At 40.7% G+C, this 249,209-nt stretch overlaps 4 protein-coding genes across 11 annotated transcripts; 2 read left to right on the top strand and 2 right to left on the bottom strand.

Moving 5' to 3' along the window:
• Positions 1 to 12,204: 12,204 nt before the first annotated feature.
• On the top strand, positions 12,205 to 155,848 carry SLC10A7 (solute carrier family 10 member 7). Of its 6 annotated transcripts, none has more exons than XM_039550517.1 (12): positions 12,349 to 12,590; positions 15,957 to 16,039; positions 20,036 to 20,172; positions 24,343 to 24,418; positions 58,855 to 58,893; positions 104,587 to 104,622; positions 116,595 to 116,678; positions 127,581 to 127,746; positions 130,654 to 130,705; positions 132,222 to 132,295; positions 146,825 to 146,890; positions 148,860 to 148,942. In XM_039550517.1, exons 1-11 carry the CDS (start codon positions 12,491 to 12,493, stop codon positions 146,866 to 146,868), a joined length of 891 nt encoding a protein of 296 aa, XP_039406451.1. In that variant the 5' UTR covers positions 12,349 to 12,490; the 3' UTR covers positions 146,869 to 146,890; positions 148,860 to 148,942. The 6 variants fall into 6 exon arrangements, with proteins under 6 accessions (XP_039406452.1, XP_039406451.1, XP_039406450.1 ...); XM_039550514.1 differs by lacking the exon at positions 146,825 to 146,890 and adding an exon at positions 152,269 to 155,848 and having other exon boundaries at positions 12,352 to 12,590; positions 148,860 to 149,034; XM_010412155.4 differs by lacking the exon at positions 146,825 to 146,890 and adding an exon at positions 152,269 to 155,848 and having other exon boundaries at positions 12,353 to 12,590; positions 148,860 to 149,005.
• A 6,947-nt stretch (positions 155,849 to 162,795) lies between these two features.
• On the top strand, positions 162,796 to 169,971 carry LOC104697239 (serine protease 48). 2 transcript variants are annotated; one of them, XM_019293357.2, is made up of 5 exons: positions 162,796 to 163,087; positions 163,334 to 163,540; positions 163,877 to 164,142; positions 164,381 to 164,526; positions 164,994 to 165,655. In XM_019293357.2, the coding sequence occupies exons 1-5, from the start codon at positions 163,017 to 163,019 to the stop codon at positions 165,459 to 165,461; spliced, it is 1,158 nt and encodes a 385-aa protein (XP_019148902.1). In that variant the 5' UTR covers positions 162,796 to 163,016; the 3' UTR covers positions 165,462 to 165,655. The 2 variants fall into 2 exon arrangements, with proteins under 2 accessions (XP_019148902.1, XP_010410299.2); XM_010411997.3 differs by having other exon boundaries at positions 162,796 to 163,540; positions 164,994 to 169,971.
• Positions 169,972 to 173,246: 3,275 nt separating this feature from the next.
• REELD1 (reeler domain containing 1) lies at positions 173,247 to 180,659 on the bottom strand. Its single transcript, XM_039550940.1, has 6 exons — positions 180,440 to 180,659; positions 179,424 to 179,646; positions 177,648 to 177,799; positions 176,642 to 176,936; positions 175,923 to 175,986; positions 173,247 to 173,864 (listed from the first exon to the last, which is right to left on the bottom strand). The coding sequence occupies exons 1-6, from the start codon at positions 180,657 to 180,659 to the stop codon at positions 173,247 to 173,249; spliced, it is 1,572 nt and encodes a 523-aa protein (XP_039406874.1).
• An 8,603-nt stretch (positions 180,660 to 189,262) lies between these two features.
• On the bottom strand, positions 189,263 to 195,244 carry LSM6 (LSM6 homolog, U6 small nuclear RNA and mRNA degradation associated). Of its 2 annotated transcripts, none has more exons than XM_039550520.1 (4): positions 195,188 to 195,244; positions 194,148 to 194,257; positions 190,939 to 191,052; positions 189,263 to 189,447 (listed from the first exon to the last, which is right to left on the bottom strand). In XM_039550520.1, exons 2-4 carry the CDS (start codon positions 194,239 to 194,241, stop codon positions 189,413 to 189,415), a joined length of 243 nt encoding a protein of 80 aa, XP_039406454.1. In that variant the 5' UTR covers positions 194,242 to 194,257; positions 195,188 to 195,244; the 3' UTR covers positions 189,263 to 189,412. The 2 variants fall into 2 exon arrangements, with proteins under 2 accessions (XP_039406454.1, XP_010410297.1); XM_010411995.3 differs by lacking the exon at positions 195,188 to 195,244 and adding an exon at positions 194,790 to 195,039.
• Between the last annotated feature and the right edge of the window lie 53,965 nt (positions 195,245 to 249,209).

Consider the following 249,209-nt stretch of genomic DNA (forward strand, 5'->3'; position numbering starts at 1 on the left):
GGTTTCTTCTCCCAGGTAACAAGTGACTGGACCAGAGACAATGGCTTCAGGTTGCACCAGGGGAGGTTTAGGTTTGATATTAGAAAATATTTCTTCACCGAAAGTGTTGTCAGGCATTGGAACAGGCTGCCCAGGGAAATGGTGGAGTCACCATCCCTGGAGGTATTTAAAAGATGGGTAGATGTGACACTTAGGGACATGGTTTAGTGATGGACCTGGCAGTGCTGGGTTGATGGTTAGACTTTCATCCTAAAGGTATTTTCCAACCTAAATAATTTAGTAATTCTATGATTCTAAGTCTTATCTGTGCAGATTTCCTTCTGTTTGGACACAACCGTGTGCTGCTTATTAATATTTCATTTGTGCACATGCACGCAGCTAAGAGTGGTGCTTATCTGTGCATAAAAAGGCTATTAATAACTGATCCTGTGTGTACCGATTATTTGCCAGAATCTTATTACAGAAGCAATTCTTTTTGCCCAATTCCACCCTGGTGCTAGAGGCTCCACCTACTTATGCTTATACCATCTCCATGCCAGCCCATAATTTTTTGATTATGTATATGAGAAAAGCTAAGAAAATCAAGATGCCTAAGGATCTTCAAGCAACCCAATAATTTTTACAGAAGAGTTTAAGAAGAATTATTTGGAACCATTTATTCCTTTTATTTCCTGCTGGCAGTGCTATTTCCTTCACTAGAGATATCTGGGGAAAGTGAAAATGTGTGTTAGAGCCAAAGGGGGGTGAATTTCACTGTATTTTACCTACAGAATTTGGTTTAGACCCTGGTCTGTTATGAAGCCATAAAAAGGATTAACGGGATTGTAATCAAAGATGCAAAACCAGGTTAGCTCTGCTAAGCAAAAAAAAGAGCATTACATTGAAGTAAACATTTATGGGGTTACCCCTACTTATAGAGGAGAAAATCATCCATGCCTTGTGTGAGCATCTGGATATATATTTAAAAAATGACGTTATATATGGTCTACTGGACTTTATTTTTTGTCTATATGGTAAAAGATTTATTAAAATCAGCAAGAGGAAAATTAATCAAGAGAGTTCTTGCAATTTCAGGTCTATGGTGTCCGTTTGGAAAACAGGGTATCTTTTTGTAGGTGGTGGGTTTTTTTCCCCCTCAACACTGGTACAAACTTTAATTAAACCAGGTACCCATATGTTTACACAGAAAGACAAATAGTCTGTTTATTTCAGCAGCTGTTCAACAAGCCACCAGCACAATCAATTAGATTAATCCCAGGAAATAAAACTTGAAATAAAGATGATACCTGAAATCATTTTTATTCATGGTTAGAGACCATGCAGATTCTTTTGACAAGTTGAAAAATCTTATGGGTGATGTTGAAAACTTCAATGTACAAGTGCTAATTCAATTTGAGGGCAAAAAAACCCTGTCTTGATAGAATGGTTTCTGTAGAGATATTACTGGAATAGCAAACCCCCAAGCAATACAAAGGCAGCCTGAGTATTGTATGCTCATTACCTGAATTTTCAAACACTTAACAACTGCGAAAAGTATGAATATGCAAAGCTTCCAGACTCTGACCAACATTTTCCTTTTTCTCTTCTATTCCTGGAATGAAAAAGCCAGCGGTTTATGTCAGTGCATATATATAACTGCCATTAACTCAATTTAAAGTTGCATATGATATAAGGTCACAGGTCTCTAACTCAGCAGAACATTTAAGTAAATCAGCCTGTTCACCAGCTGCAGCACCTGAAATATGTGTGTGAGTGCTCTGTTGAACTGGGGCTAAAATTTCATCTCTTGTATCTTCACAGCTGTTCTGCAGGGGAGATAAAAGGTGGACCGGGCATAGACAGCGTGATATTAAGAATTTATTGAATCACAACAGTGGAGATTTAAAATGCTAAAATGGGAATGAATTCTTGCCTTTAATGGTGAGGATCCTAAATAGTCATACTCTTCTCTAGAAAATAAGACACAGAAAAGAGAGACTTGCACTGAATGTCTTATATGGGGGAATGGTTTGAATAAGAATTGCCATCCCATGTGGAAGACCCCTTGACCTCCGTGAGCATTTCAGGGGCTTACTGCCAGGTTGAGTCCGAAGGCTGCAAAGGCAGTGTTAATTTGCCTAATTTTAAGTTCTGGGACAGATCATGCAAGCTCTTGTTTGCATTATGTCTGAATATTTTGTGGCAGCATTTTATGAAAGGTAACAGATCAGCCCTGATGTTGTAACTGGAAATATGAAATACCACAAACTGTACATCACTGTTATTCTGGCATTGTTGCCTGACCCTTATCTTTTGCTTTTTCTCACATGAGCAGTGCCACCAAATATTGATAGACAAAAAATCCCCCTGAGATTTCTGTGCAAGACTTGGGTTCCTGTGCTTGCTGATGAATGCTCAAAGCTTTAATATCTAATCTTGAACAAGGGTCTGTGGTTTTTTTTAAAGCTAAAATGTTGCTATAAATAGAGAACACCAGTCTCTGCAGGTTAAGGCTAATGGGTCAATAATGAATCTGTTTATATTAGATTGTCTCTTAAATATAAGAAAAACATGTTTTAAAAATTAAAAAGCTGAAGAATGACACATGAAAAAAGCCGCTGATGTGCAATGAATGCTTTTGTCATTTACAAGCCAAGTTTTTATTCTGTACAGGCATTAAAGGATTTGTTCTGGGCATTTTCTTCCAAGATAGTTGTAGTCTTTCTCCTCCCTGCTAATTCTTGCTGGTGCTGTTTGTAAGTGACTTCTCAGCTGCTTGAGTCCCTCGATCATAGGCTGGAAAAGATCTCTAAGATCATCAAGTCCAACTGTTCCACCAGCACTGCCCCATGCACCACTAAACCATGTCCCTGAGTGCCACATCTACATGTCTTTTAAATACCTCCAGGGATGGTGACCCCCACTTCCCTGAGCTGCCTGTTCCAGTGCTCAACAACACTTTTGGTGAAGAAATTTTTCCCGCTATCCAATCTCAACCGCCCCTGACACAACCTGAGGCCATTTCCTCTTGTCCTATTGCTTGTCACTTGGGAGAAGAGATTGACCCCTGCCTGCCTACAACTTCCTTTCAGGTGGCTGTAGAGGGTGGCAGGTAGATAAATATTCTAGGTTATGACAAAAATACTGAGGTTCCCAGGAAAGAGCTTGGGAACAGCTGTATTTTCTTCAGGCTCCCAAAGTCCTGTGGATGGGACCTGTTGGAGCATGTGTTTGCACCTTCTGTTCAGTCTGAATGCTCCTGTTGTCTTTCTGTGAAAACCAAGAGGCCAGTTGAGCACCATGGGGTTGTGTATCAATGTGGAGATAGGCAGCGATGTGCCCTGGGAGCTGAGAAATGCTTCATGATCCTTAGTGTATGCTAAATTACAGTGGAGGAGTGAAGGGGGAATGTCACTGCAGTCTGGAAGTGTGGCTGGGATTTGAAATAAGACTTGCTAAAAGCACAGCTGCTCACTCCAGCATCTCCACAGTGAATTTTCTCAATGGAAAAATTTTCTTCTGGAATTCTTCATGTCTCTATAACTTTAATCTAAAATGTGAAAATCAGTTCAAGTTTCTGCTTAAATGTTGTCTAAAAAATGTGTCCAACTACATGCCCACTGTAAATGTGTAGTAATTTATGTATTAGCTAGCACATACACATTTTACTGAGCTGAAGAAATTAGGTTATGAGAAAAGAAACCTGGTGGTCTTCAGAGCAATAAATCACTTGTAAAAAATGCATCTCATGAATGAAAACAAGGGAGGAATGGCATCACTTTTATGTGCCTAAGCTTCAGAGCATGACTCAGTCTTAGCTATGGTGGACACTGTAACTACTGACTGGGATTTATGGCTTTAGCTAACTGTGTGGCTTCCTAGCTGAGAAGTGACAAGTAAAGTGAGCAGTAATCAATATGCTGCTGCTTTTTGGAGTTGTACACCTTTCCTAATAATCAATTCAAATTTCTGTTTGGCCATCATTGCTAAAGATGACCAGAAAAAAGGGTCTTGTGAGAATAAATGAAGCATCCTATTGCTTCAGACTGTGCTATGTCTGACTTGTGCAAAATGACTTGGTGTTAACTCTGTAGCTTTCCTTTTGCATAAGAAGGCTGGCTCTGTACTTTGGAATGATGAATAGAAAATTAAAAATGCAGGCCAGTCTTCGGGAACATTTTACTTACTGTTTTAATAAACTTTTGTTTATGCCTAGAGGTGCCATTAAATTACCAGCCAGACATTAATATACAGTACACAAGGGATCTTGTATATAAGCAATGATTATTATTGCGTGACTCAGATGGAGCTTGCTGTGCACCCAGAGAGCTGCTGGACGGGAGGTGAAGAGGGAATACCTGTCTGGATGGAGAGTGGTGCTGCTTAGGCAGTATTGGATGTGCCAGTGGGTTGGGCATGTTTAGGGGAAAGCCATTTTCCCACAGCAGAAGCATGATGCAAGGGGACAGTGGTCATGGCAGAAACACCTCTGCTTTCTTTCACAAAATGACAGACGGCAAGCACATGGTGTGGATGATCCTGGAGCTAATGGTACTAAGCATTTTTAAGCCAACTATTACTCTGGACCCACTTTAAAAAAGAGCCTTATTTCCCCACCAAGCATCTGCTTCAGCTGCTGATTCTGGCTTTGCAGGGATGCTGGAAATGGTTAATTTCCAAGCATGGCTTCCTTCCTATGCCACTGTCTCCAGAGTGAGAACAGCACCTACAGAAGCAAAGACTGCAAGAACAAGCTGGAGTTAAATGTGAGCTACAGACACCACACTGGAAAGCCTGTGAGTAACAGGGTTGAGAGGTAAAATCAGGGTGATGTGCCTTGCTGCAGGTCTTGTGATTGCCTCCTACCACAGACAGGTACAACTTCAAATGCAGGATTGCAGGAGTGTTGTAAGTTCATCTAGAAGGAAGAAATTCAAAATCCCTCCAGCTCCTGAAAAAATGTATGCCAATTAATTCTGAATTGGGATTTTCCTTTACATTTGATCTACTTAAGAATGCACCACAAGGAAAGCTTCCTGTGAGAAAAGCTTAGAAATGCTCTCAGGGAAAAGGCACCATCGTAACTCTCCCACTTCCTAAAGGGATCAGGGTAGAGCTCTGCTTAATGCACATCCTCTAAAGGAAATATAAGGCCCTACCTCACACAGCCTCTTTAGGTTCTGCTGAAAAAAACCCCAACCAGATGATCCTCCCTATCTCTGCTCTAACTTCCCTACTGCGCTTGCTGACTGACTTGTACCTACTAAAAAAATAAATTAGTTCCTTCCCTCGCTTACTGCAGCTCTAGGCTGCGGCATTAAAGCCACTTACGTGGAAGGGAATGGGGGAGATTGGATGAGACCTGTGAAATGAACAATACAAAATCGCCCAAGGATGACTGGTGCAGCATAAGCTGGATAGATGTCAGGCAGGGAACAGTGCTGCTTGGAAGTCTTTGTCAAGCCCTGATTATGTTGTAGGAATATATCAATTTCACAAAAGAATAACTCTGTTTTCCCTGGGAACAGGAAAGAAGGCAGAGCATCCCAGGAGTAGACCTATTCAGCAATGTCCTGGTAAAGGCGTGGGGCAGAGGCTGAACATGAGAGAAGGGAGGATGAGAAGGTTTAGCAGCTGTGTTGGCTGTGCCAAAAAAGCAAGTGGTGGATGTTTGAGCCCTGGATATGACAGAGGTGCAAAAGTCTTGCCTCCTGGTTAGTGAGGCAGCAGTAAGGGAAATGAATTCACAGTGCAAGGAGAGCAGCAGGCTTGGATAGAAATGACTTCCCCTTCAGGCTCTGTCCTTCATGGTTTCTGTTTACCTTGAGATAGTTTGGATCCCAAAACTCCTATCTCAGTCACTTTAATCCTCTGCTCCCCTGCCATCTCCTTCTCTTTGTTTAAATAAGCAGTTTGGGCTGGACACTTCTGGAATAACAACTGCATCCAAAACTTCCATCAGATAGTGCTGACTTCATGATTTGTATCTGATTAACTGCCAAAAAACCCAGGCAGTCAGATTTTCCTTCTATTTGATGGTTGGGGGGGCTGTGTTTTTTTCTGTGGTTTTGTTTTCCATTTATGTCATTATTTGCCAGCAAAACACAATCGTGTCCTTTGTTTTAGTTCAGCTTTATTCCCTTTTCCTCGTGTGATACCGTTTTAGGCACAAAGCGTCCCAGTTTTTTCATACTTCATAACTTATTAATGCTGCAGACTGTGGGATGAAGAGTTGTCAGCAAATTCATTTTTTATGTATTGACAGATATAATATCTGATTTGTTATTAGATAGCTTTTAAATGATTTCTTCCTCTCTGGTTACATTTTTCCTAATTATTTAGCATATTTCCCTATAACTTATCTCCCTTCTTGGCCCCGCTTCTTCTTTTTTTTTCCTCATCTGCTTTCTCATTTGACATTTTTTCACTTACATGTGAACCTGGTCAACATCAGACATACCATACCCCATCTATTAATGTGCTCTCATGCCTCTCTAGGAGAAGATGTGTAAGAATGTGTTCCTCTCAGGACTGACATATGCAGCACTTAGAAGAACTTACATTCTTGTGACATCACTTCCTAGTCTGTTTTAAATCAAGGCCAGATAGGCTGGGATCAAATGAATATATTTGCAAATACTGTGGAATTTACTTCAATGTGGGTAAATGATGGCACTGTCAAGTTATGTGTCTTTGAGATTCCTGTGGAATGCATTTTGCTTTTCTCAAGACTGAAGGAGTGCTGGGTCCTGGCCTGTGGTGAAGACAGGACACAGTAATGACCAGCAAAGGTCCAAGAGGTGTAACAAGAGGTGCCATTATTATGATGAAGTCAAACTGACAAATCTCAGGAAGTGCAAAGCCTTCTCTGGCATTCTCCCTCAGGGAAGCTGGTGAATTGGCCCTGTTTCTTTGAATCTTTAAACTCTTAATTAATATTAAAATTTAATTTAATAGACACAAGAGAAATAAGGCTCTACCTTCTGTCCAGCTAAAAGAATACAAAGTTTGGAGCATGGGCTGCCCTTCCTTTTGGACAATCCTTTCTTCTAGAAGATAAAGCTGAAGCTCCTAAAAGCCAGCTTTCAACAACCTTGAGACAAACCTTCTAGAAACTTCTAGCACCTGATTTTCCAGATGGCTGCTCCTTCCAAACTCGACCTTTGTGACAGGTTCCTGATTTCAGAGCTAGAGGGGCTGGGGTGACTGCTCTCCTCTTTCTGCTTTCTGTGATTTGCATGCTCTTCCCATTATGAGTGGTTAATTACTCTAAAAGCATTGTAAAACTTTTGCATCTGCACATCTGTGCATCCACACCCAAGAATAAATCTCCTGCTTCTCTGCTATAAAAGTACAACACAGATTTTTGAAGTGAAACTTCTCATGTTGTAGGTATTTTGGTACCATGATTATAATATTAGAAGGTTATTTTTGTAAGCATAAGGAGAAAAAGATATAAAGGTATCCCCATGTTATCTCTGAAGTATTTTATTTAATAGGTTAAATCCAGCTGTTCATTGGGAAATTGTCTAGGGAAGCTATTTCCTGTTCTTGCTATCATTTTTCAGGTTTAAATATGTACAGCTTTCCATGGTTTAGAAAAATAGTTTTTTTGTCTTATATTTTTGAATTGCAGTTGAAGAAGCCCATAATCTGTATCAAGAGCACAGCTTTATTATGCCAATAGCTTTTCTTTTCCTTTTTTATTTTTTTAAATGCAACCTTCTGAATACATTATAGCCTTGCTGTCTACTGGGAAACCATATTTCTGTGAAAAAGTGATAAACATGAAAATTTCTCTCAATCTGTATAGTCTCTTGGTAGTCTAGGAGGAAAAGTCAAGAGAATATCATGAGTGGAGCATCAGTAAACCAGGTTCTGTTTCTGTGTAAGGACAAGCAGGTTCTAGGAATGGGATCAGCAAAACCCCCACTTGTTATCTTTTAGATTTTCTTCCTATTGCCTGAGATTATCTCATGAAAATTTCAAACGGAGCTCTTAAGTAAAAGAAAAATTGCTTATTTGTTGAATAACTAAATATGTAAGAGGACCTTTTATCACAAGTTAAAAACAAAAAGAGTGTTACGCATTAAGGTCTCTGGGGAAAAAAAGATCAGACCATAATAATAAACCCAAAGATTCACAAAATCTTTCATCATCTTATAGCTTCTATTTAGAAAACCATACTTTAAGTCCCATTAAGTGCTGTTCTAAATTGAACTTGTACATAATTCCTGCTACTGCATTATGATAAGGGTAGTAAGTCCTGCAACTGGCAATACCTAAGTGTTTATAGGTATTCAATAATATTCAATAGCAACAACCAAAAGACGCCTTGCAGATGCCTAAAGCAGCATAAGCACCTAGGCCAAGACAGAATAAAGACTTGTAAATTCCTCTTCCACAAGGAAATCCAGCTAATGGGATCAGTACAGCAATCTCTTCAAGAGCCTGAGAAAATCTGAGATCATGCCACTAAGTGCTTGTGAGAAATATAAATGTGTTGTAAACCGCCTCCCATATATTTCCACTTTTTCTCCTCAACTTTCCTATTTATAATTAACACCTCTCTTTATCTTGTTCATTCTGAATATCTTTGTTCTTTTCAAGCTAAATTATTTAATACTATCTCTTCCTCTCGTTTAAGCTCGCTTTATCTGGTGATCCCCTCTCCTTTATATTAAAACCTCTCCTGTCTAAACGCATAATCAGATGACATCTGCTACTCAGGAGCATAAAAATCCTCGCACATTCCCTAAAATAACTGTGCAGTTATTAGGCAGTGAGGTACATAGTGCAGATCAGAGGCTGGGCACACAAAAGGAATAGGCTCCACATGGCACAAAGGGGAGCCGGCATCTCGGCATCAGTTACTGATCAGGCTGGTTGTCCAAAATGTGAAGCCCAGAAATGTCCAGTCCACTCCTGCATCTTTGCAGACATGAAAACCAGTCCCTGCTCACATGAACAGTCCTGTTGGTTTCAGCAGGCTACCTGCTGAAACCAACAAAGGCTTGGTGCCACATAGCTACACGTGTCACAAAGCTTTTGTATTATGCAGAAGGAAGCACAAGGGCCTTTGGAGGCAGGAAAGCATCTGCAAGCCCCAAGGTATGTTTGCAGTTGAACAAAAATGAAAATTTGGTCATGTGAAATCAAAGACAAGCTAAATTCTTGTTCCTGTACTAGGTCTAAGCCACAGCTAAATACACGCCAAAATGTTTTTGTACAATGTAACAGAGAATACACATACACATGTGCCAGACCATTCCAGATCTGTTTGAGTCCTGGTGTTTAACTAGAATATATGTATTATCTGTATGGAAACATGAGGAGGAATGTGAAACGTTGCAGGAGACAGTTTTGGGTGACAGGACAGACACTGGATTGTCCCTCTCTAATAGTGACCAAATGCCTCAATACAGATGATAAATTCCCTGATAGCAATAGTGATGCTGTCTTGCAGACAGATTTAGGGTGTGCGAGTGCCATGCCAATTATACAATTCACATGTAGTGCTTTCTTCCTTTCTGTTCCACTCTAGTGGGACAGGACAGGGCTTAGAGAGTGCTCTCTTATTTAAAAGCAGGAACAGCTTCATCTATTTAATCTAAAAGACATACAAGCTTATCACAGTAATAGCAGGGCAGCTTTAAAAAAAATAAAACAGCAAAAATGTCTTTGTAGAAGTCTGTTGACACACAGCTTAGAATATCTGCATATGATTTTAAAGATTACAAAAGAAGAGGGCCTTGTGAACTTGTGTATTTTGTAATTCACTTGGCAAAAGATATTTATTACAAACTTCAGATCTTTTGGAAAAAATTTAAAGGCAAAGCATCCACTTGAAGCAACAGAGCCTCATTAAAGCTTATCTTTTTATTTTGAGTATAGATGGAAGGTCTGTTATGTCTGATGACCATTTGATTTTGTGGGGTTTTCTTGTTTGTTTGTGGTTTTATATATATATATATTTCTTAAGTGTTCTAAATGTAATACCCAGTGAGATATCTCATCCTTCTTTAGACAAGGAGAAACAGGCTTCGGACTGTGCACAGGAAGTGACCCTTTGGAGGGGAAATTGAGAAGCATCTTCCCGAGCCTAGGACTGAAACTGAGGTTTCTAACTTGCCCATTACATCTGCTGTGAGTAAATATCTGAAACTTGTTGGCAAAATTAACTAGAATTAACTTGAACAGTAAGCAAAATTAAAATTTTATGATTAGTATCCACTTGCAAAGAATGAGGGGCAGGATTACTACCATGTAAAAACTGTGATGCAAAAGCATGGTGAGACTGCTGTCTTTATTGCAGGACTGAATTTTATTGCCAGACTGAGCATCCTCCATACCTGCCCTTCTTTCCATCCCTCTGCAGCTTCTTCAGGAATTGACACTGCAGCAATTTCATTCTCTATGAAACTTCTAACTTCTGAGTTAACTTTTGGCCTAAACAGATTATTCATTATGTTTTTTCCTGAATTGTGCTGAATCTGCTCCTGCCTTCTAGACCTGCTGGTGCAGTGTGAGGCCTCTGCATCTCATAACACATCAGCCTGGCTGGAACCCCTAGGAACTGGGTGAAAAGTCTACTTCCCATCTCTGCTAGGAGCTCCAGGGCTGTGTACAAATTCACAACAAAACCACCTGGGAAACCATGGACATCTGCCTGCTCTCCTGCTGTGTTCAGATCAGAGGGCCTGTGCTCTTGCTGGTGTGCTTTCAGAGCCACATACAAAAAGATATGCATGCTCTGATCCATGAATGGTGCAGATGTCCTGGAACTAGGGCCACTTGTGAGTGAGTACCCACAGAGAGATTTAATATAGTTTATATGACAAACATTAACTGTACATCTTCATCTGATTTATCTCTCCTGCACAGCAATCAAATCCTCCAACTAATCAAATCCTACGCTCGTTATAATCACAGCTTGCTCCAGATGAACACATTATGCATTTATTTTCTCCCAAAACAGCCAACCCGCAGTGGCTGCGCTGGGCAAATGCAGTGAGGTTTTGCAATCTGTCTCTCCCACCTGAGAAGAGAGCGAGGATCAACACGTACTCCAGTAAACTTTAGTAAAGCAGTGAAATGCATAATCATTTTAAACCGCACAGTTTGGATCTGTTTGCGGATGGGACAATGCACGTTCCAAAAATTTCGTCCATGTTTACGCAAGTGAACCTCCCAGAACACGCAGGGATATACCTCTCTTGGAGATCGCAGCTGAGCTTTCAGCTGTAAACGTTTATTTCCTTGATAGCAGAAAGCCTGTGGCAGGGCTATTCCTTGAAGCCTGAATACATCCGCAGAGGCTGTGCAGGATGAACTTCCCTAACTGTTTAGGAATCACGCAACAGAGCAGCCGTGTGTGCGAGAGCCCTGCGGGACGGGGCAGCCGCGGCAGCACCGGTGGGAGCCGCTGAGAGACAGCGCGTCTCCTGCTTTATCCTCTCCTTGTTCATGCGACTTGGAGCGCGGTGGCCGGGCAGGGGCTGGGCTGATTAATCCATCGGGGAAGCGCCACAAGAGGGGAACAGGGAATGGCAAACGTGGGTCGAGCAACAGGATGAGGTTTTACGATGCTGTTTTAGTGGAAGTGTTTTTAGCACTGAGGGAAACCGGGGAACGGCCCGCCGCTGGGAAGTGGCTGGCCCGGGACACACCGCGGGCGATGCTGTCGGTACCTGCCTTTGGGTCTGCCCAGAACGGACAGGCAGGCGCTCTGTGGGAACTCCAGGGCGATCCCGATCCACGTGCCCCTGGAGGCGGCGGCGCAGCGCCCGGGCGGGCGGGCGTGCGCGCACGCCGGTAAGAGGTGCGTGACGCGGCGGCGGCCCCCGCCCGCCCGGCGCTCCTCGCTCCCGCGACCAGGGCTGCGGGGAGCCCGGCTGTCGGTGTTCGCCCGGCCACCAACGACCCGCGCCCGCCCTCACGGAGAGATCCCGGATCCCGCCTCCCGCCCCGGCGCTTCCCGGCTCGCGCCCGCCCTCCCGCGCGTCAAACGCCGGCCGTCACGCGGGCGTTGTAATGTACCAAAACAGCGCGCACCACGCGCCCGCCCTGCTGCGCCGCACCCGTCCAGCCCCGCGCCCGCCCGCCGGCACCGGCTCCGTGCCCGCGCCCTCCCCGACCCGGCCGGTGACGGCAGCCACGGCGCCGTCCCGTTCCCGCCACCGCCACCCGCGGTGTCCGCCTCGGCGCAGGGATACGGGGCGGGGGCGGCCGGAGCCAGCGGGGGGCCGGAGTTACGCGTAGCCGTGCGGGCGGGCGGGCGGCAGCGCGGAGCTGCGCGCCTATTAGGAGATGCGTGGTAGCGATGGCGGCGGTGGGTGAGACTTTTCCTGTCAGCGGATCCGGCTGGCCCTGCCGGCGGGCGGTGGGGCCGCGCCCCGCCCCGCGCCCACAGCAGCCCGGAGCAGCCGAGCGGCGCCGGACCAGCCGGCCGAACCGGAGCGAGTGGCGCTGGCGGAGCCGATCCGGGCAGCGGGGAGCGGCGGGCAGCGCCATGGGGCTGCTGGAGCGGCTGCGGAAGGAGTGGTTCATCCTCGGCATCGTGCTGGTCATCGCCGTGGCGCGGCTGGAGCCCGGCGTCGGCGTCAAAGGCGGTGAGTGCGGGCGCTGTGCCCCGGTGGGGGCAGCGGGAGCCCCCGGCACTTTGCCAGCTCCCGTCCCCCCCCGTGCCGGGTCCCTGCCCTCCTTCTCCGCCTGCTTCCAGTCGCTCCTCCTCAGGCACCCGGGAATTGCTCCCGGGTGTGTTCCTGTGCGTCTTTGCTCGGCACTGTACCAGTGGCTGGAAGAGCGTTCTGCTCTTTTGGGATTAGGAGTGATGGAAGCCGAGTGGTGACTGGCTCTGAATGTGCTCCTGTTCAACTAAGTCATAACTTCCAGAGCTCTGGGCATGAAGTCCTGGCAGAGCAGGGTATGGATTTCTGCCATCTGGGAGCTTCCCCGGAGGTGTATTGTGGTAAACTCTCAGGTGCTGTGTTTCGGCCAGACCTTTTCTTTCACTTTATAGTAGAACACTTGTATTTTAAAGTTTTGGGGTTTTTTTTTGGTCTTGTCGTTGTTCCCACTTACTTCCTCATAAAGGTGGGGGAAGACAGGGAAACTGATCCTGTGCAAAGTGGTATCAAATGCTTAGGGGGCAAAGCAGATCTGCCCTTGCTAAGCAGGGAGGGCTTGTATGTTTCCCGGAACAAGGGCTGATGAAATATCCACTGTTATTTAAACATAAACAATGTATCTTTAAGTATAAACGCTGGAAGTGTCTTCTGGTTAGTTTCCATTGGAACTTCAGCTCCAGATGTTCACAGTTTTGAAGAACAAATTAAATTTTGTATTTTTTCTTCCTAATTGTTCCTTTCCTATGGCTTAAGGAAAGGAATGTAGAACACTTCAATAGAATTACTATAGCAGTTCCACATTATGTGAGAGGAAGAAGAATCTATCTATGCTTTTATAGGCACAGTTGTTTTTTTCTTTTAATTCCTTTTTTTTTTCTTCTTAACAGAGTTGGAGTTTGAGAATAGACAGCTTCTCACTGAGGAGCCAAGCTTTTCCCACCTCTTAGGTTCTGGGAAAAAAAGAAAGTGATTAAAAAAAAATATGGCTCTGAACACTTGCTGTGGCAACTAAGGCTCTGGTACTTCATGGAGTTCAGGGTAGGCAAATTCCTGCTGTGCAAGGATCCCTTCTAACATCTGTGTGCTGTTCTGCATAGGTGAATAGGACCCACACGGAGCTTCTTGCAGGATCCGTGCTGTGTTTTTGGCAGACCTTAGAGACGACTTGAAATTGATAGTATCAGGTGTTTTGTCCCTTTCTGCTTTGACTGCCGTGCTAATTGTTGGCAGCCGTGTGGGAGATCCTTTTAACTAGAATAGGAGATGATTTTTCCTCGGCTCGCTTCCTGCATGGAAGCACTGTGATGGAGCATTTCATTTAATTCTGCTGCAAAGAGATGTCAGGCTTCGACACAGTATTGTTCCTGGGACAACTTGCTTGAAAAATCTTGGAAGCATTGATTGAAACTAGTGAGCACGTGTTCTCCATAGTGGTATCCCCTCCTCTGAAACTGTGTGATCTCAGTGCTCTGAGGAAGAAAAACATTTCTTCTTAAAAGCATGAAGAGGTGAGAGGTGGGAAGTGTCAACATGAAAAAACCTTAGTTTGTCATCTTCCAGCTGATAAAGCTGTGCACGGCAATTTGCAGGGCCTTAGCGAATGGTATGGATGGTCCAGCATCCATACCCGTGGAACATTGTGCCATAAATAACAAAGATTTGTGGTGTTGTCACCTTCACGACATAAGCCAAGCCCTTTTTGTGTGTTTTCCTATTTGATAAATGAGCCCATTTAGTTCCTTTGTAAAAAGAATTTCTCTGACCAGGAAATAACCAGAGATGAAGGGGATCTGTTGTGACCAGAGTTCCCTGTGCTCCACGAGTGTGTGGTTGCTCTGGTGGTAGAGGTTTCTCCTGTGAGAAGGAGTTCAGGTAGCCCAGCGAAAAACCCTAAACCGGAAAAAACTGTGTCCTGGAAGAACCCATATTTTAGCCAGACTAACCCACTGCGTGTCTGCTTAGTGTGTATGTGCATGCACATAGATACTCTAATCTTCTAAATGATTACAAAAAATAGGTAATTGTGTCTATAAAATACAGTTTTCTGTATAGCTGTATGTATTTATATAATCTTTCTGGGTTTTTTTCTCCCATCTATTCAGTTAACATGCCATAATTTTGCAACTAGTCATGTGCTTTGTTGCAACTGTAACTCTTGCATTTCCTGTCTTATTTTTACCTTACACTTCATGTATGTAGTTTGGTTTGTTTTTGGTTTTTTTTTGTATTTGGCACACACAGTTTTAGTGTCTCATCAACAGAGTTCTCTCTGAGAGTAGGATTTGGATTGAAATGACTTGAGCTGCAAATTTGACTTGTACAATCAAATCCCTCTGATTTAAGGATCATTGACCTTACTCCAGTGTGACCATCAATGTATCATTCATCCGAGGGAGCAGAAAGGTTCCTCTCTTCTGGAGTGTCGAGGCAAGGCCGGCTTGTTTGCTGTTGCAGTTTTGCTCATGACAACTTAGGGTCACTTGGAGAGTGAGGATATTACTTTGGTCTTAAGTAGCCTGCTAATATTTTCTTTCTAACATAATATCTGGTTGCACGCTCATGAAAAAATGAGCACATACATTTTATGCCTGGTGGCCTCCGAAGGCAAAGTGTATTAAGAGAATTCATCATTTTTATAGGAGCATAAAAAATACTGTATTTTAATCTCCCTGAAAAAAAAATATAAATATATACAAATGTAAGCCTTTAATAGAGAGGAACCCTTGGAGGTGTAGGCATCTGCCCTTGCCGATCTCAATTCAGCAGTGTCTGAAATGTGTTATAGTAGGGCTGGAATGAACCATTTTGAACCGGTTTCTGTTGTGAGGGGAATAACACAGAATTGTATTGCCCTGAAGAAATCATTGCAAGGTATGATTTGGGTTCCTCTGTGCAGGCAGACAGGTGTGTGTGTTGTAGAGCAAGAACTGAGAGGTAGCTGTGTGAGTGATATCAATGGCCCTGTGAAGCTACCAGCTAATATTTTTATTTGATTGTATGGTTTGAGTTTGCTGATGCTGTAGTGATATTTTGATGGCAGAACTGTGAAAAACTCCCCATTTTCAAATTTTCAGAATTTACCTGTGAGTTCCCAGTGGCTTCTAATCATGGAAATCAAATTTATATGATGACATAACTCCCTCTGCACTCACTGGTTTACTTTTATTTAAAAATGGATAGCATGCTTTCTTAATTTAATAGAAACACCATTCTTTTTTTGAGAGACATTACTGCTTAGACTTTTTCCAGGTATTTTTTTAAGTATTCTCATTTACTCTGATATATTATATGTGTATCATTATCTCTTTGACTGTAGTTCACTTTGTTCTCTATGTCTGTATTTTTTAGGACCCTTGAAACCAGAAATTACCATAACTTACATTGCCGTTTCAGCTATATTCTTTAACAGTGGACTCTCCTTAAAAACCGAGGTACTGTAATTTCTCATTGCTTCATTCCTGTTGTGCTTTAAAAAGTTTTGTGTTCCTTTTGATCAGATTTGAATGTAATTGGAATGGGGGTGGTGGTGGTGCTGGGAGGATGGCTAACAAGAGAAGATAAATGTTAGACATTCATGGAATAACCCTCCTTGATTTCAGAAGGTGCTTCACAAAGTAATGAAGATGGTGAGAAGGAGAGTGTGAATAAATGTCACCCATCCACAGAGGGTGGGTTGTTTGTCTCTGCACAGCTTTAACTAAATTTGAGTGATGAGCACAATTTGGAGACTGGATCTACACTGTGATTGTGTCCCAAACCCAAATCAGGGTGAGATGCAGCTGTTCACTGCTGGATTGATGGAAACAAAGACCTGGTGGCTTTAACTTACCTTGTTGGGTAGGGCCAGGACAGCAGCTAGGATCAGCACAAAAGGGTTCATATGCAGATAAAATGCCAATATACAGGTGCAAAGTCTTGGCAATCTTTTCCCATAGGATTTCATTGTGGACAGCTGGATTTGAGGTGCTTGCTCTCTAGTGCATATCCCAGGCACTGAGATTTGTTTAAAATTTTGTGTCACACATTATTCAAAGAGGAACAGTCTGGGATTCAGAAGAGATGAAGGGGTATGTAAAGGAGTCTTGGAGAAAGGAAATGATGGCTGTGTGCCAAGAAGAGAAGGAGCAGCCGGAGCTGAAATGAAACACTGCATGTCTCTGCTAGTCTAGTTTTCTGATTCCTTTGTGCTGTTGGCTAACGGGGCATGCTATTCGTAACTTGCACGATACTAAATGCCTGAAAGAATCATCACAATTTTGTCCAGTTATCTCCTGGTGAACTGGGATTTGAGTGAGCAGTGTGCATTCTACAAAAAAAGAAGTTTCTACACCTGTGTCCTGGTTATAGCGGTAAAGTTTCCAGTGGAGGTGGTGTTTGAGTTGATGGCTGCCCTCTCCTTTGCTGTGTCCTGGCACTAGGACCTCTAGTTCTGCCAGGACACTGTGTAAATGAACTGGGTAACTTTAGTCAGTTCTGTAGCAGCCTTATGGTCTTATGGGGATGCAGGAAGAATCCTTTGTTTGCCTGGGATGGTAATTAATCCTAGTGGAAATAGGCTGTGGAGAGGCACTCTCTTCCACAGAGAAGAGAACCCAAAACACAGCCCTGAGTAGTATTAATAGAATGGGATTTTCTTCTTTCAGGCTTAGCAATCTTTGCATGCAGAGAAAAAAAAGTAGAATTTCTTTCCCTGTCACTAGTTTGTATCCTTGAAACCTGGGATTTGTAAAGCAGCTGTGAGAGAAATCAGTAGCGTTATCAAAGTCTTGATTAGATTCTCAGTGCTAGTGTACATCTAACTCCTTCCAGTTCAGGTGATGCGACTGACAGTTTTCTGGGCAATGTGTCATGTCTCACTTAGAACTTGCATAACTTATTTTCATCTGTGGTACTAAAAGCAATATATTGATGTAAATGAAGCTTTTACAGGAGCTGAAGTTTATATCCAGGTAGCTGATCTCAGGTTGTTTTGGGAGCAGCAGTTAGGGCTGGTGCTGTTATCCAGCTTTATGTTTCATGAAGAAGCTAGGCTTTTCCTGAATTTCTGCCATGGGGGTAGAAGATAAAGGAAGAAAATAAATTCTCACTCTGTACTTTGTGATATTACTTTCTGAAGTGTATATTAAAAACAATCCTTATATGTGTTAGGTGGCCGGGTCATGTTTTTATTAAAATACTTTGAGGCATGTTTTAGTTGTTTAAGGCATAACCTGAAGTTGGTATTATTACTCAATATGCCTTTTTATTGGGTTGCAAAGTAAAGGGTTTCTGCTTTTGGCTTTATTTGTTCTTGACCTGTGTATCAGCTGTTCTACCTTAGATAATTTATTACTTAGATGGAAAGTAGTGTTTGGTATACTGTATGACAGGATGAAAAGTTGTGTAAGTGTTAACAGAGGTCTTCTGATAAATCTGACAAAATTCGAAATAACTGATGTTCTTTTAAGGCTACACTTGTGGTTTAATCTGCTGTGAAAGTGCATGCTCAAAAAATTTTGCTGATGTTTTCAGAAAGTAATTTACAAAATAATTGGCAACATTCAAGGAGAGCCTGTCTGGGCATGGCCTTGTTACACTTTCAGAACCAGAGGTGACCAGGGTCCTCTTACATTTGTAGAAATACTCTGTGTTCTCTGACAAGAACATTTGATTCCACCTTAATGTAATACTATTTCAGTTTTCAGTGACTGGATACCTTGCTCTTTTAAAGCAAATACCTCCCGAAGGGCCCCAGAAATTAAATCACATACTTGTGTTATCCATTTCTACGAGGAATTTGGCAAGCCACTGAAAACACTGTTGGCTCTGTGTGGGTATTTGCTCAGAGGGGTCCAGCTATGACTATTGGAAGCGTGGCTGGATGGCAACAGGTACCCACATTGATCAGGGAGAGGCTGGGATAAGCTCCCTAAAGGCTCTGAAATACTGGGAAAGACAAGGTTCTGTCTGGTGTGCAGAAAGAGTTGTACCAAGCAGCTTCCAGCAACTTTTTTGAGGTGGCAGATGTATTTTGGGACAAGCCCCTGTAGACTGTTTAAGAGGGTGAAAGCTGTTTGCCTCAGCATTTGTTCTGTGATCATACAGTCTAAGGCATACTATTATAATAATGACTATTCTAAATAAGTCTAACTATTCTCAAAGACAATCACTAGAGGCATTTTCAAAACTGATAGATTAGGTCTGCAAAGACTTGTTCCAGTAATACATCATTCCTCCATGCAGTAGGTTGGCTGTGTTGTATCACCTTCCTTGCCCCCTGGAAGTTACAATGAGGCTTTCTTTTTGTCTTGGGTTTTACTTTTGGAAGTATCACAGAGTCCTCTAAAAACCGTCTGGTTTTGAGGCATTTTCCAATTGTAAAAATATGAAATTAAAAGGGCACTTCTGTATGTGTGATACAGTGATATATATATATGTTTAATGCATCTGGAGTGTCAGCTGGAGAATCCTAGCAAATTAGGTTTTAAATGAGAGTGTCATCAGTTCTTTTGCATTGTTTACTTGAAAAGAGTGTGAGTTACTGTGAGAAAAAGGAAGAGGAATTTTTATTCTCAGTCTGTGAGATTTGAAATGAGCTGAAGTGTATAAGGCTCTTTCCTTGTACTCAAAAACCTCTGTAAAAGGTCCTTGAAATGCCTGAAAAGGCAAAAACAGAGATACAGAGCTAGCTGAAGAGGTTTTTTTCTGTAAGGATACTTGATCACCTCTCTGGAGTTCTCTTACAGTATTTAAAATTAAATGTTTTCTGAGTCTCCAGTGGTGTTTTACACTTCATTTCTCTGAAATTTATGGCTTAACTGTTTTCAGCTAGCTATGGTCTTGGTATTCTTTCTTTGCTATTCTTAATCAGCCTAACTTTTTTTTTCCTATAAATTTCCTATCTGTCTGCTACAGATTACTTTGCTTTTTATGTTTGTTTTTTTTTCCTTAAAAGAAAAACCAACACCACAAATGAATGCTTGGTAATATAAACATCCATAAATTCCTTTTTTTTTTTTTTAACCGTATACATGAGAATCACAGTTTGTGGATCTCTTTAGACAGAGAAACTTGAAATCGTGTGCTCACTACAGGTTTTCATGCCTTTTGATATCAAGGGTCAGTAAAGTAAACAGCTGTCAGTGCAGTTAACACAGGTTTTGAAGCAGTGGCAAAGTGCTAAGGCTGCCTGCTGAAAAGCTGCTGTTCTGAGAGCTATACTATTATTGAAGTGGTGGACACTTCTTTTGGAACAATGCCCAGGAGCAGACAGCTTTTATGTTGTCTGGATGTACTTCATTATTAAAGAGGAGATCAGATGATCCCTAAAGGTGCCTTTTTGACATGCACTTTTTGTATTATAACGGTGGTCCTAGTTTTAAAAGCACAAATGTGATCTTATTTCAGCTGTTATGACTGCAACTTCCTCTCTTCTTTTTCTTTTGCAGGAGCTGACAAGTGCTTTGATGCATGTGAAACTACACCTTTTTGTCCAGATTTTTACACTTGTGTTCTTCCCAACAGCAATATGGGTCTTTCTTCAGCTATTATCAATCACACCTATAAATGAATGGCTTTTAAAAGGGTATGTTTAAGCATAATGGAGCGGAATATATTTGTAGCTGTCATCTTAAAGGGCTGCTTATCCTGCAACTGGTGTTTTGTTGTATTTGCAGATTTTGCTGGTTGTTTTTTGTGCTTCAGCGCTTTGCTGTTGAAAACAAAGTACATGCACAGGATTATCCCTTCAGGAAGCTGGTCTCATTTTTAGAAAGTCTGGACAGTCTCACGTTTAGGGAGGTTGCAACAGGTTAGCTTTCTCTTTCACAACACGCAGCTGAAGTGATGTGTTGGGTCTCAGGGAAGGTGGGGAGGAAAGAAAAGGAGTGCTGAAGAAAAAGCATAAATCAGTGAATAAATATTGTGTATGCCACACATGTTTTCTGGTTCTAAATAGTCTGTATCGAGAATTTCTTGCATGGGTTCAGTATCTGCTTCCTCCTAAATTATGGGGGAAAAAAAGAGTAAAGTTTTTGTAGAACAAGAACCGTGTGATGAGCAGAAACTAAGTTACCATGAAAACAGCATCTTTTAAATCTTGGGTGTACACTGCCAATGTGCAAAGCTTCATTGGTGGTGTACCAGTGATAGATGTAAAATAAAAAATTAAAAGGTTTTTTTAGGAATGGGAGGTCAATACTTAGTGCCATGCAGGTATACTGGAATGTTTGAATGCAAAAATCAATTATTTCAGAAAACTACCAAAAGAATCCCCATTTTTTCTTACTGCTTGGTGAAACATTGCTTGGGGAGTTCCTTGTCTTAAAAGTTTAATGAAAAAGCTGCTCATGTTTATGTTTTTACAAGGCCTAAATCTAAAGGAGCATTTCATTTTGTTTGTAAGAGGCTTCTCCTGGTGTTCCATCAAGTGTGAAGTGGTCCAAATGATAGTGAAAAGGTGAAATTGAGACAACATGAATTAAAAGTTAACATTCTTTTGCTTAACAGTGTCAGTAAGGCAGGGAAATAACAAGATTGCCATATGATGGTCCTTTGCATTTAGCTATTTCTATTAAAGGGTATTCTTTAAAGTAAAATAATTGTGAAGTTTTTTCTCAGCTAGAACAGATGTGCGATTTTCCACAATAGCCAAAATTCCTTCCTAATCCATGGATTTTCAGTTTCTGAAGTGCAAGGTGAAAGAGACTTTCGTGGGGTTTTTGGTTCCATGAAGCACTTCTCATTCCTTTTTTCCCATGAGTCTTATGCCACTTTGGTTCTTAGTATTTAAGGGACATGATCTGTTGCATGCACAAATGTAATTGTATGTATATGCATGCACACGTGTAAAACTGTGTGTAAAACTAGAGATGTGTGTATTTTTGCAAAGAAAAGAAACACTTGGGCATTTATCTCTCTAAATGTGGAGCCTAAACCAGGCTCATTTGTCATGGAAGTGTGTCTGTGTCTTACTAGTGAGCTGCTATACTTCTGTTTGCTTCAAGCTGCCTTTCAAGCACTTGTTCCTTGAGTACTGCTTCTGATTTGGCTGTTTTATCTTTTAGTGCAGTAACTCTGTTGTAGTGAGGTCTCATTGGAAGAATGATCAGATTGAGGAGTTTAATTAAGGTAGCTTGGTTGGGGTTTTTTTAAGAGTGCTTTCTTGATAAATAGTGCTGTTCAGGACATGCTCAGAGCAGCAGGCACTGCACTGGGAGCTGTACCTTCAGTGTGAAGCAGGTGCAGAAGATACTGAGCTCTGTCCTAATTCTATGATAACACATTTCAAAGCAGGTCCCTGTGTGTGTGTGAGGAGCTGATGTGAGGGACTGTGCTGTGGCAGCTCTCTGTAACCAAAAGTTCATCCTAATGCCCTGCAGTTGTAGCTTTTATTCCCTTAGAAACACTAAAGTCTATAAGGAAAACAGGGAGGGAGCAAGACAGGTTTTGGCAACGTTACTTCCTTATCACACATTTAGCACAGTTTGTAGTGGTGGCTGGATAACAGCCCTCGAAAAGGCCTGGAAAAACAGGCATATGCTCTCAAGGGCATGCAGCACCCTTTGGCAGCGTGGCTCCCCTGGGCACTGCAGCTCTCCACTGCTCCCTGCACAAGGTTATTCCTGAAGGGCACAGCCCACAGTGCCTTTTACATCTTGCATCAGAATGCATGGTAGATTCTCCTGTCCTCTCTAATGGTGTTTTGCTGTAAGTGTTACTTGAGAGGCAGATTCAGATGGTACCAGCTTTTCACCTGTATTTCTACAGCTAAGTGGGTTTTTTTTTCTTTCCCTCCTCTCTGTCTGGGATGATATTAGGAGGTTTCTTGCTTTGCAATTATTTTGAAATCTTTAAAATAGAGGAGAAACTGACATCCTCCCAAGAATCTTATGAGTTACTTTTTTTGTTAGCTGACTGGGTTTTGCATTGCCAACATCTGTTTGAAAAGGAGCGTGAAGCAGGTTATTAATGTATGCACAGATTCACCTCTTCTCCACTTTTAGCATATAGCATTTACAGCACAGGTGGTAAAGCATGAGATGCAAAGATTGGGTGTAAGATACGGCTTTGGAGATTTCACATCTAAAACATGTGACTCCAGACTCCACTACTCAGTTGTCTGTAGTGTTATCAGCAGAACAGCAAGAGTTTGGACCCCTGATGTTAGCACTCATAGCATGGCCTGATACAGTGGAATATTTCAGTTGTTGGTTGTTATCTGTAGTAGTCTGTTGGCCTTGAGAGCCAACAGAATCTGTTTGTATATCGGTAGAATTGTGTACTTGACGCAAAACAAAAAAAATAAACTTTACAGGTGCATGTTCAATACACTCAAAAGTATTTCCATTTAGTGTGTACTAGGTTTTTTTAGATTAATATTGCTTGATAGGGATTTTTATTTTTAATTCCAAGTGTGTTATTTTCAGTTTGAGAGGGTTAATGGAGATTGTATGATTAAATCTTTCCCTTATAGTATGGAAAACCCTGCCAGCTGAGATGAATGCCCTTGCACACATTTTGTACCTCTCTGGATAACTTTGAACTTAATCCACCCCTTATTAGAGCAGGTGAGAAGTTCAAGGAGCTGGCTGCCACATAGAAGAGAGATAACTGTGTCACAGTGTAGGGGATGGACATCAGAATTGCCATGTGTTTGTTTGTCTGCTGTATATTTTCATATATGTTTCCAAACTTTCCTGCACCGTTTTTTTTTCCTGTATTTGTTTTCTTTTCAATATGAGCTTATTCTGCTGTGTGCTGACAACTCTCTGCTGCCTCTCTCATAGCTTATTTCCCTGTAAGCTGAAGGTACTGTGTGCTTCCAAGGTAGTGCTTGGCACCTTGTGGTTGGATTTATATAATGCTTACATTGGTTGCCTCTTTCCTCTCCCACAGTGTCTGTAGCTGATAAAGTGAATACTGTCATTGTCACTTACCTGTTTCTTCTCTTTAGCTTCTTTTATATTTGCAGAATATCAATTGCACTGTAATACTCCCTGTTGCCTGGATTTAATACTTTTGTTTGCTACAGCTTTTTGACACTGCCTTTCTCGGGGGTTCGACTGACGTGGTTGCAAATGCAAAGTAGTTCACCACTAGTAATTGATTATTTTGAGCTAGAATCTCAAGCTCCAATACTTGAAATCATATGTAGATTCCACACTTTTGGGGATTTTGCAAACTATTCTATTCCAAGCATTACTGTTCCTTCCAAGTTAACACAGTTTTTCTTCAGAAGCCCTATTTTACTTAGCCCCAAATTTAATTGTATTCTATTGTTGTGTGGTTTTGTGGACTACTTTGCAACAGCATTTGTGTACACATCAATAACTTTGCTGCACAAACAATGCCAAAAAATGACAATAATAGGGTATGTTGAATTTCTAAAGTGTAAGAGAAAGCTGTTGATGATTTAATGGCAGTCAGGTGATTTTATCAGGAAATCTGTGGTAGATGTATGGAGACCTTTGTGAATGAGAGCAACAGTACTACAGATGGGGAAGTGGAGTGACAGAGAGGTTAATTTGTACTTCTTAAATGGTGACATGACTCTTCACTGTGGTGATTGGTGAGAGATGGCACAGAAATGCTGCCAGCAGGAGTGCCCATCCTAGTGCAGGGCTGTAACTGGTTGCAAACTGATTGCTTTGCACAGTGATATGACTTTCTACTCAGCTATTTGGTATTTTAAGGTTGTAGGTTGCTTAGTGTTTGTCTCTTCTAAGGAATGTAACATTCTTTTTGTTGCTTTCAGCTTGCAGACAGTGGGCTGCATGCCACCTCCTGTGTCTTCTGCTGTAATTTTAACCAAAGCTGTTGGTGGAAATGAGGTGAGTTTTCATTTTGTCTTTTTTAAACAGGCATTCAAACAAATATTTATTTGTGATGCACCCAAGTGGCAAAGCACGCACAGAAATGTGATGCTATTGTGGTTTGTAAAAAATTCTGGAATTAAAGCTTGGGTGTTGTGTTGGTGTCAAACAAGGAAGATAGTGATATGTTATCTGCTGGCATTGCTGAAACTGAAAGAAACTCACTTTTCTGAGGTGATAGAAAGGTTTCTGATAGAAATTAGTGTTGGGAGATTTCTGCTGGTTGCTGTACTGTAATTCCTAACCCTGTAATGTTCCTATTGCATAGGATGCTCTATTGCATAGACCAACAGATTTGCAGTGAAGCTCTTGCAGAGATTGTTTGGATGTGTTCAGTATGAAGAGGTCCTGTAGTGGGAATTTCTCAGGTTTCAAGCTGCAAATCTAGCAAGGGAGATGGTGATAGAAACATGGATTGAAATCTTATATTGTTATTTGAGACTGCATGTAACAAAAATTCAGGGAATGTGGAGTTCTCTGACGGTGATGCCGTGCAAAATTCTCAACAGATGGGAAATGCTGGAATAGAAGTTGTTGGTATAAACTCAGTTTGGTCATGATAAATTTTTGCCTTAAGATGGCACATGCTGATGTGATTTCAGACTCTTCATCCACAAAGCACTTCTGTTTTCAAGGTGAATGGCATTTAGGAGATTAATCCAGCTGTGCTAATTAATGAGCTTGTTTCCTTTAGATTTGCTTCCTCATAACTGCTGAAGGTGGAGGAGACCTGGTAGGTGTGGAAGGGAGGGAATTAACATTGACAGGTGGAATTTACACCCGAGGCTGTTGGGATGCTATTCTGAAGGGTTAAAGGCAAATCTTAATTCAGCCATAGAACTCCTGTGTGAGGTTGGGTGGTTCACTTCAACCACGTGTTTTAAATATGGCCATTAGTTGTGAACTTCTCATTTTCTGAGTTCAGGCTCTTGGGACCGATTAATGTCAGCTTTGAAAACACATGATAGCACTGAAATAGATTGAAGTTGTACTTTGTACTGACAAAGTGCTGTTTAATTGCTCTATCCTCTGAAGAGAGACCCAAAGTATTTCAAGTCAACCATCTCTAAGTATGGGCAATCTTGATGCACATCACTGTCTGCCAGTTTGCTACCTTGAAAAAAGAACCATAAAATTGTCTGATGGAGGTGCTGGGGAGTAGTTTCTTAAGGAAATAATTCAAGTACCTAATAGTGATCAACAAAGAAATGAGAGGTTTTTCCAGTTATGGTTGTACATGTAGATGCAGTAAATTACACAAAGATGTCACGTAGCAAACAGGATTAAATGAGGTATTGAGTGAATGCTCATTCAGTGTTAGCACTGTCTGTACTATCCTTAGACCTCTAGAATAAACTACAGTAAGATTGGTTAGTTGAAAGCAGTATAATACAGTGTGCAGGAGGGAGAGAGGTGCTTCAGTTTCTTGACCAGTAGAATGCACTTTTTTATGGGAGTGTCCTTCTGGGGTGATGAGGGTGTGTGCATTTTATACCAGCTGAAAAATGGTTGCTTTCTATGACATGATTGAATAAATCACTTACAGGATAAGCTTGAAACTCTGATTCTTCTGTGCCAAAATGGTGTTGGAAGAATGTAAAAATGCATACCTTGTAGTGAGTTTTACAGATAGTTGCTGACAGCAGAGAGGGTGAATCAAGAGTTGGGTCTTGGGAATTGAGAGTTCTCAGTCATGCTCTAAGAGAGCATGTAGAGGAGAAACTCTCTTTAAACATGCTCAGTGTAGACAAAGCCTGTGGCAAAGTTGTTGCCAAACTTGAGCATGTTTCCAATGCAAGCATATTTTTGGAATTTGATGTTTCTTTGTAATTCAGACTAATTTTTCTTCTGAAGATCAGAAAATCACATCCCTTATGCTAGGATGAGGGATGAAAACAGTCTTGCATCTCTCCTTGCCAAACTTCACCTAAGCTGTTATTGATTTATTTCTTTTTCTGATATAAGCAGAACACCGCATTTTTTCCTGTTTCAGTTTGAATCCACTCTGATATACGAAGAATTTAAACCTGGGAGTCAACTGGAAATACAAGTGGTTATACTGTGAGAGCATTTGTTCATAATAATGCTTCTTAAACTGCTTTTGCCTTGACAAGTGTGTATCCCTTACTTAGAGAAATTGATTTGTCTGAGGATGTATCTACACTGCATAATGTAATATGAAGATAAATTAGCTTGCTCAGAAGGAATATAGCAAGGAAGCGCTACATGAACTAATTAGTCTGAGAAGTGTCCTGCTGCTGCAGAGTACAGGCACACCCTCAATAAGTGCTCTGAAGACCTTTTTGGACGTCTCGAAACACAGCACTTAAGAACTGTGGTGGTTGCCTGTGTTCTTACAGTATAGAGGGGTTTAGGTTTCTTTGTCTAAGTAGAAATGGCTGTTGAATGTCAGTTTGGACTTGGGTTATTCTCAAAGAAAATCAGGCACTATGTCATGGTAGAAGTAGTACATTTGGAGCTGGGGAAACGTGGTCTCTATTTTTAGCTCTGTCATTAACCTTTTGGGTAAAACAGAGTGAGTTACTGCATCTCAGGGGTTAGCTGTGATGCATAATAGCACCTTTGTGAAGTGTTTGAAGAACAGTGCTGTAAAAACCTGATGTAAGATTTATATTTTATTGGTCTGGGACAGGGTAATTAAGTATTTGGTCAAGTGCTTAGAAGGTGATCTGCATCATTATAGGCTACTTGGGTGGTGGGTTTTGCTGCATATTAATTGGAAAATTCGGTTGTGAGATAATAAAAGGGAGACTTTCTTTCTTCTCTCTGTTTTTCCTTTATCCTGATTTTCCTTCATTCCTCTTGTGATCTTTTCCTATGTTATTTTCATTAACCCTGCAAGCAACTTTCTAAACCAGCCTATTCCTAGCTTTTGTCACAAATACACTTAGTTCATTAGCAAAGCCAGTTTCAAGTACTGAATTCAGTTTGATGCATATGAAGCCATATGAACAATAAAAAGGTTCATATGTTGACTGGTGAAAATGATGAGGGGTCACCATAAGAATCAAAATCTAATTTTTACTTTGTTGATATTTTCTCAATTACTTAGTTGTTTCTGTCAATCAGTCTCATGATTTGTGTAGAGGACAGTCCATGAAGTTAAAAAAATTGGAATGAAAACCAGAAGGCCTCACATTTGTTCTTTGCTCTTGTACTGTGAAGGGTCAGGATTTTAATGGCATAGCTTGACAGCACAGAAGGCTTTGTTGTGTCATTTTTTTTTCCAACAAGTCTTGTAGTTTTCCAGTGAAATTATAAAAACAATTTCTTTAAAAGTCGGCAATAGAGACAAATAAATATGTCATCATTTCAAGGCACTGTGAAGACAAACCTATTAAAAGCTCAGAGATACTCAGACAGAAGTGCTGTAGAGATGCCAAATATTACTACAAAGTATTCAGACAGCAAATGTCATACTCTCCTTAAGAATCAAAGTAATGAAGAAAAGAGATTGAAAATTAGAGCTATAAGTCTATTATCAGTTTGGGAGAAGAAGCAATTTGTGATGACTTTTATGGCAGCTTAATGACATACTTTTGAAAAGTGTAACATAACAGGCAAGAACTGTGATGGAATTGTACAGATAAATCGTGGCAGACAGCTCATTTTATTGAGGAATACTTTGGCTATTTTGCTCGCTCATACACCACACAACCACTGAGGGTTTTTTTGTTATTGTTCTGTTGAGTTATAGCTTGTACAGAACCTCTTAATCAACATGCTCCTTTATTTTTTTTGCAACTTTAGTGTGGCTCTGCTATGCCCTTTTGTAAAACAATGTGTTGCATATGCAAGACAAGATTTTGAAATATAAAACAGGCTACAATGAAGAAAGCTAGAGAGGTGTTAATGAAATAAGGTATAAACTAAAGAAGTAGTTCTATTATTGATTTTTAGATTTGTTTTTTGAAGCAGATGTAAAATTTGCAAAGTCCACATCAAGCCATTCTGGGAAAGAATCAAGGGAGAATAGCAACATCTACCCAACAAATTATATGCAATAGTTTTAAATTTTAATTTTGAAAAACATAGCATATGAATAGTTTCTGAGAAATGAAGACTGGAAAATTCCTTTGTTTGTCTCTGTATTTTTTGGCCTTTTTTTTTTAGTAGAAATACAGGAAAAGTGAACTCTAACACTACTGTAAAGTCTCAGGAAAGATATTGATTTCTCTAAAAATATCTGAAGTTCTTTGAACTGTATATACATGTACATTAACCTTTTAGAAAACAAAATAAAATGAATAAAAAGAAGTACAAGCTCTAATGGTTTGTGATTCATACACTGACTGATGCACCAGTGTACCATGAGTGTTTACTCTTGGAAGGTAACACATGAACATTATGAAACAAAATTGTTTAAGATCTTCAAATAAACTAAATGTGTCCTGATGTTTAGTTGTCTTCTATAAGATAGTTCTTCCTCTCTAAATAGAAGTCAGTAGTGTTGTCTAAAATTTAATTACCAGATTGCACTTTAAATATTTTATTTTTATATGAATAACCATATCCATGTTTTGTTTATGGAAGGGTAATTAATTGAATTCTATTGTTTTTAAATGTGATACCATAAAAGGAAAAGAAGTATAAGGGTTTTCTTCCCTTTCGTAAGTAGGAAATGTTGTCTGCCTACACAGATTAAGCAATTCTAAATGAAAATATAACTAATTCTACCATTAGATACTACACTGAAGTCTCTGGGAAGTGTGTGGGTGTCGGAGGACAAATTTAGGCAAGATGTCTGTACTTCACATGTACAAATATAAAGAACTAACTGTGTCAGCATAAGCCTTGTATGTACATGGGAGCTGTTGTGCTGTTAAACTCACCCACTCTATTCCAGTATTACAGTCTAATTTTTTATGTATCCTGAGAGTTTACTTTTCTTTTATTGTTGCTGTGCTTGGAGCAGATGGTTTTTATTGAACTATTTATTGATACTTAGGGTTTTTTCCTTCCCTGAGTGGTGTGTGCATTTTGTATCCATCAATGCATAGGAATAGCCCAAATTATTACTTAAAATATGAATTTCATCACTGTAATCTGTCCCAGTCATGCAGCTCCATTAGATATCTCTAGAGTTCTTCATGTCTTCTATAACCCAAAGCAATTGGGAGTCTTTGGGTGTTTTTCCTTCCCTCACTGATCTCCTTTTGTTTATCATTAGTAGTTGTAATACAAACCCACTGGTCAAACTGTTGAGATTGGAGGGGATTTTCAAAGGCATTCAGCTCTACTCTTAATTCAGTGGAGCAAATGCAGGCTAGCATGAGGTGTGTGAAATCCCCAGTCAAGCACTTCAGCTCCAAACTCTTTACTTTGTACAAAGTTTCAGATTCTCCAGCACATTTGAAAAGCAGCTAATTTACTAACCCAAGGTGTCAGTGGTTGAGTTGGACTTGTGGTAAGATATAATTTTTTTCTCTGGTTGCCTCTAACTGAGTGTCTTTCACAGGGCTCATAAGGTGTCCAGTGGAAAAAGCCCATCTCCTACGCTCCTGGGAGTGCAAGAGAGTAGGGAAGTGCAAGACTCTCTTAGAGTACATAAAGTTGTGCAGTTAAGATGGATAAAACAGAACTTGCAGTCTTGTGCATGTTCAGCCTTCCCAAATCTGGGGTGCTTGTAGCAGTTCTGCCATAATCTAGAAAGCTGTAAAATAGCCTGTTTAAATTGTACTAAATTGGGCTGTGGCTGGAAGCTACCTGGAATCATCACAGCCTTGTGTTTTTACAGCTGTGTTTGCACAACTGTCCTAGATCTGACTTTGTAAGAAGAGTGTTTTTAGAGGCTTTGCTGTTGCTGTTCTGCAGTGCTTGTCTGGGAAGCCAGTTTTTGTCTGCTATGGCTCAGTCACTGACCCTGAAAGCTGTTTGTGGCATAAAGAAGCCAGGACAGAAGCAGAGTCTTGCTCTCACGCTTGACAAAAGTGGCCTTTTAAAGAAAGGTGGTTTTGAATTTGTCTTGGTCTGCAGGTTAATTCAGTGTGAAGTGACACTGTGCAAGAGCTTCCTTCATTTAGTAGTGAGTGCTGTATGAAATGCATTGTGTATGCCAAGCAAGCATTTTTAACTGTGGACAATTCAGAAATACTTACATTAAAGTATTGCAGAGAGTGGGGTCTAGCGCTCTAAAATGCGGGCTCTGTACTCTTTGCTGTTTAATTTTTCCGCCTGTTTGAGAGAGGGCAGGTATTTTGCTAGCAAGGAAAGTGTTACCCACTCTCCCTAACTCAGCCTTTGAAGATAAAGGAGGGCAGTGAAAACTGCAAAGATTATTCAGAAAGTTACAGGTGACTTGTTTTCAGTGGAGTGCTTTTTGCATTCTAGATTCCATTGAGCACCTGCATTCACAGTGTAAGGGTGGTTTTCTAATGAGAACCTTTCTTTTGGCAAAGCGGTGCAGTTGTTTACTGGCACTGAAACCCAGGGACGTGCTGGGCTCTGGTTCCACTATCCCTCACCTGTTGCCTTACAGCTCACTGCAGATACATCAAAATTAAACAAATCTATTGAGAACAAAAAATGCCGTTTAGTGGATTTAGTCAAGGAGAGCATTGTTGTTCAAGTTCTGAATGCTGTCTTGTAAAGAAATAACATTACGTTGTTTCTCCTTTCTTAATTTTGTCCTTTTTGTGTTAAAATCAAAGCCTCAGGGTATTTCAGGTGGAAAAAATTTTTTTCTATCCAAGCACTTTTTTAGCTGGCATGAATATTTTTGCTTAGTAACTAATAAGAATATATAGGAAAGAAAGCAATCAGGCTTGCGAATCGAACATTTCCATAATTTCTTTTCTTTAGCTCTCTTTTTGGGTGTGCAGTATTAAGTCCTGATTTGGGGCAATCGAAGCTGTAAAACATGAACCAGGATTTTCAGTTAGAATTATTATTCTCAAAAGAATTTCGTTTCTTTTCAAGGAAATTAGATTTATTGTCCTTTTTTTCATGATTATGAAAGAGCATAATGAAGGTTTTTGTCTTCTAAATTGTTTGTCAATTTATTCAATATGTGGTAAGAAAATGTGTTTTATGTTGTATGAGGAAAACCTCATTTGTGTGAAGACAGAACAAATTCCTAGGTTACTTTATATACAACTAAATAAGCCCAAATTTATTTAAAATTATTTCATAGGTGAAGCTAGGATATTTTAGAAGTGTTTTCCATTTCTACTTTCCTGTTAAACTGACTTCTTGTTCATTTGTTAGTTAGAGCGTGTGGCAAAATTGGAGAGCAGTAGGGCAGAAAATTCCTACTGATTCCAAAGCGTTTTTTAGGCTCCAGTTTCTGGAAAATATTTGCCCCATGATGAAGTCTGAAAAGAGCAAGCTGCTGATAAACTGTTTCTGGACATGTTGAAGTAAAGCCACGTGTTTCCTGGGAATGCTTTTTCAGGCACATGGACCCCATGCTCAGGTGCTTTCCTGCTCAGCCAGGATTTTTGCACGTGTTGCCTTGTGAGTATGTCCTTTCCTGTTTGAAATCAAGTAGTTTGCTGCCACTTCTAAATTAGCAGAGGGAGGGGATACAGCAGCACTTGGAATAGCTGGTGCAGAAGCTTAAACTCTTGGGCTCACATGGGAAGCCCCTATGAGAAGATGGAAGTTTTGAGGGGCAGGAGACTGGTGAAGGAGTGCCCTGAAATCACAACAGCACCAATAAATTATCTGTGTGATGGGGGAGAAGAAGTTTAGCTGTTAAACAAAATCTCTGCCAGCCCATCCAGTACCTCGTACTATATACCCCCTATACAAGCTGCGTTTCCAGGCTGTTTGCTTCTCTGGCATTTGTGGGTCCCCTCAGCACCCTCAGCCTGACCTCCCCAGGTCTGTGCTGTCTGCCTCTGCATCCTGCCCTGCCTCAGGGCCTTGCATGCATCTCCAGGGAGTTGGCACCAGGAGGAATTTTCCCCAAGATTCAAGGGAACAAAAAACTTGCCTTTAATTGTGGTGGGTACGTACAGTAGGTCTGACTTCATCTATTTGTTTTCAATACTAAAGGGATGTTTAGTAAGAACTGCCTAAGCAAGCAAAGAAGCACTGCTTACCACCTAAGAAGTCGGCAGCCACATGCTAACTAGGTAGTCTAATGCAGTAATTCTGGTAATTATGTGGCACATGAGCTAAAGAGAATATTACTGGGCTTGCACTGAACTGTGTTCGAGCTGGTAAATTGAGAGCAACAGTGTATTTCCTGAATTAGTTTGCCAATTTATGTGCGTTACTTCCGTGAAATTTTGAAACTCCCTGTTCTAGCAGATATTGTGGATTATTGCAACAGGATTCCCAAAATGTTGAATTTCTAGTGTGTGGATGACTTTGCTTAGTTAGACTTTTTTTTTTTGTTATATTTTGTAATGTTCTAAATTCATTTTGTTCAATGATATTGTTGCAAAATGTCTGTAATGTATATGGGGATGTATACTTGAGGCATACTGTGTGAGTGCTCCAGCTCCAACTGCATATCCAAAACCTTTTAAAAGGAAATCTCAATGAGCCCCATGGGACAAAGTAAATTATTACATGTGGTGAACTCTTAAGTCATAGACCAAGGTCATGGCAGTGAGAGTGTATTTCAAAAAGGTTTTATCTGTGCTTGGAAAGCAAATGAAATCTCTCATCATTAACTTTAGAATTACAGTTGTAAGAGGATTTTCACTAGAGGTGAAAGATCAAGTTCATGGTGGACATAATGGAGTCTGAAAAGTTATTTCTGAGACGTAATACTGGGGCATGAAACATTCACCGAGGTTTTCACGTTATTGAGTTTACAGCCTGTAATCCGGATACTGAGGATCAGAATGGTTGTACTTATTGCTACTGTTGTGGCTTTATTTCAACCTTTGCATATGGAGATTTTTTCTTAATTATATTGTAAAGACTTTTTGAAAAATATCCTAGATTTTCAGGTGTGTCAGGCTCTCATTGCACACAGGCTACCTTAGTTATAGTAATAATAATCCTTCTATAGGAAGATAATTTAATAAACCTGAATGATCTTAATAAATTCATCAGAGCATGTGTGCATGCAGTGATGTGATCTCTGTCCTTGTTTGCTGATAGTTCACATAAGCCAGAAAGAACAAATGTTGAAGGGAAACAGGGCAGAAAGGCATAAGTAGAACTAAAGTTTTTAGAGATGTGGATTTTATCCTGTCAGTGGAAATGGGTATTCGTTTGTCTGTTTATTCAACACACTGTTTTATTTTGCTAAACTTTGCATATGTATGTGCATTACAGTGGTACTAATGAGCAATAGAAACCTGCCCAAGAGTAGAGTCTGAACCTCTGTGCCTGTGCCTTGGGACTGGTTTTGCAAATATCCCTGCCTGTAGCAGCACTCACTTGCTTACAGAGTTTACAGTGCTTGGCCTGTTTGCTTGCAGAAGTGGTGAAATCTGCCAGTGATGGGCTGCATTTAAAAGCAGAGTATTAAACAACCATCACCAAAAATTAATCAGTTTGCATTTGTGCTTTTGCTGTCTCGAAGGTTGTTGCACTTACAGGAAAGTTTTGGCTGTTGCAGTTTTATTTGGAAGTCCGCTTAGTCCTCTTTCCATGCAATTTCACTTTGGGTTAAATTTAAAGGTTTAGCTGTTTTGTTTTCTTAAATCCTTCCATCTACTTCGGAAGAGGTATTTGTTAAAAGGTGCATTTGTTCCTCAAGTTACAACTGCAAATGACAAGCATGTACATATTTTTGGCCAGTGTTACTTTAATTTCTTTGGAAATATAACCTAATTCTACAGCAGTAAGGTTTTGTAACTGGAACTACAGCAAGTCAGCTCTAAGAGTGGCTATCAGGTTGTATTCTACATGAGCAAAGTATTTTGCTTCAAATCAAGTGTGTTTTTTTGGAAACCTTTCATATAATCAATGCGTAAGATTACTTAAAAGTCCTTTAAAAAGAGGAAGCATAAACTGGGTTGATAGGTTACCTGTAATTCAAGAAATGGCAGCATTAATATTGGACATAAAATCTCAGTTCAGATCTATGCATGTGCTTTATGCTTCTGTTTTAAAACGATGTGGTCAAGCAATTTAGAAAATACATCCTATAATATTTTTTCTGTACTGTTAATGTCATATGTTATCTCAAAAACACTTGCTGTACTTTCATTATCCAAATGGCCCGGAATATTGGTATTGAGTGAGACTTTCTGTGTAGGTTATGTCCTCTAAGGTGTATATTTTAATAATTTAGTCGATGGCCTCTCTTATACCTTTTCTTCTCAACCAGCAGCGTCACCTTTTTTGTGCAGTTGTGAGGCATTTCTGTTTCTAAGCATAGTCACAAATGTCTCTGACCTATTGATACTGGGACGTTTCTGCTGTTTGCAGCACCCGTGCCAATAACTTCTGCAAGGCTTGGTTCTCTGCAATTTGTGATCTGAGGAACTCAGATCAAGAACAGTGGATGGTATTTGTAGGTATGAAATACACAGAAAAATACTCACTATTGTACAGTGCTGTGCTCAAATCCCTTCTGCAAACAAGTCACTCTGGAGCATCTCTGCTTCATAAGGGGTCTGCTGTCATGACCCCTTGAGTAACAAATGTCTCAGTTGCTACATTTGGGTTTTCAAACCTTCCTGAAACTCCCAGTAGATAAAACTCAGAGTTTTGTCTCAGCTTCTGCAAATAAAACAAAATACCTACCTTGTAACCTTGATTTCTTTATTTTAGTTGATTCTTCAGCATTTTTATTCCATTTTCTTGAAATTTGAAGTATTCCATTAAATTAGCTCGGTTTTATAGGTAACAATTTTTATATGTGTACAAATTTAAAACAGTAGCCTATGCAGTAGTTTTGTGTAACTTTGTTTTACGTAAATGTGAAATCCTAGAACATAAGGATACTTTATAACCGAGGTACTTTGTGAGTCTGACAGCTCTGCTCTCTCTGTGATCAGGATTCAGATGTGCATGTTTGTCTTCAGAATGTGTAAAATTTTCCTCATTGTCTTAGCAGCACAGTTATGCTTACCACCCTCCCAGTTCTTCCCCCCTCTGGTATTTTTGCATAATATAAGTCCTCTTGCCCATTGTGTAAGCAGCATTCTGCCATATCTCCAAGTGATCACACTGATATTAATTTCCCTCCTCTTCCAAACCATCAGCCAGTTGCAGCATGCTGTGTGTCATCTTCCCTACTAGTATAAAACCACAGTGTAAATCTGTAGCAGTCTTCTGTTTCCCTGACTGTCTGGTCCTCATAGAAGTCAGTGCTTCCAACTTGTGAGAGGCTTTTATACTCAGACGAATCACTTGTCATGCTAACTTATCACACAGTATTTTGTGAGGTGGATGGCTCATTTAGCAACACTTCCAGCAGGCTATATTCATGGTTTCTTTATCAGCTTGTGGGTGTTTTTGTTTGGTTTCTGAGTAGTGGGTGGCAAGAGTGTCTTTTCATACTCTAATAATTTTCTGCAGCCTAATGCAGATCTGCCATACAAGCAGATTTTGAAGAGATTTCTTGTCTTTCAGGCTTCAATTTCCTTCTAAATTGTTTGATGCAAGGCAATGGAAAATTTCATTTTGTCAGGTTATTTCCCCCTGTGGAACATATTGTAATATGCTGAGATTTTATTCTGAGCCATCTCATTTCTTAGATATTTTTACAAAACTAGAAATAGTTGAATTGGGTTTTCCTTCTAATTAGCACATGCCAGCTGCTGCCAGAAAAAGAACACCTGTGCTGCTAGTAAAGGTACCTGGAAACTTGGGCATGATTCTTCTCCTTTATCCTAGAATAAATAGATATTATTCTGTTGAAATCAAAGCAATGGACTGAATCAGTGTAGGTGAGAGTCACAAAGGAAAATTTTATCTATGTGATTTCTAGTAGGTGGATTCCAGGGGCAGTAATTGGTGTGGTGTCCTTATGCAAAAGTGTGCAGCTGCCACAAATGCCAAGTAGATACATAAATAAGTAGAGAACTGCATTTTTGTCCACTGTATTTTCATGTTAAATACTTTTACTCTTTTTAAAAATATGGTCTTAATTTCAAATAACTGAAACTGCCTGTAAATTTAAAATAGAGAAGTAAAAACAAGTATCAGTATTGTTCATGCTGTAAATGCTTCTAAAGATAGAGCTTTATTTATGGGTTAAGTTTATGTCCTTATCTTGAAGTTAGAGTAATTGTACTTATCTCTAGGAAGCATGTTCATCAGGAAACATCACTAAGCTTTCTCTCTGCTATCTCCTTATGCAGGTATTAGAGGGGTATGAAGTCATTTTATTAGCTGACAAACTGCTTAATTACAAGATAAGAAGCAGAGCTTTGCTCAGTGAAGGAAATGTGTAGTTCTTCCGCGTACATTCAGAAGCCTGTTCCCTCCAGCTTTCATTGGAGGCAAAGGCAGCTTCCAAAACCCAGGAGAATTTAATCAACGTGGTTTATGTTTTCTCCTGGGTTTGTTCGCACAGATAGAAATGAAACACAGAAATAAAGCACCTAAACCATGAAGAACTGCACAGTATACATGTAGTCAGCAGTGAACTATAGAGCTATAGTGTAAAATGCCCTAGACTGGGAAAGAAGAAAGAACATGCAGCAGTTGTATATACAGCCTTTCATATATGTAGATTGAATCCTAGTTAGGATTTAGTTCTTGGGGGGGATTAATGGTTCTGTGGTGAGATCAATGCTTGAACTATATGCCATTTAAAATACTGCTCATTGAACTTTTTTTGGTGTAGACTAACTAGGTTCTTGGAGGAGTTCTTGTTCATGGTGGTTTTACTAATGTCCAGAATGGCTTTTCCTCTCTCTGTTCCACTGTAATGACAGAAAAATGGGTACTATTCCATTCTATTTCCAAATTAGGAAAAGTGTTAACATGGGTTTTGTTTGAAGGCCTTTTTTCTCTGGAGTTTGTTTCCATATTTGATTTGCTTTTGTACGGACATCTTGGCATTCCTGTCATGCTACAGTGCTTCCTGCTTCCAGCTGTTGAGCTTTTGGAGAAGGGCTGTGGGGAGCTTTATTCACTATTAGAAAACCTCATTGAGGAGCTGTAATTTTGTAGTAGATAGTGCCAGGTAGCATTAGCTACCAATGTTTGGATACCCACAGAACATAAATCAATACTTAGAGTAAACAGAGGAGCATTTATGTTCTGAAGCATTTGCTTATTTGCTGTTGGAGTCCTGGTGATGGGATATGGCTTTGCAAATAAGTCTCTAGTACCTATGCGTAGGCTGTAACTGCAGTATTTAACACAATCTTACAAAAATGTGCCTTTAGGCACTGTGAGAAATGTTCATTAGAACATGTATATAGTTTATAGTTTGTATTTTACTGCATTTGATATGTAGGATTCATGTGAGATTTCTTTGCTTTTTGACTGCCTTTTCCTGTGTGTTTGCATGAAGTAGATATTGTGTTCTTTTGTGGAGTATTGCTTGTCGTTGGTTTAAAAGGAGTGGAAGGAAAGGCAAGTGTGTGGGATGCACCTCTCAAATTCTATGGCTGGTGAAGACAGATGGTATTAGGCATCTACAGTGCATAAAATACCAAAATTAAAATTCTGCCTAGCCTGCACTTTATTTTTTTGTTACTTTATTGATGCTGACTCACCAATAAGACCACATGCTTTTTTAAATGCATTAGTTTGACCTGTTCTGCCTTACAGTACTTTTCTTGTTACACTGCAGTCTGGATTGTTCTGCAGTAGGCAATGTATTAATAAGTACAATACAAGTTTTTACTGTGATGGTATGGAATGTTTTATGATGACTTCTTGTTTCTGTTGTGTAAAGCATTGTAGCTACCTGCAAGCTGCAGCAGTCACAGAAGTCATCAATTAAACTCTAACAGGCTGATATCATAGCAAAGCTTTTAGGACAAACATTTGTTGAGCACATGTTACATAGAGCATAAAAACCAGTTTATGTTGTCCTGGTGCTGCCAGTATTTTAAAATTTAATTATTTGGACTAATCCACATTCACTCTAACAACATACCATACAAACAGAGGAGAATTTGCTTAGTTCATATTCAGAAAGAAATAGCTTAGCATTTTTCTGCGTATCTCACAAGTATGCTGAATTTTTCAGGAGTTTATTGACTGTTGATATGATGCAACTAAAGCCAGTGGTGCACAGGTTCTTTTCTTATTGGTCCAACTGTTAGAGTGTGTTAGGAAACTGCTGAAATACTTTGGGGTAACTTTTTAGTGTTGTTTGTCCCACTGAGAGGGGAATGTTGTGGCTGGAAGGAAGCAGGATAGCTGTGGTGTGAGAAATGTGGAAATAAAGAGAGTAGGATGCTCCGTAACAGCAGGAGCACCAGTAAAGTTTAGCACATGATTTTCAAACTGCTTCTGTCTGTAGCACTTGCTAAAGGTTTTCTTTGGGAGCTTGTGTGATATGACAGGTTATTCAGAGGTTTTTCCATAGCTTTGTTCTGAGCACTTTGAAAATACCCTGAAATGAGGCAAAGTTAAATCATATGGGCCTGCCTTTAGAAAAGCATTAGAATCTGACTTTATTTCATATCCATTCTTTTTAGCTTGCTCTTGCCAATGGAAGGGGAAAAAAGGTGTGGTGGCTGATTTGAAACAAAAGGACACCCATACAGAAGTGAATTCTTGCCGTTGTTATGTGCTACCCCTGGATTTTAGAAGTGATGCTTATTGGACACACATGGCTCTGATAATGTTCCCAGTATGGGCATGTTTAATTGCTCTCAGAAAACCACATGTGAGATCTCTATTTAGTCTAGGTCTAAGTGCCCTGGTTCCTTGCGTTGCTGAGTGCAGGCAGTAAGTGAACACTGGGAACACCTGGGATGCAGGAGCTCTGCTGTAGGAATAGGAAAAGAGCCCTTTGCGGGGCTGCCTGCAACAGCTCTTGTCCAGCTGCCAGTGGCACATCTGATGTGACCTACAGCAATTTGGGCAGGTTGGGAGTCTGGACTAGAGGTTGTGGCAAAACCCATGTAGCCTCTGATGGTGAGAGAGCCTGGCCTTGGAGTTAAACCTTCCTTTGTCCATGTTTGCTGCCGATTTGACCCCTGTGGGCTCCATGCATCGTGAGCTGCTCAGTGTCTCAGCCTGGAGCAGCCAGTCGGGCACTCAGCTGGATCTGTTGCAGTTGTCAGAGGTCATTCTTCAGGGATAACAGTGCTGGCAGCTAAAACCTGTGTATGACTCAAAAATAGTGTTTGAGGTGTTGGAGTATTTTTAATAGGCTTTGAAAAACATTGTTTGATCATGCAGCATGTGTTGGTCTTTCAATAAAATCTTCATTAAATCCACCCATTCCTTACAGGATTTTTTTTTTTTTCCCCTCTATTTGCCTTTGTCACATGTTCTTGCTTGGATTATCATTCATTAGCTTCTCCAAAGAGATTAACAGTTCCTTAAAGCAGGATCATGTGCATTCTGGTGTTCTGTGTGAAAATGGTGCTGGAGAGCAGAGAAGCCCTGGGATCCCTATAGAAATTTGAAGACAATTTTGATACTCTGGTCCACTCAAAAAATCTGCTGATACTGTAATGTTTTTTCCCTTGCCAGGACCCTCCTTGCCTGGTGTCATTTTTTGAGCTCTCCTGGGATGAGATTAGTCTAAAACAACAAAGTAGCCAGATGTCTGGTTCTGAGAGAGTCCCAGAGGCCAGGGTATGGTAAGCAACAGTAATCGCTGGGGGCTGAAGATCAAAGATACCTGAGAATTACTTATGGGCACATACTATGTGTCATTCCCATTATTAACAGTCTGAGAAAATTTGTATCCCTAATTAACCCTTTTGTTGGTTAAATTTTCTTGCCAGTACAGTCCTGTCTGTAAGAACTATTTGTTCTTTTTGATACTGTTACATGTTAGTTAAAAAGAAAAGAAAAGTAAATTAAATACTCTCATAATACCAAATTTAGGTAACTCATTCAGATCTTTTTTATCATGGTCGTTTGTAAATGTCAGAAGTTAGCATGATTTCTCATTGTTTACTGTGCCATCCTTTGGGCTGGAGTCATTCCTATCCAGAACTGTGTCAGTAATGATAGTTAACCTGTCAGGGTAGTGATTGTAGTTTATTGCTTCCTAATAATCTAAAATGAATTAGTATCTAATTCCAGGGACGGGATGTCTGCGTATCATTGCTTTCCCCCTTATTGGTATTTCTAATTAAATGCTAATTAATATTTTTAGTGATCAGCACTTGTTTGTATTATACATTCTGAAATAACAAATTGAGACTCTAAGTGCTGACTCTGAATTCTGGTAGTGCTTAGCAGTGAGTGGCTCCTGGAGAGAGAGAAAAGAGGGAGAAAAACCTGATTGCGGCCTTCTGTGCTTTTCTTTTTCTATCCTCAGGTGAAAATAGTGAGTGGCATATCTATTTTACTGAGTAATAACATTCTCTGCTGTTGTAGAATTGAAGACTGAACAATTTCCCCTAACTTTCGAATAATAATATATAGTTATTAGAGATACTTGTTGTTCTGGTCTCTGAATTTCACTGTCTTTAACATGATACAATGTTATGTGTGATAAATACTGTCTGTGCATGTTTGAGTGTGAGTTTCTGGTCACACTAAGTTTGTGTGTGGTTCAGTGTCTATATTGCATGTGTTTAACAAGTCTAACAGGCATTTTTGAATGAGCAGTAAGTGAAGAAAAGATCCATTGAGTGCTTTAAAGGATTGAATTGATTTTTCTGTTTCAGTCTTGACAGTCTCACTTCAAAACCTTTTATTTGAGCAAGAAACCCCAAAAACTGACCTGCCTGAAAGTGTATTGTGGTTTTTTTGCAGTTTCACGTTTGTCACAGGTGATGTGACAAGATGCTGTCTGCATCTTCTAACACAGCCATGACTGCTGCTCCATTGTCCCCTTTCCATTTTCAGCTGCACACCCAAAGCTTTGTTTAAAACAAATCACTGTCTAAAGAAATGTGAGGGCAGAGCTTTGTGGTGAGCCAGGGTTATTTAACTTGCAGCTATCAGCAGGTATAGCTGATCATCATCTGAAAATTCCGATGAGGTTCATAATATGAGTAGGATAGAGACAGGTGCTGTGCTTCTCAGAGGTGCAAGGGAAGGGGGAGCTGCATAGGAGTGGTTTGCAGGCAGTAGCTGTTTTCCTAAGGATGTTGGCACCCTGGATTTTGGATCATTTGTTGCCATTCACGTACCATAATCCAGACACAAGCACTGTGAGTGTTTGGCAGCCACCTGCTGCTCAAAAGATTCTGCCTGGCTATCCTAACATAAAGAAATCGGGTCTTCATAATGTTTCAGTTTTGTTTTGCACAATCCTTCTGGGTTGCTTTTTTCTTACTTTTCCTTCTCCATTTTTCCTTTGGGAGGCGTTTTGTTTGTCTGCACTGCTCTGTTGAAGGTCACAGTCAGAACTGGAATAGGTAAAATCCAAGTGTCCATGAAGTTGTGTCTGCAAAGGGCAGCCAGTATGACCTTCCTTGGAGTTACCTCACACAGGTAGGAAGGTGCTTCCCAGGAAGGTGTGGAATCCCTAGGTGAGGTTTTGGGAGAGCCCTACTAGATGGATTTGCAACATATCTGAAACAGAATTCCTTTCACTTCATTCTCTTTTGTTATCTGCCTAGAGCTCTTGGAAGCCATTCCACTACTGCTGACAAGCAAGAATGTGACACAGTCAGCAATACTAGATGAGTTTATAGAAGTAGAAGCACAGCCCTCTCCCTGTATTTTCAGGCTGGTAAAATTCATACATTTTGATCGCTAGTGCCACCTCACCAGTTTAAGTAAAAAAGTGACTGGATCTGAGGTGATGTGGGAGATTCAAATGCAGTGCAGGAGCAGAGAAAAGCAATGCAGAATTACCTCTCCCTGACAGATGCCAGTGGCGCTTTTGTTGAGAGGTGAAGTTATGAGACACTAGTTGTTATTAAACAAATACTTGGCGTTTAGAACTGGTGAAATTACTGATATCTTCTTCAAGTTGATTGTCCCCCACTTTCTTGTTCATATAGCACATTTCTGTACTACAAAATGTCAGAAGGACCTATAAAACAGTTCTTTATTAAGATTTTCAGAAAAAACAGGCTTTAGACCAATGCAGGTGCTTGAGTAGACTCAGAAATAGGGTAAATACCTTATGCAAGTGTACTGGGTTTGTGTGGCAAAGCCAGGGTGCTACAGATGTGTATTCTGTGAGAAGCTGCTGGAAGCTTCTCCTATGTCTGATGAAGCCAATGTCAGTGCTGCTGGCCAAGCCCATCAGCAGTGGTGGTAGAGCCTCTGGGATAATGTATTTAAAAAGGGGGAAAAGTTGCTGCACAACAACAGCCAGAAGAGAGGAGTGAGAATGTGTGAGAGGAGCAGTCCTGCAGACACCAAGGCCAGTGCAGAAGGAGGGGCGGGAGGTGCTCCAGGTGCTGGAGCAGAGATTCCCCTGCAGCCCTTGGTGCAGACCATGGTGAGGCAGCTGTGCCCCTGCAGCCCAGGGAGGACCATGGTAGAGCAGAGATCCACCTGCAGCCCCTGGAGAAGCCCACACTGGAGCAGGTGGATGCCTGAAGAAGGACGTGATTCTGGGGGAAGCCTGCACTGGAGCAGGCTCCTGGCAAGACTTTCAGATCCACGGAGCGTAGAGCCCATGCTGGAGCGGGTTTGCTGGCAGGACTTGTGACCTCATGAGGGACCCGTGCTGGAGCAGCCTGTTCCTGAAGGACTGCACCCATGGAAAGGGACCCATGCTGGAGCAGTTTGTGAAGAACTGCAGCCTGTGAGAAGGACTCATGTTGGATAAGTTCATGGAAGATGGTCTTCTGTGGGAGGAACCCCATGCCAAAGCACAGGAAGAGTGTGAGGAGGCAGAGGCAGCTTGTGATGAACTGACTGTACGCCCTGTTTCTTATCACCCTGCATCTTTGGTGGGAACAAGGTAGTGGATTTGGGAGTAACGTTAAGGCTGGAAAGAAGGAAAGGGTGAGGGGAAAGTGTTTTTAAAATTTGATTTTATTTCTTGTTATCTTGCTCTGATTTGATTGGTAATAATTTTTTTTTCCCCTAAGTCAGGTCTGTTTTGCCTGGGACAGTAAATGGGTGAGTGATCTCCCCCTGTCCTGATATCAATCCACCAGTGTTGTGTTATATTTTTCTCTCCCCTGTCCTGCTGAAGAGCAGAGTGATAAAGTGGCTTTGGTGGGACTCTGGCATCCAGCCGAGGTCAACCCACCACAACAAGCTGAATAAATCTGAGTACATGAAGGTGTTATATTGCATATTAATGAATACTGCTTCATTCTGGGTGTTTCTATTACCAGAGAGTCTTTATGAATTTGAAATAACTTTTGTGAAGCAAAAAATATAGGAAGTAAAGACACAGCCCCCTAGAAATCTGTGGGAACAGTGTTCTCTAGTTAGGGCTATGGGGCATCGAGGGACGACAGGGATGTCCTGCTGGCACAGCTACGTAGGGATGAAAACAGTTGTCTGTGTCACTAACGTGCTCCTGTCTGATATTTAAGAATAAATCCATAGGAACTATGAAAGAGGAAGGGCTCTAGAAGCAGTCAGGAAGAGTGACTGTTGTAAAAGAAAAGAAAATTCTGGTTGAATTGAAGGGCAAGTTATGCAGGAAATTAAAATGCAACGTCCTCATGGACCTAGTAGTTTGTTACTTCAAGGAAGTATGTGGGTGTTTTGTAGTGATGTCAAATGAAATGTATCTGTATATATTTTGCTCCCTACTGCAATTGTTACATTTAGTGGTTTCAGGGCTGTTTACTGTTTTAAACAGCCCATCACAACCCAAGCTGTATGAGAAACTTAAACCACAGCTTACCTTTTTACATACCTGAGCCATTACGACCTTGGGCTGTGTAAAATCAAATAAAAAATCTCATATTGACATAATTGAGGCATGGATGTGATCTAAAGATCACGTAATGAGATAAACAGGAAAATCTTTGTTTCCATTCACAAGTTTATTTCCAGTCTCATGTTCCATTTACAACACTGGAATTCATAGGAAAAACGAGGAATATAACTAATATGGCAGCTTTTTGCAATGTGTCTGCACATGGCAACACGTGTGTAATCATGAAGGGTTTGCCACCAACAACAAAAGCTGCCTGGTGACTTGATTATATTCAAATTCTTGGCAGAGAATTCTTGCTGTAGAATATCTGGTTTTCCAGCATGTCAAGAACTTACTGTTACTTTAGTTTGTGGAGCTTTTGATTTCTAATGTACACAAGAAAGGAAATTAATTAGAACAAACTCCAGAAAGCTATGAGTGTTCTTATGATCTCTTGTAATTAAAAATGTCAGCTTCTTTTCGTGGTTTTTGGATGACCAAGTCGTCTATGATTAGAGGTGTTGAAGGAGAAAAGCTGTAGTTAATGTTCCAAGTGCTGTTCAGTTTTATGCCAACAATGTTGGGAATTGGTTTGTGTGGCAGAAGAGATGACAGAAGGATCAGAAGCTGGTTGACAAAGCTCTTCCTCTTTAAATTGCAGATCCTAAAAATCTAAATCAAGTCATAGTAATAGATGAGCTTGTGGCTGTATAAGAAGTCTCCTGACTATATAAAGTACTTAACAAACCCCTAGGTTATCCTGGTGTTTTATTGGTGACCCTGTGACCCAGCATAAATTCAAGGCAAAGGGCTGTTTTAACTGTGCCCCCTTCCCAGCTCAGAGGGCCGTGCTGGTAACAAGTTATGACTGTGATGGCAGAAAAGAATGTCTTTGTTGGGAAAATTAATTGCTTGTAAGCAAATGTTTTTAAAATGTGACATGGTTTTCATAATGTATACTTTTTGTTACTGTTATGTATTTGAGGAGTAGTAATAGGCAGAGCTTGCCTAAGGATTGCTTTCTAAAATATTTAAATTATATAGCTAATGTTGTTTTCCATGGTCTTTCTCTGACAGGCTACTGCGACATGGATTACTATGCTTAACGCTTCTTTGTATTGATAATATAACAACCAAGCACTTAAAATAAAATGCACATTTGCTTCTGAATATTTCCTTCTTTGAGGGGGCTAGATTAATGAAAATTAATGAGGTTAGGGAAATTTTGCTTCACAAGTGATCAAGTAAATTGGGCTTTGCACAGTCTGCAAAACGTTATTTTAACAAGACTGTATTACATTTCTGTTGTGCCTTTCATTGTTAAGGGTAATTTGAGAATATGTATGTTTTAATGAGAATAAAGTTATATTAGAACCAAAAGCTTTTCTCTAGTAGTGTCTGAGATTGTCTTGTATAATATGAGGAAAATACTGGTTTTTTACTGGCAAGTGTGTTTATTTTTCTTTTTGTTAAGTACTTTGTACAAGCAGCATATAAACTGTAAATAAAGGGTTTGTTACAGAATTGCATTGAAATACACTGCATAATAAGTGTATATTTTTTTAAAGAACTTAATAGAGGGTACATGCAAATTAATATTCTGAGTTGTAGTTTGCTAACCAAAGCATTTGAACTGTGGGAATATTTTTTAGGTGTTAAGAAATGTTAGTTGGAAAGAGTAGTACAATTCTAAGCCTTCTTTAAAATGGTTGGTTTCATAGGTCTTGTATCTGAAATCAGCATTATAATGATTCTTGGAAATATCTAATATGTGTGTTTGTACCCTGAAATCTTGTCATGGGCTCTGTTCCTTACTCAGTAGCTGTGTCCTGTGAAGTGGCAGGCCTTGTACCAAAGATTGTGAAATAACTTTACTGCTGAAAATCCTCCAGCATTCCAAGCCCCAGCAAGAACAAGTGAGCCCACCTGAAACTGGTTTCCTTGGATGGCATGGCACAGAAATAGCAAAGGCGGGTGTCTGCCTCTTTGGTTCTTCCTGCTCTTTCTTTCAGGGAAAAATCCAGAGGATAGGTAGGGCTGAAAGTTGCATCTAGAGAGCAGTGCTTTGTATCTGAATTCTTGTTTTAAGGTCTGGATCCTGCTGGCAGCAGCAGTAGGTCCTGTTCCAGTCCCTAAAGCTTCCAGAAGTCTAAAGGCAGGAGTGAGTCTGCTGGAAATGGCACGGCAAGGTGCATTCGAATGGAGTAAATAAGGGTGTGCAGCAGTCACGTTGAGCAGGCGTGGAAAATGGACATGTGTCTTTTGTGGGAAGGTAATTGGGATGGGGGCTTGGCAGGAGCTGGATCGGCCGAGGTGGGGGCGACTGCCACAGGTTGATGGGCAGGTGATCCGGCAGCCTCCGCCCGGGCGTCACAGGAGGGCTGCCTAATGTGCTGTGTGCCCTAAGGGCCTGGGGGAACACAGTTGGATTATTATGTTAATGCCTGAGCCTGCTGCCCTCTTCCTATCCCAGCTGGGCTCCCTGTTGTTAGGAACTGCTTTGCTCTGACAGTGGAGTAATATACTTCATGATTGAAAGGGCAAAGGGGCTCGCAAGAAAAAAGAGCAGGCCTGCACAGATATGTAAATGAAGGGGGGAAGGCTGTAGGAGGGTTTGAATGTAGGTGTGGGTAGAAAGTTTATTAGGAAATGAGTAATATAAATCTGCTAATTGAATTGTTATTTACAAGTCACATTTCCTGATTTGTTTCTTTGTGCATTACCCCCCCCAATGCTGATGTACAGTGAATTCGAAGTGCTTACCAAAGCAGGCACTTAGGTTGATTTATTTGAAACTGAGGTGCTATAATACACTGGTACCAGTGTACAGTGCTGACAATGGTGTATTTTTCAGGACTTTGATTACTGTTTCATGCTTTGCCCCACTATATTGCTACACTGCAGCTTATAGTGGTGATATGATTCTTTTATGTATTGGAGATAAGTATATCACTTTGAATTTTGTTGATACTTCGAGAGTAGGATATAGATACAGATTACAGGAATACATTTGTTATGGTGTTAGAGCAAATTGAACTTTGATTCAACAAGATGGTGACGATGTTGAGATACCTTTCTGAGGTCTTTCCTGCAGTATGACTGACTAAACAGTGACTGGGTTTTAGAATTAATGCATGTGAGAGATGAAAATCTATTCCATAGACAGATGTGCAGGGGCTTGGTGTTTATTTAGTTGGGTTTTTTTTTTCCTTATGATGATATGACCTGATATGCCGAGTCTTTCTCTGCCTTTTATCAAGTGTCTATCAGTGGCAAAACGTGACTCAAAATACCAGCCAGATGGGATTTCTAACATCCTTATTTGTCTGTTTTACATCCCAAAGTGCTGATCACAGACTAGTCGAAGAAATTGCTGTTGTTGAAATTGAACTTTTGAAAGTGAAAGCTATTTTTACAAAATGCAGCTAGTGTGTCAGATAAAAGTTCCTTGATAGATGAGGTGCTGCTCATGTAGCTGGTACTTGGTGTTTGTCAAAGATGTGATTTCTGATTGCTTCTAGTGTATAAGGTGATTTTTTTTCTACTCTTCACGCATCTGGATATCCCAATTCTACTTCTTATCTTTATGTTCACGTGTATTGCTGCTCTGCCTTGCTCTTAAGAAGATGTGTCTATTTTGGCATGGGTACCTCCTGCTGTGCAGCAAAGGTGGCAGCTCTCACACTTCTGACCTGGCAGTTGTGAATGTTCTTCTTGCACAGTGTTGCCCACTTATGCATAATAGGGCGTCTTACGGTACTGAAGTACTGTGTGGTGAAAAAGAACTCTGGATCTAGATTGCTTCTGCAAACTTAGTGCAGATACAGGATGTTCTGGGCACAACAGAGAATTTCTGTAGCCCTTGCCTCACTGGGTGCCCATGAATAGCCATCACAGAACAGGTAGTAACATTATCTGTGTCCTGCTGGAGCTTTTGTAGTTAACACAAAATTATTGATTTCTTTATCAAGTTCTCCTTGGATTTCTTTGTGGGCAAATCAGAATGTGTTGTACCTGTCTGTACAGCTTATCAGTTAATGTGAGAAGATAGTTTTCAGCACAAAATGCTGAAAAATAGGAGCATTGATGTAAAATAATTGCTTTCTTGTTGAAGGAGTGTATTTTTCAAGAATTGCATTTTTATTTTTCTTTCACATTCTATCTGCACATAGTTCTTGAGTAACAGCTTTGGGAATATAGAACTTGGGCTGCAAACTATCTCAAATTGGGAATGTTTCCATTTTTTTTTTTTTTTTCTTCCCCCTGTTTATGCAATTTAGACTTTACAGAAATGTTTCCTGTTTCTTTCAGGAAGATATGTTTGTAAATATTTTGTCAATATTTTGTTTCAGGCCAGGTTAACCTCGGTCAGATTTGCAAACAAATCATTTTCACGTAGTCCCTATTTTTCAGTGTAACTTAGGTGTTCCAAGTTTCCATTTCTCATGGTTAAGTGATCTCCCTGGCTGTGTCTTCTCAGATGAATCATAAGAATTTGATAACAGTGCTGCATTGTGGATCAGCCAAAGAGCTTTGTGTGGCAACAGTCACAGAAGCCATCTTCCACTAGGCGTGGGAGAAATTTAGCTGAAAGCAGCAAAATAACAAAATAAAAAAAAAAAAAAAAAAAATTCAAACATAGGGTGAAAAGAAGGGATTCTTGAAATGAGGGGAACTTATGTTTAAAGCACATGTTTAAATATCCCTTATGCTGGAAATTCCAGTCTTCAGCCAACTCTGTATATTGAGTGAATGCTGTGTGCATGTTCAACATGATTGACAAGTTTGTGACTTTTTGCAGTAAAACAAACTCATAGCCATCACAGTTTTTGGTGATCCTCTGCTCTCCACAGAGCATGAGTAGAATTCTGTACATGAAACCCATAGGTTTTAGTGTTTTCTCTCCACCTTTTCTTCAGAGAAGCAGTGGTTACATAGTAGCCTATATGACCCATTAGAGAGTCAAGTAAATTACTTCAAGGAAGTAATAAAAATATCTTTAATTTACTTGCTAATGAGTTGCTATGTATTTTGTATATATGTTTACATAATAAATATATACATATATGAAGGAAAATTCTTAAGAACAGTTTCAGCATTTCTGTAGTTCATGATGTACTCCTGCTGCTTGTCAAGTAGTTCTGAAACCGAGTTCCTGACTGAGACTTGATTGGCATTTGAGTATCAATCCTTGCACTGTATGGAAGACAAGCCCCTTTTACCCCCTTTGGATTACAGGATGCTGCAGTCTGCTTGAAAAATGGGGGCAACCAACTGAGTAGAATTTAAAGATGTTTTGGGCATGGTTCAGAAGAAGGGTGGTGGTAAATACCAATGTTGTAGTGAATTTGTTTTCAGACAAAAGTAGCTTGGACCTTCAGTTGTTATTAATCCACTGCTGAATTCCTTGGGCATATTTTGGGGATATGTAATATATAAAGATGCACATTTAGGCACTTTCTCACTCTGTGCATGTGTAAGTTGTAGTTATATGAATTGCTAATATATAGAGGATGAAAGTAGCTGAGCAGCATTTCAAAGAATGAAGTTGCATGCATTGAGACTTCCTTTTTAACCTTCATGCAGTGGCTGTTATGTTGGCCTCTTGCTTATTGTATGCAACTTTTCTTTTTCTTTTCTCTCTACCTCTGCCACAATATTGCTGGGTGCAGAGCTTTGGCTGGGCTCATAAGAAGGGAATTTCCAGTACCATATGATACTGGCTTATAGTAAAGCCTAACCTTTGGGCTAGGTTAAGAAAAAATAAATTGTGCCTCTTTGAGGTAGGGACATTTGTTGATGAGATGACAAATTCTGACATGAGCTCCAGAGCTCAGGGTTTATGGATCTGTGCAGAGGGCTACACTTAATTTATATTTTACAAAGCTGCTATTTCAGCCAGCCTCCCCATGCTATGGCCCTCCTTGCACTAGTGTTACATTTCCCATCTCCTGGCATTGCACAACTAATAGTGAAGCTGTTGCCAGTGGTAGTAGTGCCAGGGACTTTTATAACAATGCTATTCTGAGCTGGTTTTGAAGGCATAGCAGTTAAAATGTCTGGTTCTGCTACTGACTGCCCAGAAAGCAATATGACAGTGGGATATTTATAGAAAAATACTGGTGCAGGCACAGCCTTACAGTTAATGCAAAGGGCACCTTTTAAAAAGTGGCCTTGTGCTTTCATTTCACTTCAACAGGGAAGTAATACTCTTTGGAGTTGTGGGATGCATTGTTTAACTAGACCTCTAATCATGTTATGGATGATGTGTCTCCAGGAGAATCAGGGGACAAGACCTTTAAGTGTTTTTATCACAGTTTAAGATCTCAGAAAATGTGAACTTAAATAAAAGTGTGTTTGGGAGGTTGTTATTGCTCTGTATCCTTTTGAGGATACCTTCCACAGTAATTTTTTTTTTTTTTTTTTAGAGAGAAAGTCTCTTACAATTATGAAGTGTTTGACTGTTTGACCATAAGAGAGGAACAAGTTGGCAGTACTTCTTTACCACTGTCCAGCTGAGCCTCTTTTATTGAATCATTGTTCAGCAATCTGTTTGTTCTGGTGTGAGACCCAGCATCTTCACTGCTAAGGTAACAAACCTGGAGTCTCTGAGAAATGCTTGATGTGCATAAGGCTTGTGGGTAGTTTTGATACCAAAGTGTCAGTGACTGGGTAAATTCTTAACTTTTGCCCTCTAACCATGTTTCACAGGCCACATGTATGGCAGCTAAGGCGTACACTTTACAGTATGTAGGTACAAGGGAGAAGTTACCTTGTTTTTGCCTGATCAGGAAAATGATGGAAATAGGCTTTCCATTTGGGGAAAAATACATACAAAAAGTTTGGCTAGATACCTTTCCAGGAGCTCAGAGCTTTCTGGTGTGTCAGAGCCACATGAACTTTGTGGAGGAGTAAGTCAGATGCTGGAGCATGGTGTTTATGCACATGTGTGCTTGGTATGAGAAAGCCTGTGTTGTAATGAGCCTGTCAGCTCTAAATCACTGCTTGTGCCAATGTTTACACTGGCACTGGGCAGTCATCTTAATGTTTGCATTTGCAATGTTTAAGTAGAGGAGGAAAAAAAGAGAAACTGCCTCTGTTTATTCATGTTGGTATTCAGAAGTCCACTGTAGGTGTTCAGGTCAGTGCCCCGTTGGGGTGTGTGACGTGGGACCCAACAGTGGAAGGCAGTGTGTCTTGTGAGAGTGATTTTGTGTTTTGTGCTGCAGCTGACAGGAGGATGGGAAAATTAAACTACAGCTTCAGGGTACTCCTGGGCTTTGGGGTATGACTGGCCAAGGACTGCCACACAAGGACGAGATGAGAGTATTGGTGACTGTCTCTGTCAAAAGGAAGACGATCACAGTTGATAGAAAGAGGAAGATTCCCTTAACCTTAGCAACCTGAAGGAATAGACAAGGGTTTGCAAAAGTTGTGTGTTGCCTACATTTCTGTTTCTGAATATGGCCTAGATAGGCTTTTTTTTTTCTGCCTTTTTTGTGACTATCACATGAGTTTTGTTTGCCACACAGCCACAGGAGCATCTGGAGTGGGTAGATGTGTGCCATTTAGGATAAAGCAAAGAAATTATGAACAAAGTGACAGCATTGTACAGCTGATGGTGTGGGCTAGTCAGGCACTGTGTGCTGTTCCATGAAGCACCTTATCTCTTCTGAGGAGACCAAATCTTGGTTCTTTCAATGTGAGAATGGACATTCCAACTCCTGACAGAGGTTCTTTCCTCCTGGCTTCTTTCATGTTATCTTTCTGATACTGATGACAAAAGTCTTTATTTTCATTCAGCTCAGCTATACAAGTAATCTCAAATAAAATGAGCCAGCCATACAGTAGTGTTACTTTCCAACCTTTGCTAAACATGGATTTCCTGTTATTAATCTATATATTAGTATTGGTAGAAATTTGAAGAGTGACACATAAATGTTCCTGAGACCTAAATGATTAATGTTTTCCATTTGAATTGTTTACAAATGTTTACATTCTGGTTTTACTCTCTGGAAAAAAAAAAAACAAAAAACATTTCAATGAATATACTTTCCTGGTTTTTAGTTTCTCTCTTCTCCTGCTTCTGAGTGAGAAATACCGTGCTGACACTCCAGAACTCCCTTGAGTCATCCCAGTTGCTCTCAGTAGAGACAAGTTAGCATTTCTAACAAGAGGAAAGCGAGCAGGATAGTTTTCTTTATCTGCCTCGGTATTGCCGAAATTATTGGTGAAACAAAGAAATCCTTCAATGGGAAGCACCACCTAAACTAAATAAGTGTGTCCAAAAAGCTTTCCTTTTAACAGATGTTTTTGTATTTGTAAATATTATTTACCAAAAGGTGGTGATGACTATGAGAAACTACAAAAATTGGGGAATGAAAGACTGATTTTCAACAGAAACAACTTTGCTAGTAAGAGGTAAGAGGCAATAACTCTTCTGCCAGCAGAGGCCTCAGCTTGTTTCTGTGCCCTGCTTGTGGCAGAATGATGTGCCTGCCTGAAGCAGCACCAACTTCTACTCAAGAGGTGGCAACCCCTGGCAGCCTGGAACAGAGGGCTCAGCACGGTGTTTTAGAGAGCATCATTCTCTGGATGATGTTCCCCTGCTGAAATGCAAACAAACAACAGATTAGTTATTTTGTTTTCATTTTCTGGTGCCTTTTCAGTGTAGTTTCCATAGAACTGATGGTTGTTGAACACAGTTGAAACAAAGCAATGTTTTCATATTGTCAGCACAGCTCTAGAGGCAGGCTGGGGATTAGGTGATATCTTTGCTATCTTTTTCCCAGTCAACAAATTGTGTTGGACCACAGGGGACATGGCAGTGGATAAATACATAATCCCTTCCATACGGTGGTGGGGTATTTTTGTTGGTGTACTGGAGGTTTCTTGGTTGGTGGGTGTAGTTTGTGTGTGTGTGTGTATTTGTGTGCCTCTGGATTTTTTTTTTTTCCTACAAGAGTGTAAGGTTATGTACATTTCTACTCAACTAATATAATTAAAGTAATTTGGTATTTTTATAAGAGGCGTTTTTAACACGAGCTCACTTTTTTTATAAGATTTCTTAGGACTCAAAATTTAGTTGGTATCTAAGTCTGGGGGTTGTGGCTGTTTTGTTTCGTGGGGCTTTTGTGTTTTTTCATTTTTCGTGTGGTTGGTTGGTTGTTGATTTTGTGTGGTTTTTGTTTTGTTGTAAATGTAATGCAACTGTTGTGGTGGCCTGTCACATATACAGCACATGGGCCAGATTCATGTGTAAGATGCATACTCCAGCTTCTGTTGAATTCTGTATGGAGCGTACATACATCAGAGTCAAATCTAGACCCTATTTGTTTCCCAGAGATGGTGCTGCAGTGTTAAAAAGGCACATGCTTTGCCTTGGAGGGGGCAACTGGGCAGCTGGAGATTTTGTTGAGCAGTTAACACTGCCTCTTTCATTTTTGCCATGCTGTAGCAGGATTTTTATATGCATTTTAACAGTTATTTAAGACTCCCCATATGCTTAGAAAGGAATCTGAATATATGTGCCTTTTTTAAACCTGCATCATAACTAGGTTATTCCATCAATACAGTAGAATGACTGGGAGCTGCAGTTGGAACAATATGTAAAAATACAGCTTGTAAAAGATTTCCTTTATTAACTGTCATCATCCACAGAATATATGTTCAAATAAACGTTGTGTAATAACTAAATTTGAGATTAATAGGCCCCTTAAGAAACAGAGAAGTCATTCAGGATAGTCAGTGAAAAATAGCCTGTAAGACTGTAACATGCACATATTGTCCTGCTTACATGCTCTCTCTGGTGTCATTCCCATTTATCAATGTCGGCAGGCTCTGTTCTCATTAAAACACTCTTGCACAAAAGCAACTTAATTTTCTTAAGAGAAGAGGACACCTGATTCAATTTAGTGCTGGAAACCAGGAACTTGAGTATATATATATTTTTTTTTTTTTTTTTTCCTGTCTGAACTCAGATGAATAGTTATGAACAGCAACACAGATTAAACCTTATTAGGTATATTTATATTCTGTTTGCAGTAACGGTGCTGTGGCAAATAGCTTTCTACAGAGATGTAACATCTTGTTATTAGAACCAGCAGTTAAGACATGAGCTGTGGTAACACTCACATGAGATTTTATTTTTAAATAGGAGATTGAAGGAGTTGTTTAAAGGGACTCTGCCAACTCATTCAAGTTACTTCTGACGTGCTGCCTTATTCCACCTTCTCGAACTACACTGATCTCTTTGGGTAGATAAAATTTCCTGTTCTGTCCTATTTGGTCAAACCATTGCCATCACTTTCTTCAGTCTCCCTCTCTCTTTTTTTTTTCCTTTCTTCTCCTGTCAAATAGGAGGCATAATTGTATTAAGTTTTGCAATAACAATATGGATGCTGTAAAATGTTACACTACCATATCGTGTTCGCTGTCGTCTGCTGCATAATCCTGCACTAGACCTATGAGAGTCCTTGTCTCTCCCCAGTTCTTTTCTACTTTTCTGGGCTTTTCTTTCTTCCTCATTGTGCCTTGTGTGTTAAACAGGATAATTAGTCTTATTCCTGATGCTTGAGCTATATATCCCACTAGTGTGTGGTACATCCCACTAGAGCTAAGGTTTTAACTGCAAGGAGTTGCAGACAGACACGGAACAGCTCTATATGATGCCCAGGCTGCTTCCTTCCAGGATGTTCTGACTATTTGATTTCATTACTCCGCATCTGTGGCCTTGACCCTGGAATGTCCTTTTCTCAGAGCAGGGATGACTTGGGGCCAGACAGGCCCTGGTGTCCATAGCATGTGCTTTCCCTGCTGTGGGGTGCCTGGGGGTAAGCATAGGCTTAAGTACATCTAGGAAGGTTGTCTCCCTAAAGGCTGCCAAATGACACTTGAGAATCAAATGTGTTAGTATTGAAGCAATATACACACACTGGTGAGAAAATCTCTTCCTTTTTTTTATGATGCACATACAAAGCTGTGAGGCACTGCTGTTTGCCTGTACTCTGGAGTGAAGTCCCAGTTTAGCTGCGTGTAACAATTTCTTTGAAATTGTGCCGATAATGATAAAATGCTGGTGTTTGACCTAGGTGTTCCAAATGTGGCTGGGGTATTTTTTCCTGTTATTTAACATAGTTTGGCTCCATTATTATCAAAACAATATCTAGTCTAATAAATTCCAAGGTAGTTTAGTTTGGTACCAAAAAAAAGCAATGAAAAAAGTTCAGAATGTGTTCTGTGAATTCTAAACGCACTTGTTTGATCTGCTGCCCAGTCACATGGGCTTTTGAATGCTGTGGGTACTTGCCACAAATAGAAGTACTTGCCCATTTTGGTTCACACCTGGGGGGAAATGCTCAGCCCCTTGGTTGTAGCTTAGCTTTGCCTTTTTCTTCTAGGCTTTGTCTTTTACTAGCCTTTGTTGCCAGGAGGACTGTCTTGGATCTTGTTGCTGTCACTGTAGAAATCTTAGCAGTGTTTTCCATACATCTATTCCAGGATAAAAGGTGAGAGATGGAGGGCTGAAGCTTTGTGCTAGACTGGGGTATGAGAAGAGGAAGGTTTCTGCCAAGTGCTGCCAGACAGGTGTCCTTCGGAGGTGGCCCAATCACTTCTCATTTGGAATTCTCCCTGGAAATGTAGACCACAAGAGCATTCCCTCGAGCCCAGTGCCATATAGAGCTAACTGAAATTGTACCTGCCTAATAATAAGTGAATTGGTTGTTTAGTAGAGCTAATATGTACAGTTGTTAACTCAAGTGATGCTGTCCGTGCTCTTCTGTACTTGCCCTGTTAAGAGTCTTGGCAGTGACTTTCAGTCATGTCTCTGAGTTGATACAAACTTGGAACATTTGTCTAGTTGTTAGTACCTTTGAATGTGGTCTGACCTTACATTTCAATACATGGCTATGCACTTACCTTTTGAAAGGACTTTACTAGGGATTGCATAGAGAGCTCTCCCCTCGTGCTAACCATAAATGCAATGTATGGTTTGCAAACACATGCAAATCTGAACTTGGAGTATGATAAAGACATCTAAATGTTTTCATGCTTTATTGTTTCATTTAAGCTGACCACGGATATTCTGATATCTGTTGCAGCACAAAAAGAGCAAACTCTAAAAAAGAGTGATGCAGTAATAGTGACTAATAAATGTTTCAAATAGAAAATGAAGAGCCTGGCTGTATCGTGTGTCAGCACTGATGTTTATTTGTATCATCCCTCTAAGGATTTCAGAGTGCTTTTTAAGGAATGAATTAATTTTGACAATGCCCTGTGAGGTATGTATCCCTTTGATAGAAGGGAGTTGGAAGCATGAAAGTGTTTAAATTCTACCGGGTTATGCTACTAGGTATGTTTAATTACAAATTGGAGTAGTTGATTCAGTTTACTGCCAGTTTGTTTAAACTGAACCAGAATCGCAAATATAAGCCCCAGATTTGTAAGTATGAGAAGAAATTACTTGTAAGTTTATTTTGCAGGGGAAATGTTTACCAAGAAAACTGCAGGTAGAGTAATTGACATATGTAAGTCCTCCCTCACTGAGGCAAATAATCTGGATGATTGTACTTTAATTTGCAATCTTCCTGATTTTTTTTTTTCCCCTCTTCTTTTGCCTGTAATGAGTGTTTCATCATCTGCTATGGATAATTCCTCACACTCCAGAGAAAGGGATTTAAAAACTGTAAACTAGTGTACCCATGAACTGGTTGTGAAATATGACTTTTGCACATGTCTGGCTAAATAACTGAAGAATAAATATTGTCCAAGATTGTTGTCTTAGTCCCTGTTATATACTTGAGAATATTTCAAAAATCCAGAAATCTTCCAGATGGATTAGGAATGAATAAAAGAAGTTTGTTAATGGCCAAAATATCACCATCTAGTATCTCTCCTTAACACCTTTCCAGGTACAGAATTTCTCCTGGAAGTGGAATTGCAGCCTCTTTTAAGTAAAATAATGCCATATCTCTAGATGATCCCCAAATCAGGATGGGTAGCCATGCTCTAGGTTTCTCTGGATGCGTGTAATGTGTCTTTGCCTTGCTACATGAAAGTATCAGTTGCACAGCTTCAAATACAAGTAAAAAATCCTGATTTAATTCACACTTGTTGAAGAATTGTTGATACTACTCATGCTTCCTTTCAGCTATGATCTCTGGCAAGAGAAGCTGTTTGGACTTGTGCCTCTTTTTTTTTTTTTTTTTAACGTTCAAAAAAGAAATGCTGATGAGAAAGAGGTGTTAAAATATGTTACTGTAGTTTACAACTGTCAACTATAATGTTTTATTTAGCTGTATCTATTCAGATGCTCCCTCCACAACATGGAGTGCCATATGCCATTGTCCCTGTTAGTAAGCAAGTCAGCAAAGGTTTCCCAGTCTGCATTTGTTTCTGTATTTGGGCCACTGAGGAGCTGTGGTCCAGTGCCATCTTTTATTGATAGGGCCAGCAGAGGAGGAATCTAATGAAATTATCAAAGCTTTGAATTAATTATGAACTTGAATAAGAAAGCTAAGCTCTCTAGAGCCAAGGATCTCATTACCCATTCATTTTCCTTGCATCCTCTTATGGAGCAGAAGGCAGGTTCAGCTACTGCTCCTACCCTGATTTTGGACTTCATTCAAACTTGCTCAACTCACTAGCAGCCTCTTGTTATTAATCTGTGGCTGGAAGTGTCCAGGGTGTTTAATTTGACTCTAAATCGGCACATAAATGGTAGATTTCCTTCCTCCCTTTCCCCTTACCTTTGCTGTGTGGCTTTTCATCAGACTGGCTGCCATACAAGAGTTTCTGTTCTTTCTTGGTAATTGGGGAAAGCTATGCAAGACTCAAGTTTTAACTTCCTGGAATTTAATGAGTTCGTATTAAGAAATAATACTGCTACCTTGTATTTCCTGGATATTTAGGTAAGCACAAACACTTCTAAAGTCATTATCAAAATTGTTTATTTTCTTATTTTAAAAGACTATGGAGTGAAAAGTAATGATATTTTGGCCTCAGAAGTATGGGGTCATTGTGGGGTTTTTTTTGGTTGGGATTTTTGTAATTCCTATTTTAAATTTGTTGGTCAAACTACAGGAAATACTCTCTGTCAATACTTTATTACGATGAGCTATTAAAGTAGTTTATTTACCAGATCACTATTTCATTAAAATTGTTAAAAGTGTATGAAAATGCAGCATTTTAGTTACATCAGATTATGTTTATTTTAGTTAATAGGTCAGTATATAAAAATGTTCCTGGCAACTTAGAGCACGAGCAGTGAGACCAAGCTTCTGTGTAATATTCTTAGTTCTTGTGAATATTCCTCTTCAGTCTATCGGCAAGGGTTTTCGTCTCCTCCTGCTTTTGTCCATTTTGGCACGTTATTTATGAATGCATAAACCAGAATCCATCAGTCTTCATAAGTTACAGGCGACTGGCAATTTTTAACGCAGTGGCTAACTGGCTAATGGTCTCTGTGTATGTGTGTCTTTGGAGAATCTAATAGCTTGTTGGGTGGGGGAAGAACATTTTATTCTTGCATTGGAGCTATTTTACCATTGGTGATATTTATCCTTTTTTTTCTCTCTAGGCAGCTGCTATATTTAATTCTGCTTTTGGAAGTTTTTTGGTAAGTAACACAGTATTCATAGCAAGTGCTTTAATAGTCTCATTTTTAACAGTATCACTGGTGTGTTTGTTTTTTTTCACATTATTTTTGGTGGAATTTTGCCATTCAGATGGAAAAATTTGAATCATCTTTCAGTTTATGTCACTATTCCCTTAAATACAGATACTGCAATTTCTTTTCTTTTTGTTAAACTCTTGAGAAAGGTAGTGAATAAAGGTAGTGAGCAAATTGTCTCTGCTTGTGGTAAATTAATAATGTGTAAACACATCTTAATTTTCTCCTTAATGGGTTAACAGAATCTATTATTATGCAGATGTTTCAGACATGGGCATCAATATATTGATTCTTCTAATAAGGCCCATCAAATACTCATTATTTTCTATCAAGAGGCCATGGATTTTGCAAAGAAAACATGACCCAGCTGATCAGAGAGTAGATGCTAATTTACTCAGTGACTTGTCATTTGTTTGGCATATTTTACTGTCAGTGGAGCCACTCGATGTCTCTGAGGAACACACTAAAATAGCTAGATATGGGAAAGCAATCAATCCAGCTGGAAATATAACTGTTTCTTTAAAAAGCAAAAGCAGTATTTGTGGTCCTGATGGTCTAAAAACATTTGGAAAGGACACTGTAAAGAACACTAAATATATTTATGAAGAAAGGAAGGATAGATTTCTTTTACTGATGTGTTGTTTAGAGAAATACTAATGAATATTAAGTAAAAAATTATTTTGTATGTTGGCAAACTACTGTGACTGATTGTTTTATTTATTTAGGCAGCTAATAATTGAATTTGTTCTTACTAAAGTTTATGCATGTTTGGAAGTATGTGTTTGTGATTCCAGTCTTCTGTCCCCAGAAGGACTGTGATGTGTAAAATGAATGAATGACAAAAGAATTCAAATTAGGAAATTAAAATCAAAACTGCGAGTACAAAATAACTCACTTTTTATTCATGGTTTGGTTTCTTGTTGTTTTTGTTTTTTTTCTTTTTTTTGTATGAAAAGCTGGTGTTTAGGAGTTTTAAGTACATAAAGCTCTACTACCAAGAGGTAAAGTCACATGGCATTTTGAAGTTGTGTTGTGCTGCTGCTTTTTTGAGGGACTAGGTTAAAGTTAGGAGGGTGGATGTAAGTTTTTTGGGGTAGAGATGACCACTTGTATTTAAAATATCAGTTCCCAAGTACTTGTCCTTTTTGTCACCTGTCATGTCCTCCTTCCATGGGCCTGCCTCAAACTGTGGAAGTGCTGGAAAAACTCTAAAATCTCTGTGTGCGTGATATTTTCTCCTGTTGTTTGGCACAAGCTCCTGGTTTCTTTGCTGTCTCCAGCTTTTAGTTCAAGAGGTTTCTGAGAATACCCAAAGGCTCAGTTCAGCTGACATTCGGAGATGTCTTCTGGCTTCAAATAAGAGTTTAGGCTCCACTGCATCTGACTACAATGCTGGCTTTTAGTAAAGCGACAGAGACTTATTTTCAATTTCTAGTAGCTGTTTGCAGCTCTTTGAAGAAATCTGAGCTGAAGAAGCTGAGTTATTTTTTGTCTTCATGTAATACGCCTAATTTTGGTTTTGATCTTAGTTCATGATCATTGGAAAGTTCTGCTTACATGTAATTACCTCATTTCACTTTTTGTTCCCTTCAGGTCTTTTTGGAAATGTTGGAGCAGGATTGCAGTAAACATTATTAAAAAAATTCCCTGGAAAGACTTTTCAAAAATATTGAAGATCAGCTAAAATGAAGCCATAGCTGATTTTTTCTAATTACTGATTATTTTAGAATAAGACAGTAAAGACACTGGTTACTATTAAATTACAAATATATCCACACATTTAAACACTTGTTGTGGTAATTCTACTTCGAAAGCATGATTATGTGGGGAATATATGTGTATGACAGAAAACAAATCACAAATATGTTTACTGAGTGCTTTGCTCTTAGAAACTTTTCCAGTTATGAAGTTGATAGGATAAACCTTGTGACTGAAGTGTGGTAGTAGGCCAGGGACAGTAGTTAGTAGGCAGAGTTGTTTTCGAGTAGGTTCACAGGGGTGTAGGTCTACATGACCTTGAATTGAGTGGCTCCAGATGTGGAGCACTGGCATGTGTATGGTCACTTACAAAGAAAGTTTGCTGTTGAAAAACTGGCAAAGCAATAAATACATGTGTATATAATGTGTGTGTATATATATATATACATATATATATACACATATATATATATATATATATACACACACTCATTTGAAGTCAAGACTGTTCTATAAAATGTAAAAATAATTGGTCTGTTTCTGAGAAGATAATGGAAGGTCCTGGTGGTGGTTTTGGGAATCCATCAGTTTATATTGGTGCCTAACTTACGGATTTGGCTACGGGTGGAGAAACTATGTCCTGTATCTTCAATTCATGATGAACCTAAATCACTTCTGTATTTCTCTTCGGAGTGTCTAGTGATGAGCTGTATGTGGACAGGCTTAGATGGAGTTACATACCTTTGTGACAAAACCTTTATAGTTACACGTGTCCTGGAGATAATTGGGAAGGCTCTGACCTCGACAAGGCTGAAATTTTTCATATGTTCCTTGTTTTACCACATACAGCACATGGGCAGGTTGTGGCACTTGCTGTGTAGCTCTGACAAAGCCAGGACAGTGTTTTCTCTTTTCAGACTATGCCCTGTGGGCCAGTGCCTGTGTGATTTAGAAGGGCTGAAAGATGTGCTGTGCTGTTTACTCTCCTTCCTGTGCCCACCCTTTTTTTTCCCCCCCCCCTTAAGACTAGGAAATAATGCTTGAGAAGTTAAATGAAAGTAAGTTGTGGAACAAAATGTCTGCAGGAAAATACTCAGTATAGTATTAGAATGATACTGAGATGAGCTTATTCAGATAAAAGGGAACATCTTGTGATATACAAAGTGTAGAAATGCCAAAAATATCTTGATGAGCAGAAATGCACTTAGATTAAGGACCTGGGAGTGTTTTCACTGGTAAAGAGATTTACAAAAACTGTCAGCCAGCCACGAAGTAATTCTTTTTCAACTCCACCAAAACCCATATTTCTATAAACATGCAGACAAAGCAATGCATGGAATGATACTGCACATATTTACATTATTTTATTGACTTAGTTAATAACGTCCCAGATCTAATTAAAACACAGTGTTTGAAAAAAATAATTGTTACAGAAAAGTGTTTTTATATAGCTAGGTTAGTAATAACTAACGATAGATGAATTCAATTTACATAAATTTCAGCCAAGAGAATATTTAGACTCATACCACAGAGGATTGCTCTGAGTTGGGTAGTTAATATCATTATCTCCTCCCCTCGTTTAAGCAGTTTGGTTTACAATAATTGTGGAACATAAGAAGTGATTTCAGTTTTTCCTCTTAATGGGGTTTTAATGTAATCTGATAGCATTTTACTGATACAGGGTGGTTGGTTATCACAAGGTTGCATGCATATGCCAAGATGCTGAGATAAAGCACAGTCTTAGTTGCTTCCACTTGTAGCAGAGGATACTTTTGCACCTAAAGGCTAAAGAAATTGCCTAGGATGATAAGTATAGGTCTACTGACATTCTTAATGTTGTACGCATTGCCATGCTTCCTAAGCATTTCTGTTCTCCTTCTAAAAGAAGAGAAATACTTGCAAATATCCAAATCACAGAGCAATAGGCAGGAGACTGCAAAACATGTGCTGATGGTTGTTCATGGTGTTTGCCTGAGCCATTCAGTTCCTTTGGCTTTGTCCACCAGGGCATACCTGTAACTGAGGCTGTTCCTGCACTGGAGACAGGCTTGGCTGAGAGCTGCACTCAGTTTGCAGTGACAGTGTGGGAGACGGACTTCCAGAGCACCATGTCCTCACAAAATGCTCTGCACTACTAGACTAGACCAGGCTTGTCTAATCTTTCTACCTCTCATTAATCTCCTTTCTGCTTGAGACCATGGGCTGGGAAACCCATGAGAATATCCAGCCTGTGGTGTGAGTCAGTGTAGGCTGATTTTTCAGTGCCTTGGGGTTATGAACAGTTAGTTCACGTGAAAGCAGCAGCCATCAGCTTCACCTTAAACAAAGAACTGTAACCAAGATCTGAAGGTCTGTGGTGACAGGGAATCAAGAGGAAAAGAGAGGATTCAGGGGACTCTGCTCTGGTGACCATTGTGCTCCTGAGAAAACAGCAAAGCTTTGGTTAAGACTTCCTCCAACGCTGTCTTGGATTAGCTTTTCTTTCTCTGTTGCAACATAATAGATGCAATAAGGCACATTTCAGATGCCCATTGTTGCATTAATGTCCTTTGTCCAAACTAAGTATGTATGGGTTTGTTCTTTTATCTGACCATCTCTCAGAGGGGACAGAGCTGGGTCATGTCGTTCAAAAAGCTCAAATAATTTTTGGAGCATCCACGTTGCTCATCAAATCAAGGCTAGTGTTTTTATTTACATTGTCTTCCAAATTCAAGCTAAAGCTAGCAGAGAATAACGTTAGCTTCTCACATATACACCCAGCTTAGTTGGTTAATGAAAATGTATGGAATTCTTATCTAGTCTGCTTTAGCAGGCATAATGATTTACACAGCCTGACAGCACTAGTGCTGCAAGTAAATGCATTAGTCATAGTGTCCATTTTTCTTGCAAATCTGTGACACAGATTTAATTATGAGAATGACCAGCAACTTACAAATCTAATTTTGGTAGGCTGAGCCAACTTTTTTATTTTAATAACAATGGATTTTTTAGCAATGATTTCATTACTATTTAAAGAAATCCAACCATATGGAAATAACCAATTGGCTGAATTTATTTGCTTTATTTTACCTTAATGGATGTTGAATGATTTAGGTTTATTTGGGGCTTTTTTTATTACCACTTTTTTAATCTTAGTTATTTCTAGGACAAATATCCTTATCTGACTTAAGTATTTCTAGTACAAACATTGTAAATATTTTTCTAAAATCAGGCAAATGTTTGTATACCCCTTTGTTCCCTCTTAATTGTGTCTGCAGTATGAAAAGGGGCAGAGCAGTCATCTGGGATTCCCTTTTTACTGTGCTAGCTGTTTACAAGGAAATCTTGCCAGGAAGTCTGTTCACAACAGGTGCTGAATTCTGGATTCAGTCTTGTTTAATTTCAAAGTGGAGCTGCTTTATGGTGAGCAACCACACTCTTGGAAGTGGTCTCCTCTTCCTCTGTGAGCAGTACAGTGGTGCTGCTGGTCTGTGCTCCGAATTTGATCAGGGTAACTCTCCAAGTCCTGAGCAAGTTCTCCCTCTTAATCAGCCACTTGGGAAGGCACTTCATTCTTGAAGGATTGTTTTTTGCATGAGTGGGAGGGGATAGCAGACCTCAGCAGCAGCAAGTGTTTGGGCCAGACATTATGAACCAAGCAGGAAGAGTTTATATTCCATGGAATTGAAATAATCTTGGGAGCCACTTAGGTTGCCTTACTGTAACTTATTTCATGGCTGATGCTGGGATCTCTTGTTGTTATTTAACATCCTTATTTTGATCTCTGCTAGCTGGAGCTGAAATCTCAAAGTAAGCTTGGGAATCATTGTTTCCAAGTTTGCCGAGTGACTTTTCAAAGCATGTAGGCCTTCACTCTTACTATGTAAAGTTCCAGTGTATAGCATGCTCAGTTTAATACCTAAATTTGAGTTAGTTTGTACTATTTTGGCACAAGCAAGGCAGAATAACAAAGCTCCCTGTGAAAAAGACCCCTTAGCATGGGCTTAAAAAAAGAGCCTTGACACACATGATTATTTTGAGGGATTGCTAGGCATGTTCACCCATCCCAGTATTCCTTTATTGATCTTCTCTTCCCCTCCCAAAGCCAAACTTTGGACAGAGTGGGCATCAGCTAGAATGAGATGTAGAATTTTTTACAAAATAATAAAAAAAAAACCTGCCTGTCTATGACTACTGCTGAACTCCTTTAATCAACAAAAAAAAAGGAGTACGTATAAAGGTGCAATACTCAAAGAGAAGTAAACGGGATCTTGCTCCCAAGGGATTGAGAGAAATTGGGTAGAGGGATAACTGGAAATCTGAGTATTGTAACACCCACTGTGTGGTGTCACTGACGACACAGTTGGTCTGAAAAGACCAATTAAGTCAGTAGGGATTTGCAGATCCTGGCAGCACAGAGAACCAGTTAACAAATAACAGCACTGCTGTTGGTTATCTTTGAAATGTTACAGAGAAGGAGGGTAGGTAACAGTAACCAAGAGGAGAGAAAGTGTGCAGTCAAGGTCTAAAAAAAAATGTCCTCTAGAAGGCCAATGATTAGTCCCTGTATTTTTTTTTACAGTGGCCAAGAGGAAAATGCCTTGAAATCTACATAATAACAAAAAATGAAACCATTAGCTGTCAAATGCGTAGAACTTATGAGGGCTGTAGCTGGTCTCAGGGCTTTCTTAGTTTTCCCATTAGCTTTTGCTACTGATCATTTAATTCATCTTGCATGGTCTTATGGGACTCAAGCAGTCAGTTCTGCCAAAAAAAGTTTGTTTAAAGATAGCGATAAGTAGGCCATTAAATACATCTCTTTGTATTATCTTTGTGGCCAAAAGATAATTAACTGCTACCTTTCTGAAGATAAATATATTTGGATATTCTGCTTTTTCCACTTCCTTATATGACAGCAAACAGGTAGGATTTTTTTCTTGCACCTTCTTTTTTTGGTCAGCAACCCCATCTAGTGCACTTGCTTGGCATGGTACTTGGTGATGGCTTTTGAGACAGTAGATTGAATCCTGCCCCCCTCTTTACTGTTTCCATGGATTAGCAGGCTCTTAGGAAAAGAGAGAGCTGAGGATATATGTGCCACTGGCATTTCTTGAGTTAGTAAAACAAGCAGTAAAAGTGGATCTTGCTGGAAAAAATTCAGAGGCAGAACTCAGGAAGGGTAGCGTGAGAGTTGAAGCAGCTTTGTTCTTCCAGTCCAGTTGTCACTTAGGAATTGCAACGTAGAAGGGAAAGAAGTTTTGCAACCCAAGACTGGGCATTCAAAGTACCTTAAACTTTGTGATCTGGTCTTTTACTTCTGATCATATAGTGTGGGGAAACTGGAAATTAAAGTGCCTCTGTGACTGTGGTGAAGTCATCTCTCTTGTTAATGGAGACTGAATACTGGAAATTTATAAAAAGCTTGATTCCATTTCAAGTGTAAGCTAATGAATTACTGAATCAAAAGTGTCTGTCTTTGGTAACTATCATTTGGAGAACATCTAGAGAAAGAAATACATTTGTTTAGTATTCTATAATCAGGTGGTTTGTTGGATTAGTATGTAAAGCAAATCTGTGCTGATACACAGTTTTAGCATAAAATCAGTTTGTCTAAGATTACTTATGTCATAATTAACAAGATTTGTCCTTGTCCTCTGTAGTGTAAAAACAGCATTTTTGTCAAAAGAATATGTTTCTTTTGGGCTTTTTTCCCCTGGTTTTGCTTACTGTGGTTATTGGTCAGAACCTGAAATAAAACCAAACCAAAAACCACAAATAAAAACAAACAATTGTCCCAGGGTGTAATTGTGTGCATATCATAATGTTGAAAGGTCCTGGTTTTAGTTTGTGATGGTTTTTTGTCTTCTGTTTTAGAATAGTTTCCTGTTTTTTCACTCCAAAATAAAGAAAGTGAAATTAACAGAAAGAAATATCACCTGTTCTATTATAAAGTAAGATCAAGGTGCTTGACTTCTTGTTAAGTCACTGGACTTTGTATCATGGAACAGTGTCACATCACTTAAAATTAGTTTTAAAAAAATGTTTGCATTTAAAAGCTGCTTTATTTGTTTCTGACAACTACTTGGATAAACATGTGCTTTTTTTAAAAAGATGAAAATGTACACCTACAAAACTTTGAACAGTTTATTTGTAAAGCAAGAGGTATAAAATTCTTGCAAAAATTTACTTGTGTCTGTGGGAACCAAATGTTTGAATTTATTGGTTCTCTATGCTAGGTAGGTTGGTGCATCAAGGAAAAATTGAGAAGGCATTGTGAAAGAGAATTTGGTTTTCATTTTGCCCTCTCTGTAGTATCTTTTAATAGTAGAAGAAGCATGCCTCTGCATTCCTCTAGGGCTGTGGTTGTACACAAACATGTAGTCATTTGGCCTGATTTAAGGGTAAATGTTCCCTGCAGACAGATTTGGAAATGCACAAAATATGTAATTTTCTCCCTCACTTTTAAAAAATTCATCAAAAGGAAATGAAAATGTTTTTAGAATCTGCTGTTAATGTTCTCCCCCAAAGTTTTAGTTTCTGATTGAAATGGAGCAATGTTCTTTCCTCTGTGCTGCAGCTTTTAGTCACCTGCATAGGAAAAGTGTGTGTGGGGTGAGAGAGAGTGGAGAGAAATCATCACTTCCTTGGGAACAGGGGTATTTAAGCCCCTGTCTTGTGCCTGATTAGCACTTTGAACTAGTGCTGCTGCAAGGAGGTGTTTCACCCAGCATCTGTGTATGTGTGCTGTAAAACACAAGCTGGTGTGCTGAGCAGTCACCTACACTAATCCATCAGGGAGCATGGAGCTCTTTTTCCTTCTCTGTCCATCTGTGGATTCAGTAGCTAGCCAGAGTTGAGTTCTAGCATGTAATATAAACAGCAATACCAGTGCTGCATTCTATACAAGTTCTATACAAGCCTTCTTTCACCTTTACTTGCCTCTTTGTGGGAGGAAAAATATTCTAAACACATTAATTTATTAAGCTGTGTGATTTTTGGCCCAGAACAGGTTAAATCTCTGCCTGGATTTTTTTCCTGTGGTTCTTCTCTATCTGACTGAACAGAGCCTGTTCAAAACTCAGCAGTCCACCGTCTCTAGGGGTGAAAACAAGAGGGATGTCATTATTACTCTAAGTTGAGGGCCTGGAAATCATTCCCCTTGCTGTCAGGGTGACAAATACTGTCTTAGTGGAGGTGCCAGAGGTTAGGTCAAAAGCTCTTACAAAGTCTTTAGCTCAACTAGCAAGTAAGGCATGGTTATAAAACTGGAGTTTCCTTTGGAAATCTGTGTTTGTTATTTGTTGTTGCCCTTTTTAAAGCCAGTTTTGGGAAACTATCATGACCCTTCAGTATGAGACAGGAGTAGTTCATGAATTCTGGTTTTTTTCAATGGCTGTACTTGTGTTGTTGCAGAAAGGCCCCCTTCATTATTATTTTGCCTTATCTTCTTTCCAGGTATCAAAACAGCTCTCAGCTTTTATCCTTAATGGCACACACTGGAAAAGACCAGTGATTACGAAGGAGGGAGGGAACTGTTTTAACTTACGATCAGTCATTACTTGGCTTCTTTTAACACTGTTCTGTCTATTCAGGCTTAGAGTTTTCATTTTAATGTCATGAAAAAACAAAAAATAAGCAACTATGTCCAACAACAAAAGCACTCCAAAACAGCACCCCAGCAAAATCCAAACCATCTTGGAGGTAATCCCTTGAGACGCAGGCTTGCTTATACAGTTTATCACTTTTCTGGCATGAAATATGAGCAAATGCACTTCCCAGCATCTTATTTCTTCCACCTTCATTCCAATTCTCCACCCATCTACTCCTGATTACTTTCATATAATGGTAAGTAAATTGTTTAGTTGTTGTTTCTACTTCTTCCTAAAAAAGCTTGTATGACAAAATTCATTTTCTAAATTATTTTCTGATGGTACCTCCTTGGTCACTTCAGCGTAACTTGTTGCAGGGAAGGGTATGTGATGTCTTTTCCCTGAGAGCTGGTGGAAGATCAGACTGGACAATCATCTGACCTTATCTATGATAAACCCAGTGTGCTGTACAAGGGGTGGAATGTTTGAAAACTTGCCATTTTTTACTTCCCAATAAAAAGAATTATTTTCACTTGTATCTGAGTTAGGTGACCATGTCAAATAGATAATTTTGTATGTTAATATATGGAGAAGGGATTTTCATATTCTTTCAACCAGTGTACTAAAAGCTCAAGATGGGACACTTTCCTTGGATACCTTTATTCTTCTAGTGGTTAACTTGGCTGAGACTGTACATGACTGGGAACAGCTTTTTTCCTGACATAAATCCACTAGATGAAAGCTGCACATGGTTTCACCCCCTCTTCATATTCTTTCCACATCACCTTGTACTGTGGTAGATACAGTGCCAGCAATGGTGCCCACCTGAGTGGAAAAGTCATTCTGGCTTCTTCCTCCTGGTGCATTTGAGGAAAGCACTGGTAGCCTGAAAATGCACACCTTGTCGGACCTCATTGCTTAATTGTGGTCTGCTTTCTTAACCACATTTTTACTACTATATGGAAAGCAAATGTTAACTATTTGAAGTAGAACTATATTACATAGGATTAGATAACATGAATAATGGGAAAGCCAGGGTTTTTGAAAAACTCAAACCTTTTAATAAAATGAAATGTCAAATATATGAGCATGTCTTTCAAGCAGTGATCAAAAAACATGTGAAAAGTTTCATATCCTTTTAAAAGTCAAATAATTATCCACCATCATACAATTTTTTGTTAGATGGACAGTACAAAGATGAAAGAAAATTTTATAGATAACATTGCACTTCACAGCCAACTGAAGCAGGTGTTAGAAATGCAGATTAAGTACACTGACTAAAGACTATATAAATTTGAAGTGAAAATGCCACTGGTCTACTTGCAGTGCCCTGCACATGTGAAGTTTCAGCTAGTTAAATTATTGATTTTATTGTGTGAGATAGTGCAGCAGTTTAGGGAGAAGGTCCTTGTGCATTTATGATTTTTTTTTTTCCCCTGTAATCTTTTTAATATTACGTGATGACCAGCTGACAGAATTTGCAGCCTTGTGTGAGTTTTGCTTGGAAAGAGAATATGTAATGCAGGTAGATAAATGCACAGTGTAGGTTTATTTGCCAGTTAGGTGTTTTACAGGCACATGCAGTGCAAATACAAAGTTGTGGGTAAATGCAATTTCTATAAAGGAAGGAGACTGAAAGTTAGTAGTGTTGCTGTACAAATCTGCAGACACTGGGAAATCTGAATCTGGTCCTTCCACACAAAGTGACATAAGGTGTTAATTTGCAGGTCAGTCTTTTTTGGACTTCACAGGCTTTGTGTAGACATTATGCTCCATGATGTACAGGTGCCTTCTTGTGTGGGTGGTGTGAAGCATGGGAGGAAGGCATTGGGAGAGGAGTAGTGAGGGTGTTTTCTTCTAACAGCTCAGTAACCTGCTAATAAACTGTACTAGACTGTGAATTTAATTTTGCCATGACTTATCAAGTGCCTGGAGCTAGTAATCAATCTGTAAGAGGTCTAATTCTTGGACAAATTAAAATAGGAAGTGGATTGGAAGACAGAGTCTCTTAAAGTAAGGAGCAGTACTGAGGCTCTTGCTCAGCACGATGGACAGTCAGTGTTGTTCTCACTCTGGACTGCTGTTAGAAGAGTGTGGTGGGATCCCCACAATAGCCCAATATCTGGCTAGCAGGGGGGACAGCAACAGGGACATGGTGCTGTCCTCCATCACCTCAAATGATTGCAAGGGAAGGAGAGCTTTTGCAGGATTTACTTCTTAAGTAGTTCCTGGATCTGCTGGTGCTGAAAGTATGCTGTTGTGCAAGAACTGCTCCTTTAATTTTGGTTTGGTTTGGGGTTTTTTTGCATAGACAATACTGTTTTGTCCATCAGCTCATGGGGCATGGTATTTGTATTGGCAGCAGTTCTGCTCTGACTGGAGGAACTAGTCCATGGTCTGTAAATGTTCTGTATATTGTTGTGAAAGGTTGGTTTTAATAAGCGAAACAGAGATTCAAGTGTCTGTCCAGTGCATCCTGGGAAATAGCATGCAGCTGGCAAACCAGTATTTAGAAATTTGAAAAGGCTACAAATGGTTCTAAGTATTTTACATGCATCTAGTTTATTTTTTTTTCATAAGAAGAAATAAATCCCAGAGGTTGCACTGTTTTCCATAGACATAGCTTAGTTTCTTATTTCTGATAACTGGTGCTTAGAGACACATGCTTTTGTTCCTTCAGTGGTGATCCTTGTACATTATGATCTGCTACAGAATCGAGTTCCCTACAATGGGGTGCAAAATCATATGAAGTTGTATACAGTCCCTAGAAAGGCCACTTGGTGCATTTGTAACACAGATAATGCACTACAATGAAGCATTTGGCAAAACAACAGTGTCAATTTTACTGTAGCCTTAACTCGTGTATAGCATTTTGGTCAGGGTTTTTGTGGTCATTGACTTTGAGAAACAGCTTCTATCCATCTTCCTTACTTTGCAGGCCAATTAATGCAGAGCAAAAGACTACAGATTCATTTTATAGACTCTGTAGTGTCCCCAACAAAGAACTGTTACATGAACTCATGTATAAAATATATTTATTACTATTGCTTTTCATATTTTTAGTAGGTAGTTAAAATACAAGCTAAGAGCATCACTGTAACACAAACAGCTTGCAAAATAATAAAATCTAGATGAAGCCTAATATTTATAGAGTACTGCCTTACTGCCTGGTTTAGTCACTCAGTTAATAAAAGTGTAAATATGGGTTTGCTGCATGCTTTTTCTTTTTTCCTCTTCCCCCTTCCCTTCCTAATTACAGTGTGGGTTTCCCAGCAAAGCTGGCCCATCTGCTATTTTGTCTTGCAGTTTCAAAATCCAGTCAGTGTGTATATGTATTCAAGTCAGAGAACTAAAATAGAATTTCATCATTACTATCATCTCAGTAGCAGAAGCAGAGTTAGTGGAGGGCTGTTCCTCCCCTCATTCATAAAAGTCTGTCGAAATGGGATATGTCACTCCAATGGCATTTGGAAAAATATGTTATGGGAGTCCTACTACATCAAGCTGTGGCATAATTATTGCACCATAAATGCTTACAAAGCATTATGCTGGATCCTTTTTTATTTTTCAATCTGATTTCTCTTAACTCTTGGGATTAAAATTGTTATGCTAATTCAGACAACTGCACAGTCCAGTGCCAGCTGAACTTGTATTGAGAACATCCCAAGCCAGTGTTATCAAATAATACACAGAAAATGATAGAGTCTGTAATATGTGGGAGGAGGTATAATTTGTTTTATTTGCTGTTGGTATTATTTTATAAGCTGTTAAAAACCCTCTACAGCCTCTTCCAAATAATTACTGTGCTTTCCTATAGGAGCAGTAAAGGGCCATGGCTGACAGAAAAAAACCACTACGATTTTATCAATCTGTTTCATAAAGCTGTTCAAACACCCTGGAATAGTGAGATACACATTAGGACTTACAGGTGTATGTTTTTCTGCAGGGGTACTTGCTGTCCCTAGGCTGTCCAGTTAAGGTTTTGGTAACATACTTGGGTCATGGATTTCTTAAAGCCCTGTCAGAGTAAGAATTTTCTTTCTCTTTGGAGAACTAGCAAGGGGGTGATCCATCAGACATCAGAGCTCGGTCAAGCACTGAAACGTCCAAGCAGATTAAAAAGAGGTTTGTGACAAAGCAGGATTTTGGGACAGGAGAGCCCTGGAGAGCAGGAGGACTAAATTAAGATGACCCACTGGATAAGCAAGAGAGGATGGGCAGATCTCTGGGGAGGGCCTGGATTGTGCTGGCTTCCATGCAGAAGGAAGAACAGCAAGTTCTGGCTCAGGCTGGACTGGGGTTGTCCTGAGGCAGCCCCTACCTGGGGTGGCTCCTGTTTCAGCAGGAGGGTGCATGCACCTCAAATGTCCTGCAGATTTATTCCCTCTGCACCACTGCCCCACATCCTCTGCCTATCTGTTGTTCTTGCTCCCATGGTTTCTTCCTTTTTTATCAGAAACACAGGAAGCCTCGTCCAAATAACGATTTGAGAGCCAGTACTAGCATAACTTGTTTATGCTGAGATGGGAACATAGCTCTTCAGGGTGTTAGCATCAAGTAAAAGCTGCTACAGTGAAAAACTTTTCAATTACATTTTCCAGACTGATTCTGTTTACAAATATCCCAATAGAAAAATAATTGGTTTATGACATTACATGATAAATTTTTGAACTGAACTCAGAGCTCAGTTTTCATGGGCAATCAGGCAATAATCTTGTAGAGGATTTGGATGCTGTCTTCCAGATTTTACAGGGACTGTCTTAAATCATGGCGAAGAGCTAATCAGCTGGACTGAGACGCTGAGGCATTCCTTGTGCCATTAAGATTCTTTCTGATCACCTATATATTCATATTATTTCAATGGAAATATAGCAAATTTAGCAAATTTAGCAATTATTTTGAGGTGTTTTCCTGCACTAGCTTCTAGTGCCTGAGCTTTGTAGGGGAACATTTGTCCTTCTGCCACTCAGGAACTGTGGTGCACATCAGGTTGTGCATGCCTGGCATAGTGAAGATACAATGTGGGCACATTACAAGCAAGTGGACAGAAATGTTTTTGAAGTTTTTTCTGCAAATTGTAGTCTAAGAATTAGGGCTTGCTTGTGAAAGGAAGGTTTTTCTTATCTAATTTTGAAGCTTTTTTGAGCTTACTTTGATTCTAGAACAAAAGTGTGGCAAATGGCTATGCTATACTGGAACACAAATCCAGTTGTTACAGTGTGAATGTGCCCATACCTAGAATTACCTTAGATTAGCTACTTGCAGGAATGCCCGAATTTACTCTTGCAATTATAATTGTAATTATAATTAATATTACACAAATACCATGAGCACTTCAAAGGGGTGTGTTCTTTCCATGCTTTTCACTGACATGTGCAAAAGGGGATTTTTGCTCTGGCACCCAGTAGTTGTGCACATAGCTGACTGTGTTACATACAGAGCTATTAGCTTTGCACCAGTATAAATATTTGAGTCATACAGCTTTATTTCTTAGGCTGTAATCTCATGCACTATCTGTGCTGGCAGTAGCATCTTGCATAGACAACATTACTCTCAGGAGCTGGATTCCTTTCTTCCCATCCTGTTTTATAATGTGTTGAAAACAGCACTGTACATGCACAAGTGATAGAGGGGGGAGAAAAGAAGCCTTTCAGTGTAATTCTTACAACAATATCTTTGTAGAAGCTGGGATTTTTTTTTTTATTATTATTAGAAATGCTTGGAGTTTTTGTTGTGTAAATTACAGAAGAAACATTCCTGAAGTCCTTAAGAAGGAACCATTTTCCTCTGCATCATGATAAATGTAGCAATTGTGTGTGTATACTAGAATAGATCATATTGAACATCCCCTGAGCTCCGTTTGCAGACAAGTCCTATCTCCACCATGACAAAATTCCCATAAGAGTTTAAATTATTAATGCCCTGGAATCTGCGGGGTTCAGCAGATATGTTCAGCATTATTGATGGCAAACTTTATCCTTTATTCCTGAGACACATAATGAAATAGGGAGTCCCTCAAATAACTGCATTTCATGTTTAGGCTAATTTTGTAGAGGCCAGTGGGCTTTGCCTTAATGTGTGTAAATACAATTTTTCTGGTTTACAGCCGATTGTGTGGTAGCTGGGAATGAGACTGATTTGGCACTAATTTATGAATCCTTCCAGCATTCTCTGTGTGCTGCACCCTGTGCGGGCAAGATGCTCTAATTACACCTACTCTATATAATGAGAGCTTTTAATTACAATTACTGATTGTAGTTACGGATGTTTAGGGACCATTTTTTTCTAAGTTAAGATGATGTATTGACTTTTATAAGAGAAGACTTGTATTTTCACTTTATGCAATATCTCTCCTTCCATCCCCCAGCCTTCACAACTGATAGGCTGACTCGGTGAAGCTGCTGAAGTATTGCCACAGAGAATTTCTGTTCAGTTAATTTCACTTCAGCAGATATAATTTTTCAGTCTTTTTTATTTCTGAATTCATATAGGCACATTCACGTGTTCTTTTTCATAACAATTTAGTATTTGCGGTGGTATTATACAAGTTGCGTTTGTTTTATGTAACGAGATAAAAGTACTTCACGTTGAATATTTCACTGCCATGTTGAGCAAGCCCATTTACAAAAGTGTCATTTTTCTCTTAATATACTGGTATAAATGGCATTTTAATATGAGGCTGTTGATTTTAAATAGGAGTAGGTTTTATCTTTGTTCCTGATTTGAATTAGATTAAATTATTCTTCACTATTGAAATCACTATTGAAAAACAGTGATTCCACTTGCAGTTCCAGATTGCAAACTTGCTTTGCAAGGGGCCTGCTCACGTTTTTAAAGTAAGGCTGTGAGACTTCTCATTGACTGTTGTCTTGAAATACAAATAAAGATTTGGGCAGCTTCCAGTTTAGTGGCCACTTGAGAAGGCCAGATAGCAAAATATCAATAATTGAAAGATCAGTTTAACAGTTGTGCGGAAGAGACAGTTTTTTAAAGACTTTTTTTTTTCCCCCCTTTCTTTTGCTAGTTTTTAGGTGGTTTAGAGATACCTTTCTTCGCTTGGGATTCTGCTGCTGGCAGTTTTGTTTTGATATGGGAAGTGAAGCCTTCTTGTAATTCCAGGAAAGCAAAAGTAAGAGTTGTTGTAACACAACTAGGAGTGGGACGGGGGCTGGGAGACAGACCTGGTCTGTATATTAAAATCTGCCTTTCCATGTTTGCATGACGTTCTTGTGCTTTGCTCTGTTTTTAAATCCTGACCATGGCAGTAATGTAGTTTATCAGGCAACTGTCTTAGTGAGAAGATGGTATTCCAGGATGTGGGAACAGAAGTAAAAGATTAGATGGAAAAGAGAATGGCAGCTTCTGGAACTTGTTCATACTGAAGAGAAGCACTTAGGTAATCCCTGTGTTCTGGCATCAGTTCATAAATATTTGTGTGGCTGGCATGTGATATGCCCTGTGTTTTGCTGTATGGGCTGGTTGGGCTGTGCCTAGGACAGAAATGGAGCAGGTCTGGGTTGCAATCACCATGGCAGGCAGAATCCAGTCTCTGAATCCCACAGGCCTCCATACCCCCATGGATGTGGACTGTGACTAGTTTTGCTTCCTAGCAGAAGGCATCTCAGTTAAGGGACTTGGACACTAGGCTATGCTTGATCCTCTTGAGTAGAGGAAACCTGGGCCATGGAACCAGGATCTTAGTCCAGAGAACAGCAATACACAAGACAGGTGCCAGGGAAAATGGCACTCACAAGGGAAAGTGCTGGGAGGCACAGCAACTCAAGAGCTGTCTGTGAAAAGTGGCATCTCTCACTTTCTGTTTCCTGGTAAAACTCGCAGTTAGTTGAAATTGCAAGAACTTCACACAAAAATGGGAAAGGGACAGAACTGAGTTTCTGAACAGACTTGTATCTCTGCAATCAAGCTTAGCTTCTGGTTTCAAAAGTGGAAATGCAGCCTCAGAGAACAAGGATTTTGTCCGAGGCTTAACTGACCTGTTCTCTATGCTGATTATTTTTAGTTTATCTCACTGCCCTACCTCTCCCCCTCTTACTTAGTGATGAGTTGAGGCTTTGATTTTTTAATTACCCTTTGCAGGAACAACTTGTCAGGAAAGCAGAGAATCACAGACTTCAGAAAAAGAGTTTATTTTTCACAAGAGATTTACCCTCAGTAAAACCACAGACTCCAGTTCCTTTGTTCTTCCGTCACTGCTTCTGGGAATCTTGCATTTGTGCCAAGACATTTTTCCTGCCTTCTTGGCTCAGTGGGCTTATTTTTTGGCATTGTTTGACTTCTCTTGCTTAAAAAGAGCCAGCCCTTTCAAAACTGACTGGTTCTCAAGACTCTTTATATACCGCAAATGAAGCGGTCTCTTCAGTTCCAGTATTCTCTTCCCAAGCCTTCCACATCTAAGTAACTCAAAGTCCATGCCACAATTAGTGTTTACTGGAGAGGAGTTACTTTGGTGTGTCTTCTTTGCTCTGTGGCCACACCATCCACTTGGTGTCAGCCCTTGGTAGCACAGGGAGGTTTCTGTGTTGGCAGAAGGTGGTGTAGCAGTGGATTGTGAATGGAAGCTCTCTTCACTGTCATCGCTAATGGACAGGCAAAAAATTGTATCACAGGGACTACAGAACCACTAGAATTACTGTATATGACAACATAGTATTTGGGAGAAAATATACTTTCGAAGCTTATATTGCTTGAATTATTTTTTTTCCTTTAGTAGATGTTTTTCTTCTTAAGGAACACTGAAAATGTGTCTGAAAGAACAAAACTGAGCATGAAAAGTAGGCAGGGATTTTCTGTGTGACCAGAAAGAAACACTTTGAAAGAAGTCCGTAAGTGGAGGGATAAAAATTTGGTTTTGTCTAACAAAGATGCAGTAGCTTTTTCAGGAATCAAGTTGGTGAGCAGGTTTGAGGGCCTACCCTTTGCTTGTCAGTGTAACTGGAGACTGTTAGATATTGTTGGTTCTATGGTGCATGCCACAGTAAGTTCTTTCTCTGGGGTCCTGCAGGAGGTTTGAGTGGTGCATGTGTTATTTTGTACAGCCCTGAACAGTGATGAAATGGGTGTGGGGGGGCATATTTCATGGAATGCTTTGGATAGTCAAAGCAGAGTCACTTTGAGAAGTATTTGGGATCATTAGAAATGCATTGATTACTATAGATTGCTTAGGTGAGTGGAACTACAAAAGTAAAAAACCGTCAAGCAAGTCAAAAAGCAAACTTGACCTTTTGAAAGAAATGTTATTATATATTAAAAGGTTTGGAACTAACCTTTTTTGGAGAGAAAAATGTGGCAGGAGCATGGGTTCTAACATGGCTCCAAATGGGCATTTGGCAGATCTGGGTCACAGTTCACTGCTGATGCCTGGAAATGTTGAAGATCATTAAACTTCTTCCTTTGCTTGCTCTAGTGCTTAGATTAGAGCAAGAAATGTGCTTTAAATGCTGCAGTTGTGGGGGATTATAGTACTTATTTCAAATAAAGAGTACGTTTTCCTAAATGTGATTATTGATGCGCTTCTAGTGAACCTGGTTCTGAGGATCTTTTGGTAGACAGTAGCAGGGTGCTCAGAATGACAAATGTTCTTGTCCAGCAACTCTCAGAGTTTTTACAGACACTTTTGGAGTTTTTTTTTTTACAGCATTTTCAAAAGGAAAGTGTGATCCAGCAAAATGGGATATTTTTTCTTTTTTTTTCTTCTTTTCTAATGTGAGGTGCAATTCCTCACAGACTTCCCTGGTGACAAAGTCAGTTTAAGAGGTGACAACCCTGCTTTCTGCTCCTCTCATGCTGCAAAAAAAAGGTGCCAACATGTTGGTTTCTTGAGCCGTGTTTCAGACCAGAACAGTGAAATGAGCTGAATTTTAAAACAAAAACCAGGGGTTTATTTCCTCCACTCGATCACGTGTGTGATCCATTTTAGAAATGGTCTCATGTGTGACTGAAGAAGAGAAGATGGTTAACTCTGGCCAAAGGAGAGAAGGCTAAAGATGGGAATTTTTGCTAGAGGAGATTGAAGTGAAGCTGTGCCTTGTGTAAACTTAAAAGATGGAATTCTGCCCTGATGAAAATCAATGGAAAGGACTGGTCTGGTGCCAAAGTGCAAGGTTTCTTTAAGTAATGTTTTGCTACAAAACAGAAGGATTAGAAGGAGCTGTTGCTCTTTTTGGTGGAATTGTTCTTCAGGGGTTTTTTTGGTAGTGTATCTTGAAGTTTATTTTGTCAAGTATTGAAGTGCTCCAAGCTATAGCCAGAAAAAAAACCAATCAAGCATCTTTCATATTGCTCTCATATCGACCTTATGTCTCTACAACTACCTGAAAGGAGGTTATAGCCAGGTGGGGGTCAGTCTCTTCTGCCAAGTAACAAGCAATAGGATGAGAAGAAATGGCCTCAAGTTGCACCAGGGGAGGTTTAGATGGATATTAGGAGAAAGTTCTTCTTGGAAAGGGTGGTTGGGTATTAGAACGGGCTGCCCAGGAAAGTGCTGGAGTCACCATCCCTGGAGGCATTTAACAGACATGCAGATGTGGCACTGAGAAAGGAGGTTTAGTGGTGGACTTGGCTGTGCTGGGTTTATGGTTGAACTTCATTAACTTAGTGGTCTTTTCCAAACTAAATGAGTCTGTATTTCATTCCACTCTTACGGTTAAAAAAGTGGGGATGCTGTAAGTTCATACACTTATTCTTACACAATCTTTTTGATAATGTCCTTCTCATGGTTCTGCTGGGTTCCCTTCCCAGTCCAAGTAACAAATCATGTACACAGTATTCTGTCTTTTCATAAATAGGATGAGTACCTTCCAGCTGGAGAAATGTTTACTGCTTTCAAACTCCTTTTGCTTGAATGGAACAACCACAAATATTTTTAAGATAAGGTTACATGAAATCACTTACTTTTCAAATGCTGAAGTTAAGAGTTTAGATGAAACCAAACGGAGGTATAAATAGTACTTAATATATAGTCAATGTTGCCTTTTATTTTTAGCTGTGTAAGGGCTTTCAGTTTCGTTTTTGAATATTTGTGAGATATGTCACACAGTTTGATAGCAAAGTTAAGACTTGGTAATGCTTCTGAAAGGTAAGGATATTACAAGAAAGAATCCAAAGAAAAGTCTGCTAGAGTACCCAAATCACATGGAGCCTGGACTCTTCTGCTTTTTGTGTAAGAAATTAGAGGACAAATGCCCTTTGTGGATACCAGTGATGTATCAGTTGAGTGTGGGGTACACTGCTCCAGAGAGGACCTCTGTTCCATCTTATCTGCTCAATGAAGCAAAGTGAAGGAATCATCAGTCCTTATTTATTTACAGACAGGTCTTCTTATCCGCTAACATAAAAAAGATAAATAAAAAAGAACAATCTTTTCTGTATTTTTCATTGCTAATATGAACTGTGGCATACATGTGGCACAGATGGACTGTTCTTTGTTTCTCCTTCCAGTAGGCACCTTTATCAAATGCCACCTCCTGCCTTCCTGATGATCAAGCAATGGCAGTCAGCACGACAGTAACACTTTGTATTTAATGCTTCCTTTTAATCTGTTGTCTTTGCCAGCCTGTTACACATGGTTTCGTGTTAAATGCTTGGAATGCTCTGGGTGTGCACTTTACAAAGCTCTATCTCAATTCCTTGAACTCTGTCTATAAATATCTACTTAATCCATTCTGTTCTGGAGCCCAAGAACAGACAGGTGTGCTTGTTCACTGTGTGCCTTCACTTGTAACTTCTGTGACTCTTTAGGGATCTTTATTAAAAACCCAGACTGAAAAAAAAGCAGGGGGAGGGGGCACCAACGAAACCAGACAAACCCCATCATATATCTATCTGTCTCTTGGCTTCCTTTTCTGTCCTCTGGGATTTTTTAATGTGTGTCTCATAAGCCAGGCTATAGACTTTTGGAAGAAGAGACTGCCTGATAAATACATACAGTTCACTGCACATTGGGCCACCTAACCATCTACTGCTATTGTAAAACAAATAACGTAAATAACTCTGCTCTAGTGCTGAGTCTTCCCTGATAATTTGTAGGTAAGGACTTACCTGGTTTTTTTCAGTTTTTGTTTCTCCTGTATGTGTGTATGAAAGTTGCATACAGATGAAATAGGAGACTGATGAACTGGCAGTGTAGAAAAATCAGTGCAACCAGCTACTCTGGCAGTTTGACAACCATTTGCATGCTAAACTGAACAAAAAGGAGAGGTGCTCTTTAGCCCATTTCAGTCACAGCAGCCTAATGAATTGTCCATAGCTATGGAAGTTACTAAACATAATTTGTGCTCGAGCTTTTTTAGAAGGAGTTTATAGTATTCCCTTCAAAGATAATCTGTTGGTGCTTTGATGCAAAAAGGAAGATTTATTTTTCATGGTACTGTTAAATAATTTGAGCTTGTGCCATTTTTTTAAATGTACTTGGATAATATTCCTGTGTGGCATTTCATTATACAGGTAAGATTTGAGGTGGGTGAGAGAGTGTTAAAATTGTGTACAAGAAGAGCATTTAAGAAACCTCATTAATTTGTTTGATTAACATTTAGCTGCCTGTGTTCTCTCCATATGCAGTCAGGGCAACATTTAAGAAAATACTGTGTTCAAATATGCCATTTCATCTAGGAAAGACAAAGAGAGTTTGCCAGGGCAAAGGGTAAGGTCATCAATTTGTATTCACTGAATGTGACATATATTGCATAAAGAGGATTTGATCAAAACTTTTTAATGTACTTTATTCAAGAGGTTGAAAGGAATACTGCTATAATTGTCTACATTGTATTGGCATAAGAAGGACAGATGGCTACTAGAGAGCTCTTCACAGTTTTCCTTTTAAAGGATTGCAAGTGTATGATCAGTGAAATCCTGGTTTTAGATGGGAATGCATTGACGCCAGTATGATAAATACCTCCATCTGCAGAATTTCACCTAATCCAGATGCCTTAATGTGGAACTAATTGATAACATAAGTCGTGCTTGGGGTTGATCAGATTTTTTAAAAAAAAAAACAACATGCCAACAAGTTATTATTCTCCTTAATTTTGAGACTAAACACATTCCAGGATGGGGATAAACAATTTAAAAACGCATATGATCGAGTTTTTTGTATCTTGTTGACTGTTGATGGTCATACAGTTTCAAAATGCACTTTTTATCATGTCTCATTCACAATGCCAATTTCGAAACTTGTGTCAGTTCGTGGTTTTTGTCTTGCATGTACCCATTAACTGGATGGTTAGCTTTTCATGCCACTTGGAACAAGATTTTATGTTTATATTAGTGAATTTTCTTTTTCCAATTTTTCCACTCTTTATGAGAGTGAATGCATTTGCATTTATTGTGCCTGTGTCTGTCCTGGCCGTCTAAAATTCTGCAGAATTTTGCAGTCCCTGAAAACCTTTCCCCATTGAACACCTTATTATTCCACTGGGTATCAGATTTTGTTCTACAATTTATTTTTATCTGTCCTCTTTGTCCAAAAGAATAACTATCGTGTTGCAGGAGAATCCGATACATTTTGCTAGCAGGCCTGTAATACCGGAGCGCATAATTTGGGAAGAGCTTGGGGCTATTCTCCTAGCGCTTGGGCATTTTACATCCCTCAGCCACCAGCAGTACATCCTGATTCATTAGGACACAGTGCAGGGGTAGGCTTTGTTCCCTCTGTAGCCTGGGAATGTTCACTCCGTGCCCGCTGTGGTTCTTGGCTGCGCAAGAGGCGGCTGCTCCGTGCCGAGGCCCTAATTGTTAACAGAGATGGCATCTCTCGGATAATACACACTGACCCAGCAGTCCTGGAGGGTGTAGCTGCAGATGTGTTCACTGAGCCTTGTGCTGTGGAAGTGTTTATGTCTAGATTCTGAGAACTTCAGTGGAAAGGGAAATTTTGTGCCATTTTGGCATCTTAGCCTGTTTTTTGAACTCGCTGTTCTTTCATAGTTCTATCTATCAGGCTATTAGGGAGCTTTCTGCCGCATCCATTATTCTTCAAAGACTTAATTAAATTGTACAGTGTAATTAATCTGTCTTCTTAATTTCTGTAATTCTCCTAGTCTGTAGGTAATAAAACAACAGGGAGAGATTCCGTGGCTGCTCAGTTGTATTGTGAGCCTGGAGGGAAACAAAGAGGATATTCCTTGGATGAAAACAAGTTTATACGTGGATGGCTGCAACTGTATTGCAGCAAACAAAACCTGCTGTACTGGAACTGATTGAATATTCCTTCTCTATTAGTGGCCAAGAGCAGATAGTTAAGCAACACTGTGTTTAAAGTTCAGGTTATTCTTATATGTCACCTTTTCCTGAAGTTCTCACACTCTCCAGCTCTGTATTTCCTAAACTAGTTATAATTTCTGTATATGTAATGAATTTCAACAGGTTTATCCTCTGTGAGCTTGTCCTGTTTTCTCATCAACCCCTTATACATGCACCCGTTGTAAAAGAATAGTTTTAAGGAAAGAGGTGTCTGGAATAAGGGTTCTTCCATTAGATTTCACTGGAAGATTCTGCCATTTCTCCCAGAGTGCTTACCTGCTATGACTTGGGGCATTGTACTGAACTAGTGGGGCATAGGTATCTCAGTGTCTCAAACCCCAAGTGGAAAACAGGTAACTCTTTGAGTGCAGATCTTTGGAAATAAACAATACTACCGGCAGGATAAACACACAGCTATAATAGCTCAATAGAGATCGGCATCAGGAAAACTTGCATTTGTTTGCTGCTTGGTTAGGACTGTCATTCACTGAGATTGTTCACTTCAGGAGACCTGTCTGAAGTTTTGGCTTTTGGGTAAGGAGCAGATGGAAACTGTCTGAGCAAAGCCTTCTGTATGTAACCTGTCCTTACTCTGCTTTTTGCTTCTGTTCTTTTGAATATATCCCTTCTGATAATTTCAGCTTATAGCTTGATTTTGCAAACAAAACTTCTGTGCAAAACAGTATCTGCCAGCAGTCAAAAGTATGTAATTGCAGTTACAACTTCAAAAAAAAGTCACATGATGCTTGTGTGCACTGACAGGCTTATCTCATAAGGTTAAAAATATGTGGGGGATTTCTTTTGGTATTTCAATGTAGCTGTTGATAGCAGAGGGGAATACAAATGTAACAAAGAATAACTGAACAGGCTCTTCGAATGCGACCACAACAAACATCAAAGAAAAATGCACTGCCAACTGTTAACGTGGTATGAAAGGTTAGCAAGTGTACATTGTTCTCTGCTAAATAATTCTGCTCTTTTAAATCAAAGTTAACTAGTTGAGAGATAGTTTTATTTTAATAGAATGCTCTTCTTTTAATTTTAATTTACTTCTGACATTCTTCATGCTGTGTTGGGGTGGGAGATGCTTCGCAGTTTCATGCTCATTTAGTCTTTCTGACGCACTGAGCAAGCTGAGATAATAGCTTTGTTTTGGGTTTTTTTAATCCAGTAGCCACTAAAATAGTAAGATATAATTAAGCACAGTGCTTATAAAAACCACTGCTGATCCTTTCTTTCTGTGCTCACTATTTTGAGCATGTGCATGCTAACAGGACTCGTATAAATATCTTGGATGATCTGTAGGGGTGGGGAAATGCCTCAGGCCAACATAAAGTTTGTTTAGTCTGCACATTCTTTAGTTCAAACACAACTGTTTTTATTGATACATTTCCTTTGTATCATTGTATTTTCAGCTCAATTTTCATGACTTTATGTTAGACCTTGCAAGCCTGAAGGTATGGAAGCTTTTCATTGGCTGGCTCTGAGTTCTGTATTACAAACCTGTGTGTAATTCTGAGATCTTTGCAGGATAAGGGAAGAATGTCACTGATAGGGAGTGCCAGGTTCAGGAAATATGGGCAAAGCCTGTAGGATGACACCAGCAGTGTTTTGATCCAGAGTTACCATGTATGCAGTCAGGTTGAGAGCTGGGATGAAGGGTTGTCCAAGCATCAGAGAGCTGTAGCTCCAGGGGCCCAGGTTCAGCACAGGGGGAGTCTTCTTTTCTGGAGTGGGCAGGACAGAAACTCCCTTTCCTTGCTAATTCACACAGGTGTCCAAACACCTTAAGTAGAGGTACTCTGTATTCTGCTTCTGGTGTCTGCAGGCAGACATTCTGTCACAGCTGAGGGTAAGTTATTCAGCTTGTACAGCTCAGACATAAAAGAATGTGAACTCTAATGTGAAACACTTTTGTTTCTTTCCCTTTTCATTCCTCTGAATGCAAGGTTGCATCAAGTTGCCTCTCCGTACTTTCACCACCCATGTGAAATGGAATGTGTTTGCAAGGAGCACTGTGATAAAGACAAGCTGCTTTCTCTCCCCCTCCCTGCACCTGAAGTGCAGGTGGGTAAATCTCTAATGCAAACATGAGCTACAGAAGCCAAGGAACAGCAGCTTCTCCTAAGCAGAATCTCACGATAAGCTGGAAGCTAAATGAACTTCTTTCTGGGGCCACATTTGGCAGCAAAGTAGAGATGGCAAATGATTTTGAAGCATATGATGAAAACACAGCTTCTGCTTGCAAATTTAAATTTTGCAAGGAATGAAAAGTAAAAACCTTAATTTACATGGTTATCCAATTACATAATTACATTAACAGGATAGTGAAGAGAAAAAGTAGTATTTATACTGTGTCTGTAAACCTCCCATTGTTTTCCTCATTAGCCCTATATAATTTTAAGGGAGCAACACACAAGTTGCATCCTGATTTGACCTTAGGAGCCTTGCTGTTCAGCTCAGTGGTTTCCCTGTAGAAACAGAAACTGACACTGCCTTGCTGGAATTTTCTCCAATCAATATAGTGTGGCACAGTACAAATTATACAGTAGAATGGTATTAAAGAAAAGCTTATCTATTGATACAGTTGGCTAGAGAAACAGATTTTTATTTAAGAGCTTTCAAAATATTTTTTACAAGTGAAATGGGACCCCGTGGAATGAATTGTGTATTTTCTACTTTTTTTTAAAGATGCATTCTTTTCAGCTGATTTTAGCAGTGTAGAATTCTTCTGTATTAGAGTCTGTAAATAACTGCTACTGTACATTTCAAATGTAGTTATATAACAGTATTTATGCATATATTTCTGTAATTTTTAGAACAAACCCTCAGAGGTTATGTATTGTGTGAGTGCAAGTCTACAGCAGCAAAACTGTTAATTTGCCTGACTAGAAATATTAACCATACTATATCAAATAACTGCCAGGAACAATTCCCCACCATTCCCTGTGACTTCATTTTAATTGATTTTTTTTTTTTTTAAACTTCCAGCTTCTGAGATTTCGTTTACTGTGACAGAATGTTTATTAAATGTGTAAAAAGAAAATTGTTTTGTAAATTGTTTCTGAGAGTATTTTTATCTTCCATAAATTGGTGGCTCATTTAACATTTTCCACCTACCTTTGTTTTCCACCCCTGTGCTCTGCCTCATTTGTTTCCTTATTGGATTTGGTGATTAAATACTGATCAGCTGCTGGTCTGATCAGCTGTGCATATTGCTACCTTTTAAACATTGTTCATATACACCCTGAGGACAGGGTTCCATACACAGTGATAAACAGGGTGGGGGTGTTGAGTGGGACCATTTGATCTCTTTTACAAATGATGGGGAGCTCCACAATGAGCATTTGCCAAACTGATCATTGAAACAGACCTCTGTGTTACAGCAGAAATTTGTGACACCCAACTGTCCAAAAGGGCTCTCAGTTGGGAGCTTTACGTTGCAGAGCTGTAGTTCGTGTTCAGGCCTCTGATGCTAAATAGAGAATTGGTAATGCTTTTAGGGTTTTTTCTGTCTTGTTCTCTTTTTTTTTTTTCCTTTATGATACTTTATTTTCAATGATAATGCTGTACAGTCTGTCATGCATTGCTGGGAAGATCCATGAAGGAACATGGAATTTACATATGAATCTAAATGATTATTTTCTCTTTGAAAAGCAGAGATAACATATGCAAGTGCTACCTCTGATCAAAAAGAACAAATCAGGATAGTAAAAGAAATCATTGAAGGGTTTAGACTGTACTTCAGTTGAAACATCAGCCTATTTGCTGGGAGATATAATATTTTATTTCTGCTTGAAACAATGATTTCTGAGTAACCAAGTTCTATGAAATCACTGGAAGTGTAACAGGAACAAAAGACATGTTAAAAGCTGGTATTTTGTACAGTGAATCCATACCTTTTGGTAGACTTCTTCCAAGGACAATTTGAATCTCTTTGTCGCTGGCTTGGGTACAGTAATGCTGTAACACTAAGTTCTTTTGCTGTCAAGATTTCAATTATACTTCTTGATACACTGAGACTTTTTGCAGATATTTACAGTATGTGTGATAATATTATCTCAGGAGTACAGTTGTCTTTTGAAGTACACATGAGTAGCTTTTTGTATGCTTTATAAAGTCATGATAGGTAAAACTTTTCAAAGTACCTAATTTGATTTCAAGGGGACTTTTGCTTCTAAGCTCTTAATTCTATTTTTAGTTTTTTAGTTTCTTTTAAACGTTTCTAGGGACCCCTATCTGTCTTTAGTGAATTGGGTAGCTTCAAGAAATTCATTTGGTGGGAGTTATGCATCTAAGTCATTCGATAATCTAAGGAGCAAGGTGTAGTCATGATGATCATTATTTCACTTCATTTTTAAGTGCTTGGATCTGTTGCAGATGTTCAAAGGCTTTGCCTGGCTCTTGCTTCCAGCTGCTGACGGAGTTGGGTTTTTTTACTGTTTCTGTAATGTACGATCAGGTTCTGGAATGTGATATCCAGTCTTTGGTAAATGACCTGATGGGACAAGTGCTTATCACTCTGTGTAGGAAGTAAACACAGAGCTGCTGTTCTCAGTCAAGATGGCAGCAGCTGTGGGCCTGCAGAAGAGAGGAGTATTAGGCACATCTGGAATTTTACTGACATGTGATTTGGCAGCTATAGATTTGCTCACACTTGGAGAGATTGTGAGATTTTATCAACTACTACTTCAGTTTCAGAAAACTCAATTCTGCTCTGGTAGTGCTGTGAGCACTTGAACAGTTATGGCTCTACCATCTGCTTGTTTTTTTTTTTTTTTTTTTTTTTTTTTCAACTTTACTCATGCCATGATATTTAGAAAATGCAAAAATTCTAGGTAACTCTAGGTTCATCTTACCTACTGTCCTATTTGGCTGTTCATTCTGACCCAGGTAGAACAGGTGGATACAAACAAAGACTGAAAACTTCATAACATCAACTTGACAGTGGGATCTTGAAGGTCTTTTCCAATCTAAAAGATTCTGTGATAGTAGGGTTTTTCTGTGTGCTGTGGGGAGAACCATTTACACCTTCTAACTTCAGAGCCCAAGTTAGATCTCTTATGGGCTTTAAATACAAAACCTTCCTAACCTACATGCTTAAATTATGTTAAGAGGTCAAATATCTTCCCCACCAACACATTGTGTTTAATAGAGTAGGTTCTACCATAATATAAATTGACAATTACTTACTTTGCTTATAATATAGTTGTAGAAATAGGCTCAAATTAATTTGTATTTTTTTTATCATTTGAGCAGCTTTTCAGACTTTTTTCCATTCTTAATTTCTCAGCACAATTGAATTTGATAGTTATTTCCTGAAAATTATTTCCTGCTTTTTTTTTTGTTTGACTGGTAAAAATACTAGCCATGGGAACCACGATAAATATGTTTGTATAACAACTCATAAAACTTGAATTGAGTGGGGTTTGTGTCATCAGCTGTCAGGCCTGGAGAAGATGAGTAGTTAACTGAGTAAGTAAAGTGTAACATTACCACTGACGGAACATTTCTTACCATTAAGCTTTCAAACTCTTATTCAGCTGTCAACACATGGGCACTTTCTGGAGCCAAATTCTCTCACGCTGTGCACTGCCTGCAGCTCGCCTGAAGCTCGACTTTGACTAAAAGTGTTGATTTCGCTTCTTTTAGCCTTGTTCTCATTTAACGTTAAAACCTGCTTAGAGTCTGCCTTTTATTCTGCAAAGTACACATGGATGTATCATCCCTCACACACTTCCGATGCGGAGTTAAGGTGCTCAAAAGATATGCTAGCAATCTTAATGAATAATTGATTAGAGAGGAGTCTGGCAGTGTTAATTGTGAGGTGCAGCTGAGTGAATGCCAAAACAAAAGCTTCTCTAAATGTTTCCGAAAACCTTGTAAAGTCTTTAGCATTGAGCAACAGGGTCAGTGCACTGAAGTGGAATTTAAAGGAGGTTCTTGAATGTAATGGATTTTGACTTCCCTTTGTCATGTGCCTCAGTGCATCATTGATTGAGCACTCATTTGTTAAATCAGCTGTATTTTTTGCCATTTGTCAGAGCATAGACACTTACTGCAGCCTTTTTCCTTCTAGACACGAGTTTCTTGTCTTAATAAATCACAGGTGTAAATTAGTTTTTATCTGAGGTGATCAATTTTTCAAGCAGAAAGGCGGGTGAAGGTGGTCACAAAGAAACATATTGTGAGCTTTTATTTTCTTAACTATTAGGAGGAAAGGGAAAGGGAAAGACCAGGGATACATTTTAGCTGAAACATCGATAATTCATGTCTTTAAATTCAGCTTCCAGCAAAATGCTCAGAAATTATTTCATTTGGAAAGCACTAAATGGTGTGCATTGAAAGAGTAGTTCAAGGTACCCAGTGTTGAGTCAGTTCTTTGAGAAATGAGCAAAGGAAACCTGAGGGTTAAGGAACAATCAGTGTCCAGTATGTTTGCAGCAATGAGAGATGCTCTCTGATTAGTGGAAAGGCTAATTACCTGGAGTATGCAGGACCACTGTAGGTGCTGTGCGTACCTGATTAGAGCTTGGACAGCAGGGCAGAAGAAAGAAGACCTTGAGAATGTGCTAAAAATACCTCTTTATGTAAGCAGATGCTATTACCCTTGGAAGAGAATAGTCACTTATCCAGAATGGTTATTGCTGCTAATTATAAGAATTCTGTGGATGGGCCATCAACTTCTGAGCAATGTACTCTTATGGTATTTAATACAGCAATTACATGTCAAATTGGAAATGTTCATCCTGAGACTCTCTGCTTGCTGGATAAATGACCAAATCAGATTTATTTACCAACTGTCTGAGCAAGTTGCCAGTAGCTGTGAGGGACTGAAGATAAGCTGATGTTGGGAGTTTTTCCAATGTTGATACTAGTAATGGAGTTAGAAGGTGTTTCTTGGTCTCATCATTAAGTAAGAGTTATTGAGAAAACTTACATATGACAAAAAAATGCAGAGAGCCTCTGTGTCCTGCTGGGTATAGGCTTAAATGTTAGGTACTCTTGGAAGTCAGCTCCTTGAAGGGTTATACTTTTAATTTTTTTGGAGAAGATTTTGAGGAGAGGTGAAAAAGAAAGGAAAGGAACAGAAAGGAATGAGCCTCAAGTAGACTAGGGAAGGGAAAAGTCAGTCACGTTGACAGAAGAATTTAAAGCTTTTAATTAGCATAGAGTTCAGCAATGGTACAGCCTAGATGTAATTAGAGTGAAGAAGGATGGAGAAACAATCCTCAGCTCTGACAACACCTCTTTTTTAAAACAAACCTTCCTGCTAGGGGCAGAATGCTTCCTTTCTTTGGGAGGAGCTGTAGATGCTCAGCAGCATGGTCAGGCTTGGGTCCATCATGAGCAACACTATAAATTTACCACAGAGTAAATTTAGGTGTAGATTTGCTGGTGAGTGGAGTTACAGTGTATTTTCTGTGAATCGTGATAAGCAATTAAATTATGACTGTGACTTGATAAGTATGTTTTGTTTGCTGGCAAGTACACTGCAGTGACACCTGCTAACACTGCAAGGGCTGTGCCCCCCCAGCAGAGCCCCTTGCTCCTAGAGCCTACTCTGCAGGCAGCGTGTAACTTAAGCAGCTGTTTTCACTTTTGTTACTGTCAGGCGCTGGGGACAGTTTCCTTTCTTCTCTCTCTGGCTCCCTAGACTCTATCAAAAGTGTGAATCTGAAACAAAACAAAATAAAGCTTCAGTCCACATCTTTCCTCAGCCTTTACATGTACATTTTCCTGTCTTGAGTTCTTTTAAACTGCAGCTATCAGAAAGAATAAAATAGTGCATCACCTAGTAGAGTACTGAAGTGATCATCCAAGCAATTTTCTTCTCCCTGAAGCCAGACAGCCAAAGCTTTTTATTACTGACTGACTGAACTTCCTGTGTCTGTCTGTCTAGTTGCTAGGCCACCTCGTTGTCATGATTTGTGATGTTGGAGGCTTTTGATTGTAGGCAAACCAGAAATGCTAATTTAAGTATAATATTTACATTTAAAAACCCCTCTTACATAAGATATATAAAAAATAACTCAGCAGTTTTATCTTGTGTGTGTGTGTGTGTGTGTGTGTAAAGCTCTAGTAGGTATCTGGCAAGCAATCTTTCAACTCTTTTCTTAGTGTACCTTCTCAGTAAAACAGTGTGGTTAAAAAAAAAAAGGTATGTCTTTAGATAGCTTGCAGCTTGGGAACGACCATCCCAAGTTATTATTACTTTTAGCCTTACAGGATGGTTATTTTTGCTCTGTGTATGAGGTAGGCTGATGTCCTTTTTGTTTGATCCAGAAATGAGAGGGATGATAGCATTGTGGCCTTTTAGTAATAGGGCCTTGATTTGCCCATTGGGGTGTTGTGCCAACCTGTATTATGTGCATTTGCATTGCCTGAAACTGATTTGGAAAAGAAATGGTTGCGTGTAATTGAAAATAACCAAAACAGTTATTTTTTTGGCTTTGTCACCTGTGTGAGAGCATACAGTAAGACTTCAGGAAAAAAAATCTGTGAAATTGTGTCTTTTTCACATGCAAATTACATTTTAAAAGGGCTGATAATAAACTGGTAGTGAATAAACTGGTGGGTATGGATCTGCTCTCTGAAGAAACAGACTTTTCAGACCTGGGCAGACAGGAGGTGTACATCTCATTTTCAAGCAGAACCAGTATTTAACACCAGGATGCAGCTGTTTGACCCTCCCATGTTATCAGTATTGAAACTGCTCTGTAATGGGTAACTATTAGTTATTAACAGGTAACACTGAGCTGGGTGATGAGTTGGTTTTGTGGTTTCACAGTGGTAGATTGCAATGAGGTGTAATGCTCATTATTAGGTTGCATATCACTGAATTATCTTAGATCAATGAGGCAAACAGTGCATCTGAGAACTGCTTTGAAAATCATGTCAGATAATCTTAGAATAAGTTAAATCTTGCTACTTTCCCTGCAATTCCCATGTTCAGGGCAGGGATGGATAGAAGGTGATTCAGTTCAGTATTCTACAGCTTCTGTGGAGAAGTCCTGTCTGCCACCCACCAGGTGAAACAGTTTATGAAAAGTGTTAGGCACACAAAATAGGCAAAACCAAAACTCTTGTTGGTTAGAAAATCCTAGAAACCCCCAGTAAAAATCAAAGGCCTTAGGGAATGTTTTGTCCCTTCAGCTGATGAGGCTCTGTGAATGTGTGTGGGATGTCATCTGAGTAATTACGAAGAATTCCAGTTTTAAAAGGAACATATTCTACTTGTAGAATGAGAATTATTCTGGATCCAGAGGACTGGGGCTTTTGTAAATTTAAGTGCACAATTAGTCTAATCCCATACTGTGAACTTCCAGCCTTGGCAGTGGTTCTTTGGGAAGAGCTGGAGCAAAGCCTGAGAAGGAGTCACAAAGGAGCCACCTCTGGAGCTGTGGTTCCCTGAGGACAAAGTAGACAGAAGATTCTTGCTCTAAGAAGAGGAAGGTAGAAATCTTGGATAACATCTTTTAGTTGTCCTCTTGTTTTACCTCCTGTAAAATAGAAACACCTTCCAAGTTAACATTGTCTTGCCATTTGAGCTCTTAAGAGCTGAAATCAAAAAAAGCCTTTGTTGTGGGGGCTGTGAGGGAAATATTTTCTCTTCCTTTGGTTCCAGTCTCACACACCAGCTCCCTTCCCTGCCTAGACAGTCTCTGCTAGACTAGGACTATTTTGTTTTCAGAAACAATTTTCCCCCTCTGGAAATATTCTGCTATGTTACTGAATCAAAGACCCACATTTCAGGGCAGATGATTTAAATGCACAACCAGTATTCATATCAGACAGGGGAAAAGCAGCCTCCTTCTGATGGCAAGCTGGAGTGGTACAACCCATACAGGAAATTGAAGTACAAAGCCAAGTTTTGTTTGCTGCCCTCCTCCCTTTTGTTTTTCTTTTCCGGTTTGTTTGTTTGTTTGTTTTGTTGTTGTGTTTTTGTAAAGCAGTTCTTTATGATGCCTCTGCCTGACTTTTTTACCTTTTCACTGTCACTTGAGCAATAGTGTGATACTGAACAAATGCATTGGCCTTTCGTCTTGAACATGAGAGCTGTATCTAGTGAGTAATACATAAAAAATGAACATGTTTGGAGCAGATGGATGAAAAAAAAAAGAAAATCACAGATACTCCAAGGGTCATATGGCATTGATAACCAGAATGAGATTCTGGCCCATTCTACCACATATGAGAACCCCCCCTGCATTTTCTTGTTGCAGATGTGCATGTTCAGCACATTAAAATGTGTGCTAAGTAGATTGTCTGCTCCGTGGGGATATTCAAAACAAGGCAGAAGTTTTGTGCTGCCAACCCTGTGTTTGGGCACTAGGCTGGAGGAGGGGTATCTGAGCACTTGCATAACCACAAAAAGATGTCAATAGGAGAAAAGAACTTTTTACTGACTGTGTAGAATTTGCAAAATAACAGATAATCAGTGTAGTCAAGCTGAAGCATATTTGGAGTTTGAATTGGGAAGCAACTTTTTTTGGTAAGAAATAATTATGGAATTCTTTAAATAGGATAAAGTTTCTTTTGTATGTAAATGATCTCAATTTAATCAGTTTGTTTAAACAGAATCAGATTTCTGTGGTTTGAAGTTTTTTAACCTTACTGTACTAGAATGTGTACTTATGATTTTGAGGCAGTTATTTTACTGCCACAGAAAGGTGGTTTATGATCCTTTTTCCTTTTTCACAGTCATTAATAACATATTCAACTCATGAACGTTCAGTGATTTATGCACACTTGAGCTCAGCTGAATACTATAATATCCTACTCTAACCATTAAAAACAGTTTTCACAAGATAACGTTAGGTCAGAACGCAGAGTAGGCTGGTTAAATTGTATTATTGATTGCTGCTTTCTGAAGATTTTCCTCAGTTGTGTTTAAACCCTGTGCTTTTGCTTGTTACTGGCTTCTAGAAAAGAAGGCCTGGCAACATAATCTGAATTGAGATGTCTTGCTTTTGATGCCAGGTTGGAAGTTCATGTTTATATAATTTAATTTCTTATATAAATTATCGCAAATTGTCTAGTTGAAGGTTTTTTGAAGACAAGGGTGCATCTTCAGTTGAGTCTTCCAAAGTGGAGAGTATGTGCTCATCTACTACAGAAGATACTGTGGAAGTTAACGTTTTTATTAATTAAATATATTAATGCAGGACTTTATCTGAAATTTATGAAGGTGTAGAAAGCAAGAAAGATTTGGGTTTACTACTGGGTTTTCAATCAGTTTAGTTTTTGTGTGTCCTGTAGACATCTTGTAGTCTGCCACCCACCCTCCCCAGGGGGTGGATTGGTAGTGTACCAGCTGGTGTATTCTGTTTGTAAAATGTGAGATAATCACCCCTGTAAGACAACAGTCGTAATGTCTGTAGAAATGTATTTGGGAACATTTGAAAAGAAATAATAAATACAAGTACCACCTTTTTTTTTCTTAATGTTGTCTTCTAGCCCATTTATAAAGATCTGCATATTTTTGTTATTGCTTTCACTGACTGTGTATATGTGTTTGCATGCATTAAGTTTCTTCTTCAAGAACATTTATTTGACACTGAACTTGCTGGCTTCCTAGGAAAACAAATCCTTTTTTTCTCCCTCTATGTAAACTGTAGTATTTGACTCCTCTTGAGTATGTATTCATTATCTTAAAATAGAAAAAAACCTCTCCTCCCTGTGCTCAGAATGAACATTATCGCTGAATTCTCAGGCCTAGGAGAATACCGGTTGCACTGCAAGCAAATCATTTTCTAATCTGTGTGGTTGAAGAAACTGTTCATTTCATACAAAAAGGTATTAATCATATTACCCCTCCTTAAATACCACTTTGCTTTGCCCTTTCTGCATTTGCAGAAGACGACACAATCAAATGGCAAACCTGTGTTTTTGTTCCTTTTCAAAAATCCCTGACAAGCCCATGACACAGGGTACTGCTGTAGCTGTACATTTCTATTCATTATTGATGAACTTGGGGCCAGGCAGGCAGCACAGAACACAGGCAATATAGATTACCATATTGGGGGCTGGGCTTGGGGGGTTTCTGTGTGTGCATGGGCTTGTGTGCTTTTGGGTTGGGTTTGGATTTAGAAATGCTCAATGCTGAGTGGAAATCCTACCTGAGAATAATAATGGAAACAGACTGAATGAGCTTTGTCATACATTTTACTAAAACAATTCAGGGTACTTAGACTAAAGATAAAAAAAAAAAGAATGTATGAGCTCGCTTGCTCTCAAACTAATGGTTAATAGCTTAACTTTCCAGTGGACTTGGGAATGATCTTGAAGGATCCTGAGGGATTTGAAGGGCATTTCTCACCTTACAAAGTGCAGGTAGCACTTTGGCTGATGAGAAATTTTTCTGATAAAGCCAATGTAACCAGTCTAATTTATAACAATAATTACAGACAAACTATGCTGTTGGTTTGATTTGGGGTGGGGGTGATAGTATCTCATTTCATGAATACCACAGATAAAACCCACATTTTGGGGAAGTGGGAGAATTCTGCCAGCACTTTAGTGATACGTTTTAGATGGTATTTCTGAATAGCAGGTCACCAAGAGACCTTTGCAATGCTAAGAAAGTGTTTTACTACTACTGATGCATTATTAATCCTTACAGGTTTTTATTGGCACAACACTCCTGCCCATTACATAAAGTTTTTATTTTCTTGCAGATATCAAGGAGGAGTTTTACAGTGCTTATATTTGCACTGTTTGAGGTTTTTGGCTTGAAGAAGAATGAAGGAGATCAGAGTTTATTTAAACATAGTGTTTATGTTAACAAAATGTGCTTTGCTTTATATGTTGGTAGTGTCTTTATACAGAACCTGTTCTACTTAATAGTTTTCAATTACATGGAAAGCTATAGAAAGAAATAAGTAGAATCAATTTTGATAACTGCTTGTTACTGCTCATTTCTCTAGAATTTGCCATAGATTTTCTCTGAGGTTTCTGTAATCATTCCTTTATGCTTCTGGTTTTTTTCACACAACTGATCATCATGACAGGAAAAGTAAACGCACAGATTAATTCATTCAAAGTTTATTTAATTCAAAGTTTATTGTGTCAAAATAATTTTTTGAACATTGATCGGAATAAAATGGTATCTGTTAAAGGGTGGTGAGGTCCAATCCCAAAAAATGATAGAAAAGTCTTGTGGGGATCTTTCCTGTTGGAGCTATGACTTGGGACTGTTTCAATTCAGTTTTACATGTAGAACCCTTTAAAGTAAGGCTGGTGTAGAGCATAAGAACTGCATCCTTTTCCTTTGGGAAGGAGAGGCAAGAAACCTTCCAGTGGAAGCATGGCACTTAGCTACTCCAAAAAGCAGTGTCAGTCAAAGCAGAATGTTTACTTCATGTGTTCCTTCCATTTCTGCGGGTCTGGTTTCTTTTGTTGGGACTTAGGACTCTTCAATGTGTCTCAAAATACAGAATCAACTCTCTCGCTAATTGAACAATACAGTAACTTCTGGTTCATGAGATTGTTTTCCTTGGAAGGTCCCACAGCACCATCTAGTGCCATCTTGTCCTAGTGCCACATGGCTTTGTGGGAGCAGAGGTGCTGAGGCTGGCATGCTTTGCTGGGAATGGTTTCTTAGTAATTTAAATTAGGATTTGCCTCTGACTCGGCATAGATCGCAATATAGGGGAAATTTAGATTATTTGTAACTTTCTTCTTCAAGAAAACAGACTTAAAAATTGGGTTGAAAATTAACTTTTCTTGTGAAACATGTTTGTTACTGCTCCTGCATTTCTTTTTTCTGTGTACAAAACAAAGGAGAAATTGTGGTGCATCCTTAAGACTTCACTAAAATACCTTTCACTAATTTATCCCTCAACACGTGTAATTAGGTTTATTATGTCCTTACTATACTTTAAACCCTTTTTCAAGGAAGGGCTGTGCTTATCCCTACAGACATCCTAATCCTACAATCTCTGGGCCTTTCCTCCTCAGTCCCACTGAGGTCATGCTCATATGGTGTGGAACCTGCTTGCAGTTGTAGAAATTACAGGATTGTGTCCAAGGGATTTTTGCAAAGACAAGGGGGCCACTCTGAAAAGAGTAAGGGTGTGGATGATTGAAAAGTTCCTTTCTCACTTTTGTGTCCTCTAGCAAAGGCCCACTTAATGCCAGTGTATAAACTCCTATCCTGACATGCAGAGCCATAGTGATCTTGTTCTCTGCTGATACCCCATGAGAAATTGATTTGAATAGGAACAGACAGTGTTTAATGAGCTGGAATTATGAAAAATATTTGCATAGGAGGAAGTTTCAAAAGGCTGCATTGAGGTGGAAGGTAAAGGAGAGGAAGAAGGTCTTGGGGCCAGGAGTGATGGTCAGCAAAAGCAAGTGAAGAGGAAATGGGAAGAGGAAAATGTAGCTCCTGCAAGCCCAACAGTATCCTAGAACGCACTGTAGATGGCAACAAGACAGCTGAATTGAATGTGTTGCGAAAGAGAGAGGCAAGAAGAAGTTGCAGGAAGGTATTACAAGTTTGGTGGATATGGCTTGATCCTGTTCCAGATACGTGAACAAAGGCCCACTGGAATCTCCCTGGTCACATGCAGAGCTGCTGCGGAGAGGTTGCAGCGGGTGGGAAGTATGGCCAGAAGCAGCACCTGGGATCCCACCTGTTGTGGGAGCTACTCCACGTCCTGCCAGCCAGCTCCCATCTAACTGATGGTTTCAGGTCGTTTGGTGGAAGTGGTCATTTCCAACTCTGACTGAGACTGTGTTGTATTTTGTACGTCATTCCAGATGTTACTCCCGTATCACCTGCAAAGCACCAAGAAGTTTTCATAGCTGCTTTAAAACTTCAGGGTCCTTACTGCTGTGAACTATTCTGTTGCTGTGTAAGAAGCAAATTTCTAATGTGTTGAAGATGCCCTCTGCTGGGAAAGCCGGGCAAACTGGGCTTATACATAGTTTTACCTTTCTAAAATACTCTTCTTATTCTTGGCTTAACTCTCAATCTGATACCAGAAACTTGCCCCTCAACTTTACTGAAAAGAATGCTCTCTCCTTTTGGTTCTGTTCTTTACACTTCATCTGTGACAAGTGTGGTAGTGTTATTGCTGGTAGTTCAGATCACTGTATTTCTTGTTCTTCTGATCTGTTTTTGTTGAACTCTGGCTGCTCGCATTCCTTTTGATTGCATTTTTTCGTGCTTGTATAAAATGTAGGCAAAAGGAACATCTGCAAAGACTAATTATTAATAACTAGTGGAAATGCTTTTGATTTCTACTGTTATCTGATGTTGGTAAGCCTTTTAATATCGCCTCATCCTTCTTTTTTTTTTCAAATTAATGTCCATTCCCATGATAAATACAACAGAACAAAGGTGGTACAATGTCTGGAACAACTCACAAAGCCCTCTGCACAGTCTCATAGTTGATATGAAATCTGGTTTATTTTGCCCCTTCTGATAAATCAAAAGCCATTTTAACATAGTGCTTCTAATTTCACAGTTTTGTTACTAAAATCCAATATTGGCCTAATTGCATGAGTTACAGCTATTGTCGTGGTGTTTGTTTATAATTATAGTTGAGTTAGGGTTACTTAGAATTGCATTTTTGATTTTGTATTGTAGTTTGTTATCTTGGTGTGGTGCAATGTTTATGATTTTACCAAAAATGTGTGAACTTAACTTCATACTCCTTTCAGTATCTTTTCAGATGTTACTATTATTTATTATGGGGAGAATGGGTGTATTTAGCATCCTGAAAAGCATCAATTCATAAGCCTTTGTTCTCCCCAGCTTTCAGAACAGTAATTTCATAAAAAACAGGGCATAAAGAGCTAAATTACATATTTTATTTTGAATAATTGCAGTTGCATAAGCCTTCTCAGAACCAACAATGTCATTAGAGTAGCTGACAGAAGAGGGATGTGCAGTAGGAGTTTTACACTTGAAATAATTTTGAAAATAATTGAATCGGAAAACAAAAGACAGGTAAATATGTGACACCAGGAGCTTCTGCGATGTCCATGGGGGAGCAACACAGGGACACAAGTTGCATCTTGGGGAAATGACTGAAATTACAAGAATATGAGAAAGGTCTAATTTAATCTCTGAGATTGCGAGAGATAAAACCAAACATTTATGTCATTTACATGGGCACGGTGTTAGAAACAGGGGGGGAACATGCTTTATTGTGGAAATCAGTTTCAGCATCTCAGTCAACAGAAATCTGTCATTTCTACTGCCATCTTTAAGTAAGTCAAATGAGCAATATAGTTTGTATAGCCATGCTTACAAAATATTAAAAGCTGTTTAAAAATCCCATATAAAGGTTGTCTCAAGGAGGCTCCTGCAGACACTGCATCCAAATACTAAGGCACTAAGGCACTTCAGTTACAGATTTGAAATCTTTGTGTTCAAATGGTTTAGTACTTAAAAACTGAGATATGTAAAATTCACAGTTGCCTCTGCACCCATGTTATCAGGCCCTTTTCTGTTATGCCCCCTCTGCATTCAGTGCCTACTGAATGCAAGACCTTGCCTGGTCCCAACTTGACTTCTAGTGGCTTTTGCCCTTCTGGTTTGGAACCAAGTATATATATTTAGCATAGGGGGTTTTATCTTGATCTGTGGTGTCTGTCAAGAGGTTCTGCATAGTTTTAAAACTACATGGGGGCAGATGGAAAAAGGGAGAAGGCAGCTAATTTCTGAAGATTTTGGTATGTGAAAGCCATGTATCAGTAGAAGGAATCATTCTCTATATGATGTCTGAAGTTACAATTACTGCCAAGCAGTCTGACATGGGAGTACACTTTAAATCAGTTTATTCACAATGATGCATAATGTGGTATCACAGGTAATAAACAATGTGTTTACTCAGGGGTGATGCTGTGAAGTGGAACTGTGGAGCTGTGACCAGTCTGAGGGGTGAGGATAGTGGGAGTCTTGTTCTCCTTCATTTGAATAGACTGAGAGTTGGCTCTGAGTGCTGCCATGGTCTTTACAATCTCTGTCATGTTAGTGAAAACACTGAACAATCAGATTTTGAATTTTATGGAGTGCCTACTTTCTTTGTTTTGTGATTTTTGTTTTTGGAGAACATCTGTATTCTGTCAGAACTTGGGTGCTAGCTGTCCTGTTGCTCACAAACATGCCTAATGCAGACCTAGAAGCACTTTTCTAGAGGCAGGGTTCTCTTTTTAAAATGTAAAACATTATAAAGTTGTCTGCAAACTTGTTAAAAATAAAACAAAGAAAAAAAATTGAAAAGCCACTTCCAAGCACAAAATCAAGGAAACAAAAGACATAAGAAACAGAAATAATACATATTTTGACATACAGTTTCTCTCTCATATTGTAGTCATAAAAACTACAGTTCTGTTTATTTGTTTGTTTGATGGTGAGGTGGGATGTGCAGGCTGGGGTTTATTGGCATTGTTAACTCCATACTCCAACCAACTGAGCTAATCCTTTTTTTGGTTGATCTTTCTTTTCCAAAAAGTGCCAGCAACTCTTGAAATAAAGTAATATGAGAAATACTGCCGTACACAGCTGAAGACTAACTTTGTTCTCATTTATGCTTGTCTTCTGATGAAATGGTCCAGTGTTCACAAGGTTTTTTTCTCAGACCTTACCCTATCAGTAGCATGGAAATGCTGCCCAGTAAGTTTTTACATAACACTGCTTACACTTCTGCTTCTTTTGTGTCCTGCTCTGATGAAGCATTCAAGAACATCTGCAGCATTAAGCACGAGTAGGTAATTGATTTCAGAAAATACATATTTGTTCAGAACCTTGATTACAAAACGCTTTTTTTTCTTTCTAGCCCTGGTTGTTAATACAAATCAGACGTGACTTTGGTTAAGGTTTTTCTCACTAGCGATTGCCACATGCGTGTCGTACTGATGACCTGTAAGAATGATGAAAAATTGCACGGGAAATTTGTGGGTAAAGGAAACGAAGGAAAGTTCACATGTATTTCATGCCTCATTACAATAATCCCTACTTGTCTTCTACCATGTGTCCCTCTGGATCTGTGCCCACCTTTCTCCTCCTATTTGCATAATTTCATTCTTAATGATTTGCCACCATAGTTTCAAATTCATTATGTGACTTCCCCTCCCTGTCTGATTTGGCAGTCAATTCCATGTATTGATTTTATATATTCTTTCAGAGAATAAACACCTCTTAATACCTGCTCTACAGCAATGCTGTACTGGATGAAACCTGTAGAAAACCTCTTAGAAACTTTATCTAATCAAAGCAAATAACAATTAAATGGGTCTCCAAGTACATCCTTGCTGCTAATATGTATATTTATGTACATGCTATCACACACAATCTGTATTGAAAATCTCTTACATAAAATCAGTTTCATGATCTTTACTGTAGAGAGATGTTTCCAGGTATCTGACTCTTCAGACTCCTGTGTTGTATCAGTGTCTCATGTCAGGCTGACATTTTTTTCTGCCCTTTCCACTAAAATCGTTGAAATATATTCAGTCAGTCTTTCACATCAGAGGTGTAAATGGATTTCTTGAAAGTTTTTCTGCAGATAGCAAACAGCAGTCACTTTACAACTTTGACTCCATTGTGGGCAGCAGTCGGGAAGCTTAACACTCCACCCGAACTTTGAAGATGCTAAAACTGTGTAATGACCTTGCATTCTCAAGGGCAGATGCTCAGCTTTTGCTGGAAGTGCTAATCTACAATCTGTTTATCTCCGTACAGTATGTATTTGACAGCACTTGCCTGGAAAGCAAGGCAGGGAAAAGCGTTGTCAAATTTAGTTCCTTTTTCCTCTCTGATGGTCTCGGTGTCCAATGGACTTAGAAATGGTCATCTTTATTTTAATTTTTAGCTTCCTTTGTGCTTCTCAGCCAGTTGCAGTCTTAGAAAGCAGCCACACTGCCAGTGTCAGAATATTCTCATCTTTGTGAAGCCTCTGCTGGAGCACAAGCTGGGCTCTGGAGTAACTGTTTTCTGCCACATTTTCTTTATTCTTAGTGAATCAGACTTTGGGTTTTATCTTCAAAATGTAAATTGTCTCCTGCATTTTCTGTCTGTAGGCTTTAGACTTGAAGTGCTCTATTTGTTATTCTTTAGTGGGTATGAATTGAAATGCATCACATAATGCTCATGAGCACATTGAGGAGCATGTTCCTAATGAAGAGGTAATGTGTCGAAGCAAGGTGCTGTGTGCAGGGAAAGGTAATGCCTTTTGTTAGACAGATACACCATGGTCGGGTAAGCCCTTCCTCAAATCTGGGGCAGGAACCTGAAGAGAAGGGCTTTAGCATATAAAAGCACATCAGTGTTTTCAGGTAACATATAAATGGGCTTTATATCCCCGAAGTCCATCAGTTGGCTGGGTAACAGAGGTTCCCTCCCGGAATAAATCTTGCCTTGCTTGCACCTGTAAACCATCACAGCCACCACAGCACTACTGACTGAAGAAAAAAACCCTTTGGTTTTAATGTAATCCCTGTGGTTTTTCAAACTGGCATTCCATATCAAAATAAAACATTAACATCAAATTACTCTGATTCAGCAACAACATCTATTTTTTAAGATGAACAGTCTGTTCTGTCAGGTAATTGTTTAGCTTCCCAGGGAATTGCCTATGAGTTGCAAATGGGAAAGTTCAACCTTGTAAATCCTTTCTGCGGTGAGGCAACAGGAAACCCTCTTCTGATTACTAAGATCACCGGGTTTAATAGCAAAATTTAGTAACAAATTGCTAGAATTGACCTTTTGAATGCTAGATTTGCAGCACGTTCAGTCAGGAATCTGTTCATGGTGTATAGGAGGATTTTCTTCCTCTCCACTTACAGAATTACAAGAAATGTTACTGTCACAGAGGTGCCGTTTCCCTTTGTGACACATGCTTTGAATTAGCAGTGGCTGTTGCCCATTGTGTTAGTATCAGCAAGCTTCTAAAGTAAATAAGTAGCAAGTCACAACTCCCATCCTAAGGAGGAAGGACACCATCTTGATTTATCAGCAAGATAAAGAGGAAGGTTGCTTTGGTTTGGTTTGGTTTGGTTTTTTACCTTGGCTTCTTTTTTTTTTTTTTTTTGTATCATATAAAACCACACCAAGGCATGAAGTGCATAAGAAGTGACTAATGGTGCTGAATCAATGCGTTCCTTCAGATTCAGAGGAGAGCTGGCTGTGTTCTCAAGCTGCCAGTGTGCTCTCTTCTCCCTACACTCAATGCTTAGTTGGGAGTATAGGATGCTTTTGGAGCATCACGTCCTGCTCCATCCACGCTCCTCTTCACTCGTGCAAAGGCCCGAAGGTAGAACCCTGCTGCATTGGTGTTCTGCCATCCCAAAGTTGCAGGAGGCCAGGGGAATACTCAGGCACTTGGTAATGTTTGGTAGTATTTGAGGTGTACAGTGTAGTTGTCAATGGGGATAGGGGAAGAAGGGCAAAGTCTGGCTCATGTCTGCTTAGCAGTAGTCCCTAAAAGCTGGAGTTGGGTCACTCTGATGAAGTGACTGTGTTGTACCTACATTACACAGATCTTGCAGTCAGTTCTTCCTCATAGATTCTGCTGTGTGCAAGTGCCAGTTCAGCCCTTGGTGCCTCCTCCCTTCCTCAACTTCTGTTTCTTCCTCTCCAGCTGCTGTACTTGAACACTTATATTTCTTCATATCTGTTATCTGCATTTTGGTCTAGACCTCCTGTAAATACTGAGTGACTCCCTGAAGCAATTCTCACTGCTTCTACTTCTCATTTTAGTCTTTTATGATCTATCTCAATTGTGACATTTGCAAAAAGATAAATTATTATGGATAGCTAGGCTGTGGGGCAGTCAGATATGGCATGTATTATTTATTTTGAAATATGTTTTTAAATTCTGCAGAGCCTTCAAGTTGCACAGCTTAACTGTTACCTCCTTGATCCTTCTCATCTGCTATAATTTGTGGCATTTATTTGTTGCATTTTGTTTTAGGAGCACAGTAGGAACTCTCTGTGGCTGATTGTCTGGATCTGTGATTTTTGTGGATGCAGAAAGCAAATACAAAACTAGTTGTTTAAATTTTTTCTCTATATTCACTTCCAAAAGACTGAAGTAAAGCCATGTTACTCAAAGTTAGGTGAAAAGTAGGGGACAACTGGGTTTTTTTGTTCAATTGTTTCTCACTTACAGCTAAATAAAACATAAAATAAGCACCCTTTTAGATAAATGTGAGCACATTTTGGACACTTTTCCTTTACAAATAAAGTTTGTGAATAGCTGAAAAACTAGCTATTCTTGTGACCTATCTGGATGAAGAACAGTCTTGGCCTAGAGAAGTTCTGAGCAAGTTCTATGAATTAGCATGCATTAAATGATAGAATCATTTTATTGAGCAATAATAAAATATTGAAGTCAGATGGAAGGATGATGGGGAATTGCTATTTGCAGCTCTGAAAGTGATGCATGTCATGTTAACTCCCAACCCAAACAACTCATTCTAAGATTTGCTTTCATGAAACTTAAAATCCTCTGTTTTGTCCAATCATCAGCTTTAAACCTGTTCCTTGTCAGTGAAGACAACAAATCTTTTTGCTTGCATCTGCCTGGGGGATGTGGAAAGCCGAGATGGTCCTGTGTGATTAAATTAGATGAAAGACTTGCCTTCTACCAGTGAGACATGAAGTCTAATCAAGTGAAATGAGTTTTGAGATCTCAGCTCATTTCCTTGGGGAATATCTGCTTACATTACACAGTCACGACACCTAATTCATCACAGTTGATGCAGCTTATGCTCAGAAGAGGACCTGGGACTGGGTGGCATGGGACTTGATCACAAGTCTCCCTCTAAGGAGGAGCTGCTTAGTGAAGTTAAGATACAGCACACTGAGGGGAGAGCTTTAATATGTATTTTTTTTAATAAATGATCCATATTTCTGTGTATCAGATCTTTTAGAACAGAAGGGTTTAGGTGCAAAAAGGTAAAACAAGGTACTTTGTGCTGAGTGTAGTTTATGAAATGATAGCTGTACAAATGTTGAAGGACATAGTGAAGAGCAAAGTTGAGCTTGTTATTTAATTTCTATGATGTTAAAGGATATTTATGTATTTCCATGTACTTAGGTAAGAAAGTAAAGATTATTCTGCCTCCCTAACAGACTGTTTTTGTTTGTTTCTTCCAGGGCATTGTTATAACTCCACTTCTACTTTTGCTTTTTGTAAGTATCATGATATTAAAATATCTTCTTATTGGGTAATCTTGCACCTACTGGATGTTATATTTAAGACGCAAGTTTGGGTGATTTTCACAATGCATAAATAATGAAGAAGATTTTTCTGGTCAGTATTTGAAATCAGCTGCCTCCCAGGAAGGCCATCAAAGTGTGAATGCAAACACAACCTACACTTCATTCTAAGATGACCAAAAGCTGTTGTCTTACAGAAGTGCAAAATGATGATATGCTGTTAGTCAGGCTGGGTAAAAGAAAAACACTTATCAGGTAGGGTGATAACTCGGTTAGGAGAGCTCTTGGAGAGCTTTCACTTGCAGGAGCTGGACAGGATTGTACTGATCTGAAATGGATGAGAATAATTGCAAAAGCACTATTCAGATAAACAGAGCCTTGCTTTTGGGCAACTAAGCCCATGGGTATTTTTGTGGTAGAGGTTAGCAAGACAGATTACTGGAGCCCCTGTGCCTCACTAAATGTGATACTGCTTCATTCCTGTTAGTTCAAGATTTCTATTCCAATTGTTAGTCTTCAGTGAGGGCCTTGGATTCTTACAGTTCATGGTAGAAGGAAAAGGAGAAGACCAAGCTTTATCTTCATGTTTTATAAAGGCATGGATATTTAGTCAGCATACAATGGAGAGGCTTTTGCAGGTGGGTGGTGGTGCTTTAGTAAGTCCCTTGTCAGACAGGAAGTCTTGGAGCTTGAGGATTTGCTGGCATAGCTGGTGTGATGTGCTGCATGTTGCTGAGGGCTGTGGCTTTGTGAAGAGCAGGGAATATAGGCTGAAGCACTTAAAGGATTTCAAGGAAGGCATACCTTTTCTTTTATGTTGTCTTACTGATGGCTTTGTATGTAAGCAGCACACTGGAAAGGGGGGAAGTGGGAAGTTGGTCTGAAACAATTTATTAGTGGCATGCAAGGGATGCACTGTTTTATAGCAGGGATGCTTAAGCAACATACGGACTGTATACTAATATAGCAGTATAAACTGGGATAAATAGTACTCTGAGAGTGGCTGTAACATCAACTACTGCTTCAGAATAACTGTGTGGGAAGATATTTCTTTTACTAGAACAAATTGTAGTTCATTGATGTAGCTGTGTTTACACACAAACTGCTTTGACTGTATTGTATAGAGTGATACACACCAGCAAAGCTTTCTCGACACACCTGGGACCACACACTTATTGTAGGTTGAAAAAGATAACTTTTCTTAAAAAAAAGATGGGTGTTTTGTTATTTTTGTACTGAATATGTTGATTCAGGATGGCCTGCATTACTGTTTTCCAGTCCTCTTCCCTCTTGTATGGAATGTGTTTCTTCCACAGGAATTCATTTAGACCTGTGCCTTTGTTTCTAAGTGACTGAAACTTCAGCTCTTTTTACAGTTGCTCACTGGTAGCTTTCACCCTGCTTTACCTCACTGAGTTTGATGCTCTGAATAGTCAAAAGGGATATTTTGTGCAGAAAATGAAATGTTAAGGAAATATCTGCATATCTTTTCAAGCAAGGTAAAGATCTTTCCTTTGGCATCTTTATAGACAGATAACAAGATATTCTGCCCCATAAATTACAGTGTTCACTGTTCCTTCTCAGAAGAAGTGGTAAAACTTTATGTGTGTAAGAAGGCAAATCATGTCTCTGTTCTTCCTACCAGCCCTGGACACATTTGTATGAGAAGTGTGTAAAATGCACATTAATTTTTGGGTGTTTTGTAGCATGACTTGGGCTTGCTTTTCTTGAGGAAGATACGCACAATAATTGCTTTTTCATCAAGTGTGATAAGCAAACTAGTCTGGGGATGAGGGGAGTTACAAAACTGTGGGTATTTGTCACAAAGCCCAAAACTTGAGGACTACTCTTGTGGTATGTAAATATTTGAAACTTCTTGAAGTCTTTGTTGAGGCTTTCACACATGAAGAGCAGCATTCTGGTCAGCCCAGCAGCACACTTTGCTAAGATGAGGCTTGCCTTCTCTGAAGGTTCAGTTTATCCGGTGATAGGTATTTAGGACAGCTAAATGTGCACACCCTGAGTTCCCATGTCCTGACAGTCTGTAGTTTGGACTGCTGAAACCTTTTTTCCTTGTGAACCTCTCTAGTTTTCCTCTGAGTTTCCTTTATGCGTCTGGCCTGGTGAACACATACTGGATTCAAGCACACAGTTCACTTGTTTCTCTATGCTTGCTTACAACCTGCAGCTTCATCATTTCATGTGGTATTGTGGAGTTGCTGTGGAGTGAGAAACACTGACTAGAAAATTGCTGGTTATCTTCTCTAAACCATTCATCAGTTTAGTCATGCAACTTACCCTTAATGCTTAATTATTGCAGGGTAGAATTTTCAAGTTTCAAAATAAAACTTCCGTTTACCTCAAAATTAACTGAGCTGGCCTTCCAAATGCTATTCATGGATCTTTCAAGTCAATGTCATCAATGAATTTTAGTTCCTGAGTCTGGTACTCACGAGCATTAACTCTTCCACACAGTTGTGCTATGCTAGTCTGAATGCTATATTGCATTAGTGATCATATTTGTTAGCCTCCCTGTGTACAGTGCATAAAATACCTTTAGTGCTGCCAGAAATAAAATACATTGTTGTCTATTAGCTTGTTTTTGTTATATAGCTTAACCTGAGGTAGCAGTTATTGTTTATATTTTGCCCTGTGTGCACCAGAGAATAAAATGTTCTGAACTGCCTTTTTGTTCATAACTGCCCAGTAATGTAAATATAAATTGTCTAAACAACATTGATAAAAGCATGTTGAAGCTATAATAAACAGTGTATTTAATGCAAAGAATTTATCATCTTAAATGAACAGTGTTGAACAGGACTACAGTTACATTTCTGAAAAGTGTATTTCTGGAATGAAACTTCTGGTGCAAAGCTTACTCAAAAGTAACATTATAAGAGGTTTGGATTAGTATAATGAAGCCTTAAATACTGTGCATGTAATTGCTGGACTGTATGAGGATGCTTAGCTAAATTTTATAAAGAATATCTGACTTTGTCACAGATACCTCTGATTAACATTTTGCCTAGTAAGAGGCTATTGAATCTTTCTTCCCAGATATGTTCATCAGCAGTATCATCATCCTCATGTTAACCCTTGTTATTAACAGTTAATACGTCACATTCCCAGCAAAGATGTTACGAATGGGCAATGTCCCATAACTGTATATAATTGGAGTTCATACATGTGGTGAGCAGGAGTGTTGAAACAAAGTTAAATCAGTTTCAAGTTAGCAGGAGGTTATGCTGTTTGATATTTCTTTGCAGCATTCTGCAGTGCTTCATTAATAATGATCAGGCGTCTGTGTACCAAATCATTCAGAGAGTGAGGCTGTCCATCTCCCTCTTGTCGCTTTGCACGCTTAGCTGAAGCCAGAGGTAACAGATTGATCATGAAAAATTTTAAAGCAGAGAAATAAGTTTTGTTTTCTCAAAGGCATTTGAGGAGGAAAAAAACCCCATCAACTAGAAATGGTGTAGACTAAATTTTGCTTTTGAAAATAGCTATATTGCTATCATTAAATAACTGAGGAAGTAAAGCACTTGTCCATCTTTACTTACCACAACTTGTTCTGTGTGTTGTTTAGTTATTTCCTTCAGTATTTGTTACATTACATGATTCCTAGTAACAGTTTATGATTTGAATTCTTAAATATGCTGCAATTTGGCCTATTTACATTACTAAAAGACAGTTAAAACAAAGGTGTTGTCACACTGTGAAGATAATAGTGCTGTAATATGATAACCTCAAGATGTCAACACCTTTTTATGACACCTTGTTTGAAATACAGAATTTCAAGAGCACTGAACTCTGCAACAATTGTAGCTGTATCACCTCACTTCTATCCCCTTAGATTGTAAATTTAGTAATGGAAAAAAGGAATATGTATGAATGCAGGTTTATTTCCACTGAGGGATTTCACATGCCTTTGTATTGCATGGGATGGAGGCCAGGCTGATGCCTCAAGCAAGGTCATGTCTCGGATTTACTGTGAAAACAGCATGAACATAGATGTTGTACTAAGAGGGTGATGCAGTTGCCTTACTTGGGTGAAAGTGGCTCTGTTGCTTCCCAGCCACACTGGGATAGAGTTGCCCCATCTGTCCTAAAAGTTGGCTGAGCGCATGGAATGGCAAGTCTACCCAGCCACACAAGCTTGGGATTTTGTTGATTGTAATAGGTATCAAAATACAAGCTCTCAGTCATCTGCCCACCTGTTGGAGCCAAATGTGATGCTGTGGTTGTTATGGCATAGTATCCCAGCTTTGCCACTTTCTTGGTGTTCCCCTTGGTGGTGAGACACTCAGTGCCTGACAGATGTGGTGTCTTCAGTTGCTGAAAACACAGCCAGTTTAGCTGTCAAAGTAACAAAAGTCTTAAGTGTGTGAATCTATTGAAAGCCATCAAAAACTGTTAAGAGATAAGTCAGTATTTTACATTTTTATGTACTTCCCGTTCTTCAGAAGCATGCCTGCAAAGCAGTTAATGCAGAGTGTTAAAGACCCAATACAAAATTCATGTGTATATAAAGACACACTTGGCAACCCCTCTGTGTGACTGTCAGGCATTACTCCCCCGTTAGCTCTTTTACCAATAAGACTACCATGACATTTGTGTCAAAACAGAATCTTCCCAAGGCTTTATCAGCTTGCTCCTGTTCCTGATTTCTGCATATTTATTTTTATGTTGGCATTGTAGTGGTGATGTCATAAGTACTAGAAAGTAACACTGCTGAGAGAATTCAGGAGTAGACAAGTGAAGGAAATTTGGTGCAAGTACTGCAGAAAAAAGTGAAATAAAGTGAGTGAAATTAGAAGTTGATTTAAATACTGAAGAGCTTTCCCCTGTACTCACAATCTTTAAATTAAAATATGGGTCCAAAAGTTGTTGATACTTCTCAGATTTTTGCCAAGTCTACTCCAATCCCATTAATTCACATAAATCTGTTTACTGAAAGGAGGTGCCGGTACTTTTTTGTTTTTAAACAGGATTTCTACACACTGTGCCTTGTTTTCCTTCTCAAGCACTTGGTGAGTGAGAGTTGATACCAGTCAAATGAATCGTTAAATATGCAAATATCTTAGTAGCTGGAAAGCCTTAGAAGTTGATAAGGAAGTTGCAGCTAATGGATTTCACTGGTATGTGACAAAAGGCTGATTACGGTGGGGGGGAAGAGAGGGGGAGCAGCAGAGTGCATTAGCTGTTAACAGATCAACTCGTTCATGTAGAAGATTTAAAGTGCATCATTATTTCTACCTGGTTATTTACCTCACCGTTTCCTTTCTTCTTTAATCACTGGGAAAACAAAATTCTCTGATCTGATCCAAGCTCTTTACAATTAACTAGAACTTCCTAATGAAGTTCTAAAGAAGAACTGCTATGAAAAATTTACTTAGTAATTTTATTGCTTTTTTTCACATTCACCTTTTATGGCTTTGTTATTAAATTGGAATAAGTAACAGAGAATAATAGGGACCCTCCTTGTTCCTGACACACACACAAAATACTGTAGATTTTTCTAGGTGCTTTTCTACATGTTATTGCTCTTGAGATTTTCATCTATATAAAACTAGGGGAGCCTTTCAAGTGCACAACCTGCTTCAACATGGGCAGAAGTTAATCACACATCTTAATCATAGGATCGTAGATTCTGGCTACCAGGAGGCTCCCATCCTGACTCACCCAATCCACCTCTTTTCCATGCTGTGAAATTCACCTTGAAACTGAGCATGATCCAGCCTAAAAGTAAGGATTTTTGCTCTCCCTCCACCCTTGCAATATTAGAAACTCGTGTCTCTGATGAATAGAAAACTAATTTCCAGTAAGTACTGGTTAAGGATGTTTAATCCATTTGTCTTTGTTGCCAGTGTTATACATCTGAATAGCACTTCTATAAAATTTATCACCCTGGCTCAGACCTTCTCTTTGCCAGCCTTCAGTCAGCAAGGCTAAACAAGCCATGCATTTCTAATCTTTAAATTCATAAAACAAATCCCTTAATCTGAGGTGTTTTGTGCACCTGCTCCAGTTTTAATTCCTTCTTCAGCTGAGGTTAATACAAATCCTGCACAGTTGTGCAATTTGCTTCACCAAAGGCTTATCCAGGCCTTGTGCAATGTCTCCAGTATCCCCTACCTCGACTGATTTATTTCTTCTGGTACATCACAGTTTTATTTTCCATGGATAAATAATATTCGTGGTTCTTAATTACTCTGTATTGACTAATCTATGTCTTTCCACTTAGCCACCCCCTTTTTTGCAGCAGGATTTTTGGATGCTAGTCCTTCAGTCCCAGCTCTCCAAGGGTATTAATCTAATTCCCATTTAGGTGTTTCTGGGTTGTAAACTTGATCTTGTTTCTGTACATTAACCCTTCAGATCATTGCACCACAGTTAAGTGGAAGAGTAGCTCTGGTGTATTTCGGATGAAGAATACCTATGGTTATTTTTACAGCTCTATAAAAGGCTGTAAAATCCACAGGTATGTTTGGATTGGTTTGGTATTTAATGTGTTATAGGGGAACCCAAAAGGGATTAGGCATCTGTGATCACTTTAACAGGGGAAACTCAAAATATACAGTCTCATTGCCCAAGCCAGGAAATAATAAAAAAAAAAAAAGTCAAGATTGTCAGCTTTTCTTTTTCCATACTTCTGAATATAAAACTTAGATTTTTTTTTTTTATTTGCCAATGGAACTGGAGGGTATATGTAGACAACTAGATACTTTTTTATTTGTGCCAAATCACTTCCCACAGCCACACAAGCATATAGAATATGCAAGAATTTGCAAAATATATCTTGTTATTTAGCAGAACTGGGGACTTAAGTTTAATTTTTAAGAATAACAGTGAAAGATCTCTGTTAAAATACATGACTGCCAAAGCACGGGATGCAATCTCTATTGTACATTTGCCCCTTTCTGAGGGAAGAGACAATTTGCAGTTTTTGACAGGTAAAATTAAAAGCTTTCTTTTAAAATTAAAATGTGTTCTATAGAAACTCCATTCTCAGTGATATTCCTCCCCTTCCCTTCTACCCATTCAAGGTGGATTATTTCAGTACCAGTCAATGACTGTTGGTCAGTGGCTGGGAGCTGGCATCTCTTGCACAGCTTCTCTGCCTTACTGAGACGTCTGAAGGCTCTGCATGTGAGTGCCTGTAAAGCAGGGGGGTGGGAAGGACACCCCCGTGACCTGTCAGCTCTGTTTAGATGTTATGTAGGAATGACCTCTTTCGACCTCCTACCTGAAATCTGGAGCTGGGCACTGTGAAACTCACAGGAGTGTATCAGCGCTCTTCCAACTGCTCCCTATGTCCCAGAGCACCAGCATCATTACTGCCCATGGCAGAGTGTTCCCAGCAAAGCATTTCCATTTGCCACATACCTGGGTTACGGAGGGACACGTGGTTATTCTTCTGCTGTACTGTAACATGCTGCAATGACTGGGTCAGGATAAGGGCTCTGGAAAGAGTCCAAAGCAAGGGAGGACTTCGTTCAGCTGGAAATACTTCTTGTTCGTTGCCCTTCATCACTAAACTGGATCCCATCCACATCTTTTCCAAAAGTGCGTTGCTTTCTGTGTCCTTTTAGTGATGGGCCTGCCATCCACAACAGGATGTAAAGGGATTAGGTCATGGGGTGGTCCAGACAGGCCTCTGAGGCAGCTGGATCTGGGCTGAATGAGAGGAACCAGAAGCAGTGACAATACAGCATTGAATGCATATTTAAATAGAGTGTCAGAGTAGCCAGATGTTTCCCCCAGAATGTGGAAAAGAAAAGCTTAAAATTGGGTATCTCATGTAAGAGAGCAGCCAGTAGTGCCCCTCCCCATCAGTTCTGCCCTCTTTTCATCGCTGCCTCACTTCCTCCTCTGTGCTCAACCACTGCTGAGGCTGAAGCTGGTTGACGGTGTGTGAAGAGCACAAAGACACAACCTGAGGAAGCATTAATTGCAGGAGAGCACTGGGAGAGTAAAAGCCACCCCCAAAGGATAGCCTGCTCCAAAGTGGACACAATGTGTGCAGCACATGTGCCACTGGGCTGTTATTTGGGGGGACTGGGAGGATGTGTTTCTTCTGAGTCTGTGGCGGTGTAGACGTGGGAGCACCCACTGTCATACCTGCCTGGTCAGCCAGAAAAATAAGAATGGAGCGTCTGGCTTGTGGAGACAGTCTAGGCTGGGAGATGGAATTGTCTTGGTTTTATGCAAGGAAGCTTGGGTTTTGCTCTTTGGTTTTTTTACCATATCCAGTTAAATATAGCCTTTTAATTAAGGATAAGCCAGTGTTTCTACCACAAACTCATAAAGAAACCCACTAAATAATTTGTCGTGGTTTTTTAAAACAGGCGGTCTCTTGAGAAGAAAGGTCTAGGACTAAATTAGCAAGAATGCTGCAGGTCAGATTTGAAGTACTGCATGGTGACAGAATTGTTTGGGAAGAGTTGCCTGGAATTCTCTTTCTGCTTATCTGAGTTGCCCTGCTGAAATCACTCCGATTATTTAAGTGAAAAATGTCTTTCCCCAAGCAGGAATTTTTAGGGTCTCTTTTTGAATAGTGAGTCTATTAAAGCAGGGCTGACTTATTACTAAACCTTTAACTGAAATGCTGCTATCCAGAATAGTGTGTAACAATCTCTTCACAATATCAAACTTTAAAAAATGTTCCTAAATAAGCATAGATAATATGGTGGTATGAAAATCTGTGATTCCTTTTTCATTAAGTGGTGCATTTTATCTTCCGTACATCATTCCAATCAGGCAGGTGTAGGGTTTTTTCAGCCATAAATCAGCAGTTTGATTTCGTGATGTTTTTATGCCAGTTCTTACAGTACTTCTGTTTGCCATTGAAGAAAGGTTCATTTTTAGGCATGGAGGTGATTATAACAAGGAGGGCAGCCAAAGATAATCAGCCATTTTAGCATAATACTAATTTCTGTGCAATGCAAATCATCTAGGTAGTTAGTTTTAAAAAAAAACTAATGACAGCTAATGGAGCACAGAATTTAGCTTGATCCAACAAAAAAATCCTAAAGGATTGAAATCCTATTTATTCATTCAGACAGAATATTTGCATTTTCTGTGTAGGAAGGTTTGATTAACATTATATCATCAAGATTTCTGTTTCCTCTGTTCCTCAATTCTCACTCCTCTTTCTCAAAACGGATGTGGCAGACATATCCAAAGGATGTGTTCAAAGCAACTCTGGAACCCAGGCAATGTGTGAGAGTCCGTGGGACACTTAGGGTTCTGAGTCTGATGAGTTTTCATGCTACAGATGTTAAGAAGACCCTGGTCAGATTATGCTTCCATTAGCTGTGGGTTCTTCAGTAATTTTGACTCCTCATGATTAGCCACTGTATGTCCAGAGTCTGGGTTAAAATGTCTTTTTCTTCTGTGTAATTGTGAAGTTCATACCTTCTCCTCAGCCTGTATTTTCTCTTCTGTGTCCTTCTCAGGAAGTATATTTAAGGTTAAGGTAAGAGTTGATAGACATAATCTAACAGATAGATTTTGAAAAAAACCAGCCCACTGAAGTTATTGTCAAAATATACAGAAGGAGTCGAAGTTTAGAAGACTGTTTGAAGAGTAATATCAGTACCTTTAATGCAGTTTGTAATTATGTAAAAAACACAACAAAACAAATACCAAAAACCCCACATCCAAAGCAGAACATATCCTTATATATACACAAAGTGCTCAAAAATCCATCACAGTTTGAAAACGCTACATTTGAAGTAACATTTAAAAAATCTGGCAAGACTATGCCTTTTCCAGCAGCATATTATGCTGTTGAATAGTTTTTCATTCCTGACTTAGAAACTGATTATGCATCCACTGAGCATAAAACTTGGAAGTCGTGAGCAAAGTCCAATCAACATTTTTATAGAAAAGCACAGGAGTCACTGCCAAAGTTCTGTGAAGCTATGCAAGTGTCCTGGCATGCAGACTGCTTGCTTAGATTCACTCCTCTGTGGCCCAGGCCGATTTTAAAGTTTAAAAATCTTCACTTTCACTTGCAAAACGCTTCCTGGAGTATACAGTAAGTAATGCTTTTAGCTCCTCAGCACGTAACAGTAAGTCCAAATACAGTTTGAAAAACTAAGAAGCTTTTAAAATTTCAGAAGCTCATTACAAGAATTAAAACAACAAGGAGATCATGAGTGGGATGATGGAGTTCTGTGCTTTCTGTAGGGAAACACTCAGAGAGCCCTGTGGCCCTTGGGGATCTGGCTGCACTGCCAGACTTTGGGTACTCATGTGGGTGATCTGAATCTCCCTATGCAAGCTGTTACTTCTCCCTCTTGACTCCATGGGAGATTTAGGCTCCATAATCTCTCACTTGCACCCAACGTGCAGACCACAATTCTCAGCTGTGACATCATCCTCAGGTCCCCTCCACGCATTTTCTGTGCCCACATTCTTGAAGTTGGAGGTGATGGTGACAAGATGCTGTAATTTATTAAGTGGTCAGACTGAGTCTTAGCTGATATTGCCAGTTAAGGTAGTACATAGGAAACAGCCAGATCCTGTACGTTCCTCCTGAGACTCTCCATCCAGAAAGAGTGTATTCAGAAAGGGACATATGAAATCTGATGCCATTTGCCTGCACCAAAATCTCCATTTGCCCAGAGACATCACCCACAGGCGTGTTCGCTGATTTCCCACGCAGTACATATACAAATGTTCATGTACAAAAAAGCAGTGCAGCTGTAGGTTTCTGCATAAAGTATAATACTTCAGCATATGAAATTTCTGATTTTTGTGTTCTTTGAATTTATGAAGAATCTTGTTTTATGCCAAACCCATTTGTATGGCCATATGTTGATATTTCAAGGCAGACTTATAGAAAGTTACTAGGTTGCACGATCACCTTGTCTGTCATGCAGGTAGCTCGGAAAGGGAGGTAAGTGAGAAAAGTATAATCCAATCTGAGTATAATCTATGAGAACCATGTATTTAAGAACGTTGTAGGAAATCAGCATCATTTAGATGGTGCTGAAAAGATTCTGAATTCTCTCGTCATCCTGAGAATCTCTAAAGTGAAATGCAAAATATAAAATAGAGTGGGTCTGTGAAAACCTCAATGCTGTGTCCTTTACCTCATCGTGAAGCAAGTGGTTGTCTATGAGAGCTCTGACAATGCTATTCGGTCTTCTTAGTATATATTTCTTAATGCATGTTCTATTGCTGTTAAAGAGGTGTTAAATTACATTAAATGAACCTTTCCAATTACCTAGCCTAAAACAAGTCCCATCAGAATGCAAAAAATACTGTCTATTTTCCTAAACATTCTGAAGCAGGTTCCAAAAATCCCACTGACTTTTGTGGGTGTGTGTGTTCCTATTTTCTGCATCTTAAAAGAAAATACTTTTAGCATTTACGTTGTAGTTAGAGAGATCACCAATTTGGAGACTAAGCCTGTCAGTTCAGTTGTCTTAATGAAAGAATAGTTATATTCTTCCAGTAGATCTCTTTTTTAACAGCATTGAAATAAAACATGTGAATGTTGTCTTCACTATTTTATTATTTTCATTTATTTATTGAAATAACTACACTGACTTTTGATGCTTGATGTTTGTGTAAGTGGTAAAGTAAGTCAAGCTGCTTAATTAGGAAGATTCACTCCTTGTCTTTTTAGACTATCATCCTACAAATGCTTATATGATTTACTTGGTGTATATGTGTAGCAGGTTTTCAATTAAATGAATATTGATGGAAATATTACCCTAGGTTATAAAATAATCAGAGATTGGTTTAGTTCTGTTTTGTGGAACATGAATGCTTTATTGTGACTTAACTATTAAACATGTGTGCAGCTCCTTCCAGTGCACATACAGTTTTTATGTGTAAAATAAAATGCATATTAACGTGTGATATCTGTGTATGAAATTTGCAGATACTAAGAAAAAGTGCAGTGTTAATGGTATATCTTTATTTTGTAGCTTGGATCATCCTCCTCTGTGCCTTTTACATCCATATTCTCGCAGCTGTTTATGACTGTTGTAGTCCCTCTTATTATTGGACAGGTATGTCTTTTAAATATACATTCTTATTTAAAAAAACAAGATAAAGAGAGCTACCTTAAAGACAGACTGGCAACCTGATAAGCTGCCACATAGGAATAGCCTCAGGATAGTGAAGTCTAATATCAGGGAAAAGATGCTACAGTGCTCCCTGGAGCCACATTGATCTTTGTTGAGATTGAGCATTTGTCCCTCACTACCACAAACATATGCTGCTGCAGAGCAAGGAGGGAGCTCGTGAACAAAAAAGTGGCAAAGATGGCAGCCCAGGCTGTGAGAAATTCCAGCCCCATACAAATAAGCTTTGAGAATACTACACAGTCCTTTTGTCACATGCCCTTTGCCTGGGGGGTGAAGGAAGTCCTCCCTAGTATCTACTAATAATTACAGGAATAAAAACATCTCAACATTAATAAACATATAAAGGCTTATTGGTCATAAGTTAAGAAATCATAAAATTAAGGCTCCTTGAAATATTTTGCTTACGCTTTGCAATAAGGGGTTTAGTTGCACAAAGTATTTCTGCATGACTCCTTTATCATATTACACTGGGTGAAAGATACTTGTTGAAATGAGCAGTTCAATATTTGATTTTATACTTATTGTTCATATGTTTACATAAAGCCCTATTTTTCATGGCATATGATGAAAATTTCCATGGAATGTAAAAATACTAATTGCATATATAAGGTTTTCTGTGATCCTTGTCTCTGTAGTGCCTGTTCACACATGTTATCTTTAGTTATTTTTTCCTCCCATGTCATGGTGGGAAATTGCAATAGCGTCAGAACTGTTGTCACTGTTCTTGGGCACTAAAACACCTTAATTCTACTTCTTACTTACTTGTAAGTATTTGTTGTTCTCAGGCATTCAGAATGCACAGAGGGAATATCAGTGGGATTTGAAGCTCATTGTATCATCCACTTGAACTCTGGGTTCAGCTGGAACTTTCTGGATTTTGTCAGCCTAAAGCAGACTCTGAAATGGAAGGCATGGTTAAAATACAGGCAAATGAGAGCAGAGGCTATAAAGGAGCACCCTGGACAAGGTTAAGAATATCTGTCATTGCCTGTGCTACATAGGACATTCAATCAGTCTTGTATCAAACTATAATTGCACATTTCAAAATCGGCATGTACTGTAAATTAACAAATTCCTAGTGAAGTTTCTTTTGATTAAAAACACACATTGAAGACTAGATGAGCATGATAAGCATGACAGTAGCCATCAGCATCAGCACCTGTGTAACCTCTCTGCAACCATATCATGTGGAAAATGGACATTACCTCTGTGATCCTGAAGGGTGTGGAACTGCTCTCATGCTTTGAATTAAATGCCAAAGAGCTTCCTTATTAATTAGGACGAAGGGTTGCTGATTAACCTACCTGTGTAGTGCATTCTTACCTCATCAAAATTAGGTGTCCACAAAAAGCAGACAAGCAAAAGTGCTTGAATCCTCTTCTGAAAGGTCCAAAAATTGGAAGCTGTTAGTTGGAAGCCTTAGGTAGAAATTTCTGGGAAACAGATGCATGGCAGCAGATTTAGCATTGAAGTGTCCTAAAGCCATGGAATATCAGCATCGGTACTGCAATGTGATAAGCCCAAAGATGATGGTAGATTGCTGGACAAAGTGATGGCCAAATTTCAAGAGGACTTTCATCTGTATATATAATGAAAAGTTAATTTGGAAAGATGTGACAAGAAATTGATGTGTGAGCTCATTGGTGGAGTTGGGTGTTCTTTCACCTGTAAGAAGCAATAAGGCTGAGTATCATGAATTGAGCAGTACGCATATGAAATAAGTGCTCTGTGTGATCACAAGGTGGAAATCAGAATTGTGGTGAGACTTAACTGAGATGGGATTTAGGAGTTCTGGTAAAGACTGAAAGAAAAAATAGAAAATTGTCGCAATGGCCGCCACTGACCACTGCCCAGGCTAGCTCCTGCGGTACGCGACAGGAGTGGGGAGCAGCTGGAGGCTCTCGGCTTTAAAGCTGCTCCTCAGGAGTTCAGCTCTGCCCAGGGGAGCTGAAGCTCCAGGCACAGTGGCTGTCAGCAGTCCCGACGAGAGAGAGGATAAAAAGTAGCAAGGAGGCTTCCCACACGGGATAATCCAACTTTATTGGAGGCAACTCCCAGGAGACAAGCCCCAAACAGCTCCAGGGGACCTCTTATAAAGGGAGGTGTTACAATGGGGATGGCTTAACTGGGGACCAATAGAAATCTCTAAGGGAGGGATATGGACGAGGATAGACATTTCCTTGGGCCAATAGCCTCAAGGGGAGGAGGGAAAGGGATCACACGTCCCAATGGGGCATCCAGGCTTAGGGGATTTCCAAAGGGGGAGGTATCTAGAGGGGTAGGGTCTCGGGGGATTGATGGGGACCATATAAGGGTAAATTGGGAGGTTTCAGATGATGGACACTGGACCCTCGGGAACAACAGGAGGGGTTTGGGTGATTGATAGGGAAAGAGCCAGAACAAGGGGAGGAGAACAACCATGTAGGGAGCACCGGGGGAGAGGCTTGGGTCTGGGACAAACCAACTGGGAATAGGAGTGGGGAAGGTAGGGATGAACCACTGGGGTACAGAAAACTTACATAAAAATACAATAAAGGTATTGCATCACCACAGAGAATCTTAAAGCTTGTGTAACCCAGTGCCAATAGTTTGGTTTTTTATAAATACACTTCCAACAAGAAATAGGATGATCCTTCTTTGAAAGTGTTTGAAGCAGTGAAGTGAATGGTCAACAGAAGTAGCTGTAAGCTCTAAGCATAAAGACTTTGTTTCTGAAGTTACTGACTTCACTGTATCTGTTCAGAGGATATGGGAGAGCAAAAATGCTAATGAAAGCTATGGATCAGAAATGCCAGTAGTTTACATTGATTGTCTTGATTAGATAGAGCTGTACAAAGGCAAACCAACCTGTCCAGATAAGAATAGAAGCCATTTCTGAAGGTGGATATCCAAAAGTAATGGGCAGGAGTCAGGGAAAACAATAAGCAAGAAAAGAACTGATACCAAGAGATCCAGCGATAGGTCTCCTTGCCCTTCATCTGTTCCAATTAAATGGGAAGTTTTGGCCTTTGTTCACAGACCACCACTGACTCATTACTGAACTGTTGCCTGACATGTGGCACAGGGATGTGTTTCTGAATAGCAGGTCGCTCACTCTGGGGTTCCAGATGCGTTAGGAGATAATGGACCACAATTCCTGAATGATGCCCTCAGCAATTAATTCTAATTTATCATTTCATGCTCACAACATCAGTTCCTTACCACATGCAGCCATACTGTTCAGCAGAAAAGTCAGTGGAAGAATGCCTGGTAAGGTTACCTGGTAGCAGAGAGCTTGATCGGGGAGAAAAAAAACCCCAAGCTTGAAACCTGCTTGCTTGGAGGGTTGCCTCTCCTCAGCCTTCCTAACTCGTCTGTGATCAACGGGGGCTTTATGCTCAAACCACGTCAGTGTAAAACAGAGGAGGCTGCTTAAAGGAAATGTTCTCTAAGGGCTTTATTTTCCTTTAAAAAAATCTTGCCTCTGGGAAAACCTGTGTTGCCTAAATGCTCATTTCCTGAGCAGGCTGCAGAGCTGGCTGTTTGAGCAGCCCCTGGGATATAAGCAGAGCAGATGAGAAGGTGCTTTTAGATTTGTTTTGTTTGGGGTTTTTTGTTTGCTTTATGGCAAAACATATGAAGAGTTTTGGTTGCTTGGCTGGCTTGTCAGAATTTTTAATGATGGCTGGGACAAAGAAGTCACAATAGTGTAATTGATGCTTATTTTCTACTGGTTTTTGAACAATTTTTTTAGCATTTCAGGACTACTATTGACAGGAGTCAAACATGCTCTTCTAGCTGCTGACAGTGAAATGTGTAAAGGGCTGCAGGTACAGGCTCTGCTCAGGTGGTGGCCCATTCTTTAGGGAAAGAAAGAACTGCTATAGGAGGAAGAAGATATGTTACAAGAAAGGCACTGAGTCTCACAGACAGCAGTGATTGATAGATAGTCTCCAATAAGGAGAATCGCTCTGTTCTTTTGTCAGAAATGTGCAGGTTGTCTGAACCTAGAAAATGTTGTAGCCTGTGTCCTCAGTGTCTACAGATGTGTTTTGCTAATTGACAGTCTGATGTTACTCAAATCAGTATCGATAGTATAATATTGCATTTGTATTTGTAGAGTAATGGATAAGACCCCTCTGACAAGAGGTCTCGAAAAGGGACATAATCTGTAGTATTTTATAAAGATCTAATTTTCTATAAGCCTTGAAGATCTGTAGTGGGTAAGAGCTTGTTATTTGTGCATCACTCTTGTATACCTCAAAGGGGAATTTGAGAATACTTGTTATATGATAAACATGGTAATAGATATCTCATGGAAAAGATTTTTGAATGTGCTCTGGCAGCTTGAAGTTCTCATTATTTTTAATCTGCGTAGCAGAGTCCTGGGTAAGATTGCTGCTTTTGAGCTGTTGTGATTTTGCTACAATCATTGTTCCCCTGTCCATAGATATTGGTAATACTTTTAGCCATCAAAATGTAAGGTTTCGAGAAATACCCAAGCAGTTTCTTCATGACCAGTTGTGCGATTTAGCTGGAGACTGTTGTTTCTTTGCTTATTTTTTTCTTCTGAAGTGACAGATAACAGGAACGGTGAAACCCACTGCAGTGTTTCCTTTCCCCTTTTTTGCAGACTTTCTCCATTCCCTACACCTAAGTGCTTATGACAGACTTTTATTTTATGTTTTATATTAAAGAGCGATTTATGATTAAATGTTAATGAAATAGAATTTTCACTGCGCTTTCATTATATTCTACTAGTTTGAACATTTTTCAAAGCAGCACACCAAAACCCACTGTTTTCTATGAATAAATAATAAAAAGCTTGTCTGTATATTATCATTCATGCATTCTCTAGTTGCCCCATTGGTAATTTGTCAGCCAGCGTAAAGTGGGCACTTCACATTAAACAGACCTTAACTAAAGCTAAAATTAATGTTATGATTCTGTGTAGTTCTTCTTCCCAAATCTATAAAATGAAACCAGTTGTACAGAAATCCTCACTGAATCTAGTCACACACAAAAAAATCTTGATGTCCTACAAGTAAAGGATTTTAAGTGCCTTCTGCATCATTGCCCAAAATGTTCCAGAGGAACCCTATCAACATTTGGAAGGTGTGCTTATAAACACAAGTCTAAAAGGGTGCTATGTTGCAATACAAGTTGTAAGTGAAATTGAAACTAAAAAGCCTAGCAAGGTATTTATTTTTAAAGAATGAGAAATAGAAAGGGGAAGGTAGGTGGCAGCTGATAGGGAGTAGAAGGTACTATTTAACTAAGGTGGAGAAACAAAAATTAACAGAACTGTTATAAAAAAAAAAAAATGGGAACAGTGTCAAATCTTTCTGTTCTTGTAAATTAAATCCACACAGAAGTAGCCCTAATTCTCTTCGAAGTCCAGGAGGGAGCTGCAGAGAGGACGGGTACCCTGGGAGATGAGCTCTCCTAGGAGCATCTTGCAGAGGACTAAAAAAGCAGATAAAAAACCTTCAGAGCACAGTTCAATCCCTTCTAACACCTGACTCAAACAGGGAACCGAGCCTAGTTCCCATAGAATACAAAAAATGAAGGAAATGTAGTGCTGCTGCAGGCACCCTTCACATTTTTACTGTGTTGCACCTGTTTATAAGGCTTTAAAGCAACAGTTGTAAATTACCCCCAACTGCGCAAGTTAATTTTGAAAATGGCCTCATGTGGTTTTTATAAACCTTGCTTTAAAGGTGTGCTTGTGTCAGGAACTACCTCTTGGGAGTAAACTGACTGACATAATGGAGTCAGATAGCTTTTAGGGGAGTTTGGTAAGCTGAGGGAAGAAAACAAGACGCTTGGAGAAAAGGTTGGGGTTTTTTTTCACTCAGGTTGCAGAAATGGCTTTTTTCCACCCTGTCTTCAGAAAAGAAACGTTAGATTGCACACTCTGTAGCATAAGGATAGATTTGACGTTTGCTGATGTCCTAGGAAAGCAGATGAACCATCACAAAGTTTGGAACTTTACAGCAGTATTCAGGAACAGGTGGGAATTCATGCCTTCCCACAGGTACGATCCCTCTAAAATTATCAGAGCAGGGTCTGGCTGACGTGGTACAAGTTCTGCCTTGTAGAAGTGTCTGCATTTGAACTGCAATGCAGACCTTGTAAGATGGAGGGTGGCTGTTCTATAGAAACCTGTGAAGGATATTCCATTTTAGCATCTTATTTTATTCCTACAACCCAATTAGTCTGTCTTCCATTCCAGGATCTGATTCTTTATACTGGTTTTCACAGCTGCTGTCATGCTAGTTGAGTTTCTTCCTAATTTTCTCACCTTTCATGTCTTACAGGCTTCACTGGTGTAGTTCCCAATATTCCATGCAATTGTCTTTCTTGGTTTGCCATCACTATAAAACAAGTGATAATGGAAAAGTTACTGGACTGTTGAAAATATCTAGCCTGATTCAAATTTTCAAAAGAAAGTTTTGTATTTTAGACTTCATTGTGTAAGTCTGTTGCTATAAGTAATTATAATATCAATTAAGAATGCATTAGGAATCTTACCTTAGAAGACAAGTAATGTAACTGCTGCATTTAGGTGTGGTGATAATCCAGCATAGTTTCAGCTTGTTTACTCATGTGTTTCAACACAAGGAAAAAGTGACTTGTGTTTCTTTGATATGGTAAAGCCCTGGGTGTTTTTCCCAGGTATTTAGAAGAACATACTAATACACAATAAACAAAAGGAGCAGAAGGGCAGTAAGACCACTGTAGCTTCTGTTAAAGAGGAATTCAGTCTGAAAGAGTTGGTAGAATCAGGAAAAATCTATTTTACATAGTGGCATAAATAACAAGAGACACTCTTGTGTATAATGGAAACAGAAAAGGTGGCTTCCTATCCATTTCCTTGGGGTTTGTTTGGGTTGGGTTTTGGGTTTTTTTCCATTTCTTGGGTTTAATAAACAAGTTAAAGATCTAGATAATTTTTAGGAGATTTATTATATGACAAATGTCAGAAGTTATTCCCTTCCATATAAGGTATGGGGGAGGAGCTCCTTGCCCTATTTAGTTCAATTAATAATGAACGTTAATGAATTACATTGTTTGTTGCATTTTTTATCTTGTACGTCCAGCACTTGAGCAGACAGGTGGAAAGAGTCTAGAGCTATACTTTACTGACAGATTTCTCTGGGCATACAGTGTGACTGCTTTGGAGGTACACTTAGAGAAGGGAATTGTTTTTTCTGTAGTACACCTTGTGCTATTTTCAGGTATGATCTAATAACAGATGAGCATTATTTACCTGCTTTCCTGGAATGGCAGATCGTGTTTCTTTGGCCAGGGATGTTAAGGGAAACAAGCATGTGAGCAGCGAGCCCGTTTGCTTAGGGAGGCTGGTGTTTAGACAAGGAGGTTAAGGCAGGATACGGAGCAATCTGTAGGAAAAATACTGTGGATATAACTATTCTGGTAGAAGAACTAAATTGAAATGGGGACACTACTGTTAATTCAAGTGTAATTACATTTCTTTGTTGTTAAAAATTAAATGCTGGGCAAGAGGAAAGTTTGAGCCTGCAACTGCGTTTTGAAGCAAATTTGAACTGATGCCTTTCCAAAACCTTTGGAGGTTGCCAAAATGTAGTCTTCAGGAGGTGGTTGCCCGCTGGACATGTTTATGTGCTTTTATTGTCTAACTTTTCTGTAAGTTTATTAGCATCTTTCATCATGTAGATTATTTATAAAATATCACCTACTACAAAGTTTTGCTTCTCTCCCGCTGTTTTCTCCACTAAACTGCAGTTTGAGGGAAGGATTCACCTTCATGTTCTTTCATGTGCAACCTCTGGGTCAGCCTTTCCCTTCTCTTTGGGGCTGGCATTTGAACCTGCACAAAAATCTTTACAGTTCATCACTACCACCATGACTGGTGAGATCAGCCTTGAAGGGCTAGAAGCCAGCTGGCACTGGCTCCATTGGTCATAGGGGAACCTTTTGGCTTCTTCTCCCAGAAGCCACCCCTGTTGCCTCCCCTGCTACCAAACCTTGCCACACAAATCCAATACATGCCCTTTTTGCTCTTTCCATCAGTGTGTTACATCTATTTTGGATGCCAGTGGTTCATATTAACATTGAAAAATGACTGTGCTAGCTTTCGCCGCATTTCCAGACAAATGTAGCTGTAGTATCTCAGCCCAGGCTCTGAATGTGTGTTGTCTTTATTGTATTTATGGCATTTATCATTATTTCACTATAAATATTCACAATTCTTTTTTGTAGTTCTCTGTTTACCCTGAAAAGTTATAGAATTGGGTTAAGAAGTAAAAGGCTTTCAAAGCATCCTTGTCCTGAAGCAACTCTGCCAGGCATGAATAACAAATGGATTGTTTTTCAGTCAAAGTGAATCAGCTGACATGAGCTTCTGTAGGGTTATATTTCTCCCCTCAAGTTATACAAGAATTTAGGTTACCTTAAATCAGTGATTATAGGATGAATTGACCTCTGAAATTACAGATCATGTTGAACCTTGTGATAAGATCAAAATGTATGGGATTCTGTGTTAGAGAAAATGTATTTTGTCTGTGTTTTGTGCATATTTATTATGACACTGGGTTGATTAGATGATTTCTGAAGCCACAATTTGGTTCTTCAGGGTCTGACTATGTAATTTTTTAAAAAATGCAATGTACAGCAAGAAGCTCTACTGGTATTTATGGTTGTTGATTCACAAAAATTCCAGACTAGGTAGAGGTAGATATTTCAAGAAGGTATCACTCAATTGAAGATTCTGAGGAAATACTTGCAGTTTCATTTTCTAAATGTTTTTTATTTCTCTTTTATGTCAGTCAAGGATAAATATGTGTATAATGTTGTTGTTGTCATGTCTGTTATAATTAGACCCTGAACAGGCTCAGGGTTATAGTTTTTGTGTTAAATACTTCTACTAGAAGTTGTACCATGGAGTAATGAACCATCACTTTTCTTTTTCAACATCTCGTTACTTTCAGTATAAATCTTCTGGAAGGACCATAAATTAATAGGTGGCCTTAAGTAGTTTTTCTTTTTCCCCAATGTGACAATTTAAGGGATAATAGAATTTTTTTTTAACTTTCTTAAAAAAACCCACTCACTTTAGAAGTGAAAGACTTTGCTTTATTGGTTCTGATAATTAGAGTCCCAAATTTGCTCAGCATTAGACTAATCTGAACTTCCTGTTAGATGTCTTTCATACTGCTCTCTCCACTTCACTTTCTTGTGTCTCCTTCATCAATGCAGTGTCTTATTCCTACCCAGTGGCTGAAGGAGCTCCAGTGAAGGCTCTGTCAGAAGTCTGGCCTTATTTTTTGTTATTTTCTCTCTTACACATCTGGCAAGTGTGACATTTTAAAGTTCAGTGTTTTCACCTGAGCATTGAGCATCTCCTCCCTTAGATATTTTCCTGCAAATCTGTTATTTTTCATCAGCAGGAAGCCCAGAAGTGCTGGGAAGTGAGTGCTGATCTTCAGCCTGCTTAGCTTGGCATGAAGCCCACGTGCCAAACTTTTAGTGTGTGCCCTGATGGAGTCTCTTTGCTGTGGTGACTGGGATAGCTGCTTCCAGGACTTCCCTGCTGAGAGACTTGCAAACAAGCTAGGAAAGCAGTGAGGAAAACAGAGCCGTGAGGAAAACTGAGAGCAACTTGATCCCATGTCTTTGGCATTTGTTGTGTGAAAGGGTCCTATGGCAACATCGGTGATGATGCCCTGATATTAACCTTGAATACCTCTAAGACTTCCTGTGTTATTAAATCAATGGTGGTGATGTTGTTAATGGTACCACTAAGGGAAGGTCACGAGACAGCTTTGGAGCCCTCTGGCAGAAGTGCTTCAGGATCCCAGGCTGTGATTTCCAAAAGAGCGTGGTAACAGAGAACATCAGGAGGCCTCAGGAGAAATTAGGCAAGATAATGTGATTGCTGAAAAATTAACATGAGTTGCAGCTGTACGGTAAAAGCTTTAAAAAGTTTTTTCAAACCATATAAAGTAAACAGCAAAACTACAAGCGACTCCCCAGGCAGGGCTAAAATAGATGCATTGTATCTGCTGAGGCTTAGTGCTGTGGTATTCAGCATAATTTGAAAGTTGAGGTTGCTTTAAAATTTATAGTAGTTTCTAAAAAATTCTTGAAAAACAGCTTCATATTCTGTTTCCTGAAAGTGCAAAAGTTCTGCTAGGTACAGTAGGTTTCCTTGTTTTCATGTGTTAATTCTGGTATTCTACAAGCGTGCAAATGGCATTTGTCTTTGGATTTACAAAAACTCCAGATATTCAGAGTTTGAATTATTTAAACTCCCACAACACATGCACTTTTGCTTTTCAAGCTTGAGTTATAATTTAATTAAAAACTTCTGGTGCATCGCTATCTATTTAAATATTAAAATGTTCCATGGATCACTTTCGATTATCTACCGTCATGAAATTCCTGAAGATGTCAGATTTTTAAGATTCCCAAAGTTGCACTTGGAATTGTCTGTTGATGCAAAAGGGACTGTGATAATTACATACATCCATTAGTATCAGCAGAGGAGATAAACTTTGGGGAGGCTTAATGGGCACGTCTCAGTGACAGCTAGCAAAGAACATTTGGCATGATTAAGGATGGATTTGAATGTACTTGAAAATATACTCTCATTATGGACACCCAGTGGAAGTTGCACTACAAATGTTAAATTCCCCAGAAGAAGAGTTGTGTGGCAGGGAAGCTTTGAAATCCACTGTGGCCGTCATCCAAATGGCTCTCTTCTCTTTGTGTCTTTCCACTGTCAGATTCACTTTGTGATGCCCAACTTGGCTCCCTGCATCTTTGAAAAGAGGCAACCTGTTGGTTTCTGTGTTTCAGATTGTCCGAAGATACATCAAGGACTGGCTTGAAAGGAAGAAGCCTCCATTTGGTGCTATCAGCAGCTGTGTGCTCCTGATGATCATCTACACAACATTCTGTGATACTTTCGCCAATCCAAATATCGACCTGGATAAATTTAGCTTGATTATAATCGTGTTCATAAGTAAGTTCAGCCCTGAAGTGACTCTTGCTTTTGTGTTTTGGGTCTGTAACGAGCTACATGTAGTGAGGGAGCTGTGGGGATACTGGCATGAGGCTAGAGCTTCTAAAGCATCTAGTAAACCATATTACCAGACTTGTTAGGGGCTGGATGCTTTTGGGTGGTTGAGTAAGCATTGAGAGAGGATGAATCCTGTTATTTAGGTGTGCCTGAGGTTGCTATGTGGTCTTCCTTTTCTAAAAGGGCACAGTATTACTTTACAAGCATTTATTGGCATTCTGGTTTTGGCTTCTTTGTTATTAAACAGCCATAAATGCACAGGTGTCACATTCCAAACAGCAAGGAAAGATTTGGGGTTGAGCTCTTACTCAGAAGCACTGTTACAATTTTTAAATTATTCTTCTTTAGCATATTATAAACCTAGAAACTAGTTGGGAGTTTGAATGTGTTGATCTGTTTCTGTGGATGAACACATTTTTTTAGAGCTTGTTTTAGAAGCACTCAAGTCATTCAGCCTTAAATAACATCCACGTGAGAATAGGCTGCTGGTATCCTTGCCATCAGCTGGAAACACACTTGCAGATCATTCCCTCCCAGGGAAAGGCAGTGCTGTACAGGCACTGTCTCCTCTCCCAGCAGGGAATTCCCATCTTGCTTCAGACTGTTCACAGACAGGAGTTTCAATTTGCATGGAGGAGAGGTAACTACAGTATACTTCAGTATAAATCACATCTCGTACTCTAAAACTGTTAGAGTTCAAGAGATCAGTCCATCACCTACTTTGAGGTGTGTGTCTGCATATGGTTCTGTCTAATAAAAATAATGTATCTTCTACAAATCTGACCTCTACTAAAGTCACTAGGAAATTTGCCCCTGCCCTTTGTGTATCAGATCTTAATTCTGTCCTATTTGTGGCTTTTTTTTTGGATTATGAAACACTATACCTGTGTAAAATAATAATGGAATTATAAGTGGTACCATATAAATGCTTTATTCTGAAAGCAAAGAAGTAGGAAGCATTGATATGGAGCTTTTATTTAAAATGGAATAAATACTTCTTTGCGCTGGCACCAGAGAGGGACCTTGCACTTAAATCAGTGCAGAGTTGTCAGGAAAAAGAATGATACGGAGATTTTCAGCTCTGACTTAACACACAGAGAAACTCAGAATGAGGTAATTTTATGTAACTGGGCTGACCACTACTTCAAAAAAAATATATTCTTTTTTAGTTCAAAAGATACATTTTTCCTAGAACAGTTGATGTAGTGTTTGCTTCTGTTGCCTTGCTTGGCCTTTATTTCTCTTCAATACAACTCTGTGCTCGTGCCATGTGGAATGAAATGTACCATTTGCTGTGCAATACACTGAAAATCATACATAGATTTTCATTGCCAGTGTGCGTAACTAGAATTTCTTAGTAAGAACATTAATATAACCATTGGAACTGCTTGGAACATACTAGACAATTGGTAACAATTAGGGTTTTTTCTGGAATATTTGTAAAACCAAAAACCAAGGAAGTTTTGGAGATGGGGTATGCACATTGTTTTCTAGAAAAAGTTTCTGTATCATATCACCATTGGATGTGTTGGCTGGATGCAGGTGTTGTGTTACACCAGGAAGTGAAATTAGCACGAGGAGTTTGAGATGAAACTGAGTTTGTTATTCTGCTGATTAATGTTTTTATGTAATTTTTATGCTAATATTCTAGCCACGGCAAAATATTCACAAGGAATAATTGGTAGCAACACATTTATTGCTTTACAGAATTATGTGTAATAAGGGATTGGTTTTTTTCTGTGCATATTAAATTAACATACTTAGTTGAAGAAAAATTGTAATTCAGGAACAATGGATTGCTCCCTTAGTTCATGAAGGAGGAATTAAGTGCATGCTGAGGTGACATTCATACATTCTAGGAAATGTATGTAAGAGAATAGAAAATGTCGCTGGTAATAGCTAATATCCCTGCCATGTTTCCCAGTTGTAAACTGGGGTCAAAATCAAATTTATTGTCTTGACTTGCACTGCCCTATGGGGCATGCCAGCCTTACTGCATTCAGAAGTTTTGCAAGGAATAGGGAGAGGACCCACCCCAGATTCTGCTGCAAGTAAAACCTTTCCTCATAACCCACAAACTCAGAAAAGGTCTGTGGAGGTCACAGGGTCTCTCCTCCAGCCTTGTGGGGAGTTCCTGTGCTCTGGGATGATGCTTGGTCTCTGCAGCTACTCAGGGGGAAGCCACAGGCTTCTCCCCACATCTCTGCAGCACAAGTGTGGGCTCTGTGCCCCCCAGAGCCCCTGGGGGTGTCAGCAGAACTGGCAGAGAGGAGAGCTCCCCTCGGGATGCTCACAACTACCCACACTTGCAGAGCTGACTGAGCTTGAAGGAAATGTCTGACACACACTGCCCAGCCCAGGAATTAGCCTTTGTCTCAGAGAGATTTCGAACATCTATGATGATCTTCTCTTCTTCTCCCCATGAATGACCATGATTAATATACCCAGGGTTGAGAATGTTTATTTGGATCATGCTTGTACACTGTGCTTTCTCCTGTAAAATAGAAAGTCTAAATGCCCAGCAACCAGAGCATGTCTGACAGATTTTATGTTGTCAACCCAATAAGCAAAACTTGTGCAGCATATGCACTATTTCCTGCCATTCATCGTGTCAAGAAATACTTGATTCAGAGGAGTTATCCCAGGAAGGACTTGTGCAGCCATAACATTAATTCTGGCTTCTCTGGATATAATGATCTGTGTTGTTCTTCCAGGCAGTCCAGCTTGTCTGTCAGTGGATTTCTCTGGATAGACTTGGTCCAGCCTAGTTTCTGACTTGTAATATGGGGACAAAAGGCATGTGCACAGCAATTGCAATTGTGATCTAATTTTAGCTTGTTTCTCTTCCAGTATTTTCTGTTCAGATGAGCTTCATGTTTTTGACTTTCCTCTTCTCCACAAGGTAATTGAATGTGCTGAATGACAACCTTTGAATATTTCTTTTGTGTGATATCTTTAGTTTGGGTGATAAAGTTTATGCAAATGTGTAAAGGCAGGTTTCTGAATAGGGGTGACCTCATTTTGGTATTTCATATTGTCCTTACTGCATTTTCTCTGTTAGAGTTTCATAGGCTAAGAGAGCAGGACCTGAATTCTGTCCTTTCTTGTGTGTTAATTACAGAGTTGTTAAATCTCAATCAATCACTGCTATACCTCATCCACTGAAAAAAAATGGATTTGCACAGATGTCACTGAAGGTATAATTTGCCCTGCAGACATCCTGATGACATATGAGAGAGAGAACTCAGTTTGACTTTTTGCATCTCAAGATACATTTGCTGGGCTGGCAATTCACTCTTCCCTATATATGTCTAATTTGCTACATTTATATGGTGATTTTTAAAAGACAGTTGTCCTGAACTAATGTTTGGTAGAGCTTTTTTTTTTTCTTTTTTAAAATATCAACCAGGAAGGACTGTTGTATGTTCACTTCTCAAAAAGTAGTGAGAATGGTGTTAGCCAGTGAGTCAGGGCCTCCACTGGAGCTGGTTGGAGTAGCCACAGTTGTCCTCTCACTTAGGCTTACTGGAGTATTTGTTTTAGCAGCACTCTGCTGAACGGGGAGTGCCACAATACAACAGGCTCCAGACAAATGCTTCATATAAATTATACAATATCCATAAGGGAGAATCACAAAGAAGGGTACAGTGTCTTAGAGCTACTTAGGCTTCTTTTAGTGCAGAAGAAAATTTCTCTGTGACAGGATCATATCCTGGCCTTAAAAGGCATTTTAAAATAACTTCTGAACTGCTAGACCTAACGTGGGGGGAAGATATGCCCCAGCTGTGAAATCTAAAATGCCTTAAGCAATCACCAACTCAGTATGGTGAATATTTAGGATCTCATAAAATTACTCCTAATTTGGACTAAAGAGTGATCCATTGGCCAGTCATATCTCTCTCTCTATATATGTCATTTTCCCACCCCTCCTGGCCTTAGTCCCAGTGTGTAAGCCCTTAGATGCAGTTTTGCTCTGAAGTGGAAGCTAACTCCTTAGTGTAGACTCAATATATTGCCCAAACTGAGCATTTTTTTTGCTATTCCATACTAGGAAAAGAAATGATAGGTCATTCTCTCTTTTTTTGCGGAGGCAAGTGGCCACTGCTGTGATATTTTTGCACGTTTGAAAAAATAACCTTGGCTGGAATAAAGTTGTGTCCTACATACCATGTCTTCAAAATTCCTATCCTTCACATGGAAGTGTATTCATTAGAGAGTTTGACACAACAGAGAAACAATTCTGCTAAAAGAAAATAAATCAAACACTACTGTTCATTTATGGGTAGAATTATTTCTATCACTGCACTGATCAAAGTGATGCGCACGTGTATATGGATCCTCAAAGTATTGTATTTGATAGATGCTGTTTTAAGAAGGTTTTTGCTATCAGAGGTTATGAAAACTCTTTTGTTTTCTAGGAATAACTCTACTTTCACACCAGCAGACACAGTGGCTATCATTTTCTGTTCCACACACAAATCCCTCACCCTGGGTAAGTCAGGAGATAAGCTTGTGAGCAAAACAGCAGTAACATTCATACCTTGCTGTGTTGAAAAAAAAAATTGGTTTAGTTGCTGGTTTTTCTGCTTAAATGGTTTTGGTTTTAGTGTGAGAAGTACTGCTACCAGTATGATACTAATAGTAGGATAATATTCTTGCACAGATGAAATAAATCCTTTCTACAGGGCAGAGAACACAGTCATCTCAGCTGATATTTTAGTGCCTGTAGAGTAAGACCTGATTTGTGGAAAGCTGTATTTTTGTTTCTGTTCTTACTCTGTTCTGTTGCCTAATTCAGTGCTGATAAAATTTCATGTTTCTTTCTGAAGAGATTGCGAGGTGTATCTGCCCAGTTTGACAGAAAAATCTTGCATCTAAATGCTGGAATGTACAAGTGAAAATCAAAGGTTGTAGTGTATTCAGAAATCACAAATAGACAATACTCTTTTGCTTAACATGAGCAAAATGTATATGCAGAATCTTTGGATAGCTTTATTTCTTGAAATTAATTTATCCAAACGTCATGGAGAGATTTGTCACTTACGACCCCATAGTGATAATAAGATATTCTGATGGATATGCACAAAATACTGTTAAATCAGAAATGCTTACAGCCACTTGCTGCTAGTCCCTCCATTATGTTCAGTCAGGGACACAACTGGACTGTTCTCAGACTATAAAAACAGATGTTTGGTAAAGCATATATGACTGAATATCTGACTCTTTTCGAGAGTGTATCTGTGAAAGAGGAACACAGCTAGTGTCAATATCAATGTAAGAGCTTAGCCTGAAACAGGGGAAGAACAAGTTGGGACTTAAGTGAGATGTTTTCCAAGTCAGTTTCATAGAGCGAAACGCACCTTAGGGTTCTTTGCTTCAGCCAGGCCTGTGCTGCAGAACTGTTAGCAAGCGCCTTTGAAAGTCTGTGGGAAGTGGAGGAGTTCCTGAAGACAAGGAAGAGTCAAACGTAATGTCTCTTTTTACAGTGGAAATGAGGAGGGGGACAAGGAATTATAGATCACTGAGTTTAATTTCATTTTGTAGAAAACTACTGAACCAAGTCATTAAATAAATTAATTTAACAGTGTGGGAAGAACAGTGAGTGACAGCCCCATAGCTTTGTCAAATACACAGCATACTAAACTAACCTACCTTCCTTTTGCACAGGGTCCTGTGGGTTGCAGAGAAGTAGCAAAAGTTGTATGGCTTCAGAGTGTTATGGCTTTTGAAATTGGCACAATGTTTTGGGCTCCACAATTCAAAAATTATGTGGACTAACCGGAAAGACATCAGAGAAGAGTGCCATGAATGATCATAGACCTCAAAAATGTGACCCCAGAGGTAGTTTGAAGCAATTGGGATTGTTGAGAGAAGATAACTGAAATACTGTAGTGATCTTCAAATTCATAAAAGGTTGATGCAAAGAAGGAAGAAAGTAACTCTGTCACAGTGGACTTTGTAAAGGGAAGGACTTGGTTACAGTGGTGATGATTTAAGCTAACAATCAGGGAAACCTGTCTAGTGTAAAACAGTTTAGCTTTGGAATATGTCGCCTATTGATGTCTTCAATCTCCTATCATTGTAGACAAGCCTCAGATGGGAATTGAATAGCTGGAGTTGATCCTGCCTTGGAGCAGAACATAGATTAAATGACATTGGTCTTTTCCAGCCAAATGTTCTATGAAGCTGAGCTCGAACTAATAAATGAGCTTGTATTCAGGACAGTTACACTTGTATTTGTAAAAAGCAACTGCACACATAAGTCATAACACACTGGCTGTGCTTGCTGTTTGGAGGGGTGTATGAACTTAGGGCACAACTGTGATACTACAGAAGAAAAGCTGGAGAAGCTGGATGTGTTTAGCAGCACAAATGTGCAAGTTTCCCCTTCTGTCCCCAGTGAGAGTAGTTTTATATATGCTCTGTTGAATATTTCTGCTAGCTTGCCATGACACTAAGAAAATAAGCACAAAGCCTTTTTAAATATTTAAGTCCTAAAAGGGGCTTGCCATCACCCCCCAAAAAATGAGAACTATTCATTTCTTTTACTCACTCTACTGAGCATCCTTATGCAACCTGTCTTGACCTGACACTGTGCACACAGCTGAGTCAGTTCACTTTTCTTCTGCTACTACACTCTCAATTTTTTTATTTTATTTTCTTTTTCAGAAGAACTCAGTTTAAAGTTCCTAGGTCCCTTGACCTTTTAGTTCACATTTTCCCAATTCCAAGTTACTGCTTGTATTAGCATAGCCTCACAAGCCATCTTTTGTATTCTGCAGCTTTCTTTGCCCGAGTACCCCAGCAAAAATACTTTGGCCACCTTTACTTCAAGGACTCCTGCAGCTTCTCCCCAGCCATAAATATGAAATGAAATGAAACAGGTTTCTCAGCTATGGACTGTTCTGTTTGTCGGCTTTGGGACAGACTGCTTTCCAGTCATCCTGGGAGAGGGATGGGGAAATGCTCCTTTTGGCAGTTCCCTGGGAGCCTGTCCTTGGTAAGCCTGAGGTGCCTGCTGTGCTTGTGTGCACCTCTACTCCATGTGTGTCCAGGTGTGCCTGCTGTGTATCAGATTCCAGCTGACTGGGTTTGAGACCATTGATATTTTATTCTGTTTGGTGTTAGTACCAGATAAGGTAGAACTGTATAAAAACAAATCTGTGTGAAAATAAGGAGTATTGGGTTTTACAAAGCCAGGGTGTGATGAGAAGCGTGCCCCTGAGCTGATGATGTAAACAGAAATGTTAACCAGAGCAGGAAGCATTTTTTTTCCTTCACTGAAGGTGGGAGCAGAGTAGATCTAATCTGTTTTTAAGGATTAGCTGTTTCTGAATGACAAATATTTCCCTGTCCACCCTGATCTTAGCAGAAACAAGACAAACACAGGCATTTTGACCCTTACTCTTTTGCTGTTCTGGCACATTTCTATTTGTCCATGGGTGTTTACTATAAACTATGCAACAAGAGATCTTCTGCTCGCTTACGGTGGAGAGTGCTTTTCCTTCTCCTTCTGTCACTGCAATGCCTGAAAGCACAAACATGGCTCATGCTCTCATTTCACATCCATTGTGGAGCTCTGCTTTGTTTGTCTTCAAGATTCCAGTGGTAGTGTATAAATGACCCCCCAACACTTGTTCTTTCGCTTTGAAACTGATTTCTCTCAGCTTGGCAGGTGAAACTCCAAATAGGTACGTCTGGCCCATTCCCTGGGGAGCTGAGAATGGCACCGACTAAAGTGGGAGAAGAGCTGACAGCTTTAAAGCTTTAGAAGTGGTAATAGGAGAGGCATGAGAAGACTTTTGTAAGTCACTTTCTCCCACACCATATTATGAAACCAGCTAATTCCCATGCAGTGCATGCTCATGAGGCCAACTGCCACTTCCACTGTTGCATCCATGAATAAGTGCTTGCTCTGCACGGAGATGAGTGCTGTTCCCATATGCTGGGTTTTATTTTGTAGACAGAACAGTTGACACACTTTTTGTCTCAAAGATCAGAGTGCAGGGCGTGTTTGTGTAAGGACAAATTACAGAGGGTAGGTGCCTTTGTGTTCTGTAGGAGCACAAGCCGTTACCTCTGTGAAGAGGTGGGTGCTTCGGCAGGGTTTTGAATACAGGGCATCACACATGCAGAAAAACCAATGTTTATTTGCATTTCACCTAATGAGTGAAACAGGATATAAACTTGCAAGGAGCCAAGATAAATATAGTATTCACAATGGCCTCTGGCATTTTCACCCCCACTTTGTTCTCTTTCTCTCCTTTTCCCTGCTCACATATATGCATGGTACATGTGAGCACACACATATGCAGACATTTGATGCATGGCTTTTATTAGTGCATTTGCCATTGATTGATTAGTACTTAGTATTAGTACTTCTTCTATTGATTGATTGCAGATGAAGTGACTATTTGACCTTTAATTATGAGCCTTGCTATTGAAAATGACATTGAGCTATGGCTTCACATAATCCATCTGGAAAGCCCGACATGATGCCATTCCCTGGAGTTCATTCAGTGAGAAGAGAAGAGGCCTCAAGGAAGTGCAAAGCTATCACTGTGGCTCATTTAAAAAAATACTGCAGTTGTTGCTTGCACTTACACAAAAGTTGCAGCCAAATACAGAATGTTATTTTATTTTCTTCAGAAAATGAATTGCTAGCTAGAAGTTACAACTCTGAAAGGAAAATTCAGGATTGTCAAAAAATATTTATTTGCTTTATTTCTTGGCATTTATTATGTAAAATTATTTTATCAGCAAAAATAAAAGTAATGTTACCTATTTTGGCTACTACAGGGGCAAATATTAATACTGGAGGTATGATGAACAGCAGATTGGTAAAACAAAACAGCAAAAATACCCTACCTAATAATAAAATCAGGGTTTGTTTGTGACGGAGAGCTTATTTTTCCTCATTTGGATTCTGCAATGTAGCAGTTCTTTAACCACGAAGCCCTTCAAGTAATACAGTCAAAGCTTCTAGCCTACGAAATACTTTCAGGCAAGGTAGAGTTCATTCTAGAAATAAAAGCCAAAACACCAGCTTTCTTTTGTTTTTACTTAATTCAAATTTATTTTTTAAATACTCAGCTTCTTACTGCTTGAGTGCAGAACCAATGGTCTGTACCTGAACAATTCTTAAAAGCCTGATGTAGTGCACAAGTAGATTTGGAGACAATTGCTTGAGCGGGGATCATCCAGGCTGTAGATTAATCAGCCCATGCCTTCCCCCAGCCTCCCAGCTGCAGAGTGGGACAGAGTGCATTGTGCTCACATATAGCTCCAGTCTGCTCCCAGGTATCTATAGTTTGCACATGCTTGCTACAGACACCACCTTATGAGATTTTTCATGATAAATAATATATTGAAATGCTGGAGTAATCCATTGCAGACTCTTTTTATTGTGTGGTGATAATCACCTTTCTCCTTTAAACAGAAAAATGCTAAAATATTCTAACTTGTGCTAAGATAAAAGGTGGATGATTTTAAAAAGGAGGCATCTCTTAATCATTCTGTAATAGGAAGGTAAGATGGCAAAATCATGTGTGTTGCCCTAAGCGAGTATTCAGGCTATTCCCGGGTATTTTTGGAGTGTGGTGGTTTTTCTCTGCTCCTGGCAGAGAACTTTCCTCTAAGGCAGTTATTCATCAAGGTACTCTGCCTTTCACGTAAAGATACAGGAAATAATCCTGGTTAATTGCGCTCTGAAAGTTTTCAAGAGTAAGACTTTTGATGCTGTTTTTTACCTTCAAAATTTTCCCGTGAGTGTGGGACAGGAGACGTTACTACATCCCGTCATACTTCTTGGTGTTGGTAGTGCTTGAATTTGCATATGTATCTTTTACAGGCTTTTAGTCTCATTCCTTCCCCAGGTGTCCGATAGGACGATGTAGGTAAAAAGGATCTGGCTACTCCTCTGCCTAGAACTGGTGGGTGCTGTCCCTCAGGGAAGAAGGGAAGCTGTTGGGAGGAGGATGCTTCAAAGAATGAGTGTCTTCTAAAGGCTGTGTCTGGACCCCTCACTACTGCCCAGAGAGTTAGGAACTCTCCCATTTCTGCTTCTGAGATCCCTCAGGAGTGGGCTTAGTGACTGCTAGAACCTTTTTTAAGTTTTGATACAGCTATTCTTTCAGCCAAAATGAAATGTTTTTCTCATCACTTCCGTCTTTGCCCAGCATTTGCTTGTGTAGTGGTTTGGTCCAAAATACTCATTACTATTTACCTTCTGTGAGATAAGAATTAGGAGAAACGCAAAGCAGGCACCAAACTTGAAAGAAGATAAAGAAGTTTATTAGCAGACCTAAAAGAAGAAAAAAAACTCATACCACACCTTCAGAACTCTTCTCCTCCCCCCACCTTTCTCCCTTCTCCCTCTGACAATGTAAAAATACAACCCTTGAGATGTTCAGTCTGTTTGTCACATCCATAATAACCTTGTTCAGTCCATTTAGGAAGAGGAGTCTCTCTTGCCCATGCTATGAAAACATTATCACAACGAGACAGCCGCCTGGGTTGGTTCTCTGCTCGCATGTGAGTCCCTTCCCTCGACTTGCAGCTTTTCCCACAACTGCTTTCAAGGGTCCACTCTCGAATTACTGGGGTATAAATTTAAGGTTGAGCCGTTCAGAAACAAAAGTTCTCTTCACCCATCTCAGGGAGCATTTAATCTCTAAGAACAGAGGCCCTTCTCCTTCCCTGGGAGCAAAGGGTCTTCCTCATCTTCCGCTCTAGGACCATCTCTGGGAGCGTCTCTAGGAACTGAGGTTTTCTCCTTTCCCATTTGGAGCAAAAGTCCTCATTGCTTCCATCTCTCCCTGTTCAAACTTCTCATGAAATTACAGCTGCGTCAGCATCTGCCTATCTCAGCGCAGGTGCTTCTGCTCACAAGTACAAGTTGAACGCTCCACTCCCCATGCCTTCATGAAATTACAACAGGTACTCTGATATATCATAGCTTCACAACAGAATTTCAGCTTTAAGCATCTCCTCTTTCTCTTCCCTCAGGTTTTCAGCTCTTCACAGCACTAAAAGGGTTAATCTCACCCAGGCCTTGCAGCTGGAATGTCACTTATCGCTGTTGGTCACATGATCTGTGCCGGACAGCAGGGCAGCTTCAGCTGAATCTTGGCTGCACTGGAGAGGGGGAGCCGGGCTGCTCTGGCTGCCCATAGCAGGGCTGGGGGGGGGGGCCGGGGGGCGGTTCTGCGGGTGGAACAGGGCCCATCGGCTCCAGGATGGCCGTGGCCCGGCTCAGCCTGGGCCGGGCCCGCTGGCCCCCGTACGGGGCCCGCAGCCACCTGTCCCAGCACCAGAAACGAGACAGCTGTGGGGGCGGGGGGGTTGGGGGTTTGTCTTTTCTTAAGTGTGTATCACAGAGGCGGTCACAATTTTAAGTGGCTTAAAGAATTGTCCATATTCAAACTGGCCAGCTGATAGGTTCTATCAGGTCCCAGAGGAAGCTGTAAGCACCCCTCAGCAAGAACATCACTTCTGGGACTATGCTTGCTAACCCATGACAGCTTGGAAGGTACAGCAGGTGAATGGGCTTTTTCCTCAGCTCTGTGATTCTCCTCTCTGTCTCTGGAAAATAAGAACCAAGGAATTTGTGTTACATGAGATGACAGTGGGGAGAGCAGAAGCATCTTGATCTGCTGCACTTTTCTCGTGTTAGCATCTTCCTTTTTTAGGCAGGTGGATCACATTTCCTAGCTTGGCAGTCTTCTAGAGCCAACATTTGATTCTTACTAACCAGTATTATCAGTCAGATTATCACCAAGTAACTGTCATGTCTTCTTTCTCAGTAGACCCCAAAGAATGCCTGGGAAATGCTGTTACCTATTTCCAGTACAGCTGCAAAACCATGTATATATGGATATATATAATATGATATAATATAATGTTTTATGTAGATGTGTTTATATCTATCAGAATATTAGCAAACTGAAATATAGACAGAAGATTTCTGTAACTGGGGATAGGGTGAGTGTTTCCTGCTTGCACACACCAATCTCCCCAAGGTGAGATGCCATCTTGCACATGAAAGCATTTCTGTCGTACTTAGGCCACCCCTCACATGGGGGCACTATCTTCACAGGAAGTCAAACTGACAGTTTTGGGTAGGCTGTGGTCACTGGCATCATCTGTGCCAGAGCATCTCTCTTATTTTTCCTTGTTACTCATATGTGACTGGCCATGCACCCCCTGCTTGCCTCCTTCAGACCTGAGAGCATCCCTGAGGCTGAACTTTGCAGAGGGAAATATGCTGGCAGGCCAGTCTGACAGTAGGAAATGGCATAATCCAGTGAGTTATGGTGGCTTTTGGGCACAGAATACCTGGCTCTCCCTTTTTTTTTTTTTTTTTTTAACTGCAAGTATCACCATCTAGTACATTTAATCTGTTTCAATTTAGTCAATTTTGACTGCTTTGTGATTCCAGAAGGGGAAATACTAGAGCAAATTAGGGAATCTCCTTTCCTTTCTGACCTGAAACATGTGTTTCTTTGATTAGACCTAGAATGTGGCAAGAAATTCTGTACCAGCTCCTAGGGCTTCCTTTTCATCTGTATAGGTTTTTTATTAATATTTAGAAAGTTTGCCTGCAGCAGTACTAAAATGTGCATCAGAGGACAACAGTTGTTTACTGTGTTTGAACTGAAGAATCTCACCCAGGAGATCTCATTCACTTGAAGTTTACATCTCTCAATCTCGACTTGCAGAAAGAGATCGATGAATAACAATTGTCATTTCAGAGTTGCACCTCTCCAATTATTTATTTGGTTGTGTGTCTTTCCAGAAGCACACGTAATTGGATCAGACACTAAAAACCAGATTGCAGGTTTTTAATGACAGCAAGCTCATACCTCTTTATAATGAAGTAAAAAAAGTAAACACACATCCCCATCTGTAAAATGATAATGACACAGGAGTTCTCCCTCCCCACCAAAAACAGTTAAAGTTAATTTATCTACTTTAAGAGACTGCATTATATTCAGCAGACAGCTGACAGGTTACCCTTGGGAAGATCCATGTTTGGACATGACTCAAGATTTTTTTTTTTTTACCTCAAGCTGGCAGAGGCTACAGGTATCACCCACACTGAAGCTGGTGACTATTGAAGATGATGTTGAGTGTCCCTGAGAGAGTTGCATCTACATTTGCTGCTCTCAGTGCACCTTCTGGCAGCCACTCTGAGCTGCTGACTCCAGACACTTCTAAAGCAGTGGGTGCAAAGATGTGAAAAATCAACAGCAGCAGCAAAATTTAGAAGTCCCCTATTGCAGCACAGTTTGGGAGTCTGGAAGAGGGACCCAGCTCTAAAGCTACCATGAACACTGCAAGCACATAACCCTATCCACAGTTTTATAGCTGGAAATAGTATCCCATAGGATTTCAAGGTGTAGGGAGCTGTTTTCTCAAAATACCTTCCCAAATGGAGCAATAAGGTTTCTGGCCTCGTATATTATTTTCTTAGCCAGAAATTAGATGAAGAAAGGAAAAAATTATGATTATTTCCTTTATGAAAAGAAGGGCTTTCTTGGTTTACTCTTTATAATGAATTTGTGTATTATGTTTTCCTTTGCATCAAGGTTACAGGTGGGAAAAAGTTTTTTAAAAAAATCTGATTAAAAGATAGTATGAAACAGGTTGGAGCATAATCCTTTCCTGCCTGTGTTTACAAATATAATAAGAACAACTCTAAGACGTGCTTTTCATGGCTTTTTAAGTAATACGTGTAAATAAATCTATGTAATCAAAACTTGAATACTGTGAAATCTTAGCCTCAGTTGTATGTGGAAGGGCAATAATGTTCAAGAAAATAATCAAATTAATCAAATCTCAACTTCATGGTTTTAGGACACTTGTCCATCTCTTTGTCCAGAATTCCTTTCATTAGTAGGTTTCACCTACTGAACCTTTTAAAAGTGTTTAAATTCTGTTCATTTTAATTTTGTAGCTTAGTTATTGATAGCAAATTTGTAATTCATTATCCACTTGCTGTCTGTGCTTTGAGTAGGGTATGTGTATGAGGAGTGAGCTGATACCCAAGCAATAAAAAAAGCACTGAGTTGTGAGTATGGGCTTACAACGTTGTTATGTCCACATTGTGGTACCAAATTAAGGGTAAGTCACATATGAAAAATGACTTATGGTTGTTCAAATCATTCCTAAATTCTCTGTTAACTAATTCCTACCACCATATTGTCAGCCAGGTGGAGGTGTTCTGGAGTCTCAGGCACCAGTCTTCAGTTGTTGGTGTTAAATGTTTCATTGTTAGCAGCTGGTAAGATTGCCTGTGTTGTTCTTTAAACATCACTTCCAAACTGAATGCACCTGTTGAAACCCCAGAAACAGACAAACTGTACTTTCTTTCTCTTCCTCCCAGCTTTTGCAGTTTTATTTCCTTAGAACTTTGATAGTATCAAGATGTGCTGTTCTCTGGTTACTGTACTTATATTGCACTTGAATTACTGATTTCTGTGTGAGTATAGTGGGCCAGTTACCTGAAGAAAAAAGAGTTAGCAAAAGCATTCAAAGCATATTAGGTTTTCTTCCTTTTTTTAATTCTTGTTAGAGTTCTAGCAAAAGGAATACCCTCTTTCTCATTAATTTCTCTTCCTCTTCCTCCTCCTTCTTTACATAAATATTAGACCAGTCCAGTCTTTTATAGTGTAAATTCTTGCATCCCAGCAGAACTGTATGGCCAGTACGTGGCCACATCACTGATTAAGGGCGGAACCTTGCCAGTAATTCTAGTGCTGCAAAGAGGTAAGTAATTTAATGTAATGCAAGGGAATTGTTCCTTTCCAAAGAGAAGGAAAAACGTGGAAATGTTTATGAACATTAGTGTCCACAAAGACCTCCAAACTGAGCTAGGACAGCCTTCATTTTGCCGTTTTCTCCTGCAGTTCTTCCAGAGTCTCTTAACATCCCACAGTCCCTTGTGTAATCTCCCCCTCAGATGTTTGCTTTTACCATTTCGTGAGCCTGGTTTTTGCTTTCCATTACACTTGTCACTGACCTGAAATATGAAAACATACTGAAAAAGAAATTGTCTTTTTTTTTTTTCCCTGAGAACATTTTAAGCATGAGTCTTCTTCATACAGCATGTATGTGGGCAAAAGGGCGCAATTCTCCTTGCAATATAATGTGATCTCATATTACATTGGAAGCTGCTTTCTTTGGCTGGAATGAGAATAGTCAGTAGCAAACAAATATTTGTATTCTTATAGGTTGTCAGGTATCCTTTAGCTATTCCCATACCTGAAAGAAACTGGTCCTGAGGGAAAAGCATTTAACTTGAATTCAGGGCATGCTTTGGAGAGGGCATGGATGTAGAAAAACAAATCCAGTTACTTTTCAAAAGCATCTTCTTCTGTCATGATCCCAGTATGTCATAACACAGTCTGAACGAGGGCAAGAAACATCTATCCTTGGTTCGGCCTCACTGAGGACAGGCATAGTATGTAACCTTTTGTCTCCTCAAAACTAACCACAGCAATGATTTGCCTGGAAAGAAAGAGGGAAACCCTTAAGAAAGTTTTCAAGTGAGATGAGCAATATCTTGCTGTTGTGGCAGCTCTCCTCATGAACAACTTTTTTCTAATCCTCTAAATTGGGCTCTGCCTGAATCTCACCACCCCTTCCCACCATGCAGTCACTGGTCTCCATGCAGAGCTATTCTGAAACTTGGCAGTAAAATTTCAGGTGCTCATTTGGCATAAATTCAGAACTGCCCTGCTCTGGCAGCTTGGGAGAGGTTCAGTGCAGTATGTGCCCCTCTTTACAGGCCTTTTCTCAGATGAAAAAAGAAATAGCTATTTGACCAATAATGTTCCTTTCACATCAATCCCTGAGAGGATCCTTCAGAAGGAGAGTAGCATAGAGAGCGTCAGAGAAGCTACCATCATACACTTGATTCATTTTGTGTATTACACTTGAAGATTATGGCAATTGAGACTTCTGAAATGCATTGACAAGTACAAAAGAGAGGTAAAAATTCAGAGGCTAAAGCTTTACTTCCAAGTATTTCCACTGCCTCTTTGTGAGGGTACTTTGGCATTCTGATTCCTGAACGCCTAATGGTTCCATAGCCCTAGGATGACCTCTTTGTTCTGCCCCAAATCTCTGCTCCTGAGAAGAAATGCTGCAGTGTTTTGTGATGTGGAGCATGTTTAAGTAACGTAGGCATTAAAGGTTTAGGATAAGTTGTTTGTTATGAAGTCATTGAAGAGAAAAAACCTATACAATGAAGTATGCTAGTAGAGCACTAGCAATAATTCTGCTTTGCATGTGAGAGATAATGGCCTGTGTTCTGGTGGTAATAAAAATGTTCTATTAAGTTCTCTGAACCCATTGCAATGTGATAGAAAACAGCAAATGATGAAACAGTGCTTTAAGGGGAGCTTACACATCCAGCAAGCATAAAATAAACATATTAAAATAGAAAAAAACCCCTGATTTTCAGTGCTTATTGTTTTCTCACTTCCATCATGGGTATAGGATAAAAGAAAACTCTTACTTGCTTGTTAGAAGAAGAAAGCTCCTACTTGAAGTTCTTACTTGGCAGATGTCAGTTGAAAGCTCTGCTAAGGAATATGCTGCAATGTCAAACTCTGTTGGGTAATTTTAGACAAATGTGTCATGTGTGACATGGAAATATGGCATGCTGTACATTAGTGATTTCCCAAGTGTTTGGATCAGGTAGTAATGTGCTGAGAAAGTGCTCTTTATCTCTCCACACTGTGTACTTGTATAGCAGTGGGGAAAGGCTTTTGGTAGAAATTACTTCAGTCAGAAAAAGAATCCATTTACAATATGTGCCTTCTAACATCTTTCAGACAATGCATTGTATTAAAGAGGCATTTTTTGATTAATGTTTTATAAACATTTTTCAGCATGACAGCTTAAAGTCCCTGTAAAATTGTAAATGCGTGCATAGTGCTCACTTCCATAAAGTCAAGTGCCATCTCATAAAGTCTAGTTGGATCCTGTCAGTGACAGTGACACAGAATCAGTACCTTGGAGCATTAAAATTAATTTCCTTCATTTATATTACTGCAGTGATAGCTAGATGAAAAGAGTCCTATATTTAAATTATCTTAAAAATACCTTCAAATCTTTTAGGGTTTTTTATTATTATTATTTTACAGTTAACTAAATGTAGTGAAGTGCAGCATTAATATTTTCATGGGCCTTTTAGGAAATGTGAAAGTAGCGAAGGGGAAAGGGGAGGATGTGGGAGGCTATACTGGATGCTAACTGGGGGAAGGATTAAGTAGCTTTCAGTTGAGCAGGTTATTAGAGAAACAGTGGCCTTTGGCCACAGCTGATAACCTACAGCCTTGGAGCCAAACTGGAATACCCTGGAGCAATGGAGAGCAAAGAGGGCTTTCCTATACTGGACTGTAAGAGCAGTCCTTTCTCTCTTCCTTGCTGTTGTTGAATGTCATGGATAAGCAGTGTTTTCTTTGCTTTCCTCAGGTTTGCGAAGTGCTTAATGTGGAAAAAAAAAAGAGCTGAGTGAGGATACAAAAATGGGAGAAAACCAAAATGTGCTCCCTGTCACAGGCCTGTCTTCTTCTCTTGGCTGCAGTGGGACTGTGATGTTGATGCCCCTGCCCTTAGTGGAGCTGAGTGATTTTAGTGGAAGTACCCCAAATTTACACGTCTGCAAAATCAAAGGTCTTGGGAAGCAAACCCTAGGAGGCTGGAAGCATGGGAGTGGAGGAAGGAAGAAAATAGAAACAGAAAAAGAGCGTCTGAATACCAGGGCCGAAGAGCGAGGAGAAAGATGGGAACATGGGGGAGCACTGGTGGGAGAAACATACCCAAACAAAGGGGATGAGGGAAATTTGGGGTAGAAAGCTGGGAATACCAATGATCTTGTTTGAAAGGGGTACCTGTAGGATGATCTTTGTTCCTTCTCCCTTCCGCTGTAGCTCCCAGTAGTCCTGGTCATGTGGGGTGCTGCTTTCTCATCCCACTTCTTTGGAGGAGGATGGGGTGCTTGTTAAACCCCCAAGTTGGCACCAAAGCACAGAAGAGAACTTTGTTATTGAGGTCTCATGATATGAGTGAGGGTCTTTGGCAGAGAGTTGAACCAGGAAGCCTGTAACTCCATAACCCACAGCAGCACAAATGGGTGTTTGTGGCATGAGCCTTCAGCGTTTGGCTTTTTCCCAAGTGTGTTTTTATTTATGTCTATATATATCTATAAATATAGATATGAGGAAAACATAGTTATTTTTGTGTTTCATTTTAAAAGAGGTAAAAGTAACAATTAGAGCATGTTTCTCCTCATTAGATATTTGCATGGGTTTTATATGTGTGGAAAACAGTAGCAGTCATACTGATGCTTGCAGCTACTACATATTGCTACTAAAAAGTTTAGATGGTGTTTTTAAAAATAAATAAAACTTGTGCTGTTTAGTTTAGCTTTGTGGTAATGGTACTGACACAAGCATTTGTGACTACAGTATGGGGATCTCTGTCATGAAATATTTTCTGAGAGAGTTGCAGCTGGCAAAATTGGAATTATAAAGATCAGAAAGTGCATAAAAAGGCAACAAGGCTGGGTTTGGTTTTTTTTCCATTAGACTAGTCCTCACATGCAAAAATGATTATTATTTCTTCTTTTCACCAGTTAGCATTTCCTGGTAAATAACAGAAACTTTAATTGCACATTAGTAACTTCCAGGAACATATTGTTGTGACATGTATTTAAACAAGCTGTGAATTAAGAACCTCTTTCCACCCAGTGATCTAATTATATTGTCACGCTAATTATAGTATTTTGTATTTATATTTGACAACTTTAATCTTCTTTTCCTAGCTTACGGAAGTAGTTTTCCTCTAGAGGATTTACCTTTTAGGCTGGAATTTCTTATCTTTTCTTTCAGAAAATGTACACTTATCTAAAGCATGTCTCAGTCACTTTGGATCCATTCTGTTCACGTCTCTGGCATTAGTTTCTGTGTGATCTTAGGCTAGTCATTGTAGTGTTTCTGATTCTCTGTAGGAGCCCTCTTCAGCTTTCTAAAATGTTTTTGGATCTGTGGATGAAATTGCACTACCAAAACACCAGGTACTGTCTTACAAACAGAATATAGCATGTTCATCTTGGGACTCTGGGGTGTTTTTCTGTGATTAGAAAATAGAAAAGGACCCACAAGGGTCAAGTTGAAACTTGGAAACAGGCAATAAAACCTTTATCTGTTTACAAAAACAGTATGATGGGCATTTGAGGTAAATTACATACCTTAACATAATGCAAATGCCCATTAATTTCTATCTAAACGCCATTTATTCCCAAGCCCCAGAAATTAGTGTTAATAATAAGCAGTTGTGTGATAGGTCCATTATGTTGTTTTGAAGGTAATTATAATACTGAAATAAAGTATGCAAGCCTTTATTTATTTGATTTAATCTATCCCTGGAAATATACACATAGGTAAATGCTACTAGCATAAGCATGAGGTTTTTAGTGGTGTAATGTGATGAAGCTAGTAATAATAATTACAAGAAATGGTGCTGTGGAAACACCATGAAGATTTCAGCAAGCCTAGACACGTGTCAGCAATAGTGGGACACTGGTGAAGTGGTAATATTCAACAAATAAGCTGTTTGCTGACATAGGGAGGAGTCAGCTTTATTAAGGGAAACTTGAAATGGTGTTGATAATGGGAGTTTATCCAATATATGAAGAAAAGTTTACATAAATATGACTGCTTTGGCTGTTCTGAAACATCTCCTCCTGTGGAAATGGAGGGTATGTGGCACAAAGCTCAGTGTTTTGTCATTGCTGAGAGAGGAGACAAGGCAGAGCTGGGTTGGATGGGGATTGGAGCAAGCTGATCTGGTGGAAGATGTCCCTGTGGCAGGGGGGTGGAACAGGATAGTGTTTAAGGCCCCTTCCAACCCAAACCACTCTGTGATTCTATGAGACACTTGGATGAGCTGTGTGAAAACTGTATGTAGTCTGCTTCCCTGCAAGGTTGATGCCAGCAAAAGATTCCTAGAATCTGTTTAAGATGAGGGAGAAAATAAGGTGCATTCTCAGGAGGCTCCTGAGGAATCGCAGCTGCTCTTGTTGGCATCGATGCAAATATCTGGTCAGGCAAGACAGAGCTGGTTTGCAGGTTTTGCCCACACCTGCACTTTGTGGAACATGGTATCAAAGTTCCAAGATTTAAACAGATAATTTTGAACAGTAGTATGTTCAAAGTAGGCATAATTTGTTTCATTTCTGCAAAAGGGAATGAAATTTAATTTTACATATCACATCCTCAAGCGAGAAGATTGTGCATGGAGATGTCTGATAGAATTAGCACTGCTGAGTGCAAATTCCAGCTCTTAGGAAAAATGGCCCATCTCTAGGTCTTAGCACTCACTTCTTCCAGCATCTAGCAACTTCTGTACTCCAGCTGCTGCATGGGCAGGATCACTTCATATTGCTCACCCAGCAGATTAAACCTTTTCTGTCTCATGGATCGGTCAAAGCAGGGAAAGCTCTTGTTTGGAAGCTCACCAATTGGAGGGAATGTACAAGGAAAACATGACCCTCCTCCAGTGGAAAACAGACCAAACAAAGGTTGCAAAGGTTACAAGCAGGAGTTGGACAGGTTGGATGGAGGACAATCACGCAAATACAAAACAGCCCAGTGAGAGGAAGTAGTAAATACGCAGTACAGAACTGTGCTCAGCAACTGAACAGTCATGCTGCAGCAGAATGTATTGTATATCAAGTCTTCAGCAGCAGTTTTTATTTACTGTAATATTAGCATAATTAGAAAAGATCTTTTATGGTATTCCCTACTCCTCCCTTTCTGTCACAGAACTTTCTCTGCCATGTATTTTTTGTATTCACGTTCTTGCTCCTTTGGGTTGGATTTTTTAATATATAAAACATTTGAGTCTTCATTTTGGGATTTTTGGGAATTTGTTTTTGTTTTTGTTTTTGTTTTGTGAAATGTCAATGCAACATAAAGTGCTTTGCTTTTATCTGGAGCTCAAAGTCTGAGGTGAGAGTCTGTCTCCTGTTTTTCTGCCTGCAGGGATTCCCATGCTGAAGATAGTATTTGCGGGTTATGAGCACCTGTCCTTAATTTCCGTCCCTTTGCTCATCTATCATCCTGCTCAGATCCTTCTTGGCAGTCTGTTGGTACCAACGATAAAATCCTGGATGGTTTCTAGGCAAAAGGTACGAATTGCTGGATTTGATTTATAATGGTAAGTGTGCTGTGAGGGGAAAAATATCTAAACACATGTCCTGAAGTCCTGGGGTTCCTTCTTGGTGATCCTGTGGTAGGGAGTTTTCTATTTTGTTGCTTCATCTATAAAAATGATAGTCACAGCAGTATCAAATTAGAAGCGTAGAACTTTATCCCCCTTGAAAAGTGGGCTGAGAAGACTCTGAAAAAGTTCAAAGCTTGAAGATAGACCTCTACAGTTAATTTAAATTACAAACTCATTCAAATTATGAATTCAGAATATGCCCCATAAGAATGTCTCCATCCATTAGCTGGCTAATGATCACAGCTTTGGATCTCCTTTATGGAGAAGTGACAAAGATGTGTTGGCTGGCATGGGAGCTGGGGAAATGAGGTAAAATAAGGACACTTTCTGAAGTGGATTGAAGCAGGATGAAAACTTCCCCACCCCCCTGCCCTACTTGGGTCACCCTTTACAATAACAAGAAGTCTACAACACCCTGGGGCATCACATTTCATGCAAAATTAGGCATGGGATAACTTGTAGGATTATAGACTATAACCTAGAGGGTTTGGAATCAGCACCGCTGATTCAAATTATGCTTATTTCAGTACAGATTGAAGGTATTGACCTCTGACAGCCATTTTGTGATCTATGTGAAGTAATTGCAGTGGGTTTCATCAGGTTCTCAGAGTAACCACCCTGCAAAAAGCTAGTCCATGAAATCGACTTTAATGCTGTCTTTTAATGGTCTAAGATAATAATGATCAAGAAGCTGCAGCAACTGAAGCAACCTTTGGCAGCCATTTTCGGTGATGGTTGGGACCTACTGTGGGAAGCCCAGCTCCATCAGCAACCTGCATTCTCCGCTTATCAGTGGAGAAATTTTATGGATAACGCTCATATTTCCAATTTTCAGCAAAATCCAATGGCTGTCATTTTACAGCTTCATACCACTAAAGTAACCTTGCTATCTTGAATGATCAAATTCCCCAAATCAGTGATTTTCATATGTTACCTGAACTATAAAAAGCATGAAAACTCTCAGTTTTCAGGAACTGTGTTTAGAAATCAGACCTTGTTAATTTATACTGGTCTGAGTATGTGAAAATGAAAATCTGAGAATCCAGTGGCAATTAGCCATCACTCTGAAAGTCAGGGTTTTTCTTTTAATCAGAAATTATCAAGAGACTTTATGGGTGGCATAAAGAAAATTCCATGCTATTCCTGCAGAAAGACAGCCTAAAGTTAATGCTGCTGGTGATAGAATGATCCCTGCAATGCTGACATCTCCTCAGCATCTCAAGAGTGGGGCTGGAGCTCATCCAGACCTCCCTGATTCTCAGGACAGTAATGGCCTTTAGGGGCTGCTGTCAGCTGCTGAAAGTTAAAACAGCCTTTAAACAGAGCATCAGAACAGTCAACCAGTACTGGAGAGATTTACAGTTCACCAGCACTAGTTTCTTATTCATTAAGCATCAAATAAACCTCCTGTGCTAATCAGACTGTAATGCCACTGTAGAACCACTTCGGGGGATTGTTGTTCTGTTGCAGCAGTTTCTTCAGTTGGTCTTCTGTATTATTCACAAATGTTATTTAATTACTCTTTGAAAAAAATCAATGAGGTTGGGTCTGGTACAGTTGCAATAAGTATAATAGAAGTGAATGTTGTGACTGGATAATGGTCTCCCGCTTTGAAAATAAACATGTCATCATCACCCTTGATGTTTATTTTCTACAAACACCTTGGCTTCATTTTGGCATCTCTCTTGCAGGGGGAGGCGGTTATCCAGTCACAGTACTCAACTGCAGTGACATTCTTACTTAATTATGATAGTACATGTGATCGGGTTGTATGAAATTGAATTTAAATATTTAGAGGTTCATCTACACTAAGGTATTTCTACTTTGTAAATATGGCAGCAGAATCTGCCAAACTACAAAGTTAAAGAATTGTCTCCCCAAACAAAGTGTGGAATGATGTCTCTCTCTCCAAAGTCTCTTGCTGAATAATATCCAAAAGACTAATCTCAAAGGACTGGATTTAACAATAGTTAAATGCTGGTGTTTCTGAGGGTAGTGTAGCCCATTTATTTTTAAAGGTTTGGGGTTTTTTTAAGGGTTTACACTTGTGCTGGAGTGATTTTCAAGCAGTGCTTACAAGCTTTAAATGTACAATATTAAAGGTTAATATCTACAATAAGAAGCCCCATCAGGCATCTCTCAGACTGAAAATTGCTTGTTTAGCCAACCTGCTGGAAACGAGAAGTCAGACAAATGCCAGTCTGTCAGGGCTCTTCACCCAAAAAACTTCAGAAAAATGGAAGTTCCATTTCAGGAATTGGCTAATTTCTGTAATTTCCCTCTCACCTGGGCCAATTTGTCCCACATAAAAAGGCACAGAGCTTTTTTTGCTGCAGAGCACACCAACAGCCAGCATCCTTCCCAGTGACCACACTGATGTACAGGAGCAGCTGAAAACCTACCACCTTCTAAGCCTATTGCATTTCTCTCCTTACTTAGAGAGCCTGCTTCCTGCCAGACTGGAAGCATGAGTTGAACTTCTGTCACACACTGAATAAATAACTCAGCGACCATAATTGGCCGCTGAGAGGAGCACAGACCTGAACCCTGCTGTCAAAAAAGTCGTGGGGTTTCTTTCTTCCTCAGCAACAGTAGAGCTACAAAGATGTCAGGTGTCCCCTGGCATACGATCACCTCTGGACTGATGGATTTTGGCTTATCCTTCCCTTTTGTCAGAAAGGAAGGTATAAATATCAGAGGTGCATGACATCCACCACTGCAGCAGTGCTTATCCTCTGAGCAGGCTTTGAGCCATGTGGAAGGAAGCCAGGGGACACAAAGGTGTTGGCACAAATTTTTTTCACTGTCGTTCCTTAAGTGGGTCAGAAGCTCTTCTATCTGTGCCACAAGTGGTTTGAGTGGGGTCCAAATAGCTGCTTTCTAAAATGCATCTGAGACCCGTCTCTGCTTCCTTCACTGGCACTGTAGCCATAGTCCTTGTGGTTCCTCTGTTAAGGCTCTCTGTGTAAGTGGAGGTTGTGATGGGCTATCAGAGACAAAAGCATCATCTCAGAACCCACAGCCTGTCAGCTGCACGCTGATTCCTCTCTCAGCCTCTTAGAAGTACACACGATGTTTTGTTGCCCCTTCTAAATGAGAATCTTACCTTGTGCTGTTGCTTGTCTTTTAAGGGTATAAAAAACTGACTGTTTTGTTTCCTGTTCACAGGCACTGAAGTTAACCAGGCAGCCCAAAGCACCCGTGAAGGTATAATTGTGGAGATGGCCTGTGTCACAGTGAATGTATATATGTACTATACTGTACACACGGACAATTGACACAAGTGGGTTTTGTGAATGTTGCTTCAGTGCATATTTTATTTTTATATATATATATATCTATATATTAGAAGATACCTGTTAAGTGCCTTACAGATGCATTTTTGGCAAAAGGATTGTTTTCAGAAGCCACTTTGTTGGTTACTGCAAGAGGTTGTACAGTATTTTGGAGTCCTTTAGTTTATTTTTCTAACTGAGTGAATGGTCATGACTGACAGCTGGTTCTTCCGTTGCCCTTGCTTTGAAGCCAGGGTGTACCAGCTGCAAGTCACTGTTCTAAACTAGCCAAAATGACCAGAAGCCTATCCCACTGCTGGCTTACCCTGGGGAAGAGCTTTCTGAAGGTTTTTTTCTGAGATTGACTTGAATTTCTGTGTGACTCTGTTACACTCCCTAGTCATATGACTGTGACATGCCTTTTTCTTCTGAGTTTGTGTATACTCAGCATGGGGCCATCCAATGGATAGAAGCTGAAAAGCATGAATTATTTGCATTTGTTGACACAGTTGTCTAGACATTCCTTCAAAGTTAATGGTTTCCCAAGAAAATTCTTTCAATTCCATTGTATGATATTGTGCCATTGTATATCTTAAATGCCTCATAAGCTTCTTCAAAGAAATGGTCTGGTGATTGGGTTATGAGTGAAGTATTTGTGTTTGCAGCTAGGAGATCTTTTTACAATTTACCCCTGAAGAACACAAATTTTTGTTTTTCTTTCTTTTCTTTTCCTTCCCCCTGTGCAATGCACGGAAACCTGCACAGAGAATTTAGGATGCTAATATTGAAACGAAGCCTTTATTGTAGTAAGCCAAGCTACGTTTTCTCTATTGCTGCCTTGGTAATGAATAGTAACAGAAACACTATCTTAGCTTGTTTGACAATCAGTCACAACTTTTTAAAAAATAATATTACTCTTTCTAATAAACTTATGTAAAAAAAGAATACAAAATACTATTTCTAAGCATTGAAGAGAAAGGAATGCGGGCATATATTTAAACATGCAGCCAGCACTGCATCTTGTCTGGGAGATGAAGATTTCAGAAACATGCTCTAGTCCAGACCAGGGGGTGTGCCCATCTGCAAAAACTGTGCTGGCAATTGTGCATTAAAATATTAAGTAAGGAAAGAAATAGGTCAGTGTGGGATCAATATAAATGCAGAGCTTCCATGTGTGTCATGGTTAACATTGCAGCTAAAGGTGCAGCTGAGTGCAAACACCTCGGAGCAAGTCTTCAGCAAATGTGAATTATTGGAGCTCTAATAAGGCTACAAGCCTTTACACAAACTGAAGATCTTTTTGTGTGACCATAGGCATGTGAAATTCATATCCTTTTGCCTTAGTGAAAATAAAATGTGCTTGGTTTACCTAGTCTGTTAGTTCCAGCCCTGTGAACAACAGGAAAAAAGTAATCTGGTACCAATCCACGGTGCTTTACCTGATGGCCACTTCCTGCTGCCTCCCCTACGGGAAGCTGACAGCATCATCCTGTTCAGTACTGGCATCACCAATAAAAGGACCATGGGGCAAAGGTACAGGAGGTGGCACATGCTGAATTCTTTCCTTCCGTGGAGGGCAGTCAAGCTCTCCCCGCTGAGCAGGCGAGAGGGCTGAGGGACACTGTCCACTGCTCGTGTCCCCAGGGCTCTGCTCTCCTCCTACTGGGCAGTGGGCAGTGAGCTCACAGTTTGATCAGTGCATCCCCAGATAGCACAGGCAGATCCATCAACAGGCCAGCCTGTGAGGAACTGGAGAGTTCTTGGGCCAAATTCAAATTTCCGCTTCCTTAAACATTCTAGGTAGTAACTGGTTCCATGTGGGAATAAAATCCTCTGGGCTTAAAAGCCCTGCTTGCAGCAGGGGACTGCTTCCAAACTCAGGACAGTTTCTTTTTGTTCTGCTTCCATAAACCTGAATTTCCAGAGTATATAAAGAGTTAATCCCAATCCCACTGAAATCGATGACTCTTTCTGTTGGTTTTGAATGGCAAGACAACAGGCCCAAAAGGAGTGTTCCCTTTTTAAAGTACACGGGAAGAGTTCAAGCAGACAGTAGCTGACTGTGGTTGTGTCAATGCTAAATAGTCAGAACACTGCAAGTACCCTTACTGAGCTACCTCTGTGTACTGAATCTCTGCCTTTCAGTACTTCCAACAACTAGCTTAGATTCCATTGAAAACATCCTTTGTTTTTTGGGGGTTTTTTTCCACATTTAAGAATATTCCAAACTGTTTTACCATGTAGTTTTGTTAGAGTCTTTACAAAGTCCTTGTTGATTGCTTTGGGGCAGCTTAAATATCATGTATGAGTGTTGGAGGTGTTGGTCTAAAGGGAATATCAAGCTAAACTGAAATACATATTTTAAATCCATACTTAATGAAACTTAATTGTGTACATCAATTCTGTTATGTTTGAAGACTGTTAAGATGTTTGTTTTATGACTTTTTCTATGTCTTTAATAAACACAGTGGGTTTGAGTTCAATTTTGTTAGAGGGAAAAAAAGATAAAATTATTTATCCTCTTGGTCAAATTTTTGCCTCTGTTATCTGTTTTATTCTTTTGTGAGTGAGCTTTTAAACTGCTTGTTTTTTAAAAAAAGTCCATTAACTGTCTGGAGATACTTTATGAACTTGAGGAAAGAAAGTCCTCAGAATACTGCTAATTGTCATCAAATGAAAATTAATTCATGGAACCCAAACAGTTTTTCAGTAAAGGGTTAAAACAGTTCTGAATCTTTTCAACTTCTTGTCTTTAATAAGATAATCAGGCCAAACTGATGGCAAATGAGAACTTCGCCCATGTTACAACATGAAGATTCTCTAGATCATTTCTGCATCTCTATAATCCCATTTAATGATAGTAGAGGAAAAAAAACCACCCAAACAATAAAACAGCACTTCAGAGGTCAGGGGGAATGTTAGCACTTTGTGTTGAGTTACTCAAACATTTTACTTCCCTTTTTGTGCACTAAATTGAAAAGCTTTTGATGACTCCAGTAACTTATCAAGATAAATAATTTTTAATGCCATTAAAATCAAAGATGTGATTGTGTTTTTTCTCGTTGATCCACTAGTTAGTGTGAACAGGTTATGTGGTAGAAAGGCAATCTCAGCAGAAGCTGCACAGTTGTGCTTGTTCACAGAGCAGAAGGATTTTGGTTTTACAGAAGTAGTCCCCTACATTACTCTGGCAGTCAGGGAAAAAGGAGCTGTTAGTTTTATTTGTGTACATTTTTCTGTGGAAATATCTTGACAGCGGGAGGTTAGAAGGCAAGATGAAATATGGTCTGTCTGCAAGCACATTGATTTATGTGCGAGTGCATACGTGCATAAGAGATGAGCAGTTATATATGTAGAAATGACTAGAAAGGGCCAAGTCCCTGGGATACATTTTTTTGCAAGACTGCATATGGAGAAAGAACTACTTTTTTTGATGTTATTCTACCATTAAAAATGAAATTTCAGACACTGAATTGTGTTTTGTATTGAATCATAATCTCATACAGAACCCTTACAGCAGACAATCGCAGCTTTGTAAACTGTAGACTGTTTTGCACTTAAATAGATGCTGATGCATTTGGGAATTACAACACAATAAAGGGCTAAATCATAGATTCTCCATTTGGTTATAATCCAAATGCATTTATATTACTGTTATTATGAAGTGCCAGGAACACAGGCAGTCCCTTGCAAACACGTTAAATAGACAAGAGACTAAATTCTGCCCTTGGTTACACTTGCACATCTCCAGAGCAAGGCTGTTAAGCTGCAGAGCAGTCTCCCCAGGGAAGCTGTTTGAAGAGCCCTGCCATTGTTCTAACAAAGCTCAGGGATAATGTAGCACATGATGAGAGTAAATGAAGAGTATTTTACTTCAGATTTGATGGCCTGCCCTTTCCAGCATTTTACAAACCAAATCTCTTTTGTCCCTATTTCTGTGGGGTAGCCCCAGTCCCCAGACCAAAACTTACAGCATCCTGTCAGAACAATGTCAGGAGAGGGACGTGGTCTCCTCTTTGCCATTTTCTTGATTCAACCACATTATCGCTTGTGATCATTAGACTGTGGCTTCTACAAGGAGGCATTTGGACTTAAATTCCTCCAAGCTGGTATGTCCTGTTCCTGTAAAATTCTCATTCAGCAGGCAGCACCCTGTGGGACGGTAAGGAATCTTCTGGACTTCCACGGACAAGCTGTGCAGGACTAGGGAAAGCAATGCTGGGAAATGCAGGTTGGAGGCATTGCTCCAGGCAGGTCTGCTTCATGCTGGCATCTAGAGCTGCAGCAGAGATCATGAAAGCAGCCTCTGGATTGTTCCTCTTGCCAGAAAGGTGTAGAGTGAGATCTTCAGTGAGAAGTGAAATTAAATTTATTAGTGATTAAAAGGACAAGAGAGATGTGTTGGAAACAACAAATGCCAATGAGGCCTCTCAGCTGCTCCCCTAAGCAACTTGCAGTCTCGGTGGAACATCAGCTTCTCAGTCCATCAAATTGCAGTAATCAAGTCTGGAGCTGATGGGAGTGTGAGTCACCACTTAATTTTCTCATCAGTGGAGGCCAAGTTTTCAAAATATTTTTAGATGCATTTCCACAGAGATTTCTGCCAGCCAGTGACCTATAGACTGACAAGAAAATGAGCAATAGCTGCTGCTGCTGCTGCTGAATCAGACTTTGCTCCCTGCCACCTAGCCTTCTGACCATAGTCAGGGGCAGGGAGGGCAGGTAAATCAAAGGCTTTTGGAATTCTTATGCAGAAAAGAGCCCTGCTGAGCTGATAGGAACACCTGGGTTGGTTAAGTAACAAAATAACCTGTGAATTCTTAGGCTGCCTGGTAGGTTCAGATGAACTTTGATTCTGTTGCTAGCCCCAACCAGAAGCAGGTGTGAGATTAGGAACTGATTGTGATCCGTGCTCCAGGGACAACCCATACCCAGCAGCTGCAGCCCACGGAAGAGGCCGTGCATCTCTTAAGGATCCCGTGCTGGTGCATCTCATCTGCTCTTTGCCTGTGTTCAAAACTGCCACCTGGCACAACCATTTGTCAGCTGGGTAAGAAAAGGTTAAAAAGCCTCTGGGTGGCATCCTGTGTGGGTGGGCTACCTCTAGTATAATAGTCACAAAATCAAAGAGTTGCAGATGTTAGCATGCTGGTGCTGGTTCATCCCTGTAAGAGAAAACTTGCTATTCGTGGTCAGTTTTCTTGTGAAACGATTCCAACTTCTAAGGGAAATCAGCTGTCTTGAAAGGAAAGAAAATGGGCTTCCTTGAAGGAAAGACAATTTCATTGATAGGATTAAAAAAATTATGGAGGTCATGTGAGAACTGGCCTTCTGCCAGGAGGAATGCAGGAAATAAAATTTGAGAGTGCTGTGACAATAATTGGGTATGAATTCTATTGACAAAAGCTTTTGCAGTTCTGTGCTCCCTCTGTTCCTTAGCATTGTGACTGCAATCTTTCCCTGTTTCTCTCCTTTGTCTGCTGCACAGCCCATACCCAAGATGTCACAAAATTGTTTTATTTCCTGGTGCCTTCTCTGTGTAGTTTTGCCACTTCTTGTCAACACTGCTTGATGAAGTAAGTGATAAAATGTCTTTTTCCCCTTCTTTTAAATTTTAACTTCTCCTAGTTAGATGTCCCTAACTGAACCTGGTGTCATCACCAAGATGATGCTCTCATCTGCTCTCCAAGCTCTCTTAGAGACCCTGTCCTTTAGCCAAGAAACCAGGGCAGCTTTCCAAGATGATGCTTGGGGAAGCAGAACTCAGCTTTTTGTGCTGGGACTGAGCAACTTAACCCATGTAAATTACAGTTCTTGTGTTCTTTGTTAGGACTTGCAGCTCCCCTGGAAGGGAACACCCACACGATGCAGACCCTGAAGCTCACTGCTGGATCCATTAGAGTCACTGTCAGTCCTCTGGGCAATCCCATACTGCTGTTGATACATTTTGCCAAGTTTTCCAGCAAAATCTCACTTGTTCTGTTCATAATATTGCTTCAAATTAGAGAAATGTTGGAAGAACCTTTATTTTTCTTCATAAAAATTACAAAAAAACCCTTTTTTGATCTATTTTAGGTCTCTGTCTGAAAAATTAACTGTAATTTCCCAGAAGTGGCTCAGGACTACTATATTTGCCTCACACATTCACTCTACCCCTTCCCCAAAACATACAGTCTTTCAGGTAGCTCACAGCGAGTTGCATAAAGCCCTTTTTTAGAAAACAGCTACAATATCTGTTTAGGTCCAATTCCCTGATAAATAAAATATATCCCAGAGGCATAATAGCATGCTAAAAATAAGAGTATGACACAATTTGAGCCAGCTAATACAGTAACTCTGTTTGCTGCAGCTCACAGAGTGTTAATGTGAGAAGCCTGTATCTTTCCAGCTCGGCTGGCTGTGAGCGTTGTGCGTGGATCTCTGCTGGAGCCAGAGCCAAATCCCACAGTACTGTGCCATCCTGTGCTCACAAACTCCCCTCCCTCTGGCCTCTCCAGGTGTAAGACCATAGGGGAATTGTGATACAGGAGATTTTGTGTGAGTCAGGGAACAGAACAGAAGCGCTGCAGTCAGTGGAGCCCAACCTTTATCATGTTTGGGATCAGGTAGTGCCTCTTTGTGACACAAAACACTAACATAACCTCTCTGATTGTAAAAGGCATAAAGAGCTCTACATAGCTACAATATCACATATCAATGTCCCAAATCATTTCATTTTAAGTATCTATCAGGGCATTTTCAAAAAAACCCAACAAAATTCAAATCTTGCTGGTATTAGTTTTTCAGAAGATTTTTTGGTAGGGTTTTTTTGTTGTTGTTTTAAAGTAAGATGCATAGTACCTGTAGAAGAACTCCTCCACGTGTATCATGATGTATATTAAACCATTATCGTCTATGTTCTCTAATTTGATACTTCATATATTTTTAGGAATGTATTTTGCTAATCTAACTCTCCACTTTCAACAGCAAACTCACTCTGCTAACTCATTCCTTTTGAATTTTTATATTTAAATTGAATATGAATCTTGGTATATGTATAAATATGCTCCAGTGTATTGCAAGAAGCAGCTTCCTATGTTTAAAAAAATTTAGTGAGAAATTTCAATATTTTTTAATGCTAGTGAAAATAAAATTTCGTCTGTTAAGATGGCACACTGATATTCTTAGAATAGCTACTACTTTAAACATGTTTTAATTTTTTTTTTTTTTACAGAAGCCTCAGTTTGGGAGTCTATTCTCTTAGTAAAAAAATATTAGCTCTGAACAATCCCAGAAGCATACTATATTAGCAGAAAGAAAAGAGTATTTATAGCCAATAATTCAGCTGTTATAAATTATGACTGTAAAAAAAGAGATAAGGGTTCCTTTTTAAAACTTGCTGCCAGATTCTGATGCAGAGATGCTGAGTAAGGTAAGTAATGTTCTTTTGATTAAGAGTCAAGTCTTGAGTACTTTTCATTTAAAGAAGAGTTTATTAAGCGTTTTTCTCAAACTCATCTTTTTTGTTCTGTTTTGAACAGCCTTCCATGTGAAGAAAACTCTTAATGACTCTTCAGCCTACATTAAATTCTCACTGACAAACAGATGAGAATTATTATTAATTTGCTCCAGAAAGAACTAATAGGCTTTGCCAAATAAATCATGCAGATCCTAAGTGTGCTATTTATCTCTTCTGCAGATTATTGCTTAAAAGCCATGATAGTTGTCCTTTAAAAATCAAAAGTCAAATCAGTTCTTTGACTTGAAGTGAAAAATTTGGACTGATGGTTGTCCTGGGCCTTATTATTGTTTGGTTTTTTGCAGTTTGGAAAATGAGAGAGCTGGTGGGCATGGATTCTTGATAAGTGTGGATTCTTAGCTTCTGGGGAACGCGACCACACCTGGAGACTGGAGGTAACTGGTTTGTGGTAATGAATGGCTCAGTTATTTATCCCTGCCCAGTATTATGGAGCATCCCAAGTCTCCTGAGAAGCCAAAGCTGACAGTGGAGTTGAACATCTTCAGCTTGGACACCCTCTGTGTCCATGTGCCTGTCTGTGTGTCACAGCCAGGGCCTGGACCAGGTCCTGGAGTATTCCAGCATCTTCCACTGTTTCAGTTCCCGCTGTTCTGGAAGTTGCAGATACTTTGTGCTCCTCTTACCTTTTAAGAATACATTGTAGGTAATTATTATGTTTACTTAATTAGCTTTTTGTTGATTTGAGCTAATTTGGTGCAGTCACTGGTGCTTCTGCAGTACATGCTTCCATTGTCTCTTTGATTTTTTCCTAATTAATGGAAGAGTCTGATCACCCACTTCCAACTAGTTTTTAAGTACCCTCGTTTATTTTTTTTTGTTGTTTGGGAATTGATTTAGGGTTGAAACATGTCTCAACTAATTGCAAGACATGCTACTACAAAACTCTATGAATTAACAAATACTAATATCTACTTAACATCTGTCCTAGATACCAGTGTTTATACCCACACACACAGGATGCTACTACAGGCTGAAATGAGAAGATAGGAACAATGTAGTTTATCCAAAGTCTGTATTTCTCTAGTAAATTTCTAATCAGCATGAGACATATATCCCATTCAGATATTCAGCTGTTCAGCATCTTCACTAGTAAGAGAACTTTCTAGATGACCCTTATGTCAGCAGAAGTTGTGGTTCTGGCTGACATTACTCAACTAACATTGTATGAGATTCCTCTGAATGTGTTGACTGCTGTATCCATCTTAAAAAAAAAAAAAAAAACACAAAAAACACAACCCCCTCCCCCCAAAAAAAACCACCAAAAAACCAAACCAAAACCTCAAAAACAACAACAAAAAACCGCACATGCACATACTTTTAATTTCTCCTGTTTGTCACTAAAATGATGCATTATAATTTTGCCAACTTGTGCAAACCAGCATCATTTCATATTCTGGGCACAGCATAAATTTTCACAGGAAAATATGTGTTTAGAATCACTAGGTCTGTTCAAACACTTACTTTTCAGTATCTTCCACCCATGAAGTTTAGCTGCCTTGTAGTATCAAAAATCCAGCTGTACAGGCAGCAGAAAACAAACAAGCAAAAAAAGAAAAAAAAAAAATGTTGGAAGAGGAAAAGGGGAAGGAAGAAACCCATGTGTGACCTCTGCTGGTTTTAAGACTTACTCAAAATATTGTACCTTCATCAATGATTAAACTACTCTCTTTTAAAATGTATTGAGCCCTCATTTTTATGTGGATGGATATTACTACACCAGAAATTCAACCTCTCACTGAGAAAAAGGGTTATCATAAGAATGGGAAAATGACTCAGGTAAGTTAAACCAATGCAAATGCAAACCTTTCGCCAGCTCCTTGAAAGAGATTGACAATCCAAAAAGTGTAAACTCATGGGGGCCTACATTTCCCAAAATAGGAAGTGATGGCAGATGTTCAGCTAGCACTGACACGTCACAGTAACCATCGCTCTGGGAGGACAGGTGCTCTTTGAAAACTGGGCATTTCTAATAAGATTGAAAAGAAAGTGCTCAAACACTGAGGTGTCCAAAAATTTAATTTGGTTTGTGAATACAGATTTTGACTCTTTCTCAAGTTTCTCATTTTTTTCTTCTTTGTGTGTGTCTTTTCCTTGCTCTGTCTGAAGAAAAAGGGGTAGAAGGCACGATGGGACTAGAATAATACGTGTATTAATATTAATTGTATACATCTGTATCAGTCAACAGGTTAATATTTAGATGCCATTTTGATTACAGATTTTTTGTTTGTTTAGTTAAGGTTCTTCAGGAGGTTTTCAGAATATATGGGCTGGCATGGGAAGCAAAACTAGGTTTTATCAGTTATATATCAATGCTTCTTAATGTGCTTTCATCAATGTTTTCTCGATGCCTTGTTCTTTGTAGGCAGTACTTAGCATTTATAGTCCTTCAAGGAGGGTGCTGACTGCGGCTGAGAAGTCATCCTGGAGAGCAGGGACACAAGTATCTTCCATTTAAGGTGTTCAGGCCAAAATACCACACATACATGACCAAACTGACTTTTACTTAGGTACTACATGATAGGAAAAGTCAGTCAAATTTTCGTATTTTAAAGAATGAAAGCAAAACTGTCCATCTTGCCGTCAAATGCATCTGCACTTTCCTGTGCCCCAGACCCTGCACACCCTCATCCCTCAAGCAGAGGTGCCTACAAAAAAGCTGGAGAGGGATTTTTTTATAAGAGCAAGTAGTGGTAGAATAAGAGGGAATGGTTTCAAACTGAAAGAGAGCAGGTTTAGAATAGGTATAAGGAAGAAATTCTCAACTGTGAGGATGGTAAGGCATGGGCACAGGTTGCCTAGAGAAGCTGTGGCCGCCCCATCCCTGGAAATGTTCAAGTCCCTGTTGCATGGGGCTTTGAGCAGCCTGCTCTGGTGTGAGATGTCCCTGCCTGTGGCAGGGGTTGGAACTGCGTGATTGTTAAGGTCCCTTCTGACCCAAACCATTCTATGGTTCCATGTTGCTCCCTGTGCCAGAGGCCGCAGTGCCCAGAACACGGAACCGGCCACTCTGTGACATCAGCCCCGGGGGCCGAGGGTGCCGTGGGTGCTGTGGGCACTGTGGCTGTGGCTGCGCTGGCACACAGAGGCCTCGCTCTCCCAGCTGACACGAGCCACGGGCAGTGATGCTGCTGCTCTGGCTCCTTGTCCTGCTGGCCACGTGCAGGCCCATGCAGGGCATGTGGAACACCTGCGAGTAAGCAGCCCTGGGCTCTGGGAGGGAGCTTGGGCAACATTTCAGGGGTTCCCTGGAGAGGGCCCACTTGTCCTCCGTTGTCAGGCCACAGCTTCCCGAACCCTGTGGGGGAAGCCTCAGTTCCTCGTGGACAGGCACACACGCCATGGCCTTCCTTGGCCTGCTGTCCCTGCACACCTTGTGGGGAGCTTCTGCTGGAGCAGCAGCAAGCCATGGAGCAGGATGGAAATTACTTTCTGCTTGCAGAGGGAGCTGTGGGCTCCGGCCTTTGACTTCTGATGATGAGCAAGGCATGACACGCGTCGTGGGTGGCACAAGTGCCAAGGCAGGGGCCTGGCCCTGGCTTGTTAGCATCCAAGATCCCTCAGTATCAGGCACGGGGCATCTGTGCGGAGGGTCCCTCATCAGCACACAGTGGGTCCTCACTGCAGCCCACTGCTTTGCCGACTCCAGGTAAGGAGGAGCAGGGAACAGGGATATCCCCACAACATCAGCAGGTGCCCTGTCAGCAGCACCGTATGCTGCTCCCATCTCATTTCTTTGCAGTGTGCCCAGTGCCTGGGCAATGCAGAGCCCAGCTGAGAGATTGCTCAGGAGAAGTCTGGGCACATGCCGCTACTTCCTAGCAGCCTCCAGCTGACACTGGCAGAGCCTAAGACATGCTAGAGCAGTCACCACCTCCATAGTACTGCTTTTCTTTCTGCCTTGAGAAGCAGAAGGCTGGTCACTGCTGCGCTGCCAGAGCTCCAGGCTCTGCTCCCTCTCACCCCTCTCTCCACGTGCCTTCAGGAACATCAGCGCCATGCGCCTGCTGATCGGGGCCACCCAGCTGACTGAGCCGGGCCCTGGGGCCGAGGTGCGCCTGATCAAGCGGCTGCTGGTTCACAAGGAATACGGTGCTTCTGACCAGAGCAATGACATCGCGCTGCTGGAACTGAACGAGCCTGTCCTGTGCAGCCCCTACATCCAGCTGGTCTGTGTGCCCAACGCCACGCTAAATGTGGCAGAGCTGGAAACCTGCTATGTCGCTGGCTGGGGTGCCACCACTGCAAGATGTGAGTTTCCAAAAATGGAGGGCAAGCTCGACACATTGGGAAGATGGGTCGGGCTTCCTGACGGCAGAGGCCAAAGGCAGAGTCAGGCTGCCCGCTCCCTAAAAGCAGACAGCAGGGACAGAGCATTCCAGCACCTCTGCAGAGGCAAAGCCAAGCCCTAGGGAAGGGGATCACCCCCAGACAGGGCAGGAGAAGTGGCAGTGAGCTGCTGTGTCCTCATTTCTTTCTGTGCTCACAGCTCAAAAATCAAGCGATGTCCTGCAGGAGGCCGAGGTCCACCTTATCAGTGTCCAGGTCTGCAACAGCAGCGAGTGGTACGCAGGGGCCATCCACACCCACAACTTGTGTGCTGGCTACCCGGAGGGTGGCATCGACACCTGCCAGGTAGGAGCATGTGATGAGTCACTCAGCTCCCAGCAACGTGGGCAGCAGCGCCCCAGCACAGCCTGGTGCCTGCTTTCCCTGGCCAGTCACTCTCAGCCCTGGCTCCCCACCATTGCTGGGGCTTCCCACCCATTCCCCAGCTGCAGGGCATTGCCCAGTGCCTCCCTTGTCCCAGAGGCCTGGCACTCTGCCCAGAAAGCCCTACTAGTGCTCATGGCAGCCCAGAGGTCCAGATGATGATGCTGGAACATCTGTCCTCTGCACATCCAGGATCCCTGTGCAGAGCTGAGAGAGAGCCTGACTTCACAGGCCCCCAGCCCACTCCCAGCCAAGCTTCTGGAGGCTCCAGCACCTGAGCTGAGCCTTGCTTTGCTGGGAATACAGCTGTGGCAGGGGCTGTGAGAGAGGAGGGCAGCCCCAGTGCTGACAGGGGCCACCCAGTCCTTAATCCTCTTGCTCCTCTGCAGGGTGACAGCGGTGGTCCTCTCATGTGCAAAGACAACAACGCTGACTTCTTCTGGGTCGTCGGAGTGACCAGCTGGGGAAGAGGCTGTGCCAGAGCAAAACAGCCTGGAATATATACCTCTGTTCAGCACTTCTATGACTGGATTCTGGTCCAGATGGAACTGCTTCCACAAGTAGAGGCTTCTCGGGCATGGAGTCATACAACCGCCTCGCAACCCTGGAGTCATCATACAAATGCCCCATGGCCCACTCAGAAGCCATGGCCAACCCGACCACCCACTCATAAGCCATGGCCAACAGCACTCCCCACTCATAAGCCGTGGCCAAAACCAACCCCCACTCAAAACCTAAGTCCAATACCAACACCAGTGAAAGAGATTAACAAGTGCCCATTTCCAGTCAAGTTGCTGGTGGAATTCTTCGCTCAGATCAAGGAGCTCCTGAAGAACCTAAAGGGAATTACAGGTTGAGCAGGAGAATGGACAGAATCCAGTGCAGGCTGCATGGGACCACGACTCTTTCCTGCTGAGGCAATGGCTGCTGATCCAAAGGCCGCCTCAATGCCAAAGACCTGCTCTGTCCTGCCCACATTGCTCCTCTGCATGTATGCAAATGCTAACATTGACTTAGTTGCTGAAATAAAGTTGCCTATGTTTGCAGTTAACCATGTTTTCAGCCCAGTTTGATCTCCTGGGCAAGGCAAGAACTTCCTTGCCCAGGACCTGCAAAATGAGGCTGTGCTAGGCCACTTGGGCACAAAGGGAATCACTTCAAAGGGCTGGAACTGTGCCTGGTCAGAGAGGAGAGTGCTCAGAGCCACCACAGGATGGAGAAGACTGGCACATCAAGGCTAGGAAGAGGACAGGAGAAAATGATGCCACATGCAGACGCCTTGAAGGGAATGCATTGAGGCGCACGAGCTGGTGACTAGGGCCTGGCAAAAGCCTTAGCTAACAGAGCAGACCTGGGAAACTCCTGAGCATGACAAGCAAAATTGCTGACTCTCATAAAGACAGGGAGAAACTGACAGGAGCTACAGTGCCCTAAGGAAGAGCAAGATTTCACAGGTAGCAAAGGGACATTGATGTGTGAGGTGGCCACACTTCAGAGATGTTTGAAGGAAGAGTTGGGGTCATTCTGGGGAGAAGAACCTGGTAGGAGCAGCAGGACACAGGAAACTGCATGGTAACACTATGAAAGGCCAAAGTGAGCTGGTTAACAGCACCTGCAACACCAAGTCTTTTCACAGGTGGGACAAACCTTGGATTCAGGGAGAAAAGATAGCAGGCAGGAGAAAAGGGCAGAGAAAGAGAAGAGTCAAAGAAAATGAGGGGGATGTATAAACCTGGCAGATAGGGAGAAGGGAGGATCAAGGAGCCAGTCTCACAGATGCAAGATGATTGTTGGTTTGCTTGTGTGACTGAGCCCTGCACCTAATCACCACAGGATGGGAAAGAGACTTCTTCACCCTGGGTTTGATGCAGTAGAGCAATGTAGAGATATATGTCCAGTTCCTGGAGAATGGCAGGTGGGGCTGTGTCATGATCTGGTTCTTAGAAATTCCCCTGCCCAAAGTAAGGTGCAAACAAGACCATATGCCAGTGACAATAGTATGGGTTTTATTTGATAGTAAATATGAGAGAGAGAGGGAGAGAGAGAGAAAAGAAAGAGATAGAAAATAGGTGGGGGGATAGAGTGTGACAAATACAGAATAAGGAAAACATCACCACTCCATGGATCCCAATGATGTTCCACTGATCCTCTCCAGCTGGTCTTCTTGCTGGTGAAACCAAAAAGCAGAGAATCCGATGCGTTAATATATGCTCAGGCTAGGTAGGAAAACCCAGGCACCTCCCGGGGGAGGGGGGGGGAGTTTGCCATTGTCATTCACAACAGACTCTGGGTTTGTTGCATCACATGCAGTCCTGTGGTGCAAGGCCTCTGGGGAGCGCTTTGGGGAGCCTTTGATGGATTATGACACCCCTCAGCTGCCTCTCACATGAGTGTCCTGTGGATGTGCCCTGTGGGACTGGGGGGTTCCACAGCTGGGCCAATTTGTGTAAGGGAGGATGGGTGTTCACTGCTTCTGACCAGAGGTTACACGTGAAACCTCTTCCCACATCTTCATTTTGGGGTGGGGGAGTCTGTGTAAACCTGGCTTCTGTGGGCTGTGGTCTCCCCCACCCCAAACTCAGCCAGGGAAGAATCTCTGCTGTGTTTGGCTTTCTTGTGGATGCATTCCTCTCCTTCGCCTTGTTTGTTTTTTCCTAGGCCTGAGATGATGAAAGAATGGGTTTTTCCTTTGTCTTAGTGGTTTAACTCACAGTCCAAAGTCCCAGTCAGGTGTCTTCTGGGAGGCTTCTTTGGTTGTGGCTTCTTTGGTTGTAGCTTCTTAATACAGTTTTTGTTATAATGAGCAAAACTTTGTATCAATGTTTGAGGCACAAACTATTTCAGTCTCTGACAGGCTGAAAGCAGGAGCATCCTTCTCCGTCTACAGCTTCCAGTCGCTGTGCATCCTTGGCCTCGCATTCCAGGTGCCACAACTGCCCTTGTCAGTGTAGGCCTGGAACAGCACTAGGCCTCATAGACAGCAAGGACAGGGAGCCTCCCAGAGGGTGTTGCTGTGGCTGACGTGGCCAGCATGGACTGCGCTGCATCCATGTTCCTCGTGCTTTGTACGGGAAGGGTGGCAATGCTTGGGTACCTCTGGCAGATTTGGCTTGTGCTGCACTGCTCGCCTGCCACAGCTGTAACCAGATTGGACACGTGCATGCTGTCTGCAGGAGCCATGTGCTCTACCAGGTGTTTTTTGGGAGGGAGCTGCTGGCAAGCAGCTGCAGAGAGCAGGGTGGCGATGAACTTCCCAAAGAAGCCGTGATGTCACACAGGGTGTTTTCCTGCGAGCTGTCAGCAGGAAATTCTGGGAGCCGCTGCAAAGAGAGGGGCTAAAATAAAGCTGGAGAGGGACTTTTTTACAAGGGCAAGTAGTAATAGGACAAGAAGGAATGGCTTTAAAGTGAAGGTAGGTTTAGAATAGATATTAGGAAGAAACTCTTCTCAAGCACAGGAATTCAGTGACTTTAAAGTTGCACTCAAAGCAAATGTCACAACCATCTCCTCCTCAGAGATGGAAAAAGCCTGTCACAGTCACTACCATGACACAAGCATCTACCAGCAGCCTCCAACTGCTCATTCAAATGCCAAGTGACAGGCAGATGTTTCCAGCAAGAAATACAGCCCTCTCAGAGCCTTTGGTTGCATCACCCACCAGGACAGCATTGCCTCAGCTTTCTCTGGCCAGGGCTGTGACCTGCTGGAGTCACTCGAGCTCAGCCGGGCTCAGCGCATCGCTCTGACCAGGGGGCCCAGACAGGCACTGCCAGAACTGGAGAGAGGATTGCCTTTTGCCTGTCCTAAATGTCTGTGTCCGTAGGGAGCTGGCAAGGAGAAGGGGACGTAAGACAACCTACACCCTGCCTATTGTTTTCCCAGCAGCATTTGTTAGTGGATTTCTAGAAGAAAAAGCCCCACAAACTACAGTTAGGAATTTAAAATAGCACTGGGGGAAACTGTGCATGCTCTATAATACCTTGATAATTAAGACAGAGTGTAAACGATATAAGTTGACATTTCACTGATGAGTGCACAGGTTTACAAACCCTCCCTCCACCCGAGCGCTCCCCGCCGCGGCGGGACCGGCCCGGGAGAGCGGGGCCGCCATCGCCGGGACAACGCTGCCCCCTGGTGGCGGCCAGCGGGAGCGAGGAGCGGCCAGCGCTGCCCTCCGGGAGCACCTGGGGATGGATCCAGCGGCGTGGGCCTGCATGGATCTGCCCGGGAACGCAAGTACTGCACGTTTCCTGCCCGGAGCCACGCGGGCAAAGACTGCTGCAGGCAGCCGCTGCCTCTGACACGTCGTGTTGGTGCTGCCTTAGACACTGGAAATTACTGGTGACACCTCAATTCGACTGGGTTAAATATTTTCCCACTCCGGGCCGTGTGTTTGCACAGGAAGGATCAGTAAGTCACGTCTGCTGCCATTCCCTCTGCACCAGTCGCCCGATGTCCTTGGTACCTGGCCGTCAGTTCTTAATGTACATCAACATGCGCTGATATACAGCCAGGCTGATCTTTGACTCGCCTTTGGAACAGCGACACATTTTCTCAACAACAAATTATACTTTGACATTAGAAGGTGGCAATCTGTAATGGATATTGCAATCTGAAGATTGAAAGAGACTATCTGTGATCTTTGTCCTCAGCCGAGTAAGCTGGAGTCTCTCTTCCCTCCTACACGTTATTTGATTGTGGGACATAACCTTGGGATGTACTAATAATCATTAGTCAGAGCTGATGTATCTGTTACAGGCCTGCCCTGCTCGGGGAGGGAGACATTCTTTAGAACAGCAGTAAATCAGCAAAACATGCACTTAAATATACAGTAAAATGTGGTTTGAGACACGGTCCTTCATACATCATGTAGCAAAATGTTTTATTGAGAGTCACACACACACTAATGAGGAAAGAGGGCTGCTGAGATGAGACCTGTGCAGGGGAAGTGGTTTGGTGGTAGGAAGGGCATGGGAGAGATCTCTGAGCAGCTCCTGGTCCCAGGGGAAGTTGTGACTCCCCAAGTCCTTCTCTGCCCTCTCATAGCCTTGGACGAGCTGGCAGGAAAGAGGAGAAGGCAAAGGATGGAAGGGAGCCCTGCAGAGCTGTCAAGACACAATGAGCCTTAAGAGCCTGGCAGGGGCAGTGGAAGGGTCCAGCTTGCCAGGAGGAGTGGGGGTCTGTTTTGCTGTTCACCAGCTTTGCAGGTCAGGCTGCTACTTTGTCATTTGTTTTTGCTGCTAAGCAGCTGTCTTTTTTGGAGCTGAATGTGGCAGGAATCATTAGAGCATCTCCTTTTCTTTTTTTACAGGCATTTGTAATTATTATTTAAATCTAAGTGAATAAATAACACATGCATCTGCTGAATGTTTTACTGTCTGGGCTCCTGACCTTATTGCTCTGCCTTCCTTGGTTTGTGTGGTCTTGAGTAGTTGCAGAAACTGTGCCAAAAGGTCCGGCCAAGCCAGCCAGCCAGATCTCTGCAATGCCTGGGGCCGCATCCCACACTGATCTGGGAGAGCCTGAGCTCGCACATGCCTGCTGACCATGACTGCTGGGCCCACAGGGCCCTAGGGCATCTCCTGTGAGTCTTGTCACCCTTTTTGGAGCTGACCAAATCAGTGCATGTCTGGCCTTTTTTGCTTACTAGTGACAATTCAATGCAGGAAATGTCCATGATGACTTAACCAAGCTTTGGATGAACTGTCTTGCTTAGTGCAACCTCTCCACGTTACATTTTGGTTTTTCTTAATTCTTTTTTTCATGAGTTAGGATAGCTCAAGCATTGCAAAGGCATTGGGTTTTAAGGCAAAGACATTTTCACTGCCAAAACTATGTTCGATGCCTTTTTGTCTGGTGGGGAGATAGGCTCAGGATGATAGGTGTGCATTAGCTGCTTTCAGTGCTTCTGACCCCAAACCACATCACTTTGCTGAGGGATGACAGCCTGACATGGGCCACAGGTGACTGCAGGCTGAGCTGCCCTGGAGGAACTGTGATCCCCAGTTCCAGCAGAATGTCTGAGACCAGCCCAGTCATGCACCTAGAGAGGGAAGCAAGGCAAGTTTTTCACTTGTGTCTCCAGTAAATATTGGAATGGTTTGTGCCTTTGTTTTCCTAATTCTGTCATTTTTTTCTCGGAAATCTGTTCCAAGCATGAGCACAGACTGATTTCTGTATAAGGCAAGTCAGTTAAGAATGGGGATGTTTGAATGGTTTGCCTTTTAATAAATTAACCAGTGCTCATGTTTTTAACAGCTTTAAGAAGAGATAAGACCTCCATTCCTCCTGTCATGGCAACTACAACAAGCGGAACATCATTCGGAAGTCAAGAAAAAAACACAGGCACTTTAGGTCTCAGCCAAGAGAGCCGCAAAGTAGCAAAACTCATTACTAATTCAGAGGAGCTGTATCCCTCAGAGCTCACCATTACTGATCTTACTAATATTTATACTGGAGCACAGGAATTTAGCAGAAGGCAGGGTCTGGCAGAAGGCAGAATGGAGTTGAAGTGCCACTCTCCCAATCAAACACCTCCATTGCTCCAGTCAGCCTGGTAAGAAGCAGTGCTGGGTTGTGGGAAAAGATCTGAGGAGAGGAAGGTTCTGGTTTTATAACCATAGCAGTCTGGTAACATTAAACCTAGAGAGACAGTGAAAGAGGCCATAGGTATTTGTAATTTATTCATAAACAGCTATGCCATCATAAGAAACTTTTTAAAATAATATGTGATAGTTCTTTAAATATTTAAGAGTTTGTTGACCTATTTTCTCAGTTAATTAGGATTTTTTTTTTGGCTGCATTAACAATGACTTGAATGCAGTCTGTTTTAGTCACTACACAGTTCAGCTACACTGGGTTAAAGAAACATGATTTCTTTCTAAGGCACATGACACAGGAGAGGAATGCCATTGTAAATGTCTAGATGTGTGCTTAAAAACCTGGAGACTTACTAGTAGGTAGGGCATAAGCTCAACTTAGTGAATATAAAACCATTCACCTGGCATCCTTCTGAGTCCTAAACCAAACTTTGTCTTTTCAATTACAGCACTACCCTTGTTTTTTCTGCAGCAAGGGGCTATGGTGCAGTTGCCCTTCTCTTCAAAGTGCAATGGTCAAGAGCATCAAGTTCATCTCTGCAAGCTGCGTTTGTGAGTACACTTCTTTTCTTACTCATTTATTTTGCCCAGGGCTTACTGGGCCTAGAAGTAAAGTTGACAGAAATTTGTCCATGTGTGCAGCACAAATGTCACTGATCATGGTGCAGCAGAAACCAGCTCTTTTTGAATGCTAATGGAAGGCACTATTAGCAAAAGATGCACTCTGTGCATCATGCTGGAGCTGGAGCAGGAGAACTCATGTCTCACCTGTCTCCTCTGAAGTCAGTGGTGAGGTAAGGGAGGATTTGAGAGCAGGGCTGTGACTGACTATCCAGCATGGAGATGGGCAACTAGTTGGAGATGGCCACAGGGCCCTCCTGACAGAGGGGAGGTGGTCACCAGGCTGGCTGGGTGAACCATCAGAGTCCCATCATTATCTGCTTGGCTCAGGGGGATTGCTCTGGGCTGTGAATTAGGCTGCATCACCAAAATGTAAGTTTGTCCCCCACTACACGGCTTGGGAGTGATCAGCTCTGAGCTGATCCACCCTAGAAAAGGACACCAGAAGGGTCAGTTGCTGCTCTCTGAAAGGCTCTAAAATGTACATCTCAAGAGGATCATTATCAGGTCTATTTCTGGCTCTTTTAAAGCTGCAGTAAAATAAAACTTTACCCTTGCTGTTGTCACCTCTCCTTCTTAGGAGGTGTCCAGGATCATGCTTTTTTCCAAGGGTTGCTTTAGGGGCCTCCTGCAGAAAACCACATGGTCAGAGAGAAGTTTGCACAAACTCAGAACACAAGGATGCTGTTAACTTCCCATGCAGCCTTTGCAGGGTATCTCCAAAGTGACCTGAGAAGGGTACTTCTCAGTCCGTGTTTCTGCACAGTGTCACTGAGCTGACTCAAAGTAAAAGACTAAATGAATGTTGGCTGTCAGGTTTCAACAAGCTTCCTCATCAGGTGCAAATGGACAGGACAGATTTTCTTCCATTTGCACCTGATGAGGAGGCATGTTTCTCCCCCAAAAGCTGGTGTCTGCCATCCTGTGTTTCACTCCCATGGATCAATTCAGCGTTCTTGGGATCAATGTTCTCCACTAATGAGTTATTGCTTTTTATTTTCAAATTGAAACTTGAAATCTTGTGGCAAATATTTGTCATCTGAGGGATGCCAAGCGCACAGAGTCAAACTTGTAAGCTCCTAAATGAGAATGATTAGGTTTATATCACGGGTTTGTAGTTCCTAGAAAGAAATGTAACGCTGGAAACTTTTTTTCTGAGATTAAACAGGAGTCAATACCACAGTGGAGAGGAAGAATTTCTATTTCTGGCTACACCCTTAAGGCAACAGAGAAAGTATATGTCATTGCCACAGTGACAGCTAATGAGCAGATATACAATATTAATTGCAGTAAGTGTAACACACTGAGCAATCTATCAGCTTCTGTTTTCTCAGCAGCTGCAGTTTGGATACTTTTGCCTAACACCTCTGTCTGAACTGCCTGCTTTGGGTTTGTTTGCCTATATGGCAGCACACAGAGGCTCTAAACCACCATTGTCTTCTTCCCACTGCTCGAGGGGCTGACCCAGTTGTACTCGGCTTGCACCAGCACGAAGCTGTTCTCCCGGATCTTTCGGAAGTGCATCACCTCCCCATTTTCCGTGACGGTGATGACGTCGGGGTCGGGCTCGCTGAAGGACACCTCAGCCCGCTTGTGGCAGTGCTGGGCACAGACACAGCGCACGGCAGCTGCCAGTGCCAGGCCCAGCGCGGCTGTGCAGACCAGGAGGATGCCAAGTTGGGCTGCAAGGAGTCGGGGTCCTCTGCCAGGGCCTTCCCCTTTCCCAGGAACAGCAGATTCAGGAGCTGGTCTGGTCACCCATGGCAGGGTATTCCCATCTGCCTCCTGCTCATCCTTGTCCTCCTCCCCTCCGGTCCCTGCCTCCTCTGGCTGCGGTGCCAGCTCTCTTTCTGCTATTTGCCTTGAAGCCGAGGACAAATTGCTGGCAGCGTTGGCATCGCCCAACCAGGCTGTGGTTGCAGCAGTGTCACCCAGGTGAGTGTGTATGTGCAGGGCAGAGGGAGACCCTGTCACACGTAGGGAGGCTTTCAAGGTGGTCCCACTCTCGGTACTGCCCTTTGAAAGCAAAAACACACCAAAATGTGCAGTGAAGGAAGAGAAAAGGGGGCTGATTAAGTTTTCACTACTTACCTCATGGAACACTTCAACTCTCTTTCTGATGCCCATGTCTCCCTCTGGCTTTAGATTAACTCTTCTCTATTCCCTGTTTACTCAGTGGCTTTTAGAAAACAAAGCAGATGCAACCCTGCTCCATCCATACCAGAACTGCCATGGGAGGGACAAGGCACTCCAGTTGGTTCCAGGGGCAAAGGCAGTGTGGGTTGGAGGGGCAAAGGTGAAGGGCACAGATGGAGAGGAAGGTCACTGCTTTCTTGAACTAAAGGTCTGCAGTTCCTGTTGTGGTATTTTTCATAGGCATCATTATCACAAAAAGAAATCACTTAATAAACAGTTCCCACCTTGAGTGGCTCCAGGGTCGTGCTGAAAGGGCAGGTGTGATTTTCTCAGCCAAGCTGCATGTGTAGGGTCACATGGACCCACTGGGATTCAGTATTGCCCTTCTGAGGCTATGGAGTGGAGGGACATGGGAGACTTGGGATGATCTTTGCCATCAGCAGTTCTGGGGCATTCACATACAACCTATAAACCCCCCCGCCAAAGCCTGTCTTGCTTTCTCAGTTTACACAGCCAGTTAGAAATCTGCCTTGGCTCTCCGTGTTGCTTAACCACCCATTTTAGTGGGAGTGACAGTTCCTGCCCACGCCTGTTTCTAGGGACTGTCTGGTTCCATGCACCTTATTTTAACTGTGACAAAATGCCAGCTGCTCCATGCCAGTTCTGCAGCCCAGGCTTTGCTGCAGGTATCATCCAAGACTAACTGGGAAACAAGCATGCAATTTAGGAGGCCCCCAGTGAATTTTTCCATTCCCGCTATGCACCTGAGCCCCCATCCAAAACCTGCAAAATGTACTGGAGTTTTTAATTTGGCTCCACTGAGATTTGGATCTGGCCCTCAGTAGCTGGCACCTCTCCAGCCTGTCCAGCCCAGCAGGCTTTTTCACACATCCATTAATTACACCAGAGAAACTCTCAACCTCTACCATCATTAGTGATTTCTAAAGCTTCCTGGGAAGACAGTGTGACAGGAGCACAAAGCTGAGGTAGGAGCCCTGGCAAACTGTGAAGCAAAGTAGTGGAGGGTCAGAGCATCCTTTGTGGAAGGGGTGGTTTCTGAAGGTGCTATTAAAATACAGTAGTAAATAGAAGACTTCCAGTGGCTGAACTGCAAACTGTAGAGTAGCTGGCTGGCAAAGTTAGGATTGCATGTGTATGGATCACTTGCCCTCAAAATGCAAACGCCATACTGTCAGGATATACTGCAGGATTTGGGACTTTGGGATAGAAAATGGAACTGCCTCACAAGTCCTTGCTCTATTTCAACTCATTTCTCCTTTCTTTTAATATTCCTCTCCATTCTTGCCTAATTTCTCGGTATTTTTGTTTCATTATGCTCTTCTGGCCTTGCTTTGTGCAATAACTCTTCCTTTCCTTTGGTTTCCATCTACTGCCATTTCTTCACTTTTCTCCATGGCTATGCTACGTGCTCATGGTACACCTCTCCTTTACTTGTTCTCTGTCCTGTGCCCCTTCCTAAATATTTCTGCCTCATTCTGTGCTGTATGTCCCCTTTTGCTTTTATTTTGTGTGAGATTATTTCTTTTCCTCTTTTGGCATCCTGCAAACCAGATCCAGTTCTTTCTCCTTGTATCTTTCTTCTCTCCATCACCTGCATAGTGGATTTACCCCGTTAACTCTCTAACCCATATCTCTAAACGCACACATTTCCAGCAGCCTGTAGTCATGTCTACATATGGGAAAGCAATTTTTTTTATAGTGGGCCTCTTAAATACCCAGGCAGTGGGCTCAAAAAAAAGCTAAATTAGAAAGAGATATAAACCCCAATTTCCAGTTAAGGTAAAAAATTTAAAACTTTTAAGAGTCTCAATGTAGTTGTAGCCACTTACAACACCTACATGGGCTGCTTGGTGCTGTGACACAGTAGAGAGGTTTTACCCTCATCTCCTCTGAGACCTTTCTGTCCTTGGAGGAAGTGTCCTCCCCGCCCCTGGTGCTTACCTTCCTGTTGCCTGTACACATCAAACACAAGTGTGGGGTGGCAGCACTGGTAATACTTCCTGCTCTGAAATATGGACAGAGGAAAGGCAGGGTTAGCAAGTGACACCTGTGGCTCACACCACCAAGAAGTCCTGCTCCTTAGAGCAGTTTTGGGATGCATGCAGTCAATGCAGATCATACAAGCTGTATTTTTAATTACACCTGATCACTGATTCCTATCCCCATCATTTTCATACCCACAGTATGAAATGTTGCATGAAAGCTCATGCAGCCCAAACCTTCTAAGACTTCTGAGCAGACATCCTCAAGCCCAAGTTTCATAATTGCTTTGCATCCTTTTTTTTTCCTTTTCCCTGCAGATGGAGAAATAGTTCGACTGAGTTCACTGTTTCACTGAATATTTGTATGCACTTTCAGAAAAATGTTGTAACAGTCAATAGGTTTTTTCACATTTTTCCACCACCTGGCCAGTCCCCCACTGTGCTGAGCAATGCAGTGTTGGGTTCTTAGGAGTTTTGGATTTTCTCCCTGTCACTGTCTGTTGTGTGCAATATCCAAAGGATTATTTCTCAAAATCTCAGCAAAAAAACACCCTCTCACCTCCCCCCTAGACACAGACACTTTCCTACATCTTCCTTGTTCATCTGCAGGGAAACTAATACTATTTTCCTTCCCCACAAGGACTGGAGAAATAGCTTTTCCCACCATGCAGTTTTTACCCTTTGAAGGTGCTGTAGCTGGAGGCATTGTCCTGGGAGAGGGAACCTTGCAAGGCATCCACCATTCCAACACGTTGGGTGGGAAGGGATGGCTCCAGCCCCCAGCCTCTGGACCGGATGCCTCTGGACCGGATGCCGGACACAGCCCGCAAAGTCTGGGCCGGCTGCTTTGGCTCAGTAACAGGATGAGTGTCCGACCCCACACCAAAACCTGGCTCCGGTGCTGGTGTTGCCACGATGCCAGTGGGGCTGGCAGGCAGCGGGGAGCCAGTGGCAGCTGCAGGAGAGGTGGGACCTTGTCCAGCAGGGAGACAAAACAAAAAGCAGGGAGAGAGGAGCAGAAGTCTATTGTCTTCAGTTTGTTTATTTCAAATCCCGCTCGGTGCCAAGGTTTGCCAGGAAGGTTCATAACAGTAACTCTTTTATTTTCATGTCACTTTTTTTTACAAGGGAACCCACATGGAAATTAAAGCAGCAAAGCTTTCTGCCTATGTAGTGGTCAAGTAAAATAATTAAAACTCAGCCTTGGTGCCATGCCAAAAATGCTTAGAAATACATCTGAATTGGGTACAAGTAAATTCTTGGAGCATCTTACTGACCAAAGGCTGCATAAATACAACTAAATATATACCTGGAGGGCAGTAGTCACATTTAGAGACAAGTAAGTTCCTCTGTTTAGGCAACATTGCTAATTGCACTTCCTTCTCTTCAAGAGCTGAGATTTTAGGTAAATTATTTTAAGGTTTGCGTTGAAATCCTAAGATCTGGCAACCCCATTTAACTTTCTGGTGCCCTCCTTGGAACTGGCTCCATCACCTCAAATGCTGACCCACGCCCTCACTTCAATGAGCTCACCATGGCCATCACTGATCTCCTCGACAGCCAGAGGAGTTAAACAGGTCCCCTCAGCTTATTTGGGCCCCTTGTGTCAGACATTTGTCCAGAATAAGCTGTAAAACTACTCTGCAGGGGTGCTGGTAAGAAACCTAGGGTTTTGCTTGCATACCTGTAGGGTGAGGGTCAGCTGGTGCCTGTGAGGGTGTGGAGGCTACAACGTCAGGCTTCTCGTCAGCAAGAGTCTTGTTTTGTCCTCCCTGAGCCACAACAGCAGATTCAATCTTTGCCCAGTAAACAAAGTATGACTGGACTATGGAGATGCTGTTAAAACATAATCAAGCAAGAATTTACTGGTTTGATAGCACTAATAAAACATCTGACTGTTTAGCTAATCACAAAGACTGCCTTAATCTGAAGAGAGAGCCAACGCAAAAGTATTTTAAAGGATTAGTCTGTCATACGTTTTCTCTTACAAATAAAAGATACCACGTCCCATAAGAAAGGTTCAGGGTGAAGAATCACCATTCATAATTTAGATCAGCCAAAAAATGTGTGGGAACTTAAATAAATTTTTTTACAAAGTCAAAAGCTGTATTACATTCATCATGTTGATAGAAGTACATTTGTAAAACTTGGACTAGCTCTGTTTATAATCTTCTGTAGGCAGGGAAACAAGAGTGGTATTTACTAATTAAAATAAACCAATGTAACTTGTACAAACAGCAGAATAGGTAAGGGGAAGAAAAAGTCTCTCTTCTCAGCCCTCTGATATTTGAGCCTGCCTAATCCTCTGCTTTTTGTCAGGTGCCAAAACTGTGTTGGCCAACCTTTAACTTCACCCAGAGAGCCTTATTTAAGCTGGAGATTTTGGGAGAATTTCAGCTCAGATTGCTCAGCTGCTTCTGAGAATTATCTAAGGGGAAACCAACCTGGGTTTTCCTGTGCCAGATGACACTTACAAGGCATTTTTAAGCCTAACAAGGCATTTTTCCAGATGCTGTGACAGTGTAAATAGGGAGAGTCTGTCAGATACCAGCTTGGAGGGTCAAAAGCCAGAGTGTGAAGGAAGTATCAGAGTGGATAGCTAGGACTAGGTCTTGTTGTGATTTGTTTGGGTTTATTTGGGGGTTTTGTGAGTTTAATAGTAATTTTTTAAACTTTAATGGTATTTGCTGATCTAATGCAATGGCCAAAAATTGGAAATACCAAGCAGCAATATTTCTCTTTCAATGAATTTTTCTTGAATCATGACGAGATGCTCAAGCCACAGTACTCAACAGGACACTTAGGTTTTGGGAAGCAGCCAATGATCTGGCCAAGCAGTTTCTAAGTGGTTTTGTAAAGTAGAAATATAACAATTTAATCTCTTTTGCAATGAAAAGCCACTGTGCTTCCTCTAAGGCAGTCAGAAGATGTTTAATTTCATTCCAAATCAGAACCAAACTACTTGGACAGGTTGGGACTTTGGTGCAAAACAGAGATGTCGAGTTTTGACGGTGCTCACTCTCTTTCTATTGTGAGTAATTCTGTTTACATTTAACTTTTTGTAAAACTATCCTTTTTTTTTTTTTAAGAAGTGAGATACGAGATTATCATATAGGCAGGGAAGTCCTATGGGCTGTGTTATTTACAAAGACAGGCTACATGGTCACAGTTCTCACTTTATGCCTTAATATTTCTCTTTCCTCAAATGCTTAAGCTGTCATCTTCCAGTGTATCTGCTCTGAGAAAACAGTGACCATGTAAATAAAAAGCAGCACTACCCAGCAGATATTAATGGTGATTTACGTACCAGCTGCGATACTGCTGCAGCATTTGGTACGTATTTAGCTGTATTGGGTTCAAGATACATAAAGCACTGTGCTGGACAAGTACGATGGAACCATAAAGCCAAGCCTGTTACTGAGAAGACACAAATTCTGATTAGGAGCCAGCATGTCCTTACAAAAACTTGATGTCTCCAATGGGTTGGTCTGGTGCTTTCCATACAAAGGACAGGTTTCTCTTCAGTGACTTGTCCGAGTGGGTGACTGTGTCACCATCTTCAAAACAAGTCAGCAGCTTTGAACCAGGAGGCAGGAAGATGAATGTGCCAGCAATTTCGTTGTTGGACACTTTGCGAGCTTGCAGCATAAAGCCCATGTAATCCCGGGTGCTTCTCACTGTCACTGGAAGACAAAACACGGAACACAAAGGCATTTGTCTTGCTGTTATGAAGTGAATTGCCTGCAATGGAGTTCCCAGAAAAAAAGCCTGGGGCAATGCTACTGAAAACACCTTACTGTCTCTGTCCTCACAGTCTGTCTTGGACATGCTGGATACAGAAGGCCAGACTTTTACCTTTGGTTTTTCAGTCTGTAATTGCACACAGGATTTGCTTGAGTCTTCCCCGGCATCTCTCCTTGATGATCAGCTGTTAACCATATTGGATCTGGCAGCATACAGCCATTTTTAAGGAAGGAGGTTTGGACACCACTCTGTGTGTATGCGAAAGCCCATGTTCTGCTCTCAGAGGGGTTTTGTTTTGCACAGGGATGAACAGGCAAGTGGCCAAGCTGGGGAGTGATGCCTCTCAGCTCTGTCTGCATCTGCCTCAGGAGCAGCAATGCCAGGGATGGCGAATGCTGCCAACCATGCCCAAGAGTCAGGTGAATCACCCAGACCCCTTTGAGTGGTGCAGAGGGGCTGGGAGGGTGACTTCACCCACTGGAGGTGCTTCTCATGTGCCATTGCATGTAATGAGCTCTGGTATGGTTGAGACACAGTTGAGATAAATGAATCCCATGCAAAGCACCCGTGCTGCAAACAGAATTCCTCTGTAAATATGTCCTCATGACGAGAGGTGTTGTAGCTCACTCAGAGCAGTTATCCCTCTTCCCAGAACTCAGAGAGATTAATTCCATTGCTTGAGATTAATTACCATGTATTTTTCAGACGCAGGAATGAGAAGCTGTTCCTTACCTGGCACCTTATCTCCTGGGAAGTAGAAGGACACGTTGGTGTGGACAGTGACGTAGTTGTTGTTGGAGCTGTGCAGCTGCACCCTCAGGTGCCTGGGCATCATGTCGGTGCAGGCGGAAAGGCTCGCACCCTGCGAGAAGGCGGCCGCGTAGGAGACCAAGCACAGTGTCATGCAGGCCCAGCCAACAATGGCAGTGTGGGCTCTCCCACCATCCTCCATCCTACAGCAGGAAACAACGTGCAGTTCACTTCAAAGCAGTGGCTTCCCGAATGGTGCCATTGATTTATCTCATCTCCAGAGTCACCCTCCCCCCTGGCTTTATACAAAAGGGAATAAGTGATTTCTGTGGCACCTGGAGCCACTTTGGGAATCCGCAGCATTCACATTCTGAAGTAAATTGTTGAGGCTGTGGGAGAGAAGAGCCCCCTACAAGAGGATGTATTTCTTGTGAAGCTGCCCATGGAGGGAGCAGCCAGAAAAGATTTACTCTAAAGAGTCTTGTGGGTTTTAGGAGGAGAAGCAGGCTCTGTACAGCCACACTCAGCACCCTCCACCACTCCCAGCCCAAATGTACAGCCTGATCAATGGGGGAAACATCTGTCCCTTGGACCTGCAGAGCTGCTGCAGGCCCCATCACATGTGGGGCTGGTGCCCGGCGCTGGGTGTCACAGAGCTGCGTCCCTGCGGTGACAGCACAAAACACATTTCCAGATTGACCAGAGTGTTGTGCCATTCTGCTTTTTCAAAATGCACTTTTCAAAGTGAAGCTGAAGGATGAGTGTGTGCTATTTATTACAGTAGGTATCGCAAGGCAGGTGCTTCTGATTTTAATGTAGCACTAACATCTTCTTTTCAACATGCAGCCTTTCCTGCCTTAGATGTCATTACACTTAGTCAGTGAGTAAATGTAAATAATTCAGAGGCAACAGAGGCTGAGGAGGTCTAGCTTACACCTCCCTCTCAAACACTTCTGAAACTTGCCAGCTGACTAATAGAAGCGCCACTGTGTGCGAAACAGTTCATGCCCAGCCTAAAGCAGCAAGCAGATGGATGCAGTTTAACCTTCCACAGCCAAGCATCCTGCCACTCCAACCAGTTGTGTGCCAGAAGATGCTCGTGGGAGTCATGGGAGCCTTTGCTAACTCTCCCAGCCCTGCTAGACCAGCGGCAGGATGCCTACTCTTCATGGAGCCAGCCTCCCCTCTGGGTACACCTAAACCTCCCTTGCTGGATAAGATTTCTCGCAGGAGCTCATGGAAGTGGCCCCGAGCAGCAGCCCTTTCCCTTGTGTGTTGCCCCGGCTGTGCCGTTTCCCATCCCAGCCCCAGCCGCCCTCCTGTGCCCATCCCCGCAGGGGAGCAGCGCTGCTCCCTGGGGCTGCCCGGGCTCAGGCTGCCGGTGCCGCCGGCGCTTACCTTGGGACGCGTTCGCTGCCGGGCTCGCTGCCACCACTGCCCTGCCAGCCTGCCGGAGACCCATCCTTTCAGGGACCTTCCTCGCCTGCTCCTCTAATGGGAAGTGCAGCAGCTGTTACTGCTAATACCCACCACCCACAGCAGTTCTCTGCCAGTGCCCAAATCCTGCTTTAATCATGTTAGATTTTTTCTTCATATCCTACACCTTTTTTTTTCTTTTCTTTTTTCTCTTTCTCTCTCTCTTTTTTTTTCGTGTGTGTGTGCGTGTGTGCGTGCGTGTATGCGCGCTAACTCTCCAAGCTTCTTCAATGCAAACAAAGGCAACTAGTGGAGAAGGGAGGGGAGACCCACAGCAAATCATGGGGTTTGTGTGGGACACCCTGAAACTCCTGTGCAGAGGCGCAGGATGATGGGACTTTTTCTTCCCTGTTACCCTCCCCACACATACATCCCCCCTTCCATGCCAAGCCACATCAGTTCCCTCCATGACCCCCGAGCAGTGTGCCCGTCTCTGATGCTTACATGGGATTAATTTTGGCAGTAAAAGCAGAATTTTGCTACAAAGGCTGGGAAGGTTCATCACATGTGCCAGCCTTGCCAGAAGGAGCCATCAACACCCCACAAATCCCCCGAAGCTGGCACAGGGGACCAAACATCTGATAAGTGTGACTGTCCCCCGGCACACGAGCTGTATTCACATCCTGGCTGTCAGCCCTGCTCCTTGCCCGAGCTTTGCTGCAGCTGTGCTGGCAGTCGGTCCCTGGGTTTCCCAGCTTCTCAGATCCACCTTGTCACTGCAGACTGTTCTGGTGATCAGGGCTCTCTGATGACCCTGGCCACTGTCACTAGGCTCACCCTGCTCCCTGCCAGTGGCTCATTTCTGCCAGTGGTGCCTTATCTGTAATCCTGTTTGGGATCTGACCAGTGTGGGAATCTGTCCAGAGTGGGCATCCTGGTGACCTCTGCCTAGGGCACCCCCAAAAAACAGGGGGCAAGCTTGCAGATGCTTCACTATTCCCATCAGCCTGCCCTGCTCTACAGCCTGTCCTTCAGAAGAGACACAAGATGCTGGGCTGGTGCTGAGGTTCTGCTGCTGACAGCCCAGCTCTCAGCTGTTTAACTGGTTGGAAAGTATGGAAACTGGTGGTACTGGGCTCTCATCAGCCTGCTCTCCTCTGCATTTGAAAGAGGCCTTAAAATCACTGAATTTCAAGATATAATGTAAGTCTTGTAGTTTTCTCAGTGGAAGCAGAGCATAGTTCAGGGGGAGGGAGGACAAGTTTGAATTACTGATTCTGTTCCAGTATGTAATTGCCCATCCTTCATATACAAAAGAGAATACCTTTATGCTGTATTGATGACTAATCCTTTCCTGAAATCAGCCAGTCTCTTACGGTTTTCCTTCCTAACTTATTCCTAAAATAAAGCATCCTTTGCTTGTAATTAAGCAGCAGCTCCAGACCTCTGGCAATCTGCAGGAGAAACACCAAACACGTTGCAACCATTCCAGCATGGTGGCTAGGTCTGAAAACAGTATTCCATGTGGGTGTGGGTCTTTGCATTGTGTTACAGCATTGCATGGTCTTCTCCAGCTGCTGTCATGGATTGGGCACATGATTCCATTATGCCAGCTCCAGTGAGGACCATTTCTCCACTGACTCTCACCTGGAAAATAGGGAAAAGCAGCCAAGTGCAGACCCTGAAACAGCAGTGTTCAGTGTTCCCCTGGAGCACCATGCAAAGCTGTGGGGAGAAGAGGCTCAAACAGATCCAACCCATCTATAACAGCATAGGATGTAGGGCAGTGTTGAACTGTCCACCCTCACTTCCAAGGCTGCAGCAGCCTCTGGCAGGGCAGGGCATGCTGCTGTTCACAGGTTCAGCTGCAAGGGTCAGATGGCACTGCCTGGACAGTGTTAATTGCTGGGCTGATCTGAAGTACAGCCTTACACAGCGTTCATCCTCACTGCCTGCTCTCAAGCACAGGAACTCAGTGGCTTCAAAGCCACAGTCAAAGCAAATGTCACAACCATCTCCTCCTCAGAGGTGGAAAAAGCCTGTCACAGTCACTACCGTGACACAAGCATCTACCAGCAGCCTCCAACTGCTCATTCAAATGCCAAGTGACAGGCAGATGTTTCCAGCAAGAAATACAGCCCTCTCAGAGCCTTTGGTTGCATCACCCACCAGGACAGCATTGCCTCAGCTTTCTCTGGCCAGGGCTGTGACCTGCTGGAGTCACTCGAGCTCAGCCGGGCTCAGCGCATCGCTCTGACCAGGGGGCCCAGACAGGCACTGCCAGAAACTGGAGAGAGGATTGCCTTTTGCATGTCCTAAATGTCTGTGTCCGTAGGGAGCTGGCAAGGAGAAGGGGACGTAAGACAACCTACACCCTGCCTATTGTTTTCCCAGCAGCATTTGTTAGTGGATTTCTAGAAGAAAAAGCCCCACAAACTACAGTTAGGAATTTAAAATAGCACTGGGGGAAACTGTGCATGCTCTATAATACCTTGATAATTAAGGTAGAATATAAACCATATAACTTGAAATTTGATTGCTGAAGTGCACAGAAGGATTACAAACCCAGTAACATTGCAGGCTCTTTGGTGCAGAAACTCTGTCCTTCTTGCAGATTGCTTCTACATCTCCACACCACTGGGGCACAACAGGGACAGCAGATGTGGAGCAGGTGCAGTAGAGATCAGTATGTAATATGGGCATGGATGTAAGAAACACAGAGCTGACACTCCAGAGCAAGCTGGTTGCTTCATTGACAGGCTGGGAAGTACTTTGCTGCTGCAGGATAATAACGGTTTTAATGAATTAGAAGTCCCTCCTGGTCAGCTGGCAGCCACCTGAGTCCTGTGAACAAAGTTTGAGGGGGCTTAGGAAAGAGTGGGCAGGTTGATCAAGCAGAGAGCTTGAAGGTGGCAACAGTTGAGCCCAGACCACAGGAAGTGATCATTAAACCAGCAAAGCTGGCAGCACCACCTTATTTAAGAATATTTCAAGTTATCTTTAAAACAAAGAGCAGTGGCCAGCTGTGAGATGAGTGGTTAAAAACCCATGGTAGTCCACAGGGAGAATGGAGAACAAGCTCTACAAGCTGGCATCTCAGGGTGACCTATGCATGCCTGTGCCTCTGTGTTAGGGGAGACCAGGATGTTTTTCTGATGCTAGTTAGGCAGAGGGTTGGCAAAAGTACTGGCAGGTCCTTTCCCTTTTATCCAGTTGACTATTCTTGCTGTTCTTCTGTCACTTACTGAAGTGTGACAGTGACTAAAATGTCACTGCTGGGAATGAACTGACACATGCATGCAACATACAGTGTGAGCCTCCTTCCCTCACAAATTCAAACCAAAATAACCCTTTATTTTATTTGGTAACTGCTGCAACCTGGGCAGCTGTTCTGCTCTAGAGGAGGGGTTGGGGGGAGAGAAAGAGAGAGAGAGAGAGAGATAAGGCCTAGCAACAAACAGCTTAATGATTGCTTTATGAAGTGTACAGACAGCAAGTAGAATGAACATGCCCTCAGATGCTGGGCTCCCCACATTCCTGTGGCAACAGACAGAACCCACATGGATTTTCCCACAGTGCACTGAGCAGAACAGATGCAAATCATCCATGGAGAGCTGCTCTCCCTTTTTGTCACTTGAGCTATTTTATAATTTCCATACACAAACCCAGTTCTATTCTAAAGGATGATCTCTTGCTGCTGCTCTGTTAGATAAAGGCAAGGCCAGGCAGGTGGTGTGATCACAGCACCGAGTGGGAGCTGCCTGTGAGCTCCGTCACGGTGACCTGGCAGAGGAATCCTGTGGCCGAGGGTCCCTCGCTCAGGGTCAATACAGCAGCCCAGAAAATGCCCCCTCCCATCTGATTTCAGGCCTTGGAGAACAGTTTGGCACAGGAATCCTAGACTTGAAACTGCTGACTCCACAGCCTGCTTGTTTTCAAAACCAACATAGGGCTGGAGCTGGCCACAGGTGTGAGTCGGGGTATTAAAGATCAGGCATTGCTCTGGTACCATCAGTCATACGTTGCAAGGCTGTCACTTTGCAAACACTTTCATGCTTTCTTATCTCCCAGGAACAACACAGCTGTGGGGCACAGCTGGTTTTCAGAACTGTGAAAAAGCTTGAGGAACTAATGGGCAACTCAGAAAGGTTTTGAGTAGCTGTTTTGTCATCATAACATCACAAAAAAGATATAAAGAACTCAAATGAATGATGTTCAGAGTGGTTAGCAGTAGATTCCCTTTGAACTAGGAACCAGGTGGAAAGTAATTGTAAAAGTGAGTGGTAGTTAGGGTGTATACCTTTAAAACAAAACCTTCCTAGCATGACCTGCTCCCTTTATATAGGAGCAACTCCAGGGCACTGCAGGCTTTAGCTTTGGCTGCTTCACCATGCAGTGAGTACTTGCCTTCTTCCAGACTTTCTCTAGTTTTCGTGAGGTATGCTGTGCTGCTGCTCCCAGCCAGGCTTTTGTTTAAGGAGATGTGGCTCAGTTTGGCTTTTCAAGTGCAAGAAACTTGTGCTGGATGTGGTGTGGGCAGGTAGCAAATTCATAGTTACTGCTCTTCTTAGAATCTGTCTGTGAACTGAATGTGTAGCTGAGGGTGGGGTAGTGGTTGAATGGCTGTGGTTTTATGGTGGGATCTCATTGCATAAAAGTACTATCAATTTGAGTGCAGCTTTAGTCTTTGAAATTCAGTAATTTTTGTTTGTTAGTTTTGGATTACTTAATTTTGGGTACATTCTTCCAAGAAAAGTGGACAAATGCTTGCAGGTTGTTCAAGGCACTTATATTTCATTGTCAATTCTGATCTCAATGAGCTTGATCCCCAAGTGGAACTGTTTTATACACAGGTATTGGGGCAAGAGCATCAGGATGTGGTAAATGATGTAACATAGAGGATACGAGCGCTAGTATCTCATGCTGTCCTTTGTGTATGAAGGTGTATTGTGTTTTTAAGAGTGTACTTGTATCTCCCAGTGGGATAAAGAGTTTATAAATTAGGCTGGGTCATCAAGACTTTGTGAAACATAACCTTTCTGCTTTGATGTTGATGTACATATATAATGCCATGCAACTCTGGATAGCATTCCAGGTGACATTCTGAAAGCTGTGGATTTACTTGCAAATGTAATGTTGTCCTACACAATATGTGCAAGTCAAAATCTAAAAGATAAGTAGAATAAATCCAATATGAGTGTTTTATCCAACCAAAACCAGGCTACATTTGAACACTGGACTGCCTAATTGAAATCAAGTTTAATGTTTACTTGATTTAAACACTGGGGTCAAAAAATGAATTCGAGGGTAAAATCTTGTAAAATAAACTGAAACTCAGTGATTGTGGGAATTAAATGCTTCATTTCTTTTGCTACTTTTGAAATTTAAATATGAATTACAACAGCTGATCTTCAAGGCAAATCTTCCTGTCCACCTCACATAGTAATAGCGACTTCATGACCTAGAATACATTAAAAAACCCCTTGGCATGTAAACCACATAGTATTTATATTTATACAGAGTTTAGTATGTGATTAGACCACCAGAAGTAGCAGATTACAACTGTTCTATAGAAACAGAACTGCAGTTAAAAAGTTAACAATGCAAATTCTTGACATTAAATCAAAGTCTGCAAAATGTGTTGCTATACGTGGGTAGGTGTGTGGAGAGGGAGAAAAATTTAACCCTGTATTAAAATAAAAACAAAAAACCAAACAACAAAATCCAGACAGTTTCCAGGACTGAAAGCAGACAGCAACCTGCCAGCTACATATAGATGACAAGGCAAATGAAAAACTGCATGCCCCACTTGGAGGTACATCTTCATTTTTAAAAAAAAGTCACTTACAGAAGAGCAAGCTGGTGATTTGTCTTATATCCTGGACCTTTTTCAACCCTTGTCACAAAATGATAAATTATTGAAGCATATTGTACAGTAGCAACTCTATTTGTGTGTTCTGTCATGGCTTCTGAAGTGCTTACTGTGGAAAGGTTAACTACTGACTGCAAAATAATTTAGAATTATTTCTCCATCTCAAAAAACAGTAAAATTAAAAATTTGCAGACCACATTCTCTCCCTTTGATAACTGGAATGTTACTATTCCCTGCTTGCATCAGAGCTACTGGTACTTGGGAAGAACGAAATAATGTTATATTCACACAGTTGTCTTGTGTTAATCCATCCACAACTGGAAGTACTTTTGTTCTTGGAGGCATTATAAACTGTCCAAAGAATAAAGCAAGGCTTCAGAAAGCTCGCTTTAAAAAATTGGCTCAATAACCTCACCATGAGGTACATTACCCTAACTTGTAACTTTGTCACAAAGAACAAGAGAACATTCTCAGTGTGTGGATGTTAAGTGCAGAAACACTCAGGCAAAGGAATATCTGAATGTTCAGAGTTGGTTTGGGTTTTTTTCTTGGCTGACTGCATGTGAAAGGAGAAAACACATGTTATAAATTGGAATAAATATCCATGTAAAACTGAGCTGGATTTACTCACTGTGCTTTGATTATCTGGGAGCATTGTTGCAAAATACACACAAACAACTTCCCTCCCTGTTGTCTGCTCAGAGGCTCCCCCTCACTAATGCATACCCCATACTCTAATGCTTTTGTTCTCATTTCTGGCTAGACACAGAGAATATAGAGATGGTACCAGGTTGTGGGGGGAATGGATGGGAGAAAGAGGGAACTGGCTGGAGAGGACACATGTGGCATGTTTACAAAAACTTTCAGATTCCTAGTGTGTTTTCAGGAGTAGCTTTAGGTATTAGTTAAAATGGCTTTTTACTGAAAAAGTCCATTGTGTCTGGCAGAGAAGCACAAGAAAAAGGTCACCCCAAGCAGAGGAAGGGTGGGGGGTACACAGGCAGGAGGTGAAGTAGCTACTAGGCTGTACTGACATACCAACTGAGAGCTCTTCACCTCTGACTGACTTCCTCAGCTGGCACAGAGCTTTCTTTACACCCTTAAGGCTTTTCTTCCATTTGATTCAATTCTTTCCCCACCCCTAACTGTTGAAGTGTCAGTGTTACATCTCTTGATTCAATCCACAATTCACGATTTTTTGGACAGCTGAACTTTTTACCCGACGACTCTTACTAGACTGGCATTTAAAGCTGACCCTGTGTTTTCCAAAGGGGACAGGTCATTGTCACCAAACCATTAGCATTTCCCTTCCCAGCGTCAGTTAACCTATTGTTTTGCCATAATAAAGGGCTCTGATTTGCAATTACTCCATGCCTGCTTACCTTCCAATCTGTATTTTTGTAACAGCATAATTAAATGAGCTGTTGCTTCAAATTAGTCTTGCAGTACTATTACATGCTTCTCTTTTATTTTTTTTTCTGTACCATGGAACAAAGCAGTGCTTTGAAACAAAAACATTCAGGCAGTTTACACCCGTTCACATTTATTTAAAAAAAATATTTAAACACTTGTGTATTTCACCTGCGGATTATGAACTACAAATCAAATAGGGCTCATCACTTCAAAGAGGTTCACAAGTACAAAAAAACAGCCTCCTTCTGGCATCTTCACATCCTCCTCTTCTGGGTGCTTATGTACAACACTGTGGAAAAGAGAAAGTGGCACACAGAAGAGGGCACTGGTAAATAACACACAGAAGCCTTTTTATTTCAAACATCTTATTTCCATGGCTTGTAAACCGACGCTGTAATAAATCCCATTCAGCACAAACAAAGCCAGGCAACTTTTAACTCCAGGTTTCAAAAAATGCCATTAGATCTAAACATTATGTATTACTTTGGTTCAGTATTTATTTTATTCATAGCCCAACTATGTTCCAGCAGATGTAGGCTGATAGTGAACAAAGGTAGTGCCCTGCAGTATTACTGAAGGGAGCATGAGAGAGTTCCTCAGCAGCAGAATTACAGGTGTCAGACACTAATGCTGTGATCTTTCAATAAGAGCTGGAAATCGCAAGCACTTAAGGCAAAACTAATGATTAGTTATGAAGGAACACACATCCTCCTCCTGCTTGGCTGATGATATCCCCAGAACAGATCCATTCACAACATGATACTGTGCTACTAAACCTGGGATGTCTTCAGTTCTCTGTCCAGCCGGTTCTTGAGCCTTCTGCCTCTCATCCCTTTAACTTTCGTAACAGATTATTTCCTTAATTGACCCTCCAGCTGTAATGTCACTCCAGTCCTTAGCATAACAAATCCAAATGCCTTGCAAAAAGCAAGGGTGGGCCTTGTTTCAAGGATTATTTCTCCACCTAAAATGCTTTTACACTGGTACCACATCCTCTTTGACTCTTTTTCTAACATGGGATTTGGTCCTTGTGTCTTTTTATTCCATCCCTCCATTTTCTTCCCAAGCAACTCAGTCAAACTCTGCTTCATTTACCTCCTTTCAAGTCTCTTCACATCCGACTTGTGAACCTTTTCTATTTTTAGATACTCTTCTCCCTGGCATGTCCTGCTATTACAGCCTGATACCAGGGAGTCATTTCAGGAGCCTGGGATTGTCCTTGAAGTGCACTAAAATCCACCTACTGCACTCAGCTATTCAAAGGCTTGATATTAAAGCATGAGTGATTTTCTTAACTGGTGGTAAAATCTTTACTCAAGAGATGAAAATAGCCTCCAGAACTAAGGATCAGCATTCATTCAGTTCTGGAAAACTGCTTCACCAGAAAATATTAGTGTCACTGTAATAGCTGCACTGTAGCATAAATTTATGCAGTAGCTTGCCTAGAAAACACAAACTCTTATGGTGCAGAGGCCATCTAAGCAAGCAGTAAGTGCAAAAGAGTAAGCCTGTCAAACAGTAGAAAATAAGCTCCAAGGAAGGCTAGAAAAGAGCATGATTCTCTAAATGAACTTCAAGTTCAGAAGCAAAATGGACCACAGGAATGCAGAAAAGCACAGACCCTGGAAAGTGAAACTGTAAAAAGCAAATACTGTTAAGATTTCCAAGACGGGATATTAGTTTTAGGCTTACAGGCAGCTGACTTGCACCTCAACCACCCGTCAGATTCAGAATATCAAAACACAATTTGCTAATGTGCAGCAACAGGAGTAGGAATTACCATTATTTCCTCGGATAAATGCATCCCCGTACTTGTTCTTTAATTGTCCATTTACATATTCTTCAGTCTGCTCCAGAGCTATGTTCATATATCCATCCAGGCAAGCCAGGACACCTGAAAACAGTGGCAGTTTAAAAGAGAATCAGCTTGAACTTACTTTAAAATAAACAAAAATGCATTGTGTTTGAACAGTACAGGAAAAAAACCCACCCTATATCTTTTAACAAACTAAAAATCCAAGCTTGGAGAGGTATCTTTAAAGAATTCAGCTGGGAGAGAGGAATCCCAGGCACTCTGGTAGCAATGTTATCAGTTGGTGTAAGAGTTGTGGGAGTAAAAAAAGAAGTTATTAAGGTATTACTTCAAAAGATGGACAATTTCCACTTTGAATGTTTAAGTTGTCTCTTCTCACTTGTGTTTTAAGCACCCACCAAAAAGAACCTGTGATATTAAGTGTAACTGGATAACCTAAGGACAAAGCTATGTAAACTGAGTTATCAGCAAAACTTGTAAAGGATATAGCTGAAAAACAACCCTTTCAATACAGGACACCATACACGTATTTGTCTTCATGCTTACAGATCTAGAAGAACACTGGCTGCAAGTCTCTGTTTTGATGTCAACAAAATTCTACGTATTTTTCAACAAAGGGCACTGAAATCTTCCCACAAAAATAAAATTACACCGTTTAGATAATGCAATAAAGAAAAAAAAATGTCATTTGTAATATTAGATTATTTTTTGGATCAGGAAAACATGCATTTTAGTAGCACACAATTAATACAGCTTTTTGCAAGTTGTTTTATCTTCCTCTTGCCTGTGGGTTTTCCTGACTTCATCCTTGCAGAGACAATACTACTTAAATAATTTTCCCTCTGTTTGAAAAACACCTAGCTATTTATCTAGCAGTCAAACTTGAAATAATAGTATTTTGGCTGTACTTAGGAAGAGGGAGAAAACTCAGGACACATTCTCATTTTTCGGAAGTGTTACTGTAGGATCTTCCAGTTAATAATCAGGAATTCAACTTCTTCTGCCAATGTGTCATGGTTTAAAGATTATTATTTTCCTTTCTGTTTTTCTCTCTATTGTTTCCACAGACAGAGGAAAAACTGCTCACAAAGTGTCACTAAATGCACCAAAAAACCCAAACCAAAGTCAGGATTCTTTTCCACTCTAGTAATCCTGAGGGATCCACACAACAGAAAACAAAAATCTGTTTGTCCAAAATTAGAATTGGACCATGCGGATTTACCCAAGCTACCACTCAGTGGGCCATAAATGCAGTATTTACAAACTCTTGTTCCTAGAGTGCATTCATGGTTGTTTCATTCTCTTCCTCCTTTTCTTTGTGTTTACTCTTACACCACTAATGGCATCAAATATGATCACTGCCCATCCTGGCTAGCAATTTATCTGTTTTATCTGTATGTAGAGATGTTTTAATGTACATACCCATCTTTACACACAGAAATCATACATTAATGTATCCCTGATTATTTCCTAGGGCTTCCTGCCTTGAATATTTGCAGCACTTGGCAACGACTCAAAACATTTCACAGTTACACATCAACACTTGCATGAGGCCACGGTGGTGCGTGTGGGGCCTCAGAGGGTGGAGGCAACAAAAAAATCAGCAACACAGCCTGGGGGAGAATCTGGACAGATCTGCAACAATAGTCTGAGATGCTGTTTTGTAAATGTTTGGCTTTTACAACTGGTGGTCACATTTCTGCAGAAAAAAAACTAAGTGCATATTATTCAAATGAAAACACTACACAGATTTTCTGTCACAAGATCAAAAGAGTGCACAGGGAAATAAGGAAGGGAAGGGGGGAAAAATCCATGACAAATACGGGTGTTCAAGGAACTCTTGTTCAATTAATGTGGTGTTTGACTGAAGGCACATTAAACTAGCTTTGCTGAGGGGAAAGTTGAGTATTTCATCTACAGCATTTATAAATGGATCTTACCAAGGGAAAGGTAGCAATGGTCTCAAAGGAAATAGGAAGTACAGCAAAAAAACCAAATCCGGTTTGGCCCTGCCTCGTGTGTACCCTCAGGTAAATGATGACTCGCTTTAATGGACTTTAATGAGCTCTCTTCATTCTCCTGCACTAAAGAACTGACAGAGGCAGTGAACTTTTTAAGCCACCAACCCCACCTGAAGTGCTCAGACAACGTGGTTCTCAAAGAAATGAGAGACTGCAAATTTTGTAAGCTGAGTAACACTGAAGAGAAACAGGAAGTGCCAGTGAACACTCCACCAGTGAACAGAAACAAATTAAAACTGTCATAGCATAGATTCCTTGTCACAGAACAAACAAGTCTCCTCTCACAAGTGCTAAGCTAAGCCAGTTGAAGTAAACCTCTCTGAAGCAGGGATGTGTTGCAGAACCATCATGTTTAAGTAATTAGAGAATAAAATCTCTTAATAGAGCACAATAGAAAATACATGATTAGTTTTAATTGAGTTTGGATACTACTAAAAAAATTGGATAGGTTGATACTGTTATCTTAATGGGAGCAGGACCAGGACATTTCACTGCACAGACAAGTTTAATCTGCTACTGAAAAACATCTATAATCCTATATACAGTCCACATAGGTATACTGGTAGGGTGAAGAAATCAGGAATAAAACTGATGGGTTGTGTTAAAATGAAGTTGGCAAAAGCTACACTAAAGTTCTTCCTGTATCTCTGTGAGTTTTGATCCAACACAGGTCTAGGCAGTTGTTTAACCAAGAATGTCAATAATGCTCTTACCCCTCGTGTAAGAATTCTGTTATGACTGACAGCATGGTTTACTCTGAAGCTTTTCTAGCCCAAGATCTATACTAGGAAATGGAGAACAGAAAGGTGAAGAAAAGTGTAGTTCCAACATGAGGTGCTTAAAGGGGGCAGCTTGGCCATTTCAGGAGTTGTAATTCCAAACAATCTTCCCAGTATCAGTTTAGAAACTCCAAATCATTCAGTTTAGTCATCTGTGACCAAGGACACTAATGATTTAGATCAGTAGTTTAAATCTCTAAATCCACTGTTACCCCCCTTTTTATCACTTTCTCCTTTACTGTCACCATTCTGAGATCTCTGTTCTCACACTCCACGATTCTGCATCACACTGTTTTTCTTTTCAAAATCAATGCATCTATTCCAGTTTCCCCAATGAATTACTTTACTCACTGTGAGAGACAGATGGAGAACTTACCTCGATAATCAACTCCAGAATTTAATTTTACAACAACTGGCCTTCCAATGATTTGTTTTAGGAAGTCACTGGGGGTTTGCTTCCGTAGACTCATCCTGATCTCAGGTTAGCTGAGAAGTGAAAACATTAGGATAAGAGACATGCTTCCACATTGTTTTAAATCCTCTGTACAGACAGGCAGACCCCTGATCTGTCACGCTTTCAGCAGGAGAAAATGCTGAAGGAGATAAAAGCAAAATCTTAAGGGTTGAGATGGGGAGACAGAGCTCCTATAGTCACTGCAATAAACTTTCCCTTTGGCATTTTTATTACTTCTTAAAGTGTAACTAAGAATCCTTGTTTGCCCCACTGTGCATCTGTTAAATTTCAACAGCGCCAAAGGCCTCATCATCCCTAAAACCTTTTGCTAAAATGGTTTTAGAGGGCTAAGCCATAAGTAGGTGTTGCATGTCTTTAGGGGCGGAGGGAGCAGTCCATCCATGTCTGTGCGGGAACAGGAAGAGTAGTTTTGATCTCAGCTCACAAATACAAGAAAAGCATAAATTTAAAAGGATGCCTTCAGACGACACAGCACACTAAGTTAAGGCTTGTGATTAAACCACAGAGAAAAGATGCTGTGGTTAAAAAACGCAGCACACGCACCCAGTTTGCTGCAAGACCCCCTCTGTCAGTGTTCGCTTGACTTCTGCTCTTAACATCGCTTTGTTCTGTGACTTCAGTCTAAGGCAGAAAACACCCGTACGGTGCCAACTTCATTTCGCTGCTTCCTGGGGCAAAGCGCAATGGGCAATTCCAGCCGTGAATCCAGGGATCCTCACTGTTTCCCTACCAACACCCACTGCCACCAGCGATGCTGGCGCCCCAAGGGCTGGGTCCCTTTCCCGGACCACACACGCACTTGGAGCCGCTCCCCCCGTTTGGAACCCTCGTGTTCCAGCCCGGCCCCAGCGCCCCGGGGGAGGTCCCGGCCGGAGACCGCGGCTCCATGGCAAGCCCCCACGGAGGGCACAGGCGCGGCCTCGGGCCGGCCCCACACTCACCGCCCGCCGCCTCTCCCGGCGCTTCCCGCGCCCTTTCCCGGCGCTCCCCGCCCGCCGCGGCCCCGCCCCGCTACGGCGGCCGGGCGGGACAATCCGCGCAGGGGCCGGAGCGCGGGGCGGGGCCGGGGGCTGAGGGTGCGCTCCTCGTGCCCGTGGAGGCTCCCCTGAGGCGCTGAGGCCGCGCTGCGGGGGGATCGCGGCAGACGAGCCCCGGTCCCTCACGGACATGGGGGTGGTTTTGTGTGTCTTGCTTAGAGTTCCACACAATATAACGTCCCATCGGTTTCTTACGGAGAGAATCTTACAGGAAAAAGATGTCTTGTGGGAAAAAAACCCACAGGACCAGTTAGGTTGGGAAAGACCTCAGAGATCATCGAGTCCAACCTGCTAGTCAACACCCCCGTGTCAACCAGACCGTGGCACCGAGTGCCACATCCAGTCTTTCGTTAAATGCCTCCAGGAGGTGACTCCTCCACCTCCCTGGGCAGCCCATCCCAATGTCTAATCACCCTTTCTGTGAAGAAGTTCCTCCTAATGTCCGATACGATCCAGTACATTATTGTATTCTACTCTAATGAGATCCTGTTGATTCCCAAATAATCTTGTACTTACTGGAGACACAGTGAGCACCTCGCAGGTGTCCTGTCCAGGAGCAGACACGAAAGTGCTGAAGGTGCCGCTCAGTTCATTTCGCAGAGGAATTGGTGAACATAGAAACCTAAGAGATTTTTTTTTTTTTAAAGTCACCTGGGAATAACTTGCCACAAGGAGAAGCCGAATTCACCTTCTACTCTTCTACTTCTGTCATCTCACTTGTTTTTCCTGCTTTCTCACAGCTATCTCCTGATGTCTGGAAAATACTTCTTTTTTTTTTTTTTTTTTTTTTTTTTTTTTTAGGATTTAGTACTGTGACAGGAGTTAATCATCTGTGAAAGCTTCTGGACTGTTTTGTTTTGTTGGGTTTTTTTATTCGTCCATTATTGATTTAGTACCTTTCCAAACTTCTCAGTTCTCATGATACAAAGAAAATATACCATGGCTTTTCAGAAGACAGATTTGTATTCTTGCTTCTTTCTAGAGTTATCTTCTCTTTTTGAACACGTGTCCAGTAACAATTTTTTCTCTAAAGCTTAGACTAAATGGCTTTAAGAGGCAAGGGCTGCAAACCCGACCTCACTCACCTGCCTGTCCCAGAGTTCAAGCACAGGCTCGGTCAGGGAAGTTTGGCCACACTGTGCCTGTGTTTCCAGGCAACCGTCATGTTAATCAGGAGCATCCAACTGTGCTTGATTATATCTAGTACTTGAAGCAGAAAAGGAACATAAAATAGTTACTCCAGGGAGCAGACTTGCAAAGTTTTATTTGGCTGCCTGGCTTCAGTGAGTAATGCTTTGATAAGGGAATATTCCTGTTTTCATTGTTATCAATCTCCAGTATAAAGATTGGGCAAATAAAACTTTCATGCCTGGGCTGGTAAATTTGCATGGCAATTTTGCAAATACAACCAGGGACACTTTGTTTTGTGAGTCTTCCTCTTTGTTTTATTTCTTACGAGTTTGTCTTCAGAACTTGTATTTCTTTCTTTCTGAGCCATCAGAAACTGATGAGCTGTTTTGCCTTCTGCTCAATAGGCTGCTTTCTAGCTCGCTGAGGCTTATACTTAATTACAGCTTCTATGTGTGTGGATACTTTGATTGTCTGCTGTCAGTCAAGAAAATCCTTGTACTTTCCTGCTTCACAGCCTGTGAACCTCACAAACACATCGGAGCTTTAGGCATTGAGATTGGCAAAGTCGATATTTTTAGCTCCCCTCTTCCATAGTTTGAGACCAAGTCATGAACCCAAATCTTGGGTAATTTTCCTTGGTTTGCCACAGGTCTCAAAGCAGTCTCATGTGCTGTTCCCAGAGGTAAATTAGCCTTAAATGGACTCCTTAAGGATTCCAAATCTCCAAGAGTGAAAATATAATTCAGGTGTCATTGACTAATGATTATCTTTTGTTTGTTTGTGCTCTAGATTAAAACATATTTTGTTCTAAAATGTTGCATACCTCGCTCTCAGTAGATTTTTTTAAATGCTGCATTGCTTTATCTTTTCCTAGTGTACCATGGTAGAGCTTTTTCAGCTGTATAACTCATGGAAATCAGTGAGATGCTGCCCTTGCGTTTTAATCAAGATGAACTTGAAAGGTGAACATTGTAAGTGATAGAAATTATTTATAATTTGGTAATAAAAGTTTATGTCTAGCGCTCCAAATTTCACACATCTGCTGTGTGCTGGCCTTGAGATATAGAACAATTGCAATTGCCTTTACATTTGGCCTCAGATGAAAGGTCATAAATTACAATGATAGAGTTTGTAGTCGTTCCCAGCTCACAAAATTTCCATATTAACATCTTCACCTCAAACATAAATGGTTACAGAGTTACAAAGAAAAGAGGTGTGTTGGCCTTTGTCATCTGAACTTTAAGATGGAAGTCTGTGGATCTTGTACTATTGCTAACTCTTAAACATAAAGCATCACAGAATCCTTGTTCAGAGGACCTAATTAAAACTTTACCGTTAACTTTAAAAATGAAATGGGATTTCACTCTCTCTCACTCTCTCTCTCTTTCTCTTATCAACGCAATAAAACCCACTTCAAAGTTAGGAAGGTTTTTCTCTCCCAGATACTTGAAATAAAAGAATTTTCAGAGTGAGATGGCTACAGAACACAGAATGGGTCAGAAGGAGTGTCCGGTTTCTCCTTCTCCTGTGAATTGCACATCGTTTATATAAGTGCAGATGAACAACAATCCAGATCACAAAAGAATGTCTGTGGCACATTTTGAATTCAGCCTGAACAATCCCCAGCTACACCGAGCGGATGAATAAAAGCCACAATCTTTAAACAGTCCTCACCTAAAACTTGTGTCAGAGAGGACAAATCCATTCTGGCCCCAATCAGAGCATACCACATGATTTTAACAATTAACTTTGGTGCCTTCTTAGGTTAGAAAAAAAGGAAAAAATAATTAAAAAAAATTATTCTATAAAATAAGAGCCCAAGCTCAAGTTCCAAATCCAGGGAAACTTTTCTTGTTCAGAGCCTCTGAGAATGGGGAGCTGGAAGGAGGTATCAGCCTCCATGAAATAGTGCTGAGGTGGAGAAGCTCCACGATTCAAGATTAGCACTGCTATTGCATGGTTTCCTGAGGGCCCTGAAGCAAACACAATAGTGCATTTCTGGGGTTTGAGAGGTGGAAGGCAAAACTCTGCTCTCACTGAAGCCAGCAGAAGTTTTTCCAATTACTTCTCAGTACTAAGGATGCCTCCGTAAGTTACTGAAAATACAGCTGAGGTCTCAAAACCTCCTTCTGGAGCTGTGCTCTTTGGCTGTGATCTGTGCTTCTTAGAAGTCGTCTTCTGATGTTCTCAGTGTGAGGAATAGGACATTAAGGAATTGAAGGCTGCATGAAGAAGGAAGAGAAAGAAAGGAAGTATTGGGACCTTCCTCCTTTTCCTGCTCTGCAAACTTCCTGGTGAACAAGGAACCGTCAGCAGCTCTTCAATGGAGCTGGGGATAATAATGTAAGAACTCAGCCTGAGGCTTTCTCTCTGTCTCCTATACTTTCAGTTTCGTAAAAAAGAAATGGAAGATCCTCAGAAGCCTTCAGAGTTCACTTAACCCCCTCCGAGTTCCTGGGAGCGCACTCCCTGGCTTCCCAAGGGACCAGCTTTTTCATGAGCATTAAGAGGTTGGATATTCCCCTTTGCATGCATTTGGATGAGAGAGTTCAAGTCTTTCAGCATTTGAATGATTGTCTTTGCCCATACAGTGAAACTTCAAAGATATTTTCCCTGTAAATGGATGCTTAGTTATCCAGCATTATTTCCCATGCTGTGCTAAGATCATCAGAACCGCTGATATCCTGCCATGTTCTCAATTAAAAAGTTAATGTATTTTTGAATGGAACCTTACTCAAAAAAGTATTATGTTTGTGCTACAGATTTTAGATACAAGAGCCTAACAAAATTCTGTTGTCTTCAGCTTCTTACAGTGTGTCCACCACCTTGGGATGTTCATCTCCTCCTATATGGCTTAAGTGACACAATGACCTTTTGTCACCTGTTTGTGTCTCCTACTTTCTGTCCAGTTAAAATACAGTGTGACAGATCATGTCAGACTTGTGCTTTGTATTAAGTAAAGGCTGGAAGCCCCACCTGATTCCTTTTTGCACCACTTAGCTAGAGTTTTTTGTAAAATATGATGGAGTTGGAACAAAGCCTTTTGTGCTTAGACTCTATAGAATATTTACATTCGTGTAAACACGCATTCTTTATTTTTTCTTTGTGGAGTATCAATTCCTGATGACATTTCAGTGTAAACTTTTCCACAGCCAATTCGATGAAGCTGATTCAGTACCTCAGGTTGAAAACTCTGATATCAAGTTTAAGCACAGACACAAGTTGAGGTGGTCACTTTAAATTGACCTGCTGGTGCAAATCATCTGCAAAGTTAGTTCCCAGCTCCCTAGAAATGCTTCTGATGCAGAGTTGGGGATATGAAGCAAACATGAGTCAGATCTAATTTGTAGTGTGGTAAGAACAATACATACCTTGTCCTGAATTTCAGTGAAAAAGGAAGGTTAAAGAGTGTTCAGCCACCTTAATTATTTAAAATAACAGGGGTTATGTTATTGTCACTGTGTGCCTTTGCTAACAGAAGAGCTCAATTTCTTTAGAAATAAAATGCAATTTAATGTCAATGTTAGGTCACTCCTAGAGCATTTGTGAGCTGGTATTTTCCAATGGGCTCCAATTTTTGGCCATTGACTAAAAAAACATTATTTCTGAGGTTAAGGGAATGAAATAGAATGCAATTCTTTTGTAATATAACAACAAAAATGGGTAAAATCAAAAGGGAGGATGAGAAGTTGTATATATATGAAATAAACAGTTTTGTTAGGAATAGAACAGTAGCATAATGTTCCATATTAAGTCAAAAGTTAATTTTTCACGAAGTACATTATACAACTCTTGTCTTTTTAACTCTATTATAAATTCAATGGATACACTAGTGAAAATAAAGACTCTATCTATAAATATAGATCTGTCAATCTGGTGTGACTGCCTGTTACCCAGTCCCCAGGGCCTGCAGTTTCAGAGGTAGTATAACCTCAAACACAATGTTCAGATCTGATTCCCTGGTGTTCACACATGCCAGAAAATATTCCTCTATACTTTAGTCTTGTCTGCTTTTACAAGAAAAAATACATTCCTGGAAAAATTATATAAAACAATATTGAAGGTTAGGTACTAACTCTTCCAGATCTGCAATAACAGGTTTGGAGGAATGTTATCTTCTAGGAGAGGGGAATGATGCAGGGCAACTGACTCACTGTTCCACAGTCTGGTTTACGCCTTGCAGGCAAAACTGCCATCTGTGCCATCAGCGCAGCTCCACCACTCCTAGGAATTGTAGGAGCTTTAGGGCAAAAAGCAACACCCATCTTTTCTCACTCACCTGATCCTACCTGGAAAATTGAGAGGGCAGTAGCATAAAGTGCCTGTAGCAATCCAGACCACCTGGCATTAGAAATCTCACCCTTGCTGCTGCTGCTGGACTTGCCTGGCTGTTGGAAACAGTGGAGAATGCTACGAAAGCACTCCGCATAGACAGGGTTTGTGACTGTGGAACTGCAGAGGCTCAAAAGCCTCTCGTGAGCAGAAGACAGATGATACAGGAGCCTACTCAGTCCTTGCAGGCTTTTGTGGCCAGGAAAGTGTTGGCAACATTGCTGTAAAACGGGTTATAAATCCTTATGACTTGGATCATTAAAGAACTACAGCTCTCATTACTTCTCTCTGTTCTGCTCTACATCAGCAGAGGACTTCATTCTACAAAGAAGAGGAAGAAAATCCTCTCTGCTTTCAGCAGAAACTGGAAGGTGAAGAAGCACACTGCGTTCACACGCTTTTCTTTGGTTTCTCATTTCATTTTGCTTCCAGCTCCATTGAGTGACACACGTTCTTGGTGTCCTCTATGACATGCGTGCAATCCTCTGTTCTTGCCTCATCAGACCATATCCCAACCATATCACCTTCTCAGTTACTACATTTTTCCTACACATTTGCCTTCCTCATCCAAATAATTTCCTTATTTTTTTCCTATTTCTGTTTTTATTTTGTTGGGGTCTTTCCCCCATGGCTTTCACCTGTGCACTTGTCTACTTGGGACTGACATTACCAATTGATTTCACATAATACACACAGGACAGCCTAAATATATATTCCTATCTCTGGGTATAGGGTTCGGACATTAAAATCAATGCCTTGGAGGTGAAAGGCTTCATTGCCCGTAAATAACTCTTAAACTGCTCATTTTGGCTCCTCAAACAGAGTATCAACAATGGAGTATGTCATTTGGAAGATGAAATGTGAAAATACACATGCTATGCTCACATGCTGAAATCTCCTCAGCTGGAGGGAATTCTGGTGGAAATGGGGAATAACAGTGGGTTAGTGTTTTTGCACAAAATGGATAAGGAGATTTTTAATTTGTTTTTTGTAATAATAAAGAAATACCTGTGATAATTTTACCCCATTGATGAATAATGAATAATAAATGAATAATCACACGCTGTGTAAACAACTCAGGGTTACACAAGCAAACAATGCAAATTTCCAGTTGGAAATGAGCAAATCAAGTGTGGGACAAGTTAGTCCAGAGAGGGAGGATCTGTTCTGGCTTCTGCTGCTGAGCTGCTCTCAAGTGTTGAGACAGGTCTTCTCACCTCTCTGTCTAACCTTCTCCTCTGTAAAACGAAAAGAATGATACTTATAAAGTGCTTTCAGATCAATGGATTAAAACTATGTAATAGGGAAGGTATTACTAAGATCCTAATGATGTCATGAGAGAAAATGATCAGTAATTATTTCTATTTTTCTTTGCTGTTTAGGAGGTATTTATCTACTGTCTATATTTTCTACAGTCAAATGAACAACAGCTGAGTGTTGTCACTGTCTTGCAGAACATACAAGTCTTTTTGTATCTATATGATATAAAGATGAAAAACAGGTTAAATTCTAGTATGTCATTTCTCTCAAGGTTGGAGGGCCAAAGTCAAAGGAAAATCTAATGATTTACTGCATGAGCAAGTGCAAAATCTATGCATTAATAAATTCTACAGGACTGTGTATGCAAGCTTTACTCATACTATATTTTAAGCTTGAATTTTTTTAGGAATTAAAATAAAAAATATTGCTTTCAAAAGCTGCCCCACATCAAGTAATCTATGTTTAAGGAATCGTGTATTTATTTTTAAAGTAACCTCATTACTACCAGACTACTTTTTCCTTTTGACAGTAAAGTGGAGTGCTTATCTTCCATATTTTCATAATGAAAGCTCCCAAGCACGGGATACTGTGGCAGATTTACAGCCTGCGAGCAGCAGAACTGACAGGCATTTTAATATGAAAGGAGATATGATGTCTTTAATGTACAGTGATGTCACTTCTAACAAGGTAGAAGCGTGCTTTTTGCACTGCAATCACCATAAGAAGTGAAACCTGTCTGCTTCAGGAGTCACCTTTTAACCCAGGAAAAGGTCACAAATAATAGAAAAAAGACGGGATTCTGCTTACTTAGGTGGAAGGGCACTCCGACGTTGGAGGACCAAGGCTATTGTGGATGTGCATTATCTCCAGGAAGCTGAAGCTACAAATAGTCTAGCTAGAGCTAACCTTGAGAACAGAAAAGGAAAGGATAATGAAAATCCTCAAGGGAGTGTTAAACTGAAAGCCAGATTGCCTGTTGACCACCCTTTTTCCTTTTATCCAGCATTGATTGAACCTAATAACGTGAAAGTGATATTGACAGCAATATAGTCCACCATTACCTGGACACATGATTATTTCATTGAGAGAAAGGACAGGAACCCAGTACCAAAACCTGTTTCATTCTACATTAGACCAGAGAATTTACTACTTTGTCTAGGAAATATTTGCCACTGATTTTAAAGGCTGATTTAAAATGTGCATTTCTTAAATGCGCTCCCAGCTCCTGACTGAAAGCTTTTATCATGTCGTCCTGAAGATGCACCATTCTTAAACATCATATGCAAGAACATAAGATTAAAAGGCCATAAAATAGCAAAAAATCTCAAGGTCCAATAAGTACGTTGTGTTAGCATTAGGCTGGTGACTTCGGTTAAAGACAGGAAATTAAAATACGTTGTCATATATATAGATATAGCTATCTCTTCAAGAGAGTTGCTTCCTCTAAACTAAAGTTTCAGAAAATCAACTGGATATTATGTCCTTTGATATTTTGGCAGTTCGATCTTGAAGGGATTGCAATAAGGAGGAAAAGAACAACAGAAGAAGTAATTACGTAATTTTCTATTATCTTTGCAGAAATCCTGATTTTAAATGAAAATGGTTTTCAGGAGACTCTGACTCATGTTCTCCTAACCAGGGTGCCGGGGCACAGAAACAGTGATAGTCAGGGAGAGCAAAACAAGGAGGAAATCACAACATTGAACAATTTGTATAGTGTTATCCCCAAGATGAAGCACTGATGTCAATACGGCTGCATATCTTAGTGTCCTGCAAAATCAGAAATGAGGATGCCTGTAATATTCCACAGCCAGTCCTGTGTTCTTCTGAATTAATTTTTATAGATTAGTATATTCTTAGAGGTGATGTGATTGGTTGTCATTTACTTTGAAACAGTGGTCTCCCTTCCTCCCTCTTCAAAATGGAGGGAAGAGAAACTGCAGATTCAAGTTTACATATAGAAATAATCAAGTCACATTTCAGTAGAAAATGTCAGAAATACTGGCAGTATCAGTGAATTCTCCTTCCATTTTAAGCCTGTCCTTCCAACAGCAAATAAGATAAGCCCTGTGTGTGCTTAGCGTTGTGATAATATTTTAATCCTATTTCCCAAAAAGTAAAAATACTGGGAAATGAGAGAAAATGTGGTACTGCTGTAGATCCATAGATCCCTGAAAAAATAAATCTGATGTCATTAATGTAAGGTAATGGTTTGAAAGGTCCTGTAATAACTTTTAAAGGTCCCGTGTCTGCAGAGGAAAGCAGCTTGACAGACACAAGTCGTGAACTGCTTCGCTTTCCACACTACCTTCTATCTGTCAATATATTGGTTATGGAGCTGTGCCGAGGCCAGTCTCCAAAGGCAGACTGTCACATTTCTCAAAAGATAAAACATCCCTAAGGGTACAAAGAATTCAGGGACACAAGCTGATAGACAGGAGCAGCGCTGCGACTCTAACATTTTATGGCTGAGTTCAACAAGTGAGCCCTTTACCGGATAATTGAATTGATGAAAGGCTTACAGTTGCCCCGATTAAGCTTGTTCCTTCTCCATATGTAAGACTCAGGATAGTTTAAGTAAAAATTGAAGAAGAAATTCAGGAGAGAGACATTCATAAGCTCTTTGAAAATTGGTCTCACATGAAAAGCTGTCCATTTGTTCTGGTACATGTGCTGTTTGTCCATACAAAGATTCCTGTTGTCCAAGGAGTGCTATTTGCAGCAGCCTTTTTTTTTTTTTTTTTTTCTTCTAACTAAGGATTTGTAAATATTTTTAGAACATGTCTTGCTGCTTCATGACTCATTCCCCTTACGATCTTTGGTATTTTTCCCATTTGTGATCATGCAGCATCCCTGTGGCATATGGTCACCTGGAAAAGTATTATTAGGGAAGAAATCAAGGGATTTTAGCTAATTTAAATGATTCTTGGAAGACTGAAATGTGAAAGAAGAGCCCCATCAAAGCAACATTTTTCAATCTACTGTATTACATCAACCAATCTTGTTTGTTTGTGCTTTCCATGATGTATCCCTCCATTTTATCTTTATTCATAACTGAGTTGAAAATTACCTGGGGAATGTACTTTGCCTCTGCACATGCTTGTCCAGTGCCAAGTGCAAGAGGGTGATGGTCCATGACTGGGACCATTAGGTGCTATGATAATACAGTTTTTAAATAATTGCGTATTGAACCAGGAGCTCATAATTTCCTGCTGATGGAAGAGAACATAAGGGCTCCTGCTGAACAGCCAGGGGATATTTAACCAAGTACTTAGGTAAGGAGGACACACCTTCTAGTGTGATGAAAGGGAAAAGGAAGTATGATCTAATTCTTCAAGCCTAAACTTAGATTTAGCACTGTAAGTATTAGCAGCAGGGTGCCATGGCAGTGTGAGGGTGCAGTCAGAAGCGGGACTTATTTTTTACGGTTCAGGACTAGATCATGTCCTGTGTGAAGTTTGGAAAGTTATCATGAGATCTCTTAAATAATCTTAAAAGAAATTAACTTCTACAAACACAACTTCTATGAACACTAGCTATGGTTTGCTGCTAGAGAACACAGCTGACTGATATAATAACTTAGAGATTTCAAATTTGTGACAGGACGTCCAGATCCTATCTTTTCATTCTGTCAGGTTTAAGGGCAATGACTGGAAATAGGCCAATTTTAATCACTTTTCGTACTGTATTCCTGTTATCCTTCTTAAGACATTATGGGAAAGGGGCACTCAATTTATACCTGAGCCTGTAATTAATCAATAGGATCAACAGGCTGGCAGCCACTTATTTCCGACATAAACTCCATGGTTTGCCTGTACCAAAGCTTTATTTTTTTGAACATTTCATTTCCAAATTTCACCTCTGGAGACAGTAAGCTACCAAGAGAATCCAGTGCTGACATCTTGACTTGGCAGTGCCTATGGTTTCATTTTTTCTTGGGCTGCACAGTCAGACAACATCCTTGCTCAACCAGGACAGTCAGATGTGCCCAGATAATCTGCACTAAGCAGTTTGAGTCTGATACAAGTAACTTAATGTGGCTTACAAGTTACAAGACTTGGCTAGCCTGCTTACACTCCCTTCCTAAATATATGTATGAATATGCTGAGTATTCTGATAACATTTTTTAGGGAAAAAAGTTATTTCGTTCTCAGTTTATTTTTATTTATAATGTCTAGTGCAATATTTATATATGATTAGTGCAATTACATATTTACACTACTCTCGCAGGTTCATGAAATATTATACCATATGCTTAAATATTTATTCTTTTCTTTAAATAAGACTGGGTTATAACTGCAATTTTTTTCTTCTACCCAAACTGTTTTTGGATTCCTTCCACACATGGGATCATTTGCCGTTCTGTTTAATTAACCAGATTGGTGAGAATGTCTGATTTTTTTTAAGCACCTTCTCTTTGTGGAGAATTAAAGGTCATAGCTAGAAAACTGGCCAGCCGAGCTTAGTCATTTCTAAGTATGTTGTTAATTTTTCCTGGTTAATGGTCCTTTCAAATTCAGATTGAGCAGTTCCTTCAGACTTGTATCAAACACTCCTCAGAACTAGCAGCTCACAGTGGGAAAAGACAACCTATTTCCTTAAAGCACTGCAGCTCTATCTGTGAACTATTGGCATCACAGGAAGATTGATTTAAGTTCTGCCGACACCGAACGTGCACAAGAAAAAAATAAAAATTGCCCTCCTTGCCTATCAAAGGATAGCTATCTCAAATTCTAGCTGCTTGCCTCTGAGGTCTGAAACAGACTGATTCTGTTTATCAAGTGGGGTGCCGGTGTTCAGAGAAACATCCAGAGGGTGATGGTAACGAGGGCCCACAGTCCTGGCTCCAGGGGAACACTTTGGTATTAACCTCGGTGCTGGGTCAAGCACTGTCCCCTTTAATCAGGGGTGTTAGGCCTTCCCAGGCAGGTGTATCTTGAGCTGAAGTGTAACATAACCTCTTCTGCCATATCATATCAGGTGAAAAATTCAAACCACAGTGGGCTGGAAAGGGCTTGCTCAGCACTACAGATAATTTAATTCCTCAGTCATCTTTCCTCTTTATCTCCTGTTGACATGCTCCAGACTATAAAATAATGATAGAAACCATGTTCAGAGAAACATAAACATTATGAAGGTATCCAGTGGGCTTTGTGCTGTTCCCCTTGTTCACCTCTGTGAATGGCAGATCGGGATGCTGTTGGTGAAGGGAGAAGGGATGAACCTGGAGTGATCTCTGTTTTGGGATCCACCTGTGTGTGTGACAGACCTCCTTCCAGAGCCTCAGCAGCCTTGCCCTACCTAATGTGCAGCCCATGGGGCTTTGTAGGGGGCTCTTGGTTGTGGATGGGGATGTGTGACTTTAACCTAGCCCTCTTCTGCATGGTGTGATTCTGCCAGTCTCTGTTTCCTTGGAGTTCCTATTTTTAATATCATATGCATTTCTCCAGAAAATTACCTAGTTAGGCTTATAATGAAAAGTTTCCTGGGAACCACCACCTTTTTATGTGTTCCACAATGGGGTCACTCATAAAATAAGCTTGAAATATACCCTATTTCTCTTCAAGTTTTGGAGGATAAAAGCAGTTTCTTTCATTAGTCGTTAGTCAGGGACCAAACAGCTCATAGATCTGAAAGTGCTAAATCCAAGTATCAGAATTTATGGTTGGGAGGCATCATGATTCAGTCAAATATGCTGCTTTCCCCAAGAGTTACATAAGAATTAACACTTTGATGCTGCTTTGGATCCTGGATAAGCCACCTAAGCATTTTGTGACTCCTGTTTTATAAAAAGTGCATAATGGGACATGTATTGTCATTATAAAGGGCTTGGAGACAGGGCCAGGGCCTCTTTGCTACACTAACAATAGCAGTGATCTTTGAGGCAGTGAAATGCAGGTCCGTCAGAAGTGCCTGCTGTTGTGGTGCTACCCAAGCCAGAAACTCAACCCCACTCACTCCCTCCCTCCTGGTGTGATGGGGGAGAGAATTGGAAGGGTAAGAGTGAGAAAATTCGTGGGTTGAGATGAAAGCAGTTTAATAGGTAAAGCAAAAGCCACAGGTGCAAGCAAAGCCAAACATGAAATTCATCCACCACTTCCCAAGGACAGGCAGGTATTTGGCTATGCCCAGGAAATCCAGGCTCCATCCTGTGTATTGGGGACTTGGGAAGACAAACTCCATCACTCTGAACATCACCCCCTGATTCTTTCTTCCCCAGTTTTACATGCTGAGCATGACTCCATGTGTTATGGGATATCCCTTGGGTCAGTCAGGGTTGGCTGTCCTGGCTGTGGCCCCTCCGAGCTCCTTGTGCACCCCCAGCCCCCTCGCTGCTGGGGTGGGGTGAGAGGCAGAAAAGGCCTTGGCTCTGTGTAAGCCCTGCTCAGTAGTAACAAAAACATCCCTGTATTATCAGCAGTGTTTCCAGCACGAACCCAAAACATAGATATCAGCTAACTGTGAAAAAAATTAAGCCCCCCAAGCCAAAAGCACCACACTTGCTCTGCCAGGAGCGTGGAGAGAAGCATGTCTGCTGAACAGCTTCCGAGGCTACAATGGCTTGGTGATGCCAGAAAGTACCTGTAACCACTTGGCTATCCAGGATCTGACTTCTGCTGCCTATGGAAGGCCAACCAGATGTAGTGACCTGACACTCAGGAAAGGAAAGCAAAGCTCTCTCCTAAGAGCTAAGATCATTAGTGGATGTCTAAAGGGGAATGCTTGTTGTGACATTGATTTATGCAGTCTTTTAATTGCATTAAAATAGGTGTAGCCAGTTCGATGTTTGCAGTAGAGTAAGTTTTTATGAGGCCAGACTAATGAATGAGCCCCTCTGCACCCTCTGAAATCATTTGAGTCCCTCCCTTGTGTATAGATTGAAATTACTGCACCAGCCACAGCACAAGGGTGGCAGTGCCTGGAGAACAGTCCAGTGCAGACCCATCAGTCAATGTCCTATTGATATACTAACAAAAATGGGCTAGTAGTGTGTCCATGTTAAATGTTGCCCTGGTTTTATATTTGTGCATTTTTCTAGAGCTAATGCAATTTCAATTATATTCTCTATATTTAAGTATCGTTAATAACCATGTGTTCTATTAAATTGAAAATGTCCTCGAAGTGTCAGTCATCTTTTTGCATATGGTACAATGGAGAGGGCTGCAGTAGATCCATATGGAGCCCAAAAGTCACCTGAGAGAATTGGAAAGAAGTTTCAGTTAGTGGAGGGAGGTTCACAGCAAGAAAAATATGCTGATGCTGTAAATTTCTTCATTCTGACCCTACCATTCACTTAGGCATGAGACAGACCTCCAGTGAAGTCACTACTGAAACTGTGGAGGATATGCAGTAGCTTTTCAGACATGATCTATTCCTGGTAGCTGATGATTGATTTTAGACATTTGAATAAATACACCCACCTTTTTTCCTAGTGATAGAATCATTTCTGGTGCATAAAAGTGTTGCATTACATTGCCACATTTCTAGAATGCAGCGGCAGCAATAGCTGTATTTCAGGTGCCCTTCTTAATCATTCAGATTTGAGAAAAGAACATGCCTTTGAGCTGCCTGAGGGACAGAGTGATTGGCATCAAGGATGAGAACACCTCCTGTCCAGGCTGTGGGCCCAAGGTCAGTGAGAAGCTGGTGCTGATCAATGCCACCCAGACAGAGCCGCCAATAATAAAGGAAATCCATGGCAGGAGGGGGCTCACACCACGAAGCACCTCTTGTTAGCAGCAATGCTGTGCTCTGAGTGGACAAGTCATGGGCTAAGGAATAAGATGGCTGCCTTTATTAGGATGATAGAATGCAATTGTTTGTCAAAACTAGTGGGCTGTGCATTCAGTTATTTTATAACAGCAGTGTCAAGTGTTATGATTGTGTTGTGTAATGCTAGAAAAAGTACAGAGCTGACAGCTAAATTTGTTTTGCTAACTGTAACCTTTACTGTGATCCAAGAAATGTTTATCTTGCCCCATATCAGTACTTTATTCATCACAAAACCACTCCTTTGCTATGCAGAATTACACATAAGCACTTTTTCTTTCTTTTGTGTTTATACAATACTTTGTGGAGAGCAATGCCAGCAGCACTGTAGGAACAGGATTCAGGAGTGACAGATACCTCCTCTTACCTCTGCAGCTGTAATTCTTACAGGCCTGATCCAAATCCACTTGAAGTTTTTACAAAAGGCTTCAGTTTGTTTCACTGATCTTTGCAAGAAGTCCCAAGAGACATTTGTCAACCTTTTAGAGCAGAATTGTCATATAATGGAAGTCCCACTTTGGTCAGTCAGGGGCTGATCCTTAAATGCTGGTCTCCAAACTTTCTCATGTACCCCTATCAGCAAAAAAATGCACCCCCACTCTATGTACAATCAGTTATTTATATATAAATTATATACGTGTACTGCTGTGCTAATAAATTCTATATATTATAAAACATGCACAAAATAGAAACTTTAAAAAAAGGATGAGTTGAAAATGAAATAGATTAAATAATTTTTAATAATTTATTTATCAATAGTACACACATAAAGAATTTCTTCCTTTATCCCAGTGGTCTGTCTTATGTGTACCCCACTTCAGAACAATCATCAAAGTCCATTCATTGCCAGTGGCAAATTTACATCATCTACCACCCAGAATTTATTTCTATACAGCTTCTTGTATGTGCACCTCTGTTTGGGAACCACTTATTTATGTGTCACTCACACTTTATAATATTGTTGAACATTTTATAATATTGTCTATGGCAAAACCCTTCTCAGTTTCTCCATTTGTAAACGAAATGAAAAAAATGAAATGAAAATGAAAAACAGCCAGGGAATTTAAGAAGGTTACACACCCTGCAGGGGTTTTTTGAGAAGGTAACAAATGGACTACTACTACTACAAGTCTTACAGGCTGCTAAACTTTGTAGCATTTGGGTTTCCTGGAAAAAAATATCCTGGGCAAACCATGGAGATTTGTAAATGAGCCTGATATTACCCTTTAATATCATAAGAGTGATCTCATAGTTGCCATAATTTAAATTGCCAGAACCATGTTTCTTCCAGAAACTAAATGACTCAGCAGAGAATTGTAATGAAAGGAGGCTGTCAGATTACGGTTTAACTAGAGCTGAGCCAAATTTTAGACTCAGCCATGAAAAGCAGCCATAGTCAGCCCTGGTTTAAATTCAGCTTTGTCTAAAAATCTGCTTTCATTTTGCTTTGGTTTTTCTTCTAATGACCATTCATTGTGGATGTGAACTTTCCTTCTCTGTCTGGATATGTGTAAATATTTTGAAGCTTCTATTTGATTCCCATTATGTTTGAACTCTGCTTATCGAGAGGGAAAACATGGGCCAAGTTTCATCAGGTTGTCTCTCCTGTGCTCCTGACTCTTGTTCCACTGGAATGCTGTTGTCCAAAAGAATTTTCATGCTGCTTGACCCTGTTTGCACATACTCTCACCTACTTAATTCTCCTCCCCAGAGCATATTATTAAGTATATCAGAACTAAATGTGCTAATTTTTCAATAAGAAAACCTCAAATGAAATTAATTCACACCATTATTAAGATAGCTGAAAAAAATCACAATTTATGAAAGGCACAATTTCCAGAGGTACAAAAATATTCAACGTTCACAAAAGCTGCTCACCTGAATGTCACTCTGAAATTTTGCAATCTCCTTCATAGTTATCTTTCCCTTTTCTGTTTTATGACCTTAGGACAGAGAACATGTCTATTTAATGTCTACATTAAAATGTAGCATGTCTACATTTAAATATTCAGTTACTATTGGCTGCTGTAAAATCAAATGATCACTAACTTCCTCAGATCTTGCCATTATATTAAAATCATTATCATCCCATCTTTTGAAGGAAACATTATTTTAGGTGAACATCCTAAGGCAATGTTTAAAAGTGGATTTCTTCTTTATTTTTAATATATACCATCTGTTGCATGCAAATGAAGTAGTGTAGGGAAAAGAGGCAAAGCTCTGGGGTGTCATCACCTTGTTAACATAACCATAACCAGCTTGGTCAAAAGGGGAAAAGGTTAAAATAATATAGGACACCACAGAATATAAAGTCCTACCACATTAAAAGAAGTCGCTGAGTTAACCTGAAAGATTTCAGAATGAAAGCTTGGTGTAAGAAGCCCATTGCAACAAAGGGTTGGAAAAATTGTCTCTTGCCATTCGAAATACGTTCACAGGAGAAGAGCTGGAGTCTGTCCCACCATCAGCTCAAACAGGAGTTCACCACTCCCAAGAGTGGAGTGCAGTAGAAATTAACTCAGTATTGCCTTGTCTTCTGCTGTCACAGGAACTCTGTCATCATACTGGACTTCATCTACCAAATCCATGTGGTGAGTAATCCATACAACAGCATGGAAAGGGTGGCATTTAACTGTAACTGGCTTATCCATGGCTGGAACAGAGCGTATCTGGAAGCTCAGTTCAAAAAATCACCCAAGCAGAAGTGAAAAAAAGCTTTGCGTGGGTAAAATTAATGAAACCAATTAACGCAGGGCTGTACCTTTTGGAAGAAGGCAATGAGAGGTCTCTGCAAATTCTAGAAGACCAAGGAATCCTCATTTAGAATATTTTTTCTTGTAAGTATGTGTGTGTGTATTATATAAGTGAAATATATATATTTGTGTATGTGTTTATAATAAAAGCACAGTATTTGCATACTAGGCAGTAACACCCAGTTAGTGCTGACTTGTAGGTAACAAGAAGAAAGTGAGCAGGTGACTTGCTCCTAGCAATGTCATATTTCTCCCTTTGTCAGCCTGGACTATACCAGCAGCAGTTTACTGTCACTGCCATCAGGGTCAGCTGATGTCAGATCTTATGGTCAACCTATTGTTCATTACACACATATTTAGAACCACTACCATGCAATATTAATTCTGATTTTAAAAGCATCCTGTAACTTTAGTAATACATGTAACATTTACACATATATAACCTTTGCATCTGAATCTAGGTCAGCTCCTTGTCTCTGTCAGGGAAATAATCCCTAATACCTCTTTATGTCAGGTTGAGGAAACTGATCTTAGCCACCTTGAACTGTTGCCTTTGAAGGCACAGGTTGTCAAGTGTTCCTGCCTGCAACAATGTGACACAAAGGAAGTACCTCTGGCAAGTTGATTGTATTTATCCATCTTGCAAGCAGTTGCCCAGCCTGTGGATTTCATCTCTTTTGCATTTTGCAGCCAATAGATACCTGCAGGACACACAGGCACAGAGCTGGTGAAGACTCACCAGGGTCCTGGACCTGAAAACACACATATTTAAGTATGACAGTGGACCTACTGAAGGAATTGTGACTATTTGCATAACTTAAGGCAAGTGTTTTCAGATGTGGGACTGTGCTGGCTAGCATCAAGTTTAATACTACAAAAGCAATAGATTAGTTTGATTCCAGATCTTTTAAATGTTGAATTGTGTAATGTGAAATGGTTTGGACAAAAATGCTTGAATCAACTTGCAATAATGCATGGAAGAGTTCATGCAACAATCAGTCAGAATGAGGAAAAATAACCCACATTGACAATCATTTAGTAAAAAGAAAAATAAACATATAAATAGGAGTTTATTCCAGTTCTTCATAAACAGATGTGCTCTATAGTGTACCATAGTTTCCATTCTTAAAAGAAAAAAAAATATGGTCTATATAAAATTCTATTACTGTACTTGTTTTCAGTCCCAAAAATATGTCCTTGATTAGATATCTTCAATCACTAACCGTAACATGTATTTTCCTGCCACTTACTAATACAAACCATGCTATGTTAGGACCGAATTGGAACAGGAATTAATATATTTATTATTATTATTTATTTATATATATAAAATATATTAAATATTATTTTTATATATTATATATTATTATATATTATTATATATTTATTATTATATTTATATATTAATATATTTATACAGACAAATGCAATTACAGTGGAAAGAATAGATTTTTAAATTATTATTTTCTAATTACTTTTTCTTTTTACACAGCATTAAGAACATACCAAAATTCTTCATTAATTTACATTTAACACTTTTTCCTAAGTTTTTTTTTTTGCAGTGGTTTGGTTTGGTTTATTTCTTCTTAGTCATAGTGGTTTCAAGTGGTCCTGACTTCCCCAGAAGCCTTCATAAATCGTGCTAAACAAGACACATACCTCTGGTGTTTAAAACTGAGCTAGGAGGGGAATGTTAGTTCCACCTATGTGGTTTGAATTTGTGTCATCTACATTTCTGCTGATGCCACAAGAGAAGGGGAAAAAAAGTCCCCAAGTCTCTGACATTTTACAGGCAATTTCAAAATTCCATTGCTATTTAGAGGGCATTTGGATTAAGACAAGAATTTTTGTCCTGAACTTTCAGAGGCATTTGAAGTGCACCCTGAAGTATGAAGTATAAAATGGAAACACTTTCATAAGGAATTACTGCTTCTGAAACAGGAATGCTTTGCATAAGTTTGTTGACATTTGGTGGATTATTTCTGTGTCTGTCTGAGGTTGTCTGCACTTCAGAATTTTCCACTGTTGCTAGTCTGCATGTGGCACTACCAGAGCCTCAACTGTAGACAAGCCATGTGTGTCCTTACCAACAGATAACTTTTCTCAGAGCAGATTTGGATGCCACAGCAATATGAATGACAGCATCTGCTGGTACCTGAGAAACCTGAGTTGAGCAGGCAGGCAAACTCTGAGTACCTCTCCTTGGGCATGGCTTTCTTTTGTGACAGTAGCCACTGAGAGAAACCTTGTCACATGGGGAGACAGGTTTAAGGTGCTCTGAAACTGTGTATGTGCTTCATGTGAGTAGAAATACTTATACGGAAGCTGGGTGAAGAATTTAAGGATTCCTGGCCAACTGGTTATGGGAGACTGGGAGAGTCAGTGGAGTGTGGCCAGGCCTGTGGCTGCCCATGCTGCCCACCTGCATGCAGCCTTCGGTCTTCTCCTGCCCTGCTTGTCTGGTGGACCAGAGCTTACACCACCAGGACAATGCTTGGGACAGCAAAATCATGTGAAGTGGATGTTTTTGGCTATCTGGTTTCTTCTCTGGTTGTGAAGGACATAACTTTATGTTTGTGTATCTGACCATGCAGAGTGTCTGCCACCACACCACCAAGTTACATGGAAATACAGTGATATACGTGGGGCAACAGAGAACCCATCCAGGCTTCCCATGCAAAGAGGTGTTTCTAAGTAGTCTGTTGTCACTTAGGAGCAGGATCTGACCTGGTAGATCTGTCTGGTGTTCTTATGTGCCTACTGTTTGAGGTGCAGCTGCTTCTGAAAAGGAGCTTTGCTGATGTACAGACTCTTAGAGCTCAGCCTGCTCTTTGTGCCTGGGTGAGTGGCAGCTTTGGCCATTGATACTTGAGGATACAGATAAAGAAGTGTCTTCAGCAGTATTTCTAGCCAACACCTTCAGCATGTCTTATGATATTTGATGTTTCCAAAGTGTCCAGTTCTTGGAGCTACAGGAGAATGTACAAATATCCATTTCCTTGCAGAGGTTCAGGTTACACGAGCTCTTGGGTTTGTAAGATGTCTGAGAGGTCAAATCCAGTCAAATGCTTGTGTGGCTTATCTTGTATTAAATATTGCAGTAGTCGTCTTATCTAGCTGAGAAAGGTGAAGGGTTCCGTGACCCCGAGACTTGAATCTGTGGTGCCAGGGAGTCAGGGAATTTTTCAAACTTGCTGTATTATGCTTATCCTCTTACAGTCTGACTTTTTTTTAAAACATGGTGTTAAAGACTGCAATACAGTTAAAAACGTAAAAAAACCACCGATCTCTGATTGTATTCATTTGTAAGCCTTGCTTATGCTCTGATCCTGCAAAGCACTGAACACCTCAAGTAAAAGGGATTTTAACTACTGTAGGCTTCAGTGGGAATTCTTGTTCTGTATGCTCAGTCAGAAATCGGAAGAGAAGGATCTTGAACAGAGTTCAGAAATGTCTTTCGAGCTCACTCATGGCAACACTCACAACCTTATCCACAAGGTCACCATTTTTAAGGGCTTCTACAGCTCTCAGCTCCCATAGCTGTGGTAATATGAGCATATTTGCTATCATAATACACACAAACAAATGTCTAATCTTTGTGGCTGAGAAAAATGTAAAAACATTGAATCCATTTATCTCAACACCAGCAGACCAGCCAGATGACTGAAATATCACTGGGCTCTGAAGTACAGTATTCTTAAAACAACCTCATGGGTTTTTTAAAATGTATTTAGAGTTATCAATCCTAGCATTTTCAGGCTTATTTTCTGCTACCCCATTGTGTTTCCTATGACAACAAAATTGCTACATCACTTTGCACATGGGAGCAAGCTAATCCTCTAAAAAATTCTGAGACCAAGACTGCTTGTCTTGGTTCTTAGTGGGTGGCTTGCTGGGTCACTACTGGCCCTCTTAAAGATGATTCTAATGCTACTGTGAAAGGGCTTTCATTGACTGAAGAAGCCCTGCTATGTGCTACAATACTTTGATGTTGTCTATGTGTTGTCTGATACATTCAAAGTAATTTCACAAGTCATTCCCACAAATAGTGGGATCAGGTTAACATAAGAAGCAGCAACTTCCCTGTGAGCCCTGAGCCACTGTCTCATCCAGGCTATTAATATGCTTAAATGATGAGCAGTATTTTTGTTAAAAGCTCTTGGCTATTCTTTCTGGACAGAAGCACTCTAATTCCTTAAAACTTTTCCAAGCAGCTCTTCTAAATAACACTGATACACACAAAAAACCTGTTTTTCTGTTTGCTTGCCTGGAGTGTGTAATCTCATATCTGAACAATGTAATTTATTATCAATATCTGAAGTGGATTGCTACAGCTTCCCCCATATATTAATAGCTGTAGCTATTATTTTCTAAAGAAGGATCTCATGGGCCCTGCTTGTGATATAAGCATTGCTGCTAACTGGGTAGCTGGCTGGAAAGGATGATAGTGTCCCCTGCTATTATAAATCTAGTGAGCTCACCTTTAAATGTCTGTCGCTATTCTCCCCTTTGGGCATTGTTCCAGTCACTTTTTGGCCTTTTTATTTTAAAGAAAAATCCTGTCCATATGGTCAAAGGAGGAAGTATACTTGCCCTCAAATTCACTTAATATGTGCTCGTTCTATATATTTTGGAACTGGACTGCCATTGTGCAGGAGAGGAAAAAATAGCCATCTTCAATGAAAATCTAAATTAGTAGCCTGCATGCATCAAACAAGAATAAAAGCCCATGCTGGAGGATACAGTAGATCTAAATATGCATGCCCTGATTCACGTAGACAGCCAAACTCTTTCAAACAGAAACATAATTTGACCTATGAAGTAATTAATGCCATGATTATGGGGAGGGAAGACACCACAGTTCAGGCTGCAGCCGGACTGCTTTCCATTAATAGAAAGCTCTATTATTCCCTCCCCCCACACACATACTTATCTCAGTTTTAAAAACTATGTTGGCTGCAAAATTCCTGTCTGCACTGAAGGCACAGCAGAATGTTTCAGAAAATTTCAATAAAGTTGATGTGAGTTTCCCAAGTTATCTGATTTAGTTTTGCTCCTCTATTATCTGAAAAGGGTAGTTCACTACTTCTTCAGTCTTGCCATATAAATCCTTTACCAGATTTTTGAGGAAGACAGATTGGCTTAATTAAAACGTATTTCTTTGTTTTATTCTAGGTAATTCTGAGACCAGTCTCCCACACACCAATATCAATGGATTTTTTTTCTGCTGGATTTAGCAGGAAGCGGAATACCAGCTGAAATCTAGAAAGATCATGACAGGGGTTTTTTTCACACAACCTGTAATTAACTGTGGTACTCATTTCTACAGGGTTTTGTGAATCTCACTTTTTTGTTTCTATTGAAAACATAATCAGACAACTTAATGAGCGTAAAACTTGTCTGGGACTTTCAAATATGCAGATACTAACTCTTTAAAAAAATACTTATAAAAATAATCCCTGAATCTTAGATGACTAGAAACTATAGGACTATACTGAGGATGTGTTTCTGCATGTTTGCCACTGCTTGTTCACTTCCTTAGGCATTTGCTGTTGGCTTCTGCTGGATGAATGGTACCTGGTGGCCTGGACCTTTGATTTGATCAATATGGTCAGTCTGAGGTATGTCAACAAAAAATTAACTTTGACTCAAAGGATCCTATTCTATGATCACTTTTGACAATTATAAGCACAAGGAATATGGTCATATTTTCAAATTCTGGGGTAAAATATACAGACAACTAAAATGTGATTGGAACCTTTTGCATTATTTGAGGGAATACTTTGTCAGAATAAGAGCCTGAAGTGCCAGGAACAGGGAAGAAGTATCATAGGTTAGGCCTGCATCCTGCATAGAAGCTCATTTGTAAACGGTCCCTCTCTCTCCGCTTAGGACAGCTATAAAATCAAGCTAATAATGTTTACACTTGGTTTTGGAAGGAGCTTTGAGAGCTAGAAATAAGTGCTTACTCTGCAAATGCAAAGATTTATTTTTTTACATGGAGTGATTACAACTGAGTAAAAATGGGAAGAGGATCAAAAACATTTGGAAGACTCAAGATCGCAAATGATTGTCAGTGACACTAATTTTCATAATGTTTTAGGTGCTCTTGCATGTCCTCTAGGGAGGCTAATAAGCATCCAAAAAAACAGCTTTGGCATTATGTGCCCTAACTTTTTGATGCCTGGCACCTGACGTGCAGTTCCAAACCTTACATTAGGCACAGCATTTCTGGCTGTGTGAATACTGAACATGTTTTGCCAACAGAAGAGCAATGAAGTTGCCTCCGAACACTGAGCTTGAAGTCAAGAGCCCTCTGCTAGGTGGAAATTAATTTTTCAAAGGAGCAAAGACCTTGCTGTTAGGCAGATTTTGCTGGAATTTAAAGATGCTTCTCATTTTAGGCAGCTACTTCTTCATTTTGGGGAGATTTATCCCCAAAACCTCAGATATAAAAGAGATGAGACCTTTGCAAAACCCCATTTTATAATAAGCCCTGTGTAATAAATACTGACTCTGGCCTTAAATTACAACGGAATAATTTATTGCTAGAGGTTGACTACTTTTCTTGAAGATGTCCAAAGTAAAATCTGGGCATCTTCAAGGCCTGCTAGGGAAGAGATGGTCAAAGGAAAGGCTGGCTGTGAGCCAGCAAAGCTGACCACAGCAAGGGAGAAGTGTGTGATGATTACACCTTGGCCAGCCTGTGCTGTCCTGGCTCCAGGCTGCTCTATGGAAAGATGTGTAAGGACAGAGTGAGGATTTTGAAGAAGCTGAGGCACTGAAATTCAGCAGCCTGGGACCATCCCTGCTGTAAATGGCAGCATCTGGGAACCAACAAGCTCAGCTAGACACAAAATCAATCTTTAGTTAAAATCCATGATCTTTCCTCAGGTTTTTAAGGCCAATACAATAGTGGGGTCCAAGAAGTGGCTCTGAGAGTGCAATGCTTTAATACAGAGGTCCAGTGAAAGTACTCTGGAAGCCTGGCACTGCCTTATGGAATTGTTAATCCATCTTCCCTCTCTGCCTCTGCTGTTCCTGCACATTTGAACTGTCATATCCTTTCTCCATTATGTAATAGCCTAGAGGTCACACATGTTCTTCTGCTTTGAATAATGCATCTCTATGAAGCCTCAGTATCTCTGTTTGAAAATTTATTTCTTTCATTTTAATATTTTATCAATTTTGTCCTAAATGGATGACCTTAACTGGTTGCAGTTCATTTCATTTCTTCTCTGCTTAAATATTTTAAAGGTTCCAAAGTACAAACATCATTCATGCGGTGTGTAACAAAAATGCTCAGCTTGAGCTTTGGATTACTTAATTGTAATTGTCAAGCTATTATTAAAATTGATTTTTTTTTTTCTTTTTTTCAATTTCTTCCCCACTCTCCCTCTCCCATTTCTAACTTTGTTTGTCACGTCCTTTATGCTGGTATTTAACTACATTTCAGTGCTTATAGAAGAGCTATACAATGCATTAGGACCATTATTTGTGAAAAACAGGCAAGAGTCAAAATCACCATGCAATGGGGACAAGCATTGCATTCAGAAAATACCTCAGTAACATAATTGATCCGGTACCAGATACAGTATTTGGTGTTAGGTACAAGTAGAGTTTTTTGCCCTATGTTCAGAGAAAAAAGAACCAGAGTTGTATTTTATGATATTGTATGTATTTTATGGGCCATCTTGATGCTGCAACCAATCTGGATTTCATTAAGTTGGAAAGGGGTTTTATTTGAATGGTAAATCATGACAACACACACATGCACCAGGAATTAAAAGGAGTTAACAAGTACCTGGCAGTCCTAGCTCTGAAATGAGTTGTGCTGTTAGGGAGTTGTCATTTTGGGCACATAAGGTTCTTTATAAGAGTAGCAGTCCTAGCCCTTCTCAAGCCTTTTTAGGTAATTAAATTCAATCTTCATAAATTTCAGTATCATTTGGCTTCCTGTCCTGAGCAGGTTGATGTCACTACAGGCAGCTTCACACTGACAGTTGCTGAGTGCCTGGTCGCACTGACCCTTCTGATGTATGAAATGCTTTGGGTTATGTAGACGTGAAAGGCAGAAAATGCTAGTAACCACAATTTGATTTTATGATTGTTATTCTGCACTTATACTATAAGAAAGCAAAACTAAGATATCTGCACTTCAGACTGTGGCATTTTTATTAAAAATAGTAATAACAACACTGAAGGAACCTGATTCATGTCCTCGAATGATTTCAAAATAACTGTAGCTGTTCTGCGTTTGCAAAACACAGAAATAAGTACACAACCCATTTTTTATATTTAAGACATTTGATTATTTGGGACAGGTCTATATTTATGCTGATTATTACCTGGCTCATTTTCTTCTATCTTACTTTTATTCAGTACTAGTCTTGCCCAGTTCTAGCTGTTGGTAAGATATGGACTCATGTTTCATTTCTGACATCTCTGTGTCACATTACAGTGTCATCACCTGTCTTCTGGTTTGGCTATGCAGTATTCCACACGAGGAAGACACATTAAATCCTTTTCCTTCCCACTAAGTCCCTAACAGCCATATTGAGGACAGTATGAAAGGAACGGCACCACCTCTCTTGCACTGGCTGTAGGGTTTTGGTTTACCTGGTGTCGTGTCACTGCAACAGATGCCACACAGGTCACTGAAAGCAGGAATCTCTGTGCCTCCATGTGAACAAGTGGGGACATCTTGTTTCCAAGTGTGATTCCTGGGCTGTGCACAGAGGTGGAAACGAGTGGAGGTGAGTGAATGTATAAGCAGATTGCCTCTTGTTTGCTCCTGGGATAGAGATCAGGATCCTTGGACATCAGCCAAAAAGTCCTGAAGTTTTGTTTTTGTGGTAATCCTGTTTTCCTCCAAACCATAGAGTAGATGTGCTATAACCAGAGCAAATGCTTTGAATAGTTCTTTAAAGGACACTTGAAACACTTCTTGCATATTTTTTTGCCCTGTACAAACAGCTCTCCTGGTTTCTGAGGAAGCTACTGAAGGTAACCGGCATTGCTTCTGTAACTACAGGAGTTTCCTAATTCAGGTGGTGTGGCAGGTGAGGTTATCTTGCCTCAACAGGGAGTGTGTTAGTATAATCCTTCAGAAAGTTTTTGCAAACACATCCTCCTCATCCCTAATTACATAATTAAAATGTAGAAGCATTGAAAATCCTTCTAAATACATATTTAAATCCTAAAGGATCTCCTTAGACTGGAGTATTACATGAGATAGCGAGCTTATCAATGAGTTGTACTAAGGCCTGATACATTACAGCAATTATGAACATGTTCACTTTATTAACTAAATATGAGTAATTGTGCTGTGAGTAGTGCCCCTCACACTTAAATTTAAGCAGCTTTAATGTACTTGTAAACTGTATTTCTGTGTAAATCAGACAAAACATGAGGGAAAGGAAGAATGGGGTGTACAAGGAGGAGACCAGGAACTGAGGCACAGAGACAAAAGATACTGAGACGGCTCAGTCTGACTCCAGTATCTGCTGTTCAGTAGTAGCCAGGCACAGATTCCCAAAATACTGTAAGGAAATAGTGGCATTTCTCCAGAAGCAGATTTCCCTGGGAAATCTGTCACTTGGGCCAAAGTGAGCACACACTGCTGCTCTTCACCTCAACAGGGTAAACATCCTCATGAATAGCAGTATTTTGTGTGACTACAGCTGCTCTTTTAACTCTCTGCATGAAGACCTGCATTTGAGGAGCTAAATGTTGTGAATGCAAATCCCAGTTTCCACTTCCAGATGCGTGTATACATTTGGCTGGAAACAATTCTGGCTGGCTGGATGTATACAGCCACGGATCACTGCAGCAGCACAAGTCAATTAGCCTTAGTGACACTCCGGTGTCCTGTGAAATAATTTTATGGATACTTCAGGGGATGTTGTCAGAAGGACAGTGCTGAGAACTACAGGACACAAGGGGCAAGACCAGCAAAATGACCACCTTTGGCACAGGTTCCCAAACGCCTCTGTGTTTACAGACACCTGAACCTTTCTGCATTTCCTGGGTCTCTCTTGGGAAATACAAAGGATCACAATTAACCTTTCCTTATTACCAAGCACAGAAAGTAATAGGGGAGCCTCACAGGTGACACATCTCATTTGAGCATTCCACTGGTGTCTGCAGTCATGGGTGTGTTGTTGAAATCAAGGCAGGGAGAGAAGGAGCTGAGCCTCCTAATTACGATGTATATTTACAGGCCCCATTTTTATTTTAAAGGCAATAATACAGAGTAGTCTTTGTTTGACCTGCGGTGTAGAAGCCAGGCTGGTATGAGATAAATCTCCAGTCGTTCTTCAGTACTTCCATTTCACTGGATGCTACTCTGTGAAACAAAAATAAAGACTGCACATGGTTGCTCTATACTACCAACTAATTTGGGGGGATTTTTTGGTTGGGTATTTTGTTTTGGTTGTTTTTTTACATTTTTCTATTTCCATCCCCGAGAAACTCTAAATGAATAGCTCTTAAGAAATGCCAACATTTTGTAACTTTATTTTTTTTCCTAAATTTAAATTAAAGAAGCATCTTGTCTGGTTTTGTTTGGTTTGTTTGGGGTTTTTTTTGCCTTGCCTCTTTTGGAAGAGAAACAGTGTACATGATGAACACCTTTTATTTTCTTTTCTTTCTGACTTGAAAGTTTTAAAAAAATAACGTGTCTAGTTTTAAAATTTGTGATTTGAGTTTCTCTTGAATGAAAGCGTGGGAGTTTTCTTTAACCTCATGGTTCTGTGTTTTGCCTAGATTTTTAGCTTTTTCTCCCCAGAAAGTTGTATAAGAAGTATAAAAGTATAAGAAGTATAAAATGGCAGCTTTCCTGAAAAAAAAGTAAATGTAAGTAAAAGAAAGTATCACTTTTTTTCTTTCAATTGTCCGTCCTGCTCAGTTTTGAAGTGTAAAAGAAAGTTCTCATTTTACAGAAAATTTAAGGGAAATAATAGTGATTTTTCTTCCCCTCCATCCACTGTAATTTCTTTTCCTTCTCAGTGTTTTTCACTGAGGACTCTATCTGTGACATTGCACTTTGTTAGGAGATGAAATTAATGTAGAGGTTAAGTGTTAGACATGTGGGAGACCTAATAGGGGACAACAGATGAGACTAAAATTAGGAAACAAAATCCTTGAGGGAGAGAGCTAAAGATATAATTGTTTTGTTACTATTAGACAAGTCTTGGAAAGAAATTGAGAAAAAAGTATAGGATGAAATTAAATGAAAATAAACACTAAACCATACCACAGTCTAACCATTAATTAAAAACAAGACATTGTCCTTAAAAGCTTAGTATTGTACGAGTTTTGATAATGAATTTTGTGCAGACACAAGCAAGGTAATTATTCTATTTGATAGTCCCATGCAAGCCTCATTTGCAAGGATGTGTTCGGTTGTGGGGCCCAGGTTTGAGAATTACCACAGTATGCTGGGAAGAGTCTAGTTGACAGCAACAAAACTTCCAAAAAGTTGAAAATTTGGGCCTTTGAAGAAAGACTGAGAAATTTTTTCATGGTCCAGCTAGGGAAAAGAAGCTGAAGTGACACACTGTAATCTTTAAAATAACTAAGAACAGATGTTATAAGGAAAAGAGGACCCAGACTTGTCAGCAAAAAAGAAAAGGACAGTCTAAACTGTAGATTTGGCTGAAATGTAGCTGGCTCCCTGTGAGGATTGTGCCAGGGAAAACCAAGTGGAATGCTGGATGCTGGAGTGAGGGCTTTGTGGTGGGAGACAGACACCTTCTGTCTTTCAACTCCAGCAGGCAAAGGAGGGCACCAGGAGTTCAACTTGTGGGGCAGGAGAACAGCACTCCTGCCATGGAGTTTTTGTGCTGGTACCCCAAAGCTGTCCCTAGCCAGCAAAATCTGATTACCTAGCTTTCCTTCTTAGGAATCCACAGGAGAGCAAGGCAGTTTTCAGCAGACCTGGCAGGTACAGCTTGACTCTGGCCCCACTTTATTTCTGTAGGAGAGGTTGTCAGAGGTGCGGAAATGGCTGTCCTGGTATGGTTGAGCTGAGATTTGAATCTCTCTAGTAAGAAGAATTTAGACATAATGAAATAAACTGTGCTCCTTGCAGAGGAATGAAAGTAACCTACCAACAATCTTGAGTCTCAGTATTGATTCTGTTCTTATATTTGCAGTGCTTTGAAACTGCTATGGTCTGTTGGTTCATTAAGTTACATTTACAGGTTGTCCCTAAACACTGGCTTTTACATAGTCTGCATTTTAACACTCTTTAAGTGCATATTGATATGTTCTGTCCTCTGTGCAAACCACAGTCAAAGAAATCCCTTTTCTGCAATGGCTTATGAGGTACCAGAGTGGTAAAATAAACAGAAGGAGGAACTACACAGTGTCAGGAAGCTCGACCAAAGAAATGTCACCTTCAGAGAAGCAGCAATGAGAAATAACCTTTCACTTTATTACAGTGTGCCAAATTTGGTTGGGTTTAAACAAGAACCTACAATTACGGAATATTTAAAAGTGCACATTCTTACAGAGAAGTCAAATAGAGTTGGGGGGACTTATGTCACAGAAGCATGTATGATGAAAGATGGGTTTGACACACTGACAAGTACCATGACTGAGACTACAGTTGAATTATGCAATTAGATTTTATTAACTATACATATTACTAAGGACTTTTCATAACAGAGGAAAGGATGTCAGGGTCCTGGTGATTGTACTGACCTCTTATGCCGCTGGGAAAGATGCAGAAAGGCTTTCAAAAGAGCAATATAGTTCCTATTTAATCTTTAAATAAGAAAGAAAGGTCAAGGAACCATTGCTGCTACTTTATTTCTCTCAAGTCTTCACCAAGGAGACATCCCATTTTACTGTGCATTGCCTTAGATTTATACATATTAGTAAAATATGCATCACTGAAACATTAGATACTTTTGATTGCACTGAATTCATAGCAGAACTTACAAAGTGTAGTGTGTGCATGTATATGAATCCTCAAAATTATGTAACTAACCTCTGAAGATTTCTCACTTTAATTCATTTCCGACACAAAAATAAAAAGAAAAAAGAAAACCCTTCGACAGATTACTTAACATCTCTGTAAAAATGTCATATCCACACAGATATTCACTTACCATGCCAAAGAAAGAGGGAAAAAAAAGGCAATTTATATTCATAATGTGGTTTAATTTAAAAATTATATTAATAATTAAAGATAAGTAAATGAAGGTGACAGCCAGCTCAAGACAGGGGAAAAAAGCCCCAAACAAAATTGCAAGCACAGGTGTAATTGCAGGGACTTCTTTAAGTCTGGTGCTTATGTTCCAACTTTGGTAGGAAGCCTAATTGCTCCTTAAATTTTTGCTTCCCTTTGAAATTGGGAGCAACACTTCCAGAGTAGGTGCAGCCCAGTTCTTCCAGTGGCAGATGCGCAACAGCAACTGTACCCGAGCTGGTCCCTCACCACCAGCCTGGCCTGGCTGCTTTCGGCAGGGACAGCAGGACAACCTCCACGTCTGCTCCACGCAGAGCTGTATGAAAAGCATGTTCCATCAGGGACTGGAATGAAGCCTTCACGAGTTAGGAAGTGCCAGTGTCAGTGCTGCAGTACACCCTTATCTCAGTCCTTTGGGAATGTCTGCCTGATGATAATCTTCAGTGATGTGATTGTTGGTTTTTGCAGTGGGATGCAGCAGTTTGTGTCTGCCAGGCCTCCTTTCAGAGTCTGCCCCTGACCTTCACTCATGTTTCACATCCAGGCATATTTCTCCCAATCCATTCCCCATTTTCTTTGCATGTAGTTTTTGCTCTGTGTTTTGACTGCATGTATTTCTCTCCTCTGCTGCATGGATCCCTACAAGTCACTGTGCATCCAGGAGTCTTTTTTGACTCCTGGTGTCCAGCAAGCTGAAAGTGACCATCATACAGAATATCCTTTAGAGCTGCCAGAGGTGTTAGGGCTGCACTGTGATCATGTACTCCACAGTACGAGTTGTCCAGTCTGAGGATGGAATTTTCTGAGGTTTTACGTGTTTCAATTCCAACAGCTGTCCCTTGCAAATAATGAAAAAAAAGAAACCTAAAAGAAAACTAAAGGCTATTAGAAGTAGTGTTAGAAGCCTGGGTAAAAAGTGTGCCACAATTCAAAAAGAAAACAAGGCAATCCAAAAATCCCCTGCATGGCTGAATGGGAAAATGATGTAGTCCATAAAAAAAAAAAAAAAAAAAGGCTTTTAAGAAATGGAAAGTTTTCTCAAATGAGAATGGGAAAACCCATAAAAATGGCAGGCCAATTTCAGATGAGAAATTAAGAAAGCTAAAAAAAATGTGAAAAGAGCCTTGCAAAGAATGCCATAGCTGAGAGTAGAAAAATGTGTAAATACACCAGAAGCAGGAAGCCAGCTGAGGATTAGTGGAACCACACAATGACCAAGGTGCAGAAGGGGCTGCAGCAGATGAAGAAAGCTCAGTGTGAACTCTTTCAGTTGTTTTTTTACAGCAGAAACTGTCTCATTCCCAGTTCTGATGCATTCTTTGTTGCAGGTAAATCAGAAAAAATAGATCAATTTGAAGTAAATACACAGGATGTGTTTATCCAAATAGACAAGTCAGAGGTCAGTAAGTCATCAGGACTAGACAACATCCACCCAGGAGTCCTGGAGGAACTCAAATATGAAACTGCAGGACTGCTGGCTATGATGTAGAATACAGTAACAAAGAGCCACTATATTGGAGGGTGGGTGTACGGCCATCTACAAAATTGCCAACTTCCATCTACCAAAAGGCTCTGGTGAGATCCTGAAAGCTATAGATAGGTGAACCTTAGCCTCATTCCTAGCATAATGGTGGAGTACCATCTCTAAGAGTAGTAGTAATAATAGTGATAATAAATAGGATCAGTGAGCACATGGATAAATTTGACTTGTTGAGAAGGGATCAGGCTGGCATTTGTAAGGGGAAATACAGCTTCACTAAGCTGAAGTTCTTTGATGGTGACAGTAAGAATATGGACAAAGAGGACCAATTGGACATAATCCATTTGGGTTTTCAAAATGCCTTAGCCAAGGTTCCAAAGGATAGGATAGAACAGAATAGAATAGAATAGAATAGTTCCAGTTGGAAAGAAACCTACATCATCTAGTCCACCTGTCTAAGGTTGGTCCAGAAAGTAAAGAAGTAAAGTTAGACATGAAGAAAGGTCCTTTTTATGGACTGAAAACTGGACAAAGGCGAGAGTAGGGATTAATGGGCATTTTCCATGAAAAAGAAAAGAATTGGCAGTAAGGTCCCCCAAGAACTGGTCCTGGGGCCAATTTCGTTCAGTATCTTCATCAAAGAGCTAGAGAAGAGAATCAACAGTGGAATTTTTGGGTTGAAGGTGATATTAACGGATTTTGCATCATCAGTTTTAGTGTAGATAAGCATGATTTTATGAAAAATATTCTAATCCCTACCTACATGATATAGAACTCAGAACTGAGGTGCTGAACTCCTGAATTCAGGAGAGATCTTGGAGTGATTGCTCTCAATTCTCTGAAATCATGAGCCCAAGGTCCTATGGCAGCAAAAAAACCCTCAAAACCCCAAGCCAAACAAAAAACAAACCCAAGGAAAGTACTGAGTACTACTGAGAGGTGACATTCTGTCACCATACAAAGCTGTGGTGCACCCTGTATTCAGTGCTGCCAGTTCTGTTTTCCACTTCTCAAGAAGGAGGCAGTAGAAGCAAAGAAGATACAGAGAAGGCCAGTCAAAAAGCTTGTGATGATGTAGCAACAGCCTTGTGAGGAAAGAAAAAAGCTGATATTCTTCATTTTGGAGAGAAGGGTGAGGGGAGATTTGATAAAGGTTTACAAAAGCACAGATGTGATGGATTAGCTAAATTTTCCTGGTATCAGAAAGCTCAGAAAGGAATTGGACAACATGGGTAGGATGTGCATAAAGGGATGCTGCAATGATTATGCAGGAAGGTAACCTCTAAAATCTCTACAACAACAGTGGGTGCTGGAGCAGTAGAAGAGGAATCATTGCCAATAGTTGCCAAATTCACATGCCCTCCTGAAACAGCTCTTCCGTTTGTTGTTATCCCTCTGGCTTCTCTATTATGGGCCAGGGATTAGCCACCACCACCACCAACCCAACCCCCTCCCCCCCCCCAAACTTCCCAGGGAGAAAGGTCTAAGGAAAAAGTTCAAAAATAAAGGAGGAAAAAAGCCTACTGTTTGAGGTGCAATAACAACTCCAGGTGCAATAGCTTAAAAAAAAGAGGAAGGGGTATGAGGGTCAGAATATAAATAATATATAGATAGAGAAATGGAGGTAAACACAGGAAAAAAGAGCACCCAGGTGTGCCTACTACTCCCTGTGGAGCTCCAGGGATGGAAAAATGAAAACAGCTGCCAGAACACCCCCTCCTCCCCATTTTTTTCCCTGCTGTCAGAGACACAATACCAGACTGAATGGATCATTGGTCTTACCCCAGAGAATGTTTCTTATGTTTGAATGGTCTTTTATTGGAGGCAGTCCTGGCCATCCTGGAATTCAAGGAAGAAGTTGTGACGGGTTGTACAGAGACTTACTGCATAATTTGTTTCTCTGTTCAAAAAAAAAAACTTTAAAGCATGGTCTCAGTTTCCAACTGAAACAGAAAACTATAGGGTATTGGATAGAAGGCAAGTAAGACATAGAAGAAACTGCTAAGGGAAATATTTAGGATGGATATAAGAATGTAAAACTGTATCTCACATAAATCAGTGGATTTTAATCCTTTTTGATTTCCAGTGTGGGTGTATTGCAAATTTAACCTACTTAGAATAAATTTGCTTCTTTGAATTTCCCTTTGCAGTTCTCTTAGTTCTCTCTGAGTTTTGCAGACCACAGGTTGCTAAGTATTATAGAAAAGACACCATCTTGGAAGTTACCTATTTCTAGATTCTTTCTGCAGAGTTAGAGCACATCTGCATGGACACTGACCAGATTGTAATGCCAATGGTCACGCTGTAGCAACATTTCTTTTGTAGAGCTCAGTAATAGTGCGATGCATAGCTGACTTTGGGGCTTAGGTTTTTCATCTGTTTAGAAAAGCAAAGGGAAGGCTCCAAATCTTACATATCATCTCCCCCCATAGTGCATCTGTTCAACTCAGACTTGCAAGGCACTGGGTTGTCATCATTTGTGAAAATGGGTCACAAACCCAAACAAAAAATATGAAAAAATTACTCCATCTATTTCCCTGTGTGTGATGCCAATCAAATTGTGAAACAGATCTTCAGCTACAATAAATCAATATAGATCTGTTAGGACAATTCCATTTACAGGGAGTGAGAATTTGGTGCTGTACTTTGTGTGTGAGAAAAAAATGCACTTGAAAAAACTAAAAAACAGTTAAAAGGAAAAAACAACTCTGTATCTTTTGCTATCCAACAATTGTGCAAATTTTTTTTTATAGAATAATAGAAGACTGCTGGAAAACATTTGGTAAAGAGAAGACTTAGATAATAATTTGACTGTAAAACTAAATTATATAAAGACATGCCACACATTAATTATTTTACATCCGCCACTTTCTGCGGACTAGAGCACATAGGTCTGACTGTGAAAGTACTAACACAGAGTCCCAACAGTCCTATTAGGAGACAAAAAAAGTGAGATCTGGTTAGGCTATTTTTTCATCTTAATACCACTGTCTGATCACTTTATCATTTTGAAAATAAAGCCCTTTAAGTGAAACAATACCACACTACTAGAATAAAGATTTCCAAAACTTCATGATCCTGATTCCCATCTGCCTCACCCCTCCGTAGTCATTTTGGCCTGCAAAACTTTATGATATTAATCTGGCAGATCATTATCCCTTCTTTGTATGAACATTAGTGTCCTCACTGAGATAAGAGGGTAAAATCGGGTCCAGGGGTCCTCTTTGTTTCTATTAGACGTTGGAAAGTGTGTATGTGTGCCTATGACTTTTGAATACTGAAATGAACACTGTAAATCGGGGGGCGAAGTTCTGCCCCTTTTTCTTCTATCCTTGCCACTCCCACTCTTCTCTGAGCTCTTTGGTTTCCTTTCTTTCCACAGCGTGTATTTTTATTCTCTATTCTTATTTTTCTCTTCTTATTTCTTTCTCCATAGCTATCCTGCTCTTACCACTTAATACTGCAGTTGTTTGGAGTTATTTTGAAACTGGACAGTATACTCACTCTTACATCCCAATTTCATTTAGGACCCAACTTTGATCACCACAGAACCTGAACACTCCCTTGCCTTACAAGGGCTGAGGAATAGAGCCCAACTCTGCACGACTAAGGTATTGTCATAGGGACCTTTGTGTTTAAGCAATTTTTTTTTTTTTTTTTTTTTAAGGTTAGTTCATTTGTCATTTGAATTGTAATTTGTGTGAGAAATTTTATGGGCTGAAAATGGATAGAACACAAAGGATAACTGCTTCAGAGGACTGATTTTTCACAGCCCTCGCCTCTGTTGCATACATCAGCACGCATCTTTTGTAATCAAATATATGAGATTCCTTTGAAGTATATCCCTGGTAAGTGGTATATAACTGGTAAGGGAGATAACCTGGGGCTTTTGGAATCCAGAGAGGTGGGAAGGCTTGAGGCAGGCTGATACACAGAGGCTGGGACAGAACTGGCCAGTCTGTGCCTCAAGCTGCATGTTGCTCTCTAAGTATTTAAATACCACTCCTGTGCTGGCTGGCATGGGGGCTGTGGCATAATCCCTGCCCTCAGAAGCAGTGACTCAGCAAGAGCTTCCAAGGCCAATTTTAGGAATTTCCTTGGCCTCTGCCTGTTTGTCTAGCAGAGCCCCATTCCTCAGGCAAACTGCAAGGCCATATTATCATCAGCTGCCCTGAACCATTCCCACAGCCTCATTGCTCTGGAACAGGATAGGCGTCTTGAGGCTTTTAACAGAGGGAGGATTCTGATGAGGTGTTTGGAGAGCTGAGGATATCAGACATTATGGGAAAAGACTGTGAAATAGTCTGATAGGTTATGTTTTTAAATTACATCTTTTCCTCATCCACAGTAAATTTTTTCCAAGCCATATGATCCTCAAATTACCAATACAAATGGGAATACAATTAATAGCGGTGCCATATCTTTATAGGGAGCATCACATTTTTTGTGCCAGGAAGGCATGCCTTTTATTCTATTAAACTGAGCAAAAGTCTTCTCCTGGGCCTCGTCTTCTCTGCCTGGTGCCATCCTTTCAGGAATACATCATCATCAGAGTGCTTTGTCCCAGTGATGTATTACACTAATACATCTGTTGCTTTAATGATATATTAGTGTAATACCTTATCAGAGTGATGCATACCAATGATCTATTGCTCAAAAGGTGGTGCCATTCAGGAATGAAAGAATTCATGGACACAGTCAGTGTAATTATACAGATAAAAGCCGACATAGATTATGCTGGGAGCTGCTTTCATGGAACCACGAACACCAATACTATGCCAGCCTGTTTGGTGCCATTTTCTAGTGCCATTGCACTGGATTTGTAATGCTGAGGTTGTTACATCTCTTTTAAACCTTTTAAATATACTAAGAGCAACTACCATTAACCTTGGGTCACTGTGAAGCAGAATGTATCCAGTTACATTATTTTTACTGTATGGTAGTACAGTACTTACTTACCCGTATCCACATGAAACCAAGTAACATTAACCTCCAAATAGCCTGAAGAACACACTATATCTCATTATAATAATCTGGGCTTCATCCTTTGCCTGACTTTAATTATTGTCCATTCTCAAATATTTTCGATTACATGACAGTTGAATTACTTCAGCCTGTCATTAACTGTAGGCCTCTTTAATATCAACCTTCATTTTCTTTACCGTTACATTTTTTTCATTACTTTAGCCACTGAAAAACAGGTGAAGTCAGTCTCATTTACAGGGTTTTGTGTAGCATGTTAATTAAACATTTCAAAGCATCATCCAGAGATTGTGGCAAAAAAACCCCAAGTTCTAGATTCTATTTTTTAAACTTTTACTGTAAAGAAGGGGAAAAAATGTGAGCCGATAATATAAAAAACACTCAAAACTCAGATCTTTTTCCCCTCTGCCTTAACTCCCTCACTAATTGGGTCCAAGCTTCCTCACTAATTGGGTTTCCAAAGAGAAAGACAATCAGAACCACATTTTGCTTGTGGTAATTTAACTGAGGTATAACGTATTGATTAGCTTATTTACATTTCCTCTAAATATGCTTTACACCAAAGTATAAAGAATGTTGCAGAGGAGAAAATTAAGGCCTTCAACTTGTTTCAGTTCATCAGAGCAGGGAAAGGTATGTAGGTAACTCTAGAATTTTTGCCAAATAGTCCAGCACTAAACAATCAGTAACACAAATGAGGGAGAAAAGAACAGGTATAGTATTTATAGAATTTAAATACTGGGATTCTTCTTTCCTCTTCACTTTCTCTTCTGTTACCTTCAGCTTCACTGCTAGTGACAAGTATCATTTTAATTTGCAGCGAGGGTTGCTAAAGCAACTTTCAGGAATGTACTTAATCTCGTGGCAAACTGAATTCACAGAAGCCGTAATGGGGATATAGTGTGATGGATGCAGTACATCCTACTTGCTACATTCCTAATCCTCCAAGGTCACTCAGATGACATGTGACCTTCCAGTTTAGAAACTGCTGACCCAGATCTTTCTCCTGCCCCACGGGAGGATGGTATAATCTAGGAGCTCATGAGTGGGGCTGTGCTATCTGATCTCTGTCGGAGGTGGAAGCAGCCTGCTGGGAGGGCAATCCAGGAAGTATAGCTGCAGTGAAGAGAAGTTCCTTCAGCAAGAATCTGTGACAGATTTATTCAGATCAGGAAACCTGCAAGTTGCCCAATTGTGTCTTGGCAGGGTGGAGGGGAAAAGGCATCCTCTTTATCTGGCCTGAAAAACCATAAACCCCAGTAGGACCGACCTCCAGGGCCAGGCTATTCAATATTTTACCTGAAAGTATAATTGCTCAAGTCACTGTAGGAGGATGTTTGCAAACTTCCCTGCACTTCTCAGAGGAAACTGGTTGTTTCAATGAGTCTTTAGTAGGATTTATCAATCCTGAAAATCTGTAGTGGTGGGCCTGATCGTGGTGGGCCTAGTGTGCTTCTTGTGGAAGTCTGATCTGTGACAAAAGCCTTCCAGAGGGTGATTAGCAAACACAGCAGCAGCTAATTCTGATAAACTGCGGGTGAGCAAATAGACATTTGTGTAACTTGCCTTGTGTGCTAAGCAATTGGAAGGGACAGATTTGGGATGGGGAGAGAGAGACTTAGCAGGTGGCCTTCTGACACTGTTGCTCTGCTTGTGTGCATCCTTACCGAGCTTCTGAGATACCATACACATTGACAGCTCATGACATGATGTGTTTTTAGGGTCACAACAGTCAGTAAGGTAGGGGCTGTGTTAGTCTTTTCTTGAGAGATGGGCATCTGCATGGAGAAGGAGAATAGAGTGAAATGCTTAATAGTGTACAACAGCCTAGGGAACTGCAGGCAAAGTGTGTGGTCTCAGCCAGCATGGCTCTAATGGCCATTCAGTCATAGGCAGCCCTTGTTTTCCCCTTTGGAGGTGCAGTTTGTAGGGTCTTTGGGAACCCATCTGAATGGTGAGTGACTCCAAGTTTTTGTTTTCCCGAGTTAATTTTAGCAACATCTGTTTTCCAGTCTTGTTCACTGTGTGCTACACAAATGCTTTTGCTAGTGTAGTGCAGAAAAGGAGGAATGATGGACAAGGTGGGTGGCAATTGCTTTGATTTGCTCACTCTGTACTGGCACTGAATATCAAACCACACCATGTTACTGGACTGTGTCACACTGCGTATGGTGGCTTAGGACACAGCATTCCTGTTAGTTAAATGTCATCCCTTTTATCCAAATGGCATTCCTTTTAGTTAAATAAATAATTGATTTTTAAAAGCTGGAGTTTGCCTTTAAGCTAGGTTTAGGAACCTACAAATTTGTTTTGAGCTGACCCAGTCTTTCAGTTCCCTCTGCAGTCCATGGAGAGAGCAAGGCTTCCCCAGAGAAATTCATCCTAACTTCCACAGCATGGGGAACAATTGCTTAACTCTCTCTTTTGACAGCAGGTAACCTAGAAATCTAGGTTACATTGAGTGACTGTCTCTCTATCATACTGAAGATTAGCAGAATTTGCATTTGTTATCTACTGCTTAAAACTCCCCAAGCCTTGTATCTTCCACTAATTTCAAAAAGTTTTGGAACAAAACCTGACACTACTGCATGTCTGAAACTCTGTCAATGGCAAAGTGGCTTGATGAAGTGGAATTGGTTTATGAGGAGAGAACTGTGAAGTGACACTCAACCTCTGGCAGGTTACTTGTGTTCCTCTGGCATGGTCCCCAGCAGAAGCTTAGTGTATCACCCTAAGTTTTGTGTTCTTGAATTAGAAAAAAATCCAACCTTAAAACAATAAGATTTCAAATCTGAACTGGAAAACAGTAATGCAGAAAGTGAAAACAGTAGGGAAGGGGGGGAGGGGGGCCGGCCTGGGCATCAGAAATGGGCCAGCAGCCCTTTCATCTGGATCAGGAGAAGCTGAGTTTGCCTGGCAGTGTCTTAACACCTGGACTGCTAAGGTGGCTTAAGTGGCTAAGGTGAAGGTATATGATTAATTCTGCTGACTCTGTTATGAGCAAATTGATTTCTGGCAAAGGGGTGGAAAGAGCAGCTGGGGCAGTAAAGTGGCTCAAACCTTGGAACAATTTGTTTTCGTGCATGAGAGCTGGAATCATCAGCCTCTATGAGCAAGACCTTAACTATGAGTAGATCAGTGAGGATTTTGTCACTGATTGAATTGGGACCAGGATTTCACTAATTCAGGACTAATTGGTAATCACAGTAAGTAATTACTAATTATGGCAAATGTGCAACAGTTGTGCTGCTGCTTAGAGCTGAACTGTTTACTTCTGGGTTGGGGTTTTTTTTGGTGTTTCAGCATGGGAAGCAGGGCTCATAAATTCTTGTATTATTTACCTTTAAAAGGCGTGACTTAAAAAGTAGGATTTGGCTGATGATAATGGAGGCATGGAAGGACTGGCCAAATGAATGAAGGGTGAGTTCTTTCTTCTTAAGGCTCTCAGACACTGCTTGCTGACCTAAGTGTACTAAATAACTGAATAAAATATTTGTGGGTGTGTACTCAGGTATGGTAGAAAAAGCTGATTATAAAAAGAACTTATAGTAGCAAAGGATTTTTCTGTAAAATGCTGGCATTATGTCAGTGGTAAATACATGCATTCTCATCTCATGTTGATGTGACAGCCATTTCTGTTTATAGATACTTCTTGAGGAGATTTTTTTTCCTTTTTTTCAGAATAGATCTCTTCTGTCCCTAGTCTAGCTGGTTTCTAGAGAGCTGTGATCTTCAGTGAAAGATGTATGAGCCTAGAAAACAAGCTGACAGAACTGGTGGCTTTATCAGGGCCATTGAAAAGAAACTCAAATTTTAAATTTATGCCTATTAAGAAGTCTGGGGAAAAGCTGGTTTTCATTTGAAAAAAATACTGTAGAACAGAAAGGTACTTGGTAGGATTTCAACATCAGGGTTTGATCCTCTGTTTTCCTTAGCACCCACTCCTGGAGGGGGGAGTAAAGAAATAAAAATAGCTGGGGTGTTCCAACAAAGGGAGGAAAAATAATACTTTGATCAGCTACACCTGCAAGTCTTGGTCAGTGGATTAGCAGCCTGGCTGCCACCTGAGTGTGATGGAATGAATCCTGGCTTCCCTCAGAAGGAAACTCTTGTGTGGAGAGGCAGAGAGTCTGGTGGCCAGGAGAATTCCCCTGAAAGAAGATGCAGACTAAGATAGACTGACAGGAAGGTAGCTGAAGGCTAACAGCAAAATTCAGTTATTTTAGTTCCTTAACACTTTTCCTATACCTTTACAGCCCATTTCCATCAAATACCCAGGGAGTCTTACTACTGTCTCTTCTACAAAAATAAACTGAGCTGTTGGATGTGGTGGTGGGGAGGATGTCCACACTCTTCTGCTTGCCCAAGCTGGGTTCAGGGACTAGTGTCTAACAGTTTTAAAGAAAAAAAAAAAAAGCCAAAACCCAAACCTACCTGGCCTCCTTCCCCCCAGCCTAAACCTTACCTACATCTATGACTGCAATTAAGGGGAAAAAGCCTCAGCTGCTTTTTGGCCCTGGAAGCACCTACACTTAACTTTCATTGTTAAAAGTTCTCTGAATTCCAACTGAGACTGAACCACATAGCACACAGTTTAACCAGTGAGTGTTGCTACTCTTTTCTTCCAGAGCAAAGGAGCAGATGAGAAGGGAAGAAGCTAAAAGAAAGGTTGATGACACACAGACCTTCATACTGCAGACATCTGCTTAGTGAGCCCCAGGACACAGGTAAGCTAAGTGCAGTTTCTTTCTTGAAGGAAAATGTGCATGTATTACCTGATATTTGGCTCTGTCGGATGGGGAAGCTTATTGAGGAAAATGCATAAACAACTAATAAAAGTAATACCCATTTTCTGCCAGCCCTAGGCAACTTCTTAGTGTGTGGTTGGGTCACAGCTATGGTTTTGAGCCACCTGCAGTCATGAGCTATGTGGGGACTTCGGTGGCTTAACACAATTCTGGATTCTGCCCTAGAGGCGAGACTACAAAAAGTTCCATTTTTTAAACCAATTTCTTCTGGGTTTGTGCCTTATGTGATGCTTTCTCTCACATCTAAATGTGACTGCATCAGCAATGCTACTGCTATGACCAACTTAAAATCAAATGAACAAGTAGAAAGGGCAGACCTGAGGTCAGTGGTAAAAGTACCAATTTTCTAGATGCTCAGTACACGGTCATCAAAAAATATAACAAAAATGGTAGAACTAAAACAAGTGAGTATTAACAACTGAAAACTTGGCTTCTAAATCCAGAATGAATTGGCAGAGCGACTCCTTTATTTCCAGTATATGTTCTCCAATTCAGAACTTTGAAAACCCACTGGTTTAGGATTGTGTAGACTATCACAGGCTGTTGAGTTACAATAGCATAATGAGGTAGCTGACTGCATGTTTTTCTCCTCTCTGGCATATTTGAAGTGAAAGAAAGGTATTTTAGTGTAACACATTGTATTTGCCATTACAACAGTTGAAGAGGGTGTGCAAGAGCAGTTAAGGAAGCTGATGAGCAGCAACTTATTAAGCCACAACTGCATACCATCTGGAGTCATCTTTATCCTAACTTTTGTGTTTACCTCTTTCTCTGACACTGCTATAGAGTGTGTGCATTTTTGCAGCAGTTGTTGCTGGTGGGTAGGAACATTCATGAATGCCTTGTGAAGAAGGTCTGGGATAGAAATTGCAGTATCAGAAAGCTTGATTTGGAAGCTGAATGGTTAAGAGCGTTAGCATTTACACATTTGACTGTTTTGAGATTAATGGGTGAAATTCATAACTCCTCCAGAGTCGTATTCACATCCTCTGTATTAATAATGAGCCATTCCACAGCTACACCCACATAAAAATGGCCCAGGTGAAAGCTACTGCTCAAGTAGCAGATCTTGTAGGATATTGAACTGGGAAAGCTTCTGAAATGGGCAGGTGTCAAAGGACAGACAGCAGCTTTGGCTCACCAACAATCAGAGTATGTGGAGAGACTTTAAAAGTGCAGATAGATATGCTATTCCACTATGTCATTTTCTTTAAAACATTGCTATCTATGATGTAGTTTTAATTAAGCAAAAGGGAAAAGTTGGCTGCTAAACATAATATCTTTGGGCTCGTGCTCAGGCACAAATTGAGCCATGCAAATACACAGCCAACCAGCTTGGTTAGCTCTAAGGTGGCATTGATGAAATCTTCTGGTTTGTTGTTGAGTTTTTGGGTGTTTTTACCCCCTAATTCTTATGTTAGTTTTATTCAAAAGCTGACATTACTGTGTGGTAGCAAAAGGCCTGCCTGAAATTTTGCTTTAAGCATCTAATTTTTAGTGATTTAGCATATTTACCTTCGAGGAGCAGAAACAGTAGTGCCACAGACTGTTGCACGTGTTTCCGGGGGACTTGGTCGGCTTGGGGTTTTTTTTAACGGCACTTCTTTTAAATACAAAGGAAACAAAGCATTTCCTTTGTGCTGAGCGTGGTTCCATCCAAAGCATGTTAAGAGTCACTCTGTAGGAACCGGAGATAAGGACAGAAGCGAGGAAAGCTTAAGTTAGGGCCGGAATTGTCTCAGTAGGCTCCAATACCGCAACAGAGTGGGGCAAACGCATCCTTAAACTCGCTGCCTGTTGGTGTATGACAGCGAGGTGGTTTCGGCCCCTTCGTGCATCCGCGTCCCGTCCCGATGCAGAGCGGCCACGGGGCGCCCACTCAGGGCGGCTCGTACCGCCGGGCGGGGATGCGCTCCGGGAACAGCTGGAGCGCGGCTCCCCCCGCGCCGGCCGCTCCCTGCAGCCCGCGGGGAGCGGAGCGGGGAGAGACGGGAGCCCGCTGCCGCCCTCCGCTCTGAACGGCAAAGACACACGCTCCCCCCAAACCTCGGGAAAGGCACCCGCAGAGCCAAGGGAGTGGCACTGCTCTGGGTGCCCTGTCTCTGCTTGCCTGGTGCCAGTCTCCTTCCGCTCAGGCTCATCGCCGACGGGGGGGGGGGGGGGGAGGGGGTGGTCTCAGCAGGCAGCCGGCTGATGGAATGGCGAGCTTGTCCTTGCTTAGAGAGATGCAAAAATTACTTAATTCGTGAAGGATTTTTTTATTGCTGCACCCATAAATAAGTCACTCTTATCTTCAGTATTGTTAACCTTATCACTAGGAAACAAGTATTGGCCTGTAACCTAACCTTTCTGCATTGGTGACTTTGCCATCCTCTGTGTATCAGCACGGCCTTTTTCCTCAGCAGACTTTCTGCCTTTTGGGAACAGGATTTTGGGTAGAGGTCCTGTCTTAAAGTGCTAGTGAGCAAGGCCTGAAAAGGTGCCTGGTTTTGAGCTGTGAGCCATGAAAGAAGTACTTCCCTTTCAAGTACCTGCTAGCATAGGTGCCTCAGCCTGGGGTCTGAGCAGGTACAATCCCTTAAGACAGGCTTCTAAAGGCCTTTGAGGTTTCTTTAATTTTTTTTTTCTTTCCTAACCCTATGGCAAAATCATGTGTTCCCACTTTGTCTATAAGATGGCTTTACTGTGCCAGTAAAAACCTGAAGCTCGGCTGTACAGCGAGCAGCTAAAAAGAATGACAGTCACAGTATGGGAAGCCTTGCTGGAGACAGTGTCACTGAGATAATGGGAGACTTTAACAGGGCCTGGAAAGGAGCAATTTGTCAGAGAAGGTCAGCTTGAAAAGTATGGTCAACCGGTTTGAAAGACACTGAAAGTCAAAAAAAATTTGTGTCTTGGTTTTGGAGACAAAACTTCAGGAGGAAACACTCTGGAGTGTCTCCTCCAAAGGGAAAAGGGCCTCCCCTTTTCTTCCACCAATAAGACAAGTGGGTCACAGCAAGTGAAAGTGGGAAAAAGAAACCAAACTGTTTATTAGCACACAAACAAAACAGGGTAGAACAGGGGAAAAAAAAACCCTCAAAATACAACAAATTCCTGGAGAGGGAACAGACACGTGGGCTTGGATCAGCTTGGGGCCACCCTGCGGGCCTGCCAGGGCTGCCCCCACAGGCTCTCTGGACCAGTGAGGAGGGAAGGGAGGCAGTGAGGCAAGGGGAAGGGAAAAAAGAGCAAGAAAAAGACCCAACAGAACCTTTTCCCAGCTAGCTGGAACACAAAGAAAACCCAGAAAAGCAGCACAGCGCTCCCGGCGCACTCCCTCCGGAGCCCCTGGAGCCCTTGGGCTGAACCATTCAACTGCCCCCTCGGGCTGTGGCTCCAGCCCCCGGGTCCATCTTACATGCACAGCGTCCTTGGGCATTGAGAGGATGGTTAAGGAATAAAGCAGCTTCATAATGTCACCCCAGGACATCTTTATAATACAGGAAGTTGCTGAAGGCATGGCAGTTTGGAGGTGGGAAAGATTTTGGTAAGAATGATTGACTTTTAGTAACAAATTAAACTAGGAGTTTTGAATTGGATGGTCAATCAGAGGAAGAATATAAAGCTTAGACGTTCAGGGAGGTTAGAACAATGTTCTGGGCTAGGGTGAAGGGGAGGGATGTGCCTCAGTTGTAAAGATAAAATGGGAGAAACAGGGAGATGTGAAGAACTGGGTGAGGCAGTAGTTCAGAGGTAACTTGGGGAAGAGAGAGGGACCCTAAGCTTAAAATGTGCATAAATTAGGTATTCTCTCTTATTATATGGTGGTGTGACGATTTCAGCCAGATAAAACATTTGAGCTGTCAAGCCAGAAGTCTTCAGACTTTCCTTGCAACCTAAAATATCTTCATCTTTTTAGCTTCATTTGGGTGGGGTTTGGGTGATGTTTTAGTTTAGTTTTTTTTGTTGTTTCTTATTTTTGAACCCTGGAATATCTAGCTCCCAGTAACTTTTTGGACTTAGTTATTTTATGGTAACTCAGAGGCACTGAGTGCATAGAGCAGGACCTTTGGTAAAAGCCCACATGTTGTGAAGTTCTCCAACAATGTCAGCAGTGGAGGGGGACAGTCTTCGTACTTTTATATTCTCCAGTGAAGAGTGTTATGAGTTCTCAACATTTTTAATAAGTTGGTTAAGAGCTATGGAAGGGAGAGAAGTCTGACATAGTATCACAGCTGTGGGGACTGGAGGGTTGTATGAATCATATAAGCCTGGTAAACCCTGGACAGGAGAGTTTCTCTACTCCACTGTGCAGATGTTTTCTTTTTTTACATTAGAAGACCAGAAAGGTGTTCCACACTTTCTTCCTAATCTCAGCTCCATTGTGGTACCCTCTCCAATGCTGTTTTCTCTTGGAAAGCTGCTCTTGAGTATCTTTTTGGCCCACTTCCTAATTGTTTTGCTACTCAGAAGATGATTTTAAAGCCCCCGATTTTGCTTTTTTCCCCCATGTAAATGAAAGCATCACAGTGTTTCCCTTCTGAGTTGACATGATCCAGCTCTTGTAGGGTTCACAAGGCAACCAAAATATTTTGTTTCTGATGGACACTGTTCCTGGCATGTTGGGGGAGAGTCCACCTAGCTTAATGGTTATTGAGACCAAGAAGGCTTACTCATTGTTTTATAAGCTGCCATTCAACATATTAGAATGACTAAAACCTCCAAACTTTAATTAAGACTTCCAAGAAAACCCAACAATAACATCTTGAATCTTGCACAAGTCTATGGCCTTGCTGGACCTCTTCTCTAAAAGTCATTCACCTTGATTTTTCCCTTTTATCCTCTGCTTGATGACCTTCACAAGACTAAGTGGGAGATCTGTACCTTCTCTGGCTAGGCAGGGGATATTTCCTGTTCAGGCTCCTACCTGCTTCTATTGATTCTGGCTTGTGCAACATCCTCCATGTAGGAAATATGGAAAAAGTACTCCTCCCTTTAAGAACATTTCATCTTCTCTCTTCCCCTCTTTCTTCTTTAATACAAAAAATGTGGAAATTTTTTGTTGGGAGGGGGACAAAGAGATACACAAAGAGATAGACTAGAAAGTATTTGAGTAAATCCGTGTATTCTTCCATTTTCAGACCCTCGATTCTTCATTCGTACAGTTGCTTTTTGAGGAGGGAAACACACAGAGGGGCAACCCCTGTGCCCCACAACTCCTTCATTTGTTTGTTGCTCCAGCTGGGGGAAAAGAAGTGCGTGAGAGCGTGTTCCCTGGGACCGTGACTCCATCTGCAGGCAGGAGCACGCCACTCGCTGCCAAGAGCCACCACGACCTCCTTGCAGCGTTGAGCCCCTTAGGTCTTGAGTGACACTGCTGAAATCCCCCGGTGTTTCTCAGTGCGCAGCAGTGTCTATCCCTCCCAAAAGCTCAATGAGAATAAGAGTAATAAATAGTCAAATTATATGGGTACCTCATGAATTTTACTTCCATGACCTGGGCACCTTTAGAGCAAGCAGCCAACACATATGAGGGATTATATGGGTAAATTTGTGTGCTTACTGGTGAAAGAGAGCATAGCACTAAGGAAGTATGGCCGCAGGTTAGCGAGAAAAGCAATTAAATCCTGTGGCCACAGCACCTACATGTCAGGGATGTGTTGATGATAATGGTTTGCTGGGAACCGCAGCCTTAAAATTCTACATCTAGCTTTGTTGGTGAACTACCACAGGCAGAGTGCATGTCCCCAACTGAAACGTGGAGGTAATGATGCTTTGCAAATGTCTAAGAAAAAGGCAGCCAACTTTCAGTGCTTGCATTTTAGAGGGATTAAAAATACAGTCACTCTTCTACCTGCTCTGTAGTTATAAGTTCATTTATGTAATGTTTTATATAATCTTCAGGGTAGGAGCCATACTGAGGGAAGAAGAGTGAGGGAGTAGAACACCAACCATGGTTTTGGAATGATTAATTAATGTTTTCCATTAAGTAGCTCATAAACCAGTAACAATTCTAAGAATAAGTATTTGGACATTAAAGAGTTCTGGATATCATAAGAGTGGTTTTCATGAAGAGTCCTGGTAGCTAAAAAAGCCTAGTGGAATATTTGTGTTCTGTAAACTGCTTCCATAAAACCAGATGTGAATACCATGTTTAGGGAACAGTAAATGCTCACATTACAACACTTTCACTTATATTGGGAGAGTCCTCTTAAGATCATCTAATCCAGCCTCAGTGCTCAAACAGGGTAAGCTAAGTTGTTCAGGCAACCTCTCTGGTCAACCTGTGCCAAGTGTTTGACTCTCCTAATGGTAAAAAAACAATAAAAATCATGTTGTTGTGTTCAGATGGAATATTGGTGTTGTGTTGTTTGATTGGTTTGGGGATGTTGCTTTGGTTTTGCTTTTGCTTTTTTTTTTTTCCATTTTGTGCCCCTTTCCTCTTATCCTGGTGATGGACACTGCTGATAAGAGTCTGACTCCTTCAACCTCTTTCCCATCCATCAGACATTTGTACAAATGGATGAGATCCCTCCAAACCTTCCCTTCTCCAGGCCAGACAGTCTCAGCTTTTCAGCCTCTCCTCATACAGTAGATGCTCCGGTCCCTTAATCATCTTTGTGGCCCTGTACTGGACTCGCTCCAGTAAGTCCAGATCTTTCTTGTGCCAGAGAGCCCTGAATGAGATGCAGCATTCCAGGTGCAGCCTCACCAGCACCGAGTAGAGGTGCAGGATCACTTCCCTCAGCCTGCTGGCAACTGTCTTCCTCCTGGTGCCCTTCTTGGCTACAAGGGTGCATTGCTGGCTTGTGGCCACCTTCTTGTTTACCAGGATCCCAAGGTCCTTCTTGGAAAAGCTGCTTTCCAGCTGGTTGACGCCTAGGATATGCTGGTGCCCAGGGCTATTCCTTGTTACACTGCATTTCCTCTTTTGAACTTCAGGACATTCCTCTGCCCACTTCTGTAGAGGTAGTACTTCTGAAAGGTGGCAACCATCTGGTGTTATCAGCCGCTCCTTCCAGTTTTATATCATTTGCAAACTTGTTGAGGATGCAATCCCTATCTTTTTTATGTGGAAATGAAAGCTGCTTCCCTCCAGGTATTACCACTTCTCCTTTTTTCCTATTCATGAAGTTTAGTGCCACTCTGTGGGATTTTTCACTATTATTACTCTATTTCTTTTGGACAAATAATTTGCATCTTACTTGAAAACAGTGGGTGGCCTTAGAGTTGCTGAAAAGTAGGCACTAGAAACAGTATTTCCATCAGTGTTTGCAGGGGTTGAGGAAGCTAGTCTTTATTCCTAATATCTCAAAAGACAAATTACCTTTTCCTGTGTGTTGTACAGCCCGATGGGGAAGTGCCAATGCAAGGAGAAATTTCCTACAGGCTGCATGACTTCATGCTCAGCAGGCTGACTTGCAGCCCAAACCCTTCTGCCTGCCAGTAGGTGAGGGCTGATTACTGAGAATGTGCAGTACAGTCAAGCATAGCTGAATTCTCTGTGGAATTCATCACACCAGGCGGATGAATTCTACTACAAGCTTGATCCTCCACATGATCCTTCCCTCCCTTATCCTAATGGATTTCTTTTCCTTGGGAATGTAAAATCTCAGCACCACCATATTTTCTTGTCTCCCAAATGCCCTTCTATCTCACCCTTCTTTAAGCTGTTCAGATATTCCAAAGAGGGCCTGGTTGGCATCAGTACCACTGACATGCCCCTCTGTGCCTGCTTTCCTCCTGCTGTGTCTCTGATAAGGTGCTGTGTGTGAAAGATGAGTTTGGTGAATGCACGGTCCTAGATGGTAGCGGAGCTCCTTGGGGTCTTGTCAGCTCTCATGGTCCAGTGCAGTCTCAGTATTACTCTAGTGATTTAACAATAGAAAACGAGCTAGTTGATTGAGAAACCAGAATTGATTTCCCTGAGGAATTCGCCACCTTGCTGGTGCGGCAGAGACTCTGCCTTTCAATGTAAATGTAACAAGGTGTTTAAAAACTTGGACACACTTCCATTTAGCAAACAGCTGTGGCTTAAAATGCTGTTGCCTTGCTACTTAACGAAGCTGTAAGACTTCTCTGAAGTAGACAGGAGGCCAAATACATTCTGTTTTGCCAGTTTGGGGGGTGGTTTTTCCAGGAGGGGGTAAGGCCTTAAAACCATGGCAGGTGTTTGATAATAAGGCTGTGCCTAAAACTTCAGTTAACCAGCCACCAGCAAACTATTAAGCAGGAGCAAAATGAGAGAGGGAATTGTCTGGGTCTCACTCTGATTTACCTTAGACCATTCTTAGGGTGGGGTAAGGTTATAGATTTCAATGTACTTAAATGTACAATATAAAATTATGCAAAAAGATCAGGATTGGAGCAGATAATTATCCTTCTTTATTTCCACATTTGTAACTGCAGTAGCCCTGAGCTAAGTGTTCCAGTCCTCAATTGACTAAACAAATTCTTTTCATCAACTCAGAAATTGCTTAGTGTTTTATGTTGTAAAATATTAATTTATTTTTTCTATATTTAATCTGTACTAGGTAAGATGTTGCTCACTCAGACTTGAGGGAGAAATACTGCATTTCAGGTATCTATAGGCCTAACTCAAATAGTCCTAGGGTCAAGTGAGTGGTTGGTTGTTGTTTTTTGGTTGGTTTGGGGGGGTTTGTTTTTTGAAAAATAGGCTTACACTAAAGGGATGTGAAAGGGTGATATATAATAGATTATATGTAATTATATAAAAATATCATTATATTACATAATTATGAAATTGAAAAGCCAACTGCAGTTATGGTAAAATAAGAATCGTGAAACTCTTTGGTAGCTCTGAAGAAGCATCCTATAGTATTTAAGTAGCAACAAAATTATATGGACATTAACGTGTGGTCCCTCTTCAGACCTACAGACAATGTATTTCTGGCCTGTGAAATCTAGGATTATGTATCCACATGGGTTTAAGGCCACCAGCCTTACAGTGTTGGGGTTTTTTTTGAATTGAAATTAGAATCTATATCATCTTTCCTTGGTAGTGTGCTATTCTAACAGCTGAAAAATATAAACACCATGGTTTTTCTGAAGAAGTATTAATGTGTTAAATTTGCGCCTCAACTAGAAGCATCTTGTGCTAAAGTTTGTTATGAAGTGATGATGGCTAGTTAGTTTGCCAGGATTTAGACAAGATTCTGAAAAAACCGGTTGTGTTTTAGCAAAGAGGCATAGGTCATATTGCACTCTTCCTCCTTGATGCCTCTCCATTTGGAGGCTTTGTGACTGTAGTGGAATTCTTGGTCTTAAAGTACATTTGTGATTCAATATGCTCTCTGCAAGAGTTCTTGCCTAGAAGTGGCTGTGGGCCTTTCATTTTCCTTTCATTTTAAGAAAGGTTAAAAACTTTGCAGAAGGAGAATTTGGTTGTCTTTTAAAAAAGCTAAAGCCTATGTGTCATTTAGGATCTGCTGGTTATGCAACTGCATCTCCCACTTGGTAATTGTTATCTGTCCCAGGATGATACTCATCAGACAGCAATGGCTTCTGATTATTGCTCATTGACCTTTGTGGGGTTGGTTGGTGGCCTTGCCAGTCACTAACTTGTCATTATTAATTATTCTTACAAACCTATTACTTGATGTCATTTGTTTATGGAGCAATTGCAAACATGGATGATGGTATCTATGAGCTGTTGTCCTATGGACTTGTTCATCCCATTGTGTTTGCCTTTCAAATGCTTAGGAGCAAAGAGAAGTTTGTAATCAAGTGTTGTTTGAAGGACTGATTCGTAGTTACTGCTGAGCATGGAAATATTGGCATAAATTAAAACTAGAGGAGTTTATGCTGTTACAGGTAATGGCCAACACATATGAGAGAGATGTTGATTTCAATTTAAAATTGGTGGGCCTCATCTTACATATTGAAGATACAGAGGCTATAGAAGGTATTTGCCTATGGTCAACAGAAGATTAATCCAAAGATAGGAGTAACTTTAAAAAGAGCCTATGCAGCCTGAATAACTCTCCTCTGCATGCTCAGGGACACACACAACTGACCTGGCCACCATTTTGGTAGGCTGTACTTAAAGCAGAAGTGGCCATAGTTTGGTTTGAGAGGGCCCAGGAACTGGTTAAAATGGTCTTATTTTTCCACTCAGTACACTTCTTTAAAAAAATCTGACCCTGGGAACAGGACTCTTTAAAGTTTCAAAGAATAAAGCAAGGATGCCAGGTAATTTTTAAATTTCTGTTTAGCAACCTTTTCAAGTATTTGGTACATTGCATAAAGACAGTTTGGATGCTAGATACCCTGCAAAGGTTTTAGGAATGTTACATCATTTATTACTGTTTAAAACCTTATTTACTCAATTCGTTTCATTTTTCTCATGTGTAAGCGAACAAAATATTTACTTTGTTCGAAAGTGGTTTCTGGAGCTGAACTTAATTCATATGTGTAACTAGGTTTGATGTTTGGAAGGTGCCATACAATCATTACTTATTAATAGCAGGACCTGCAGAAGCAATGCATTATTTATATTATGTTATCTGTGGAAGACTTGAAACTATTTTCTTGTGTTTGGACAAAAAAATGTTCAAAAGTGTGGTCAGCTGACTTAATTCTTTTTTTTTGTGCTATACCACCAAATACAACATGGAAGATTATTTTTTAGATGGTGTTATGCCCTTAGTAACCTCCCTTAAATCAATGTGTAAAATAGTGGAAGTGAGGACTGCTGTGCCTATGGTTTCAGTGGGAAGGCTGGATACTATCTATTGACAAGGACAATATCTGAAGTAATGCACTTAGCCAGGATAGAGCTGAAGAACCAAGTTATTCCCAAAGAGTATTTCCAGGTGTGGGGTTAGAAACTGTTCAAAGCTAAAGTATATGAAGTTTCTCCCTGATAATTCATTCGAGCATTGGGATTTCTTTCACTGCAGAACACGCTTAAGGCTTGGCCCACTAAACTCCTAGGAAAACTGTTAGGATGTCTGTGGAAGCCAAGGTCACCCTCAGAGAGATTTAAGGCTGCTCTGCTGTGTGCCAGTCCCCATGGCCCTTTCAGAGAGCTGTGTTCCCATGGTGCCTCTTTGCTGCAGCCACCTCAACTCTGCTAAAGGGGGTTTCAAATGATGGAGGGGAAAAAAACCCGCACAGCACATTGTAAATTAATGCTGACAATGTCAACATTAATTTATGCCAGAAATGCATGAGGAATAGAGGGTGGAAAGAGTGATAGTGAAGAACATGGTATTTCATGTGTCCTGTTCTCCTAGAGCACCTAGGGAAGGGCTGCCACAGCAGTGGTGGATCATAGCACAGAGCCAGTACTCTTTCCCTCTCTGAAATGGCCACTTTGTGGCCTCCTGCACAGACATTCGGTCATTCGGTCATCAGATCATTCGGTTGCTGCTCACAAAGCTGGCTTAGTTCAGCACAGTTGCCATTAGAATGTATTGAAAAAATAAGTAATCTGGTCTAGCACTGCAACTCCTACAGTGAACGAAGTTCTGTTGCTAGTCCCAGGCGTGTTGAAATTGAGGTTTGTGAGCAATAGCGAAGAATGCTTCTGATATTTTTGGTTAGCACTACTAATGCTGTAGAAATCTTCAAAACCAACATAAACTGGAGAACTGAGGGAAAAGACAGGACCTAAATATTCTGAGGGAATTCTGGCTCTGGTACTCTTGGTCATGAGTAAGTGTAAGGCAGCAGTTTGGACTCATCCCTACCTCCAGAAATCTCCAGTACTGACAGTTATACACTTTGTTTTTACCTCTGGATTAAAAATAAATAAACCTCTCAATGAAAATGAAGTATTTTAACTGTATTGTATGAAATGATAAACCAGCTGAAGCAAGTAGGAATCCGTTTTGTCTCAGTAGATGTGTACGCTGTACACGTGGTTTCAAAACTCAGAATTACATAGGCATGTTAGTGAACCTGGGATTGTCATATATGTAATCTTTTAAATCCTATTTAGATTCTTTTCCTTCTGAAAGGCTCATTGTGGCTGTAAAATGGGTATAAGATTATGTGAAACCATTCTAAATTGAGGTGATTAAGAGTTAAAGCTGACTGTTTTAAAATATTTAGGTTGCAGATTTGGTGTTTTGTATTTTCCTAGGCAGCTGTTTATTTTTAAAAAATTGAAGTTAGGATAAAAAATAATGTGATAAGATGATGAGTCAGGTTGTCAAAAGCCAAAAAATTCTAACAGGTATACCTGCTAGAATAATGCATATTT

The sequence above is a fragment of the Corvus cornix genome, chromosome 4 (assembly GCF_000738735.6).
Source record: "Corvus cornix cornix isolate S_Up_H32 chromosome 4, ASM73873v5, whole genome shotgun sequence".
Taxonomy (NCBI): domain Eukaryota; kingdom Metazoa; phylum Chordata; class Aves; order Passeriformes; family Corvidae; genus Corvus; species Corvus cornix.

Coding starts and splice junctions, on each gene's coding strand:
- SLC10A7 (XM_010412155.4), top strand. CDS start 12,491: ATGGGGCTGCTGGAGCGGCTGCGGAAGGAGTGGTTCATCCTCGGCATC. Junction 24,419..58,854: donor AAGCTGTTGGTGGAAATGAG/GTGAGTTTTCAT, acceptor TTTTCTCTCTAG/GCAGCTGCTATATTTAATTC. Junction 130,706..132,221: donor ACTTTCCTCTTCTCCACAAG/GTAATTGAATGT, acceptor TTTGTTTTCTAG/GAATAACTCTACTTTCACAC.
- LOC104697239 (XM_010411997.3), top strand. CDS start 163,233: ATGGCCTTCCTTGGCCTGCTGTCCCTGCACACCTTGTGGGGAGCTTCT. Junction 164,143..164,380: donor GGGTGCCACCACTGCAAGAT/GTGAGTTTCCAA, acceptor CTGTGCTCACAG/CTCAAAAATCAAGCGATGTC. Junction 164,527..164,993: donor GTGGCATCGACACCTGCCAG/GTAGGAGCATGT, acceptor GCTCCTCTGCAG/GGTGACAGCGGTGGTCCTCT.
- REELD1 (XM_039550940.1), bottom strand. CDS start 180,659: ATGGAGGATGGTGGGAGAGCCCACACTGCCATTGTTGGCTGGGCCTGC. Junction 176,937..177,647: donor AGCTGACCCTCACCCTACAG/GTATGCAAGCAA, acceptor CTGCTGGACAAG/GTCCCACCTCTCCTGCAGCT. Junction 173,865..175,922: donor TGTGTACAGGCAACAGGAAG/GTAAGCACCAGG, acceptor TTCACTGCACAT/TTTGGTGTGTTTTTGCTTTC.
- LSM6 (XM_039550520.1), bottom strand. CDS start 194,241: ATGAGTCTACGGAAGCAAACCCCCAGTGACTTCCTAAAACAAATCATT. Junction 191,053..194,147: donor TTCTGGAGTTGATTATCGAG/GTAAGTTCTCCA, acceptor CACTGTTTTCAG/GTGTCCTGGCTTGCCTGGAT. Junction 189,448..190,938: donor ATTTATCCGAGGAAATAATG/GTAATTCCTACT, acceptor TCTTTTCCACAG/TGTTGTACATAAGCACCCAG.